General features: G+C 44.9%; 5 protein-coding genes across 12 annotated transcripts; 2 read left to right on the top strand and 3 right to left on the bottom strand.

The window, feature by feature from the left end:
- Positions 1–133,027: 133,027 nt before the first annotated feature.
- Positions 133,028–151,764, top strand: TMPRSS5 (transmembrane serine protease 5). The gene is made up of 10 exons (XM_077919818.1): positions 133,028–133,102; positions 137,874–137,946; positions 139,020–139,127; positions 140,436–140,571; positions 141,644–141,757; positions 147,983–148,232; positions 149,626–149,840; positions 149,985–150,145; positions 150,248–150,467; positions 151,435–151,764. Exons 1-10 carry the CDS (start codon positions 133,028–133,030, stop codon positions 151,712–151,714), a joined length of 1,632 nt encoding a protein of 543 aa, XP_077775944.1. The 3' UTR covers positions 151,715–151,764.
- Positions 151,765–154,545: 2,781 nt separating this feature from the next.
- Positions 154,546–172,823, bottom strand: ZW10 (zw10 kinetochore protein). Of its 3 annotated transcripts, XM_077919893.1 has the most exons (17): positions 172,372–172,474; positions 172,059–172,125; positions 170,190–170,324; positions 169,707–169,808; positions 169,518–169,595; positions 169,224–169,383; positions 166,057–166,206; positions 165,211–165,402; positions 163,703–163,866; positions 163,099–163,281; positions 161,695–161,933; positions 161,444–161,515; positions 160,638–160,795; positions 159,919–160,049; positions 159,000–159,131; positions 157,438–157,640; positions 154,546–156,099 (listed from the first exon to the last, which is right to left on the bottom strand). In XM_077919893.1, the coding sequence occupies exons 2-17, from the start codon at positions 172,074–172,076 to the stop codon at positions 155,979–155,981; spliced, it is 2,238 nt and encodes a 745-aa protein (XP_077776019.1). In that variant the 5' UTR covers positions 172,077–172,125; positions 172,372–172,474; the 3' UTR covers positions 154,546–155,978. The 3 variants fall into 3 exon arrangements, with proteins under 3 accessions (XP_077776019.1, XP_028563710.2, XP_028563711.2); XM_028707877.2 differs by lacking the exon at positions 172,059–172,125 and having other exon boundaries at positions 172,372–172,821; XM_028707878.2 differs by lacking the exons at positions 159,000–159,131; positions 172,059–172,125 and having other exon boundaries at positions 172,372–172,823.
- Positions 172,824–176,800: 3,977 nt separating this feature from the next.
- LOC114585890 (G protein-activated inward rectifier potassium channel 4-like) lies at positions 176,801–203,527 on the bottom strand. The gene is made up of 4 exons (XM_028708766.2): positions 203,371–203,527; positions 190,116–190,394; positions 187,379–188,627; positions 176,801–177,557 (listed from the first exon to the last, which is right to left on the bottom strand). Exons 2-4 carry the CDS (start codon positions 190,332–190,334, stop codon positions 177,199–177,201), a joined length of 1,827 nt encoding a protein of 608 aa, XP_028564599.2. The 5' UTR covers positions 190,335–190,394; positions 203,371–203,527; the 3' UTR covers positions 176,801–177,198.
- An 11,900-nt stretch (positions 203,528–215,427) lies between these two features.
- On the top strand, positions 215,428–216,140 carry CLDN25 (claudin 25). Its single transcript, XM_028708764.2, has one exon. It carries the CDS (start codon positions 215,430–215,432, stop codon positions 216,138–216,140), a length of 711 nt encoding a protein of 236 aa, XP_028564597.2. The 5' UTR covers positions 215,428–215,429.
- Positions 216,141–218,251: 2,111 nt separating this feature from the next.
- USP28 (ubiquitin specific peptidase 28) lies at positions 218,252–253,537 on the bottom strand. 6 transcript variants are annotated; one of them, XM_028707478.2, is made up of 26 exons: positions 253,379–253,537; positions 248,195–248,272; positions 247,377–247,509; positions 246,529–246,646; positions 245,839–246,001; positions 244,728–244,814; positions 244,100–244,237; positions 242,726–242,799; positions 241,896–241,975; positions 240,862–241,010; positions 239,018–239,145; positions 238,743–238,838; positions 237,666–237,830; positions 236,741–236,952; positions 234,668–234,738; positions 233,484–233,715; positions 231,005–231,193; positions 230,343–230,488; positions 229,997–230,182; positions 228,957–229,052; positions 227,282–227,460; positions 226,847–226,925; positions 225,495–225,574; positions 224,128–224,251; positions 223,019–223,214; positions 218,252–219,652 (listed from the first exon to the last, which is right to left on the bottom strand). In XM_028707478.2, the coding sequence occupies exons 1-26, from the start codon at positions 253,439–253,441 to the stop codon at positions 219,477–219,479; spliced, it is 3,438 nt and encodes a 1,145-aa protein (XP_028563311.2). In that variant the 5' UTR covers positions 253,442–253,537; the 3' UTR covers positions 218,252–219,476. The 6 variants fall into 6 exon arrangements, with proteins under 6 accessions (XP_028563311.2, XP_028563312.2, XP_028563313.2 ...); XM_028707479.2 differs by lacking the exon at positions 228,957–229,052; XM_028707480.2 differs by lacking the exon at positions 229,997–230,182.
- Between the last annotated feature and the right edge of the window lie 12,729 nt (positions 253,538–266,266).

The following is a 266,266-nucleotide window of genomic DNA, read 5'->3' as shown; positions in this document are numbered from 1 at the left end:
ATGCCTGGTGGCCTGCCTTCTATTGCACGAATTCACTTCCTAACCCTTTGCTCTTCACTTCACACCTTCCTCCATATCCCCTGCAGTTGGGTGGGAAGGGGGCTCTCTGGGTTGTGGCACAGCAATGCTGGCTGGGGCTGATGAGAGTTGTAGTCAAATGCACCTTGAGGGTTCTAGGTAGGGGAAGACTGTTCTGTGGAATGCCCTCCCCAGACATTTCATCTCCTGGCACCACCAACTCTGATATCCTTTTGGCAGAAGGCAAGGATTTGTGTGCTTTGGTATGTTTAAACATTTTCCCAGGGCTTGCAGCATGCCTTATAGTTCATCAGTCATGATTCTTTTTTAATGGATTCTGCTGGAGTTTATGGATTTACTCATTTTGCTTGTTCTTGACTGATGCCTCTACACAGCATGTACTGATTTTTATAGGCTGGTTTATTGCAGTGTTTATATTCTTTGCAGCCCTGGAAGGGTGGCTTATAAAATGAATAATTGACTGAATGACACACCATTTGATGTTATATATACATAATGACTGACATAAGAACATTAGAAGAGCGTTGGTGGATCGGATGGAAGGTCCATGCAGTTCAGCATCATCCCACTTTCCCAAAGTGGCTAGTCAGATGCCACCAGGAAAATCACAAGCAGGACATCAAGGCAATTGACCGGTCCTGTTGTTGCCCCCAGCAACTGAATTTTCAGTAGTGGCAGATTAACTCTGCACCCAGAGGTTTTTTTAAATGTTGATATTGTGATTAGTGTCCATTCATAGAATTATGGAAGGTATACAAAGGGATATCTAATCCTGATATTGGGATTAGTGTCCATTCATAGAATTATCTAATCCTGAGTGATGCAGGAATCACAGCTCAAGAATCCTTGACAAATGGGCATCCAACTTCTGTTTAAAAACCTGCAATGAAGGAGAGTCCACCACCTTCCAAGGTGGTGTGTTCTACAGTTGAGCAGCTCTTACCATCAGAAAGTTCATCCTAATGTTCAATCAGAATCTTCTTTTGAAGATTTGAATCCATTTGATAGCCAACCCTCTGAAGCAGCTGAAGACAACCTTGCTCCATCTTCCATGTTGACAGCTCTTCAGATATCTGAAGTGGCCTATCACATCACATCACATCTCAAACTTTTCTTCTCCAAGCAGAATGTACCAAACTCCCTCAACTGTTCCTTATAAAAGCTTGATTTCCAGACAGATCCATCCTCCATATTTCTTATTTCCCACAGTAACAACCACAACACTGGCCCTACTCTCTTGAGATGGAAGAGTAGCACAGGAAGCCTCTGATATGGACATTCAATTCAATGCATATGTTACAGTAGGGAGTCTGAGTGGGGTAAGGTGTCTCCCCTCAGATGAGGTCCCATTGGTCCATTTCATTCGTCCATCCAAGAAACGGCTTATTTTACCACTCATTCTGCTCTTATTTTTTTACTTCTGGTGCTAAGATTGCTTCTGTTAAGATGTTCTGAATATAATCACTGTGCTATATCAAACCTTTCTATTCTGTTCTATATCAGAACTGTCATGCAATGACAAAACAAGCAGTGTTGAATCATCATAAAATTGCAGAGTTGGAAGAAATCCAGTGGGCCACCTAGTCTAGGGCTGCCATATTTTAAAAAGTGAAAATCCAGACAGAAAAGTTATTGAGCTTTCTTTGCCAAAGTTGTTGAGGAATGAAATTGGATGTTTTTGAGCTATTTCTGAGGAAGACCAGCAAAATCTGCACTGCCGACATGGGCTGCCATACGTTCAGATTTTCCCGGCCATTTAACCGATTTCCACCCGGACACTGTTGCATCTGCAGTATTCTGGGAAATTCCAGGCATATGACAATCCTAAACAGGAAACACTACTGTTCTGATCTGTAGCTCCTTGGGAACAAACAGGGAACACCCATCCCCAATAACTACAATCTGCCATGTAAATGTTGGTTGAAGGAAGCTTTTACAGAAACTGGTCAAATACAAATTTTGTTCTTCACAAGGAAACATATTCATCACACCGCTAATTGTGCCACTTCATGTAATCCTTTCCTGGAAGCTACCATTCAGACTATTTCTGCAGACACCCAACCTGGATTTTTATTATTTTTTGCTCCTGGGTAAATAATTACTCCAAGCATAACAATTTGCTTAAAACTGTGGCAGGTTTAATGATCATCTGGGGCTAAATGACAGCTCAGCATGGCAGCTGGTGAAAAGCCAGCCTCTAAATGACAACAGAAGCCACCTAAACAATTCCAATCTACTAGGAGAGTTCAACTTCAAACAAACATCAAACCTTCTTGCATTGTTTGCAAGCATTCCAAATGGTGTTGAATGTTTTCTCCACTTCACAAAGATGTGCAACATATGCCATGTTGGAGACCTCCTTTTCTTTCAGTAATTAATTGTACCCAAATACCAGAGACTCTCCAGCAAAAGGCTGCCCTTTCTTCTTTGTGGGAAGATAAAAAATCTGTTTGTCTTATCAGAGCATTTCTCATCACTCTGTGTAATTAGTTGCAGCCGGAAAGCGGAGTTTAATTAAATTCTAGTGTGCTCACTAGATCTTTTCTCTGGAAGATGGTGGACAATGTGGTTAATAACAAAGCTTTTTGTCGCATTTTCTGCTGTCCTTGGGCATGGGCAAGATCTGAGCAAGGAATTGCTCCAGAGGCAAGGATATAATGAAGTACCACAAATGAGCAGCTCTGAAAGTTATCTTGGTAATTATAAATGTACAACACAGCCCCCGAGTTGAGCTGTCAAGAGGCCAGGATTCTAGAAATGACAAGAGTTGAGCAAAAGAAGCCGATGGATTAAGCTTGGGGCACTAAGATGGCAGAGGTGTTGTGAAAGCTGCAGCTAATGGGTCATGCAGACTGGATTGTTAGGAATATTAACAGGAGACATCACACTGAACTGATGCAGAGCACTGCAGGATTAAAATTTAAATAGACATTTAAATAGGGATACAGAGGCAGACAGTAGCCATCAAAGCATATCTTCTCCACCTTCTCCTTCCCTCAGTTACTCTTCTACATTCTCATCTTGGTACGGTGCTGCTCCTTTGGCCAACAACCTCTCTCTATCTCCCCTTCTCCAGGCTGCCGTGATTCAAGCTTGGTGTCAGCCTTTAGCAGAGCTGTTTTTTCATTCTTTCCACTGAGAGAACATCCTGATGTGGGTTTGTCTGGTAATAAAGATGTGTTACATCGGGGGGGGGGGCAGAAGGTAGATTGGCATCTCTGGTAGGTTTCTGGCACACTGGGAGTAGAGTGGCAAGGGTTTCTGGCTCTCAGATGTTTAACAACCCCACCCCCCCACCCCCAAATGTAGGGGGCTGAAATGAAAATTAACCAGAGAATGCTGAAAACAAATCCCTAGGCTCAGAAAGTACTCAGAGGGGCCCTAGGTAAAGGTAAAGGGACCCCTGACCATTAGGTCCACTTGTGGCCAACTCTGGGGTTGCGGCACTCATCTCGCTTTATTAGCAGAGGGAGCCGGCGTACAGCTTCCGGGTCATGTGGCCAGTATGACTAAGCCACTTCTGGCAAACAAGAGCAGCGCACGGAAACGCCGTTTACCTTCCCGCTAGAGCAGTACCTATTTATCTACTTGCACTTTGACATGCTTTCGAACTGCTAGGTTGGCAGGAGCTGGGACTGAGCAACGGGAGCTCACCCCGTCGCGGGGATTCGAACCGCAGAGCTTCTGATCGGCAAGTCCTAGGCTCTGTGGTTTAACCCACAGCGCCACCCGCGTCCTTCATCCTAGCTATATGTTCTTTTTGTTTTCACATGGAAGGTGGAGGAAGCTTGTTTTCTCCTACTCTGGAAGGTGGGACTCAAACCAATGTCTTCAAGTTACGAGAAAGGAGATTACGACTAAACATCAGGAACCTTCTGACAGAAAGAGTTGTTTGACAGTGGAATGGGCTCCTTGGAGGTTTTTAAACAGAGGTTTAAAACAGCCTGCCAGCTGCCTCCTCCTTAGTCTCAATGTTGCTCCCTGTGAAACTCAGAGAGGAGCGTGTTGTGCTCAAAGCTAGAATCAGTTGGCTTTGCTTGTCTTTTATGTTCTGATTCCACCCATTAATGGCTCTGGCTCCACCTTCTGTTGGCCTCCCTGCCTTCCATCCTATCAGTCTCAAAGGGCACTGGCTGCCAGTGGATTTGACTGGTAAATCTTGGGGTGGATAAACCAAAGTAGATCCAACCAGCTTGAAATCTCCCCGCCCTTCCACCCACCGCATTGCAGCATATGTTACATGGAGAGAAATGCAGAATAATTAAGACACCTAAATCTAATTAAAACAGTGAACAGGAACAAAATGCCCAGAGCACTTTTAATACAATTGAGTTACAATTCAGTGCAACTATTGGATAAGAATCCTCAATCATCTGTCAAATTTCTAATGGGTATTCAACTGTTGCATCAACACCATGTTTTGTATCCGCAGTTGTCTAGTTAATTGTGGTGCCAAAAAGTACTTTGCTTGTATCCTAGTTATTATTTATGATGCCCAGACAGCAGCATAGCGAAGAACACCCAGAAACTTTTCTCCAGACTAGTATGCCTCCAGCTGCAGTAATGAACAGCATCTAAAATTCTACAGTTCCCTTTGCTGCAGAAATACCTCATAAGTAATATCATGATGCTTGTTCAAAGTCACTTGATAAAGAGACGCTGGCTTGTTATGCAGAAGCTGGCACTTATTAGCTGAGAGGGAAAAGAATGTTGCACAAATTTCAAAACTTCAGGCAAAGGATATTTTTAAGAGGCATGCAAACACACACACACACACACACACACACACACACACACACACTTCAAAAAGTGTTATTGGTGAATCTTCAGTTGGGTTAACATTCCACACTCTGGGTAGGTGTGAGGAGAATAGAAGTATATTCACCCAAATTTTATGAGTAAATTGGAAAATGTCCCTGTCCAGGTTCATTTCAGCTCTATAAGGAATCTATCCTTGAAATTAAAAACAGGTATTAATTTTCACTCAATCTGGATTTCCACCCTCTTACTCCCATATTAGTTAGAATTGCACAGAGACAGGAGTAAAGTGCTCTGCACATCTTTAGAGGCATCCAATGTATGATTGCATGATTATTCCAAGGTCAAGTCCTAGTGCCCAAAGCAAGCTCCAGGGATTGGCTCTTGTTACCCCAAATGAAACTTGCCCAGGGCCAGGACAAGGCATTTTGATTTCCAAGGGAAAACACATGATGAGGCACCTACCATTTCATGTACAGAAGACAACAGTACCGGCAGCTGAATCAGCACCTGGATAGTGTCCCTCACCACACCTGAGAGCAGCAGATCAGCTGGTAGGGTGCAGAGCACCGCACATGGCACACGCCCCTCAAACAGAGGCTTCATCAAAGGGGCTCAGAAGGGACAACCAGGATACCTCCCACTACCCTCCAGTATTTGCCACCTGAGGCGGTCACTTCAGCATACCTAATGGTAGGGTTGGGCTCATTTTCCTCCTCACTTGGTTGAAGCAAAGTTGTCATTCTGTTTAGACCACATCATACTGGCAAAGGCTGGGAAGGGGCTGATTTTGGAGCTGGAGAAGAGCAGTTTGGTCCTCCTTTTTGGAGAGGTTCTGCACTCGCCAAGCTTAGGAACAGAAGAGCATCAAACAAAGCCTGAAACTGACCTCTCTCATTTGTGTGATTGTTACATCTTCACTGTATATTCACACACAAAATTGCGCTCTCGTGCTAGGGGACCACAACTCACATCGTTCTATTTAGGAAAGGTTACAGAAGGTAAGACACTTTATCTGAAGCTCGCCTCTCATTTAGTGGCCCAGTTCTTTGGGGGAAATAGGAAAACATCAATCTTCGGAGTTATTAGCCCATCTTCTTTCTCCGTAACAAAACTCCCTCGTGGAAAAACTGACAGTGAAGAAGATAAATTCTGAACACAACATAATTTACTAGTGTGTATAACGATGGGCTTTTCTGCCTTCATAAAGCAGCCTTTTTATACTGCAGGTGTAAAAACCAAAAAGAAAATAAGTTGGGCTGTTACTCTCCTTAGTTGTTCCCTTGTTAAGGCTTTTGTCAAGGTCAATAAAACCATGCAAATAAGTAACCCAAAACAGAAACTTCTCATCATGATTGATTAAATGCAGGAGAGGTAGAAAGCTCTAAAGAAGGAATTCTGTACACCATGTATAAAAATGTGATCAAATGTGAATTTAGAGCTCACCAATTAGTTTTGCATTCTTGAGGAATCCAGAAAAATTGGACCGCTCCAGTGAGCTGCTGGAAGACTAGTCCGTCAATCAATCCATGCCAAACAATAGCTAGTCCATAAATGTATTATATTATCTGTCTGATTTACAACATAGTGCACCAACTTAGTAGTTAGTCTTACTAATTAACCCCTCTCTCTTCTCGGTGTGTGAATTGAGGTTATTTCTATGCTGCCTTTCAGCCAAAAAGACTCTTAAGATGGCTCACAAAATTCAGTAAAAGTACAGCTTACGTTTTGTAAGACAACAAAATCCTAGCAACATCTTTAAAAATAACCACACACCCACCTCCCTGCTTCAAGGCAAAGGCAGTAACACCCCCTACCCTGTCAAAGAGATAGCGGGAGCAAACTCTGGGGGAGCAGCTCCTCCTTGTCCTAGGCAGAGCAGGAGGGCAGAGCAGGGGAACAAGTCTGTCCCTTGACCCAACTTCCTTGTAGTGCTCAGACACAACTTCCCCACAATGTTCACTCCAATAGTGTTAAGTATTTCTCAGATGGAAACACAGTCCTTTGCATGATGTGTAATGTATGCACAGGAGAAAAGCATGATGTATCATGACGATGGAGAGCAGCCTTCGCCTTTCATACATTTTGGAACCAAGCTGTAGAAACAGGTAGCTTTTACCTTAAATCTCACAAAACCTCATTTGCTCCCTTTTTTTTTTTTTGCTCTTTCCTCATTTCAAAGTCCTTCAGTCTCATAAATGTCCTCTCCAGAACATAAAACACTCTGGCAAGTTATAAATACTGCTCAAACTGAATAGGAAGTAAGTGAGCCTTGGGGTTTATATGAAAGGAACTGGGAGCTGGTTGGTTTATTCTGGTCCCGTGACTTTCTGGCTTACCAAATTCCTTCCAGAAGTTTATCTCATAAACTTGCTGACTTGCACACAAAGCCTTGCTTCTGGGGTGACTTTGTGGTTTTTCCTTTTCTTTCCTCTGTGTCTGAAGTGAGAGCTGCCATAGAAATCCAGGATTTTTGCAAAAGAAATCCAGAGTAGAGGCTATTCATCAGCTTGCCCCTTCCTAGCAACAAAAAGACCAGCAAAGCTCTTTATAACTTCGATCTTACTGGTGGTGGGAAATGTTTCCCCCCCCCCTCAATTAATAAAAAATAGATTTAAAATGTTTAAAAGTGCAATGCAAGTAAATGGGTTCCAAGGTTTCTATGTGCAACTGACTGCCAGATTCAGACTGGGAAAGAGGCTGAGTTGAGAACTGAGATAGAATGAGCTTTGCAGCAACCAGAGAGGCGTTTGCACAGGGAGACTCTTGGCTTTAAAGTTTAAAGCAACTCAGCTCAGGTTTCCAACCTGCAACATTAACAGTGCAAGGCTGTCATATGCTCCTCTCTTCTCAACTACACTACTTTTAATGTGGTCTAAACCATTGAGCCTCTTGGGCTTGCCGATTGGAAGGTTGGTGGTTCGAATCCGCACGACAGGGTGAGCTCCCGTTGCTCTGTCCCAGCTCCTGCCAACCTAGCAGTTCAAAAGCGCAACAGTGCAAGTAGATAAATAGGTACCACTGCAGCAGGAAGGTAAACAGCGTTTCTGTGCATTCTGGTTTCCCTCACGGTGTTCTGTTGCACCAGAAGCGGTTTAGTCATGCTAGCCACATGACCTGGAAAGCTGTCTGTGGACAAATGCCAGCTCCCTCGGCCTGAAAGCGAGATGAGCATCGCAACCCCATAATCGCCTTTGACTGGACTTAACCGCCCAGGGGTCCTTTAGAAGAGTTTGGATTTGATATCCCGCTTTATCACTACCTGAAGGAGTCTCAAAGTGGCTAACATTCTCCTTTCCCTTCCTCCCCCACAACAAACACTCTGTGAGGTGAGTGGGGCTGAGAGACTTCAAAGACGTGTGACTATCCCAAGGTCACCCAGCAGCTGCATGTGGAGGAGCGGGGAAGCGAACCCGGTTCACCAGATTATGAATCTACCACTCTTAACCACTACACCACACTGGCTTTACCTTACCTTTTACCTTTTTACTTTTAATAAGTGGCAGAAGAAAGGTATGCCTCCAACATTCACTTAGAGCTTAGGAGCCGGCATGCTTCAGTACCTTCCTGTGCTGCTCACATTCAAAGCTTGTGTCATAATAATCAACCAGCACTTGAACCTGAGGCCGATAGGACCTCCTCACCAATGGGACAGGGAATCCCTGGGAATATAGGAAACTTCCTTACACTGAGTCAGACCATTGGTCCATTTAGCAATGGCTCCCCAGGATTTCAAGCAGGAGTCTTTGCCAACCCTTCCAGGGATTGAAACTGGCACCTTGGGCATGGAAGGCATGCTCTATCCCTGAGCTATTACCTTGACTCCCAAGGCCCCACTACATGCTGATTAGGGTTGCCATATGGCGCTGTGGGTAAAAGCCTCAGCGCCTAGGGCTTGCTGATCGAAAGGTTGGCGGTTCGAATCCCCGTGGCGGGGTGCGCTCCCGTTGCTCGGTCCCAGCGCCTGCCAACCTAGCAGTTCGAAAGCACCCCAGGGTGCAAGTAGATAAATAGGGACCGCTTACCAGCGGGAAGGTAAACAGCGTTCCGTGTGCTGCGCTGGCTCGCCAGATGCAGCTTGTCATGCTGGCCACGTGACCCGGAAGTGTCTCCGGACAGCGCTGGCCCCCAGCCTCTTAAGTGAGATGGGCGCACAACCCTAGAGTCTGTCAAGACTGGCCCGTACGGGCAGGGGTACCTTTACCTTTACTATTTTGAAGAGGAAAAAAGAGGATGCTATGACGGCCATTCAAAGCAAATAAATGCAATTTGTCTCAATTTTTACCTCTGAGAAAGAGGTTGTGTCCTGGAAAAAGAGGACACATGGGAACCCTAACTGGCACCAGGAGGAGTTGGTTTTCTCCCCCCCAGTGGAGACTCTGCAATGCACACAGAGTGTAGGAGCTCTGATATTTCAACAGACTGCGCCTTGCCTCCAGCCACTTCTGAACCAAGAGGAGCCAGAAGGTTTGGCTTCTCCTCTTGGCCTCTCTCAGGATGTCAATGCAGAGTGTCAGCACTGTGCCCTATTTTAACAGAGCAGAATGCAGGGCAAGTGGAATTGAATGAGCTTTGCCAAGGAGCAGGGGTCTGCAATATTCCATCGGTAGCTTTAGACCATATTTTCTCCTAAACATCCTATTAATATTCATTGTTGAGAACAGGGCAAGAAACGAAGCCCATCAAATCCTATTATGTGAAAAGTGAAAGGTGAAGAAAGCACGGCACAGAACCGTGTGCTGCTCATTTTGAACGTGCCTGGACTCCATAAAAGCCCATGAAGAGTTATTGGGGGATTTAGGTGAGAAGGGGTTGACAGGGCATCCCCTGGTGTACTCAAGGCTTAATCCCCATTGCCATCTGCTGGGTGCAGCCATCCTATCCAGCTCCTTGTTCATGATAGAGAAAGTTAGCCATGAAACTGGCCATGATACCTATGCTCTGCTTCCATGGTTGCAGGCAGTAATGCTTCTGAACACTAGTGGCTGGAAACCACAGAGCGGTAGAGCGCTTTTGTGCCTGGATCCTGCTTGCGAGTTTCCTGGAGGCTTCTGGTTGGTCTCTATAAGAGCAGGATGCCGTCAGAGATTGGACTCAAGAGGGCGAGGTAGAGGAGGAATGGTGGAGGTCACCCCATCTTGTCATGACACTGCAGGGGAAGGGGAATGCAGCATTGATTTACAGCAGGGGTTTGAGGGGTCTGAAGGACATCACGGCTCAGAGATAGGTGAACAGAAGAGTTGGGCAGTGTTAAGGGGGGGGGACACAGAGGCAGGGTAGCCAGCTGACACGTTGTCACTGGAGAGTATTTCTGATTCCCTCTGCATTCGTTAAGAGTTCAAGAACAATGGAATCAGAAACATTTGACCACAAGCAGCCACCGTAAAGGCAGATACTGTTGCTAGGAAGGAGGGAGGAGGAGTCACTTGGAGCAACGTCATTGTCAGGGCTGGCTGCGCTCTGTCGTTTCTCGCTATTACGATTGAATAAACTCATTAAAAAGGACTCTACCTTGTTTTCTCTACTCTTGCTGCAAAAGGGGGGAGGAATAGTTTCCTGAAGCCTTGACAGATGCTGAACTAGATGAGCCATTGGCCTGATCCAGCAAACTCTTACGTAGGACTAGACCAGCGGTCCCCAAACTAAGGCCCATGGGCCGGAAAAGGCCCGAAGGACTTGTTTATCCGGCCTGCGGTGACCGCCGCCACCCGCTCTTACCGGTGCTGCATGTGCAAGCGTTATTTCCAGTGCACATCCGGGTTTGGAGGAGGCCCGTGCACATGTACACAAGCTATTTCCGGTGCTCCTCCAACCCGGAAGTGCACCAGAAATAGCATGTGCACACGCGTATGGGCACACGCTCCCCCGCCCTCCTGCCCGCCACGCGATCGGCGCTGGAGACACCAGCCCAAGGTGTGGTAAGTTTGTTGACCCCTGGACTAGACAGAGCAAACCTAGTACAGACCAGTTATCCAGGAGGCAATGAGATATGCTGCTTTTATGCTTGCAGAATAGCTGTCGACATCCAGTGCCTGCTCAGCCCAGAAGGGGAGAGGAAAACACCAAAATGGTATAAAAATGAGAGATACATCCCAGCATCTTTGGAAACACCAGGAAAACCACCAGTCAGGGGCTGTGGTGGTGTCAACTTCCACACATGCTGTCCACAGATGGAGAGAGCCAATGAACCCTCAGCAGTAGCTATCGCTGTGAACTGATTGGGGTTTGGGGTCCTTATTGCTCTGTGGTCTTTACGGCAGTGGGCTGAAAGGGCTGTGACCTGGTGTGGCAGCAGCTTGTTTCAAGGAGCCCCCACCCAAGAAACCCTTTACCTGGTTACCATACTATCTCTTCCAATTTAGAGGAAGGTTTCTGAAGCAGATAAGAATAGACAGCAAGGAGACTGTGGCTGCAGTCCTATGCATGCCTACCCGAGATTAAGTCCTAATAAACTCAATGGGCTTTTCTTCCAAGCAGATACACATGGGTGTGGGGCTACCTTTGAAGGTGACCCAGAAACTCCAACTAATCCATAATGCGGCAGCTAGACTGGTGACTGGGAGTGGCCACCGGGACCACATAACACTGGGCTTGAAAGACCTACATTGGCTCCCAGTACGTTTCCAAGCATAATTCAAAGTGTTGGTGCTGACCTTTAAAGCCCTAAACGGCCTCGGCTCAGTATACCAGAGCGTCTCCATTCCCATCGTTCAGCACTGAGGTCCAGCTCCAAGGGCCTTCTGGCGGTTCCCTCACTGCGAGAAGTGGGGTTACAGGTAACCAGGCAGAGGGCCTTCTCGGTGGTGGCGCCTGCCCTGTGGAACACCCTCCCATCAGATGTCAAGGAAATAAACCACCATCTGACTTTTAGAAGACATCTGAAGGCAGCCCTGTTTAGGGAAGTTTTTATTGTTTGATTTTTTTATTGTATTTTTAATATTTTATTGGAAGCCCCCCACAGTGGCTGGGGAAATCCAGCCAGATGGGCAGGGTATAAATAATTAATTGTTGTTGTTGTTGTTGTTGTTGTTGTTACTTTGCATTGCACAATCTCTACCATCCTCAGCAACCCCCCCATTTCCACAACAATGACTGCATTTAACAGATCAAGAAAAGTTTTATGCTAAAATACAACTTCGTGCTAACACACGCTTTGTGCCTTGGGAGGCAACCCACCGCTGTTATCTGACTGTTACATTCTTCCATGGGAATAATGATTCTGCCTTTGCTCTCAGTGGATGCTTTGTTTGTGTCAATTCCGTTCTGCTTTGCACATCAGGGGAGCCCGGTTCTTTTTTGTATAAATTAGCTGGGCAAATGTAGATAAACATCTGCTTTATCTCTCCTCATAAATTACCAACTTGACTGTAAATGCAATGCAAATGTTCCCCATTATTGTTACAGTTAGGGGTCTAATCCGCCATCTTTACATGGAAAGCAAAGGGAAGAATCCATCGCATTCTTTTAGTGAAGGAAGCAAAGGACTGGTAAAATCTTCCAACAGCCAGCAAGAATACTTATCGCCCTTAACATGGGCACCTGCAGAGGGATACTGAATCACACACACTTGTGTGGGTACAGCCATAGTTTTTAATAGTATCTTGTGGTCTGTTTGAGAGTAGGATGTGATGGAAATGTATCCTTTAGGGGGCATTTCAGCAGTGCAGTATATTGCCCAAATCCCTTCTTCCACGCAGTTATTAAAAAGCAGAGCCCCCTTCCCTTGCATCAAAGGGATGATATTATTTCTGGTTCTCTGAATGAGGTGGTGGTGGGGGGAATGACACAAATCCTAGCCTAAGGCTGTATTTTTTCCTCTATTCCCTTTTCCCTCACTTTCCCCAGTTTTTTTAAAAAATAAAAAAAGCTTTGTGAAATTTAAAGCCTAGCGACAAGAAATAAAATGGGTTCTATTTGCGAAACATGATTTCCTAATACTGTGGATTCATAAGTTTCTAAAACAAGCATGACCATGCATGTGCCTCTCACTGAATGAAGAAATCACTCTCTGCATCTCTGCTGAGCAATGAATCCCACCATGTCCCACTGTGTTCAATGAGTCCTGGGTTACTGTGTGCAGAATTTTAGCCTTAGGCTGCAGTTCTAACCCTACTTATCTGGAAGTAAGTTCTGTTAAATTCAGCAGGATTTCCTCCAGGTAGACATGGTTGGGGCTGCACCGCTAATCAATTACTCAGTAACATTTAAACAGCACGGGAAGCCACTTGGCTCTATTAGGAAAATTGCAAAAATCCACCGTCAGGCAATACTGTTATAGGTATCTTTCCATTGTTTATTGTGTAACTAATGTTTATTAAGGTATTGCCCAAATCCAGAATCTGTTTCATAGCCTGGGTAGAAATAGAGGAGGCATAACAGGGAGTGGGTGGCGCTGGTGTCTAAACCACTGAGCCTCTTGGGCTTGCTGATTGGAAGGTCAGCGGTTCAAATCCGCACGATTGGGTGAGCTCCCATTGCTCTGTCCCAGCTCTTGCCAACCTAGCAGTTTGAAAGCACACCAGTGTACATAGATAAACAGGGAAGGTAAATGACATTTCTGTGCACTCTGGCTTCCGTCATGGTGCTCCGTTATGCCAGAAGCGGTTTAGTCATGTTGGCCACATGACCCGGAAAGCTGTCTGTGGACAAACGCCGGTTCCCTCGGCCTGAAAAACGAGATGAGCGCCACACCCCACAGTCGCCCTTGGCTGGACTTAACCATCCAAGAGTCCTTTACCTTTACCTTTTAGAGGAGGCATTGCAGTTTTAGTAAGGAAAGAATGAAATATAAGAACTCAATTCATCTCAAGATCCATATGCGATTTTGCTTGCTAAATTATGAATGAATGTGAGACAACTCAAATGGGACCATCCAGGGTGTTGATTTCTCTGAATCTCTAGGCTTCCCACCATCCCCTCCATGGGTCTTTTTGTGAACATTTTCAATTGCATATTATTTCATCATCCATATTTTGTATCTGTCCATATTGTCCATAGTGATTGCTACATTACAAGTGCTATTAAAATCCGGCTAATGTTTTCATCTGCTTACAGTGGTCTACTAAATAACTTATAAATTTCCCCCGTTCTTTCGTAAAGTTCTTGTCCTCTTGGTTCCTGAGTTTTCTGGTCAGTTTTGCCATTTCGGCATAGTCCATCAGCTTGGTTTGCCATTCCTCTATCGTAGCGACTTCGCCTTCTTTCCATCTCTGGGCTAGTAGCATCTGTGTGGCTGTTTTCACATACAGGTACATAAAGAGTCTGTTTTGCTCCTCTGGAATATCACTACCTACAATTCCTAATAAGAAAGCTTCTGGGTTGTTGTTTTTCATGAAAGTTATTTTAAACATTTTTTTCAATTCATTATATATCATTTCCCAGAATGCTTTTATTACTTTACATGACCACCACATATGATAAAAGGTACCTTCTTTTTCTTTACATTTTCAGCAGGTATTTTTACTTGTCTTATACATTTTTGCTAAATGATTTGAAATTCTTGGCATGTTGCATGCTGAAAGAAAACTATATGAAAATGATGGACAGGTGGTATTTGACTCCTAGTAAGTTAGCAAGAATGTTGTGTTCCAATAACAAATGTTTCAGGGGAATGGACACACAGCTCCTGGAATGGGGAGGCAGACAGAGCCTTTAATGTGCAAGTTGAAAGATTCTTGCAACCCTTTATGGAGGAGATAAGGTAAGGAAGGGGAGAAATTTGATCCTGAAGAGGCTTTTTTCACAAAGTGGCATATAAATTTTGTTAAATAAAATAAATTACATTTGAAAAAAAGTTTTTTCAAAAAAATTTAAAATCACATAAAATGTGTATGTTTAGACGCGTATGATGAATTTTCACAAGGACTTCTTAAAAATAAATCACACACCAGTGCAGAAATGTGGAGAAGACTCCACATTTCTGCACTGCACTGTTTCTTCAAGACAGGAAAAATTAGAAAAATATATTGATTTCTCCACCCCTAGATCCACTGCATCATTACTTTGCTACTTTAATAAGTCATTGATTGTCATCATAATTCCTCTGTTTTGTCACACATATTGTCCGTCAAGAATTGCCCTTAAGTAAACCACACATCCCAGGATCTGTGGGGAGGGGAAAGGAGAAGGGAGGGGAAGGATTCAAGTGGAGTTCATCTGATAATACTTCCCTCTGCCTAACTCCTTGAACAAAATGATTTATTTCTGTATTTGTTTTTGCCATTGGCCATAACAAACGAAAATCTGAAAACATAATGTGTATATATAGTAACAGGAAACTGAAAATAGTTAAAAATCATATTTCCAGTGCAGAGAACCCTGAACATATCCTCAAGGGGTTGACCCACATGACAATCAAAGGCATGGGTTTCATTACATTCTCTGTCTCGTTTGGCCAGAGCAAAAGTCAAGGAAGCTCTTGTTTATATAGACTGATTGTTTTTGAGTCTCTCTCTCTCTGTGTGTGTGTGTGTGTAAAACCGCAACTGACCTATGCACAAGTTCTGAAACCACAAAGAGGCTCTTTTGACCAAAAATATGGAGCGCACTGTTGCTAATCTCTTTGATTCTGAGAAGCGCAGTCTGTCGGGCTTATCAATAATTGCTGCAGAGATGTTAGCGAATCCAACAATGTGAACAGAATGGAAGAACTTCTGGATGTACATGTCAGACATATTAATACCGCACACCTCAACCTACAGCATCGCTCAGAGTCAGCGAGTGAAAACCTTCTGAGCATTCAATCCACAGATTGCTACATTGGAAACAGCATCATTTTTGTTAGAGCAACAGGTGAAGGTGAAAGCGGAAACTTTTTGACATACATATGCAACATTTCTCTCTCTCTTTTTTTTTAAATATGATTTATTCACATATTTACACCTGGATTTAGAAGCAGGGAGTCCAGATCTTACAGCATGGTCATCTCGAGAGAAGCTTGCTTACAGCAGCGCAGCATTCTGACATTCATCAATGTCTTGGGTTTAGGGGGGGGGTCTCCCCCTCCAACTTAGAACAGCAGTATTGGATTAGGACCAGGTGGCTCCAGATTCAAATCCCCGTCAGCTTTGAAGCTCACTGGGTGACCTTGGGCCTGTCATGATTTCTCAGTCTAGTCCACCTCACAGGGTTGTTCTTGCTATAAACTAGGTGGCGGGGAATGTTAGAATTGGGTCCACCATCTGCTGTTGATAGTGCCCCACACTTTGACCAGCGTGATCGGAGAGTATGCACAGTTCCAGCAGAGTCCTCCAGCGGAACACCAAAGTTTTCCTGCTTTCCAGTAAGTCAGCCTTTTCCAGAGATCCAACTTCAGAAAACTCCTTTTGCACTCAGTTCAGTTTAGAGTATAAAGTGTTTATCGTCTCATGGCACAAGCAGAGGTGGAAGAAGCCACTTGGGCGCCTGGGGTGGCATGCCCAGGGGTGTGGTTTGCTGCCCATAGGGGCGGGGCACACTGCAGGCCCTCCAGAGTCTGCCTGCCTCCTCCCACTCAGCCGCCTTACAGCTGGGAAGGGAGGCAGCGGGTGGACCATTTGGGCAGCATGGAGCCTGCGTGCGCCCAAGCCACAGCGTCCCTCCCAGGAGAGAGGCATGGCTCAGGCATGCTGCAGGCCCCATGATAAGTGCCGCCCAGCATTGTGTCACCTCCCTCAGTGGTGACACCTGGGGCGGTCCACACTCACCGCACCCCCCCTTCCTCCGCCCCTGGGCACAAGACACGCATAAGCACACAAGCTACAAAAATTTTCATGACATGCTGGTACATCGCAAACTAATCTACTATAATACAGTTCTTCTGGTCTTAAGAAGTAAACCTTGTAAAGATACAAGTACAGTGGTACCTCGGGTTACATACGCTTCAGGTTACAGACTCCGCTAACCCAGAAATAGTGCTTCAGGTTAAGAACTTTGCTTCAGGATGAGAACAGAAATTGTGCTCCAGCAGTGCAGCGGCAGCAGAAGGCCCCATTAGCTAAAGTGGTGCTTCCGGTTAAGAACAGTTTCAGGTTAAGAACAGACCTCCAGAATGAATTAAGTTCTTAACCTGAGGTACCACTGTATACAGAGAAATCCTCTAGCACTTTACTATTCCAACTCATCATGAACCACATACCATGCAACTTTCAGCTTCTCCATTGATACTTTGCACTCAGTGAATAATTCACACTCCTGCCAACACCACTGAATGCAGCCTTGGCTTTTTAACCACCTCTGCATATTCCTTAGAGAAAGAGAGAGTAGCCATGCTCCAAGAATTTCGGCTTGGACTGTTTCTAAGTCACCAAGCACAGCTGACATGCTAACTCTAAACAGAATCCAGACACAGAGGGTGGGCTGCTCAAGACATGGCCTACTTAGTGCAATTTCACCCATTTATTTATTTTTCAAATTACACCAACAGGGATGAGCTATGAATTCTACCTGCAGTGGAAAGAATGTAATATAAAAGTCTCTCCGGTCCTCCACCCCCACTACTGTTCTGGATGTTTGCAAAATTGAGCAATAAAACAGTGTGTTCAAAATCACTAATACAGAACCTTAAATGTGCTTTTTAGTGCTTTTCTGAAGGACTGTAAGATAAATAAGATTAATACGAGAAGGATAGAGGCATTTCTCAGGGGACAGCTAGAAACAACACTAGAAAAATAATATTTTTAAAAAATGCTGAAATGAAATGCTGAAATGTTGATATGGTATAACCAAAAGCAACCTTGTTGTTGTTGTTTAGTCATTTAGTCGTGTCCGACTCTTCGTGACCCCATGGACCAGAGCACGCCAGGCACTCCTGTCTTCCACTGCCTCCCACAGTTTGGTCAGACTCATGTTTGTGGCTTCGAGAACAATGTCTAACCATCTCGTCCTCTGTCGTCCCCTTCTCCTTGTGCCCTCCATCTTTCCCAACATCAGGGTCTTTTCCAGGGAGTCTTCTCTTCTCATGAGGTGGCCAAAGTATTGGAGCCTCAGGTTCACGATCTGTCCTTCCAGTGAGCACTCAGGGCTGATTTCCTTAAGAATGGATGCGTTTGATCTTCTTGCAGTCCATGGGACTATCAAGAGTCTCCTCCAGCACCATAATTCAAAAGCATCAATTCTTAGCATTGGCCAAAAGAATAATGTCATGCTGAATATGAATATCCCTTTCCCTTCTTGTAAGTTCAAGTTCAGCAAAATAGAACCAAGTAAAAGAAAGCTACCTCACAAATTCTCCTGCGGACCTTAACATGAGGTCAGCTTACAGATCACACAGAATGTCAGGTTACCTGGAAGAAATGCACAGACAGCCCAACACTCAATTTATATCCCGAAGCTGCCTTTTCTCCATGAGTCAGAAGAAACCTTTTCAGCATTCATGCAAAGCGTCACTTTCATATATTATGCAACATAGAAAGAAGAAGCGAGAGAATAAAGGAATGGAAGATGCCGAAAACAAATGGAATGAACCTTCCGCTCCAGTTTCAGTTAAGAGAACGCTGATCCTTAGGTCTTGCTTTCAACAAACCCTCTAAACTTGAGATTGAATACACAAACACTGACTGCCCACCATGAACCACCATTGACTGGCTTGGCAGCAACAGCAGCAACAGTGTTCTGTGTCTATGATAATATTTTTATTCTGTTGTTTAAGTATGCTGTTGTAAACATGTGTTTTATATCTGACTTTCTTTAGTAATATTTCCTTTCGAAAAGTTTGAGATATTTTTTTGTTAACTTTGCTGCATTAAATGTGCATTCTGTAGCTGACCTCTTTCGTAATGCTTTATTTCGAAATCCTGAAGATAATATTTTGGTTTCCTGTTAATTGTGTTGCTCTTAATGTACGCTTTATATTTGACTATCTTCAGTAATGTCTTATTGTGAATTGTTTCGTTTGATATTTTGATATGTTGTAAAATGTTTTTTTTTAAAATAATAATAAAGATTTCTTAGTTTACAAAAACAAAACAAAACCCCCCTCTAAAGTCCATATATGACAGGAGTGGGGAACCTCAGGCCAAACATAACCCATCAAACCTTTCTTTCCAATCCTCGGCCACACCCCTCACCAGACTTGCTTTGCACCTTCCTTGATTGTTTTGGCTTTGCTGGAATGTGTTCTTGAGCTCTGACAGTGCTTCTTGCTTGTCTGGATGGGAGGGGGGGTTAAAGAGAGGAGAGAGTGAATCTGTTTGAATCGAGTCTGTTGTACAAAAGTATAATTCCTATTCATTGCTTTGAAAAAAAGGTTCCTCACTATCAGGACTTGATGACCCTTGTGGTCCCTTCCAACTCTACAGTTCTATGATTCTATGATTTAGAGCATTTGTACCCACTCTTCAGCCAAAAAGCCTCCCAGAGTGGCTGTGGCGATCACACAGGGTCCCCGAAGGTTTAACGGTCTATTGACCCCTGTGCCACCACTGTGATCGCTTCCCCGCTGCCACCAACCAGTTACTCTCTGGTAAAACACCGAGTCCAGTCAGTTGTTAAAAGTGACCCAAAAAACAAGTTTATTTTTCAAACATTAACAAGTTTATGGTTTCTCAGATAATATTCCTGTCAGTATCTTAACTTTAGTTTATTTACCGGCCTATACCTTCCTAATACCTTCTGACTGATTATCTCAACTGTCTGACTGACTCCTCTTAAGAAATTCTCTCACTCTCTCACACCAGATTAGCCCAACCCACAGACTTATCCTCCCTCTCTCTTCATTAACTCCAGACTGTCTTCTCAACAACTCTAACTCACTAAAAACCTCTATGCTTAAACCTTATACACAATTAACACTGCCTCTTGGGTTCCCATTGGTTAGTCATTTTACACTTAGTTAACCCTTTCCTTATGAACCCAGTATGATGTCACACACCTAGGAGGGCAAACGCCACAATTGCTTACATACAATAAGTAAAAGCAAGATAGTTCCTGCCTGCTGGGTTATTCTTTTTTAAAAAACAAAAACAAAACTCAAACAAACACATGACACACAAGGGAAAAAGGACAGGGAGGGAAGAGGAAAAACTCAGGCACCAATTCTTAAGCAATTATTATTTTTAAGAAAGAAAGGATACAAGGGTTTGAGGAACAAATATCACAACTGGAGAGAGACCTGTTGGAATGTAATGTAAAAGTGTTGCCTGAAATGTATAAAATATTATTGTAATGGGAGACAAATTAAAATTCTCAGTGATACATTGGGCAATATATATCAGTCATCATATAGATATGGAAGCATGGGGACAATTGTGGAATATGGATATAAATTTACATCATGTTATGGTTTAAGAGAAAATTATATGAAAATGATATATTGATGGTATGTAACATCGAGTAAACTGGCAAAAATGTATAAGTCTAAATCAAGTGTTGGGAATGTAAAGAGAAAGAAGGTTCTTTTTATCATATGTAGTGGTCTTGCAGTAAGGTTAAAGTTTACTGGGAAATGATATACAATGAATTGAAAAGGATATTTAAAATAACTTTTGTTTTTTAAAAAAACCCAGACACTTTTCTTTTGGGACAGAACTACCTAAATTGTATAGAAATTTATTTATGTATGCTACTACAGCAGCAAGAATGTTACTTGCCCAAAAGTGGATAGAAGCAGAATTCTCAGCAAAGGAAGAATAGATACAAAAACTTATGGAATATTCAGAAATGCCAAAACTTACCGGAAGAGTAGAGTAAGAAATCAGAATAACAAACTGTTCATAAAAGAATGGAAATGGCTTATTGAATATTTACAGATAAATTGTAAACAGATAAAAACATTAGCAGGATTATTGTAATAACCTACAGCTTTATACAGAGTATATATTTACAGTAGGTAATTAAATGAGGAAGTTCAATGAATTTGGATATGCAGAAGGCATTAAAAAATAAATTTAAGGAACCACAGAAAGATGGAGAAGGGTTAGTCAAATTTTGAAATGTTAAATTGATTGTAAAATTAGTGAAATGTATAAACTTGAAAACTAATTATTCTTATGATGACCAGCTAGCACATTTCAGGAGGAGGGTGTGCTTGGTGGTACAGGGCTTTTGGCAAAGCTGGTGGAATAAGTGCTGCCTCATATCTCCCCTGCTTAAGCCAGATGGCAGTAGAACAAGAGGAGGCCTGATGGAGGCGACAGCAGAGCTGATGCGAGTGAGCCCTGCTTCCCAGCTCTCTAATGGTACAATGGCTGCTCCCAGATGACAGTCAAAGGAGAAGAGGCCTGATGGAGCTGGTGGAAAATGGCAGTGTGCTGGGGGGGGGGTATTGTGCGGCGTGGTCCGTGTCCGCTCTGAGGCTGAAGCGGGGTCCAAGGCAGGGAGTTGCACGTTGTCAAGATCTCTGGTAGAAAGCAGGACAGGGTGCCGGCAGTAACAGGTAGCCAACGATGTTGCTCCCGCAACCTGGGACTGGGCGGGCTGGCCTTTATCTCCTCTGAGGCATAGGGCGGCCCCGGTCCACAGGTGACTTGCCTCTCCTAGCCTGGAGGCGAGCACTCCTCCTGCGAGAACTTAGTTCCCTCCGCCTCTCTGCCCTGAGCCTCTGCAGCTCAGGTGAGGCTGGAGGGTTACTGGACTCAGAGGCAACCTCACCTTCCCCTGACAGGGCTGGGAGAGGAGCACCTGCAGGCAATGGGTCCTCGATCACCTCCAGAGCCAAAGCGGATTCAGCTGGTGTCTGCTCCTGAGGATCCAGCATAGGTGAGGGCCCTTCAGCCAGCCCTGGAGGCGGGGACTCTTGTGCAGGCTGGGATTCCTCAGGTTCAGCCTCTGAATCAGATTCCCAGGCCATCACAGGCAGACATTTACTGGCCACAGGTGACAGAGAGTGTCATGTGGTAGTTGGAGGGTACGATTGCGGGAGACCCGTGGCACGGCACTCTGCAATTCTTACCCTTGCATTCTCCACCAGATGTCTTCTACTTAGGTGCATCGATTGTGGAGGTGAAAAGTTTGGACTCCCCGCTGGACACACCACATTTGCAAACACGTCGCGTAATAAAACCATCATTTGCAAGGTGCCTGGAAATGTTTAGGAAGTTCTGGGATTTGAAGTCACAGGATTAAATGGCCAGCTTCCCAAGAGGCGGCAGCTCTCCATTTCCAGTAAATTGAGCAAAAACTTCCTCTCTCTTTTTTGCCTGTGGCATTTTTTAGGCTGCTTTCTCCAGTGCAAGGTTTGCTGAACAAAGCCTGACTCGGTAGGTTAAACTCTGCATATAAAAATGGTCTCCTTGCTTGTTTTTTGACAGAATTGGAGGGAGGCAAAAGTCTGACCCCCCTGATATTTGGATGCTGAGGTAGAGACTTGGAAAAAAAAATTAGTTGAGAGACTTAGGGAGTTAGTAAGTTTGCCTCCTTCAGCTTCTGCAGACAGACAGAGCCCAGCTGGTGCGAAGCGGACAGCACAAAGTGTGCTGCAGATGGTACTTTGGGGCAAGTATTTCAGAATTGGGTCAGACTGGTTCTTTTCTCTTTGGACGGCTTCAGGAGAGAAAAGTTATTTTCAGTTTATTTGTGCATTTATAAAAGTATTTCTGTACCTTATCGTAAAATAGCAGGGCAGTGAACAAAAGTAAAACTCAGAACACCACTAAAAGCAATGCAAATAACTGTTAAAGTGATGGCTAATTAAACAAATGCAAAAGGACTGTTAGCATAAAAAGGTCATCAAGGGAAGCAGACTCTCCAAGAGTCCCTATTTTCCAGGGACAGTCCCAGATTTACAGAAGCCATCCTTGTTTCTGATTTGATCCTGGAATGTACCGTATTTTTCGCTCTATAAGACACACTTTCCCCCCCTCCAAAAATTAAGGGGAAATATGTGTGTTGTTATGGAGTGAATGCAGGCTCCTTGGCTTCAGCGATAGCATCACGAAGCCTCCGAAGTGCAGTAGGAGCGCTCCCGCCGCGCTCTGGAGGCTTCGTGTTGCTTTCGCTGAAGCCTGGAGAGCCAGAAGAGTCGGTGCGCACCCATCCCTCTTGCTCTCCTGGCCTGGCTTTGCTGGAGAGGCACTGCACAGCTTTCCCTCGCTGCGCAGCGCCCCTTCAGTGAAGCGGGAGGAGAAATGGAAGGGGCTCAGTTTCTCCTGCCGCTTCACTGAAGGGGCGCTACGCAGAGAGGGAGAATTTTTTTTCCCTTGTTCTCCCCCTCTAAAACAGGGTGTGTCCTATAGAACGAAAAATACGGTAATGCTTTTCATTAGGACATCCCTATTTTCACCAGAGAAATATTGGAGGGGACGTCTCTATTTTCATCGGAGAAATGTTGGAGGTTATGGAGAAGCCTGCAAGTCAAAAGATGGGGGATGCCTGCCACATGTCTGCTGGAAGAGTGCTCTGCAGCAATGGGACATTAAATGCCTGGCTTCTAGATGAGGTCACTTGGGCCTCTGTAACATGGGAGACAACTGGTAGACTTCTTCCAAAAGGTCTTAGTGATCAAGCTGGGCTATGAGGGCTCAGGAATTTCTCAATCCAAGTTGCTCAGGACTTTCAAGACCAACACAAGTATTGAACCTGCCCGAGCAGCCTTTGGACAGTCATTGTAGTTGTTTGAGCAATGATGCCATGTGCTGTTAGACATCTGCCCACATCTAGCAGCTCTGAGTCAGCTGGTATCAGGGACCGTGCTGAGGAGGGCTGCACTGAGGAGGAATGGTGGGAGCAGCCCCCTTCCCCTGACCCTAAATCTTCCCAGGAGCAGGAGGACAGTATAGATTTGGAACAGTGGTTTGAAGAGGGGCCTAGTTCAGAAGGCAGAAGCTGGGAAATACTGGATGGGGAACAGCTAGCAGAAGAAACACTGGAAGAGAGAGAGTTAACAGATTCACTGTCTCTGGACAGCATTCCTTCCCCCCCACCCCCAAGGACAAGGAGAGCTCAGAGAGTGTTAGAACAGAAACTGCAGAGGGTACAAACTCAGATTACAGAACAAAGGAATGATATAGATTAATAGGGATGGAGGGGGGTACATCTTAATTGGGAGCACCGCCATAACAGGGAGACGCTTTCTTTTGTCTCTCACGGTGTTTATTAAAGAAGCTAACCGGTAAGACTTTCCTTTCGTTTGATCTGCTTATTTACTGCCACTGGGGAGGAAGCAGATTCCCCAAAGCCTGACAGCTGGAGCCTCTGGGACAGGCCCTAGCTGCTGAGGTTACTTGGGCATCTAACGACAAAGCCAAAATAAGGATAATGCAGCTGAAAAGAATAGCAGATTGGATGTGAACATCAAATACACATAATCACTTAAAAACAAACCAACCACCAAGCTGAATTGTTTAGCCAAATAAAATTCTGAATTACTCAGTTCTGTTCTCCAATGGAAAAGAAGGAATAATGATGAAGACATCTGACTTCTTGAGGTTAAATAATTTAAATTGCCCAACTCATTTAGTGTGATTGTTTTTGTGGGCATCTTACTGGATCCGGGAACTAGCTTGTCATTGTACAAGCTATAGTCTAGGAAATATCATCGTGCACTTTGCCACAAGCATACACTGAGCCCGTCATTTTGCCTGTTTTATAATCTCCAACTACCTGAGCTCGCTGCAATGTGTTTTCTCAAAGTATGAATATTTATGACCCAACAAACCAAATAGCGTGGATATTTGTTTTCCAAATCTTGTGTAGAAACATTGTTTTTGTTCAGTAGCTGCCATCCTTTGTTTCTGGAAAGTTATTGACAGCCCAATCCAATGCATAGTTATCACTCAAAAATGTCCCACTTTGCTTGATGAAATCTACTTCCAAATAAGTGCAGGAGCATTGCAGACCTAGCCCTTCCTTAACTTACATCCATGTAACTTTCAGGGAAAATTCAGGGATGGTGTCTTAAGGGTGGTTCCCAAGGTGTTTCCTGGGGGGGGGGGGGGGGGGAGAGCAGTGGTATTTTCTAGTGGGGCACTAAGAGGCAAGGGTGGGGACTCTGAGGATGTAAATAACTATCAGACTTTGAAAATACGGTATCACTGGGTCAAGTTCATCATTTTTGTTGAATTAATTGAACTAAATAATTTTCATTGGATTTTGAATAAATGTGCAATTAATCACTACTGTCTTTTTTACATACTTTACTACTGTCTTTTTTACATACTTTATTGAAAAATAAAAAGGAATTTTTGAACCCGGTATAAAACTATAAGTGCACAAGGAAAAATAAGCTGTGAAAAGAAGAGTCAATGTAAGATACACCTGTGGGGGAAGGGGAGAGAGAGAAAACTTATAGTAGTTATTCTACTTATCCTAAACTTAACCTAATACAGTGTTTATAAAAAGAGTGATCTAGCAGCTAAATTGTTACTGATTGTTACTGTCTTGAATTGCATTGTGTTATTATCTCCCTTAATGGGTCATGCAAACCACTATTCTGAATAATGCTTTTTATAGAGTAGGGTAGGGGGCACTGAGGATGAGTTTATGGAATTAGAGGGGTGTGGCCTGAACATTTTTGGGAACCTCTGTTGGAGAGAAAAGCAAAGATTAAATTAGCTCTGCGGAACACTTGCAGGCAAAGCCCTGGGACTTTCCTGGATTTAGATAAAGAGGAAAGCATCTCTCACCCTGTGGCCACTGTCTCTTTTGTGCAGAGCTGAATGTCTCTTGATAATAGGCAGACATCTAAAATTAAGGCTGCCTTTGAGTCCAGTTGTGCTCCTTCATGTGCTGCCTCCAGCTCTTAAGGCTACTTTTGCCTTATCTGCCGCCTAAACGAGAAACAGGACTGTGCAAAGTAGCTTCTTCATCATCTTGCTTCATGGCCTTCTGCAAGCCACAGAATTACTTTGCTCTGCCCAAGAGGATAAATGAGCTATAATCTTATCGCTACACTAGGGGCTATTTTTTTTTAAGAAACTGCCAGTCAATTTTTATGGTGCCATTGCCCAGCCTCTTTTGCTGAGTGTGCTCAGGGCATGAGCTGATATGGGGCTGACCTAGGCAGGTAGCTGGTTAATAGCCCAGAAGGGTTGGCTAAGGCTTTTGAAGACAGCTGGGGATCTCTGTATGGGATTGAATGGGAGCTTGATAACACCTCTTCACTGGAGGAGAGCGGGTGGACTTTATCTCCCCCTCCCCATGTGTGTGTGTGTGTGTGTGTGTGTGTGTGTGTGTGTGTGTGAAAGAGAGAGAGAGAAGCTGCAGCAGCAATTTATCACATTTTTGGAAGAGAGAGATGAAGGTCACAACCATATCTTACATTTAAAGCACAGCTCCACCCCCAAGGCACCTGAGAACAGCAGTTGCACAGTAAAACGATCATGACGTTATAAGAATTTTAAGGTCTCAAACATAGAATAAATATTCGTAAATGCACACACATCTAAATATATGAACCATGTGTCTGAAATAGCATGGGAGAGCAATCCTGAAGCCATTTTGACTCTCCCATTGACTTCAAATATTCCTCTGCAGCAAGGGAGGCAAATGGGGAAAGCCTTCCCATTGTCTTTTTTGCTTGCAAATCCTGTCTTAAAGGCATATTTGTGTATGAATAGGGTGAGCCTGTGACCTGGATTTAGGAAGTAAAGTATTAACCATCACAAAAGAATGGCCAGGCTGCCCAGGTAATGCAATCAGTGACCATTATTAGGTATCCTGGCAGGCAGGATTTCTGCTGTAGACTGCCTCCTTCTGTGATGTATGTATGCTGGTATTTTTTTGTTTTTTTTGGGGGGGGTGTTCTTGGGCTACAGGGTGGGTAATTTCAAAAGTCTATATAAGGGCTTGCGCACCATTGTTCAGGGTTCTCCTCCCTCCTGCCTGTCATGAGTGGGGACCCTGTTGCAAATGTTTCTTTAATAAAGATCAGGCTTACTAGGCACTTTGCTTCTCAATATACTTTGGTTGACCACTGTTATTTTCTCCTACTGATAGGGAACCCACTTAAGGACTCTGGAATACCCCATAAGGGAAAGGGAACAGTTTTTCTTATTGTGTGTGTAGGTCCCCAGGCCACCCCTCAAATAACTTCACACATAACACGTAATTTTAGTTTTGGTTTTTGGGCACTATTTTGGCCACAACTTTATTAAAATACAAAATCAGTGAGTGGTTGTTTAGACATTGGTTATGACTATCTGTCCCCCCGCCTGGGACAGAACTGACATCCCGAGGTCCGATCGGTAGCCAGTAGAAGAGAAAGTCAAACTGGGGGGTCATCCGAGCTAAGCGTCGGACCCACGCCGCTCACCCCAGCAGCTCCCCGAAAGCTTGCCTGCCCGGTCCTATAACAAGGATTCCCATAACAGGGATTGGGCGGCCCTGGTCCCATAACAGGGATTGGACGAAATCATGGCAAGCCCCAGGATTCCTTTAACGGAATTCCCTTCAGCGCAATGGGAGGGGCAGACCCAGCTGACCCCTCCACCACCAGCATATTATAACCAATGCCTAACCGCAACCTTACAAGTTGTGATGAATTGCTGAGTAGTAGGCAAAAACCAAATGGCACAGCCAATCACCAAATGGCAAAATTCCTACTAGGCCCCCGCTCCAAAGCAGACGACCCCATGATAGGCAAAGCAAGGTCAACCGGAAAGAGGGCGGGCGGGCGGGTGATCCGATGCACTCTGCAAAGAGAAAGAGAAACCAGAGTGCACCAATATTTAAAGACTATGGTCCCACCCACCCAATTTGCAACATACAATTTGCCCCAGCAACCCGGTAACCCAATCATGATGCCAGGCAACAACTATTAACCTGCCTGGCAACAAGAGGCCTGGCCTGGTGGCCCACACCGCAACACGTGCTCTCATTTATTGGAGAACACGCTTAACAATGATAACAGTAACCTTGCAAGGAAGGCCAGCAATACTTCCATCATATTGAAGAAGAGGGAAAGAAGTGAAGAGATCAGCATCTCAGACCACCCAAGCAAATTCTTGAGCTTAGGCTCCGTTGCTTCACAATCATTTTGCAGCAGCTGCAGTTAGAGGTGCCAGCGTTTGGTACTGCCTAAGCTCTTTGGTACTTCCTAAGCTCTTTGGCTCTCCAGATGCAGCTTGTCACGCTGGCCATGTGACCCGGAAGTGTCTGCGGACAGCGCTGGCTCCCGGCCTATAGAGTGAGATGAGCGCACAACCCTAGAATCTGGCAAGACTGGCCTGTACGGGCAGGGGTACCTTTACCTTTACCTTAAGCTCTTTGTAGCAGCAGGAGGTCTATGTGCAAAGTGGACCAGCCCCTTTGTTCCTGGAAGAGGACAGCCAACACTTTTGGCAATTTGAATCAAACAAGATACCTTGCCACAGCTTTTCAGCTTTGAAAAGCACCAGCATTTGAGGGCAGAGGGAGGCGCCAGATAATGAGAGAACATGGGAACAATGCTGTTTAGGGAGGTGGGGGTAAGGAGCAGAGCATCCAAACCAGTCATGAAAAGCAATAGAAAAATTTATTAAGCTGGCCAACATCTCTTCCCATTCTAGTCTGGATCTTGGCAATAAATCAAGAGCTGACAATGTCCTAATTAGCCCTTATCATAGAAGGCTATAAAGTCTGATTCCAAACCAGTTGCAGAGTGTCTGAGCACGCTTTTGGGGAGCTCCAAGCTGCTCTGCTGTTGTCAGTTTTCCAAAAGGGGAAGAAAAGATATACATCGGGCGGGATGGTTGAAGATTCATTTAAGCTCTCCGTTCCTCTCTCTTGCTCTCAGCAAAAGGCATGAAGGAAATCAACCTGCTAATTAGCAATGGCTGCATGAGGCGCGAGGAGAACAAGGGGAGGGACGGTACTCTGGACACAAGTTATGTGAAACAAGCAATATTTGCATGAGCTGGTAAGTAATTACACTTACAGTTCATGCACTGTTGGGCTCACTTGAACAGCAAAGTGCTGTCTTTGTTTTAGGCTAAATTAGAGAGCATAAGCCAGCCTTCTACAACCAGGTGCTTTGAACTACAACTCCTACCAGCCCCAGCCAACAAACGCATACTAGAGGCCATAATCTCACTGGGTGTCTAAATGCTTCGCCTAGACATGTTTCTGGGTGCTGGTTTCCAGGGGTGTGTGATCAGCTCTGTGAGCACCCCAAATAATTAACTGAACTAGGGTGATTTGAGGTAGATTCTCACATTCTTGGTTTGTGCATTACCAAGACATGTCAAGGTGCATTAGGAAGTGCCCAGTCTTCCAAGTAGCTCTATTGTCTCAGTTTTCATAAAATAATAATAATAACAACAACAACAACAACAACAACAACAACTGTACAGCTTCCTTCTCGCCCTGAGAAATGGAACCTACTTGGCCAGGGAAGTGCTCAAAATTTGTGGGGTGAGTGGGTTTACAAGAGAAGGGAGTGGTAGAGAGGTGGGATAATATTTTGTTACCAGAGAAGAATGGCAGATCAAGTTGATGGACTATGCTGAAATGGCAAAATTGACCCGAAAAATCAGGAACCAGGAAGACCAAATCTTTAATAAAGAACGGGGAAATTTTATAATTTACCTCAGAGACCACTGTAAACAGTTAAAATCATTAGCGGGGTTGTAACAACACTTGTAAAGTAACAAGAACTAGGGAAACAATGGAAATATAAAAATTTGGATTATTATAAAAAAGATGCAGGAGAAAAGATTTAACAATGAGACCCATGGAGGGGGAGGAGGGAAGTCCAGAGATTTGTGGAAATCTTGTTGTGTTGGGGTTTTTTTGGAATGTGTTGTGGTATGATTGAAATTGTTAATATGTAAAATCAGATTTAAAAAATTGAGGGGGGAAATAGAATATTTTATTTTGATGGATAGGTCTACCATTTAATCAAATGGTTATTTCTCCAGTGTACTCCAGAAACAGTGATTTGGGGGATGAATCAACTTATGTCTTATCCTATGTCATCATTTTCCTCAGAGTTTTGACTGTGAGACCAGGAAATAAGTGGTGGAGTTAGACTACTGGGGTGGCCTGCTTCTAGCACAGTCATTGTTTTTCTTAAGAAGAAACTACAAATCTTCTTTCTTTCGGGTATTTCCAGGGAGTGGGGAGAAAAAAAGTGACAACTTTTCCACTTTCTTACAACAAAGGTAAAATCACTGAACATGATAGTCTCTGAACCTAATTTTCTGAATCTCAGCAGGTTACTTACCAGGGGCAACTCCCTCAATTTTCAAACAAAAAAACTAGGGAAGGGAAGGGAATTTGTATTTTCCCACCCAAAATAGTAAAGTCGGTCATTGAAGAAGACCTGCTACACCTTCCTTTCTGAAATTTGACACGCTATATTCTTTCAGAAGAAGTAACAATGCCTACAATTTTCATTCAATTCCAGCAGAAAAATGACAAAGTTAGATTTTTTAAAAATTTTAAATACATTTCAAAGGTTCCCTGCTCAAACTCACCTAGATGGATCTGCCTGAAATTTGCCAGGTTTAATCCACTCTAAAGGGACTTGATTGCCTGCAAATTTCATCCACTTATGCAGAAGGGGAACCAATGTTATACCTATTTTAGTTTTCCTATTATAGTTTATGGGGATGAAACGGGGCTTTGGATTTAATAGATCAGATCCCCAAATAACAAATCAAACAAGAATGATACAGAGCAGGTCTGAAGCAGATCTGACCAACTCCAAATGCTACAGATGCAAGGCAACTTTTGTGGCTGCTGCACATCTCTGATGATTACATAAAGATATCTGTGTACATAGGTAAAGGTAAAAGGACCCCTGACCATTAGGTCCAGTCATGGCTGACTCTGGGGCTGCAGCACTCATCTCGCTTTATTGGCCGAGGGAGCCAGCGTACAGCTTCTGGGTCATGTGGCCAGCATGACTAAGCCAGAGCAGCGCACGGAAACGCCGTTTCCCTTCCCGCTGGAGCAGTACCTATTTATCTACTTGCACTTTGACGTGCTTTTGAACTGCTAGGTTGGCAGGAGCAGGGACCGAGCAACGGGAGCTCACCCCGTCGCGGGGATTCAAACCGCTGACCTTCTGATTGGCAAGCCCTAGGCTCAGTGGTTTAACCCACAGCGCCACCCGCGTCCCAATCTGTGTACATACAGATTAACAAACAGAAGAACAAGAAAAAGGACAAATTATGAGTCCAGCATCCAGTTTCATTTCCTACAACAGTCAACCAGAAGCCCCAGGAAGCCCACAAGCAGGTCTTGAGGGCAATTGCTTTCTTCTATGGCTTCTTAACAACAGGTATTCAGAGATAGACTGCTTCTGAGGATGCAGGTTCCATTTGCCCCCCTTGCCTAATAGCCATTGATGGACCTCTTCTGCTGCAGGAGTTGCTTTTTTATATTAATATCCCACCCTACCTCCCAAATGAGCCCAGGGTGGCCAATGCACAAGGAATAAAATAATTTAAGCATATAAAAACAATTCCAGTGAAGATGACGACTGGGAAAGAGCTCAATATATCTGCTGCTTTGGGTTGTTGTGGTTTCTTTTATGGGCCATGACTAGGTCCTGCAGCAATTTCCCTCCATTCTTTGGCTAATAGGTATTTTTCTCGCCCTCTTTGTCCTCAGTTCCTGAAATTGCTTCCACTCCCCTGGTTATTTTTTTGTTTATGCCCCACATCTGCCAAATTATCACTTAGCGAATAGGTCCTTTCACAGAGAAATTGGTCTCCATAATATACATTTCCTGTGCACGGGTGCATAAAATTACTAAAAGAGAGAAAAGGATCGGAGATAATTAGGAATGGAGAGATAATCTATTTTCCAGAACAAAGCACATCTTCCAAATCAAATACCCTCATTTGGTTTTTAAAAAATTTGCATCTCTGTAGTGTATGATTAGCAAACATGTCTTAGTTAATGGTTACACTGCAGTCCCTTTTCACACTCCAGGTAATACTTACTCAGTGAGCTTGAGCCCATCAAACCCATCCCCTCTGCACTGCGGATTTCACTTGTATAACATTTGCGCAAAAGAGATGTGCAAAATATCTCACCCACCCAAAATACCGAAGCAATTTCAAGAGATTGTAAATAAAGTCATTTTGGAAAAGAAAGGATCTGAAAATAGAAAGAAGGGAAAAGTGAGCAACTCACTGTGGACTCCGACTAACAAATACAAATATTTAATGTATTTGTGAAAGGTAAAGTGCTAATTTCCCTGCTGACAGCACCCAGGAACAATTTGACAATAAACGAACCAGCAGTATAAAGATGTATAAAAAACAATTTCAAATCCATTACAGATGCTGACAGCAATAATAAAAAAAATTGCACTTAAAAGGTTTTGGAAGAAAAGAAGGTATTCAACAGGCATGGAAAAGGCACTGGAGATGGTGTCTGTCTGATATGTAACAGGACTATTCTGCCTTTGTCTCAGACCACACCTGGAGTACTGTGCAGAGCCGTCTTTCCCATAGGGCTTAGTGGTGCGTCGTGCCAGGGCGCCGGCCTCTCAGGGGTGCCCCAGCGAGTGGGGGAGCTGTGCGGCTTTGCAGGTGGCCTCCCCTTTCCCTGCATGCCTGCCAGCTGTGCCCCGCCAATCATATGGCTGGTGGGCGTGTAGTTTGCTTCCTAAGCCTCCGCAGGAGGAGAGCGATCCCCACGGAAGCTTGGGAGGGAAGCTGGGTACCTGCCAGGAATATGGTTGGTGGGGTGCAGCTTCCCTCCCAAGCCTCTGCGGGGTTTGCTGTCCCGCAGTGTCATGGGGGAGAGTTGCGCCCCCTGATGGCTGGCAGTGTGCAACTTTGCACCCCCCACCCGTGGTAATTTGGGGGCACTGGGCGGATATTTGCACCCCGGTGCCGCATCTGCTAAAGACGGCTCTGGTACTGTGTTCAGTTCTGGGTGCCACAATTTATAAAGGATATTGATGAGATGGAATGAGTGCAGAGGAGGGTGATCAAGATGATTAAGGGTCTGGAAACCAAGCATAGCCTTCAACTTTTCCCTTTTCTTGCGAGGAATCCTATTCGGAATAAGGGGGGGAGGGAAATGTTGACAGCTATGAAACCAAGTCTTATGAGGAACGATTGAGGGAGTTGGGTATGTTTAACCTGGAAAAGAGGAGACTGAGAAGAGATATGATGGCTATCTTCAACCATCTAAATGGCTGTCTTGTGGAGGTTGTTTTCTCCTGTTCTGGAAGCTAGGATGTGAACCAGTGGGTTCAAGTAACAAGAAAGAAGATTCTGACTAAACATCAGTAAGAACTTTCTGACAATAAGAGCTGTTCGACCGTGGAACGGACTCCCTTGGGTGGTGGTGGGCTCTCCTTCCTTGGAGTTCTTAAGCATGGGATGGCCATCTACTCCTGGATGCTCAGCTGAGATTCCTGCATTGCAGAGGCTCAGACTAGAGGACCCTGGGGTTCCTTCCAACTCTACAATTCCATGATTCTATGACAGGTGCCACCACACCAGTGCTATTTTTCTAGGAAAAAGAGGTACCAAAACTCATCATGAATGCTTCCCTTGCTCTTTTATCATGGCAATGTTGCCCATCTGAGGAGGGCTGGAACTGAGTTCTGGTGAGTTCCAGCTAAAAAAAATACCCTGCACCACACTAAAGGTCCAGTTCCTGTATCTTATAGAATAAACCTCCCAATGAGATGGTACCCATGTTCCCTTGCCCTCTTAGGTTCCTGACTCAGTCACTGCCATGTCCTTCTCTGTCTGGGAATCAAGGCACCAGACAGCTGACCATTGAGTGCCTTTGTTTCCCAGCCAAGAAAAAAAGGAGGCAGTTGCACAGAGATCAGGGGTCAGCAACCTTTTCAGCTGTGGGCCAGTCCACCGGCCCTCAGACCATGTGGTGGGCCGGAATATATTTTGAAAAAAAGAAAAAAATGAACAGATTCCTATGCCCCACAAATAACCCAGAGATGCACACATTCTACTTATGTAAAAACACGCTGATTCCTGGACTGTCCGTGGACCAGACTGAGAAGGTGATTGAGCTGCATCTGGCCCCCGGGCCTATCCAGTGCTTCGTTTCCAAAAAAAAAAAAAAAAGTTTAGGGGTACTCTCATTTTGACTCAAGAAAATCGCCATTTTATAGTTCAAATTGGAAAAAATAAATACAGTAAATGGACAAAAGTACAAAGATTCACAAAATGTTTAGGGGAATGTGTACCCCTGTGTACCCCCAGAAAAAGCTCACTCACTCTATCATCTATCTATCTATCTATCTATCTATCTATCTATCTATCTATCTATCTATCACAAAGAGTTGAACATGACTAAACAACAACAAATCTCTATCTATCATCTATCATCTATCATCTATCTATCTATCTATCTCTATCATCTATCTAGCCCTGGTTTAAAAGTTGAATACATTTAGACCAGGGCCAGATAATGAAACTGATAATAAAATCCTGACAGCAGGTCCATGATACTGCAATGGTTTCCATAATATTGCTGACATTGATGAAAAATGTTATGATTGAATGAGTTACATGCTTTGATTTGTGGAATGGAAAAGTTTATTGAATGACCCACAGATACCCTTTAGCAATGTTTTGTTTTGTTTTGTTTTTTGTGTGGTTTTTTTGGAGGGAGGGATTGAGAACCATTGCATAGCAGAAGTAATTAGGCAAATGTACATTCAATTTGCTGGAAGGTTAAAGGTAGACATTAATGCACAAGTTGTCTTGCAGCAGTTCAATTCCAATTTGAGGTTTTTCCAAAAATCCTCTTTGCACGTCGCCTCTGTTAAACACTCCCTTTTGCACTACACTATGCCAAAGATTCTTTGCAACAGAGCTCTGATAACATAGCGAAGGAGGAAGCATCCTGACTTGGTTCTGGTGGAAAGGAAATTCTCCCCCCTCCCCTTCATTTCTGCCTCGGGACTGCCAGCAGCAACTCTAGCAGCAATGTAATCACACTGCTTTCATCATCTCCAAATACTTTTGGGATCCCTCCCAGTAATCTAAGATTTTACATCCCATTATTCCCATTGCCCCTAGTCTCCAGCTCATTTTAACAAAAAGTTAGACAATTTCCCACTTACCACAATTTTTTGGCTGACATTTTTGATTAGCATTTTGCTTGCTTCTTGCCATTTCTGATTAGGGTTTGGGTTCTTTCTTTTTTCATTTTTAGATTTCTTTTGCTAACTGTACCTTCAGGTACAAAAGAATAAAAAGGTTCATTATACTTTGAAATTGTGTGGTGTTTTATTGTTTCCCCTTCATATTCTTATTAATAATGACTTGTCCCAAATGGGTTCTTTTGCTTTAAACACCCCCACCTCCGCCCTTCCCCAAAGGCTAATTTTCTGAGTTAATGAAATGCAGTGATAATTAAACAGCATCTATGGAATCCGTGTTTCATCCTGGGATATGAGTGTTTGCTTTTGGGTAATGATTGGTGGTTTTCCCCCCTTAGCTTATTTCTGCAAAGTGAAAAGCAAACTTCACTTTCTGGAACTGTAGTGTGAGTTCCATTAAAACAGCCTACAGCTCAAGTGGGTTAGTAGAGCTTTGTTGTTGTTGTTTAGTCATTTAGTCATGTCCGACTCTTCGTGACCCCATGGACCAGAGCACGCCAGGCACTCCTGTCTTCTACTGCCTCCCACAGTTTGATCAAACTCACGCTGGTAGCTTCGAGAACACGGTCCAACCATCTTGTCCTCTGTCGTCCCCTTCTCCTTGTGCCCTCAATCTTTCCCAACATCAGGGTCTTTTCCAGGGAGTCTTCTCTTCTCATGAGGTGGCCAAAGTATTGGAGTCTCAGCTTCAAGATCTGTCCTTCCAGTGAGCACTCAGGGCTGATTTCCTTAAGAATGGAGAGGTTTGATCTTCTTGCAGTCCATGGGACTCTCAAGAGTCTCCTCCAGCACCATAATTCAAAAGCATCAATTCTTTGGTGATCAGCTTTCTTCATGGTCCAGCTCTCACTTCCATACATCACTACTGGGAAAGCCATAACTTTAACTATACGGACCTTTGTTGGCAAGGTGATGTCTCTGCTTTTTAATAGTGCTAGGGGTGCTCAAATGCTCAGAGATGGCTATAGACCTCTTTGGTCATTTGCCCATGTACACAATAGACATGTAGAGAAGGTGTAATGAGGACATAGGGACATAAGGAGAGCTCTGCTGGATCACACCAATTGCCCATCTAGTCCAGCACCCTGTTCTTGCAGAGGCCAAGCAATTGCCTGTAGAAAACCTGCAAGCAGGACTTGAGCCTAAGAGCACTCTCCCCTTCTAATCTAGAAGAGGAGGGATGCGACTGACCTCTGTCTTTGCTCCCAAAAAACAACACTCGACTTTCCATGCCCACAGCCTTTTGCACATAGAATCCAAAGGGTACCAGCCCCATTCAACAATCTGCCTCTTTGAAACCTTTGGGCCAGCAACGATTGGGGTGAACTAGGGATGCAGTCCCACTCTCCCTGCCCCCCAGTCCTTCTCCATGCAAACATCCACTTCTGAAATTAAATATTGGGTGATTCAGGATGTCAAGGAGCTGCCAGCCAAGCACAGGTCATCCACAGGGTAGGAAAGACCACAAGGCAAGAAAGGTGATTAGCTTTTATTCACAGAATGTAACAACACAGCAGAGTTCCTCTGGTTCACCTTGATCCAGCTGGGGATGTTGCTGGAACTGACCACTAGCTCTGCGTTCCATCCTCTAGCCTCTCACTCCAGATCCCTCCCAAGCAGACATAGACTGTGGAGAGGGGGTGGACTTCTCCTCTGGGCCTGTCTGGCCCGTTGCTTAGCAACGTGCAGAACTCTCCTCAAGTGGGTTGTCAGGGGAGGAGGACAGCAAGCAGGAGTTGGGCAGCGGGGGGAACCTCTGACTCCTCTCTGTCTGAGTCTGCACTCACACTGCGACTTTCAGCCTCTAGCCCTGTTCTGGAAGGGCCTTCTTCTCCAGACCCCTCTTGGTCACTCAAACTTCCTGCTTCTAGCGCCTCTCTTCCCCAGACTGCTCCCCAGTGTTACACTGCCACGATCTAAGTCTTCTTCTCCCATGTCCTCTTGGGCAGTTGGCACCCACCACTCTCCCTCATCCAGCCAGTCCCTGATACAGGGCAACCAAAATGAAGGACTTCTTCATCCAACACATAATTAAACCATGTGATTTTATCCCACAGGAAGCAGTGATGGCTAGCAATGTGGATGGCTTTAAAAGAGGGTTAGACAAATTCATGGTAGACAAGGCTTTCAATGGCTGTTGGAGGCAGAATGCCTCTAAATACCAGTTGCTGTGAATGACAAGTCAGAAGAGTGCAGAACATGTCTTGCTTTTGGCCTTCCTTTGGGCATCTGATTGGCCACTGTGAGAACAGGATGCTGGACAAGATGGGTCTTTGGCCTGATCCAGCATAGCTATTTTTATGTTCTTAATGTACATGCAGGGATGAGGTTGAAGACTTTTTTTGTATATTGTGCAAAGGGAGATCTCTAATGGATGCATGAGATGGAAAGAACTGGCTGGTTTCTGAAAGCAAGGATGTGTGAGATTCTGTGAGTGGAGGAACTCATTAGTCTTTTTGAAATTTTTGTTTGCTTCCCTTGAAATTCCTCAGAGGTACCACTTAAGCAGAACCTTCAAAATTCACTTCTGCTCCCTCATGATTCCACCATGAAAATGTCCGGAAAGAACTCTGTGCTTGTATATTGCCCAAAATTTCATGACTCTACTCCTGAGATAGTCTGGATTAATGAGGTTGTAAATGGATTTCTTTCTTTCTTTTTCCTTCTCTTTTGAAGCAATTAACATGGAAATGAGTGCTAAACTTCCATCAGAGTCCACTAGATTTCTGAAAGTAACTTTTAGATCACCTGAAAGTTCAAATATAATGCAGATATTAGCAGGAAGCAGTTGGGGGAGTGGAATAAGTTGACATGTGCATGTGGCCTACGTTTTATGTCTTAGCCACACCTCAATTTGGGAAACCCAGTCTTTAGCGCTGAATCAGAACAAATGGCAATCAGGTTTTATGTAGATTCCGATTTAGCACTAAAGAGTGGGTTTTCCGGCGAAAGCAAAGGCAAAACTTCTCGAACCCATGCTTCCTAGGCACGGGACAAGTGCGGACAAGGCAAGAGTTGATGCATTGAAATTAATGAACAGGGCTAAGTTAAGTTCATTCATTTCAATAGGTCAACTCGGAGTAATGCTTAGTTGAATGCCACCCATTAGCCCCTGCCTGCTCTTGAATTAAATTCAACTCCTCTGTGGAAAAATTTTTCTTAGAAAGTAATCTAGTCCTCATAATGGAAGAGGTCAAAGTCTGTGTCTCTTTCTGAGCCCACTTTGGTCCTTTCCAGCAGAGCTCAGATGGGTCTCCTGATTGATAGTGACTATTGTGGTAATTGCTACTGGGATGTTGGCTGAAGGCAGGGTTTCAACATGTACCGTGTCACTTCAGTGAGACCTCCAATTCTCTCTGGCAGAGATAAATGCAGCCCAGCTTAGAAGGCTGATGGGTTTACAGACAGGAAAATGCAGAGGACAAGACGCGAATTCCCACCTCCCCATCATGTCCTCTGCCTGTGTTTTTGTTTTCTTTAAAGGCAGCAGCTGGTAGAACAGACTCGGATGCACACAGCCTTGCCAGATGGAAAAGCCAAGGGGCTAGAGAGGCTTATCTTAAAAAGAATCTGAAAGTTTTGCAAAACAATTTGACTAGTGGATAGCTACATTTTGTAATGATGCTCCTGGGTTTTAGTTTTGGGAACAGTTGTTTAGTATCTCTCTCCAAGGGAGCCCCATGGAGTCTACATTAATTATTATTATTATTATTATTATTATTATTATTATTATTATTACTACAATTAATTTATCAATCGCCTTCTAAACCACCATCTCAAGGCAATTTACACACAAAGTAATTAAAAACAATTAAAAATGTGAAACAACAAAAACATCCCAAATCATAACCATATCAATAAAACGCTCACATTTTCTTCCTGCTACAGTAAAACACCTGTGGGATGTAGTCCATTGGAGCAGTCAAGTACAACATTCCTTGTTTCCCTAGAATGGACACAGACAGGGGGATGTTACTCCAGCCAAGGTAGAGTTTCCTGTTCCACCTGGTCTGGAGCACCCTCCCCCCTGCATGTAACCAGGTAGGTGGGCGTGACCCTTGCAGACCCCACAAAAGGTCTAGTCATGGAGCCATCTCTCTCTCTTTTGCTTCTCTCTTCCATTTTGGCCACTGCTCCTGATGCACCTGATGCTGTCTGCTGGCTCTCTGCCAGCAGCACATGATGCAAGCCACACCGTATCTGTAACTACAAGCTAGAGCCTGCCTTCAGGGATCATACTGTGAACTGAATGTGAGTAAACTTTTCATTACAGTGGTACCTCGGGTTACATTATGCTTCAGGTTACATACGCTTCAGATTACAGACTCCACTAACCCAGAAATAGTGCTTCAGTTTAAGAACTTTGCTTCAGGATGAGAACAGAAATCATGCTCCGGCGATACGGCAGCAGCAGGAGGCTCCATTAGCTAAAGTGGTGCTTCAGGTTAAGAACAGTATCAGGTTAAGTACGGACCTCTGAAACAAATTAAGTACTTAACCCGAGATACCACTGTACTTATAAGAAAGACTCTTGTGTCTTTATTCTTTTAGGAGGGAATCAAAGGGGTCTTCCCAGAAATATACTCCAATCTGAGCATGCCAGATTGGATTGCTTAACTAAAGAGATCCAAACGAATCTGCAACTAGCTTCTCACTGTGTAAAGCTCTGCTATATGTAACTCACTAGTGTGAGTGAGGAAGGATAATATTTAATCAATATATCCTGTCCTACTATCCACAACATTCCCACATCACCGTCCTGCAAGAGCCAAGCTTCCTAGCCACAATCTGTTGTACAGCCTGAATAGTTCAGTTGGTTAGAGTGTGGTGCTGATAATGCCAAGATTGCAGGATTGATCCCTGTTGGACCAGATGATCCTCAAGGTCCCTTCCAACTCTATGATTCCTGCTGTCCCTGCTCCTGCCAGTTCTAAAATCTAAAACCACAAGACTGTCAATCACCTCTGTCTTCTGCTTTCCCATTGGAACCCATGTAAATTTTTGCCCCAAGCTCGTTCCTACAATTCACTGCTCAAAGGAAAGAGAGCTGTATTTTACTTCCGCCATAAACATAATTACCTGCTATAGCCTGTGGAGCTCAGAAGGGACCTTGAGAAACTGGCTGAGACGTAGACAATTTGACAGTTGGCAGTGTGTTTTGCTCAGAGTTAATACAGCATTGATATGGAGCGGGGTTTTGTTGTTGTTGTTCATTCTGGAAACTTCCGCTGGAGCTTGCTTGTTATTTTAGGGCTTCCAACAACCTCCAAGGGCAAAGCCCACAAGCAATTTCATGTGGAGCTTTACCTGTTTATATAAGCCAAATGGCCCATCCGTTCACCGAATCTTGCAGCCAGTGACATATTCTTTTGAGCAGAGTAGAAATCCGATCTGGATTTGATGGAACTCCCCCTTGCTCAGAGCAGATGTCAGAGTCCCAAATTTTCCACATAGGCTCTCACCTAATAAGAATGCAGAAGCACAGGTGCAAACTTGATTCTTATTTTGCATATTTACTGAGGCGTTACCTGTAGCAGAAGTTTTCTTTTAGCTTTGTCTCTCATTTCCATTGGATGCAGACCTATAAATTCTGATCATAAAAACATAACAGCATGAAAAGAGCCGGCTGGATCAGGTCAATGGGTCATCTAGCCCAACATTCTAGGTCTCCTTTCCATTGTGTGCCAAGGCAGCCGAGCTACAAAGTTCCCAGGAGAACAGTAAAACACACAGACACAAAGTATTTTGGCTTATGGGTTCAAATAGGCCACAACTTTATTGGTTACAGATGTGAGCGGTTTGGCTTAGACACTGGGGTGAAGCCAGGCTATATCTTGACTCCTGCCCATCTGCAGGGAGTCCATGGAAGGGTAAACCACCAATAGTGGCGCCCGATGACTTATCTCAAATAGGGGCACCCCCAGGGGTCCCTGTAGAGGCTGTGACATGGCCCTAGCCCACGTCCAGGCTTTGGACAGGATTCACACCCCGGATCCCTTTAGCAGGAAACCCTTACTGAGGAGGGGCAGGCGAAGGCTACAGCCTCCCTTCCATCCAAACAAAGGCTTACCCAATGCCTAACCTCGCAAAAGTTGTGATGATTGCTACTAGGTAGGCAAAACCAAATGGCCGGTGCCAATTTGCCAAGTGGGAAAATTCCTACCCAGCCCCAACAATATGGCGGCTGAGAATTGTCCATAGCAAGGTCATAGCATGAAAAGAGGGTGGAATGGGTGATGAGCGAAAGAGAAGGTCCCGGTTGGCCTCGCCATGGTTAAATTGCTGCAGCCACACCTACCCTGATTGGCTAGGGCTGTCCCACAGGGGGAAGAACCCCAGCAACAATGACGTGGCCGGCATGACAGAGGGAAGAGGTGATGTCCCTCCACCCCTTAGGCTGTAAGCTGTTGTGACCTGGCTGCCCGGCCACAACATCGCCCACCAGGAAAAGGTGAGTGGACTTCAGAGAACTGTCCATTTATTCTGACTCTCTGCTTCCGGCTACTTTACCAATTACTGATACACAATACAACTTCTCCTTTTATTCCATGACTGCTAAGCTTGCTAAGCAGCTTTTAGTGAGGTACCTTGTTGAAAGCTTTTGAAAGTTCAAGAGAACTTTGTCAACCTGATCACCTCTATCCGTATCAGGACCACAATACCTCAAGGATTGTGTCTCGCCAGATGAACTGATCTGGACCCTGGAATCATCACATGAGGCCCTTCTTCATGTTCCTCCTCCATAAGAGGTCTGGAGAGTATCAACACGAGAATGGGTCTTTTCTGCAGTGGCTCCCCATATATATCTTTAGGTGTCAAGTAATAACATTTCTCTTCAGCCAGGCCTTGGGCTGATTATGTTCTTTTAAATGTGTTTTTGGGAGGGGAGGTTATGGGTTTGCTTTGTTCCTGTTCTTGTTGTGTATTATGCATTATTTTGTATTTTTACGCTGTGGGCCAACCTGAGATCTTCGGATGATGGACAGTATACAAATGAAATAAAAAAATAAAAAATGAAATAAAATTTATGCTTGTTGACACTCTAAAATAACTAATAGGTTCATGAGAAAATACTAGCCCTTGCAGAAGCCATGCTGGCTATGCTTCAGCAAGACTTGTTCTTCTATATGTTTGACTATTTTACATTTAACAATACTTTCCACCAGTTTTCTTGGTACAGATGACAAGCTAACTAGCCTTCACTTTCCAGGATCTGTTTTGAAAAATTGGTGTTACATTGGCTCCTTTCCAGCCCATAGGTATCGGAGGCTGATCTGAGGGACATGTTACTTATTTTTTGTTAGAAGTTCAGACATGGGTTGGTTGTTACTTTAATAATTGCTCCTCAGACGCTGCATCTTTCTGAAGTCTGAGTTCAACTTCTTCTTAAACTTCTTCCTTTGAACTCTGTAGGGGCTTCAGACTCAAGCTGAGATTAATTATACATCTGGACATGCATTGAAGGATACTCACTTCCTTCAGGTAGTAGTTCCCAACTGAAGTTGTTAGAGAAAGCTACCCATGGTGAAAAGGACCGTGGGGTGATGGCTGCTGTTCTTTGGCATGAAGCTGTATGCTGTGTACTTTGCAAAGAATTGCAACTTTTGAAAACGGTATGAACAGAAACTGTCAGGCTGATTGCAGGATTGTTCTAGTAAATGGGTGGAGAGCTCATCACCTCATGAATGTACAAGGATTCACCCCCCCCCCAAAAAAAAAACCTACCCATGCCAGTGGCCTTTCTAGTCCAGCATCCTGTTCTCACCAGTGTCCAACCAGATCTTCTTGAGAAGCCTACAAAGCAGGACTTGAGTGCAACAGTGCTCTCCTCACTTCTGGTTCCCAACAACTGCTCTTCAATGGTATGCAGCCTCTGATACTGGAAGCAGAACATAGTAATCATGATTAGTAGCCATGCATAGCCTTATCCTTCAGGAGTATCTCTAAGGCCCTTTTAAAGCCATCCAGGTCACTGCCCATCACCACATCTTGTAGTGGCAGATTCTATAGTGAACTATGATCTCAAGATCAGAACTGTAGTTGAGTGATCTTGCGCCCCTGGCAGAACCGCCGAGATTGCGCCCCCTAGTCATGGACAAATTAGCTCTTCTTTCCGCCTCTCCTCCAACCCCTCCCCATTCAATTCCTCACGCACTTCACCTTGTATTTAAAACTTTTTCTTATGAGGCAATAATCCACATTTTTATTTATAGACATATTTATTGTTATGCCTACCGGCGTGGTTGCTCGAGAGCGAACAGGCAAGACCGCCACTGGTCTTTTCAAAGGCTTTATTATCGGGGCAAAAACATTTACAGTGCAGAACGTCTCAATTCCATGTCTTGCTCAGTCACTAGCAGAATCTGAGAGTGGGAGGTCCTTAAACTTTCCCCAGCAGAGTAGTCTCTTGACCCCCATCTGATGCCTCCCCTCTCTGCGCGTAAACCTACTGCACAGAGAGGGCGTGGGCAAAGGGGGGCCCGCCTCCCCCCCCTGCTTTGCTCATGCACGGTGCTTTGGCTCTCTCTTGCATCCTCCGAGCCCTGCATCTCTTCCCCACTAGAGGCGGAGCTTCCCTCCTCCGTGGAGGAAGTGCTGCTTCTCACAATCTTTGGAGGCTCCCTGTAACCCAACTGCCCTTCCACCTCTTGCCTCTGAGCTGATGGCAGTTCCCTGACATCCATGGACATATTTTAAAGCTGATTTTGCACACACCCCTCGTCTGCGCCCCTGGCAGGGGCCTTCCTCACCACCCCCTAGCTACAGCCCTGCTCAAGATCCCTTATCTGGTCAGTTACCTCCAGTTCATCAGTGTATATGTATGAAATTAAGAAACTTCGCCCTGAGGTGCACAATTTTACACATACTCACATTGGGCCACAATTACCTTTTAAATGCCAGTCCCGCCAGTTCCAAGTATTGCCTTTGTGAACAAATTCCTCTGCCGTTCATGCAGCAGACCTTAAGCAGCTCTTAATTTGTCTTTAAACTCATCTTAGAAATCCCAAATGTTACCAAGGGACACAGCACTAAATATTTAATTGCCTTTCCCTTTGCAAATTTTGTACAAACAATGTACTACAGTGTCTAATTACCTCATTAAAGCTTGCATTATATATAAAAAAAAAACCCCAGATGGAATGACCTTTTATAATATAACAAAGGCCTAGATACTGCATGTTATAAGGGGAAAGGTCTACATTCCCCACATTATATTGTGCGGCTTCAAGTCCACGGAAAGTGGTGACTGTGATATACCTCCTATTTCATGTCTGACACCTCATCTGCGCTCTTAGGGGAAAGGCTAAATCCATCTATCTTAGATCCATAGTCCTAAACCAGACATCCCCAAATCAGGTGATTTTCCAGCATTCACATGCCTTTGTAGTCTTGTTTCCCCACTCCTCCTCCAGTTCAGAGGAGGAGGTGGCTAGCCAAATCTGGATCTGATGCACTACAAACTATTGCATTCATGCCAAGTTTCTAGGCTTCCCAGAGGCATCTGCGTGCTGGACTAGATGGGCCATTGGCCACTGAACCCCATGGCTTGCAGTTCTTCAGAGTCTGCAGAACCTAAGGGTGACGGTCCAGAACCAACAGAGTCTGAGCAAGGACACTGTCCCCTGAGTCTGACTCATCAGGGAAGCAAGGGCTTCCTGTGCTGCAACACCTGCCGACAGGTATGTGAATGTGCCAAATGTGAGGCCACGGGAAAGGGAAGAAGTGCTCTTCTGAAGGCCAGGGGTTTGGCCCTTTAAGAGCCACAGGGGTGGCACTTCAGAGATTGGAGACTTATAAAGGCTCAGTTCACCTCAGGCCTTTGTTGGAGCAAGTTGCTCATTGAGAGATCCATGTGACGCTGCTACCACCAGTTGCCTTGCCCTGTGGGTACCTTGTGCACATAGCTCAGAGCACTTAGCCACTATTGTCTCATTCCTGTTGACTCAGGAATGGTCTGTGCCAATATCAAGCCTCTTCATATGTCCATATGGCAGCTGTTGGGCAATTAAAAATACATACAAATATCTACAGAAATGTGGGCTTGGTTAATTAATTATGCAAACATCCAACAGGGTTCAGTTGAGAGGAACTCAAGGGAAGAACACAGAACACACTCCCTAACATCTCTGGATAACTTAAATATAGGGCTGGTGGGAAAAGTCTCTGTCTGAGATCTAGACAGCACTTGCCAGTTCACATAATCCTGGGCTGGGGAATCTGCAGCTCCCATTATCCCTGGCCATTGGTATTGGTCATGCTGGCAGGGGCTGATGGAATTGGAGTTCAAGAACACCTGAAGGGCCACAGGTTCCCTGTCTCTGAAGAAAACAGCAGTCTGAATGAATGAATCGATTGTAAGCAGTTTGCTATGTCTATCCACTGGGTTGTTGTTGTTTTTTTTTGGGGGGGGGGGAGTGTGGCTTATATTCAGGCCAATATGGTATATGTTGGAATCTACTCTGGATCAATATTGAGTAGAATTTCCAGGACGCCATCTAGGTTTGGGTTGTATATACATATGTGTAAATAAAACATATATCATTAAAAACAGCACAGTCTCTCCTGCACCTCATTGTCCAAAAGGGAAAAGAAACAAACCCTAGCTAGTGCACCTGCAACCCCTGGACTCTCACCCCACACATGGAGATTGGGGAGGCGTGTAACAATAGGACTCATCTTTCACAGGAGCCACATTGCTGCTTAGCTTGCCTGCACAGCTAAGAGGCCAGGTGTGCATCAAAGCTTTGACTGAGGCTGTGTTTAATATGGCTGGTGGCTCTTTTCCCCAAGACAACAAAGGCCCTTCCTAGTTTATTACTGGAGCTTTCGGACTGGCTTTTATCTCCCCAAGGATGGTCTTCATAAAACAAAGGCCCTGGAGAAGCACTTTGTGTTTTCAGCTTTGAAATCATACTCTTCCAGTTCCCACAATCGCCCCTTCACACATTTTACATTTCATGATGGAACAACAAAACCTTTTGAGGGGATGTCAGGATTCAGAGGGACTAATCGTACACACACCATATGCTCCATGCATGAAATCTATTTTGAATGGGGGAGAAGCTGACCCAGTGGCCCACTGGAGGGTTTCGTTTTGTTTTTAATTAGAAGTATAATTAAACTATATGTATTCATATTTTTTTAAGAGTATAAAAGCTTTTTGAAGATCAGCTGAATGGGATGGGGCGGGGAGAGAACTGGGGCCCAGCTTCACAAAGCAACCTGGAAGCCGATGAGAGAAGGTATATCCCTGTTAATGCCATTGTGAACAATTGGAATACATTGGTACCTCTGGTTAAGAACTTAATTCGTTCTGGAGGTCCGTTCTTAACCTGAAATTGTTCTTAACCTGAGGTACCACTTTAGCTAGTGGGGCCTCCCGCTGCCACCTGCTGCCATGCAATTTCTGTTCTCATCCTGAAGTAAGGTTCTTAACCCGAGGTACTACTTCCGGGTTAGCGGAGTCTGTAACCTGAAGCGTTTGTAACCCAAAGCGTTTGTAACCTGAGGTACCACTGTAAATTGCTGCTTTAGAGTTAAAGTGTTTGCAGTTCACATCCTTAGAGGGAAGGAACCATTTCTTTGAGCTTCCTTTCAAGACTAACTGCAGACCTGCATGGCTGTACATGTGGGGATTCTCATTGCTTTTACACTGACCACCTGCTTATGTGCAGGTTGAAATATGTCACAGTATGTGTTGGTCACACCCGGGGACACGGGTGGCGCTGTGGGTAAAAGCCTCAGCGCCTAGGGCTTGCCGATCGAAAGGTCGGCGGTTTGAATCCCCGCAGCGGGGTGCGCTGCCGCTGCTCGGTCCCAGCGCCTGCCAACCTAGCAGTTCAAAAGCACCCCCGGGTGCAAGTAGATAAATAGGGACCGCTTACTAGCGGGAAGGTAAACGGTGTTCCGTGTGCTGCGCTGGCTCACCAGATGCAGCTTGTCACGCTGGCCACGTGACCCGGAAGTGTCTCTGGACAGCGCTGGCCCCCGACCTATAGAGTGAGATGGGCGCACAACCCTAGAGTCTGTCAAGACTGGCCCGTACGGGCAGGGGTACCTTTACCTTTACCTTTACCTTTATGTGTTGTCCATATATTGGTTGTGTATCACTGTAAAACTGAATCCTACATGGCTCCTTCTAGGTTGTTGTTTTTGTTTTCGAAAAGCAATACTCTTAGTAGTCCAACCAAATGTAACAAAATATTCACTCCCGCTTTTCATCTCCAGCATTTATCTGATTCAGTCATACATTTTAGCAAGCCTACTCAGAGTTTAATACCATCTGTAAATCATTTTCAAGTAGTTCTCCTTCAAAGAATAACATGCTGTGAACTTCAAATCACTTTTCCAGAGTTTTTCCCAGATGTTGAAATCAATATTGTGACCTATATCTACTGCCCAGTATGTCATTGAGGCTTTGACATGCTCGTATTTTGTTTCCCACTCTAGTAACAAATGATACAGTCAGAATTCAGGCCTGAACATGGAACTGAAACTACCTTGGTCGCACTGGTCAATGATCTCCGGCGGGCTAGGGACAAAGGTGAGAGCTGCTTCCTAGTTCTGCTGGATCTCTCAGCGGCCTTTGACACCATCAACCATAACATCCTTCTGAACCGTCTAGAGGGGCTCTGAGATGGGGGCACTGTCATACAGTGGTTCCGTTCCTTCCTCCTGGGCCGTGTTCAGAAAGTGGGGGGGGGGAATGAGTGTTCAGACCCCTGGGCTCTCACTTGTGGGGTGCCTCAGGGTTCTGTTCTCTCCCCCATGCTTTTCAACATCTACATGCAGCCGCTGGGAGAGATCATCAGTGGGTTTGGGCTGGGTGTTCATCAGTATGTGGATGATACCCAGCTCTACCTCTCTTTCAAATCGGAACCAGTGAAGGCAGTGAAGGTCCTGTGTGAGTGTCTGGAGGCGGTTGGAGGATGGATGGCGGCTAACAGATTGAGGTTGAATCCTGACAAGACAGAAGTACTGTTTTTGGAGGACAGGAGACGGGTGGGTGTGGAGGACTCCCTGGTCCTGAATGGGGTAACTGTGCCCCTGAAGGACCAGGTACGCAGCCTGGGAGTCATTCTGGACTCACAGCTGTCCATGGAGGCGCGGGTCAATTCTGTGTCCAGGGCAGCTGTTTATCAGCTCCATCTGGTACGCAGGCTGAGACCTCACTCTATGTGTGGCTACCTTTGAAGGTGACCTGGAAACTACAACTAATCCAGAATGCGGCAGCTAGACTGGTAACTGGGAGCGGCTGCCGAGACCATATAACACCGGTCTTGAAAGACCTACACTGGCTCCCAGTACGTTTCTGAGCACAATTCAAAGTGTTGGTGCTGCTCTTTAAAGCCCTAAACGGCCTCGGTCCAGTATACCTGAAGGAGCATCTCCACCTCCATCTTTCTGCCCGGACACTGAGGTCCAGCACCAAGGGCCTTCTGGCGGTTCCCTTGCTGTAAGAAGCCAAGTTACAGGGAACCAGGCAGAGGGCCTTCTTGGTAGTGGCACCCGCCCTGTGGAACACCCTCCCACCAGATGTCAAAGAGAAAAATAACTACCTGACTTTTAGAAGACATCTGAAGGCAGCCCTGTTTAGGGAAGCTTTTAATGTTTGATAGGTTATTGTATTTTAGTGTTTTGTTGGAAGCTGCCTAGAGTGGCTGGGGAAACCAATAAATATTATTATTATTATTATTATTATTATTATTATTATTATTATTATTATTAATTGAAGGTTGGCTGATAGCAGACTGTGGATGGTGGGGCAGTGCCTCACTTGCCCTAATGGACCAGTCTCTGGCACTCTCTCCATCAAACAAAGCCTAACCTGGCTACTCCTGTTCCTAGAACCTTTCACTGCTTGAGGAAATATGGAAAGTGGAGCACTTCAGTTCACATTCTCTTCTTCTTTCTGCATTTGTTTCTCGGCAACGAGGAGCAGGAGACAAGAGTGGTGGTGTTTGCTCCTGGAAAGGCTTTTAGTTACAAAGGCAAACCAAGTCTCTCCAATGTATGTATTTGTCTCCCCAGAGGGAGCCAAGGTAAAGTTCAGAGGGGAGCTTTTTGCTCACACACAGAAACACACACACACACTGCTTGCTTGCTGTTGTGATGTTCTGCAGCTCCTGATGCAAAAAATAAATTAATTAAAAAATCTTCCCACAGCTGTTAAATGGAAAGCTTTTAAAGGTCAAAGGCATACCTCAGGGTGGCTCTACAAGGCTTGAGGATTGGATTTTGTTAGGGTCCATGTCAATTCCCCCAAGCTCCAATGAGAACAACCATGGCTTCAAGGACTTGGACAGAAGAACCCTGTGTTCAAATTTTCATTCAGCCACGAAGCTCATTCTGGGGCCAGTCCCTATTGCTCACTTCAGGTGATGTGTGGATCATACAGTTTTTATGTATGTTTACGTATAATGTCTGCAGGCTACCTTTCAAGCAATGGTTCTCAAAGTGATTCATATTATGAATGAGAACTTCAACAACATGTGGCAACACGGAGTGCTCTTGTCCAGGGTCCTGGCCTACCAGCCATTCTCTTCTCCAAAATGCTCCACTCCTCCTCCCTGCTGTTTTGCTGCCTCCTGTCAGTCAGCCAGCATTCTGTCCCCTCTGAGTCTGCTGAGTCCTCATTGGGTAGTTTGGGTGTCTGTCCTCCTAAAGGTTTGTTGTGCATTTGCAAATGTTGGCAGACACAGGGCATTTCTGAGTCTGCTGATCTCTCTCTGTCGTGCGTGCGTGTGTGTGTGTGTGTGTGTGTGTGTGTGTGTGTGTGCCATATTAATAAATCAATGACTTAAATCACAGGAGTGGCAGCCAGCTATTTTTGGAAAGTCGATGACTCACTAGCCTAGGGCTCTAGACAGCCACATTCAGTTGGGCACCAGTATTTCCTTTAAGACATAAAAAGCTCTGGTAGATCAGACCAAATACTTGTTTGGTCCAGCATTCTCTTTCCCAGAGTCCTGTTTGTGGGTATTCTCTCTCTCTCTCTCTCTCTCTCTCTCTCTCTCTCACACACACACACACACACACACACACACAGAGAGAGAGAGAGAGAGAGAGAGTGTGTCATGTTCTGGTCCAGTGCTGGAACCCATGGGGAAAGATGGAAAGATGGAGGCAAAAGCTTCTGGACCACAGATAGCTCCAAGCAAATAGCTTGCTCTAACAAATGCTGGGAGCAGACTGAAGCTTTTTATGCTCCCATCTCCAGACTGCCTCTTGCAGGCCCCACTCCCTTGAAAGAACCTCGAGTTATAAAGGGCCAACCCTCTGGACCGAAGATGGGCACTCTTCCTCTGTTCCATAGCCCCCCTCCTGGTCTGCTTCCTGTGCACCCAACTTGAGATGTGCATTGGGAGACATCTGGTTCTTCAGGCTCAGAGAAAGGTATCTGTGCAGTCTGGCGGGTTTCTCCAGGAGGTCTTGTCCAACCACCCCAGGTGCAGTGGTCTCCCTATCTTCCACACTCAGTTCTGAGCCATGACTCAGACCAGGCTGCCCATCTGGTGCCCCTGCAGCCTTCAGCTCTGTGTCCAGATCACTCCTAGATTCAGGGGTGTTTTGCACTAAATATCCCAGCTGTTGTAGGCAGATGGGAGTTGGAGTTCCACATATTGAGGGTACCAAGTTGGGGACAACTAACCTAAACTGTTCCTATCTGCCACTTTCTCGACCCCCTCACTGTAAACTGGTCACCTCACCCTATGGCATTTGTTGGTGACCATAATTTGCCCTATATTAAACTGTATGATTCCATTTAGTTGAGATTCCTGCATTGTAGGGGGTTGGATTAAATTATTCTTGGGGGTCCCTCCCAACTCTACATTTCTATGAAAACAGCAACATATGTAGATTAAATGTTTGCCTGACAGGTGTTGCTGTCCAAGAACTTCCTTCTGGCCAGGGAAATGTTATTGTCCATTTATGTAGTCATGGTTGGTGGCCTTCACCTTCCTGGATTTATGGAGCCAGATGGCAAACCTACATTGCCAATACATTGTATTAGAGTCCTCTCTGGCCTCTCTCACAGTAAGCCAGGGATTTGCATATCCTTCTAGCGAGTTCCATTTTGGCTGCCGATTCTTCTGGTGGATGCTTCTGCCAGTGTCACCTACCATTTAGTTTGTGGGCATATTTCTGCTGGTTTTCCTCCAGGAAATGCAGAAAGCTTCAGAGCTGCCTTCATCAACCTGGTGCCCTTCAGATATTTTGGCCTACAGTTCCCACCAACCCCAGCTGTATGATTCCAGTGCTGATGGGAGCATGGCCCTGCTGGCTGAGATTGATGGGGGTTGTAGTCCAAACATCTGAGGACACCATGTTGGCAAAGGCTGCTACAGGCAATAATAGGCTCCACCTCCAATAGACTTGACTTCATGTGCTTTACTCAAGGATAATGTCCAGAATAACCTGGCTCAATGACTAAACTGCAGATACAAGAAGAAGAATTGTTTCAAGACTTCTGTGACTTCTCTCCAGGGTGAGCCTAAGACATTTTGCTGCCCGAACAGGAGCAGCTCTCTTGAAGTCAAAGTGCAGAATGCCCAAATCTGGTCAAGATACAGTATTTTGGGAAGTTAGGCAGAAAATCCCACAAGACCTTATTACTCACCATGGCAGTACAAATAGAATAATAGACCACCAACCATTTAATTCCCTTTCATGAGGCTCAGTCAGCTTTCCTTACTTTTTCAGACAGAAGGACCGGCTATGCTTCTTTCCAAGAACTTTGGGATTTGTAGTTTACTGAGGATGCAGATACCGGTAATCCTTTTATTTTCATGGATCCTTAACCCTCTCTCCCTCCAGAGTTCCCCTGCGAGGAGTAACCTCTGTTTCAACAGTTTCAGTATTTAGTGTACTTGGTGTCCTGAATAGTATTGTTATGAGTTTAAGGGAAGTTGAGGAAATGGCTCAGACAAATTTCTTTGAAGGCAAGGCCAGGTGGCCATTTTAGTGCTCTGATGAATACTTCAAAGGCAAGAGCCAGGTTGCAATTAGCTTCATCTAAGTGAAAAAGGACCGGTGGAGGGGGGCTGGGCTGGGCTAGGGAGTTGCTTGTGTAAGTGAGCTGTCAGCAGGCTGCAAAAGCTGGTGACAGAGATATGCCTTGCTCAGTGCTGGATCCCAAGCCGTGACTGATGGAGAAGCAAGATCTGATGGGGCATTATTGTCGTGAGTCCCTCCATTCTGTGTTCATGTTGTATAGATGCATGAATAAAACCATATATCTTCGAAACACCGCAGTCTCCTCTGACCTTCATTCCAAGGAAATTTAACCCTGGTAAGCGCACAACCACTAAAGTCTCTCACTACTCAGAGATTGGGGTGGCATGCAACAATATCTTATGTCTTCTGTTTTGTTACCACCATAAATGACAACTCAGAATGAGAGTCACCATTAATAGAGATCCAATGTGGTGCAGTGACTAGAGTGTCGGGCTAGGCTCAAGGAGACTGGAATTTAAATCCCCATTCAGTCACAAATCTTGCTGCATGACCACCCTGAATCCATCACTATCTCACAGCCTAAACAACCTCACAGGCTTGTGGTTGTTGAAGATGAAATAGGAGGTGAAGTACAGTATATCAGCTTGAACTCCTTGGAGGAATGGCAAGATAAAAAAAGTTTTAATTCCAAAAACAAACATGAACTGTGAGCAAATACAGAACAAATCTGAAACCAGGGTCAAACACAGAATCCATGAAACTGTTGTAAGAAAAACTGCCCCCTTTCCCTTAAGGGGTATTCCAGAGCCCGTACAGAGTCCTTAAGTGGGTTCCCTATCAGCAGGAGAAAACAACAGAGGCCAACCAGAGTATATTGAGAAGCAAAGCATCTAGTAAGCCTGATCTTTATTCAAAGAACTGTTGCAACAGGATCCTCACTCACCACACGCAGGAGGGAAGGGAATCCTGAACAATGGTGTGCAAGCCCTTATATTTGTTGCTTAGTCGTTTAGTCGTGTCCGACTCTTCGTGACCCCATGGACCAGAGCACGCCAGGCACTCCTGTCTTCCACTGCCTCCCGCAGTTTGGTCAGACTCATGTTTGTAGCTTCGAGAACACTGTCCAACCATCTTGTCCTCTGTCGCCCCCTTCTCCTTGTGCCCTCAATCTTTCCCAACATCAGGGTCTTTTCCAGGGAGTCTTCTCTTCTCATAAGGTGGCCAAAGTATTGGAGCATCAGCTTCACGATCTGTCCTTCCAGTGAGCACTCAGGGCTGATTTCCTTAAGAATGGATACGTTTGATCTTCTTGCAGTCATGGAGCTTTCTTGGCAGGGATACTGGAGTGGCTTGCCGGTTCCTGCTCCAGGTGGATCACGTTTGGTCAGAACTCTCCACTATGACCTGTCCATCTTGGGTGGCCCTGCACGGCATAGCTCATAGCTTCTCTGAGTTATTCAAGCCCCTTCGCCACGGCAAGGCAGTGATCCATGAAGGGGTCCTTATATAGACTTTTGAAATTGTCCTCCCTGTAGTCCATGACCACTGGCGGAGGAAGGGGGTGTGATGGGTGCGGCCCGCCCAGGGTGTCATCCCTGAGCCCCACCCCCGGGTGCACAGCATGTGGCCGCTCTGGGTGCTGGAGCAGCTACCTCTGCATCTGCCCATGACCACCCTCCCAAACATCCCTGTACATCACAGAAGAGGGAGTCTACAGCAGAAATCGTGCCTGCCAGGATACCTGAAAATGGTCACTGGTTGCATTACCTGGGCAGTCTGGCCATTCTTTTGTGATGGTTAATACTTTAGTTCCTGAATCCTGGTCACAGGCTCACCCTATTCATACACAAATATACCCTGGAGACAGGATTTGCAAGCAAAAAAGACAATGGGAAGGCTTTCCCCATTTGCCTCCCTTACTGCAGAGGAATATTTGAAGTCAATGGGAGAGTCAAAATGGCTTCAGGATTGCTCTCCTGTATTATTTCAGACACATGGTTCATATATTTAGATATGTGTGGGTTTATGAATATTTATTCTATGTTTGAGACCTTAAAATTCTTATAACAAATGATTTCAAGCAGTTGTGTGGTTCCTCCACACATTCAGGATGCCCATCTCTGTTTGCTGGCATCATGTCCAGGGTGTAGGGGGCGAGAGGCAACCCATTGTGCAACAACATAATTAACTCTAATTATGTATGTTGAAGTGTGACTCCATAATTGCATGGGGTCACGTTGTGCTGCTGAGATGATTCATTGATGTTTCAGCTCCAGCTGAACCCCTCCCCCAAGTAATGTCAAATAAAGAACTGAGATGAGAAATGGAGGGTGGTTGTCTCCAGAAATCTCTTAAGAGGGGCCCAGAGAGGAGCATTCTTCTCAGTAATTGTTGCTTTTTCAGTCCCAGAGATGTTTATTTCTAGCAACAGCACACTGTTGGAGTTAAATAAATGGTACATGGCCCAGGCAGAAGTGTCTTAGAAGGCATTCAGGATCCAGACACCAGGTACGAATGGTGAAAATCTTCCCAAAGTCTTCACTCTGAAATTAGGAGACCGTGGCTCCAGCTGAATCCAATGCTCTCTGTTCCCCCAGGCTCAAGACAGAGGTTACCTGCGAGCGAGCGGATTTTTGCAGACTATGAACTGACACTCTCCCAAGCCAGTTTGCTTTTTCTGACAGCCAATTAGCAAGCCAACAGGGAGCTTGTTTGTTTAAATACAATAACAGGTAGATTTTCACACACATCCCCACCCCAACTCATAGAGGGGTAGGCTGAGGATGCAAGCTGATCGCTTTACAAGACCTCATTAGTTGGGTGGCTCTGATGACAAGGAAGCTGTCCCTTGTGCAATTACCATTCATTAGCCACACTGAGTGCAGGAAGCATGTGCCATAAAGAAGACATTCAATCAAGCTCTTGCCAAATGCCATCAGGGCTCATGTACCCTGATTCCACTTGATCAAAGACCAGGGGAGAGACACTGTTCATGTTCATCGGTGCTCTCTAAGGAACTTCTTATCCAGATAATTAAGACATCTCCCCCATAGATGTCTCCTAACCTCAATTCCCTCTCTTTTGTTTCTGTTTGTCAGCCTTCAAAAATAATTGAAGAGGGCCGGCCCAAACATTTGGCAAAGTGAGGCAACTGCCTCAGGCAACAGAAGACATGGGTGGTGGTGGTGGCAGCATCAACATCTCCTTGGCTGGTAATAATAATAATAATAATAATAATAATAATAATAATAATAATAAATTATTTATAGCCCACCCATCTGGCTGGGTTTCTCCAGCCACTCTGGGTGGCTCCCAACAGAATGATAATGATAATAAAACACCAGTCATTAAAAACTTCCCTAAATAGGGCTGCCTTCAGATGTCTTCTAAAAGTCAGATAGTTGTTTATTTTCTTGACATCTGATGGGAAGGAGTTCCACAAGGCGGGTGCCACCACTGAGAAGGCCCTCTGTCCCCACCCTGGCCAGTCTCCTTTGCTGGAGTACAGAGTTGTGCATTTATTTATTTATTCATTCAGTCCATAATTTTTTTAGTGTAAAACCAAAACTTGAAAGCGGCTTACCAAAAGAATAAAGCAATGAAATCAACTGTAAAAAAGCAGTTTGAAATTGTTGTATTTAACTTTTTAATTTTTTTTCAATGAAATATCATTAAAACCAATGGCAAACTAAAAACTGTTTTAAAACACATGTCAACATACTACATATCTAGACAGGCATGCCTAAACAAATATACTTTTAGCAGACACTGAAAAGAGTACAGTAAAGGTGCCCATCTGATGTCGATGGGCAGAGCCTTCCAAAGTTTGGGTGCTGCCACACTCAAAGACTGATTTCATACAAATGAGGAATGAGTATTATGGGGCACCTATAACAGCGCCACCTCACAGACCAAAGCAGTAGAGTGGGCATATATGGAGTAAGAAAATCTTGCAAGGAATTTGACAATCTCACAATATATTTTACATAGTTGGGTTGCCCCTCCACTCCAACTAGGATACTACAGTATCTCAGATATCTTGGGACATGGGGGCCAATTGGATAACTTCAGATTTGCAAAGAAAATCCCTTTGCTCCACACAAAATGAATCGCTCCGTGGATTATTTGAAAGGAGACAACGCCATTAAAAACAAATAAAAAGCTGGCCTCAGAGTAATATTAGAAAAATTGATGTTGTTGTTCCTTTCCTGGAGAATATTAACATTTGGATTATTGGAAATGATTTCACAAAGCTGACATTTCAAGGTTGGTAAGTCCCCATAAATTAAGGAATTCCAATAAGGGAGCGTACCAAGCAGTGGCCTTTCCACTTGGAAGAAATTTCAGAAGAGATTGGCGGGGTTCTTGTGTATCCTCTCTCCCTCCTGTCTTTCCCCCCCCTTCCTGTTTACAATACACACTTCCTTAATCTGCTGACATCTTGATGAGATGCATGCAACCATTGATCTGCTTGCATCAGAAGTCCAGTTGAGTGCAACAACAAAACTTCAAAGTGGTTTAGAAAAAGAATGAAGCAATGAAATCAACAGTAAAAAGGAAAACCAGTTTGAAATTGTTGTATTTAGCTTTTTAATTTTTTTTTCATTCAGATACAGTGGTACCTCTGGATGCGAACGGGATCCATTCTGGAGCGCCGTTCGCATCCTGAAGCGAATGCAACCCGCGTCTCTGCGTGCGTTGGTTGTGATCCGCCGCTTCCACACATGCGCGTGACGTCATTTTGAGCATCTGCACATGTGCGAGCAGCGAAACTTGGAAGTAACACGTTCCGTTACTTCCGGGTCGCCGTGGAGCGTAACCTGAAAATGCTCAACCCGAAGCTACTTCAACCCGAGGTATGACTGTATCATGAAAACCAATGACAAGGTGTTGAGTTTTCTAGGGCTAAGGATCAGAGTGGGACAGGGGTGTAGCGCAGGGAGGGCCAGGGGGCCCATAGCCCCAGGTGCATGATTTTGAGGGGGTGCAAGCCAGGTGTCCCCACACAGGGATTCCCACCCTGCCTGCCACCTAGGCCCGGGAGCTCGGCCTTGCCACCACACCAACGACCTCCTCACTGAATGGCAGCCTGGCCAGTGCTGGGGTGATGCACCTGCCAAGGGCCATGTTGGATGGACAGGCTCTCCCCCCCCCCATGTGTGCAGGCATTACAGTGCAGCCTCATGAACTCTCCATGCCCTGTGCTTGCCTGGCGGCAGCAGTGACAACAGTTAGACTGGCATGGTGGGTTCCGTTCACCCTCTGCACCCAGCCCCTGGTACTGCCTGGTGCGCGCACACATGCGCCAGGCACAAACAAAGGATGTGACGCCACAGGGAGGAGGGCTTGCCTTGATTTACAAAGCAAGCAAAATAAAGTGATTAGCAGGGCAGGCTCCCAATTACAGTGGTACCTTCCTTATGTTGTTTATGCTGTACTTTTGTACTGTTTTATTGTTGTTAGCCGCCCTGAGCCCGGCTTCGGCTGGGGAGGGCAGGATATAAATAAAATTTATTATTTATTATTACCTTGGGTTACATATGCTTCAGGTTACAGACGCTTCAGGTTACAGACTCCTCTAACCCAGAAATAGTACCTTGGGTTAAGAACTTTGCTTCAGGATGAGAACAGAAATCGAGCAGCGGTGGCACGGCAGCAGCAGGAGGCCCCATTAGCTAAAGTGGTGCTTCAGGTTAAGAACAGTTTCAGATTAAGAACAGACCTCCGGAACGAATTAAGTACTTAACCAGAGGTACCACTGTATACACCTGCCAATATCTGTCTTCACACAGGTTGAAGGCAAGGGCTCCGAGATTAAACACAAGATGTAAAGGTGCTGGAGCAATAGCTAAAGTGTAAGAGACCAACTCTTGTCCTTGGCTGAGCCCCCCGGAGGAGTGTCTGGTAAACTCAGACAAATTTGCTCAGGGTTGTTTCTCAGAATATGCCTGCTTCTCTGCAGCGAACCAGATCAGAAGCTGTTGCATAAAGGAACAGTTAGTACCAGTTGCTGGAGAATAGAGGAGGGGAGAGTGTTCTTGTGCTCAAATCCTGTCTGCAGGTTTCCCAGAAGATGCATCTGGCCGGCCACAGTGAGAAGAGGATCCTGGTCATTGGCCTGATCCAGCCAACAGCCTTTTCTCATGTTCTTAAAAGGCCTCTGAATTCCTCTTTCTCACCAAGAGTATGTCAATGAAAGTTCTACTCAATATTGATCCAGAGTCGATTCCAATGTATAATAGGCAGGATAAAAACTTAAACACGTTGCAGGATTCCCCCCCAAAAGAGACCAGAGGCAATTGTACTTCATCTAGCAGAGTTTTATCGCTACTGAAGGCAAACGAGCATAATGGTCACAAATGCAATACATTCAAGATTGGCCATGTCCATAAGAAATCCAGTCGCAGGAGTCTTAACTCAGACTTACAGCAACTTATAACAAGACTAAGCCTTAACACTATCTATGTACAGAGCAACACACCAGAAGGAAAAGAGATAGAAAGAGAAAGTGTGAAACCCAGGCTCCTTCTGTCTCAACTATTATAGTCAGCCTCACCTTGACAGAAAGAGATAACAGAACCAGTTTAAACCAGCTGTACTCAGCTTCTCTGAAGAAATAACCCAAACATCATGAAGTTTCTTTCACACAGAGAAGCTTCCAGAATCCTCTTGAATTAAGTAGAATAGGAAAGATCTCTACACATCAGATCTAGACTTTCTGCGCTGACAAAGTATTCAGTCATGATGGGTTGCTGTACCCCGCCCTGGCTCCCATGCAGATGGAGAGCAGGTTGTGTGTACATATTTTAATGAATATCTAAGCTCATTTCCCTGAATTGTATTAGGATAATTCAAGCTATTTCTAATCAGCAACAAAACTTGGATTGCTCAAATCAATTCAGATCAAATAAAAGCCACTTACCGTATTTTTTGCTCTATAAGACTCACTTTTTCCCTCCTAAAAAGTAAGAGGGGATGTGTGTGCATCTTCTGGAGTGAATGCAGGCTGCGCAGCTATCCCAGAAGCCAGAACAGCAAGAGGGATTGCTGCTTTCGCTGCGCAGTGATCCCTCTTGCTGTTCTGGCTTCTGGGATTCAGAATATTTTTTTTGTTGTTTTCCTCTTCCAAAAACTAGGTGCATCTTGTGGTCTGGTGCGTCTTATAGAGCAAAAAATACGGTATGGACCTGATGAGTTCCAACACCCACCTCTCTATGAGCCTCAAGTCCTCCATGACCTGTGAACCTTCTTCCCCCACCTCTGATGATCCTCCAAGAATGCCAGTTCTACAGCAGGTGCATGGGGAAAGAGAGATAGAGCCACTCCCTCCTGTCCATCACTGGCACCAGCAGAGAACTCATAGCATAAGGAACCCATAGTGGCTGAGGAAGCATTTGAAACAGTTCCCTGGCTTGAGGCTCCTAATTCCATTACCTGGTTGGATAGCTCTCCTTCTGTCTCCTGAACATTTCCTTGTACCTTCATTTCTGACCCTGCTGGTCAGAGGGCCTATCTGAGATGGCTATCGGAGATGGGGCATCTGAGCATTGCATAGAGTGGGGTGAGTTCTTACGGAGTTCAGAATAAAATTGGAGGAATACTCAGGTCATGCTTGAAATGAGCATCTCAAGTTGCCGAGTTCCATATTATGAACCCTGTGGCTGATGAATAATTTCCAGTAGTATTTATGCTGGCTGCCACAGAAGGGAAATTGCCCTATTAAGAGAATCTTGCACTATGAAATTGCAAGCACCATCCCTACTTCCCCAAGCATTTATAATTCTGAGAAAGGGGACTTTATCTAGCAAATGTTTGGGACACTTGGCTGGATGCTGGCAAGCTTCCTGATTTCTGTTCCCTGTGTGGAATATGGTTGACTCCGCAGGGACTTATTCCTAAAGCAAGAGAGAGGTGGGGAGCTGGGGCTTGTTCTTTCCTGGAAGACGCACTCTCTGGCCTAAGAACAGAGGGTCCATCTAATCAGAGGGATATGATTTATTCTGAGAGCTTATTCACACATACCTTTCCTCTGCTCTTTCCAGACATGGTCTGCAATTTATAGCTTTGTGTCTGAGTGCCCCTCTTTTTTTTTGCTCTGGAGCTTTCCCCAGGGAAACTCACTCTTTAAAGCTCAACCAGAGCAAACAGCAATCCATGGAAAACTTGAATTGATGTTTTATCTGATCCAGCTTTAAAGAGCTGTATTTCACAGGAAAAGCTTGGAGGAAAGAAAAAGGAAGGGAGGAAGGGAGGGAGGGAGGGAGGGAGGGAGGGAGGAAGGAAGGAAGGAAGGAAGGAAGGAAGGAAGGAAGGAAGGAAGGAAGGAAGGAAGGAAGGAAGGAGTTCAAACATGTAGCATTACAGCATGGACCTATGCCTGGAAAAAAACATGGCAAAAGGTAAGTGTGGATGAGCCACACCTAATAATAATAATAATAATAATAATAATAATAATAATATATTATTTATACCCCGCCCATCTGGCTGGGTCCCCCCAGCCACCAAAGGTCCATAAAGCTTAGCATTGCTTCTGCATTGAGTGGTGATGGTTCTCTGGGGCTTGGAGATTGGGGTCTCTCCCAGCCCTACCAAGAGATGCTTCCAGGAATTGAATCTGCAACCTTCTGCATGCACGCACATTCCTTTCCACTGAACAGCAGTCTTTCCCCTAGTCTGGCATTTCATTTCCCACAGCCCTAATGCATACCATATGCGACACATCGTGATTTTTCATACCATATGAAATTATCCCCACTGCCATGTCATTTGGGCGAGAGAGTCCCCCGTTAGTATACGGGCTCAATTCATTTCCACCTGACAGCCAATGGAAAATGGTTTGCTGGCTCCAGGAGGTGCGTAAAAGAGGCTCGATATTTTCAGACCTTGATAACCCTTTCCTCCCGACACTGTTTTTGGCTAATTAACTGCCTTGGGTAGGTTGGAACTGATCCTGCTTTTTGGATTCTGCCACTTCCTTTCCGTTGCACGCAAACTCTCAATTATTTCCCAGTGTCTAAACACTGTCCCTTTTCCAACAGGCTAAATTGCTTTGCCAGTGGCTCTTTGGATCTGTGTGGAAAGGGGGATGGAGACAGGCAGAGCCGGTCAGCATAATATACTACTCTACTCTGTCGCCACTGCGTCTGCGTAATTGTCTCCTACATTTATGATCTGGCTTGAACTGCGGCAATGTGAACACATTTTTTTCCTGTCCCAGACACTGTGTAATTGAATTGGATGTCAAGCTGAAGAAAAAAAAATAGTGGAGAGAGGAAGAGAGGGGATTTATAGTGAACTATAGCTGATGATTCTAAGGCCTCAACTGGGGGGGGGGGAGCTGGTGCATTAACACCCAGCATGCCCCAGTGTTATAGTTTTACTGTCAAGCTAAGTTTAGCAACAAAAGACTTGGCCTTCCAGCTTATTGCATTGTTGTCCCTTTCTACAGGGGTTGACCATTACTTATTGATACCATGCCATCCACACGCGTGACACTTGGCAGAATAACAAATGCAAAAAGAGGAGCTTATCAGCTCCGTTTGGGCAGCAGGGGAGATGCCAGAAGAAATAAGAGGAGCCTGTCTGGTGGATCAGGTCAGGAAGGCCCATCTAAGCCCAGCACTCTGAGTTGGTTCACACGTCTGCTTCTCTACTGCTTGATCCACACTTTCCATGTGTCGGTCCGAGTGGTTTTCCCCTTGCCCTACACCTTTCCCAGAGAAAACCCACTCTTTGGTGCTAAATTGGAACAAACATCAATCCAGAGAAAAATCAAATTTCTCTTTGCTCCCATTGAGTGCTAAATAGTGGTTTTCCCTGGAGGAAAGCAGTGCGACAAGGGGAGATGTATTCAAGGGGATGCTGCCTTCAACAGTAGAGAGAAAAAATGGTGCTGAAATAGCTTTTCCTGTTCCTTATGGTCCTCCAGACCACCTCACTGCTAGAAGAGTTTCAGTCACCTCTTCCATTGGACTGTGTACGGAGGCCCAAAGGAGTCAATCTCTGGAATGAACTAGCCATTTCAGCCCAACAGCTGGATGTTACTCCCTCTGTGGCTCTCTCACCAGATGTTTCTGGCAGGGCTGTGTGCTGAGTCCCTAATTCCCTCTGTGTCCCCAATCAGTCTACCACTAGATAGTTTTGTTTGAAAATGTTGAAACCAAGAAGACAAAAACTTCAGGAAAGAATGGGGAAAATGTATAACTAAGATGATGGATGATGCCGAAATGCCAAAGATGACCGTGAAGATCAGAGATCAAGATGAAAAAAAGTTTGAGCAGGAATGGAAGAAATATATAGACTATTTAAAAGACCACTGTAAATATATTAAAATGTTAGCAGGTTTGTTATAACATTTATGTAATTATACAATCGGAAATTAAGATAAATAAGAGGGAAAACAAAGAGTTTGGAGAAATAAAATGAGATGCAAGAAATTATGGGGGAGAAAATTGGAATCCAGGGAAGGGGTGGGGGAAAGTCTATATTGTATTTTTTGGGAAAGTATTGAATTATTGTGATTATAAAATTTGAAAATAAAATATATATATTTTTAAAAAAGAGATTTTTTAGAAACATCTTTCCATTGGAGTCTGAATCCCTAGTTCGTTGCCAATCACCCAGAGCCACTTTCAGACAGCATGAAGGGTTTTCCTCGGGTGCTTGGAGTTCTTTCCCCACCATTTAGTCCATGGAAAGCATCAAATCCCTCTTGGAATCCAGTCCCCTCTTCAATCACACCACATTGATACTTTTCCACTCTTCCCAGCATGGAAGTAGAGCTTCATTTTTTCTTTGCTCTCTCCCTCCTAACATCATGAAACCTCTCCACTGGGTAGTGAACTTGCCAGGTTCTTCAATGCATCAAGTTTGCTACCAGAAGTATTTCAATAATTATCTTGCCGCGCAGGCAAAGACCGGCAGCTGGGAGCCCTGAATTACAGCCAACATGAGGCCCCTGATAATGCCCGGCAGCCCTTTTCCTCTTTTGTGCAATACTGCGAATGGAGACAGGAGGGAAATTAGGTTCGTTGTTGTATTGGTTCCCTGTGGCTCCTCTCTCTGGTGTTAGAAGTTAACATTAATTTTCAGGGAGCCTATTTTCTTCTTCTCGTCTGTCCTGTTGGTGTGTTAATGGGATTACAAGAACTGTCTTCAAAGAACCAGCTCATTCCTGAGAGTACAACTGGTGGCAATTTTGTCCTCCAGATTCAAAGAGAAATTTGTATGCATATCTATGTTAGCATTTGACGATCTACAAAGGACCTCTCTTGCCATTGTCCTTCTAAGAAGGGAGAGCAGGGACCTTGAAGTTCCCAACAGCTGTTAATCAAGCAAGCAAGCAAGCAAGCATACAGGTCACCTTTGTCACAGTCAGGACGCCTATGTCCTGGCCAGGCCTCCACACTATCTTGTTTGTCCTCAGTAACCAAAATTATATTATCCCATTTTTTTTCAGCCAGAATGGCCAATGATCAGGAATGATAGGAGCAGCAACATTGGGACGGCCACAGGTCCCCCTACCCCACCCTGTTTTAAATTCTCATTCCTATAATTTTGTCTATAGCACTGTGGACGTTACAACTGTGTTGTAATTGGACGGTAAATAACGTGCCTTGAAATATCACTTCCATATACAAGCAGAAAAGTTGTTTTCCTTCATTTTCAAGGAATCGTACAAAACAAAGTGGCACTAATAAAGAAAAGTTCCAGGATAGCAACAGAAAGCAAACTAAAAAAGCTTTTGCAGTTCATCAAAACTATCCAGCAATATCAAGTTATAGGAAAACTGGTGCTATTAACAGTAATCCTTCTACAGTGGTACCTCGCAAGACGAATGCCTCGCAAGACAAAAAGCTCGCTAGACGAAAGGGTTTTTTGTTTTTTGAGCTGCTTCGCAAGACGATTTTCCCTATGGGCTTGCTTCGCAAGACGGAAACGTCTTGCAAGTTTGTTTCCTTTTTCTTAAAACCGTTAATACAGTTGCGACTTGACTTCGAGGAGCAACTCATAGCACACGGTGTGGTAGCCTTTTTTGAGGTTTTTGAAGACTTTGGTGATTTTTGAAGCTTTTCCAAAACTTTTCCGACACCGTGCTTCGCAAGACGAAAAAAATCGCAAGACGACAAAACTCGCGGAACGAATTAATTTCGTCTGGTGAGGCACCACTGTAGCTGGTTAATTGGTTGGGCAACTTCCATTCACATAACGTGTGATGTTAATTATTTCCCCCAAGAGTTAAATGATAACTAATCAGAGGCAGCTACAGGAGAGCTATGAGATTAAGTGAGGGTCAGATGCCTTGTCATATCAATATATAAGGTATATAAGAGGACGACCCAGCCTGCCCAGGCCTCGCTCAATTTTGTTTATAACACTCTTCCATTCTCTTCTAGTTGTGAGGGTGTGGGATGGGGAGGAGCCTCACAAGTGGTGTAGCCTAGGGCCTCTCATCATCTAAATCCAGCCCTGATTGTACCCCTCCCCCCCCGCCACCACCATTTTTATTGAAATGTAGCCACCCACAAACCTTGTCAAACCTTGGAAAGAGGGCAGCTTCCTTGGGGGGGGGGGGGAAGCTAACTTAACAATGCAAAGGTCGTCTCTCGCCCCAACCCCATGAAGTCCTTAATTTGCAGCTTTGCCTTTCAACACATGTAATGCACTCAGTCCACAAGCATTTCAAATGGGCGCCCGTGACATTTCAATGCCAAACCTTTAGAAATCTATTTCCTCACACTTTACAATCTAAACGTCTACCGGAATCAATAACCTCTGAATGGCAGGCAGCCCTTTGCCAGGCAATAATGTTGCAGTCTGAATTTTCTGTCTCCTTGTCAATTTCTCACTAAATAAACCTAATGGTCTCAGGGCACAACACTGGCATCACAAATTCAGTTTTTGTTTAAGCATTAGCTTCTGAGATGCTGCCAGACGACTCCTTTAATGGCTGGCAAAGGTGACACATTCTGGTGTGTGTGTGTGTGTGTGTGTGTGTGTGTGTGTGAACACACCTACTGTTGTTTTGTAAACAACAACAGACCCACTGTCATCTGGAATCCAGCCTGCATTGATAAACTTTAAAGGGGACAAATGTGTAAACTTTAAACTGTAAAGGTTTAATTTAATAACCTGGATATTGGATCAAGTCCCAGGAAATGTGTAAAAGAGCCTTGGAAACCATAAGGCTACTTTGGGACTCTATAGAAAAGGATTTCGGAGATCCTAGCAACTGGCATCTATTAAAGAGCTCAGTAAAAATCAATAGAGGAGACTTCAGTGCCAACAATAATTTCATATTTCACAGAGCTGTGCAGCCAAGATTATAACCTTGGAATCTAACACTGCTTTTCCACTGGCACCATTTGTCATCGTTCTTTCTTTTCCCATTCTTTTCTCTTTCTTTTGTTCTTCTGTACTTTCACATGTTCCCCTCCTCACACACACGACATAACAAAAATAAAATAAAATACAAACAAGGAGGGCAAGTTGCGGGCATGAGAAAACATGTGAGTCAACCTCCCCTTCGGTACATATGGAGTGAGGTGCCATGAAAAGAGTTTAGGGTGGTTTTAAAAGCTTGGACTTTCCCTCTCAGAACGCTTGAAAGGTCTGCTATTATCTCTATGTGGTAGCATGTATTGATAGCCAGCAGCAAGGTACAGTGGTACTTCGGTTTTCAAACAGCTTAGTTCATGAACAACTTGGAACCTGAACGCTGCAGAACCGGAAATAGGTGTTCCTGTTTTCGAACTTTTGGGGGGTACCTTCCAATCCTATGATTCTATGAGTTATTTTGTTGTGTGTTGCATTAGTTTCATAGGCTGAAAGATAAGGGGTGGTGGTGTCTAAATTATGTGTATAATTCATCTCACACACCAGAGCTGGCCAACCCATGAGGCAGGCTAAGGCAGCTGCCTCGTACAGTGGAACCACAAAGGTGGCACTCTCACGGGTGCCCTGCCCACATTGCTGCCTCTGCTGCTTGCAAAGAGGCAGAGAAAGCAGTGGTGGCTAGATTCTGGTGAGATCCCACTGGAACCTGCCATGGCCACTTCACAGACATAGCCACGCAACCCAGGAAAAGGAGCCTTTAGGGTGGTGCCGCAGCAGTAATGGGGTAGCAGCTTCCCATGTCGCCTTGACACACACACAAGGCTGCAGTCCTATATTCACTTAACTGACAACAATCCCTTTGAACCAAATGCGGCAGTGTCAGAGGATCCAACCCCCCCACAGTAGGTTGTCAGGAATCAATAAGACATGGAAAGTTCTTACCAAGGCTTTTTATTCAATATTCACAGAGAGAGGCTTGGGAATGCAGCCTCTTGGAATAATGGCGTTGTCCCAAGTGAATCTCCACCCCATCCATCTCTCCCATTATGCGTCATCCCTATGAGTGTTGAGCTGTGCCTTCTGCCTTTGAGCTCTTTGCTCTCCTACTTTCAAGGTGCACCAGGTTCTGGGAGAGGGAGGGTCTTGCATGCTTTCTAAAAACACTGAGTCCGTCAGCTGTCTTCCCCCTTCTTCTTCTTCTTCTTCTTCTTCTTCTTCTTCTTCTTCTTCTTCTTCTTCTCCTCCTCCTCCTCCTCCTCCTCCTCCTCCTCCTCCTCCTCTCCTATTATTTCCCAGCTTTGTCCCTCATCTGCCTCTGAGCTGTAACCTCCCTCAAACCCCTGTTGTAATTCTGAACTGTCGCCTTCTTCTCTGGAAGGGTCAGGCTGGGGAGGCGGTTGTGGTGATCACACAGGGTCCCCAGACGTTTCAATGTCTATTGATCCCTGTGCCACCACTTTATTTCTCGCTGCCACCACCCAGGCCCTACCTGGGACAATACTGAGTCCAGTCAGGATTAAATTGAAACATAAACTTTTGCTTATTTATTGCAGTTTAACAAGTGTGTGGTTTCATAAAGAGCATCAGTCAATTACATTCATGGGGTGCCTATCCAGACCTATAACTTTCACTACCTGCTCTCACTCACTAAACTACCTCTCAGATGTTTACTTGTCTGCCTAGCCCCTAACTGTTCCGGACTCAACCTATTTCGTTACACTAACTCAACCTACCCACAACTCTATCCCAATTCACTCCCACTCCAACCAACCTCCCAACTCCCAACAAACTTCTCCCCGAACTCCTCCCAGAGCTGGTTTTATAGTCCCTCTGACTCCACCCTCCTGGGTCCTGACTGGGCAACCTGTTTAACTATTTCACCTCCAGCACTCTCATATGTTAATGTCTCAGCGGTCTCCACCATTCCTCCATCTTGAACTTTATCAATTCAAAGAATCCCCAGTTGGTCATTAGGCAAATCATGTTGGCTGTCATTGCTTGATTGCGTTTGCATACAGAATGACTTACTATGCACCTGTGCTTTTTCCAGTCATATGTTTACATGTGCGTTTTAATTAATTTCTGTCCAGAAGGGTGCTGATTAGTTTATGGATACAGTAGCATTTAATTGGCCCTTGCTAATAACATGGACCTGCTGCTTCCCTGAAAGGAATGTTTGGTCATCACAGCTTGGAGGAGTCACAGAAAGGAGGAAAAATAAACCACAGGCAGGTCTTCTTCTTTTCTGTTTCCATTTTAAAATAAGAATAAACTGCAAAGTGTGTTTGAATATTAATAAACACACCCTCTCCCCACACCTATCTTACATTCCTGACATCTGAACAGTTCAGCTGAATTAAACACGCAAAAAGAAAGTTAATAATGCAGTAGTTTAGGTGGGAAAATAATAAGTCTGATGTCTAATTGCAAATGAGGAAAGACTGAATTAATTATTGCTATTAACATTCAAATTATTCTGCAATTTAAAAGTGTGGGTTCACATGTGGAAAGCAAGGTACATGACACAAATGAACTTGAAAATAGGATGGATAAATAAGCAAAAGCTCGCCAGCTCGCCAGCTCGCCACCACCTTCACATTTTATGCAATTCAGCCTAAGCCAAAAAGAAACGCTCAACATTTTTTGTGCATGGGGAATACTTTTTCATCTGTGCAGGGAATAATTAAGTCTGGAACATGTTATCAAATTACTGTGTTACTCTTGCTACATCTCCCAAACAAGCAAAATATTGTCGTTTTTGCCCCAGAGACTTTATGGGCTTCCAATGGAGCTGAATGTTGGAAGATTAAGGGCAGATTAAAGAAAAGACTTAATCACAAAGTGCCAAGTTAAATTATGGAAGGCACTCTCACAAGAGGTAGTGATGGCCTCTAACTTGGATGACTCTAAAAGAGGAATGGAAAAATGCATGGAGCATAAGGCTATCAATGACTGCTAGCAATGGTGCCCATGTTCTACCTCTACTATTGGTGGTAACTATAAGTGGGTAGGGTGCTGTTGTGCTCAGGTCCTGCTTTGAGGGATCCCATAATAGGCATCTGGTTGGCCACTATGAGGACAAGATGCTGGACAAGATGAGCCATTGGCTTGATCCAGGAGGGCTCTTCTTATGTGTGATTGCTTAATCAGCACTAGTATTGCATGGTATTGCATAAACGTGGGTGGCGCTGTGGTCTAAACCACTGAACCTCTTGGGCTTGCCAATCAGAAGGTTGGCAGTTCGAATCTCCATGACAGGGTGAGCTCCTGTTGCTCTGTCCCAGCTCCTGCCAACCTAGCAGTTCAAAAGCACACCAGTGCTGTGGCGGGAAGGTAAATGGTCTTTCAGTGTGCTCTACAGCATTTCTGTGTGCTCTGTTTTCCATCACGGTGTTCTGTTGCGCCCGAAGCGGTTTAGTCATGCAGGCAACATGACCCAGAAAACTGTCTGTGAACAAACGCTGGCTCCCTCAGCCTGAAAGCGAGATGAGCATCACAACCCCATAGTTGCCTTTGACTGGACGTAACCGTCCAGGGGTTCTTTACCTGTTTATTCCATCCATAAGCAGTGTGTGAGAGAGAAAGGGGGGGGGGAGAGAGAGAGAGAGAGAGAGAGAGAGAGAGAGAGAGAGAGAGAGAGAGAGAGAGAAATCATGGTCACTTCTCCACACTGTGTGTGCATGCACATGCAAAAGAGGAAGAAGGGAACAGCTTGGCAAAGGAGAAAGGAAAAACTGCACAGTTTTGCATGCAGCCTACAAGAAGCAGGATTGAGGGTCTATGGAGAGCAGGTTCCATCCTATTGCTTTGGGAACTGTTACTTCTCCAGACTGTAAATAAAGAAGTATTATGAACATGCCATGGAACTCCAATTCTTGCTCCTCACAAAGAAGATGATCAATGAAACAGTCTCCCATTTAGGAAACTGGCAAGTCTCCCATTTAGGAAACCAAGCATTATGTTCTGTTTTCCAAACCACCACACTCCTGGGTCATTGGCACTTGTTGTGTGAATTGGTGTCAACAATGTGAAGGGCTCTCCATATTGTCAACTAAGGAGTGTCTGATTGCACCTTCACAGGGTGTAACAGGGCAGGAGCCATCTTTAGGCCATTCATATATCTCTCACACAAACAAACTCCCTGGCTACAATGCTTTTTATGGGTACTGTTTTGCAGATTAACCATGTAAAGCGAGAGTCTGCGAAAATCTATTTTGACCATGGACTGTGTTGAGTGTTCTGCATATTTCTGCACTGGAATAAAACACAGAGATGAGCTCCTAAGACCTCCCATCCCCAACCTTGAGATGCTAAGCCGGTTTGGGCTTTATCAAACTTGTCATTTTCTGTTGCTCCTAAGCTGTTTAATCCATGCGTTCGATGCAAAAGCTCCCGCTAGGAGGAAGAAATGTTTCTGGCAGTGGAACCCAGCCTGTCAGCTTCCACTACAGCCTGTCTTCTGCATTATGCTGTGAAATAGGAAATTATCCTTAATACGGTAGGGAAATCAAACGACTTAGGATGCCTATCAAAGCGCCTAATAGAGAAGAACATCTGCTTTGCTGGCTCCTTTTCTTCTTTTCATGTTTCAAACTCTTTTACATTTAAGGGATGACAAAGACAAGAAGCTCCGCTTCCCAGGAAACAATGAGGTGTGTCCCATAGGCGATCGCACCAACTGTCGGGGGACCACAACCAAGATAACAGGAAATGGTGTTGGGAAACTGATTTAGTGAATACAATGTCATTTCACCTTATCTGTTCCCTCTGCCTTACTCTTCTCAGGGACAAGCAGATAGGAAAGTTTCTACGGGACAGCCTGAAAGCAGAAGCCATGCCCCATTCCGGAAATTCACTTGCTTTCTCGTATGCGCAATCTCCTCTTGAAGATTGAGCCATGCCCCAAAAAGTGTATAAATCATTTCATTACAAATCTCATAGTCTTTATTGCTTTGCTAAGGGCCATCACCAAGTTTTGCAATAGAAGAAGAAAAGATAGTAAACCCCCAAACGGAAGACAGTTCATTAACTGATTCAAACATGGAGAGAGGGGGGCAAATCTGCTCTCTCACTTGTTCCATTAACTACTCGTGAGTCAAGTTGAAGGAAGAATCCAGAAAGTTTATTTACTGCAATACAGTCGTACCTCATGTTGCGTCCGCTTCATGTTGCGTCTTTTTGCGTTACGTCCCGTGGCAACCTGGAAGTACCGGAACGGGTTACTTCTGGGTTTCGCTGCTCGTGCATGCACAGAAGTGCCAAATCACGTCACGCGCCTGCACAGACGCAGTGCTTCGAGTTGCTGGCATTTCACATTACGGACGGGCCTCCGGAATGGATCCTGTCCATAACACGAGGTACCACTGTAAAGTGTTTCAGCAGGATCGCTCCACAAAGGCTGGAACCCCTCCCAAATACCCGGGGGGGGGGTTACTTATAGGTTTCTTACACAAAGCATTGCAATTTCCTCCAGTCATATGCATTCTCATTACCTCATTCAAAGAAGCATACAAGCTGTCGTTAGCCAGAACCTATTTTGTTACATTTCATTTTAGTGTGCCTGCGCTTCTAGAATAAGCATATTCGTTGACATAGCTTTAATTCACTGTGCCTGCATGGCCTTCACATAAATACATTTTGTTGCATAACCTATTGTGCTTTGTATTGTGTGTGTGTGAACCTGCGTGTATAGCTACAGTACTTGTGTTCTTGTGATAAGAGTTTTAGCTTCTCTTGGGGGGGCGGGGGGGGGGCTACTTGTAAAGGAAAGACTTTCTCAGCAGTTTCTTAAAGCGATAGGCTATAGGTTCCCTTTACCAGTCACACTCAGGAGTCCATATTACCACATTTTTGGGACCCTCGAGGCCCCTCCCACACCATCATCAAGTCTTGCAATAGAAGAAGAAAAGATAGTAAGGCCCCAAATGGAAGACATTTCATCAACTGATTCAAACGTGGAGGGTAGAGTCCTCCAAGTGGTGCAGTCCTCTCCTAAATAAATAAATAGTGCCACTGCTCCAGAAAGGGCTGTGCAGAATATCTATTTTGATAGCAGGAATAGGGTATGGCTGGCCCTACAGCTGTAGTGGAATCACAGCCCCCAGCATCCTTGACCATTAGCCACATTGGATTGTAGCCTTATGAGGCTTTGCCCTCGGGTGGGAAAAATATTGCGCCTGGGAAAGGGAAGTGGGAGTCAACAGACACTCAAGGAATAGTTTCGGAGAAAAAGGTTTATTTCTACCATCCATGAACTGGTAGAAGGAGCAAGTGTGATAGTCCACAAAAGCATGCACGAAGTTCACAGTCATGTGCACAAGCATATATACCCCTTTCTAGTTCCCTCCTCCTTTCTCCTCCCTCAGGAGTCCTGCCCCATGTTGAGGTTCCTCTGAGCATGAACAGAAAGCTGTCTTGGGACTATTGTGGACTCTTGGCAGGAAAGGGGGTGAGGGGGTTTTCAGAGTGTTCCTGTTGTTTCATTCTTGTGCTTTGGCATGGTTCCCGGAGAGAAAGCAAGTTGCAATGTGGTTCTGAGAAAGGCCTGAGAAGACAATGGGCTCTGTCCTCTATCTTGTTGCAATCTTTTTTAGTTACAGCAAGCGGAATGTTTCTGATGCTTAGCTAATGCCTTTTAGCTGCTGAGAAAAATGATTTTGAAAAGCTTTGAGAAGCTTTGAGCCTGCTTTGGTGGGGGGTGACTTCGGGCCTAGGTGAGGTCACCTGTCCTCACCTTCCTTCAGGATAGGGCTGATGGGAGCTGGGGTCCAAGGACACGCCTGGAGGGCCAGTGACACACTTTGGGCTCTCAGATTTCAGCAGCACCCTGTGAGACAGTTAAAATTTGGTATGCCTCCCACCTCTCTAGCTCTGTTCTCCAACGTTGTTATGGCGCCCCCTGCAGCATGGCACCCAGTGCGGCTGAACTGATCACGCTCTACCCTAGAACCCCATCTGCAGGGGGCTGTATGTCCCCAATCCCTAATAGATAGGCTGGACGCACCTGTGAAATAATGAAGCATCCTCTGCCCCTCTCCCTGGAGAAGCGTTGTTAGCTTTAAAAGCAAACATTAATTTGCAGGATGAAAGCATCCAAAATCTAAGTAGAGGGCTGTAGAACTCTGTGATGCCATACATCTGAGGCAGTTAAGTCCTTTGGTACGGTTATGGCAGTTATTAGAAGTCTTAACAGTTAGAGCAGCAGGGATGTTCTGTTGTGCTGCTGTCTGCCTCACAGTAAGTCTGTACCCGGATTTATCGTAGAGACAAATCTGTGTAAGATGTATTAATGGCATAAGTAACACCTACCTGCATTGCCTATTTAATCTGCAGCGGTTTAGACCACAGCGCCACCCACATCCCTCTTGGGCTTGCCAATCAGAAGGTCAGCGGTTTGAATCACTACAATGGGGTGAGCTCTCATCACTCTGTCCTAGCTCCTGCCAACCAGAGTTTTGAAAGCACACCAGCTGCAAGTAGATAAATAGGTACGGCTGCGGTGGGAAGGTAAATGACATTTCCGTGCACTGCTCTGGTTCACCAGAAGCGGCTAGTCATGCTGGCCACATGACCCGGAAAGCTGTCTGTAGACAAACGCCGGCTGCCTCAGCCTAAAAGCGAGATGAGCGCCGCAACCCCATAGTCACCTTTGACTGGTCTTAACCGTCCAGGGGTCCTTTACCTTTTTTACCTTAATCTGCAAGTGCAAGTACACTAAGTAAAAGTTACCCATTATTTGAACTTTAAAAGAGAGAGCCTTGCGTAGTTTTTATAGGAGGAAAGGGGAACTAATGGAGTTTGGCAGTTGCTGGTGCAACAACTCATCTGGCTGATTTCTTAGTTCTTTGAGATGCCACAAAGATTACCCTGATGGATGGACTTCTCTTGCAGCCTGATTCTTAGTTTCTGCCGGCTCCCTTTAGCAAGACCAAGGTCCCACTGTTACCCTGAGCCAACCCTGCTACCTTTGATCCTGTCCATGGGATCACAATCCACTGCCCACAGCACAGCTTCTTTGCAAAGTGTCAAGAGAGCAGGAGACACAGAGTTAGTGGGACAAGGAAATACAGGAGGCTGCTTTGCAATCACATTCTCTCCCTGTCTCCCTTAAGCATTTTTCACACACTAAATGACTCAGAACCAAAACGTTGATTAATCAAGTCCCGAGCCCAACCACCCATGTCTGTACTAATAAGCTGCAATGCAAATTCTCACCCAGGCTCAACACCCAAATACGATTCTGTCTGTGTTTTGTCACACTGACACAACTGGGCTTGCTTTACGTTACTGATGTTCTGTTTTTCCTTCCCTGGTAAGCAATGTGAGGAAAGCAAGAGAGCGGAGTGATGGGAATAGCAAGTGGGGTGTTGGAGGCAGCAGAGAGAAGAAAACAAGGGCGCAGACTGCTGAAGTTAGTGGCAAAGTCACATTCCTACCTTACTGCAAATTGGGTAGTGTCAATTTCATGCCAGCTAAAAGGAGAACGGTTTTGCATTACCTTTCTCAGCCCTCTGAGACGGGATTTGTGAAAGCGTCAGCATCTCACAGTTCGAAGTATTGTAAGTTTAGGAGATTTGAATATATATAGAAGGCATGGAGTCCCATTGCTAAATCAGCTCACCCAACCCCAGCTTGGAATTGATGGCACTTCCAAAATACCTTCTGCCAATGAAATGGGATGAAATGTTTTGTTCCTGATGCTGCTTATTGAATTACCTCTTTCCGCTGCACCCAAGATAACCAATCTGCATATGCATGCTTTCTTTGATGTCACCTGGGAATTCATTGTGCGAACACTTTTAAGATTAATGATTCAAAGCATGGGAGAGAGAGAAAACAAAGATAACTCTCCCTTACTGGGGAAAAGATTTGGTTCTTCCAGAAATTAGCACATGAACAAAAATAGCTTTCTTTCTTTCTTTCTTTCTTTCTTTCTTTCTTTCTTTCTTTCTTTCTTTCTTTCTTTCTTTCTTTCTTTTGAAGGGGCTGCACTCTATCAAAAGTAGGGATGGGGAAAATATTCATTCTGTTCCCATTTTACTGCAAAACATACACACATACACACCAATACGCAAACCAAAATTCAGGTATCTTTTGAAATTAAAATAAACAGATGAACAGAATGTTAGATTGAGAAAATAAGAAACTAAGAGAAATTAAAATTGACAGGTTCATCCATCCTTAGGTAACAAGACAGTCAAGAATCCCACTGCCAAGCTTTGGCTAGTACACAAACTGTGCCTGTTTCTGGAAAAGATGGGCCTTCAAAGCTCAGTGCCTGAATGCTCTTTTTCTTGCTCTGTAGCTTTCCCTGCACAAATCTGCTATTTAAAACTGAAGTGCAATAAAATGACAATTTGGATTTTCCATGGATTGTCATTTGCTCCGATTCAGCTTTAAAGAGTGGGTTTTCATGGGGAAAGCTCCAGAGGAAAAGGACCTTCTGACACAGGTCTTTAAAGTGCAAACTGTCCCTGGAAAGCACGGAGGAAAGGTAAGTGTGGATGAGCCCCTTCTTGTCACTGTCAAACACAAAGAGCAAAAAGCCATTCCTTTGGAAAATCCTTCTCCATGACCAAGTCAACTTCACTGACTCCAGGTCCACGTCCATCTCCCTGGTCACATTCAGGGGGAGGACATTCCAAACCAGTGGAACAGGAAGTTATACTGACTGAAGTAACATCCTCCTGCTTGTGCCCACTCTAGGGAAACAAGGAATGTTGTATGTGACTGCTCCAGTGGATTATATCCCACACCTTAAAGTCCTAAATGGCTTAAGACCAAGATAGTTAAAAGGTTATACCCCTGTGTATGATTCTGCCTGTCTCCTGTGGTCAGTGGAAGGTTCCCTCTTGTTTGTCCCAGTCTGAAGTACAGTTAGTAGGAATATGGAAAATGGCCTGCTCTGCAGTAGCAGCTAGGACCCTTTGCTCCAAGAGATCTGCTTAATCCAGAAGTTGGTAACTTGCTTCCCACCAAATGATGTCAGATGATTTCCATCATACTTGACTATCAACCATGCTGGTTGGGGCTGATGGGAGCCAATATTCAACAGCCTCCAGAGAGCCACCAATTCTCTCCATCCATGGCTTAACCCATTTTTTGTTGGTCTCAAAGACCATTTTCTTTTGGCAGCCACTTGGCTTGACTGTAACTTGACATTTTCTTCATTCTTTCTCACTCCCCATGGTTTTGTTGATTGCCACTGTTTTAATGGTTAATAGGTGTTGGAAGCTGTTTCAAGGACCTTTCACTTCCTTCCTCCCACCATCCCATGTATGGACAAACATGTAATTTGTCCTATGGTCAACAGAATCCTTTGGCAAGGTTTCAAAATCCCCAAATCTGTTTTCAAGAGGTCATCTTTCAATGACAGAACCAAAGGGAAGGTATCAATTACAGGGTGTCAGGAAAATGAATAGCTAATTCAGAGATAGCCAACATGCTAAATATTGTTGGGACTATAGATCCCATTGTCTCTCACCATTGGCTATGCTGGGAGGAGTTCAATATCTGAAGGATGCTCTGTTGGCCACCTGTGATCTAATGGGAAGCTGGCATTTTCAGGAAAAATGACATTTTGTCAATTATGTTTATTGATTTCCCATTTACTTTTAACAGATTGTCTCCAAATTAATACAAATTTAAAAGCTGACATTTTGAATGTGATTTGTTTGACAGTAGAACTAAGAATAAGTTCAGGAGAAAATAGAAATGAAGCAGTACTGTTGAAAGATAGAGTTTGATTTGAACCAGAGCTTCCTTTGGGCTTAATCCCAGAATCACATTTCAGGCTTAGCTCTTGGGCATATGAACAAATAAGGGAAGAGTCCTTCTGAGGATGTGCAGAAGCCCTTTGACCATGTTCCTGAGTTCTCTTGGGCAGCCCTTGAACATCTGCAGTTATAAACAAGGCCAGAAGTCATCTAGCTGTTGCTGGACTCCAGCTCCCATCAACCCCTTCCGACAGCATGGCTAATGGTCAGGGATTTTGGGAGCTGGACTCCAAAACCATTTAGAGGGCTGCAGGTTCCCCAACCCTGATTTAAAGGCAGGCTTGAGACTCGGTGTGTCTCCCTTGAGAAATTTAGCACTGCCACAGACTGTTCTTGTTTAAGTCTTGATTTCTTGATCTGTGCAAAAAAGGGAAGAAGAAAAGAACACCTGGGAAGGTCATTCGGCAATTCTAGCCCCATGAAAAGCTGTCTGTTGAAAGCTGCCAACAACAGCTCATTTACCCGGCCTGCAACTGAGCTGACATTTCCAGACCAGGTATTAAAATCTGACTTAACAAAAGCACAGATTGTTGGATAATATTTCTCCCTTTTAGCAAAATGTTGAGCACTGAAGCAACGCTAGTTTGGCCACAGGTGGGGGATATGACTGATGAATGCTCCACTGTGTTCAAACAACAACAGCAACCCTACAGCCTTCAAGTAGAGAACCTCCACATCAAGGAGAAAGGGTCTAATCCAGGGGTTAGCAACCTTTTTCAGCCGTGGGCCGGTCCACCGTCCTTCAGACCTTGTGGGGGGGGCTGGACTATATTTGGAGGGGGGAATGAATGAATTCCTATGCCCCACAAATAACGCAGAGATGCATTTTAAATAAAAGGACACATTCTACTCATATAAAAACACGCTGATTCCCGGACTGTCCGTGGGCCAGATTGAGAAGGCGATTGAGCCACATCCGGCTCCTGGGCCTTAGGTTGTCTACCCCATGTCTAACCCAACCTTATTGCTGTTCCTCTAGTTTTATTCTTTCAGGGAAGCATTCAGAAAGTCCCCCCCCCCATTCACACGCTTACGTGGATCAGTAAATCAAAGCTGTTGCTAGGAGTTATGGCAGCTAAAAGCATTACGGTGATTAGCAATAGGAGTGCTATAATGGGCAGGCAGAGACGCCCCACAGATAGTAAGGGCAAGTTTATACATGCACAGAGCTGGGGGTAATGCACCGGGGTCACTTTGTGTGCATAAGAGCTGTCGGATTCTGCCCTGTGCATATAGCCATAGACTGACGAAGGAGCACTATAAACAGAGACTGTTCTCATTTATGTATACAGGTAAGAATCATCCGCAGGAAACAAGGCAAGGGATATTTCATCAGCTGGGGCCAAGATGGATTCTATTTCATTATGTCTATCAGTGTGTTGCCAATGGTTAAAGGTAAAGGTAAAGGGACCCCTGACCATTAGGTCCAGTCGTGACCGACTCTGGGGTTGCGGCGCTCATCTCGCTCTATGGGCCAAGGGAGCCAGCATACAGCTTCCGGGTCATGTGGCCAGCATGACTAAGCCGCTTCTGGCGAACCAGAGCAGCGCACGGAAACGCCGTTTACCTTCCCGCCGGAGCGGTTCCTATTTATCTACTTGCACTTTGATGTGCTTTCGAACTGCTAGGTTGGCAGGAGCTGGGACCGAGCAACGGGAGCTCACCCCGTCACAGGGATTTGAACTGCCAACCTTCTGATCGGCAAGTCCTAGGCTTAGTGGTTTAACCCACAGCGCCACCTGCGTCCCTATTGCCAATGGTTAACTAGTGCTAATAAAACATATTGAGGTCTAGTAACTTTTACAGTCTTTCTTATGTGGCTGAATTACAAAGCCAATTCTGTCCAGCTTCTCATTTTCTATCCGGTTAAATTTTTGCTGCTTGTTGATTGTCTCTTTGCCATTTCTCATATTGCCCAATGGATGACTCAAACTGTGTGGTATTTTTTGGGGTGGGTGGGTGGGTGGGGGGAGTTATTGCATAAGCCAGAGGCATGCTGATAGAAAGGAAGGCTTCATTAAACTCATAATAGTATGTCATTACTTCTGAGAAGTGATCGCTGTGGATTTGCTCAATAAACAATGCAGCATTAATTGCTTTAGGAACGAATTTGTATCAGCTGGCTGAGAGATCTTATCACACTGTGATGGGCAAGCCTCTTTTGAAAAATGCATTGAAGAGCTTAAGGCCGCTCTGAGCCACAAAGCTCCCATCAAAGTCAGTTCTTTAAACACCCACACTTATCAAACTTTGCAGCTCTCAGATAAGTTATTTTCCAGATAAAGTTATAACTATTGAAGAAAGGCCTGTGAAATATCGTCTCAGCTTCCAGCACCCTTCATGCTCTTCTTCTTCTTTGGCGATCACTCGTAGCTGAGCAAGATTGTCTTCCATGAACACGGTTTTAACAGTGAGTCCATAAGTGACTGTGGAGGTCAATTCTGGATCCACACGTTCTTCCACTGTGGGGACATAGGCAGGAGTTGATCATGGTGAGGGTTTGCCAAGTGTGCCTTCCTCTTAGCACATTTCTCCCTTTCCTCCTGAGTTCGAGCATCTTCAAAGCCCATCACACCTTTGTTAAAGGCTGTTCTCCAGGCTTGCAAGCCATTGTTTCCCAGTTGTCGGTGCTTATACTACATTTTTTTAGATTTGCCTTGAGAGAGTCTTTAAACGTCTTTTGGTGACCACCAGCATTACACTTTCCATTTTTATTTTCGGAATAGAGAAGTTGCTGGAAGATGATAATCAGGCATCCGCGCAACATGACTAGTCCAATGAAATTGATGTTGAAGAATTATTGCTTTAACACTGGTGATCTTGGCTTCTTCCAGCACACTGCTATTAGTTCTCCTGTCTTCCCGGGGTGTCACAATGCCTTCATTCGCCCCTGGTTGGAGATGGCATTTATAAGTGGTCCACGTTTCACAAGCATACAATGAGGTTGGTAGTACAATAGCTTTGTAAGCAAGCATTTTGGTTTCCCCGTGAATGTCCTGGTCCTCAAACACTCTGCGCTTCAATAGGGAGAAAGCTGCACTCACAGAGCTCAGGTCCAGGCAAGATACTAGTTTAAACCTGAAGGGTATTGGTATGAGTTGGGGAGACCCTCCTAACCGCAGGATTCAGCAACTGTTAAAATATAAGCCAGGCTAGCTTCCTGGTGAGGTGATTGCCTGGGTGATGGGCCATTAAGTGGAACAAAGGAAGTGGGTCTGTGTGAGATGACAAATGGATGGGGCCCTCTCCCCCAACTTGTGCATAGTTAGAAGGATGAAGTCAGTGTTGAGGGCATAGAGTTGGAGTGATTTGAGCTAAAATCAAAGCAGCAAGCTGGAGAGAAGAAGAGAATCCTTGCTGCAGATTTATAGTGTACCCACCACCACTCAGAGAGAATCACCGAATTCTTTGCTGATTTAAACATGTTGTCTTGCTTCCATCTTACTGAGGGAATTTGTCACAGCAGGGACAAGGAGAAAAACTCTTTATCTACCCGCTATACAGATCAGTCAATGATGCAAAGCTAGGTTTGTTTTTGTTTCTTTAAGAATTCTTACTTGCTTTCATGTCTTTTGAGTTCTTTCACTTTCTTCTCCTTTTATATTTCCTTTGCTTGTTCTTTTTGGATATGTGTATTTGTTTAGATTTGAGCATCCATGATTTGGTATAATAACCTTACTGTGAATCTTATGTAAATATTTTTATTTATTCTTTATAAATAAAATAAATTGGCAAACAGGTACTTCTAGAGCTAAGCCAACACAACACTCTTCACTAGGAAGTAAGTGGTCATAGTTAACAGCAGCAAGGATATCTTACACATTGCTGGGTAGAGCTGTTCCCCCAACAAACAACCTGATCAAAGGTGCAAAACTAAGGTTTGGTCTCCCCTAGCCATAGCTGTCAACTTTCCCCTTTTCTTCCCTTATTCAAAATAAGGGAATTTCCCTTAAAAAAAGGGAAAAGTTGACAGCTATGCCCCTAGCACAGCAATCATCACTGCCACACCTTAGGGGGAAAGACTGGAGAGTATAGCATTAATTCATAACACGACTATGTAAGCTATGGTTTGTGGGCGCTCCCTCCAAGAGCTGGTGTAGCTGCTAGGAAAATGTTAAATAAAACATTTAACCCCTGGTGATGTATGGAGGGCAGCCCCACACCTCGTGTCAGGTACACCTGCACTATCATTACCAGCTTCTCTTGAGCCCAGCCCTGCTCTTTTTCTTCCTCTGCACTCCCTTCCATCACCAATATCTGGAGATGGAAGTTAATTGGGAGAGGCAAAGCAGGAGCAGAGGTAGGCAGAATTTCCCAGAGAGTGTGTGCTATAATTTGCAGCTGGTTCCTGCTACCTGGAGGGGGCTAGGCAAACCTGGAGACTTCAAATCAGCCCTGGAAGTCCAGCAGCCCTTGCTATATTACTGCAGAAGCAGTCAGGGTCCCAGGTACAAATCTGAGGCCTTATCTACACTATATATTTAAAGCATTAACAAACCACTTTAAAGAGTCATGGTTTCCACCCAAAAAATCCTGGGAATTATAGTTTGTTAAGGATGCTGAGAGTTGTGAGGAGACCCCTGCTCCTCTCACTTGGCCTGTTTTCATTTTAGAGAAGCAGAAAGGAAATCAATTTTGTGGACAAGAAATACCATCCTTTTTGACAAATGCCTTATAATTTAGATACTTCTGTTTCATCCCCTGGCCTTTGAACCTCAGTCCTCCTTGCATGGGGGGGGAGCAGGCTATTTTTCTGGTTTTCTTGAAGACATAATTGCTTCCTCTGTGACACAAAATCAGTACTTATCGAGTTGTCCTCAAAAAGCCAAGTATTAAATATTGGTTTAATAGCTGTGATAATGTTTTCATGGGAAACCTATCCTTAAAAAGCCGCTTCTTTCCTTCCCCTCAACAACTGCAAAAACCAGGGGCCGAAAAAGTTCCCAAAATACACCTGACGTTTAGGCCTTCAGACAGCAAACATCGATTTCTGATTGGACTCAGCAGAGGTCCACGCGACAGAAGTGACAGAAAGGCTTCCAAAAATTCCATGTCAGAGCTAATCCATCAGAGCTGGTGCGTTGTTAAGAGGTTATTGTCTGCTTGGATCGATTGAGCCATTTTGCAAATGAAACTTTAATATTGATAGTAACTAGAATTTTAATACTGGCCCAGCATGACACTATTGATTGGGAGGCTGGGAGGAAAGTTTTTGGTTTTGCTGCAAAGTAAATCCTGCTACAAGAAATATCAACAACCTCAGATATGCAGATGACACAACCTTGATGGCAGAAAGTGAGGAGGAATTAAAGAACCTTTTATTGAGGGTGAAAGAGGAGAGCGCAAAATATGGTCTGAAGCTCAACACCAAAAAAACAAAGATCATGGCCACTGGTCCCATCACCTCCTGGCAAATAGAAGGGGAAGAAATGGAGGCAGTGAGAGATTTTACTTTCTTGGGCTCCATGATCACTGCAGATGGTGACAGCAGCCACGAAATTAAAAGACGCCTGCTTCTTGGGAGAAAAGCAATGACAAACCTAGACAGCGTCTTAAAAAGCAGAGACATCACCTTGCCAACAAAGGTCCGTATGGTTAAAGCTATGGTTTTCCCAGTAGTGATGTATGGAAGTGAAAGCTGGACCATAAAGAAGGCTGATCACTGAAGAATTGATGCTTTTGAATTCTTGTGCTGGAGGAGACTCTTGAGAGTCCCATGGACTGCAAGAAGATCAAACCAAACCATTCTGAAGGAAATCAGCCCTAAGTTCTCACTGGAAGGACAGATCCTGAAGCTGAGGCTCCAATACTTTGGCCACCTCATGAGAAGAGAAGACTCCCTGGAAAAGACCCTAATGTTGGGAAAGATGGAAGGCACAAGGAGAAGGGGATGACAGAGGACGAGATGTTTGAATGGTGTTCTCGAAGCTACCAGCATGAGTTTGACCAAACTGTGGGAGGCAGTGGAAGACAGTGCCTGGCGTGCTCTGGTCCATTGGGTCACGAAGTGTCAGACACGACTAAACGACTAAACAACAACACCAAAATCCTGCTACTATCTCTGATGCCTTCCTCTTGGACAGGTAAATTATCTCCATCCCTGCAAAATGGGAAGAAGGCTGCAGTGATCTCCATCGTCTGATCTTCCACATGCCTTGATTCACCTGGTTGAGTTTTCTGTAGCCGTTTATTGCAGTGTCCAGTCTAGATTAATTATTAGCTATATATCTCTCATGAGCTCCTTTTAAATGCTCCTTGTTTACAGAGGACATTTTGGATGAAGTGGATTCTAGTCCATGAAAGTTTATGTAACAATAAATTTGTTAGTCTTTATGGTGCCACAAGACTCTCTGGGCCCCTGCGGACTGGCGTTTTATCGCAGGTGTTTTCTGCAAAATATTCTTGGCTCAATAATAGTGCATTGGCGGTGTATTTATTCTGCTTTAGTTTGTTTTGTGATGCTTCCCCAGTGCTACCACATTATTAATGTCCAAAAGTCCTATAGCACAACAAAAATGTAACCAGAACATTTGTTGTATAATTACACGATTTCAGTAGGACGTTATGGGGCATGCACTGATTGGAAATGAAACAGTGCAACCACCCAATAAAATGGATGTCTGGAGAGGACCTCTGTTGATTTTGCTACAACAGACTAAGGCCACATTTGCACCATATGGTCACAGCACTATCATGGCTTCCCCCAAGAATTCTGGGGGCTGTAGTTTGTTAAGGATGCTGAATGTTATTAAGAGACCTTCCATTCTCCCCACAGAGCTATGATTCCCAGAGTTCCCTTCGGGTATACTGGGCTGATGCCTTTTAGGGCTTTAAAGGTCAGCACCAACACTTTGAATTGTGCTCAGAAACATACTGGGAGCCAATGTAGGTCTTTCAGGACCAGTGTTATATGGTCTCGGTGGCCACTCCCAGTTACCAATCTAGCTGCTGCATTCTGGATTAGTTGTTCTACTACTCTGAGAATTGTAGCTCTGTGAGGGGAAATAGGGGTCCCCTAACAACTTTCAGCACCCTTAACAAACCACAGTTCCCAGGATTCTTTGTGGAAACAGTTTAAAGTGGTTTCACAGTGCTTTAAATGTGTACTGTGAATGTGGCGTAATACAGCTACAGAGCACAAAGAATAACCTCTGAATATGGCTAGTTTTGTCTCTTAGGGATGCCTTGTTAAATGCTTATTAGTTCAAGTTGCTAGAGTTGCCACCTCAACTGACCCCTGTGAAGAACACCTGCAAGTAGTTTTGACCCCAGCTGGAGAATAAGGATGCCCTCTGAATGTTTTGGACTACAACTCCCATCAGCCCAATGATATAACGTCTTCTTGAGATCAGTGAACTGCCCACCAGCACAGGTGAAAAGTTATTAATCAGCAAAGTGCCTTGGTGTTGTGTTCCTTCTCTTGATATGTGTTGTGGCTGTGTGGGTGTGCGATTGTACTTGCTTACCTTTGGATAAAAGAATAAACTTGTTGTGGCATTTGTACGGAGCCCCCAGTCATCTCACGGACTATTGACCTGTACACCACTAATCCGCTGCCACCAACCAGGTTCTCCCGGGTAAATCACTTAGTCTCAGTCAGGTTCTCAAGTTAACAACGAAGTTTGTAGTTTATTGCAAACACAAATAAACTTTAAATGCATTCGAAATGCTGTTACCCTTTACTCTCTTAATCTTATTTTATCCTGTCTCTAACTCTTCTACCTCCCCTCACACAAAAACCAACTGCACTAACTGTCTCTCTGTTTCCATCTGTCTTCCAACTGCTCTTTCCCCCAACTGCTTTTTCCCAACTGTCTAAACCTCTGGCTAAGCCTTTTAAAAACAGGTAGGCTCCGCCTCTGGCTTTCTATTGGTCTACCTATTAATCCTTTCTCTCTCCCTGTACAGACATTTCCAAAAGAACGGGCAAACGCCACATTTGTATGCTGTATGGGGGGTTTGAGCAACATCGAGTTTGTTCCACAGAACCTTTGAGAACCAGATATTACCATTACTAGCCAGCACAGCTGTGCTGCCTGGAGCGGTTGGGAGTTTTAGTCCAGAAAATAATGAAAGGCAGCTTTGGGATTTACAAAACGCAAGACATTTTGCAGCCTTGGAGTGGGTGGTAAATGGCTTGCAGGGGTGGATATTGGGGGAGGTGGACAATAGGGATAAAATACAACACATTTTTTTCAGCCAGAATTCGCCAGAACCCAGTTCTGGCACCTCTCAGAACATTTGGCACCATTGCCATTCTAAGAGAATGAGGGAAGTGTTTTTGGTGAGTTCTGGCACCCCTTTTTCTAGAAAAACAGCACTGGAAAAAGAGGATTTGGTCTGATATGACTATTGAAATTGTAGTCTGCCTGTATTTTCCTTTCAGCCTGTCCATATTTGGGGTTGGTTTAGAAGGCATCTCTTATCACTGGAAAGGTAAGTGTTTGGCTTATTGCTTTGAACATAAATAGCTTTGCCTTTCATTGCCAGAGTCCACATCTCTTCAGTTTAGGTGAGAGACGTGTTCTCTGGGTAAGCAGCAACTGTTTTTTTGGTAACGTGCAGCATGTTTTAACCCAGCCTTTCCCAACCTGGCAGCCTCCAGATGTCTGGAAACACAATGGAGATGCAGGTTGGCACTGATGGGGATTGTATTCCAAAACATCTGTAGGGCATGGAGAAGGCTGCCTTAAACCATGCCATATTACCTGTGTTGACAGGCCACACTTCAAGATTAAATAGTCTCAGTCCTAAACATACTTACACACACTTGTTTGCAGTCACTTTAAAATTAATGGGACTCACTTTCAAGCAAAGGTGGCTAGTCTCTCCATTTACATTCTGTGGGTGTTTGTTTGCTGCTTGTTTTTAAGTGGAAGGAGGTGGAACAAACCAAGTGTGACATTTAACCAGCACTTCTGGACTCATCACTTCTGCAGGCCTCAGTTTTAAATAGCCTTGCATCATGCTGTTAAATGTTTAATTTCTCGCGGATAGGCAATCATGTTTGTTTGCTGTTGACTTCATTTCCCTGAAGGTGCTTTGTTGTTCTTTAAAAGCCCATCTCCAATATTAAAGATCTTTGTTTTCTTCATGTAGAACAGGCTTTGTGTACACTGAGAAGGATTTTAATGGCATCGGCTGAGCTGGTGTCCTTTGGGGGGCAGCCTCAATGAAGGAAGTGTCTTTTGATGCTGGCTACCATCTTGGAGTAGGTTTGGTTATGTCAGTGCTACAAAAGCAAGCAGGTGTACTTGTAGAAGGTCACCTGTGTAGCCAGGGACGCGGACTTATAAAAAATATTGGGGGGGCCCGGGAAAGCTCATGAATAATAAATAAGCTCATGAATATGCAAATAAAGTGGCGCCGCCTCCTTGTGAGCGAATAGGGGAGAGCGTGCTGCGCCTATTAATCAGCTCCAAAGGAAATTGGGTGGAGCTTTTGCTCGGGAGGGAGGGCAGGAGGCATGCAGCCCGCCCCTCCCTGTGCATTTTGGGCTGGGGGAGGGGCGGCGATGGCGCTCTGCTGGAGGGGCGCCGGAGATTATTGGGGGGACGGAGCCCCCCCAAACGAATTTTTGAGGGGGCTCGGGCCCCCTCAAGCCCCATGGAGTCGGCGCCTATGTGTGTAGCATCTGGCCCCACAGACATGGAATCTGTTGTTACCGTCTTGAAGAAAATGTACTGGGACACTGTTGTCAAGACAAGCTGATAATATTGAACCAACTCAAGGTATGCTGATAAAAGAGTGTAAGAGCCTTGCTAGCTATGAACAGGTTTCTTGGATCATACCAAAGGTCCATTTAGTGCAGCTCATAATAATCAACAAGATTCATCTGAGAAGCTCAAAAGCAGGGGAGAGGGTTTTTTTTTTTTGTTAAAAAAAATCCAGAAGACTTTTTATTAGGAATTGTAGGTACCAATATTCCAAAGGAGCAGAAAAGATTTTTTTATGTATGCGACAACAGCCACAACAGATGCTACTAGCCCAGAGATGGAAACAAGGCAAAGTCCCCACCAGAGAGGAATGGCAAACCAAGCTGATGGACTACGCCGAAATGGCAAAACTGACCAGAAAACTCAGGAACCAAGAAGACAAAAGCTTCAAGAAAGAATGGGAAAAAATTATAATTTATTTAGGAGACCACTGTAAGCAGATGAAAACTTTAGCAGGATTTTAATAACCCTTGTAATGTAACAAACAATATGGACAGATACAAAATATAGATCATAATATGCAGTTGAAAATGTTGACAGTAAGAGCCATGGAGGAGATGGTGGGAAGTCTCAAGAATCAGATAAATCTCTATATGGATATGTATTTGGTACTGTTATAACTTTGTAAAATGAAATAAAAACGATCCCCTCCCCCTCAAAAAAGCAGGGGACAGAGCTAACCGTCCTCCTGCTGGTATTCAGAGACGTTCTGCTTCTGAGGTTCCATATAACTGTTGTGGCTATTAAGAGTCTGGATAAATCACTCTGCTTTTTTAAAAAAAAAAAATATTCAAAATTAAAACAAAACATATTATCCAGAAACATATCATCCTTATTTCCCCCCCATTTGTCCTCCCTCCCCCCACCCTCCCACACAAAACCCAGCCACCCCTACCCCCCGGCTTCCCTCAGTTCCAGTCTTTGATTTCTCAAAGAATGCTGTTTTCTGCATGATACACAGTTGTATAGATCCTCAAACTATTTAGCTGATTATTATCAATAAAAAGTTTGTGAATGTTTATTCAAAGCCAGCCAAGGAGTCCAGATCACTTTGTTGCATCTTCAAATACTTTGTATTGAAGGGTTCCCATTCATCTTTAAAGTCACAGTTATCCTTGTCCCGTGAATCACTCTGCTTTGAGCCCTTTTCCCATTTACATTTGTTCAGATATAAGTCCGTCTCCATATTAATTGGCTAAAAAGAAAATACGCAAAACTACTTCCATTTAAATGCATACGTTTTAAAGCAGGATTGGGGATTTGACCTCCTTGAAGAATCATTGCCCTATCACTGGCCTCAGCACCTATGGAATTGAAGATGGAACCTATGGAGATGGAGTTGTTACAGAAATAACGGGGGGGGGGGGCATATCTTTAAAGTTAAATATTACAAATATTATGTCTGAATGTATCCTTTCAACTTGACAGCTCAGGGAAGTTACCTAGCTTTAAAAATAATATAAAATCATCTCCTTTCCCAGTTTCCTCCATTCCAAAGCTATTTTCCCCTTGCAAAAGGACTCCAGGAAGTTCCCAGAGGTGACAATTGCTGGGCTCATTGTTAGCCAAAGGAAGCCAAATCTCATCACCTGACTCGCCTCAGGCTCCAGACATGCAAAGGAACTTCTATTGTACTTTTGGGTGGTGGGTACATAAGACATATTCGTCTATGCTAATCTTATACCTGAGTCTTGCCCTGCCATGTCTGCTTATGCTAATCTTGTACCAAGGACATGTCTGGACATGTTTGCCAAGGTTAACCCCTCCCCTTTTGTGACATGTCAGTGATGTAGCAATGATACTGTACAAACTGTATTCTGGGATATGGTGGGAAAGTTTTAAAAGTCTTTGTCACCCCATCCTCGGGGTTCAAATTTGCTCTTTGAACCTATTGCACAATAAACTTTGGTCTACAGCTCTTTGCTCCGGTTGGCCGGACTCCTTCCTTTATTCTGCAGGGACCCGCGGGCTCTGCCCGACGAGCTGGGTGACTGAGCAGCCTCACACCTAGATTTTTCCTTAACAGAGTGGAACCTGGGAAATCCCCCAAGGAACACCATTCCAGGAGGTGCCCCATTCAAGAATGCAAAGATGTGGTGCACCCTGACTCATCTCACCTCATTCCGGGGAAGGGCACTTCTTCACACAGCACATAGTTAAACTTGGAACTCGCTCCCACAGGAGGCAGAAATGGCCTCCATTATTGAGCGGAAGGCTCTCAATAGCTGCTAGCCATGACGGGTATGCCTTGTGCTATGTATTCAGTGGTCTGTGTTTGCCCGAGGTTGAGTCTGGACTAATGATTCTGAGCTCCTGTGTTCTGATTCGATACATGATGTCCCATCACAGGAGATTTCAGGATTTGGGCCTCTGCCATTGGTCCTTGACCTCTTGAGTCATGATTCGCAGCTTGGAAGTTTAGACAGCCAATTATGTTGGGAGTGGGAGTGGCCCAGGCTTTCAGGAATGTATATAAGCAGTTGCTTTGCCCCTGTTGTCCAGTTCTGTAGTTCAATAAAGGTTCTTGCTCTTATCTCTGTGTCTTGCCTCGTGGGAACCCACTTTGCCTCCATGGTCAGAAGCAGTACGTCCAAGAGGCTCAGTGGTTTAGACCACAGCGCCACCCGCATCCTAGTTGCTGAAAACTACAAATAGGAAGATTACTCTTGTGGTTAGATCCTGTTTGCGGGTTTCCCATGGGTATTTGGGTCATACTGTGAGAACAAGTTGCTTGACTAGAAGGACAATATTGGCCGGATCCAGCAGGATCTTCTTATGCTCTTAATGAAGGGGACTCATCTTCTGCCGCATGATCTGACTCAGCAGAAACAATTCCCGGAGGGTGCTGAGTGCCAGTTTGTTCCCCTGGTTGCCTTTGATGTTCTGACTTAAGAAGTTTGTGGAAGCCAATAAAACTGGTCCTAAGCGATGGCAACAACACTTACCAAAGTGGGCTTGATTCCAGGCTATTGTCCTCTAGCTAAGCAGCTTATCTTAACTTTAGTGCCGCAATTAATCATTTGTGTTGCTCTTGTTAAAGTCCCTATTTAGTTTGTTCTTACAAGGACTCTGGTTAGCTCATTACCGTCCTTCCCATTTTTTATTTTTTATTTTTGCAATGTAGAGCTCAAGTTCAGACTCAGCATTTGCTGCCAAAAACCACTTGAAAAACATTGGGCACTTGCTACTTTTGCTTTCATGCCTAGTTCAGGGAACAAGTACATCAGAACATATGTATGTACATATGAACTACTACCCCTCCCATAACACCCCATACAACATGGCCATATCACTGGGTTGTATCCAACTAAGGGGAAAAAAGGGTATAGGACCCCTGGATGGTTAAGTCCAGTCAAAGGCGACTATGGGGTTGCGGCACTCATCTTGCTTCCAGGCCAAGGGAGCTGGCATTTGTCCACAGACAGCTTTCCAGGTCGTGTGGCCAGCATGACTACACTGCTTCTAGCACAACAGAACACCATAGCGGGAACCAGAGTGCACAGAAACGGTGTTTACCTTCCTGCCACAGTGGTACCTATTTATCTACTTGCACTGGCGTGCTTTCAAACTGCTAGGTGGGCAGAAGCTGGGACAGAGCAATGGGAGCTCACTACTGTCGCATGGATTTGAACCGCCGGCCTTCTGATTGGCAAGCCCAAGAGGCTCAGGGGTTTAGACCGCAGCAGCACCCGCATCCCTTAACCTGTATCCAACTAAACTGTACTCAAACAGACACACTGAAATGAATGCATCCAAGTGACGCATGTTCATTCACTTCAATGGATTTACTCTGAGTAAGCAACATTGGCTACAACCCTCTCTTTTTTTCTAAGGCAAGGATGGAGGACCTGTGGCTTTCTAGGTGTTGTTGAACTCCAGCTTCCATCATCTACAGACAATACTGGCTGGGCCAATGGGAGATAGAATCCAAGAACGGTTCTCTCTCCCTGTTCTAGTGAATTTAAATCCATTCACTAGAGATAATAATATTGATATTGTTTACAAGTCAAGAACGTAAGAACGGCTCAGGGCCCTCCCTTCAGATGTCAAGGAGAAAAAGAATTACACAACTTTTAGAAGACATCTGAAGGCAGCCCTGTATTGGGAGCTTTTTAATGCTTGATGTTTTTATTATATTTTTTGATATGCTGTAAGCCACCCAGAGTGTCTGGGGAAACACAGCCAGATGGGCGGGGTATAATAATAAAATTATTATTATTATTATTATTATTATTATTATTATTATTATTATTATTATCCTCAAGGACTGCCTCTCCCCACATGAACCAACGCAGACCCTGTGATCATCATCTGATGCTCTTCTGTGAGAGGTCCAGAGGGCGGCAGGATGAGAAAGGGCCTTTTCTGTGGTGGCTCCCTGCTTGTGGAATGCTCTCCCCAGGGAGCTTCACCTGGCCCCTTCATTATACATCTTTAGGCACCAGGCAAAAACATTCCTCTTCTTCCAGGCCTTTGGCTAATTATAAAATCTATGGCCTTTTAAACTGTGGGAGAGCATTGCTTTTGTTCGTTACTACGGTATGTATTTATGTGTTTTTATATTGTAAGTTGGTCGACATTGCCTCCTGTAAGAGTATGTTCCATAGTTCTGACTGCACCATCAGAGGTGAGTTGGTGGCTCCTGATCTTGCAGAGGATTTGCCAATTCTCCTTTGCCTGCTTTAACCTCTAATTTGTCCCTGGAACAGGTCAACAAATAAGAAGACTAAAGTGGCTTTAGTTGGAGAGGGGATTATCCCAGGACCACTGGGATCGCATCAATAACTCTGGACAGGCAAGGCTAAATATCCTGAAGATTCCTATTTATCATTACTAAGCATCCAGCTCTCCAACAGGGAGAAGGGAGGAACCTATGAAAATGCTTTGGCAAGCCGCACAAAGGAGCTACAATTCAATTTTGTTTCCCTTTATTTCTTTTGATTCTCATCTAACGAGATATTAGATTAGCTGCTTTTGCAATTAGGAGAAGAAAAACGAAAAAAGAGAAATCTTATTACCAGGGGAAAAATTATCCTTCTGTGGAGAGACAGCTCTGGTTTTTGGCAGCTGACCAACACATGTTACTGGGTCCTTCTCTCCCCCCCCCCCTTTTAGAAAGCTATCCTTTTGACATTTCATTGCAGCTGTTCTCCAAGTAGGCTTATGAAATTGCCCTAATATGGACACCTGTTCACAGGGCAGCTGTGCTGCCAAGCCTTAGGGTCAGCAATGACCAACATTTTCCAAGTGGTAGCTAACAGCAGAGGGCATAGAAGAACTTGGTAAGCCAATGTTGACACATCGTTCCACATTTGTAAGAAATCAGTCTTTCAGTGAGGCAGCACCAACCCTTGGAAACTCCCTGCCTACTGACATTAGGTCAGCGATTTCACTGTACCCATTTTGACACCCGCTAAAAACATTTTTAAAAATTTTTTTGGAAGGCCTGTCCAGACCAATAGGATATCGGCATGTGTTTTAATCCAGTTCACCACTGATATGGATTCATAGATAGATAGATCGATAGATAGATGACAGATATAATCGTTGATTTTAATTATTCTTGAACATCACTAGAGCATGAGACTCTTAATCACAGGGTCATAGGTTTGAGCCCCACCTTTGACAAAACAAAACCAAACCCTGCATTGCAGGAGGTTGGAAATAATAATAATAATAATAATAATAATAATAATAATAATAATAATAATAATAATAATATTATGATGTATGTGGTCCCTTCCAATTCTATGATTCTATGAAATAGTTGTTTTTGTTGCTTTTTTGACAATCATTTTTATTAGTTTTCAATTACAATACAGTGGTACCTCGGGTTACAAATACCTCGGGTTTCAAACACTTCGGGTTACAGACTCCACTAACCCAGAAGTAGTACCTCAGGTTAAGAACTTTACCTCAGGATGAGAACAGAAATTGTGCGGTGGTGGCGTGGTGGCAGTGGGAGGCCCCATTTGCTAAAGTTGTACCTCAGGTTAAGAGCGGTTTCAGGTTAAGAACAGACCTCCAGAACGAATTAAGTTTGTAACCAGGGGTACCACTCTAATCCATTGGTAGCCTCATTATAACAGTGCCAAATTATATTACAATTACTAATCCCAATCATTCAAATGCCAAATTATATAATTGAGGTGGCCTCATGCATGCTAGAATTGATGGTTTACTTTGTTTCTGCATTTCAAAATCTTATTCATCCTCAATTACATTCTAGTCATAATAATAAACCCTTATACAACAACTGCAATATTAACGACATCCATTCATCTTGACATGTTGAATGATTTATAAACCCACAGCGAAGCATTCCTTCCTCCTGTGTGTGACAATTATTCTGTCCATGGTGTTTCTTCCTGTCCTTGTAAAATGTTACATCTATCTATTCCCAGCCACTGCTGCTCTCCACCACGCCTTGGGAGGAGCTAATATCCCATTGTTGTTCCAGAAGTTCTCCATTGCTCTTAAATAGTTGTTTTTAACTGATTATTTCATTGCTTTATTCTTTTTTGTATACCACTTGGAAGTTTTTATTGCTGTCAAGTGGTATATAAATCTTGAGAGATAAAGTGAAAAATAAATAAATATTAAGGTGGAAGACTCAGGGGTAGGAATCTTAACAACCTGGGCTCCACCCTTTCCGCCCACCTCTGTACCAGCAGCAGTCTGTTTCCACTGCAAGTCCAGCTTCTGTGCTTTGCGGATGCTGTCTAGGCTGCAGTACCAACCCCGTCACCTGACTGAGTCAGCTGACGAGAAGAGCCGATCCCTGATCCTCGGATGCTATAAAGTACCACCAAAGTGTTTGGTTTCTTTGGGATGGCAATGAGTTTGACACTTTTAACGAAATCTTTACGTTTGTCTCCAATGTTACTCTTTCCCAGAGTAGGCCTATTGATGTCAATGGAAGCAACTGGTTTACATCCATTGATTTCCACGGGTCCACACTGCATATGTTAGTTGGATGCAACCTTTTGCAAGTTCGGGAGGAAATGCTTTTGCACTGTAGGGTAGGAATTCATAAAATGAAGCAAACAGGGGAAGCAGATGCATTGCTTTCAGTCGCATGCATCTCAGCCTGACTACAGTTGGTTATGCCAAGGGATTCGTGGAAAAAGTCGGCACATATGGGATGTCAAATGTGTAAATGCATTTAATATATCCATTTTTGCCTTTTGTACAAGGAGCAGTCTTAACACCCTTGCACTTCCACCCACCCCCATCCCACAATACTGTGGTCCCAATGAAAACTGCCCTACCATGTTGAAGTTGGTATTAGGCCCAGGATGGAAACTTCCATTTTTTTGGGGGGGGTGTGTGGAAGGATTTTCAGTGGTCTCCCTCCCATCCCTGTGTGCCATGGTCCTGAACGGCCCACCCTTGGGCTCTTATTTTGAGAAAGTCAGAAAACAGGCATGCTAATTGAATTCCCACATACAGTTGTACCTTGGTTGTCAAAAGGAATCCATTCCGGAAGTCTATTTGACTTCCGAAAACCTTCGACAATGAAGGCGTGTCTTCCAATTGGCTGCAGGAGTTTCCTGCATGCAATCGGGAGCCGCGGGAGCTGCTTCAGATGTTCAGCTTCCAAAGAACGTTCGCAAACCGGAACACTCACTTCTGGGTTTGCGGCGTTCAGAAGCCAAAATGGAGCATGACTTCAATAAACAAAAACACGCACTGCAGATTTGTTTTCAGTGCATCCGTTCCCAGAGCTTGTTGCCCAACAAGTTCCCTGGATGTCGGAAATGAATTGGCCCTCGGCCTCCCCTAAGGTGATATTTTATCAAAGCTCGGGGGGTTTAAAGCGACCGCTTCGTTTCCTGTTAAAGAGGCATGCCTTTCTCAGCCTGCCATCCAAAAGTTGCAATTTCACAGCGTAACATTAAATATTGATTTGAGGTAGGAATAGTGCAGAGCAAGGCCATAACTGCAGAAAAGGGTTTCTCGGGAACAGATGCCAAGAAAGGCAATGGAGCCGCGATGCATATCCGGTGTCAAGAGAGGCTTTTAATCACCTGGTGTTGTGGGTTTATGACAGACGCCTCCAGGCGTTTCTGAACCCTCCACCTTTCTGCGGTTTCCTTGTGGTTTTATGAGCCTTTCTTACCAGACTGAAATGTGTACGACGGTTGACTTTGGGGTATTGTGATCTGTCAGGTGTCAAGCGAATCTGCAAAAGGGTGAAGTTGACGTGCCAAGGGATTTCTACCGCTCTGAAGGAAAGGCTCCTTCTTGGGTTTCAAAGGCAAAGCCATCCCTTTTCCCCACCTGGAAGTTATATGACATCCGCATATGGCATTAGCATCTCTTCCATTGTTTAAGCCAGGCATAGGCAACCTTGGCCCTCCAGATGTTTTGAGACTACAGTTTCCATCATCCCTGACCACTGGTCTTGCTAGCTAGGGATCATGGGAGTTGTAGTCCCAAAACATCTGGAGGGCCAAGGTTGCCTATGCCTGATTTAAGCCATCAGAATACAGTAGTACCTCGGGTTAAGTACTTAATTCGGTTTAAGTGGTACCTCGGGTTAAGCACTGGGGGTCCGTTCTTAACCTGAAACTGTTCTTAACCTGAAGCACCACTTTAGCTAATGGGGTCTCCTGCTGCCACCGCACCACTGGAGCACGATTTCTGTTCTTATCCTGAAGCAAAGTTCTTAACCCGAGGTAATATTTCTGGGTTAGCAGAGTCTGTAACCTGAAGCGTATGTAACCTGAGGTACCACTGTAGCTCATATCCCCCCCTCTACATAGTATTTTGCATTCATTTTTAGCCTAAATGTTAAAGCCCATTAACGAATAAAAGTTCTAATAAACATTGCAGCAGAGGAAGTAATTGCTCTTCCATTGTTTCAGCAGTATTTATGCTCGCTCTTTTCTTCCCAAATGACAGCCACGGAGGTTTTCTGACACTTTCTCATCAAGCCTTATTAGCATCTCATTATACCAGCCCCTGAGTGATGGAGATCACCTTAGCAAGGAGAATGGCCTAATCCAGCAAAGACTGGCTTGAGAAGACTGGGATGCCAAGGAAAGGGGAGGGCCAGGTGTTTGTGGCATGGTGGGCATGCCAAACTTCCCCTGGATAATGACAGCCATAGCTGTCAAATCATCCTGCTGATCTACCCTTCACACCAGCTCATTACATTCTCCTAGGAAAATATGAGCGACGACTGGCAGGTGCTTAAAGGGAATCGATCAGAGGTTTGGCACTTGAGGTTCTCTTCTCGAATTGAGCAGAATTCACCCACCCCTCAAAGATCCGGAGGGTGGAGGGAAGGCAGAGAAGGTGCTGTTTCATTCATCAAGGGGAGGCAGGTTGCTCCCTTTGTGCAGGTTCTCTTGTGCCGTCCTGTGCATTAGTTGACAGACAGCAGCCTTTCACTGTGAAATGTAAAAAGGCAATGGTAAAGGACCCCTGGACGGTTAAGTCCAGTCAAAGGCGAATATGGGGTTGTGGAGCTCATCTCGCTTTCAGGCCAAGGGAGCCGGCATTTGTCCACAGACAGCTTTCTGGGTTATGTGGCCAGCATGACTAAACCACTTCTGGTGCAACGGAACACCTTGTCGAAAGGTGAGCAAAGCAGAGCAAGCTGATTGGGCACCTGGGGCAACGTGCGTTCCCTGCACCCAGGGGTGGGGCTAGCTTGGGCAGGATGCTCCACGGAGCCTCCAAGGAGTCTGCCTGCCTCTTCCCACTCAGCTGCCCTATGGCTGAAGGGGAGGCGGTGGGAGGACTGTTTGGGGCAGCAGAGAGCCTGCAGGCGCCCAAGCCACCATGTCACTCCTAGGAGAGACGTGTGGCTCGGGCGCACTACAGGCCCCGCAGTGAGTGCCGCCCAGCATTTTGTTACCCTCCTCAGTGGTGACACCCTGGGCAGCCCGCCCCCACACACCCCCTTCCTCTGTGTGTAGAGCACACGGAAATGCCTTTTACCTTCCTGCCATAGCAGCACCTATTTATTTACAGTGGAACCTCGGGCTGCGAACGTGATCCGTGCAGGAGACACGTTCGCAACCTGCAGCGTTCGCAATCTGCAGTGCCACATCTGTGCATGCACGGGTCACAATTCAGCACTTCTGCACATGTGCAAAGCATGATTTAGTGCTTCTGCGCATGAGCGAACGCAGAAACCTGAAGTAACCCGTTCTGGTACTTCCAGGTTCGGCGCAGTGCGCAACCCGAAAACACGTAACCTGCAGCGTCTGTAAGTCAAGGTACCACTGTACATGCACTGGTGTGCTTTCGAGCTGCTAGGTTGGCAGAAGCTGCAACAGAGCAATGGGAGCTCACCCTGTCGCAGGGATTTGAACTGCCAACCTTCTGATCGGCAAGCCCAAGGGGCTCAGTGGTTTAGACCACAGCGCCACCTGCATCCCAAGTAAAATGTAATTGTCTCCATTTATTTGTTTCCACGCAACACCCACAATGTGCCTTCACAAAATACAAGAGGACATAAGAGCCTGCAGGATCAGCCAAGGGGAAGTCATCTAGTCCAATATTGTTTTTCTTATGGTGACCAACCACATGCCTCTGGGAAGCCTGCATCCAGGAATAGAGCACAACAGTACTCTCTTCTCCTGCTATTTCCTGCAATTAGTATTCAGAAGCATTCTGCCTTCAATGGGGTGTATGGGGTGTTAGGGGAGGGGTAATACCTCTGGTTTGGGACACATCATGCTCCTTCTGAGGTAGTTGGCCCACCTTTGGTCCCCACCCTGCACTCACCTGTGGCTCCTAGAAGCTGTCACCATGTAACAGTGGCCACACCTCAGAAACAGCTTCAACTGGCTGGCTAAACCAGGTGAGGTTTGCAGGAAGTACAATAAATAATTGGGGGGGATATAGGGGGAGGAAGAACTCTGAAACAGCCCAAAGGGGCTTGAACATGGTCTCATCCACCCCACACATTTCAAGCATTCTTAAACCACTCTAGCAGTCATGACTTCCCTAAAATAAATCCTGGGAAATGTAGTTTAAGGGTGCCGAGAATTGCAGTTCTGTGGAGGGGTCTCCTAACAACAAATGATTTCTTGGGGAAAGCCATGAGTGTTAAAGTGGTAAAAGAATGCTTTAAATGTATTGGGGGGAGGCTGACTTTAGTGGCTACAAAATGCTGACTCTGGGCAAGGGGGAATGGAAATCTGCAGCAAAATGCAATGGAATATCCTGCCTGAAGGCATAGCTGGCTGGAGCATGGAGCAGAACAGAAGTCTTGCAAAGTGAAGCATTTTACTTCCAGTACCATTTGTCTTGACTATAACGTGAATCGGGCTTCCAATCTCAGTCCAGTTTCTCAATCCAATGCAATTCCAGTCTCGATCCAAAACAGTGCCTCTGTTTGGAAATACCTGGTTTCATTTTTGCAGGAACCTCACCTAAAGCTACCTGGTATTTTTCATGAGGTACTATCTATGCTAGCGCAGAAAAGTAGAACTCCTGTTTCTGGGTGCAAAAGTGTTTTGCCGTGGAAACCATATCCCTTTCTGTGTGCACTTGTGTGTATGTCCAGCCATCAGACTTTTGATCCTGCTCTGCCATCAAATGGCAGTGGTACAGCAATTCACCCTGGGGGCAGGACATCTTTCACGACAGGAAGATATGGGAGTGTACTATTCCATCCTGAGGCTGAAAGCTTTTCTTGCACCCTTGCTGGTTTGCATTGCCTAACAGACCCAAGAGGATTCTTTGCATTTCAAGTGCCACTTTTCTGCATTGGCAAGGACTTTATAGCTGCATGAACAACAAAATGCATTGAAAAAAACACCTCTGCAAATGAGGTGCAATTAATAGCAAAGCTATACCATCCAAAATAGGGACGTCCTATTCCATTATTGTTGTTTACACCCCGTCCATCTGACTGGGTTTCCCCAGCCACTGTGGTCAGCTTCCAACATATATAAAAACATAATAAAACATTTAACAACTTCCCTAGACAGGGCTGCCTTCAGATGTCTTCTAAAGGTTGTATAGTTAGTTATTTCCTTGGCTTGGGGGTTGCACAACTCCATACCCTCCAAACTTTCTCCAATGAAAATAGGGATATTCTAAGCAAAAGCAGGACATTCCGGGATCAAATTAGAAACTGGGACAGCGACCATAAATCCAGGACTGTCCCTAGAAAATAGGACATGGAGTCATAGGGACACAGAGTCATGATGGCTTTCCTGTTATAGCTTCTGGGCTTGATGAAGAAGAAGAGTTTGGATTTGATATCCCGCCTTTCACTCCCTTTAAGGAGTCTCAAAGCGGCTAACATTCTCCTTTCCCTTCCTCCCCCACAACAAACACTCTGTGAGGTGAGTGGGGCTGAGAGACTTCAAAGAAGTGTGACTGGCCCAAGGTCACCCAGCAGCTGCATGTGGAGGAGCGGAGACGCGAACCCGGTTCCCCAGATTACGAGACTACCGCTCTTAACCACTACACCACACTGGCATGTGAGCCTCGCCTGAGCCTTCTCCAGCTGAGGAATCACACATCTCTTCCCCAAACTAGCGAGCCCCACCTGGGCTGTGGGTCCTTGCCTGCCTTCCCTTAGAACTGACAGCTGGAGGTTCTGGAATCCTGAGATCAGGGGTGGTATGTCCTATTTCACCACTTAAGGCAAAACAGGAAGTGCCACCCTGCTCTGACACACTACCACCACCAGTGGGGCACTCACCACCACTGAGCCACCTGCCAGTGGTACTGCAGCTGTACCGCCAGCTGTGCCACCTCTGCTGCTTGTGGAGAAGCAGTGGTGGCATTGGTCCCCGAAAGAGCTTGCAAGATCTCTCCCAAATCTCAAGAGATATTTTGCTCTCCTAGACATCTTGCAAGACTTTGATGAATACTCACAAGATCTTGAAGGAAATCACAGGAAATGTTTACCTGTCTGTTTACCTGTAAGCACACACCTTTATTTTATTCTTTTAATACAAGTTTTAAATACAAGTTACTCCATCTACCAAAACAGTGTGTGTGTGTGTGTGTGTGTGTGTGTGTGTGTGTGTGTGTGTGTGTTGCTCCAAGCCAGGAAAGCTGAGATCCATGGGTATTTGTTTACATGTGTACATACGCCTTTTGTGATCTACCATGCTTGCAGAAAAGAGCAGTCCAAGAATGAAAATAAGTGATGCCTCACTCCAGACAAGGTAAGGATTTGGCGTTGTTCACATGAACAGCCTGTTGCTTCAGAGTGAGCCTTCTCAAAACAAGAAGCAGGCCTGGCCAGGACGCAGGCCATCTTGCAAGACTTTGATGAGATCTATCAAGATATTGCAGGAAATCAGCAGGAAATCAGCACCTATCCTGCCACCGCTTCTCGTCCAGGACGCAGGCCTGGTGTCAGGGTGCTGTCAGCGGCTCCCAGCTGTTTGCCTAGGAAAGTATAAAGACAAGGGGAAGTTTCTTAGTCCTTTTTTATTTCAAACTTTACAGAGAGAGGCTATAAAACCCAGCCTCTTGGATAATGGTATTGTCCTGAGTGAATCTCCACCCTCTTTTCTCCCACTTCCTCATTCGTCATCATCATTGCCACCTCTGAGGGGGCGGCTATGTGTCCTCTGTCTTTGAGCTCTTTGCTCTCCTACTCTTAAGGCTCGCCGTGTTCTGGGAGATGGTGGGTCTGGAATGCTTTCTATTGACAATGTGTCAGCCAGCTGCTGCTCCGGTTCTTCCTGCTCCTCCTCTCCCATTATTTCCCCACTTTCCCCCTCATCTGCCTCTGAGCTGTGACCTCCTGCAAACCACTGTTGTAAATCTTTACTGTCTTCCTCTTCTTCCTCCCTGGAAGGGTCAGGATGGGGAGATGGTCTCCACAATTCCTCCTCCTCTGCCCAGCCCCTGACACACGGTTTCACCAAAAACCTGCCATCGACTGGTGAAAACGCTGCATTTCATTGCCTTTCCACAAAATGAGCTGAGCCCTCGGTGCCCTAAATCGCGGGGTCATGCTTTCACCCAAAACCCGACATCATCCAATTGACTCCCGAGTGGCACCAAACACTGGCAAAAGGATTCCTACAATGTTTGCTGGTGAAAATGCTGCCTTTCACAGTGCCCAACAAAATCAGCTTTTGGCACCCTAACTCAAAAGTGTCCTATACAAGGGTTGTTTTTGTCCATGTGGAGACAAAGTAGCTGAACTGTTGAGCCATGCCTTCTTTGAATGTGACCTTATGAGGAAACACCCTGGAAGGACACTGGAATGTTCCCTGGAATATTTATTGGCTAATAGCAAACCTAGTGCCCATGTTCTCTGTTCATAGGTGTTGCAAGATGATGATCTCATTTTTACCTTTTGCAGCATGTGATATTCTAAAGACATGTGTTATATCCTTTGTATTACAGTGGTACCTTGGGTTACAGACACTTCAGGTTACAGACTCCACTAACCCAGAAATAGTACCTTGGGTTAAGAACTTTGCTTCAGGATGAGGACAGAAATTGTGCTCCGGTGGCATGGCAGCAGCGGGAGGCCCCTTTAGCTAAAGTGGTACCTCAGGTTAAGAACAGTTTCAGGTTAAGAACAGACCTCCAGAATGAATTAAGTTCTTAACCCAAGGTACCACTGTACATTGGATTTTAACCAAGCATATATTTTAATGCTCATGCTTTTATTCTTTGTATGCTGTGTTTTCGTGGGTCTGTGACCTTATAATAAGAGATTTGATTGATGCTTCTCAAATTTAAATTATCAGGCATCGGGGACAAATAACAGCAGAGACCCATTGTGTTCATAGCTTGCTTCTGTTAAGCTGCTCAGCACTGCCTGGCTAATCACAAGGGTCCTTGGTGCAATCCAGCAGAACTGATCTTATGTTCTACCTACTCTGTAGTTAGCTCATCCAGGACTATGACAAAGGGCTGTAGTTCAGGGGCAAAGTACCTGCCTTGGGTGCAGAAGGACCCAGGTTTAATCCTTGAATGTCTCCTGTGTAAAATGCCTAAAGAGACATTGCAGGTCTGTGCAGACAACACTGAGTTAAATGATCTGGTGGTCTGACTTGATGTAAGCAGCTATGTATAATTGTTGCCTTGCATACTTAATGCACAAGCTGCTCACCCGAAACTTATGAGTGGAACCTGAATGCATCAAGCCCAGCTACAATTTCTACAGCTGTTGTAAGGGGGGGGGCTTTGCAATTGCAACCCACAATTGTTCTTAATTTTCCAACTAACTGAACCTGATCGAATGGAACTCTCGCCTTCTGTGAGTTCCTCCGCCTTGCAAAGGTTTGAAGGACTGTAAAGAGTATAACCGGTTCCCCCAATTTCATAGCACGACAGTTCACTTGCAGCTCTGGAGCTATAGAGGGGTTTCCACAATCCACAGCCACTTCCCTGTAAAACAATTTGCTGGGAATGTGCCATAAACTTATTCCCAAAGGAATTACAGTGGGGTTCCTGAACAGTTTAGGTAAGACTACAGGTGATTTTAGAAAGGTGGATCTTGGTGCTTTTCAGCACCATCTTTTAAAGTTTGTGGCTTATTATACTTTCTTTTTTTAAAATAAAAAACATCCTGTCACCTTCCCTTCATGCTCCCCAAATCAGCTAAATTCTACTCCTTTACTAAACATTTTTTTTGACAAAGTAATAATCATAAATAAATAAATAAGAATAAAAATGTGCACCCCACCACCAAGACTATTCCATTGTAACTATCCAACCTCCCAAAATTTCAACTCCTCTTGCGATGGTTTGACCCCTTTCCGTTTTAACAGTGAAAATTCTACAAACACCCTCCATATCTCCTCAAAATCATTTCTCCTGCATATTCCCCGTCTTACCTTAATGACACATGTTAATTTATCATTAATAGCTATATCCCACACCTCTTTATACCATTCTTCCATTTTATGTTTTGCTTGCCTCTTCCACTTCCTAGCTATCATAATTGAGGCAGCAGTCAATAAATTTGTGAGCAAGTCCTTCAGCCAGTGTGGTGTAGTGGTTAAGAGCGGTAGATTCATAATCTGGGGAACAGGGTTCGTGTCTCCGCTCCTCCGCTTGCAGCTGCTGGGTAACCTTGGGCCAGTCACACTTCTTTGAAGTCTCTCAGCCCCACTCACCTCACAGAGTGTTTGTTGTGGGGGAGGGAGGGAAAGGAGAATGTTAGCCGCTTTGAGACTCCTCCGGGTAGTGATAAAGCGGGATATCAAATCCAAACTCCTCCTCTTCTTCTTCTTCATAGCCTGTGAACCTTCCACCCCATTGTAAATTGATAATAATGCTACCTGTGGACTTTTGGTCAGCTTTAACCCTGTGATTTCTGCTATCTCCTTAAACACCCTTTGCAAAAATAATTGTACATATTTACACCCCCACCACATGTGAACATATACTAAACTTAAGATTTTAATGGGGAATCTTCCCCCTCCACAGTCTGTGTACACATCAGTGTATACGCTTTCACAGAACCAGTTGTGCATGGGTAGAAACAGCTTGTACCCATATTCAGTTAATGTGTGAACAAGCCTGTAGCTAACCATCCTCGGTTCTGCCTTAAGTAAATGTTTTTGTGAAGGTGCATAAATCAACAACATGAAAAATCCTTTCTCCCTGGATGCTGTGAGTTTAGTTCCTTAGCCTGCTCACTCAGTATTCCCTCCTCCTCTTTAACTCCCTCTCTTTACCTATAATTAATCATGATAAAGTTGCACTCAGTAGAGAAAACGTCCCTTGGAGAAATGGCAGTTCATAATCAGTATGATCGTCAATAATTAAAGGTACCTGTGGCGAAGCAAAGAAAGGATGGAGCAAAATTTTCCAGCTCTATATTAGTTTCCAAAATGAAGAAATACCTGCCCATTTGCATTCAAAACTATTATTTGTTAGCCTCCCAATTAAAATTGGTTAGTTTTGTTAAATCTGGCCCTAGCCAAAGTTTCCATTAGATTTCTATTTTTGTTGGACCGTCTGGTGTTTTCCCATCATCCTTCAATCTTCCCTGTTAGTGTTATTATATTTAAAATCCATTTGACATCTTCTTTAGCTCTCCCACATCCCAGCAATAAACGCAAAGGCTCCAGAGGGATATTGTATACAATCATTATTAATGCCTGAGCCCCACCACCAGCAATATATAAAACCAGAGTTTAAATGTACCATATTACCAATAAGACCAAATTAGAATGATAAATCTTATTCAAGTATCATCTGTAATAGACTTTCAAAGAAGCTTATTTTACATTAGATGCTAATATAAAGATTTTATATTAGCAGTTATTTTCCTTTATAATCCTAAACCTCATTCTGATTGCAATAAGAGTAGAAACTAGGGAGCAGGAATTAACAGCATGTCATATATTTCTCTTAGAAGTTCTTTAGGTTGCTAGTTAGAACTACAACACAGTGCCTCTCTAGCTATGTGAGTGGTCCCTTAATATTTTATCTTTCTCATTGAACATATCTCTATGGTAGTGGTGGGGAACCTCATGGGCAAGGCTGGATGACCCTACTTCTCTATGCGGACGACATGATGATACTGTCATTAACCAAGCTGGGCTTAATCAACACACTCAGAGGGCTCATGACATATTGTGATACCAACTCCCTTAAAATTAATTTCGCCAAAACCAAAATTCTTACTTTTGGCACGAAAACTCGGAAGTCACTCTGGAATTTTGAGGGCCATTCTATTGAATATTGTTCAGCATTCAAGTACCGTATTTGGGTATCATTTTTCAGCATGGGCTTAGCTGGTCAGCTCACCTAAATACAACCATCCTGGCTGCCCGCAGAACCATCAAAGCCTTGGAGAAATTCTACTATGCAAAAGGCGGCCAGCTGGTTCCACCAATCAGAAAAGCATTTATCAGCAAAGTCCTCCCGATGTTATTGTATGGGGTTGAAATCTGGGGGTGGAATTTAAAAACACTACAACGGCTGGAGATTCTACAAAACTCTTTTGCACGGAAGATACTGGGTCTCCCCAAGGGCTCGGTTGCAGCACAGTTAAGAACAGAACTGGGCCTCCCCTCCATTGTTGCGAGAGCCCACATTAGAATTATTAGCTTTTATTGTAAATTAATCAATGCCCCAGGTTCCCTACTAGCCAGGCAAGCCTTTTTAACGTGTTCTCAAAGCAATAAATGGTCCAAGGCCATGGTGACTATTACTGCACGCTACTCTCTCCCAGATCTTGACTCGCTGTCCTCTTGGGACAAACATAAAATCCGGGCCTGGATTCTTACAAGAGACGAGGCCATGGACCGGGCAAAGTCCACCTCAGCTCGCCTCTCCATGTGGCTCCCTAAAGTGAAAGTGGTAAGATCACTTGCCAACTACTTGATAGACCTGACGGAGCCCAATTTGAGAAGAGCGTTTACTATGGCCCGCTTCCATTCTATACCCACGGCCTTCCTGCAGGAGATTTACTCTAAGACCCCTATTACCCAGCGTCTATGTCCATGCACAATGAATGAAGTAGAGGACTTCATACATTTCTTTTTCTACTGCCCTATTTATGAGCCAATAAGATCTAAGCTCCTCCTTTTGATCCCGTCCACCATTACATCTAAGGAAGACTGTTTGAAATCGCTTCTTGTGGACGCAAATCCCCAAATTTCACGTGGGGTGGCAATCTTCATAGTGCAGGCTCTGAAACTCAGGGCTACTCTGACAGGGTAGCGTGCCCTAGACCTGGACCTGTTTTAATTCTTTTATTCCTTTTAACTCAATGTGCTGAGTCTGTTCTGGGGCCATTTTGTGCTTTATATATATCCGCATATTAGTTTTTGGCGCTGGCTACTATATCTTTGCATTATTGTCTTCGGGTAACTTAAATGTCACTACGCCAGCAAAATCGCCTGAATTTTGCTTGGTTGCTTGTCTCTAGTTTGTCTTTTTTTTTTTTGTATTGTCTTATTTTGCTATGGCTGTATGCTAATGCAATAAAGGTTTGATTTGATTTGATTTGACCCTACTTCTCCAGAAGCTTCACCACATGAGCAATTCATCACCTCCATGGCATGTGCTGCCATCTGGGGACTCCAGTCCAGAAACCACCAAGGAACCGCAGTCTCCTAAACAGCACAGGAACCAACATTTGCTAAATCAGCCAAGGTTCGTTTAACTGCAAGAGACACTTCCCAGCCTGAGTGGCTGCTTTATTTAAGTGTGGCTGCCTTATTTAAGTCTAGTGCTGTCTGCTGCTGAAACAACATCCAAGCCTACTTGTGTCAGTCGCCACCCTGAATGCCATTTGAAGCTGTCCAAGGTGCTGCCTTGAACTGGGACTCTTGCCTTGCCTCTATCCCTCAAAGCTGTATTGTATTTATTCAGGGCTTCCAGCTTTTGTGGACTGTAATCCATGAAAAAGACATGCTTAGAATTAAATGATTCTTATCCAATAAATAATTTTTGAGCACAAGAATTGGACACATCTCACAGTCTTTCCATATATCAAAAACACACAAATGGTTACCACGATGTTGCTGTTAAACAATTGGGAGCTTGTGTTGATCTACTGCAAGCCACCCAGAGATCCACTAGTACAATGTTCTTGTGGGATGTAATCCATCGGAGCAGTCAAATACAACATTCCTTTTTTCCCTAGACTGGGCACAAGCAGGGGGATGTTACTCCAGTCAGTATAACTTCCTGTTCCACTGGTCTGGAGTGTCCCCTCCATGTATGTGACCAGGGAGATGGGTGTGACCCTGGCTGACTCCATAAAAGAGCCGAGTCATGCAACCATCTTTCTCTCTCTATTGATGCCGTGCTGCTCTCCTGCAGCCATTTTGTTCTCTTGATGCTGTTCTCTTAATGTATTTTGCTGTCTGCTGGCTCTCAGCCAGCAGCACATGGGCTCAGTCCCCATAAGGGATGAACTCACACTATGTTCTGAAACTACAAGCTAAAGTCTGCCTACAGGGATCATACTGTGAACTGAATGTGAGTAAACTTCTTGTAACTTTTAAGGAAAGACTCTTGTGTCTTGATTCTTTTAAGAAGGATCAAAGGGAATACCAGGAATAATCTTAACTAAAGAGATTCAAACAAATCTGCAAACTAGCTTCCTGCTGTATTGAGGGGGATCTGCTCTGCTACTGTACATGACTCAATAGAGTGAGTGAAGGAAGGATAATCTTTAATCAATATATCCTCTCCTACTATCCTTAACGTCCCCACAGCTTTTAGCAAATGCAAGCAGGGCAAGCAGGCAGGGATTTGCATCTGTTTTAATTGCAACCTGCTTTCATACTTGCAATTCTTAATTATCTACTTTTTTGTTTTGGTTTTTTGCAATTCATCTTTATTGATTTCTTTTAACAAACATTCATAAAATCACATTGTAACATTACAATTTTTCTTGTCATTAAACATGTGATTGTGAAACATAATAAAGAAAAAATATACTCTTAATCATTTAATTCATTTGTACTCCATTTGTACTTGACGTCCCTCCCCTTCTTACTTGGGTCCTCTATTTTACTTAGTTGAATGCCCGTCTATATATTTGGTAACCTACTTTTCCACTATATTTTAATTTATCTCCTTGCAAGCTTTATTCTAAACTAGTCAAAAAAATTACTTCTCCATAATGGTTTTTCAGATACTGTTTAAATATATTCCAATCATTTCTAAATGTTTGTTTTGTTTGATCTCTTATCTGCCCTGTCAGCTTATCCATTTCAGTGTACTCCATCAATTTAATCAGCCACGCTTTCTTTGTTGGTAAGATCTGTGTTTTCCAGTTCTGAGCGTAATTATCTACTTTTAGTGTATTTGTTTACAAAAACATGTCCTGTGATTCCATTGGCATTAAAAGGTGTCATTACATCTTAAGACCTGTAAATGTATGGAACAATATTATTTTCCTTCACAATTCTGTGTCGAATTCCCTGTAGTTGTTCCAGGTGGGTATACATTCTTGCTTCTACAGTTCTCACTGTGGGTGGTGCTGTGGTCTAAACCACTGAGCCTCCTAGGCTTGCTGATCGGAAGGTCAGCAGTTCGAATCCCTGTGACGGAGTGAGCTCCCATTGCTCTGTCCCAGCCCCTGCCAGCCTAGCAGTTCGAAAGCACACCAGTGCAAGTACATAAATAGGTACCGCTGTGGCAGGAAGGTAAACGTTGTTTCCGTGCACCTTGGCTTCCGTTGTGTTCTGCTGCACCAGAAACGGTTTAGTCATGCTGGCTACATGACCCGGAAAGTTGTCTGTGGACAAACATTGGCTCACTCAGCCTGAAAGTGAGATGAGCACTGCAGCCCCATAATTGCCTTTGACTGGACTTAACCGTTCAGGGGTCCTTTACCTTTAACTTACATCACTGTTTCTACAGTTCTCACTGCCCACCTGCCCCCAGTTTTGCACATCTTGGCAAAGCTAAGGAAGACCTATGAGCATCTTCTCTCTTCCAAGCAGTGGTCTTGGGTTAAGCAAAGTTCAAGTCCCAGCAAGGCAAGGTCATGGAAACCATAAGCTAAGTCCAGAAAAGCAAGGTCCACATCCCAAAGGCAAACAAGCAATGTGAGTAGCACCCTGGACAGTTCCAAGTAGAACAAACACAGACTGAGTCTTGAAAGGAACTGCAGCTTCTTTTGAACAGTTAGCCCCAGCCCTGATGAGTGGGTCTTTTATTTATTGACTCCAAATATGTTTCCGAGCACAATTCAAAGTGTTGGTGCTGATCTTTAAAGCCCTAAACAGCCTCGGCCCAGTATACCTGGGAAGGAGCGCCTCCACACCCATCGTTCAGCCCTGACACTGAGGTCCAGCTCCGAGGGCCTTCTGGCGGTTCCCTCCCTGAGAGAAGTGAGGCTTCAAGGAACCAGGCAGAGGGCCTTTTCGGTAGTGGCACCAGCCCTGTGGAACGTCCTCCCATCAGATGACAAGGAAATAAACAGCTACCTAACTTTTAGAAAACATCTGAAGGTAGCCCTGTTTAAGGAAGTTTTTAATGTTTGATGGTTTATCTCTTCCAATTATTATTATTAGTAGTAGTAGTAGTAGTAGTAGTAGTAGTAGTAGTAGTATTTTCAAAGGGGCCCAACCTCTTTTATGAGCCTTGGACTCTGGTGGTGCAGTGAAGGCCATGGTTCTACTATGGACCCCAAAGCTAGAGCCACTGGAGTCTGAAGACAGCCATGTACCCTCTTCAAGCCATAAAGGCACTGGAACCACCAGTTCTTCTAATGCTGAGACATCTGAGGTAGTGGGTACATCAAAGGCTGGTTCTGAGAGCAAATGCTTCTGGTCAGATATCAACACACACACAACACCTGTATCATGTGGTATTAAGGACAGAGGGAAAGTAAATGGTTTTGACATATAAAGTCTTAAATGGCTCAGGACCACAGTACCTGAGCCTCTTTCCATATGAACACAAGAATGGGCCTTCTCTGCAGTGGCTTCCCATCTATGGGATGCTCTCCCCAGGGAAGTTCACCTGACGCCTTCATTATACACCTTCAGGCGCTAGGCTGATCTGATTTACATCCTATGCCCTTTTAAAATGTGGTTTGGGGGGGCTATTGAGTTGTTGTTTTTATTTTTATTAGGTATATTGTGGTTTTATACCTTGATTTTATTCTGTGAACCGCCCTGAGACCCCCGGGTATAGGGTGGTATATAAATTCAATCAATCAATCAATCAATCAATATTGAGTGTCAGTTCCTGTTCTTTTAAAAATATAACATTGCATACTCTACAAATTTAATGCAGAAATTAACCATCAGGCATAAGAGTACATCTTGGAAAGGGCCAGAAATTAAACACTCGTGTCTGAATGATGTTGAAGAGCATTCCTTCATATAAACTTTTCCAGCACTGTGCAGGAGTGCACGAGGCTTAATGGCAATTTCTATTCTCCTTTTGCCCGTTTTCAGAGAGGACCACAGAGGCAGCATCTGCAGCTGCCTTTCTCCCCCAGAAGGGAACAACCGAGCACAGCTAAAGTTTTCTGCTCAGAAGTTTCCTAAGGGATGCTTGAAATCCCCAAATGAGTCAGCAGCAGCATCTTGGCAGAAGCCCCAGGCGAGAGAGAGAAAGAGGGAGAAGCAGGAAGTTGATCAAATTGTTCTCATTTCCCAAGATGGATGGCACACCATCAGCTTGTCAGGGAAACTGACGGGTTTTGACTTGCAGCAATTGAAACACATGCTGTTGAGCAGATAAGAAGCGTTTAATGGAAACACATGTCTCAAAGAGTGAAATTCCCAGAAGATGCTATATAAATGAAGCCCTGTTTTCCTTGCACAGAAGCACACACACCTGGCAGGGGGAGTTCACAGGAAAAGTGGGGGAGCTACTCGGAAGATAAAGCACTTCTCTACCTTCTGATGGTGGCTTCTGGGCATGTGACCATCTTTAGGGACCCCCCAGGGGTAACTAACATAGGGTCCCTTTGAATGAGGAAGCACAAATCTGTGACAAGGGATCCAAACTCCTGGAGTCAGCAGGATTCAAGCCTGAAATGGAACAAATAGGCAAATCTTAGTGGCTGCCCCAGAAACCCTACTAGGAAAACAACTTCTGGTCCCAGCATATATTAAAGTCTGGGGGGAGTGCTCTCTTCTTCTTCCAACGATGTCTCATATGGCTCAGGAGTTGAGAGTTGGCAAGTCCTGTTACCTATGCAGAGAACCCTCCACCACTTCCCCACTCAGCACATGGGATGTTGTGAAGAGATGTTTGCTGAGATCAGACTCTCTCTCTCTCTCTCTCTCTCTCTCTCTCTCTCTCTCTCGCTCCGGAGGATGCAGAAAGTTGCAGAAGCCCTTCAAGCAACAAAGTTGCATCAGCTCCTTTAAAAGCTAGTTAATGTTCCTCCACTAAAATGGTGATAACTGATGTCCCAAAGAGTGGCACAAATGGTTTTTAATTAGGAGACTGTTGCAGCACATTAGGCTCAATGAGGCTTTAAAAGTCGATCTCTTGGCCAGCTTCACTTCATCACAAAAACCTATTCCTTGCCATGAGCATTGAGGGAAGGATGATTCGGGTGTCGTTTGATGGGTCACAATTTCCTGGAGCAATCCTCCCCCCAAACGTAGACCCCATTAAGTATGCAAATACTTCATCCTCTGAACTGTCTGGAGCTCTAGTGTGGTTCTGCATGATAACACCTTTGTAGCAGATCCCAGGAAAGCACAAAAAGGAACAGGGCTCTGATCCAGCACTCTATTCTGGGTGGAGGAAAGCCCAGATCTTGCACTGTGCTCCCTGTCTCCACAATGGCACCCACATGCATTGCAGTGATGAAGTTGCCAGCTGTCAATCTATCTCCCTTTGAGAAGCATTGGGTTGCCTGTTGAGAGCCCCTCTTGTGTCTTTACCACAGAAGCCTGGCAGGCTGCAAAGCATTCTGGGCAAGAGTTCAAGGATGCACACACAGTTCATTCAAGGTGCTGCTGACCAAGCCTGTTGGCTCACCATCCCCACTGTGATTTCTTTTTTTTGGCGGGGGGGATTTTAAAATATTGTAAGCTGCTTCAAGTACAGTGGTACCTTGGTTCTCAAACACCTTGGTACTCAAACAACTTGGAACCCAAACACTGCAAACCCGGAAGTGTATGTTCCAGTTTGCGAACTTTTTTCGGAAGCCGAACGTGCTCCATTTTTTTAAAAAAATAGATTTTTATTAACTTTCTTTTCTGTCATTACAAATATCTCATATCACTAACATACATATTACACATCTTCACCCCTTCCCTCCCAGGCTTCCCTCAGCTTCCATTTCTGGTTTGTTACCCTCTTATTGAATACTGCTGTTTCTTACAATCCACTGTATCATTTCTGAGTGCCACACTTCCGTTTTGAGTGTTACGCTGAGGTCTGACTGTTTCTGCCATTTACGGTATTTTGTGTTTTTGTTTTTGCAGCTCTTTTTTGTTTTGTTTTTGTGACTGTGTGGAACCTAGTTCAGCTACTGATTGATTGATTGTGTGACTGCAGTACATTGTTTATTGCTTTCATTTTATGGGTCAATGGTCTTGTTAGATAATAAAATTCATGTTAAATTGCTGTTTTAGGGGTTGTTTTTAAAAGTCTGGAATGGATTAATCCATTTTGCACTACTTTCTATGGGAAAGCGTGCCTTGGTTTTGGAACGCTTTAGTTTTGGAAAGGACTTCCGGAACGGATTAATTTTGAGAATCAAGGTACCACTGTACTTCAGTTAGTAGCCATTATATAAATATGTCAAATAAATAAATACCTCTTCTAGAGATGATTGATCTTCTCCCTGAAGAAACCTGAGACAGAGAGATTGAGAGGTCCTGCATTGGAGCAATGGCACCCTGTCTGGTGCTGCTGCTGGTGGTGGTGATGTGCTGTCATTTGATGCTGATTTACACCATCTCCTATGTCAGAGGGAGGGAACCTTCTTTGGCTCAGTGGACCAGAGCTTTATCTGCCTCTTCCCCACAGGCCAAACTGACAAGTAGGCGGGGCTACCAATTTGTCAGTCACCTGACATCACAATGCCATAGGACCCATGCTCTATCATAATGCCATGGACGAGCAGCTTCTGAAACTCTTTCCCCTCTCATCTTCGTATATAAATCCATGAATAAAGTTACATTCCATACACACAAAGCTGTGGGTCGGGGGATATCTATGGTGTTAAAGCAACTTTGCTCTGTTGCTAGGCCAGGTTCCAAAATGACAAAATTGTCTGCCTGCTGGCATCACTGCCTTTTTCAATCAGATACTTTTGGAACGGCTTACTAGGCAGAGGGAAAAGCGTAAATGTGGAACTCTTACACGTGCTTGGGATTTTCCCTTTCTGCCTTTTGCAATAATATGCCTCTTTGTGGAATGCTTGTTAAGGCAGGGACGAGGAGATTTCTTGTAGGGGTGGGGAATGTTGAAACAATATAAAGATCTCCCCCCGCCAATGTGTCCTCAAGTTTGGTGACCTTTTGCTAGTAAATCAATAATAAATTGCATATTTTTTATATGAGCATGGCAAGCTTAACTTTTCCCATCAGAAGAATGCTATCAAAAGAATAGTTTAGTTAGCTATTAATTTCCCAGCTACAAACCCATTATTGCTTAACATTACCCACAAAAGGCAATTCAAAGCTCCCCCCATAATCTATGAAAATGATACTGCAGTTAATTAATACATGCTTAAGTACTGCAAATGCAATTATGTGCACATCCTCAAACCTCCTAAATCCATATTGTGAAAATGTTGAAATATGAGAATTAAGATAAGTTTGAGTTTCCTGCAAATGAATTCAAGTCAAGAGAAGTTGCTTTGGAATGGTTGGTTGCTCCTAATCTGTTTAGCAAGCTTGGTACAATTTGTATTTTTTCCAGGATACTCTCTTCAAGGACTGGGTCCAAATTCTATTCTTGGCCTGCTCTCACCCTCATTCACATCCTTCTTCTGCCATTGTCACCCAGTTGACACTTCACAGGATGCCATTTTATGTCACCATTTCCACATCCATTTTCACAAGGGAGCTGTCACGGATGTGTGAAAAATGTACATACCAAGGCACTCCCCAGGGTGAGATAGTAGGAACTCAGGGATGGTGAGTGCTTCATCTTCTACAAAGGTCACCAAGATTCTGTGCCTGATATACTCCAGAGACCACCAACATTATTCCATCCATGTGATCGACTCAGAAACTCTTAACACCATATTAGTGTTTGCTCAATAAACAATGGTGAAGTGACCTAAGATGGGTTAGAAGAGTTCACCATTCGGAACGTCTTCAAAAAAATAAATTCAGAAATTGTACTTGAAGGAACTCTTAGTGATGATTTGACAAGGAACCTTGAGAGCTGTTTTCTGGGAGTGTTGAAGATCATCTCACTGCCAAGGGGATACGGATCTGTCTCTGTCCTAAGGAAATATGAAAAATCCATTCTGGATCCCTGGCAGAGCATCATCAAAGCCAGTGACCATTCTGGTCTAGGTGATGGACGCAATAGATGGAGGGATGAGGGAAGGCATTTGGGATGGACAGCTCCATGTGGTGCTCAACTTGGAACAAGTTTGGGATGTTGCTTCAGCAACAAATAACCCTAGCTCAGGGCTTATCTACATTAACCTTTTGTTCACTCTTTCCAGGCACAGCCTTTTCTTTAAAGCACCATGCCCAAGCACCCTTTTGGTGCTTGGCTCCAGAGCTTTCCCCATGAAAAAACTGCTCATTAAAGTTCAGTTGGAACAAACAGCAATCTGCAAGAAACCTGATGCTTGCTGTGATTGAGCATTAAAGAGCAGGCAAAAACAAACAAACCCCAAAACACCACTTTGACATGGAGCTTTCCTGTGCCTGGAAAGAGCAGAGAGAAGTTGAGTGTGGACAAGTCTTCAGTCTGAGTGGTTAGCTCTGCTTTGCAGTGGAAGAAACACCTCTGGTACATGGGGCCCTGGCTATTTCAGCACCCATACATCACCACAGTGCATGAGAGACAGTAGTGCTGTTAGAGCTTCTGGGCTGGAATCTTCAAAGTCTGAATCAATGCAAGCTTAGACCAGAGAGGTGTTGGCAGAATGACTTCCTATTGTGCTGGAACTTCTGGGTGCAGTGGAGTCCATCATGGCCGATTGTCAGGGACTGGGCAGAGGAGGTATGGTGGAGACCGCCTGCCCAGTCTGTCCCTTCCAGAAAAGAAGAAGACAGTTCAGAATTACAACAGGGGTTTGAGGAAGGTCACAGCTCAGAGGAAGATGAGGGGGAAAGCTGGAAAAGAATGGGAGAGGAGGAGGAGGAAGAGGAAGCACCAGGAGAGCAACAGCTGGTGGACACAGTGTCTTTAGAAAGCATACCAGACCACCCCTCTCCCAGAACCCGCCGAGCCTTGAAAGTAGTGGAGCAAAGGGTTCAAAGGCAGAGGGCCTTCAGTGCCACCCATAGAAGAGATGAGGAAGTGGGAGGAAAAGGGGGTGGAGAGTCACTCAGGGAAATGCCATTATTCCAAGAGACTGCATTCCCAAGCCTCTCTCTGTGAATATTGAATAAAAGCAGGTGGCAAGGACTTTTCCTTGTATCATCCTTTCCTGGCAACCTACCAGTGGGGTTGGATCCTGTGCCGCCTGACACCGATGGTGTCAGACCCTGAGGTTTTTAGAGTGGCATGGAAAACTGAACGTTGACTCTGGAGACGCCTTTCAACAAGAGGCCGGCAGCTGAGACAGCATGCACAAGCCCATGGCTCCTTCTTCCCATACATCTTTCACTCCATCTGACCTGGGCTGAGTTCATTGCCACAAAGTTCCATCTTTGCAGCCTTGTTTCACTCTGAATAAGGAAGAGTTAAGTGAAAACTTCTTCAGAAAGCATTCAGAGGGCATGCAACTACTCTTCTCCTCCCCTATACACCCTTCCTTTGTGTACAGTAATTATATAAGTCTGCCCAGACATGGGATGAGCACTCTCCATTAGCCGAGAAGGACCTGATTGGGAATGACATTTTGCCAATAAATTCATTTTCTTAAGAAAGCCAGAACTCCTGAGCACCCAGCCTTGCTCATCTGCTTCTGTTTGCCTGTTTAGTCAACTGTCTAATCTTTTTTATGAGAAATGGGATGAGCAGGGAAGATCAGGGGAAACTACTTTGGGAGTTGAAAACCAGATTTCTTGAGTAACTCCTCTGTTATTTGCTTTATTCTATAGAAAGTTGATAAAGGGTGCCCCTAGACTGTCACTGTTTTGCAGGAGGGACTCAAACACTGCAATTAAAGTGGGTTAAGGAGCTCTGATGCCTTTTTGCAAAAAAAAAAAATCGACTTTTTAATATAAAAGCTGACTTTTTGCAGTTTGGAAAGCAATGATGGAAAGCATTGGAAAGTGTGGAATGAACAAATGGGGAAATGTAGAAAAAACATCCTGCAAACAGATCAGGAGGAATTCAAGATGAGAGCTCATTATTGTATCAGACTGAAGAGATTGTCTGGAGGGGCCCTGAGTGTGTGACCAGTATACTCTTACGTTTCTTTACCCAAATTGTTATTCTTGTTTCAGACAATTCCAGTGATAAGTGGGATAGGACAATTCAAAGAATGGCAGAAAGTATTGTCAAGATTTATCTGGCAAGGGAAGAAACCTAGAATAAAGTATAAACTTCTTACAGATAAGAAAGAAGAGGAGGATTCTTGTTGCCAGATTTAAAGATATATCATGAGGCATCCTGTCTGATCTGGCTAAGAGATTGGATGAAACTAGAAACACAGATATATTGGATTTGGAAGGTTATGGAAACAGGTTTGGGTGGCATGCATATTTGTGGTACAATAAAGTCAAAGTAGATAGAAGTTTCTTGAATCATGCTATAAGAAAGCCATTATACGAGATATGGTCTAGATATAAGGATTTGCTAGAGCACAAAACACCATGGTGGATTTCACCAGCAGAAGCAATATCAGTAAAAAGGTTAAATATGAAAACTGATTGGCCTATGTATAGAGGGTTGCTAACAGAAAGTGACAAGGGGTTAAAATTGAAACCTTATGATCAAATCTGTGAAAGGTTAACAGAATGGCTTCAGTACCACCAGATAAATGATATATTTAATAAAGATAAAATCAAGAATGGCTTTGAGACTCCTAGAACGAAGCTGGAAACCGAATTGTTAGAAAGCAAAACAAAAACATTATCAAAAATGTATGATGTACTTTTAGAATGGCATACAAAAGATGAGGAAATCAAAGAAGTAATGATAAAATGGGCAATAGACAATGGGCATAATATTCAATTTGATACATGGTCTCTATGGAATGGTGGTATGAAATTCACTGCATGAATGACACTAAAAGAAAAATTGTGGTTCGAGGACCCGATCCCCGCGTAGGGGAATGAAAACACGAGGACACGTGATATAAGGTTAATGGGCAAGAAAAGGCCACAACTTTATTGATTACAGCAAGTGAAAAGGTATTGGCTTAGGCATTGGATTACGTCAGCTGACTCCACCCCCTCAGAGAGGGATGAGTCTAAAACAGGGGGGTTTATTCAACAGTAGGTGGAGCCTGTTGATGCTAATCCAACTATAAGCTCTCCCCTGATGTCACCGAGGATCGTGCCATGGCCTCCCGCCAAGCAGGCATCGGACAGAATACACGACCGCCAGATTCCTTTAACGGAATACCCAAAAATTGAAGGCATAGGCGATGGCCACACCTAGCCCTTCAACACACCACAACACATTATTCCAATGCCTAACCTAACCACCAATACCACGAAAGTTGTGATGATTGCTACGAGGTAGGCGAAAAACCAAAAAGCCTAATACCAAATGGAAAAATTCCTACCAGGCCCCCCGGACAACCAGGGCGACCAACCTAAGGTCCATAGCAAGGCCAAAAGAAAAATGAGGTCAATCCATCACCTGCCTATTCCCCTAATTCCTTTCCAATCCCTCACAACATCTAGCCTCCATCTTCCCTTCTCCAGAGTACGTACAACTCCTACCATCTTCGTCTTATGCTTTCTCAATGCTTAAGGAGAGCTGTCTTCTAAGTTACGAAGGAAATGGAACCAAAGTGGTTAGAACACACTTTTCTTAATTAAAAAAAAAAGTCACACTGAATTCAAAATCATGTTAACAACTCTACAGAATGGGAAGGAAGTGTCTGGGCTTATTAGGCAGCTGAGTCTAGCAGTTTGCATCCATAGGTGGAGTCTTTCTAATTCTGACTCACAGCCTGCAATGAATCAGTAATAGGCGTCAGCTTATAGTTGATGGAGGGACCTATAATTCCTCTCATAACCATTCACTGAAAGGGTGGTCTAAAACAGGGATGGGCAGAGCTGGATCTATTAGTACAATGTTTTTCTGCCATGGGTCCCCAGGTGTTGGATTACAATTCCCATCATTCATGGCAACTGACTAAGCTGGCAGGAAATGATGGGAGTTGTAGTCCAACAGCATTGGGGGACCCAAGGTTGAAGAACTGTGGGGACGTTAAGGATAGTAGGAGAGGATATATTGATTAAATGTTATCTTTCCTTCACTCACGCTAGTGAGTCCTGTAGCAGAGCAAATTCCCCTCAATACAGCAGGAAGCTAGTTTGCAGATTCGTTTGACTCTCTTTAGTTAAGCAATCCAGTCTGGTTTGTCCCCTTTAATCCCTCTTAAAAGAATCAAGACACAAGAGTCTTACCTTAAAAGTAACAAGAAGTTTACTCACATTCAGTTCACAGTATGATCCCTGTAGGCAGACTTTAGCTTGTAGTTTCAGAACATAGTGTGAGTTCATCCCTTATGGGGACTGAGCCCATGTGCTGCTGGCTGAGAGCCAGCAGACAGCAAAATACATTCAGAGAACAGCATCAAGAGAACAAAATGGCTGCAGGAGCGCAGCATGGCATCAAGAGAGAGAGATGGTTGCACGACTCGGCTCTTTTATGGAGTCAGCCAGGGTCACGCCCATCTGCCTGGTCACATGCAGGGAGACGACGCTCCAAACCAGTGGAACAGGAAGTTATACCGACTGGAGTAACATCCCCCTACTTGTGCCCACTCTAGGGAAACAAGGAATGTTGTATTTGACTACTCCAATGGATTACATCCCACAAAAACATTGTACTAGTGGATCTCTGAGTGGCTTGCAGTAGATCAACACAAGCTCTCAATTGTTTAACAACAACATCGTGGTAACCATTTGTGAGTCACTGGACTGTGAGATGTGTCCAGTTCTGGTGCTCAAAAATTATTTATTGGATAAGAATTATTTAATTCTAAGCACGTCTTTTTCACCAGGCTCATTTTGGTGGGTCTTGTTGTTTTAGTAAAAAAAACACACAAAGTAGACCCCCCAAGACTAAAGCCTGATTACCCCTGATCTAAAAAAATCCATTCTTTTGGCAATCTTTAACTGTGAGCACAACAGGAGCTTTAAAAAGAGGGTAAGGATGGAGACAATCTGCTAAAAAAAAAAAAATCTTTTTGGTTTCCCATTTTTTTTATTCTTAAGTTCAATTCTCCGTGTTTCCAGATCAGTCTGTGATTTTTTTAAGTCCTCATGAAAAGCCATCAGTATTCTAATATGAATTTATCCTAATATACATATGTTTGTAAGTAAATTTGCTTAATATCCTTTTTTTTTTTTTGCAAAGCCATTTCCCTTAAAATAATTCATTTTTCTATGTTATTTACACCAATATGCAATATGTAAAAATGCATTTATAGGCATTTTTGTACAGATTGCTTGACATTGCACAGATTGATCGGCATTGCAAAAATCAGAGAAGTGCAAATTTTGAAGGATGGTTGCGTTTTAGTCTGCGTGTTGCTTCGGAAAGCGTGAATTAGGTAGAGTTGTCTTTGCATTGCTGCTTTTTGACTATGGGAAGTCAATCAGATTTTTACACCCAGCCCCAGAAAAGAATCACTAATTTCCTCCAAGTACTTGCAGTTACATTTTCCCCCTAGTATGGAACCAGCCTCAAGATCCCAGCAAGAATGCAGTGAAAGTCTTTGCTGGGCTGACAGAAGAGCCTCTCTGCATTTTTTGTTCTCCAGAAATGAGCTGAGTTTTGAAATAAATGGCTGTGATGGGTTAGTATGACAGCTCCAGCTTGCTCTCCAGAAGAAACTAGCTCCCTTGAAATTGCTTCCATAACAACTGCTACATAAATTCGCTCAATAATGAACCCCCCCCCTCCCCAAATAACAACAAAGAGAGTCTTGGAGATGGTGGGAGAGAATTTGCTTGCCACAATCCATTTTGCTTTAATTAGAAGAGAAAGAAAAACGAGTGAGATGAGGGATGGACAGATCTATTTCTCTCCTGTTCCTGTCAATTTGATATGTGATCATTCTTAGGCCCCTTCTATCCTATTTCACATCAATCTATCATCCTGCCATTTCTAGAGGGATCTGATTGGCCACTGTGGGGAACAGAATGTTGGACTTGGTGAGTCTTCTGTCATTTGTTACAGGCGATGCTCAGCAAGACCTCAGAAGCCAGAAGTGGGTGGTGAATAATTCTCAGTGGTCAGAGGGTAGAACTTGGTTGCCCTGTAGAGGTCCTTCCTTCCTTTCTCCAGTCACTGTCAGGCTTCACAGAATCTGATCCCTCCCATGGTGGCAGCTAAGAAGTTGATAAACAAGAAGAGTTCTTACCAAGTCTTTTATTTAATATTCACAGAGAAATGCCGTCTCTCTTAGATAATGGCATTGCTCTGAGTAAAGTTCCACACCCTCCATCTCTCGTATTCTACATCATCCTGATGCACACAGAGACCTATAAACTCAGCCAACTTGCCAGGCTAGAGGCCTTGTGCTTTATCTTGTGCTTTGCTGTCGTTTAGTTGTGTCCGACTCTTCGTGACCCCATGGACCAGAGCACGCCAGGCACTCCTGTCTTCCACTGCCTCCTGCAGTTTGGTCAAACTCATGCTGGTAGCTTCGAGAACACTGTCCAACCATCTTGTTCTCTGTCGTTCCCTTCTCCTTGTGCCCTCCATCTTTCCCAACATCGGGGTCTTTTCCAAGGAGTCTTCTCTTCTCATGAGGTGGCCAAAGTACTGGAGCCTCAGCTTCACGATCTGTCCTTCCAGTGAGCACTCAGGGCTGATTTCCTTCAGAATGGATAGGTTTGATCTTCTTGCAGTCCATGGGACTCTCAAGAGTCTCATCCAGCACCATAATTCAAAAGCATCAGTTCTTCGGCGATCAGCCTTCTTTATGGTCCAGCTCTCACTTCTGTACATCACTATTGGGAAAACCATAGCTTTAACTATACAGTCCTTTGTTGGCAAGGTGATGTCTCTGCTTTGTAAGATGCTGTCTAGGTTTGTCATTGCTTTTCTCCCAAGAAGCAGGCATCTTCTAATTTCGCGGCTGCTGTCACCATCTGCAGTGATCATGGAGCCCAAGAAAGTAAAATCTCTCACTGCCTCCATTTCTTCCCCTTCTATTTGCCAGGAGGTGATGGGACCAGTGGCCGTGATCTTGTGCTAGGAGCAGCTTTAGTCCCAAGGTTGTGAACAACATTCATAAGTGTCCACATTTGACAATGAGACGTGCTGTGCTCAAATGTCCTAACCCCCTCAGGTAGAAAGGAATGCAAAGAGACCATGTGCCTTAGGGGCTGCTTAGAGAGTCCTTTGTTTCCTTACCTAATGAACAGGTAATGAAGGAAAGACCATATATGGTATAATTAGTATTGTGCTGTAACTTTAGATTGGAGGAAGTTTATGCATATGTATTGCTTTAACAGATAACAGCTATGTATATTAAGCAGGCCCACCCTTTTGGGCTTGCTGAGTTATTGGAGAGTGATCCCACTGAACCATTATTGCTAGCAATAAACACCCTTTGTTTTCTCACCGCTGCGTGGAGATTTCCTTCAGCCTCAAATGTTAATTTTGCTACAATCCCTGCGTCGGCTGATCTGTTCTCCTACTCTCAATGCCCGCCGGGTCCTGGGAGAGGGCGGTGTCAGGAATGCTTTCTAAAGACACTGAGTCTGTCGGCTGTCTCTCCCCTCGCGCTTCTTCTTCCTGCTGCTCCTCTCCCAATATTTCCCAGCTTCTCCCCTCTGCAGCCTCTGAACCTTCTGCAAGCCACTGTTCTAAATCTATACAGTCCTCCTGTTCTTAGGGAGGTTCAGGAGAAGGGGGAGCATCCCCAGCATTCCTCCTCAGTCCAGTCCCCGACAGTGACTAGCAAAGGTGAGAGGAAAAATGCAAAATAAGACAGACCATTGAAATTAATTTGTGCAGGTTGCAGGTTCCAGCTTTTCGCATTGCAGAATGTGGATTCTAATGGGATGTGTGTTTAAAGCATATATTCTGATATGTGAGGTCTTTTATTCTGGCATTGATTCAAAACTATTTTGGAACTCTTCTGTCTAACAGCCAAATAATATCTGAACTGCCTGGGGGCACTTTTTCACTAGCTGACATTAATTATATTTAAAGAAACACTCCTTCTGAAGCCTCAATCATTGTAATGTGTTAATTGCCCCCCAGGAACGGAACTCCTCAGCAAATGAGGCAAAAGGGGTTTCGATTCCCAAGACATTCCACTTTCATTTGGTTTGGGGAGGGCCTTTCCCACCCCAGCATGTTCTCAGAGCCCTCTCAATGGTGGAGATACATCAGAAAACCCACGAGCCAAGTTTTCATTCCTCCCCAGCTTCATATTTATTCCTTTCCTCTTTTTGGATGCAGAAAAACTTCAAGTTAGCAGCATAGCAAGACTCTCTCTCCCCCTCCAATCCTGGTTGCTTCTTCTTCTAGGCAAATGTTGTAAAGAAAATGTGTATAAATAGAGTGGATTTGCACTTACGCAGTTGCCTATGAATAGCAGTTTTCTGCCAGATTAGACAGTGATATGAATAATGGGGATGAGCATCACATTGTTCTGAGGGAGGAGCACACACAGAAAGCATTGCCAACATACAGGTGAAACTCAGAAAATTAGAATATATTAGTTTCACCTTTTGTCTTTGTCCATGGAGTTTTCTTGGCAGGGATACTGAAGTGGCTTGCCGGTTCCTGCTCCAGGTGGATCACGTTTGGTCAAAACTCTCCACTATGACCTGTCCATCTTGGGTGCCCTGCTCGGCATAGTTCTTAGCTTCTCTGAGTTATTCAAGCCCCTTCACCACAGCAAGGCAGTAATCCATGAAGGGGAAGGGGAAGAAATGGAGGGGAAGAAATGGAGGGGAAGAAATGGAGGCAGTGAAAGATTTTACTTTCTTGGGCTCCATGATCACTGCAGATGGTGACAGCAGTCACGAAATTAACAGACCCCTGCTTCTTGGGAGAAAAGCAATGACAAACCTAGACAGCATCTTAAAAAGCAGAGACATCACCTTACCAACAAAGGTCCGTATAGTTAAAGCTATGGTTTTCCCAGTAGTGATATATGGAAGTGAAAGCTGGACTATAAAGAAGGCTGGTCGCCGAAGAATTGATGCTTTTGAATAATGGTGTTGGAGGAGACTCTTGAGAGTCCCATGGACTGCAAGAAGATCAAACCTATCCATTCTGAAGGAAATCAGCCCTGAGTGCTCACTGGAAGGACAGATCGTGAAGCTGAGGCTCAAATACTTTGGCCACCTCATGAGAAGAGAAGACTCCCTGGAAAAGACCCTGATGTTGGGAAAGATTGAGGGCACAAGGAGAAGGGGACGACAGAGGACAAGATGGTTGGACAGTGTTCCCGAAGCTACCAGCATGAGTTTGACCAAACTGCGGGAGGCAGTGGAAGACAGGAGTGCTTGGCATGCTCTTGTTCATGGGGTCATGAAGCGTCAGACACGACTAAATGACTAAACAACAAGTTTCACCTTTTAAGCTGAATTACTGAAATAAATGAACTTTTCCATGATATTCTAATTTTCCGAGTTTCACCTGTATCTCCTAAAGACCAGGGGAGAAAGTAAACCAGGCAGCAGCAGGAAGGACCCCATTGCTGGGCCAGCCTTCCTGCAGCCTCACACCCTCCAGATGTTGTTGGACTCCAGTTCCCATCAGCCCCATGGTGTTTGTGTGCAGAAGGTCCCAAGTTCAAAGCCCAGGATCTCCATAAAAGACTGGGAATGTTCTCTGCCTGAAATCCTGGAGAACTTCTGCCAGGCAAGGTAGACAACACTGAGCTAGATGAACCAATAGCCTGGCTCAGTATAAGGCAGCTCCCTATGTTTGCTTGACAGAAGCTATAAGGCCAACAACATCTGGAAAGTACCAAATGGGAGGGGGGTCTGCTCTGGATCCACACAAGGGTTGCTCTTTTTGGCATCTGGTTACAAGAGGGAAGGAGGGTTCTCAACCCTGCTTCATGGCTTCTTCTAAGGCTCTGGCTCTGTTCTGCCTCCCAGGAAGGGATTCTTCTGCAGCTGGGACAGGGCAAAAACCAACATGTTTTTGCCTGCCATGTTTACATTTGCATTGAGGAAGCACCAAGAAGCCACAATGGACAGAATGCCATAAGCTGTCAGTGGCGGAGACCGCCTCCCCATCCTGTCTCTTCCAGGGAGGAGGGAGAGAAAGACAGTATAGATTTACAACCATGGTTTGCAGGAGGTCACAGCTCAGAGACAGATGAGGGGGGAAAGTTGGGAAATCATGGGAGAGGAAGAGGAGGAGGCTGAACCAGAGTGGCAGCTGGCTGACACATTGTCACTAGAAAGCATTCCAGACCCTCCATCTCCCAGAACCCGGCGAACCTTAAAAGTAGGAGAGCAAAGAGTGCAAAGAGGGCACTTAGCAGTACTCATAGAGGAGGTGATGATGATGATGACAAATGAGGAAGTGGAAGAGATGGGGAGGGTGGAGATTCACTCGGGACAATGCCAACAGACTGGGTTCTTTAGTCTCTCTTTGGAAAAAAGGATGGTAAAGAAACTTTCCCTTGTCTTTACACTTTCCTGGGCAACCATTCAGGAGCTGCTGACAGCATCCTGACATAAGGGGAGAGAGGTGAACTCCAGTTAAAACTTGTTTGAAATATGCACCTGCTGCACAGTGAGGAGAATCTTGTTAAGTACAGTAATTTAATTCACTGAATTTGTAAGTGCTTGCATGCTTTACTGTGTGTTTAAATTTGATTGGTTGATAACTGAATTCTAGAGAGTTCTCTAGTAGTTTGCACGTGATTGGCTAACGTTGGTCACATGGGAGGTATCTAGTGAAGGAGAGACTTCACATTTTATTTGAAGCGAGATGGCTGTGTTTTAGAATCCACTGCGAACACTGCTAAGTTGAATAGAATGTTTGAGTGTTCAAGCTGTAAGGCATGGCCTAATGGAGATACAGAAGGCTGAAATTGCTGAGCTCTGGAAAGTGAGGAAAATACAGTTGTTTAGAAGTTAGAAGAAGAGACTGTAAACCCATGCTTGTATAAGCATGTAACTGTAAAGATTATGATTTAATTCATCTATAACTATAAGTTTCTGCAAGTAAAGTTTTTGAATGTTGAAGTATATTTATTTATTTGAAAACATGTATTTAAATGTGTATCTAGATTTTCAAGCCAGCTTACAAAAAAGAACCATAAAACAGATGAAAAACATTAGAAATAAAAGCAATTATCATAGAAACAATTAAAGAATACAAAAAGCAGTAGATATAAAATCAATTAAAAACCTGGGCAATCTTTTTTTGAAAATGTCTAAAATGTGGCTCTCTGGGCAACCCAGTCAGGTGGTGGCATATAAATAATAATTATTGTTATTAGGAAAGCCTTGACATTAACAAGTCTTGACATTGGTTTAATTTCCAAAGCAGAGTGTCAGTCATATGTTGTTGTTGTTGTTTGTTTGTTTGTTTGTTTGTTTGTTTGTTTGTTTGTTTGTTATACCCCGCTCATCTGACTGGATTTCCCCAGCCACTCTGGGCAGCTCCCAACCAAATATTAAAAACACAATACAGCATTAAACATTAAAAACTTCACTAAACAGGGCTGCCTTTAGATGTCTTTTAAAAGTAGGATACAGTGGTACCTCAGGTTACATCCGTTTCAGGTTACAGACTCCGCTAACCCAGAAATAGTACCTCGGGTTAAGAACTTTGCTTCAGGATAAGAACAGAAATCATGCGGCGGCAGCACAGCAGCAGGAGGAGGCCCCATTAGCTAAAGTGGTGCTTCAGGTTAAGAACAGTTTCAGGTTAAGAACGGACCTCCGGAACGAATTAAGTACTTAACCCGAAGTACTACTGTAGTTGCTTATTTCCTGGACATCTGATGGGAGGGCGTTCCACAGCGCAGGCGCCACTACCAAAAAGGCCCTCTGCCTGGTCTGAGCTTCTTAGCTGTGTTTTTGTTACTCTTACTTCCACAAATGTGTCTGCGATCAGAGCACTAAGACATTCTCAAAAGTGTCTTTTTCAGCGTCTCTGGGACTAAATCCAGCATGGGACCCAGTAAAGCCCCAGTGTTTTCTTCAGTTACAGAATGGAACGAATCTGGGCAGCATCAGATCCTGTGACTGGTAAGGAGGGTGAAGCCTTTGGGTTAACAAAGACTGGCACAAAACGTGACTTTCTGCTTCTCTCTGGTGGACAGAGCAGAACTAGCTGCTTTCTGCATTTAAGCCCCAGCAACTCACCTGAAAAAATACAACAGGACCCCTGCTGTGCTTATGGTTTGCTGCTGACCACTGAGAGTATTTGCTAACCTTCACTTCAAATTGGATCTCAGGTCAAGGTCCCACCAGGCATTATTTGAGGCCAAGCAAGTCACCTGCACCATTAGCTCTCTCCGTAATGGGAAGGCGATTCCTCAGTGGACCATTGAGCTGCAATGCATGTCAAGGTAATTGCCAATTAAGGAGACCCTGAAATGCTGGCACCATAGTCTGCCAAGACGACTCACGGGGATCAACTAAGCAGTGTGATCTCATCCCATTTCACTGGTGCTCTGTCATAGGCCTATGCCCCCCTGTTTTGTGTGGATTTTTTAAAAAAAAGAAAGCACACAAGTGCACATTTAAGTTGCACACACACTTTTTACATAAAATATGCCTTTTTTTCCTTCAAAGCACTTTTCCACAAAATGCACATTTTAAAATGTAATTTCTCTGTACGTTTTACACACCAAAACTGCATCAAAAAAAATCTTGAACGTGCAATCTGAGTGGGTGTTGTTGCATCTGAATCTGCAAGCAAGTGTTGGATCAGGTCAGTCTGCTGCAGAAAAACAAAAAAAAAAACAGAGAGATTAATTTCCTCTTCCACCTCTGCTGACAAGTGGGAATGACAGAGAATTCTGACGAAAATTGGAACAGGAGTGGAAATGGCAAGTGTTCACTTATTCATACCATGTCTGGTATAGAAATCAATCCAGTGAAAATTTTTGGTATTTACTGGTTGTTGTTGTGAGGATTGTGAGGATCACAATTACAATTGTTGCCTTCACCCCAAAGTCCCAGGGTAGGTTACAGTGATTAAACACAATACAGTGGTACCTCAGGTTAAGAACTTAATCCGTTCTGGAGGTCCGTTCTTAACCTGAAACTGTTCTTCACCTGAGGTACCACTTTAGCTAATGGAGCCACCCGCTGCCACCGCACAATTTCTGTTCTCATCCTGAAGCAAAGTTCTTGACCTGAGGTACTATTTCTGGTTTAGTAGAGTCTGTAACCTGAAGTGTCTGTAACCTGAAGTGTCTGTAACCCGAGGTAAAGGTAAAGGGACCCCTGACCATTAGATCCAGTCGTGTCCACTCTGGGGTTGCGGCGCTCATCTCGCTTTATTGGCCGAGGGAGCCGGCGTACAGCTTCCGGGTCATGTGGCCAGCATGACTAAGCCGCTTCTGGCGAACCAGAGCAGCACACGGAAATGCTGTTTACCTTCCTGCAGGAGTGGTACCTATTTATCTACTTGTACTTTGACGTGCTTTCGAACTGCTAGGTTGGCAGGAGCAGGGACTGAGCAACGGGAGCTCACGCCATCATGGGGATTCGAACCGCCAACCTTCTGATCGGCAAGTCCTAGGCTCTGTGGTTTAACCCACAGCGCCACCCGCGTCCCCGTAAACCGAGGTACCACTGTATTAAAAACATTTGAAAACAAAATTCCAGAAACAAGGTGGGTCCTGAAAATATACTTCTCAAGTGTCAAAAGTTAGGGTAAAGTAGTGTGTCTTCTGCTTTTGCTGGACACAATACAATGAAGGTGTCAGACACACCTTTACAGGGAGGGAGTCCCAGAACTTAGGGGCTGCCACAGCGAAGGCTCTCTCCTGGGCTGCCACCCCACAAGCTTATGAGGACAGAGGAACTACAAAGAAGGCCTCTGTTGCTGATCTTAGCATCTGAGAGAGTACCGTATTTTTCGCTCCATTGGACGCACCGGACCATAGGACGCACCAGACCATAGGAGGGGGAGAACAGGGGAAAAAAAATTTTTCTTGTTCTTCCCCTCTAAAACAAGGTGCGTTCAAGGTACATTCACCAGAGCTTGTGGGGCTGGCGGTGGGGGGAAGCGCTGCTTTCCCCCACCGCCAGCCTCAAAGATCTCTGAAGCCTTTGGAGCGCAGCGCCCCGCTGCCCTGCAGAGGTTTGCGCGCAGCCGTCCCCAAGCTAGAGCAGCGAGACGGAGCCCTCCGTCTCGCTGTTCTGGCTTGGGAACAGCCTTGCTAGCCTCTGCAGGACAGCGGGGTGAAGGCACCCCGCTGCCCTGCATGGGTTTGCGCGCAGCCGTCCCCAAGCTAGAGCAGCGAGACGAAGCCCTCCGTCTCGCTGTTCTGGCTTGGGAACAGCCTTGCTAGCCTCTGCAGGACAGCGGGGTGAATGCACCCCGCTGCCCTGGAGAGGTTTGCGCGCAGCCGTCCCCAAGCTAGAGCAGCGAGACGGAGCACTCCGCAGTGCTCCGTCTTCCTGTTCTGCCTTTGGGCTTAGCGGCGCACCCTGCATTCGCTCTATAGGACGCACACACATTTCCCCTTAATTTTTGGAGGGGAAAATGTGCGTCCTATAGAACGAAAAATACGGTACATAGGGAAGGAAGTGGTCTATTAGGTATTTGGGGGCCTGAATCAAGGGTCTGGAAACTAAGTCTTACGAGGAGTGCTTGAAGGAGCTGGGCACATTTGGCCTGGAAAAGAGGAGACTGTGAGGAGATATGATAGACGTCTTCAAATATTTCCAAGAGCTGTCACATGGAAGAGGGAGCAAACTTGTTTTCTCCTGCTCTGGAGGGTAGGACTCGAACCAATGGCTTCAGGTTCCAATAAATGAGATTTCGACTAAATATTTTAAAAAACTTTCTAACAATAAGAGGTGTTTGACAGTAGAACAGTCTCCCTCGAGAGGTTGTGGACTCTCCTTCCTTGGAGGTTTTTGAGCAGAGGTTGGATGGCTAGCTGTCATGGATGCTTTAGTTGAGATTCCAGCATTGCAGGGGGTTGGACTAAATGACCTTTGGGATCCTTCCAACTCTAAGATTCTATGATTCTATGAGTCATTTGGTGCACCAGCAACATGCATTCTATTACATTTTTGCACTGTACTTCCTTTGCACTGAGATGCATGAGGTGGAATAATGTAATGACCAGGTAAGTTATGTAATTAGATAAGTCATGTAATTTTGCCACAAGACGACATATACCGTATTGGCCTGAATATAAGCCACACTTTTTTTTCCAAATTCTGACCGTGAAAAGTTAAAGTGTGGCTTAAATTTACTACCTTACAAAAATTGGCTTTTGCGATATAGCTGTTGAAACAGACATACAGTAAAACGGAATGGGTGTGAGTGCCTGCGGAATTTTATGGGAGCGGCTTATATTCGGGTATTGTCTTTTTTCTTTTCCCCCTTTGAATTTTAAAGGTGTGGCTTATATTCGGGCCAATACGGTAATATAGGTTTTGGTGGAAGGTGAACTGCAACTGAATGGAAGCAGTGCTGCATGCAGTGAATATGGAGCAGATTATCCGAATCAGAGTCCAGACTGTAGTGATGGAGGACACAGAGAGTGGCCAGATGTTCTCTCCTGCTGTGAACATGGTTTTTGGAGCTGCTGAGCTGTGTTTTTAGCTGCCACAGGAAAAGCTAGACCATCTCATAAGTGAGTGTTAAGGAAGGCAGGAAGGTAGGTTAAACAGAAATCTACAACAGAGAAGGATCAAAGGAGCGGGGAAGAATTCTCTTTGAATTACCTGCTTCATTTTACCTCAGCTTTGAAGCTCACCACTAAGACTAGCAGCTAGTGTCTGTGTATGTATGTGTGTTTTCCAAGTCTTCTGCAAAATACAAACACAAACAGCTTTTCAGTTGTCATCTGTCAGCTTTCCAGTTGTAGCTGCAGGGACAGGGCAATTTATTCCTGTGGGCTCACATGCATCAGGTCTCTAAAGTAGAAGTTAATTTCAGCTGTTCACACACAAAAAATGAAGATTCTGGGAGTTTGTGGAGAGACGTGGTGTGGGCAGTTGATAGTCTCTGACATTAACCTGAATATTTGATAGAGTAGCATTTGACCACATCAAGGGAGGACGGAAGAGTCTCTCCCCGAGCTCAATAAATAAGAAACACGGAAGGAAGCAGCTTGATCTCCATGTGTCCACAGAGTAACAACACAGTGCTCATGGTTGAAAGCTGAGTTTTCTCCTGAGAAGATCAATCAAAAATCGCAAGAGCCCTGCAGGTGGATCAGACCAAAGACCGTCTGGTTCTGTATTCCCATGGTGACCAACCAGATGACTTTGGGTAATGGCTCTGCTGTGGAAATACTTCAAGGCAGAAATCCAGAGCCCTGCTCAGCAGAGAGAGAAGGAGGGGGAGACTAGCTTTCCGTGTGTGTGTGTGTGTGTGTGTGTGTGTGTGTGTGTGTGTGTTTATTGGTTTTCATACATATATCATCATTATTCAACTTAACCAAACAATTGTTTTATTAATTCCCCTTACCCCCTTGGCTTTCCTCCATTTACATTTCTGGTTTGTTAAACCACTAGTTGCATTCTGCTGCTTATATATAGTAGCATATTATCACATTATTGTCTTTCTTGTTCTCTCTAATTGCATTATGTATGTTTATTTAAACCCTGCCAAAGAGTCCATGCTTTTACATTGTTTCTGCAAATATGTTACAAAAGTTTCCCATTCTTTTCCAAAGTCACTATTATCTTTTTCACGCAGTTTATCTGTCAATTTTGCTAATTCTGCATATTCCATCAACTTTTCATGCCATTGTTCTTTGGGTGGTATTTCTCCCATCTTCCAGTTTTGTGCTATTAAAATTCTTGCTGCTGTAGCTTTCCATATTTTTGAATTAAGGCCATTAAGTCCAGAGTCTCCCAAATTGCCTGACTGCCCTCACTGCCTCTGGGAAACCCACAAGGGGAACAAGGAAACAGCTCAGTGACAGAGCATATTCTGTGCATGCAGAAAGGCCCAGGTTTGACACACATGCCTCGCATCTCCAGGTGAAGAGGAAAAAAAAGGTAAAGGACCCTTGAATGGTTAAGTCCAGTCAAAGGAGACTAGGGAGTTGTGGCACTCATCTCGCTTTCAGGCTGAAGGAGCCGGCGTTTGTGCACAGACAGCTTTCCGGGTCATTTGGCCAGCATGACTAAACTGCTTCTGGCACAACAGAACACCATGCTGGAAACCAGAGCACAGGGAAACACCGTTTACCTTCCCGCCACAGCAGTACCTATTTATCTACTTGCACTGGTGTGCTTTCCAACTGCTAGATTGGCAAGAGCTGGGACAGACAATGGGAGCTCAGTCTGTCGTTGGGATTTGAACCACCAACCTTCTGATCAGCAAGCCCAAGAGGCTCAGTGGTTTAGACCACAGCACCACCCACATCTCCAGGTAGGCCCACTTAGCTCAGACCAATTCCAGTGACAGCAGGTAAAAAGATGAAAAACCAATGGCACAGCTTTCCCCCATTAACTCACTTCTACAAAAAGAAACACGCTGCATGTGCACATACATTTAAAGCACCCGGTTTTCCCCAGAGAATCCTGAGAAGTGTAAGGGGGCTGAGATTCCCATCCCCCCCCCCCGAGCTACAATTCTCTGAGTCCTTAAGCAAGGTATTCCCCTTCCCAGGGAACACTGCAAATTGTAGCTCTTAGAGGGGAGTAGTGGATCTCTTTAACAACTCTCAGGACCCAGAACAAACTCAACGTCCCAGGATTCTTTCGGGGAATCCATGTCTGTTTAAAGTGGCATGATTTTGCTTTAAATGTGTAGTGCAGATGGGGCCCTTAATTCTTAATTTTTTAAAAAAATTGTACCCTGCTCAGTTTTAATATGCAATATGTCGCTGTGTTTTTAGGTAGTTTTTACAAACCATTACTGAATGTTGCTGGGGTTTTTTTATTGTTTTCATGTAACTCAAGAGATTATTATTGTGTGAAGCGATTAGATATTTAAAATAAAGAAACGGCAACAGCTCTCTGGGTGACTGGGAGCTACAGCTCCCTACTGCCATCTGCTGACTACTTTAGATAAGACCAAGGAAAAATATCTCCCAAAGGGGCTGGGAGGCTGTGGGGAGAAATATTGGTGCTACTTAGGGACGGAAAGGAGAAGCAGAGCTACCCTGAAACTGGCAAAACAAAGCTGCTTGTTGTTTTCTAAGAAAATAGCTTCTTCTTTTTCAAAGAAAATAAATCCTCTCCCTCAGGTCATATCTTCACAGTCCTCATGAAACCGAAGAACTCCACCAAAGTCCTGAGTCTTTATAGGGCCTGGATAAATCTTATTGGACCTTGAAAATCACCTGACAATTGCCCAATCCCTTAAGTGCAGCTCCTCAAGAGGGAGCAAATCAGCCATCTCCTTGTTTCTAGGGTGATCTCCTTGTTGTCATGGGGATGCAGAGTGATGGGGGCTCCTGGAATGGGCTGCCAGAGACTCTGATTTTAGATCTCCAAGCCCACCCAGGGACAGTAAAATTTGTGTGAGATTTGAGTTTTGAGGAATGGCTGTGTTTCCATTCCTATCTTGTTCAGAAAGTGCAAATTAAGTAAGTTTGCCTTCAAATGAAACCTGAACTGAATTTCTGTCCCCATTCCTCTACACATCCCTGTGTCTTATGAAGGGGTCAAGCCCAGCACTTACTGCCTTCCCCTGTTCAAAACGACTCCAAGGCGAAACTGTACTTGACTAGCCTAGAACCTGAGTCTGGGACCACATGTCCACATGCCCTTGTATTTTAGTCTTAAAAGCAACTGGGAAGGGAGGGGGGGTCACAGTGCTGGTCAAGGGGGTTTCCACTCATACCATTAACCTTCTTTAAATACCTCCCCCAAACCACTATTATCTGCAGGCAAAATACATTTGCTTGTCCTTTTTTCTTTACTGTCCACAGCTAATCAAGGCTTTGGAGGAGGAGTGTACAGTGGTACCTCGGGTTACAGATGCTTCAGGTTACAGACGCTTCAGGTTACAGACTCCGCTAACCCAGAAATAGTACCTCGGCAGCAGCGGGAGGCCCCATTAGCTAAAGTGGTACCTCAGGTTAAGAACAGTTTCAGGTTAAGAACACACCTCCAGAACGAATTAAGTTCTTAACCCGAGGTACCACTGTATTGTCTCCAGAGATATGGAGCTGGAGGAAATTCATAATCATCCCATGCAGAACTGCAGTCCTGATCCAATTCACCCCTCCCAAAAAACAAAACCCCACATACACCTGCTTTTCAGGCTAAAACAGGGGTCAGCAAACTTTTTCAGCAGGGGACCGGTCCACTTTCCCTCAGACCTTGTGGGGGGCCAGACTATATTTTGAAAAATATTAATACCCTGCAAGACCGTCCCGCAGCCGCCTCTGGACCTGGAGGAGGAACGCTCTCTGCACGCGCTCAGGAGCACTTCTCGGCATCTGCGGGCAGGCTGCGCACACAGAGCGCTGGGCAGGCGGCTCACAGCTCACCCTCCAACTGCTCCAGTGCAGCTGCCGAGGACACCAGCAGCAGCAGCGCCAAGCCGGGCACCAGGTGCGGGGCTAGCAGGTTCACCAAGCTCTGGATGAAGCCCCACAACATGCCCGTCACGATGCCCATGGCGTGGCCCAGACCTGCCGCCCACCAGCATCTCCGTCCATGGCCACGCCGGGTTTACCTCAGCGCATGGGCAACGAGGCTTCGGATTGGCTGCAGGAGCAGCAGCGTTGCAGCCCACCCAGAGGCATCTACGGCTTCGGATAGGCTGAAGGAGCTTCCTGCAGCCAAGCTGAAGCCATGCCAGTGTCACAGGGACTGACTGAGTGGGCAGCAGGGTCTGCGGGCCGGATCTACGAGCCTGGTGGGCCACATCCAGCCCCCGGGCCTTAGTTTGCCGACACCTGGGCTTAAAAGGTATCTCAGGCGATCTGACCATGAATGGTTCACATCGCATTTAGTTTGGCCTTAAAATATTAGAATAATTGGCACGCACCCCAGTGGTGTAGCTGGGTGTTCCGGCACCCAGAGCGGCACACATGCCATGCACCCGGGACGCAGGGCGATCCGCCCAAAGGTGTGGGGACCATAGCTGTCAACTTTTCCCTTTTCTTGCGAGGAATCCTATTAGGAATAAGGGAATTTCCCTTTAAAAAAGGGAAACATTGACAGCTATGGTGGGGAAGATCCACCCAAGGGGCGGGCCGATCCACCCACAGGGCCGATGGACACGGCTGCGCAATCCTCCCCGGGTGGCAGTCTCGGCACGGGGGGACTGAAGGTCTACCCTCTTCAGGCTGAAGGGGGTTGACATTTGGCGCCCCCCCCCCCCCCGGAAACTCCCAAGCTTACAGCAAGCCAGGGAAAGGGGGAGATCCGCAGCAGCTGCTTTGCCCCTTGCTGGGCTTGGGGGAGTCACAGGAGGTGGGGGCCGCGCCAAATGTCACCCCCCTTCAGGATGACACCCAGGGCGGCCCGCACTCCCCCCCCCCCACATACACCTTCCTACGTCCCTGACCCACCCACCAGAAGATGTGTCCCTGTCTCTCTGTGTGTTTGAAGTTCTCTTTTTTAATCAATCAGAAGCCAGGGTACAAAAAGAAAGGCTTTGTTATTGGCAGCCGTTTGAGAGAATGAGAGCATTGAGTGGCAACCACAAAGGAGGGCTGTCTTTGTCCTGGTGAGAAAGTAATGAAGGTTGAGGAAAGTTGGCTTTGAAATGTCACAGCCAGCAGGCAGAGAACAATGAGGCTGGCTGAGATGGCAGCTGTTGAACAGGTATTCTACATTGCCTCTCTCTGCAGCCAGGACAAATCTGGGGTAAGGCATTGTTAAACAAGTTCTCTGAATGCCAATGAGCTTGCCTTAATATACACTAGTGGCCAAAATTGTGGAAACCTTTTGGAAAAAGTGTATTTCTGAGGTTTGATGGCTCATAACACCACTTTTTTTTAGAGTAATACCATAGAATTATATATCAATTGAAAGATAATTTAATGAAGAATGTAATGCAATAACTTTTATGAAGGATTATTTATTACAACAGCAGTCATAAAGAAGAAACGTGTAACACATAGGAAAAATGAGATATATAGAAATTCTCACCATGTCAGTTAATACTTAGTTGGAATAATAATAAAAAAAATGTCGAGTAGCACCTTAAAGGTAAAGGGACCCCTGACCATTAGGTCCAGTTGTGGCCGACTCTGGGGTTGCGGCACTCATCTCGCTTTATTGGCCGAGGGAGCCAGCGTACAGCTTCCGTGTCATGTGGCCAGCATGACTAAGCCACTTCTGGCGAACCAGAGCAGCACACGGAAACGCCGTTTACCTTCCCCCCGGAGCGGTACCTATTTATCTACTTGCACTTTTGACGTGCTTTCGAACTGCTAGATTGGCAGGAGCTGGGACCGAGGAACGGGAGCTCACCCTGTAACAGGGATTTAAACTGCCGGCCTTCTGATTGGCAAGTCCTAGGCTCTGTGGTTTAACCCACAGCGCCACCCGCGTTCCATAGTAGCACCTTAGAGACCAGCTAAGTTTGTTTATACTTAGTTGGGTAACCTGTAACTTTAATTATGGCCTTACAATGCCTTCCCATGGAGTGAACCTAGTTTTTTAGTTCTGCAGCTGTAATAATGTGAAACCAAGATTGAATTATTGCCTCTATTAATTGGGTTTTTATTGCTGGGTTGCTTCTGACTAGCAAGTGTATTTAGTCAACTCCATAGATTTTCGATTGAGTTAAGGTCTGGGTTATTCCCAGGCCATTCTAGCAATGGAAAATGATACTCAGGAAACCACATTTTGCACACAGCAGCAACATGATATGGAGCTGAATTCTGTTGTCATAGAAGTGCTTCCTTATCTTGGAAAATATGCATTATATATATTAATATAACATTTTATTTTGAATTGTTCTCAATATTGCCCGTTTTGAGCACTCTTGCAATTAGGGAGTTTTAAAAAAAGAAATCTGACAAAGAATAATGCCCACTCCGAAATTAAGCATATGCAGGAAAACCCATTGATTTCATTCAAGGCTACCTCTTTGAAGGGCAGAAATTGTATTGCATTGGTACAGGATGAAACAACTTTGCTAGCAGGCACAGAGTTTTGTAATACGGAATTTTTAACATAAATTTTATAGGCGGAAGGCATGTTTTCTAGGTGGTACAGGGTATATCTTTGACAACAGAAATCAGGATGCTTGCCAGAGTTTGTTGGACTCCAACTCCCAGCAGCCAGCAAGGGCAATGGTCAGGGATGATGGGAGTCGTAGTCCATCTCTAGAGGGCCACAGATGTTCCCCACTCCTGTCTTACAGTCTTTGACAGCTCTGGGGGATTTAATCCCAGCCAGCAGGATGAACGGTCAGAGATGATGGGAGACCAACAATATCTGGAGGGCCACACACTTCCCACCTGTGTGCTAAATATATGAAACCCCTTTCAAATACAGTGGTACCTTCGTTCTCAAACTTAATCCGTTCTGGAAGCCCGTTCCAAAACCAAAACGTTCCAAAACCAAGGTGTACTTTCCCATAGAAAGTAATGCAAAATGGACTAATCCGTTCCAGATTTTTTAAAACAACCCCTAAAACAGCAATTTAACATGAATTTTTCTATCTAACAGGACCATTGATCCATAAAATGAAAGCAATAATCAATGTACTGCAGTCACACAATCAATCAATCAGTAGCTGAACTAGGTTCCACACAATCACAAAAAAAGCTGCAAAAACAAAAATGCAAAATAAATAGCAAAAGCAGACAGACCTCAGCATGGCACTCAAAAGGGAAGTGTGGCACTCAAATCGGAAGCATAACACTCCAAACAGAGCATGTTCGGCTTCCGGATAAAGTTCGCAAACAGGAACACTTACTTCCAGGTTTGCAGCGTTTGGGTTCCAAGCTGTTTGATTACCAAGGCATTTCAGAACCAAGGTACCCCTGTAGAATAAGCAACCTTCAGTGGGGTTCACCACCAGACACCATGAAAAGCAAGTTACTCTGGATCACTGTCATAGTCTTTCACTTAAAAACTGGTACCTCTTTTCCTCTCCATCAAATGTCGGTGACTATACGTCACACAAAGGAGCCATGTGTTGGAGGGACAGCTGTGGAGCTTTGGTGATGACGACAGGGCTTGTGACCTTTAGAGAGATTGGAATAGGAGTTCATTTCCTTCAATAATTACAGTGATTTCTCACTTCCCCCATAACGTCTTGACTCCAGCCAGAGAGAGCCCTTGTCCTGTGCTCCTGCTTTCGACACCGTTTCATCAACTGCAAACATCGCTCAGCCTTCTTGCTCTGAGCAAGCAACCGGGAAGGTTGTCCTGAACCATGCAGGTTGGGGCACCTTTCCCGGTTTGGGAGAGAGAGGAGGGGTTGCTAAGCAACCACATGCTTGTCTCTCTTTCCAGGTGTCCCATCAGCTGGTTGGGGAAATCAACCAACCAGCCACCTGACCTCCTGGCTAAAACAATGGCTCTATTCACTGTTGGGGTAGGAGGTGCGTGGATTGTGCATGCACAAGGCGAGGAATCTGAGCCAGTGGCCTATTTAATGATGGGTCACCAGCTTGGCCCTATTCAGCCTTCATCTCCTGCACCTTGAAGCGATGAACTGAAGCTCCAGACATCGTTTTGACCTACTGGCATTCCCTGCAATGGTAAGATAAAAAGGTAAAGGGACCCCTGACCATTTGGTCCAGTCATGACTGACTCTGGGGTTGCGGCGCTCATCTCGCTTTATTGGCCGAGGGAGCCGGCATACAGCTTCTGGGTCATGTAGCCAGCAGGACTAAGCCGCTTCTGGTGAACCAGAGCAGTGCACGGAAACGCCGTTTTCCTTCCCGCCGGAGCGGTACCTGTTTATCTACTTGCACTTTGACTATGCTTTCAAACTGCTAGGTGGGCAGGAGCTGGGACCAAGCAACGGGAGCTCACCCCGTTGCGGGGATTCGAACCGCTGACCTTCTGATCAGCAAGTCCTAGGCTCTGTGGTTTAACTCACAGTGCAACCCGCCTCCCATTTAATGGTAAGATACCCCTGTTAAATTCTTCTCCGATGGCTACATGGGCTGCAGAATATCTCAAGCATCTCAAGCGTGACTCTGGCATCCTACAGTTGTGGAGATAGGAGAGCAAGGGGCAATCTGGAAATAAAATGACTGATGATGTATCTATCACTCATCCTCCAACATTCCCTGCCAATTCAAAGTCAGAAACATTGGCAAATCACTGCCTATTTTTTGTCTTTTGCAGGGGTGGTTTCTTCAAACATTCTTGGTGTGTGTCACTAGATTTGTCATGAAATATAATTAGATTTTTTTGACCAAATTTGATTCAGATTCCATTGTGGTCCAAGCCACACAGCCCCTTCAGGTAATGCCCCTTCTGCAGTGTACTAACAGGCTAGTCTCTATGCAAAAGAACAAATGGAAACAAAATTTCTGACATCAGAAATAGCAGTATTCAGAAACCAGAAGTGGGGTCATTTCAATCTCTCCAGACACTTCTGACTTAAGAGTTTCCTTTCTGAAACAGAGGGATTTTAGAGGGAGACTCCAGGATGAAACTGTCTGGTTAGAACCAATCAAGAAGTCTGAATCTATAAGCTTAGCCTTGAATTGAGACTATGGTTTCCTGTTCCCACTGCTGGGGGTAAATTTACACAGCAAAACCTGAATGATAGGGTAATCACCAGTTTTTGTTGCTGTGAATTGGTTGCTTTGCTTATCTACAATTGCTGTACTTTTTGAACTTTTATTCCCATACAGCCCCATTTCTCTCTCTCTCTCTCTCTCTTTTTCTAGCTAGGGGTGTAGGTTGTGTGCCTATTAACAGTGACTAGCAAAGCAAAAATACTACCATATTGCATTTGCTGAAGCTAAGTGATGGCAGGTATTACTATGTCCCAAAGTGGGGCCATATGGTCTCAAGGTTAAAAGTCTGTAAATCCAGACATTTTATCTTGTTTCCAGTGTTCCTGGAACAAGGTAATTTCTCTCTTGCAGTACCTGATAAATCAGAGGAGCTGTGATTTTCCAGACCCAAGTGCTTTGCAAGTGGTTGTTCTGATAGATTTATTTTTGTCAAGTTTGCAGTGGATTTACAGTATGATTCCTAAAACATGTGCGTAGGTCAGTTGATGTTCTTACACACAAACTGACTGTGGCATCCTGGGCTCTCACACTCAGTATGATAAATGACATTGGAGACCTGCAGGGAATGTTTTGTTTCATTTAGTAAGTCCTGACAGTCCTTGTGCTCTTGAAGGGAACTGTCTCCATAAGATAAATACTGATAAAAGTCCAGTGGTTGGTTTTGTCAGGATGTGATCCAGAATGACTGATGGGTGGCTTACATACAACTCTTGCTTTCATAAACTTGGAGGCTGGCAGAAAGGTATTTAACAGTATATAACACTTTTGAAATGGACTTTAGACTTTGAAAGCTTATGCTGTAAGACCATTCTAGCCTTTAAGTTGCAACAAAACTGCTGTCTCCACCCACCCTCCCAAATGGTGTTGGCCTTCAGCCGTCTCCCTCTGTGAATAAATGTCATGTGTGGTTTGACCCTCAGGTTCAAAGCCACAATCCTGGTCCCTCCTCAGAGGCAAAGGGGGAAGAGAGATCACGGGCATCGAAAGGGAATGGTGAGCTATTTGATGGCATTGGACCTGGGAGTCATAAAAGCTGGGTGGACAGTAGACAGGGCCAGCCCAAGACATTTTGGCACCCCAAAATTGCACCCCCCTCCCCATCAGGGAAGAAAAGGTGAGGGACTATTTATATCAGGAACAAGTGGGGAAGAAGAAGAGTTTGGATTTGATATCCCGCTTTATCACTACCCTAAGAAGTCTCAAAGCGGCTAACATTCTCCTTTCCCTTCCTCTCCCACAACAAACACTCTGTGAGGTGAGTGGGGCTGAGAGACTTCAGAGAAGTGTGACTGGCCCAAGGTCACCCAGCAGCTGCATGTGGAGGAGCGGAGACGCGAACCCGGTTCATCAGATTACGAGTCTACCGCTCTTAACCACTACACCACACTGGCTCCCACACTGGAAGGAAGACTGACATCATGATCTGCTGCCCTGATGTATCCTTAGTCACCTTGCCTCATGAATGGGCTGGCCCTGAATACAGGTTTATACAGTGGTACCTCGGTTTAAGAACGATTTGGTTTACAAACTCCTCAAAACCAGAAATAGTGTCCCGGTTTGAGAACTTTACCTCGGTCTAAGAATGGAATCTGAATGGTGGAAGGGCACCAGCAGTGGGAGGCCTCATTGGGGAAAGTGTGCCTCGGTTTAAGAACAGTTTTGGTTTAAGAACGGACTTCCCCAACGGATTAAGTTCATAAACCAAGGTACCACTGTATTGGGATCTGCTGCCCCTGTGGATCCTGTCTTCTGAGGTGGTCATCTTCCTCCTCTTCCTGCTTTCCACCTCCTGCCATCAGGATTTTCTCAAGATGAAACCCAGAGCACTAACAGGATTATAGGAACAAGGAGGAAGCTTCCTTATACCAAGTCAGATTCTTGGTCTGTCTAGCTCAGTACTGGCATCAACTCTCTGGGGTTTCAGGTAGTGGACATCCTCAGGCCTACCTGGTAATGCTACTGGGGACCTTCTGCATGCACAAAAGCTCTGCCACTGAGCTACAGCCCTTCTCTGATATTTCAGTTTCCCACCCCATAATCTAATTTCTCTCTCCTTTTGTATCAAGTGCCTTCAAAAACATTTCTTGTGAACTCCTGCACAGTCCAGAGGTGCCTCTTGTTCCTGGGATCCTTTGGCTTGCTGATTGGAACAACCATTGGGGTTTGGTTTCTGGGTAAGTACAGGCCGGCTAGGAGGTTGTGCATATGGGCACATGGAGAGAAGTTGCTTCTTCGATAGCCCAGCTCTGGTGGTTGCTATGTGGGGCGCAGTATCTAGGCTGCTGTTCCACCCTCCTTCTGCCATTGTCCTCTTAGTGAAACAACTGCAGAAGCCCCTTCCCCTTCAGGGGTCGCCCCCCCTCCAGGACCCAGAGGCTGCTCTAACAAGGTGCAGGGAAACGATGGAAGAAGGGGAGAAGGACCAAGACACCCTCGCTGGAGATGCTGGGAGCAAAAAAGGTTTGGAATCTCCAATGTAGCACTAAGTTAAAGGCACTAAAGAGGTGTACTCGTTTTGCCTGTGAAATGGGTGTTGTTGCACAAAAGAACGCATAACCATGTTGTTGGTAGCTTTGTTGTGCAATGGGTTGCACAAGTTTCTGTTGTTGCAGCTAGGGTTGCCGGACCTCCGGGGCGGCAGGGGGAGGGCTTGAATCTCCAGGTGGGCAAGAGTGCTTTTGATTGATTGATTGATTGATTGATTGATACTACAATTATGCATGCTGTTCCCAAGCTTCAGTTACCAGGAACCAGCTGCAAAATTGCATAGACTCTCCACTGTGAGCTGCTCATCCCTGTCCCAATGAACCTCTATCTCCAGGGCTCAGTGGATGGAGGATGTGCAGAGGAAGAATCATCAGGGTCCGCCTCTGTGACACCACCAGGGTCTCAGGTTTGGGCCCTGAAAACTCAGGGTCTGGGATGTTTCTGATCTGGCAACCCTAACTGCAACTGCTGCATTAGATTCCTTTGTTGCACAATATTAAAACTCACCTGTCTGCTACTGCAAAAGCCCTAGTGCTTGCAGACAGAGAATGCGGGATACAGCTGATATATATTACAGTGACTAACACAATTTTTTTAAAATGAACTCTTTTAAAAAATGGCAAACTCTAACGAACGGAAGACTGGAAAAATGAGAAAGTGAGGGAACTCAAAACTGACAGGTTCATCCATATGTGCTTAGAAGAAAGGTGGGGTGTGTTTTGGGGGTGCTGGCTGTATGGATAACGGATCTTTTGAGGAGCACAACTCATCTGTGGAACTCATCTAGCTATTGCCAACAACCAAGTAAAAGCTGAAAGATGTAGACACAGCTGCAAACTCCTTACACCACTATGATGCCACTATCTCCCCCTCCCCTTAAAAAACAATGCCTTCTGAAGGCCTGATTGCTCCAAAATGATAGATAATACAGAATTCCTTCCCAGCAGGAGCAGATCAAGCCCACAGGATGAGGTTTTTAATCCACCCCTTTTTAGTATTTTTCAGAATAAACAGAAGCAACTTCTTATTGGAAGTGCAGGCTGAGGGTCAATCCAACTGGTTTCTGGTATGCCATGAAAACTGGGATGTCTCCCTGGGGATGCAAATCTGCAGGTGGTTGGGTCACGCCCGGTAAGTGCAGCAAGATGAGGTGTCAAATCTTCCCAATCCCACACGCTTTGTTGTCTTGTCTGTGAAAGGCAGTTGCATAAATCAGTCCGTCAGCTCACAGGATATGGAACCTGTCCTGGATATCTACAGAACCCCTCCAGAGGTTTCATTATTTTGCATCACTGAAATTGTAGTCTTCCAGGTCTGGTTGTAGCACACTCTTACAAGCACACAAACACACACACTTTGCTAGTTTTCTGAGTGAAATTTTTATTTTCGATACCACGTCTGCCTCTCAAACTTTCTACTCAGAGACCCATACCACTTATCATTCATTCAAATGTATTTAAATCATTCCCATACCATTTCACATTTCCAAAGGAATCTGCACGTGGTTTACAACCTGTCTTTAAATGAAAAAATGTTGAACTGAATAACACAGTGCAAACTAGAATCTGATACAAATCACTTTCTCTTATCAGATCTTGCTGCTATCCAGGCTTCAGCCAGTCACAGATCAACATCTGCCAGGCTTTTAAAAAGGCAGATATAGATAGATAGATGATAGATAGATGATAGATAGATAGATAGATAGATAGATAGATAGATAGATAGATAGATGATAGATAGATGATAGATAGATAGATATACAACTTTCAGATTTGATTATTAATATGTATTTTAAAAAATACTAACTTTGATTATTTTGAACATTTTTAAAAATTGATGTGGTCTTTATCATTTTATTTGCAAACTCACATGAAAATTCATGTTGAAGCGTGGTGTAGGCATCCCAGCTAACGCCAGTTAAAATGAGCAGCCAATAGGCAGCCAATGTTCGGCCTTCCAGATGTGTTCTGGACTACAAGTCCCATCATCCCTTGCCATTGGCCAGGCTGGCTGGGGCTGATGGGAGCTGCAGTCTATCCTCATCTGGAGGGCATCCCTGGAGTCCCGGTAGTCCATACCAATGCAGTGGCTCCATAGATTCATGAACACACACACACACACACACACACACACACACACACACACACACACACACTGGTGTAATTGTTTCCAAAGTGATAACTCTTGTCTGTCACTCCTGCAGGCTCACCCACCACAAAGGGGTAAACCTAACAGATGTGAAGCTAAACACCACCCAAGAGTTTGCTCAGATTTTGCCCAACTGGAAACGAAACATCAAGGATAAGTGGCAAATGAGGTGGGTCCCCTGCTTAAGTTGAACTCCCATTTTCTTTTCTTTTCTTTTGTTTAATGTCAAAACATGATTTCAGACTTTTTGGGTGGCATCCAATATATATATATATATATATATATATATATATATATATATGCTTTCGTAGATTTTCACGGGTATAGGTATGCAGGTTTTGGTGTCCTCGGGTGTCTTCCCGTGTAAAAGTTGGGGTGTCTAGGCGACGTTTCGACGAGGTCTCACTCGTCATCTTCAGGCTGGTGCTTTCGGCTTCTTGTTACTGGAACAGAGCAGGATCTCAGTGTTTGAGTTCCTATAAATACTGTTGAGGGGTGTGGTGTATAGCCTCCAATGTTCTGGGCCGAGAGGAAGTTCCCAGGCTAGTGTGCCTTTTCTTCTTTTGTTCCTTAGTTGCTTGAGGGATATCTTGAGTGATTTCTTGAGTGATATCCTGAGTACCACTTAGGTGGGTCATTAGGTGTGGATTAGTTGCTAAAGCCTTTGTGTCTTGACCTCTTGAACTTTGTGAAGAGTTTTTCTGAGAAGATGGCTGTAGTTGTGCTCTGGCTTGGCTTCGTGTATAGGGGCGAGCTGTGGTTTTGTGGCCTGTGCCAGCCAGATCTGCCAGACATCTGGAAATTAGCCCTCCCCACAAAAACTGACACCAGATCCAGAGGCACACAGAACGCCATCACCAATCAACCACACCAGACCCAAACCCAGACCCTCTCCACAGATAAATTACAGACACCATCCAGTAGCCAAACCATGATGGCACCTCCGGATGCTGCACCCCCCTGCAATCCCTACACAGATCTGGCTGGCACAGGCCACAAAACCACAGCTCGCCCCTATACACGAAGCCAAGCCAGAGCACAACTACAGCCATCTTCTCAGAAAAACTCTTCACAAAGTTCAAGAGGTCAAGACACAAAGGCTTTAGCAACTAATCCACACCTAATGACCCACCTAAGTGGTACTCAGGATATCACTCAAGAAATCACTCAAGATATCCCTCAAGCAACTAAGGAACAAAAGAAGAAAAGGCACACTAGCCTGGGAACTTCCTCTCGGCCCAGAACATTGGAGGCTATACACCACACCCCTCAACAGTATTTATAGGAACTCAAACACTGAGATCCTGCTCTGTTCCAGTAACAAGAAGCCGAAAGCACCAGCCTGAAGATGACGAGTGAGACCTCGTCGAAACGTCGCCTAGACACCCCAACTTTTACACGGGAAGACACCCGAGGACACCAAAACCTGCATATATATATATATATATATATATATATATATATATATATATATATAATTCTTCAAATGTAAAGATCATCATAACAGAAACAATGGTAACAAACGCACACAATTGTATGCCAAAACAATTTCGAATCCAAAAATAGGGATTCTCTGAATCCCGTGACTCCCCTCCCCTGGGTACTGTACATTTTAATTCACACACCTGTGCAACCACTTGTTAAATATTTTTGCTGCAGTAATATCTCCTGAGCAGGATGAATAAAATATTGGGGGGGCAGATAAGCCCCTCCCTGCATAACCGATCACAAAACATGGTGCACACACACCATTTGAATGGCACTGTCCATCAACTTGGGGGAGGGAGGCCCCCCACAAATATTTTATTAGGGGGGGGGCAAAGGGACCTTGGCCCCTATCTCCTGAGGCAGGCAGATGCCAGCCTATTATTGGCTGTTTGTAATTGCTTTAGGATATATTTGTCTGGGAAATGCCACAGAAATTTGATCAGTCAAGAGGATTCTATCAGCTTACCAATTTCCTCAGACTGTTGTGTCCAGAAATTGTTGTGGCTGTGCAGTGATTTTTAGGAAGTCATTAGTCTGCACCAGGCGTCCTATTGGGAAGACCCAGTTCTCTGAGTGCATGTTCTGGAAGTTGGGCAATAGGGGCAGTACAGGATTCCTACTGGTGTACCGACCTCCCCGCTGCACCAAGAAGTCCCTGCCCGAGCTGCTTCAGGTCGTGGCGGATATGCTCCTGGAGACACCTTGCTTGGTTGTCCTGGGGGATTTTAACATCCATGCCGACACAACCTTACAAGGGGCCGCTCGGGACTTCGTGGAAAGCATGGCCTCCATGGGGCTGTCCCTGAATAAGTTTGGCCCAACTCATAGCCATGGACATGCCTTAGACTTGGTGTTCACCTCTATGGATGTTGGTGATCTGACACTAACTAAAAGCGAAACAAAAGAAGTGCCATGGTCAGATCACTTCCTGGTGCAACTGGACTTCTCCGCAACCCTTCCCCTCTGCAGGGAGGTGGGACCAATTCGGATGGTCCGCCCCCGCCACTTAATGGATCCAATTGGCTTCCAGAGAGTGGTAGGGGATGCTTTATCCCAAGTTGATGGCCTTTCAGCTGATTCCCTGGTGGCACGCTGGAATGCGGAGTTAACCAGGGCTATTGACTGTCTGGCTCCGAAGCGCCCTCTCCGATTGCATGGAGCCCGGACAGCCCCGTGGTTTTCCCCGGAGCTGAGGGTGATGAAACAATCGTTGAGACGGTTAGAGCGCCGGTGGCGGAAAACTCATTCTGAATCAGACCGGACACGGGCTAGAGCTCAACGTCGAGCCTACCAAGTGGCAATGGCGACGGCGAAGAGGGCCTTCTTCGCCGCCTCCATAGCATCTGCAGAAAACAGCAGCAGGAGACTTTTTCAGGTGGTTCGCAATCTATCAGAACCACCTGTACCACCGGGGCCTGGTAGGGACCCCAAGATCTCCTGCAATGCTTTTGCAAAGTTTTTTGCAGATAAAATCGCTCAGATTCAGAAGGAGGTAGACTCCACCGTGGGAGCAGGGCCAGGGCGGGAGAGTGCTAGAGTTCTGTCTGGTCCTATTACATGGGATCAATTCCAGTCTGTTACCTCCGAGGATGTGGACAGGCTGCTTGGAAAAGTGAAACCGACCACCTGTCTCCTTGATCCTTGCCCATCCTGGCTGATAAAAGCGAGCCGGGAAGGGCTGGGCGATGGGCTCTGCGGGGTGGTGATTGCTTCCTTCTGTGAGGGAGCCTTCCCAGACCCACTGAAAGAGGCGGTCATTAAACCGCTTCTTAAAAAAACATCTTTAGACCCGGCCAATTTGGCCAACTATCGCCCAGTCTCAAATCTGCCATTCTTGGGCAAGGTGATTGAGCGGGTGGTTGCTGAACAACTCCAAGCACGCCTGGAGGAAACGGACCATTTGGATCCCTTCGAATCGGGATTCAGGTCTCACCATGGGACTGAAACTGCCTTGGTCGCGCTGGTTGATGATCTCCGGCGGGCTAGGGACAAAGGTGAGAGCTGTTTCCTAGTTCTGCTGGATCTCTCAGCGGCCTTTGACACCATCAACCATAACATCCTTCTGGACCGTCTAGAGGGGCTGGGAGCTGGGGGCACTGTCATACAGTGGTTCCGCTCCTTCCTCCTGGGCCGTGACCAGAAAGTGGTGGTGGGGGATGAGTGCTCAGACCCCTGGGCTCTCACTTGTGGGGTGCCTCAGGGTTCTGTCCTCTCCCCCATGCTTTTTAATATCTGCCGCTGGGAGAGATCATCAGGGGGTTTGGACTGGGTGTTCATCAGTACGCAGATGACACCCAGCTCTACCTCTCCTTTAAATCAGAACCAGTGAAGGCGGTGAAGGTCCTGTGTGAGTGCCTGGAGGCGGTTGGAGGATGGATGGCGGCTAACAGACTGAGGTTGAATCCTGACAAGACAGAAGTACTGTTTTTGGGGGACAGGGAGCGGGTTGGTGTGGGGGATTCCCTGGTCTTGAATGGGGTAACTGTGCCCCTAAAGGACCAGGTGCGTAGCCTGGGAGTCATTTTGGACTCACAGCTGTCCATGGAGACGCAGGTTAACTCTGTGTCCAGGGCAGCTGTCTACCAGCTCCACCTGGTACGCAGGCTAAGACCCTACCTGCCCGCGAACTGTCTCACCAGAGTGGTGCATGCTCTAGTTATCTCACGCTTGGACTACTGCAACGCGCTCTACGTGGGGCTACCTTTGAAGGTGACCCGGAAACTGCAATTAATCCAGAACGCGGCAGCTAGACTGGTGACTGGGAGTGGCCGCCGGGACCATATAACACCGGTTCTGAGAGACCTGCATTGGCTCCCAGTACGTTTCCGAGCACGATTCAAAGTGTTGGTGCTGACCTTTAAAGCCCTAAACGGCCTCGGTCCTGTATACCTGAAGGCGCGTCTCCACCCCCATCATTCAGCCCGGACACTGAGATCCAGCGCCGAGGGCCTTCTGGCGGTTCCATCATTGCGAGAAGTGAGGCTACAGGGAACCAGACAGAGGGCCTTCTCGGTAGTGGCGCCCGCCCTGTGGAACGCCCTCCCATTAGATGTCAAAGAGATAAATAATTACCTGATATTCAGAAGACATCTTAAGGCAGCCCTGTTCAGGGAAGTTTTTAATATGTAACGCTGTACTGTTTTTAACACTGATTGGGAGCCGCCCAGAGTGGCTGGGGAAACTCAGCCAGATGGGCAGGGTATAAATAAAAAATTATTATTATTATTATTATTATTATTATTATTATTATTATTATTATTATTATTATTATTATTACGGGTCTGTTTAACCACCGATTTGTTTTATTCAGGAGTAGATGCCCTTCGGGTCGGATTGTGGCCCTCAAATGTTCTGGTAAGTAACCCAAACTCACCTTATGGTACTTCAGAAACCGTCATACATTGGCGCCCTGATTTGCCCTGAAAAAAGCACCATTCCACCAATAGCCAAAGCTGATGTTGTTCACATCCAGCCATCTTTCATAAACAGACAAACAAACATCTAAGGCAGGCATAGGCAACTTCTGGCCCTCCAGATGTTTTGGCCTACAACTCCCATGATCCCTAGCTAACAGGACCAGTGGTCAGGGATGATGGGAATTGTGGTCCAAAACATCTGGAGGGCCAAAGGTTGCTTATGCCTGATCTAAGGCAATGTAGACTCTGGGTGCAAAATGAAATGTGTGCAGCCATTTGCACGTTGAGAGCCTTTATCTGCATTAAATACACATGCTTTATTCCCATCCTTTGCTGTGACTGAGGTCCAATCTGCACAAAACTGAGGTGTGCCTCAGGAACCTTCGCATTCTTAAAGGAAGCTGGGCTGTGGCCCTTCACCCTAGGAACACCTCAACACTCTTCCAAGCAAAGGTTGTTTATCTCCCAGATTCCTTGAGAGCTCATCTGAGGAGAAAGCCCCCCACCTTTCATCTTCCCCACAGAGTGTGGCTCCAAGGCTCCACAGACAATGGAGAGAAAGGACCCATCTCCGGGGCACTGGCCGTGGCAGGTCACCCTTTATCACGAGGCCAACCATTTCTGTGCAGGCTCTATGGTGTCGGAGGAGTGGATCGTCACAGCTGCTCACTGCATGCACAAGTAAGCATGGGAGAATCTGACTCCAACAGCAAGAAAGAAGGTGCAGATCTGGCCAAAGGTTTTTCATAGAATCATAGAATTGTAATGAAATCTTCAGGCAAGGTCTTAGTAAATAGGAGGCAGGGTATGCAAACAAGTTTTCTCTCCTCTCCCCACTGTTTCCAAACATGTTGGGTTTTTCCATGCAAAATGAGACAAGACTACTGCAATGCGCTCTACGTGGGGCTACCTTTGAAGGTGACCTGGAAACTACAACTAATCCAGAATATGGCAGCTAGACTGGTGACTGAGACCATATAACACTGGTCCTGAAAGACCTACATTGGCTCCCAGTACATTTCCGAGCACCTTTAAAGCCCTAAAATGGCCTTGGCCCAATATATCTGAAGGAGCATCTCCATCCCCATCGTTCAACCCAGACACTGAGGTCCAGCTCCAAGGGCCTCCTGGCGGTTCCCTCACTACAAGGTTACATGGAACCAGGCAGAGGGCCTTCTCGGTAGTGGCACCCACCCTGTGGAATGCCCTCCCATCAGACGTCAAGGAAATAAACAACTGACTTTTAGAAGACAGCTGAAGGCAGCCCTGTTTAGGGAAGTTTTTTATATTTGATGTTTTATCACATTTTTAACATAGCCAGATAGGTAGGGTATAAATAAATGATTATTGTTGTTGTTGTTGTCGTCGTTATTTGGTCTTGAAACCCTTCTGAATATCTGGCACATTCATCCTCTGGAGCTGGAAGTGAAAAAGCCCAGTGAGGCAGAACTGGAAGGCCAAGCATGCTCAGGATTTTTGTTTCATTCCAGGCTTTCCGGCTGGGTGGCCTTTGCTGGGCTTGAAGACCACACCAGTGTCAAAGAGCAGGTGGAAGCGGCAGTGGAGAAGGCGGTTTCCCACCCCAACTACAGCAGCAGGAGCCCCGACTATGACATTGCAATGCTGAAGCTGAAGGAGCCTCTGCGCTTCTCAGGTGAGCCGTGCCAGCAGCCGGCGACATTGGGCCATTTGCCCATAACAAAGGATCCAGATTTGCAAAGGGAGCTTTATACATGTACCGTATTTTTCTCTCTATTACACGCAGATTTTTTCTCCTAAAAAGGAAGGGGAAATGTCTGTGCGTGTTATGGAGCGAATGTGGGGGGGGGGGGTCCCTGGAGCCGATTAGGGGAGCGCAGGAACAAAAATCAGCAAAAATCAAAGCGCGTTGTGTCGGAGAAGGGAAACCTGAAAAGAGGAAGTGGTTGCTTTCCTGCATTCTGCCTCAGGGTCTTACTGCCCACCATCCTCTGTTTCGTTGCTGTGTTTGCTCAAACGGAACAAAGAGCAGACAAATCCCCTCCCCTCCAGGCAAGCAGAGGGGAAAGCAGAGGTCTTTCCTTTTAATTCCTCTCCGTGCTCCTCGCAGGCAGCCAGAAAACATGCAGGAGGAGAGAGAAAGCTGGCTTCGGTTTGTGGAAACTTTTGCCTTTTTTTCCTACCTCCCGTTAAATCCCTCTCCTGCTTTCTTAGCCAGCTGCTTCTCTGCACACCGCTCTCTTGTCCCTTCTGTGTTTTTCCTTCACTCCCCACTTAAAATGTAGTTACAAAGCATGGATCCACATGGATCCTCAGGATCTTTGCATTGGGCCACCCCAAATTCACCATCAGATCACATAGCAGCCTGCCCCCCAAAAATCACACACCCACTGTTGCCTGGGGCTGCAATGGTGCAAAAACGTGGTTAAAAAGCATGGATCCACATGGATCCTCAGGATCTTTGCATTGGGCCACCCCAAATTCACCATCAGATCACATAGCAGCCTGCCCCCCCAAAATCACACACCCACTGTTGCCTGGGGCTGCAATGGTGCAAAAACGTGGTTAAAAAGCATGGATCCACATGGATCCTCAGGATCTTTGCATTGGGCCACCCCAAATTCACCATCAGATCACATAGCAGCCTGCCCCCCAAAAATCACACACCCACTGTTGCCTGGGGCTGCAATGGTGCAAAAATGTGGTTAAAAAGCATGGATCCACATGGATCCTCAGGATCTTTGCATTGAGCTACCCCAAATTCACCATCAGATCACATGTCTGTGGCCACAGCATGAAGCACAAAAATGATACATCCACTGTTTCATTCAGAATTTTTTTCCTTGTTTTCCTCCTCTAAAAACGATGTGCGTGTTATGGTCAGGTGCGTGTTATAGAGCGAAAAATACGGTAAGTGAACATTTATAAATAATTGCTATAATTCAAATGGAAATGCAAATAATTGCACCGTGGTGTGCTTCCTCAGTCTGTTGTCCAGGTTTTGCTAACTGTTGATGGGCAACTTCGTATCGTGCTTAATGTTTAAACCAGACTTTTAAAGAAAGGAATGGCCAATGCAAAGCAGACACACAGCCACCTCCCATCCCACTTTGAGAAGGACTCTCACGTCCTAAACTTTGGTCTTGGCACAAAGGCTAAAGGTGGGAACTGGAACTCTTACACCAGGGCTCGGCAAGGCTTACAGGGCATGGGCCAGATCACTCCCGCGGAGATCCTCTGTGGGCTGGACCGGTGCAGCGAGATGCTGGAAGTCGTATCTGTGCACATCCAGTGCCAGAAATCGCTTCTGCGCATGCCCAGACGCCAAAAATTGTGCCTGCGCAAAAGCGATTTCCGGCATCTGGGCATGTGCAGAAGCAATTTCTGGAGCTGGGGAAGAGAGTCCCCACGCCACACTGCGCCGGCTCAGCGCAGCACGCAGGGACTCGCCGAGCAAGCAGCTCAGTTTGGGGGCAGCTCGTGGGCCAGTTAAAAGGCCTCCATGGGCCGCAGGTTGGGGACCCCTGTCCTACACCATCAGTTCAATGGCTATAAGATATATCCTTCCTTCCAAGATACTGTTGGAGCTGTGTGTTTGCCCCAGTACCATCAAGACATCCCTAGCGGAAGCACATGCTGGATTTCGGCTCAGGACACCACAAGATTAGAAAATGGTAAGTGACAAACCTAGGGAGATTTTATTTAAAAAATGTTTACGGTATGTATATAGAGACACCATTGTTGCAAGGAACAGGATGTTGCTGCTTGTTTTGCAGCCACAGGTGACCCTGCTGAGACACTGACGGAAGTGCCAGTGACCCTGCTCAGCACCCAGAAGTGCAACAGCTCATGTAGGATGGCAGGGGAGCTCAGCCCTAGAATGCTCTGTGCCCATTACTTGGATGGAAACACTGAGGCCTGCAAGGTAATAGCTGGGAAGTGTGTGGCTTTGCAGTTGCAGTGGGATAGGGGACACGTGGGGTCAGAAATACCGGGGTGAGAGCAAATGCAGACTTTGGTCTTGCAAATTTCAGCGGCGCACTGCACGAGACCAAAATTTGGCACTCCCACCACCTCTTGCCTTCCATTCTGCTCAGTTCACAATGTCAAAGTTGCAGCACCCCCTAGGCTCAGCACCCATTGCAGCAGAATCGTCTGCGCTGCATAAATCCTTCTCTGGTGAGGAGTCCCTAAAGGGTGAGGGAATCCCTACAGAATGGCCAGAATCCAAGGAAAAGTAGTTTAAAATACTTGATTGTTTTCAAACTGTATTACATATTAGTGAAATAATCATTTGACAAAAATTAGTTTTATTAAAAAATAAAATCAGAACCGTGTTCTGATAGCTTTCCAAATTGCCTTTGCATTCAGGAAGGAGCAGGTTTTAATTTGAGCAACAGAATTCCTGCGTTACTTTTCCTTACATCAGCTCAAGTCAAAGGGCTCAAAGACTTCATTTTTGAAATTGCATACACATATTCGCAGAGAGAAAATGGAACAGAGCTGACAGTGCCTCAGTTTTAGCCAATGAGGTCTAGAGAACCTTGTCTAAGTTGCTTTCCTGTACAAAATGGATATTTCCCAAGAAAAAAAGCAAATGTTTATCAATCAGTCTCTACTCCATGGCTGGTAAATTCTTTCCCTTTCTGTTTAAACATGATAAAGCAGCTCTCTCTTCTGGTGGTTTCATTTATGTCTTCTCTTCTTCTGCCTTTTTAATGCTAGAATTTGTTAACTGTTCCTCTACCCCTGGCTATTACTGGATTTTAATGTTTTATTGTTCATAAGCCACCCAGAGAACACTGTCATGGGAAGGGACGCTGTAGATGTTCTAAACAAGCAAACGTGGTGGAAATAAGTCTCCTCCCTGAATTAAGAATAGCTTGGTAAAAAGCAGAGTGACTAGGTTACAGGAGAGGGCCAGGTAAAAATAAAATAAAATCCTATTTCCCTCTGGATTGAGAGACCAGGACATCTACAAATACCAGAGACCATCTCCTTGCTTTTTGCAGGCCAAGTGGGGAGGACCTCTGGTTTGTCTGCTTGAGCACGTCTGGCGTCTGGTGGGGATTGGGAGCCAGAGGACCGGGTGCAAGGAGCCTGAACAACCTGGTGTTTATACAGAGGTGGCAGAGTTCCTGGACTGGATCCATCATGTCATGGAGGTGAGTGGGGGGCGAGGCTGGGAGAGCTGGAGCCAGTTCATGCAACCATCATTGCAGTGGAACACTTGGCTGCGATGATGTTCCTGCCACCTACCCAAATATTCACAATGTGAGAACACACATTTGGAGCATCCTGAGGACCACGTAATCCACAGGGATGCTGTAGGAAAGAGAATGCTGGACTAGGACGTCTTTGGTCTGCTCCAGCTGCAGGGGTCTTATGTTTACAGAGCCCTTTAACAGTGCAGGAGAGACTCACACAAGTTCTTCCACTTCTGGGACAAAAGGGGTGTGAGGACACAAAACAAGGAATTATGTTCACATGTGGTGGGGGTGTAAATATGTACATTTTTTCCCCAGCAAAGGGTGTTTAAGGAGATAGCAGAAATCACAGGGTTAAAGCTGACCAAAAGTCCAGAGGTAGCACTATTATCAATTTATGATGGGGTGGACGGTTCACAGGCTATGAAGGACTTGCTCACAAATTTACTGACAGTCGCACGAATTACGATTGCTAGAAAGTGCATGGGGCAAGCAGAATATAAAATGGAAGAATGGTGCAAAGAGGTTTGGGATATAGCCATTAATGATAGAGTGTGCCACTAAGGCAAGGGTCACCAACCTAAGGCCCATGGGCTGGAAGCGGCCTGTGGAGGTCGTTTGACCAGCTCACAAGCCGCCCCTGAACAGAGCTGCCTGCTCACGTGCTGCGCTAAACCAGCGCAGCAGGGCACAGGGACTCACTTCTGCGGCGCTGGAAATTGCATCTGCCCACACGCAGACACTGGAAATCCAGCTCATGAAAGAATCTCTACGGGACCAATCCAGTCCAGGCAAGATAAAGTTTGCTGACCCCTGCACTAAGGTAAGACTAGGAATATGTAGGGTAAATGGTTTTGAAGAGATATGGAGGGTGTTTGTAGAATTTGTATTGTTAAAACGGAAAGGGTTAAACCAGTGAAAGAGGTGTCAATATTTTGGGGGGGTTGGAGAGTTATAATGGAATCGTCTCGGTAATGGAGTACACATTTTTATGATTACAGTGATACCTCGGGTTGAATACGCTTCAGGTTGAGCGCTTTCAGGTTGCGCTCCGATGTGACCCGGAAGTAACGGAACGCATTACTTCTGGGTTTCGCTGCTTGCACATGTGCAGGCGGTCAAAATGACATCACACGCATGCGCGGAAGCAGCAAATCGCGACACGCACAGGGCTGTGTTCGATTCAGGATGCGAATGGTGCTCCGGAACAGATCCCATTCGCATCCGGAGGTACCACTGTAATGGAATCGTCTCGGTAGTGGGGTGCACATTTTTATGATTATTTATGTACGATTAATAATTTAATAAAATGCAAAAAAAAAAAGGGAGTGAAGCAAAAAGGGAAGGCCCCTTACCCCTCCCCTCCCGATAAAAGTAAGATGCTACTATTTCTACTTCATGAAAAAATGCCCTCCAAGAGCCGTGCTGGTGCCAGGTTTTCCCAAGGCAGAACCAGCACAGAACTCTTAATAACCAAGAGCCTTTCAGAATGTTTCTCTTCCTGCTTTGCCCCATCCAACCCTGCACCCAGCTTTAGGAGCAGCCCAACCATTAGGCAGAAGGAAGCAGCTGCCTTGGGTGTGCTGCAGGGCAGGAAGCCAATATGGTGTAGTGGTTAAGAGCAGTAGACTCGTAATCTGGTGAACCAGGTTCACTTCCCAGCTCCTCCACATGCAGCTGCTGGGTGCCTTGGGCTTGTCACACTTCTCTGAAGTCTCTCAGCCTCACAAAGTGTTTGTTGTGGGGGAGGAAGGGAAAGGAGATTGTTAGCCGCTTTGAGACTCCTTAGGGTAGTGATAAAGCAGGATATCAAATCCAAACTCTTCTTCGTCTTCAGAAGTCAGCCTGCCCTGTTACTCCCTAAGCTAGACTACTGAGTAGGTGGAGGACTTTCTCCTATCACTGAAGAGGCAACTGCCAGTCCAGTTGGCTTCAGTACCCTGAAAAGGAGGGATGCCATCTTGCCCTTTCCCCAAAATGTGTTGAGCCACTATCGCTGGGGACAATGACTTGAAAGACATAGGATTAGCCTACTAGACAGACACAAAGCCAGCAGCTTTCATTTTAGAAATTCAGGGTTCGGTTAAGCAATGGCTCAAAAGCTGTCCCTTTGCCTTCCAGAGCTACTAGTCGCCAGTGGGTGAGCACAGAAGAGCCTCTGCATACCCCACATCCAGAGTCCATTGTCCCACCTTGCAACAGGCACAGAATCCAGAACTCAAACCAGGAAGTTTCTCCTGCCCCTTCAACATTCCCACTTCTGAGCACATGGGGCTGAGAACCTGTCGTTGTAGAACGTTCTGTTCCAAGGATGAAATCTTACGCAATTTCTCAATAGCACATTCTGCTGGGTGAACAAGCACATATCTGCCTTGCCAAAAAAACCCAACACCTTCCTAAGCCCTCACCTGTGCTAATATCATTAGCTTTTAGCTGAAAGAGGGCGCAACGAGCACACCATCAGACAGCCACTGGATGAATGGGCAAATGTGGTTCCAAGTGAGTGTAAAGTGATGCACATTGAGGCAATACAGGAAAATACAACTTCACATATACACAGGTGGCCTCGGAGCTGGCAATGAATGACTTGGAAAGGAATCTTAGGGGCTGTGACGGATTGCTCAAGGAAAATGTCAGCCCAGGGTGCAGCATCTGCAAAAAAAAAAAAAGTTAATTCTGTTCTAGAGATCAATAGGGAATGGACTGCAAAAAATCTAATGATGCCATTATATGAATCTATTGTGTGAACAAACTGGGAATATCGTGCAGTTCATATCACCCCATCTCAAATAACTGGAAAGGGGCAACCAAAATGACCACATGGTACTGGCCATATTTCACAGTAAAGGAGACAATGACATTGAGGCTAGTTTTTTATATGCCTATTTAATGGCTCCCAAAAAGAAATAAGTATGAGAATACAAAATAATTTGTAAGTAATGATTAATCCAGTAACATTTTTTTCCTCAGCCTTGGATTTTATCTTCTTAATGAATGCTAGACAAGACAGTGACAGCTTCTGTGAATGGAGGTTTAAATGCTTTGGGGGGGGGGCACAAGAAAAAGGGAGTGTTCAACCAAAAGCCCCACCTCTCCCCCAAATAACCAGAAGACCGAGGTTTCCATATTAACAAATGCTCAATCTCAAATTCTGTAGATGGAGGTGGGGTATGTGGGAGAGAACATCTGCCTAACCTGATAAGCGAAAGAGGAGAAAGCTTATGAGCAGCCAGTTTTGATTAACTATGTAGGTCAAGGAAACTATTATTAGGTCAAGGAAAGAATACTGCAGTTGTCAAAGAGACAAGTAGGCCTCTTCTGTTGTTCTCCATGAACGTCAGCAAGGAACAGCAGGACTAAGCCTCTGGCCCCACCCTCAATATCAAACATACCACTGGCTTGCCCCCTGAACATCTGTAGCAGCGGCACTAGTCCATACTCTGCTGTTTGTGCATAGTTCCCTGAACAAACACAGGCTTCCATGCTGTAGATGCCACAGGATGCATGTGGTGTACCTCCAAGGCAGGAGGGTGCCACTGGCAGCATGGCCGGCCTTTCCCACCCGTAGATCCTATATGGGAAGAACAAAAGAAGAGGACTCGGGGTAAAAAGACAACTTCTGAGGCGTGCTGCATGGGGTACACTAAAGGCAGCAGCTGGTAAAATTACGACGTTTTGGCACTTTAAGGCCCTTCAAAGGGCACAGAGAGATTTTTCAAGTCTTGTGTGCTTCAGAAGCCATTTGCAAAACAGATGAGGTAAGATGCACAAAGGGGAGGTACCACCCCTCTCAAAAAACAAAAAAACGCTGCATAGATGCTCTGCCACAAGGAATCAGATTACCCCGGGCCATTGAGAGCCCCACATCTCCCAGTCAGATGTACTGCAGGGGCGCGTTTGCCATGAGTTCCACCGGACCCAAACTGGTTTTACCAAACACCCAAAGCAGAGGGAAAGAGTTGGCAAAACCTGCAGGTGTGCACGTCAGGAGTTAACATCCGACAAGCCAGGATTCCCTCTGGACCACAGGTGCCAGGTCATGTCAGGCGATCATCTTCGGAGGCCTGGGAAGGCAACACAATCGCTGTGCTGGCTTGAATGCCTCAGGTGATGCTCCTCTGAGAAACTCAACCTGGTCTGCAGGAAGGTCCTGCTCACAAAAGCCAGGAAGTCATTTTCAAGAGACATGGTCAAAGTGGATGAGTGTGTGTGTGCAGGTGGGGGGGTGAGGAGACACCGGCTCTGCCAACTGCAGCATGTCCAGGAAGACAACATTTTAGGAACAGCAGAGGCACTGAAGCTACTTGATCCTTGCCAGGGCAGCTGCCCTACGCTCTGTGTTCTGGAACAAGGCTCTGATTAGGTTCTTCACCTCGCCTGCAGAGAATGCGGCTGCAAGGGGCCCTTTGCCATCTGCCCACCTGGGAGAGTCAAAGACAAAAGAAATGGAAAGAGCAAGAGTGGTTATTTAAACAGCTGAGGGACGGAGAAGGGCAGGGAGAGGGAGGGAGGCCTTTCTGTAAACCTCTCTGCCCATGGCTTTCTGTGGTCAGTGGGTTGGGCTTTGGGGTCCTTATACCAATGCCTGTTCTTTGCACATTGCTACAGGACCCTGATCCATCCCACTTCAATTCCTGCCCTTTCCTTCCTTCTCCAGCATCTTTTTAAGCAAAGATGTCACATTCTTTAAAGAAACACACCTGGATCTTGGAAGATTAAATTATTATTAATTATTATTATTACTATTACTATTATTATTATTAAATTTATACACGCCCTATACCTGGAGGTCTCAGGGTGGTTCACAACAATTCAACAACATATAAAATCAAACCAAAACCAGTAACCCAATACCCACTCCCCCAAAAAACCACATTCTAAAGGGTGTTGGATGTCAATACAGTTGTACCTCGGTTACATAGGTTTCAGGTTACAGGCTCCGCTAACCCAGAAATATTACCTCGGGTTAAGAACTTTGCTTCAGGATGAGAACAGAAATCGTGCTCCGGCGGCGTGGTAGCAGCAGGAGGCCCCATTAGCTAAAGTGGTGCTTCAGGTTAAGAACAGTTTCAGGTTAAGAACGGACCTCCAGAATGAATTAAGTTCTTAACCCAAGGTACCACTGTAAAATCAACCAAAGGCCTGGTTAAAAAGGAACATTTTCGCCTGGCACCTAAAGGTGTATAATGAAGGCGCCAGGCAAACTTCCCTGGGGAGAGCATTCTATAGAAGGGGAGCCAATGCAGAGAAGGCCTGTTCTCGTGTTGCCACCTTCCAGACCTCTCGAGGAGGGGGCACACAAAGAAGGGCCTCAGAAGATGATCTCAGGGACCGGGTAGGTTGATATGGAAAAAGGCATTCTTTGAGGTAGTGCGTTCCTGAGCCGTTATAGGTCAAAACCAGCACTTTGCATTGGGCCCGGAAACTAATTGGTAGCCAGTGCAGTTGGACCAGGATTGGTGTAATATGCTCAAATCGTCCTGCTCGTGAGCAACATGACCACTGAATTCTGCACTAGCTGAAGTTTCTGAACCGTCTTCAGAGGCAGAACAACCAAAAATGTGTACTGCTACAATAGTCAAAATGTGGGTTTCTCTGGTGAAAACCACTTCGACTGGGGCAGGCACAGAACAAGCATCCAAGCCAGGCTATATCATGCCACTGTCTGGTGTTTTCAACTTCTCCCAGACAATCCTTACTGGCCTGGGAGGGCTAACAGGAATAGGGAGGATGCAGAGCAGACTGTATGGAACACCCACCGGTCCACAATTACTTGCAGGCTGGCCTGTAGCACCAACATGAGCTCCTTGAATGTCATCCATTTCACCACGTAGACGGGGACCTCCTCCTGGAAGGGTCTGTTCTGTTTTTCTTCTGGCAGGGGCATGAACACCAGGGGCCCCTCGTCCACCATCGTTTGACAAAGCATGTGCAACCTGTCTGCATTCTCAGCAGAGATATCCTGCAATACGGCAGAGAGCAAGAGCAAATGGGACAGGGAGACTGGGTGGTGTCAAACAACAGGCTCTCTGTGATGCAATTCATTTTCCTCTAGATGAATCAGAAAGAATATACTTTTTTTTTCGTTACGTGATTTATATACCACTTAATTGAAAAAAAAAAAACCTCTAGAGTTTGCATAAAATATAAAATATTCATTTAAAGTAAAAGGTAAAGGTACCCCTGCCCGTACGGGCCAGTCTTGCCAGACTCTAGGGTTGTGCGCTCATCTCACTCTATAGGCCGGGAGCCAGCGCTGTCCGCAGACACTTCCGGGTCATGTGGCCAGCGTGACAAGCTGCATCTGGCGAGCCAGCGCGGCACACGGAACACCGTTTACCTTCCCGCTGGTAAGCGGTCCCTATTTATCTACTTGCACCTGAAGGTGCTTTCGAACTGCTAGGTTGGCAGGCGCTGGGACCGAGCAACGGGAGCGCACCCCGACACAGGGATTCGAACCTCCGACCTTTCGATCAGCAAGTCCTAGGCGCTGAAGTTTTAACCCACAGCGCCACCCGCGTCCCTTTTAAAATATTCATTTAAAAAACCAATAAAATCAAATGTTAAAAAGAAATTGGCATGAGATGTATCTGAACATTTGCACATCCCAGCCCACTTTCCAGAAACCCACAAGGCTTTCTTCATCAGTCTATCATCAGATTAGCAAGAAAAGTGTTTCAAGTAGCACACTTAGATCACTTTTACAAGAGATGCAGAAACTGCATAAATTTTGCACGTCTCATAAGACATCAACGCTTGATGTGGACAAACAGACTTATTCTTATAGTTTTAACTTCTGCTGCCACCTTATGTTGAGAATAGTGTGTCCCCCCGCCCCCGGAGAGCCCAAATATTTCCCTTGAAGTAACAGTCCAAGATGAGGTCTTCTCAACCAAGACGGAAAATACGTGCCCATCAGGACGTTCAAAATAATCTCCTGCATAGGAAGTGTGTAACACTTGACTTCTCTCTCTCTTTTAAAAGAAGCCAATTCCCATGCAAGCAGCATATTCACAAGTTCAAAAGCAGCCTTTATTAAACTTAAAGATGTAGATCCTGACAGAGATGAAATTGCCATTGTGGTTTTTTTGTCTTTTGCTTAGTGGAGTGATTCCATGCTCTGGAAATGTCAGGCTTGCACAGCCTGAGAAGCTGCTAGGGGAGGCTTTTCCATCATTGTAAGAATTGGCTCTAACTTTCTAAAACGTGAACCAGATCCACAGAAGAAAGGCTGCTCACACTAAGAGAAGCAACTGTGTTTGCGGGGAGGAGTGGACCTCAACTACATTGAGAAACCACCTGTCGCCCACACGGTTCTCACCTCCAAGGCAGCAATTCTGCTGATGATCTCAGTGAGAGCGGTGTTAAGCAGAGTCCCCATGGCCTTGCAGTAGATATTCACTGGAAGAACGTCCTGCCAGACCATGCCAAGCCTCTTCAGCTGGTGCAAGACCTTGAAAGAAACTGCACCTTCTTAATACATACAAACCCAAGACGACTCACAATGTGACTGGTAGGGGTGGGGAGGAACAGGCAGTGGCAGGATGCAGCCTAGAAAAGGGATTCTTGGTTCTCGAACTTAATCCCGGATTCCATTCGACTCCCGAAACCATTCGAAAACCAAGGCGTGGCTTCCGATCGCCTGCAGGAGCTTCCTGCACTCAATCGGAAGCCGCAGAAGCAACATCGGACGTTTGGCTTCCAAAAAATGTTTGCAAACCGAAACACTCACTTCCAGGTTTGCGGAGTTTGGGAGCCAAGCCATTCAACTACAAAGGTACTAGAATTTGGAGTCATTCCAGGAAAAGTGACAGGCAGCAAATTCAGAAAGTTTCAGAAATTGTTTCTTCACACAGTTCATAGCCAATTTATGGGTGTCTCTGCGGCAAGATGTGTTGATGTTTAGCAGCAGAGATGGCTGTGAAAAGGGGAGCTTTGATGATTAAGTAGAACCTCCAGGTTCAGAAATAGTATACCACTCAATACCAGTTGCTGAGGGGGAGTATGGGGAGAAATGAGCTGTTGCTCTCATGCCTTGCTTAGAAGTTTCCTGGTGGAATCTACATGGCCAGGGCTGGAAACAGGAGAATAGACTAAACAGCCCCAGTAGGGCTCTCCTGATCTTCCTTCATTGTACAGAACAGTACCTGCCTTTCAGTGCCAGTGTAATGTGCAGATTCCAAATGACGGGTGCTGTAAAAGCCTGCAGCCGATCCCTCAAAAGCTTCACCTCCACTCACCTGCCGCACAGCTTTGTTTGCCGCTGAATAGTTGTCGTCATCATCCACACTGGAGAGATCCCTGGCGCTTGAGAGTCTCTCCAGGAGTTCCTCCTTCTGCACTCGCATCTGGGCCAGGAAACACTCCGTCCCTGTGGGGAAGAGGGAGAAGTCTCAATTCTGGCCTCGAGTTCCAGGAACCATAACACCACCAGGCAAGTTTCTGACCTACCCAAAGATCTATCTCTTCACAAGCAGCAGGTCCCTGCAAAGTACACCAGGAGAATTTTCAAGGGGCCTCAGGGGAATGTTCCTCTGCACTTGTGAGGAGTCCCAGAGAAATACAATACAAAAGAAGATCGGGCAGAGGGATTGCTTCTGTGGGTTGGCAAATTTACTAGTTTTCAGGGTCACCTGTGGTTCCATCCCCCACCCCATTCCCGCTAGAATGATCTTCCCCCACCATGCGTCCTCCAGATGCTGTTGGACTACAACTCCCATCTTCCTTAAACATTGTCCATGCTGGCTGGGTTTGATGGGAGCTGGAGTCCAAATGTCTGGAGAGCATCAGGAAGAACCTGGAGTGTACCACAATGTCATACACACCAAACCACATATCCCTGTTATAATTGAATCTCTGTTTGCATTTGAAAGGTATGCTGCTTTGAGAATCCAGCTAGGTTGGAAAGCAGGGTGTAAATATCCATAAACATGAACAAGTAAGTTTCCTCCAGGCTCACCAAGTTTCCTGAAACCAGGCACCAGGTCAACAAATGTGGCTATTCCATCCATTAGGTGGCCCCGGAATTGGTGGCCCAGGGTCAGAAGGTGGTGTGCAATGTACATGCAGTTGTTGTGATGTATAGCAGCCAGCTGGGGAAGTTTCTGAAGGTTTTCTCTAGGGAGGAGAAAAGAAGGGGGAGAGCAGATATTCCCAGATGGTCATGAGACAGTTTTTGATCATTTTCCTCTGCAACCATCTAAAGAAAATAAAGCCACTAGGTTTCCCAGAGCAGGAATGTCGTTCTGTCTATATGCTTAGAACAGATATGCGGTCCCCTCAGATGCTTTTGGGGACCAACTCCCAACATTTCTGATCATTGGCCCTGCTAGCTGAGGATGATGGGTGTCGGAGCCCAACACTTTATGAAGGACTACATGTCTCCCATCCTTGGGGTAGAAAACCCCTAATGGAGGAAGGGCGAGAGGCGAAGGCAGAGGGAAGGCAGTCCCTTTGGGATCATGCAGTGCCCATTTGGAGTTGGCATAGCAATGAGATATGTTAGCTGCCAGTGGAGAAGCCTGCTGTTGCATCTTACTTCAGACTGCATGGGTAAAGGGAAGCTGTTCTCTGGCACTTGCATGGAATGTAAAGCTGCTGTTGCTCAAACATTTCTGAAATTTCCAAAGGATCACTGTCCAAACACATTAAGTCTAATCTTCATAAAGTTGCTTTTTTTTTTTTAAGAGAGAACAAAAGGAGGAAAGGGGGACTGATGAAACAAAGATTTTTCACCTCCCTGGCGAGGTTTTTCATGTCACTCACTTGTGATACATCGGCACCACATCATAGAACAGATGAAAGATGTTCCGCACGGAGTAGAAGAGCTGGATGCAGCTGGGAATGGGGGGGTGGGGGCAGGGAGAAGAAAGGAAAAGCAGAAATATTATCTGGGTTGTGTGGCTAAAAGCATCACAGCAACAGCACAAAATGCTTGGAGGACTTGGTTGGCTGCATGGCAGGCCTACATTCATACCCACTCAACACCCCCCAAACAATTCACTCAGAGTCCTCACCACTGATCTGTGCTGGCTGAGGCTTCTTGGAGCGTCTGATAAGCCAACACCATCAACTTCTGTACAGATTCACTGATGCGGCAGGCAGGAAACGAAAAGGTGTGGCGGCTCAGCCTTTTTTCATTCTCCAAATTTGTCGCCTGCTTGTCAAGAGCCTCAGATACTTTTTGCACCTTTAACTGATCACCTGCTCCGGGGTCAGGCATTTTGGGCAGAATTACAGAGGAGTCTGGGGTAACCTAGGAAGGGAAAATAAAGATGTACACTGGAAGGGAGGGATGGGAGTGGAACTGCAGCGCAAGCAAAACACCAACTTAGGGCACAACTGAAGTAACTTCCAGAGGTGTGACAAGTGTTAGTATCTTGTAGCAAAAGCAAAGAGCAGTGTGGCAGCTTTAGCACTATAAAGGGTTATGCCACAATAAAATTGTTAGCTGTTAAGGTGCAACAAGACTGTTTTAGACTAGTCTGATTTTCATGGCTACTTCTGAGGAATTCTAATGATATTAGGAGGACTGAATAGCTCCTAACACTGTATTCAATTAATACCCCAGGCCACCCTTCAAAGAGTTCAGATTGATATACATATGGTTCTTTTCTCTCCTGCCTCTGTTTGATCTCTCAACAACCCTATGAGGTAGGCCTGAGCCAAAAAGTATGACTGGCCCAAGGTCAAGTGTTTGTGCTGGGACTGGAATGCAGGACTTTTAACGTGTCTGGAGGAAAGACCACTAAAAGTTAAATGATCTTCCGTTTTTCCAGAAAGAGCAGAATACAAGTCAAATTAGGAAGAGGGGAAAAGCTTACTACAAGAGTGCCTAGGGAGACCATAGAAACAACCCAGGTTAGGTTTACCGCACAGCCCAGCAGGCCCCAAACATACCATACTGGCCTGAATACAAGCCTCACTTTCTCCCCAAATTCTGACCATGAAAAGTTAAAATGCAGCTAAAATTCGTGACCGTACAAAAATTGGCTTTTACAATATCACTGCTGGAACAGACATACAGTAAAATGGAACAGGCGTGAATGGCTGTGGAATTTTAAGGGAGCGGCTTATATTCAGGTATTGTCATTTTTTCTTTTTCCCCCTTGAATGTTATAGATGTGGCTTATATTCAGGTGCGGCCAATACAGTACTAAACTGGTCTATGAAGAGCAGCACAACTCTGTATGGGGATCTTGCATTTCCTATTTCAAAAATTGGACTCTGCTCAAAATAAAGAGCTATCCCAGAGCACTGCTTGATTCACATACTTTGGCATAACTAAAAAAGACCAAAAAAAAAAAAATTGCATATTACTAAAATGTAAGCATGGTTAACAACACACAGGATTACGCAATCCACCTGGAAAAATACTCAAACACTGAGGAAATAAGCAGAGGTTCTATTGGCTCAGCTACCTTTACGGTGTTGTGTATTTCCGATGTCATCAGATTTCTGGCTGCCACTATCACATCCTGGCATTTCTTATTAGCAAAGTGGCAGTTGACGTTACGGGCATAGGTCAGCAAGTCGGTGGCATCCTCCTTTAGGAACCGCATGTCCTTTAAGGCTTTTTCAAACTCCTCAGTAGCTTTAATAACCTAAACCAGGGGATGGGGGAGAGAGGAGGAACAGTGAGCCCCGTAAATGCTACCTATGGGTGGAACAGAAGGCCCAGTATTGGGAATGAATGTGCCTGTCTCCAGCTTTCAGGCTTTGAATCCCCATAAAATAAGGAAATTATGGATCATTTGGTTTAGTAGCAGGCCATGGGAAGCTGACGCATTAGAATTTATCAGCCGCTATAGCGGCCTACTAACAACAGAGAAAAAAGGAAGACACTCAGGAAAAGACCAGTTATTTTAGTATGTGCATATTTTGAACTTTTGCCTTCATCCGCTAAGCAAACCTGTACAACTACAATTCAAGGGCTAACTTTGAAGGCAAAGGGAAGAGGGCTTAGGGAACTGTTCCACAGGCCTTTCCCATCCTTCACAGTCCCTCAGCTGCTGCAACGCTCACCTCAATATACTGCCCCAGTTTGCTGCTGTTGTTTGGGATCGAATGCACCAAGCAGTCGCGAATGAGACAGTCCGAAATGTCCTTCCAGATTGTGTCACCCAACACCTCTGCCAGGACAAGATTGGAGCTGTTCTCCTCCTCTGCACAGTGCTCAAGTGGAACACCTGGGAAAACAGATACAGAGTTCAGAATGTAAGAATAATCATGGCCCCCTCAATGCCCTGGCACAAAACAGCACCATGCACAATAGGGGCGAGCAGCTCCCCTTGGCAGATTTCCTCTGCATTTGGAAAACAGTGGCATAATTTTTAGAAGCCTCAATGGCTAGGCTGGTGAACCCTTGTCCCTCCAGATGTTGTTGACTCTTGTCAGTCCTGACCACTGGCCATGCTGGATGAGGCTGATGGGAGTTGGAGTACAACATCTGGTAGTAATAATAATAATAATAATAATTTATTATTTATACCCCGCCCATCTGGCTGAGTTTCCCCAGCCACTCTGGGCGGCTCCCAATCAGTGTTAAAAACAGTACAGCATTACATATTAAAAACTTCCCTGAACAGGGCTGCCTTAAGATGTCTTCTGAATATCAGGTAATTATTTATCTCTTTGACATCTAATGGGAGGGCGTTCCACAGGGCGGGCGCCACTACCGAGAAGGCCCTCTGTCTGGTTCCCTGTAGCCTCACTTCTCGCAATGAGGGAACCGCCAGAAGGCCCTCGGCGCTGGATCTCAGTGTCCGGGCTGAATGATGGGGGTGGAGACGCTCCTTCAGGTATACAGGACCGAGGCCGTTTAGGGCTTTAAAGGTCAGCACCAACACTTTGAATCGTGCTCGGAAACGTACTGGGAGCCAATGCAGGTCTCTCAGAACCGGTGTTATATGGTCCCGGCGGCCACTCCCAGTCACCAGTCTAGCTGCCGCATTCTGGATTAATTGCAGTTTCCGGGTCACCTTCAAAGGTAGCCCCACGTAGAGCGCGTTGCAGTAGTCCAAGCGTGAGATAACTAGAGCATGCACCACTCTGGCGAGACAGTTCGCGGGCAGGTAGGGTCTTAGCCTGCGTACCAGGTGGAGCTGGTAGACAGCTGCCCTGGACACAGAGTTAACCTGCGCCTCCATGGACAGCTGTGAGTCCAAAATGACTCCCAGGCTACGCACCTGGTCCTTTAGGGGCACAGTTACCCCATTCAAGACCAGGGAATCCCCCACACCAACCCGCTCCCTGTCCCCCAAAAACAGTACTTCTGTCTTGTCAGGATTCAACCTCAGTCTGTTAGCCGCCATCCATCCTCCAACCGCCTCCAGGCACTCACACAGGACCTTCACCGCCCTCACTGGTTCTGATTTAAAGGAGAGGTAGAGCTGGGTGTCATCTGCGTACTGATGGGGCCACAGCTTCCCTGGCCAAGTTCTGTGGCATCTTCTTCAGCAACACACAAGTTGTTCTCCTGACCTACTCTGACTGCCACCTCCCATGGTGCCGGCTAGCAAGGAGCTCCGTACCTAAATGATACTTGTGAAGGACCTCGAGTACCAGCTTGATCCTGGCAAACACTTCCACGGGGGACGGGTGGCCAAGATTGGAGCCCACAGACCTAAATCTCAGCGTGACGGCATCAGGGTGCTCCTCAGGCAAGGGCTGCAATGACGGGTGGGAGATGAGCGGCTTGAGGATGTACTTCAGCAGCAACTGTCCTGGCACAAGGAACAGGGAAGGAGGGAGCGATTAATAGCCGGGGTTGAAAGACAAAGTAGAAGCAGCATGTTGGGCAGCATTTCCACTTGGGCTGCTGCAACATTCCTTGAATTGGTCTAGCTTAACTTAAGAATGAAGGTAGTACAAGGGGGTGGGGCAAGGAAGAAGAGGGTAGTAGATTCTTCTGGAGCAAGCAAGAGGAATTCGAAAATACTGCTCTTAACAAATAAAAGATAAAACTGTTGCAATTTGACTCTGTATATTTAAACTCTTTCCCACATCTCCATGAATGTTTCAGCTACTGAGCTACAACCCTTCCACGCTTACAAGAGCATCACCCCTGTCCAATGCTACTCCTGACTGACTAGGCAAAATAATAATAATAATAATAATAATAATAATAATAATAATAATGAGGTGGAAAAGAAAATATTAACTGAGCTATACTGAAGATGGAAGAAGGATGCCTCCCCACTGTTTTAGGAGCTGATTAAGAGCAGACTGCTGTGAGGGAAGAGGGAAGCAGGTCTCTGATTTTAATCCAGAAAAACAGCTATGCTTCAGGTATCAAGTTTGGAAACCTGATCCAATTCAAATGACATATGGTTTTAACTACAGCCAAATTTCGGTTGTCGCCAGTGAAAGTCACTTACCGAAGTGCCTGAACTTCAAACGCAGCTCATCCAGGATAGCAAATGCCTGCAGCACAGATGCTACTGTTGGGCCAGGGACCACATCCTCCTTGGACAGCACCTTGCACAAATGCAGTTCTGTCTCCATGGCTGACTCCAGGCTGCCCGCTTCTAAGCAAGAAGTACACAGGACAAGCCCCCGTTACAGCAAAACATTGGCTTCAAAGCCAAAGAAAAGAGCAAACACAGAGGATGGATTTTGCATGGCCTGCCTTTCCAGACTTCAATATCAATTCACAGGCAATTCCACAAATAGGGTTGCTTGCATGTGTTCAATAGCAGCCAATGAGATGCAAGAGACCATTGCTCCATGGTAGAGCACATGCTTTGCATATAGAAGGTCTCAGGTTCAATGCATGACAGCGCAGCGGGGGGGGGGGGGGAGGCGGTCAGGTAGAATGCAATAGAAAAGACCTGCCCTTGCAAATCATTAGTACTAAACTAAATGGGCAAATAATCTGAGTCAGTATAAAGCAGCATTCCATATATCAACCATATAAACGTGAACATGGTTTTGTATTGATTAACAAACTGTAAATCTTAATAAACAGCAGCAGTAATAAGGCAGCTTCCCATGTTACTAGCTTTAACTTCTTGGGATAGATTTCTCTATAAAACAGGATGCATATAAAACACAAAACATTAGATAGGACAGAGAACGCTCATCCTTCCTGAATACAAATTGCTTTCCTTCCCCTGTTACACTCTGCCACAATCCTGCCAGAGAGCTCAGAAACATGTAAAGTTCAGAGTGCCAGGAGACATAAAATCTTCAAGATGTAACCTGCGGAGCATGCTTGACCTGTTTCAAATCTGCAAACCCAAACAGTTCCTTGTCAGCATTCAGAAAAAGGCAGGCAGGATGGCAGGCTTTGAGAGGATTCAGCACAAGGTGGGGCGGGGCACAGAATGTCCATAATTTTTGAGCTGGTTCTCCACTTTGTGAACACCAAACTGAACACAGCCCACAAAAAATGCACTATGGTCTGTCAGGTCCTTGACAAGCCACACTCTTCCCACCCCCCAAGTCTGTTTCTGTAGTCACAGACAAGCAGAAAGAAAAGGAAGCTTATCAGCACCAACCACCAAAAATTTTTCCAGGCATGCTGAAATTCGATGCCGGTTCCTACAAGTTACAGCCAACACTTCCAAGTGCTCTTCAAAATTTCCCAACTCTTCCAAGTTTGTCAACACAGACAATAATATTACAATAGAAATTGCTAACCATAAAATTCGAGGCATTTCAATTACTTTGGTTGCACTACCCAAGGACAAAAGGAACCATTACTTTTTTATATAGAACTTCCAGCACTTGTGAATTTCTTTATATCTCTTAGCTTGCTTGTTGTTTTCAACAGTGCCATAAGGTACATTACTAATATTCTTATTGCCCCCACCAGATAGGGAACAGTGGTTGAGAAAGAGTAGCCTACGTATAGTCAAGAGTAAGTCCCCAGGAAAGCAATTCTTGAACCAAGCCCAATAAGTGAACCACAATAACTCTGGAGGGGAAATTTGTCTTTAAGCCCTTTTAGATTCTATTATGTGATCATACAGGACAATAAAGCCTGACGGAACCATATACCGTATTTTTCGCTCTATAACACGCACCTGACCATAACACGCACATCGTTTTTAGAGGAGGAAAACAAGGAAAAAAATTCTGAATGAAACAGTGGATGTATCATTTTTGTGCTTCATGCTGTGGCCACAGACATGTGATCTGATGGTGATCAATGCAAAGATCCTGAGGATCCATGTGGATCCATGCTTTTTAACCACATTTTTGCACCATTGCAGCCCCAGGCAACAGTGGGTGTGTGATTTTTGGGGTGCAGGCTGCTATGTGATCTGATGGTGAATTTGGGGTGGCCCAATCCAAAGATCCTGAGGATCCATGTGGATCCATGCTTTTTAACCACGTTTTTGCACCATTGCAGCCCCAGGCAACAGTGGGTGTGTGATTTTGGGGGGGCAGGCTGCTATGTGATCTGATGGTGAATTTGGGGTGGCCCAATGCAAAGATCCTGAGGATCCATGTGGATCCATGCTTTTTAACCACGTTTTTGCACCATTGCAGCCCCAGGCAACAGTGGGTGTGTGATTTTAGGGGGGCAGGCTGCTATGTGATCTGATGGTGAATTTGGGGTGGCCCAATGCAAAGATCCTGAGGATCCATGTGGATCCATGCTTTGTAACTACATTTTAAGTGGGGAGTGAAGGAAAAACACAGAAGGGACAAGAGAGCAGTGTGCAGAGAAGCAGCTGGCTAAGAAAGCAGGAGAGGGATTTAAGGGGAGGGAGGAAAGAAAGGCAAAAGTTTCCCCAAACCGAAGCCAGCTCTCTCTCTCCTCCTGCATGTTTTCTGGCTGCCTGCGAGGAGCACGGAGAGGAATTAGAAGGAAAGACCTCTGCTTTCCCCTCTGCTTGCCTGGAGGGGAGGGGATTTGCCTGCTCTTTGTTCCGTTTGAGCAAACACAGCACCGAAACAGAGGAGGGTGGGCAGTAAGACCCTGAGGCAGAATGCAGGAAAGCAACCACTTCCTCTTTTCAGGTTTCCCTCTCCGACACAACGCACGATTGATTTTTGCTGATTTTTGTTCCTGCGCTCCCCTAATCGGCTCCAGGGACCCCCCACATTCGCTCCATAACACGCACAGACATTTCCCCTTCCTTTTTAGGAGAAAAAATCTGCGTGTAATAGAGAGAAAAATACGGTATACTCTCTGTACTAACATTTTAATTGTGCAAAAACTACCAACATCTTAATCTTATAAAGCCCTACACATATATAAATATGTATTTGCAGGACCATTTTTCCAATTTGCAACAAGGCTGGGTCACAATAACTTAAGACACAACTTTTTACTAAGTGATACTATTTGTCCAACCAACTAAGTACCATTCATTCTGACTGGCAATGGCTCCAGCACCTGCTACCTCACTTTCTTAAAAATCTGGAGATGCCAGAGCTTAAATCTGGAACTTTCTGAATGCAGAACACATGCTCTACCACTGAGATATCCTCCCCTCCACCAGAGATCAGCCAAAGTCAAATTGTCTGCTGTTTCACCTCTGCCCTCCAAAAAGTACACATTCACAACCCCCAAACAACGCCCCCGCCAAACCTTTTGATTGAGGAACCTTCCACACAGCCATTTGCTGCCACTCCTGACCCAAGAGGTAGATAATGTTTTGGGTCTGCATTGTGAGCTCCCTGCGGAGCGCCTTCAGAATCTTCAGCTCAAAGCCTCGACGTGACTCCAGCGTTTTCAGAATCCTCTGGGCCTGACAGAAAGGAGGAGAGAGAGAAAAGGGTAAGAAACTGCACAAACAGGAGCCAAGCAAGTCCGGTCTTAGAGGGACACAAAAGTCCACAGCAGTCACAGAAGTCCACCAGTCCCCAAAGCAATTGGAATTACCTTGTTCAGGTGGCATGCTGCTGACACATACTTCTTTTGTGGCAGCAAGGCATTGAACTGTTTGAGAGCAGTTTCGAACTTTAAAATAAAAAGAAGGAAAAATCACTGTTGACTATATTCAGAATGAGGTCTGAAAAAAACAAATAAATAGATTGGCATTGCAACTGGGGAAGAGAGGCCCCCTCTCACCTCCTGCAGCTGTTTCAGCCCAGTCAGAACTAGCGTGTCTCTCTCCAGTTGCTGTTTCAGCTCAGAAAATTCTGCAATGGCCACATTCAGGTCATGCTGAACCTGGGAAGGAGCCACAAAACCAAAGCATTTGTACAATTCTGGCTTGCAAACATTTATTTAGCTGTTTTTTTATTACATGTCGTACCTCCTTTTTGTAGGGCTAGGCACAGAAGACATATTCCTTAGGCCCATGGAAGCTTCTTAGCATCTAGGGAGGTCTAGATACAGTATTATTTGAGAAAGAAAAGCCCTGTGCTGCGACGCTCAGGCATCAAGGTCACAAAATAAAAGTTACTCTCCAATTTGCAGTTATTTTATGATCATATAATTTTATGGGGCTTTTTTGTTAGACATTTGGATTGGAAATATCAAACTTCTTAGTCCTTCTAACTAGCTGAAGACTCAGTTCTGGCAAAGGCCCATTATTTTTCTTTGCATCACCTCCATCTCAATCCTGGACTTCAGCTGGTCAATGCTGCCAGAAAGTTCCTCCACTTGGGACTCCAAATCCTTGGCACTCTGCATACTGGGCAGAAACTCTATGTACCTCTTGTTGACCATGCTGCAGACATCATCCTGGAAGAGTGGAAGGAAAAGTCACATCAAACTTACATAAAATCACAGAAGTGCAATAACTCATAGAACCCAATTAGTTGACCAAAAGCATGATTCTCCATTTGGCAGTTCCTCAGAGATTGCAAGCCATCCAATTTAACACAAGTAGATAAAAGGCGTAACAAACAAGGTCCCTGCACAGCAAATTATCTTTAGAGGCCTCAAGTAAGCAACACATGTTGTGTGCTGCAGCGGAAGGCAAATAACCCCCAAGGGCACAGTAGTCATATTGATCCAGAGAGAACTTCTCTTTGGTCCAAATGTCAGTAGTTGCAGTAAGCAGTGGATTTGTTATTATTTAACCCTGGGGTGCCATATGTTGCTAGAGTACTCCCATCACCCCTGCCAGCTCAGCCAACAGTTAAGAGATCCTAAGAGTGGCACTCCAACAACATCTGGTTGACGAACATGGGAGGACTAGATGACCAAGTCTATGGGAAAGGACCATAGCTCAGTGGCAGAGCATCAACTTTGGATGCTGAAGGTCTCAGGTTCAATTTCCAATGGCATCTCCAGGTGGACCTGTAGCTGTCCCCTGGGGAAGCTGCTGCCAATTTGTGTGTAGACAATACTGAGCTGGAAGGACCAAAGGTGTGGCTCAGCATAAGGAAAGATCTTACACTGCTATTCTATGGCAGGAGAAATCCTTTAACAAATAAAACAAAAAGCATTACACACACCAGTGTCGAACTCTAAAAAAACTACCTACCGGGTGAAAAAATTAACCTGCCATCTCATCACAGCATGGAATAGTGGTTAGTGTTGCACTAGGGCCTAGCACAGTCTTTCTCAAACTTGGGCTTCCAGCTGTTTTTTTGGACCACAACTCCCACCACCGCTAGCTAGCAAGACCAGCAGTCAGGGATGGTGGCAATTGTGGTCCCAGAACAGCTGGAGCCTTAAGTTTGGGAAACTTTACTGGCCTAGCAGATCAGGATTCAAATCTCTACCCGGCCATGAAACTCAGCAGGTGGCCCTTGAGCCAGTCACTGTCTCTCCCAGCCTAGCCTACCTCTCAAGGTTGTTGTGGGGGTAAAATGGGGAGAATTGCAAAAGCCACCTTGAGGTGAAATATGTTGAATGGTCTCTTTAAATGTAAAGGTTCATCATTGTTCCACAAGATGTGTATGTCTTTAAGGGCCAGAGCAAATAACATGACCTAGTTTTACAGCTGTGAAACAGTATAGCAGGTGCTGCTAAGTTGTGTTAATTAAGCTGTGTCAGCAATTGGGTATAGTATATAAAGAGCAGCACCTAGCTCTCTCAGTACCCTGGGGGATGGGTTGGTGGTTGGGTCATGCTTGTTGATATATTTAGTGTAAAAGGAGTTATTGTTATTAAAACCTAGCTAAAGTTATTTTGCAAGGATGGCGCTGTGGGTTAAACCAGAGAGCTCAGGACTTGCCGATCAGAAGGTCGGCGGTTCAAATCCCCATGACGGGGTGAGCTCCTGTTGCTCGGTCCCTGCTCCTGCCATCCTAGCAGTTCGAAAGCATATCAAAGTGCAAGTAGATAAATAGGTAAATGGCGTTTCCGTTCTGGTTCACCAGAAGCAGCTTGGTTATGCTGGCCACATGACCCGGAAGCTGTCTGCGGACAAACGCTAGCTCCCTCGGCCAATAAAGCGAGATGAGCGCCGCAACCCCAGAGTCGGTCATGACTGGACCTAATGGTCAGGGGTCCCTTTACCTTTACCTTAAAGCTATTTTGCATTCCTTGTAATGTGTGGTCTCCCCAGCACGCTTTCTGCAGCACAACTAATCTGCAAATAGCCAACACATGGTGATGAATAAATAAAAGAATACATAATTCCGCACGGGCTCAGAAACACTTTCGCTTAGATCACTCCATTAAAGGGTTTCAGGGGGTAAAAGGAAGGCTTCGAAAGGGGCGGCGCCCACGTAAGCCCCGCCCCTCTGCGGCCAAGGCCCGCCCACTGGGTGACAGGTCCCTCCTCTCGGAGGCCCCGCCCACCTCCCTCGCCCTTCCCCCCTCCCCTTCATCGCACCTTGAGCTCCTCCACCCGGCAAGAGAGGCGGGAGATGCGGCCGCTGAGGCCCTCCTTCTCCAGGCGGCCCGAACAGGCCAGCACGGCTTCCACTAGCGAGGCGCTCCTCGTTTCCGCCTCGGCCTTCTCCGCCATGAGGGAGCCGGTGCCTTCGTCAGCAGCCGCCGCCAGCACTACTTCTTCTCAGCCGCGCGAAAGGCATCACGGGAAAGGGAACGCGCGTCAGCTTTTCCCGCCGGGAGAAGCCTTACATTCCCAGAGTGCCCTGCGCCCGCCCCGGGAGGACCGCCCGTGGAGTTGGGGCGCTGGGGAAGGGTAGAGCGGCACGCGCTGCATACGGGCTTCCGGCCTCACGGGAAAGTCGTTTCTCAGGCCGGAAATGCGGGCCTTGACATCTAAAAACAGAGACACCGGACAGGGGAGAAATGGCACCGAGGGGGCCCCTCTCGAGAGTGAACGTGTGCGTTCACGTGCTTTCGCAAAGCTTACATCGGAAATGGGGGCGGGGAGCCATAGAGGTGCCGAAGGGTAGAGCGCCGCAGCTCCCGAACGAGGCCCAATGGCGGCTGCGCATCTGTGGCCATAGATATAGAAATATAGAGCAGCTTCTGCTTTGGATTCCTTTTTGGGCCGCTTGGCGAGTCTCTCCTGCCGGCATGGGGTGGAAAATGCGCCTTGCGGGGGGACAGGATTTATTTTTAAATACTGTATAGAAATGCAAACCAGGCAGGGAAGCGGTGCTGCCATAGGGACCTCCCTCAAAGGAACATGCTGCTGTAATTCAGCATAGTATTGAAAATTTAGTTGTTATAGTTGTGCGTTTGTGAGCAGAAATAAACACTTAGTTGTGAGCAGAAATAAACACTTAACAAACACAACGGTCGGTTTTCTTTCGCCTCACGTCAAAAAGGATATCTCAGAGCTAAAAAAAGGATCGGAAAGGAGCATTCAAAATGAGGAAAGGGATGAAGCGACTCCACTAGGAGGAAAGGTTGCAGCGCCTGATGCCTTTTTAGTTTAGGGAAAGTGAGTGTTCCGGTTTGCAAACGTTCTTTAGAACCCGAACGTCCGACGCGGCTTCCGATTGGCTGCAGGAGCTTCTTGCAGCCAGTCGGAAGCTGTGCCTTGGTTTCTGAACGTTTTGGAAGTCGATCGGACTTCTAGAACGGATTCCATTTGACTTCGGAGGTACACCTTAGAGTCAAAAGGCTTGTAGATTATAGCCCTGAATGTGTGTGTGTGTGTGTGTGTGTGTGTGTGTGTGTGTGATGAAAAGAACCAGCAAAGATTCATGCTTACATCAGGGAACATCCAAACCTTTATATTTTAAATAAATAAATGGCATTTCCTTGTGAAGCACCCCAGGGGTTTCTTGCAATCACAAGATATAAACTTGGTAAGTGAATGAGACTGCAAATACCTCAAAACACTGATGCAACTAATTGGCATCAAACTTCCAGGGTTTCATGCAGGGTTCTTTCCTGAACCAGGGACACTTCTGCCTGCAAAGCTTTACCACTGAGCAACAGCCCTTCAAATGAGTGGTGCTGGGGTAAACCCTATCAAGCTGAAGCATACAGAGCCTCTAATTGCTCCTGGAGCAGCTGATAGCTTAGGAGAGGATGATTCGTTGTCTGAGTCTGCTGTGACCTACTAAAGAAATAACAAGGTAACTCTTAATTACCTCCTCACCAGTCTTTCTCTTCCCATAGAGTTGAAGTTCACGGAGGCTAAATGTGTTTGGACAGCTTCTTTATATAGCAGAGTAACTAATGAAATATTCAAGTATATTCAGGAATAGATGTCATTTCCCCCAAAGTGACATGTTTTGCACAGTTCTCTCCATTTCCCTTGCCCCTGTTTTTCAGTTTTTGTCCTCTTTTTCCTAAATGCATAGCCTGGAGCATTGCACTTAATGTCATACAGTGGTACCTCTGGTTATGACCTTAATTTGTTCCGGAGGTCCGTTCTTAACCTGAAACTGTTCTTAACTAGAGGCGTGCTTTCACTAATGGGACCTCTTGCTGTCTCTGTGCCGCCAGCACACGATTTCCGTTCTCATCCTGGGGCAAAGTTCTCAACTTGAGGTGACTCTTCCAGGTTAGCGGAGTTTGTAACCTGCGGAGTTTGTAACTCGAGGTACCACTGTATTAGGACTTTGCCCCCTACTTGGTCTCATTGGAAAACAAGCTCATTTAATCCTACATCAGCCTTCTGAGACCTGATGCCCCTGTGAAGTTCTGGATGACATCTCTTTTGGGAATTGTAATTCAAAGCACCAGCAGGGCACCAGTTTGGGGCTGTCTTACATACTTGCTGAAGCAAGTTGCTTCGTTGGAAGCCAATTCAACAAATCTTTTCTTCTGCATAAAACTACTGAGCAGTTTTGTTGTATTTTAATAGCTCAGAGTAAATTCAAGACAGGTGTGGCTTGTTCAGGGCTGGTAATCTGTTTATGAACGCAGCAATGGCTACAACTCTAGCCTTGTCAATAACGGCTTTGACACACCATGTTGAATTCACACATATGTAGAGCCTACACAGGAACATAGGAAAGTTGTCAGTACTATACAAAGTCACGAGTATCCGCCATCTAGGTCAGTATTGCTGCCATAGACTTGAGGTCTTCTGCATTCAAGGCAGATGCTCTCCCACTGAGTTATGACCCTTCCACACACAAGAGTAGGCTAAATAAGACCACCATATGGAGGCTGCATACAAGGTTCCTTTGATCTCCCTTTGAAGCTTAGAGCTACTTATGCATATTTGAAAAGAGGAACAGCAAGGTATAGCATGCACACTTTCCATGGGGCAGCTGGTTTAACTATTTTAATTGTATTTTTTATTTGTATTTATTATTAAACACCATATTAGGTTAAGGTGTGCTTAACTACTATTTCCCCCCCTTTTGTAATGTACACAATATTTTGTTGTTGTTCTGTTTTGTTTCCTACACGGGTACTGTCTCTTGTTCTTGTTTGTGTGTCTTATTTTACTCTGTGCACTTGAAATTTTGTACCTTTTTGTTTTTCAATAAAGAATAAAACTGAAATGCAAGCTCTGTAGTAGGCGGGGGAATCTGTGGCCCTTTAGATGTTGCTGGGCTCTCTCTTTTTCCCAGAAATTATTTTTATTTGATTTTACAAGTATAAAATTATAAAGATGACACAGCACATATCCACAATTACGAGATTCCAATGAATCTCTGGACTTCCCACCTTCCCCTCCATGGATTCGATTATTAAATCTTTTCTACTGCATCCTTTTCAATACTCCCATTATTATTTTTATAAACAAAACCTTCATTATCTCCATAATACCCATTGCATTACAAGTGTTATTGCAATCCTGCTAATGTTTTCATCTGTTTACAGTGGTCTCCAAGATAAATTATAATTCCCCCCCCCCAATTCCTTATTGAAGTTTTGGTCTTCTTGGTTCCTGAGCTTTCCAGTCCATTTTGCCATTTCGGCACAGTCCAACAATTTAATTTGCCATTCTTCTCTGGTAAGATGTTGCTGGACTTTCACTCCCATCAGCCCCAGTAAGGCCAGTGGTCAATTACTATGGGGGCTACATTTCAGCAACATCCGAATGCTAGCATAGGAATACCCACCCCTGCTCTGTAGACAGGAGGGCATTCACAGTACAAGTTAATTTGAGATTGAGTAAAGAGATACAGACACAGCCCATGTAAACTTTATCATTATTGCAGGACAGGCTCTTCTTCCCAAATTATCTTCTTTTCCTCACCTCTCCCACCCCGTTTTACTCTAAATATCTAGAAGAAAGTCCCATTCATAGACACCCGCAACGCTTTCAACATTTCCAGATCATGTCTCCAGTTGATACTTGCCTCACAGCACTCATCTGCAAAGCATGAAGGCACACAATATATCCTTGTTCAAAGAATAAACTTTATTCGCTTTCCCATTTCCCCTCCCCGTGTCCTTGTTGGAAAAGGGTGTGTGGCTTTGTGTAAAAAATAATTCCATTTAGCAGCAGCCACAGCAAAAGAGGGACCGTAAGACTGGTGAGTCCAGGAGCTAAAGGCTTCCATTAGGCAAAGAAGGAGAGAAATGGGGCCAGCTAAATGCACGTGGGCAATGAGGGAGGGAGGGATAGGACAACACATCCACCAAGGAAGAGTTCTGTATGGCACTGTGACAAGATGAGACACTTTCGCATTTGCGCCTGGAGAGAGCTGCAGTTGGGGGTGCTGCCTGCAGCCCAGGCACCTACTGCATGTGGCATAGAAAAGGGGGGAGCCAGAGAACTGGACAGACCCCAGAACACCCAACGCAAAGCTTTTTCCAAAGTGGTTAAACTTGAAGCAAAGAAAGATTCTGGTGAACCCTTTCGAGCTATCCAGCTTTGACAGCAATAGATATGCCAATAAAAGTAGTCAAAAGGGTTTTGGGTTGTTGTTTTTAAAGGGACAGATTCAGCGTTGAACTTCTGCTTGCAGAAACCAGAACCCCCAATCGGACATTGATTCAGGAACACAAAGTTGCTCTTTTGTAAGGGATCCGGCCCCAAGAGCTGTCCTGTAGTGCAATTTTATTTCAGGCCATCATCTTAACTCGGCAAATCCAGAGAGAGCTGATGGGAAGAGTCCCCTGAAGTCAACAATGGCTGGACAGGGGGACATGTTTGAGGACTTGCTGAAACAGGACAAGCCTTCTTTCCGTACAGCTCCACCCGGGAGTGCAACAACCACAACATGATGTGAAAAAAATGGCAGATACCCTCCTGCGAATATGAAGGGCATCGCTTTATTCTTGGTTCCTGTTGGTTGAAAGAGAAGCCCTGAATGCCTGAGGTTGCTTAAACACTGGCCTCTGGATTTTTGTATTCGCTGCTTCTCTCCTCTTCTGTGATGTTGGAGAAGCCCAGCTTGGAGAGGCCTTCCTCACTGGGACCATCGTTGTTGAGGTCTGTTGACAGACAGGGGTGCAGCAGATGGTCCCAGTACAAGCTGAGAGTCGACTGGTCCTGGTTTTCCATCTCCCGCTGTTCATACATCTCCCGTGCGCTAATCACTGGCGTCTGGACTTCAAAGGTCTTCTCAAAGCGGGTGTAATCTACACGGAAGGCGCCTTTCTCCAACGTCATGCAAGGCTCAAAGCGGTGGCCCCACAGGATCTCGTCCTCCACATAGGAGGTCCGGGCTTGACACGTCATTCCTGGGGGAAAGGGAATGTTATTGGGCAGTAGGAAATGTGGAAGACACCATACAGTCCTATTGGATTCAATGGGACTTACTCCTGGGGAAGCATGTATAGCATCGCAGATTAAGTTATACATCTAAGTTATGTTGTTTGCAGAAAAAAACATGGAGGACAAAGAGTGGAAATTGAAACATTGGCCTTGTCTGAATTTGGCAACCCCCATATTTTTGTGTAGGGATTGCCACATGGGTCAAGAGTTGTTTTACATTAAGGGGGGTGCAAGAGGGAGAGTGTGGGGTTCAAGTAGAAAAAGGAGGGGAACAAAGGCCCCCAGAAACCTGGAACTGGCTTTGTGACTTAGAGTGTTGCATGAAATGAGGACTTTGGGGTTGTTTCTGTAAGACACATGTGCCCAACTACAGTCATACCTTGGTTCTCAAACTTAATCCATTCCGGAAGTCTGTTTGACTTCTGAAACCGTTCGAAAACCAAGGTGCGGCTTCCGATTGGCTGCAGGAGCTTCCTGCACTCAAGCGGAAGCCGCGTCGGATGTTCGGCTTTCAAAAAACGTTCGAAAACAGGAACACTTACTTCTGCGTTTTCTGCGTTCCGGAGCCGATTTCTTCATCAACTAAGCTGTTTGAGAACCAAGGTATGATTGTGTCTTGAACTTCCCACATTTAGGAATGTGGGATATAGCTCTTTTATTTCATCAGGTCATTGGTCTATCCAGCTCAATACTGTCCACTGAGACTGACAAAGGGCCTCTGTAATTTCAAACAGGTCTCCCAGCCCTATCAAAGATTTTGGAGATTGAACATAAGACCTCCCTCTCTCTTCTGTACAGCCATGAACTCAACCCACCAAAGTTAACAAGCTGCCTCATGTTGACAGGACAACTTATCCCAGGAAATAAGGAGCTGAGTCAAGACACCTGACCTTGCCAGGCATTGATGATGCTGTTCCATCTATCGCTCTCAGGGTGATCAAGTGATGTGCTGCAGCGAGCAAAACCCGCCAGGAACTGACCTCAGGCATTTCTACATTTCTCTCTTTGAAGTTTGTGTTACAGGCCGTGCTTTTCTTCTAGAAAAAAAGGTGCCAGTATTGTGTATCCTTGAGTAACGCCCCCTCCTCAGGGGGGGGGGGGGAGTACTGGTTACAACTACAACTTTTAAAATGTTGGTGCCCATTTTGTTTCACTCCGTGCTACTTTTACTTTTTTATTTTATTGTTTTTACTCTGTTATGCCCATCTGGATGTGTTCAATGTGCATCTTATCTTGGTCTTTTTTTATTATGATGCTCACTGACTGTGATAAATATTGGATTGGATTTGACTCTTCCATAGGAAGTGGTCTTATACCAGGTCAAACTCTGCTCATTTTGCCCATTCTGGTTTTCTGTGGTGGTCCAGGGTCTCAAGTGGTGGCAAAGGGGATTCTTTCCCATCACCTGACCCCTTTAACCAGAGATGCTGGGGACTGAACCCAGGACCTTCTGCATGCAAAGAGAATGGGGCCCTAACAGCATCTTCCACTGTGCCTTCGGTCCACCTAGATCAGTGTTTTCTGACTGGTACCTGTCCTCCAGGATTCCTAGGAGAGGATGCTTCCCATCTATTATCTGACCCTTTTCACTGGCCACATAAGGAATTGAAACTGGGGCTTTCTGCAGGCAAAGCATCTGTTCTGCCTCTCAGCTATGATCACTTCACTCACTTCTACTTGTTTTGACCTCCAATTTGCTTTTTGAACAGAGGCTAAGTGGTTGTCATATCAGGGTATCCAATTGCACAAACAAGATGCTAGTCACCAGGAATATCGGCTTCATAGAATCAGAACTGGGAGGAATCTCATTCTGTGCCAGGGCAGTGATATCTGTCATATTCCGTGTTGGTTCCAATCAACTCCTGCTCCCGTTCCACCACCGTATGGGCTTCTGCTAAAACCTACGTTGTTTGTTTCACTATCTGCTGTGACTAAGACCAATTTCGGTGCATTTCAATGGAAGGGGAATGCCAAAAAACAATTCAGAAAACAACAAATTTGTGTAACATTTGTAGATTTTAAAAATCACAATAGTGTGTACTGCTTATATTTACATGCTTTCCCTTCCTCATGTCGGTCAAATGTTCAAATAATGGCAATTTCTGCTCCCATTTCTGTTACTGATTGAATTATCTGATCTTATTCTGTGCACGTATTATAGGGGGAGAAGGGTAGGGGACCCTCTTAAGGGGAAAACCAGTCCCACCTCGACTCTCCCCAATTTTAGCCTATAATGTTCCACACACGGTAACCAGAATTCTTTGGGGGACACAGCGTGTTTTAAATGCATGGTACGGAAGCCAGTGTACAAAATTCACAAAACTGTCTCAGTTCATGTTCTGACTTCAAGGGACAATATTTATACGTGAACAGAATTTGAGCACCCAAGCAAGTGATTTGGGGGCTCAGATGCTGGCCTGAAAAAGCAGCCCCATTTATCAGGCCATGCTGCCCAAGTTGTGGCATTCTCTCCCCAGCAAGGAGACCTACCAGACTCCAAACTCTTAAATTCCACCAGGAAAACGGTGAAGACACTACAAGGCAGGCTTGAAGAGGGGATGATATGAAAAGAGCTTTTGCTGGAACATGGCCAGCTGTTTAATAAGCTCTTTTATGTGGATTCAAGTTGTTATTTTTAACCCCCATTAGATGCTTTCAGTTGTTCATGTTGGTGGCTTTTTGTTTTGTTTTTTTAAGCAGGGAATTCAATAATGCTTTTTAAAAAAGGAATTGTCCAAACTGCTGCTCCCTCTTCCAACAATTTTGCCAGTATGTGAGAAAGGGCACTTCTAGGATTTTGCTATTTTGAGGTGGGATTCAGTCACAGACCAGCAAATTCAGGCTTTGCAATTAAAGTATCGTTTCGCTCAATAGGACGCACTGGACCATAGGACGCACCTTGTTTTAGAGGGGAAGAACAAGAAAAAAAAATCTCCCCCTCTCTGCTCAGGGCCCCTTCGGTGAAGCAACAGGAGAAACGGAGCCCCTTCCATTTCTCCTCCTGCTTCGCTGAAGGGGCGCAGTGCAGCTCTCCCTCTCTGCTGAAGCCGGGAGAGTCTTGCTCTCCCGGCTTCAAGCAAAAGGAACCGAAGCCTTCAGAGCGCAGCACGAGTTCCCGCTGCGCTCCGGAGGCTTCAGGGTCCTTTTGCTGAAGCCAGGAGAGTCGGTGTGCACCGACCCCTCTCGCTCTCCAGGCTTCAGCGAAAGCAACGCGAAGCCTCCGGAGCACAGAGGGAGTGCTCCCTCTGTGCTTCGGAGGCTTCGTGTTGCTATCGCTGAAGCTAAGGAGCCTGCATTCGGTCCATAGGACGCACACACATTTCCCCTTAATTTTTGGAGGTGAAAAAGTGCGTCCTATAGAGCGAAAAATACGGTAGTTCTGGAGTTCTTGCACAACAAACTCACTTCCCCTGCCCCAGCAGACAGTTTGTGATCTTTGGGGATCATGCCTGGTTGATGCAGTACTTTATAACCTTCCCACGAACAAATCAGAATGAATGCTCAATAAGTGGTCGATGTCATCTAACCTCCCCACAAACTTTGTGCAAACTAATCATGTTGAGTGCTTAATAAGCAGGCCCTCTGGAAATGACAAGACAGAGAGGAATGACCACCAGATGGCATAGGACACAGCCATCCTGCATTGCAAATAATTATGTTTTGATTTGATTTGTCTCTGTGATGTTTATTCTGTGTGCATTTCATTAGGGCTGCCATATATCCAGAATTTCCCGGATATGTCCATGATTCGGACACTGAAAATAGCTTCCAGAATTTTCAGAAATCAGACAAAATGTCCAGGAAAATCCAGGCATATTGCAGTTCATATTGGAAGTGTTGCTTTTTTGACCAGTGTCCTTAAAAATACAGTGGTACCTTGGTTCCCGGGTGGTTTGGCTCCCGAATAAATCAGCTCCCAAACGCAGCAAACCCGGAAGTAAATGTTCTGGTTTGCGAATGTTTTTCGGAAGCCGAAAGTCCGATGCAGCTTCTGCTTGAGTTGAGGAAGCTCCTGCAGCCAATCAGAAGCCACGCCTTGGTTTTCAAATAGTTTCAGGAGTCGAACGGACCCCTGGAATGGATTAAGTTCGAGAACCAAGGTACCACTGTAGGTGCACAACTTTTGTGTCCAGATTTTCACTTTTTGAAATATGGCAACCCTAATTTAATAAACGTTCACATTTCTTTCACTTGAGAGTGCGGATTCCACTTTAAAAACAAATGAACAAAAAATCCTAATTGATATGCTCAGAGATGGCAGTGCTTATACATGCATTTGCACACATAAATTACTGGCTGAATTAAATATGCTAGTGTGTTGTGTTGCATAATGCTCCCTCCCTCCACCCGCAAATAAATGTTACTTTTGTTTAACAGCAATTCCTTTGTTCTTGAATTGCTTATAAACTACTCTGATTATGTCTCTCAGCTTGGTTACCTGAGCACAAAGTGATGGTGCTCACATTTAAATTCCTCCATGTTGTTGAACCCAGGGAAGGAGGAAGCACACCCACATCAGCCTGTCCAAAGACTGATTTTCTTCTGAGTTGCTTCTCTGGAAACTCCAGCCATACGACTTAAATTGGCTGGAGACTGAGGAGAAGCCCTTTTCAGTTGTGGTCCTCCATTTATGGAATTTTCTTCCTGGGAATGTTTGCCTGGCACCAGTACTGATTGCCTAGAGATGTCAGGTTAAACATCTTTTTAAAAAAACTACCAGATTTTTAACCTTTGATGAATTTTGACTGAGATGGTTTTGATTACAGTGGTACCTCGGGTTAAGAACTTAATTCGTTCTGGAGGTCGGTTCTTAACCTGAAACCGTTCTTAACCTGAGGTACCACTTTAGCTAATGGGGCCTCCCACTGTCTCTGCACGATTTCTGTTCTCATCCTGAAGCAAAGTTCTTAACACGAGGTACTATTTTGGGGTTAGCGGAGTCTGTAACCTGAAGCGTCTGTTACCCGAGGTACCACTGTATATATTGTAAATGACCCACATTTTTTTTCCTAACTGAAAGATGACATATGAACCTACCCGGTCCCTGAGATCATCTTCTGAGGCCCTTCTTTGTGTGCCCCCTCCTCGAGAGGTCTGGAAGGTGGCAACACGAGAACAGGCCTTCTCTGCATTGGCTCCCCTTCTATAGAATGCTCTCCTCAGGGAAGTTTGCCTGGCGCCTTCATTATACACCTTTAGGTGCCAGGCAAAAATGTTCCTTTTTAACCAGGCCTTTGGTTGATCCGATTTATATCCTATGCCCTTTTAAAATGTGTTTTTTTTTTTGGGGGGGGGGGGTTATTAGGTTGCTATTTTTATTTTTACTAGGTATTTTGTAGTATTAGATCATGATTTTGTTCTGTGAACTGCCCTGAGACCCCTGGGTATAGGGAGTTATATAAATTCAATAAATAATAATAAAAAAGAAAGAAAAAAGTATTTCTTCCAACTTGCTTGATTATCACCAGCCCATGCTGCCTGGGGATGATGGGGCTTGGGAATCCAAAACATCTGAAGGGCATGAGGTTGCAGAAAGATTGGGACAGACATTTGAAGCCTTCAAGGTGCCGACAAGGTGCCCCATGATATTCTTGTAAAGAAGCTGGTAAAATGCAGTCTTGACTATGCTACCACTCAGTGGATTTGTAACTGGCTGACTGACCGAACCCAAAGGGTGCTCATCAATGGTTCCTCTTCATCCTGGAGAAGAGTGACTAGTGGGGTGCCACAGGGTTCTGTCTTGGGCCCGGTCTTATTCAACATCTTTATCAATGACTTGGATGATGGACTCAAGGGCATCCTGATCAAAATTGCAGATGACACCAAACTGGGAGGGGTGGCTAACACCCCAGAGGACAGGATCACACTTCAAAACGACCTTGACAGATTAGAGAACTGGGCCAAAACAAACAAGATGAACTTTAACAGGGAGAAATGTAAAGTATTACACTTGGGCAAAAAAAAATGAGAGGCACAAATACAAGATGGGTGACACCTGGCTTTAGAGCAGTACATGTGAAAAGGATCTAGGAGTCTTGGTTGACCACAAACTTGACATGAGCCAACAGTGTGACGCGGCAGCTAAAAAAGCCAATGCAATTCTGGGCTGCATCAATAGGAGTATAGCATCTAGATCAAGGGAAGTAATAGTGCCACTGTATTCTGCTCTGGTCGGACCTCACCTGGAGTACTGTGTCCAGTTCTGGGCACCACAGTTCAAGAAGGACACTGACAAACTGGAACGTGTCCAGAGGAGGGCAACCAAAATGGTCAAAGGCCTGGAAACGATGCCTTATGAGGAATGGCTAAGGGAGCTGGGCATGTTTAGCCTGGAGAAGAGGAGGTTAAGGGGTGATATGATAGCCATGTTCAAATATATAAAAGGATGCCATATAGAGGAGGGAGATAGGTTGTTTTCTGCTGCTCCAGAGAAGCGGACACGGAGCAATGGATCCAAACTACAAGAAAGAAGATTCCACCTAAACATTAGGAAGAACTTCCTGACAGTAAGAGCTGTTCGACAGTGGAATTTGCTGCCAAGGAGTGTGGTGGAGTCTCCTTCTTTGGAGGTCTTTAAGCAGAGGCTTGACAACCATATGTCAGGAGTGCTCTGATGGTATTTCCTGCTTGGCAGGGGGTTGGACTCGATGGCCCTTGTGGTCTATTCCAACTCTATGATTCTATGATTCTATGAAGCATGCTATGTACAGAACAGGAGAATGAGGCGAGTGTAAGTAACAAGAAAGGTGTGCGGAGACACATGTATTCTGGCTCTCCTATAGATCCCAGGACCCTCTACTCTCCTGAGAAAGAAGAGATGAGGTGGTTTCTGGCCGCGCCAATGAGTTAATGGTGGATGTTCTTTGTAGCCCTCCAGCAGCTACGGAGAAATTCAGGCAAGGGAAAGAGAGGAGATGAGGCATAAACCATGGGTAGGCAAACTAAGGACCGGGGGCCGGATCCGGCCCAATTGCCTTCTAAATCTGGCCCACGGACAGTCCGGGAATCAGCGTGTTTTTACGTGAGAAAACTGTCAGAGAAACTAAACACACCAAATCAGTCCCTACTACAAAAGGTTTTTCTATCCTACCCCACCTCCCTACAAATATGCAAGACTCCACCACCCTAAAGAATCAATGGCTGAAAATCTCCAAGGGTGCCCAAAATCCAAGAATCAGCCAATGCCCTAAATATCCTTTCCTGGAATGTAGCCGGTTGGTCTAGATGTTTATCTCAATCTACAGATATTCCATTCTATAGCCAAAACTTTAACATCATCGCCCTTCAAGAGACATGGGCGGCGGAAACTCCAGTACATGAGTAGAATGTGTCCTTTGATTTAAAATGCATCTCTGGGTTATTTGTGGGGCCTGCCTGGTGTTTTTACATGAGTAGAATGTGTGCTTTTATTTAAAATGCATCTCTGGGTTATTTGTGGGGCATAGGAATTGGTTCATATCCCCCCCCCAAAAAAAAATATAGTCCGGCCCCTCACAAGGTCTGAGGGACAGTGGACCGGCCCCTGCTGCAAAAGTTTGCTGACCCCTGGCATAAACCCTCTCAATGCCCCTCAGTGGGGAGTTCATTGCACCCCGCAGTGTCACGCAATCCTGTGTCTGCCAACTTGAAAGGCAGAATGGGAGCGATCTGGGAGTGTGCCCCTTGCCATGGACGAGCCATCGTTACTGGCATGATTTGTGGAAGGTTCCTCCTCAATCTGGATAATTGACATTAATCAAGAGGTGCTCTCGAAGTATCATATGCTAATAAGCTGCAATCAATCAGCCACCGAAAGAACCGGGACTGGTTTTCTGAAGGTATTTGAATGTTTTCTTAAGCTTGAGAATCCTTACAACAGCCTGAAAGGGAAGGGGGGGAGGAGCTTTGTGCTTTCTTGTGGTTTTTTAATGGTCTTTTTTTCCCCTTGTCCTCTGCTACAATGAAGAGACGTGTGTAGTTGCTAATTTGTTTGACACTTCAAAAAAGAGGGAGGGAGGCTTTTGATTTATGTTCTACAAGGAATTTAATAAGGTTTTGCTCTGCCCCCCCCCCCGACTGAAGTTGAAAGGACTTTAATTATGATACAGCTGGACAGGGTTGTTGCTGGAGAAATGCAGTGAGGGGAAAGAGAAAAATGACCCACAGCTGGATAAATGCTGAAATGAGGTTGAATCATTCTTTCACCTCTGGTGGACGTGCCCAAGGATTAAGGCTTTCTGGGAAATGATTTATAATGAAATGAAAAAGGTATTTAAATATACCTTCCTGAAGAAATCAGAGGCCTTTCTCCTGGGCATGGTCGGTCAGCTGGTGTCAAAGAAAGACAGAACTTTTTTTATGTATGCCACAACAGCAGCAAGAATACTCATCGCGAAGTATTGGAAGACAGAAGATCTACCCACCGTGGAAGAATGGCAGATGAAGGTTATAGACTATATGGGACTGGCAGAAATGACCGGCAGAATCCGAGACCAGGGAAAAGAGTCGGCGGAAGAAGATTGGAAGAAATTTAAGGACTATCTTAAGAAATATTGTAAAATCATGGAATGTTAGAACGATGTTGATTCAGAAATTAAGTGGTTTTCAGCTGTAATGATTAGGTAAATAAGAAAAGAAAGGTCAAAAATTAAATAGAAATTAGGGGAGGGATTTGCTGATTTGAATTAATTAGAGATCAGAATACAGAAAGGGGAGGCATGAGGAGGTCGGGAAAATAGGTTTTATGAATATAAGGGATTGAAATTATACTTGTTGTAGTGTGTATTTTGTATGTATGTATTTTTGTTTTTTCTGTTTTTTCTGTTTTTTCTATTTTATACAAGTCTTTAAAAAACCTTAATAAATATCTTTTAAAAAAAAATGAAATGAGGTTGAATCTTAGGAAAGACATTGCTGTGTATTGTGTGCTGAGAAAGAACTCCAGAGGGGAATTTAATGGTGGATGTCTGGAAGGTTCACTCCGTGAGATATCTATGGCTACCATTTGCATGTCAGCTTGATAACAGTGGAATGATATGGAATGTGACCTTGTGCCACTCAGATAAACACTGCAAAGGATTGAATGGCGAGAGAAAGAACTGAACTCTTTCAACATTCCAAGTCTGGAATAAAATTGTACATGAAGGGCTACACACTTGAAATTTATTACAGTGGTACCTCAGGTTAAGTACTTAATTCGTTCCGGAGGTCTGTTCTTAACCTGAAACTGTTCTTAACCTGAAGCACTACTTTAGCAAATGGGGCCTCCTCCTGCTGCTGCTGCGTTCTCATCCCGAAGCAAAGTTCTTAACCTGAGGTACTATTTCTGGGTTAGCGGAGTGTGTAACCTGAAGCGTCTGTAACCTGAAGCGTATGTAACCCAAGGTACCACTGTATATATTTACAAGATGAAACTGAGGTGCTGTTTTGTAAGGTGAAAAAGCAGACAGCTGGAAGAATGGTTTGATGGCCAGTGAAGGATGTCAACTGGAGACTAAATAAGAAATGAAGCTGCTATGGGGGGGGGGGGGGAATCTTGGTCATATGATTGCAACGAGAGCAGGGAACTTGATTTTAAGAAATTGTATTACAGCAATTTGGTTTGATCTGTAATAATTTGGAAAATCAATAAAAATATTTTTTTATAAAGAAAAGAAGAAGAAAAGAAAGAAGAGGTGAGGTAGGGCTAGCAATTAGAACTGCATGGATCATTTCTCCAAAGCTCACTCATGCTGAGTTTGTAGGGTCACCCAAACAGGTCTCCAGAATATGTCCCCTTCTTTGATGTTCTACTCTACAGTCCACCCACCTGTGGCTTCCACAATGCCTTCAAGAATGATGATGATTTCAAACTGTTCCTTCTTCAGTGTTTCCGCGGACATCTCCCAGAAGGGGCTGACCTCATTGATGACATGACAAATTATCTGTGGCTCCACCAGGAACAGTCGGTCCTCCCCCGTATCATAGCCCAGGTTCAGTTCTGACTGCTCCAGTGGGATGAACTCCCCCTCTTTTGTTTGCCTGGACTTGATTAGCTTGGCTCTTATTTTTGCATCTACCATGTGACTGTCCCGGAGATCTCCGATTCGGAACATGAGGCAGAGCTTCTCATCCCGGTGGGAGATGACACACTTCTTGCTGAATATTAAGGTCTGGGCACGCTTCTTGGGTCTGGAGATCTTGACAAACATGCAGCCCACCATGAGGGCATCAATCATAGAACCAATGATGGACTGGGCCATTAGCAAGATGACCCCTTCTGAGCAATTGGCCGTCACAATCCGAGATCCGTAGCCAATTGTCCGCTGACTTTCTACAGAGAACAGTAAGGCAGAGATGAAGTTATCAATGTTCTCGATGCAAGCCTTCCACTCGGGGTCACCTATGTGGTTGACATCATCTCGGACCCAGGCATCAAAGTAATATATGATGCCAAAGACCACCCAGGTGATGATGTAGCACATGCTGAAGACAAAGAGGAACCAGCGGTACTTGAGATCCACAATGGTGGTAAAGATATCTGAGAGGAACCTCTTCTTTTCCTGAATGTTGCCCAGGTTCACCTGGCACTTGCCCACCTTGGTGACGTAGCGCTGCCGCTGCTGCTTGTTCCCCCAGCCAAACTGCCGGTCATCGTCTATGAGTTTACAGCGCCGGCTCTGGCCTTTGTCCGAGGAGGGCACGGAAATGATGCTACGGGTTGGGGTTTTGTTCCGCGACGAGTTGATGATGTTGGGCGCACTGAAAGCATGCTGGGGATAAAGCCGGGCATTGAGGTCCCGCAACAGAGAAGGTGGTGGCGGGTCAGTCCTGGAGGACCGGTGGTATCTGGGCAACTCATCTGTATCGATTGAGACTCTGGGACGATGCTTGATAGGCACAACCTGCTCCACCGTGCTGAGCCTCCGCTGGAGAAGGACTGTCCTGTCATTGGGGATGTTTGAGCTGCAGGGTACCGACACGTAGTTGCATGTCAGGGCACTTTTCTTGGTGGCTGCAGTTTCCGTTTGCTGGGGGCTCCTGTCTAAAGGACCCATTGAAACAGCTATCATTTCAGGCTGGAAAAGAAAACAAACTTATTAAGCTCTCCAACTCTGTCTTCCAAAATAGTGAGTCGTTAGTTAAGGCTTGATCATGGAAGCTCTTCACTGAAGCACAACCCCATATTGGAAGCTGAAGGACACCCCCCCCCCCCCCAAAGAAGATAAGGACAGAAACTTGGAAGCTGTCTTATATCACGTTTGTCTCTTGGTCCATCTAGCTCAGCATTGCCAACAATGGCTGGCAGTGGCTTTTTGTGGTTTCAGGCAGAGGACATTCCCAGTCCTACCTGAAGATCAAACTTGGGATGCTCTGCTGGCAAAGCACATGTTCTACCACTGAGCTGCAGCCCTCCCCCTAACATTATTTTGTTTGGCAAGGATGTATTTCTCCTATTGCTACTTTTCTAGAGAAAGAGGTGCTGGAACTCGCCATGAACGCCTCCCTTGTTCTCTTATAATGGCAGTGGCACCTACCAGAGAGGTGATGGAACTGAATTTCAGTGAATTCCTGCCCTGCAAACATTCTGAAATCCCTTCTAGAAATTGTCAACTGGTCACCAGGGCAACTGGATCTGTCCCACCATTTATTTATTTATTCATTTATTAAATTTGTAACCCAGGATGGCAAACAACACGAGATAAAGCACCTTAAAAACAATTCCTGTATAGATTCAGACTGGGGAAAATATCTGAAAAAGCTTGTTGGAAGAGGGAGATCTTCAGTAGGTGCCAAAAAGACATCAGAGACAGCACATGTTCAGATGGAATTGCTCTATCCAAGTTTTGTTCAAGGTAAGACAATTCACTCAAACTTAAGAGAAGGAAGCAGTATTCAAGTCAAGCATTTATTGTTGAAATTAGGGGTGGCCCACCTTTTAAAGTAAGGGGCCTGTATTCTCCTGTCCCCAGCCAACCCTCCAGGGCCCACATGCCCACATCCTTAAATTATTATTTTTTTGGACAAAGTAATAATCATAAATAAATAAGAATAAAAACATGCACCCCACCACCAAGACCATTCCATTGTAACTATCCAACCTCCCAAAATTTCAACACCTCTTACGGTCATTTGACCCCTTTCCATATTAACAGTACAAATTCTACAAACACCCTCCATATCTCCTCAAAATCATTTCTCCTGCATATTCCCCATCTTACCTTAATGACACATGTTCATTTATCATTAATAGCTATTTCCCACACCTCTTTGTATCATTCTTCCATTTTATATTCTGCTTGCCCCTTCCACTTCCTAGCTATCATAATTCGTGCAGCTGTCAATAAATTTGTGAGCAAGTCCTTCATCGTGTGTGAACTTTCCACCCCATCGTAAACTGATGCCCACGTCCTTGTATATACACAAGCAAGCTTTCCCCTGAGGAATTCTGGAAACTGTAGCTTGTTAAGGGAGAGTTGTGAGAAGACCCTCTGCTCCCCTCAGAGAGGTGCGATTCCCTGAGTGTTTCAACCAGCAAGGGAGCTCTGGGTCCCCCAGCCACGTACCTTCTGAGGAAAGGTCCCATATTGGCTTGTTTCTGTGGGGGGCCGAGGCAGGTAAGCCAACATGTGCTTGGCAATTGGAGCCTTCGCTGGGGGGATGGAGTTTCTGCGGCTTCGCGACTCTTCAGACTTCAGCCTCCAGTCGCCAGTGTTGTTGCGGACACAGAGCCCGTTGTCTGGCTGCAACTCCATGCTGCTGCTAGCCAGGGGCAAAACCATCATTTGTTTCAGGCCAAGGTGGGGGCCTAACCCAGGGCCTTACGCTTCCTCCGGTGAAGGATCCTTCCATAGGAAAAGAGAGAGAGAGAGAGCAAAGTCAGAAGGAAGAAAATAAAAGGAGAAATCTAGAGGAGAAAACAAGAGAAAAGGGAAAGAAAGAAAACCAAAGCAAGACAGAGTAAAATGAAAGAACTTCCTGCTCTCTGCAGCTACATATGGTATTCTTTAAGGTCCAACCATTCTACCTTCTATAAACCAGTATTTTTTCGATCGTCAAATCCAGATATTACAAGCTCATTTTCTCTTTCACACCAAAAGTCCATAAGAAATTGCCCATTTTAGATGAAGCAGCTGTTTTAGTATATTATAAAAAATATTCTTTGTAATGGGTATGTAATTCTGTATATCTTTGAATGAATAAGTATCAATAAATAAAATTTTAAAAAAGAAAGAGACAGAAAGAGAAAGAGCAGGGGAAATCCCTGGATAATCACTCTCAAGTCATTTCGTGTATACAGTGGGGTAGGAGAGCTGGGAAAAAAAATATATCTGGCAACCTATGAGCCCCTTTGGTTTCAAAGAGCACCCGGGTAGACGAATCTAAAAAGTCTGGGACACAAAATTTTGCTGGCCCCTGCTAGCTACGGTGGCTCATTTACCAGACGTAATGTATTTAGCATTAACTTTGGAAGTGTGTACTTGATTTTGATCAAACTAAGCCTCCTAAAGCATCAGGAAGTTTAGTTTGCTCTGAATCAAGTAGACACTTCCAGAGTTAACTCTAAATACATTATTTCTGGTAAATGAGCCACTATAGCTGCTAGAGGGCCATGAAAATCTGTGTCACGGGCTTTTTAGACTCATCTGCCCATGTACTATTTGAAACCAAAGGGGTGCATTGGTTGCCAGATGTGAAATATATTGACATTATTTTCAGCTCTCCTACCCCACCAATAGGGAGGGGTCACAGCTCAGCGGAAGAGCACTGGTTTTGCATGCAAAAGGCACAATGTTCAATCATCAGCATCAGCAGGCAGCGTTGGGAATGTCCCCCATCTGAAACCCTGGACAGCCACTGATACTGGGCAGTACTGAGCTAGGTGGTGGACCCATGGTCTGACTCAGTAGAAAGCAGCTTCCTATGTTCATTCCTCTGGGTGGTGCTGCGGTCTAAACCACTGAGTCTCTTGGGCCCACCGATCAGAATGTCGGCAGTTCAAATCTGTGTGACAGTGGTGAGCTCTGTCCCAGCTCCTGCCAATTCAGCAGTTCGAAAGCACACCAGTGCAAGTAGATAAATAGGTACCACTGCAGCAGGAAGGTAAACGGTGTTTCCGTGCACTCTGGCTTCCATCATGGTGTCCCATTGCACCAGAAGCAGTTTACTTATGCTGGCCAGATGACTCAGAAAGCTGTCTGTGGAAATATGCCGGCTCCCTTGGCCTGAAAGTGAGATGAGTGCCACATCCCCACAGTTGCCTTTGACTGGACTTAACCATCCAGGGGTCCTTTACCATTTACCGTACCTGTGAGGGACAATCTATCCACCTGTGTCTTGTATCCCTTGAGGTTCTAAATGGCCTCAGCCCAATATACCTGAAGGAGCGTCTCCACCCCCACTGTTCCGCCCGGACACTGAGGTCCAGCTCCGAGGGTCTTCTGGTGGTTCCCTCACTGCGAGAAGTGAGGTTACAGAGAATCGGGTAGAGGGCCTTCTCGGTGGTGGCGCCTGCCCTGTGGAATGCCCTCTCATCAGATGTCAAGGATCAGCTATCTGACTTTTAGATGATATCCGAAGGCAGCCCTGTTTAGGGAAGTTTTTAATATTTGATGTTTTATTCTGTTTTTAATCTGTTGGGAGCCGCCCAGAGTGTCTGGGGAAACCCAGCCAGATGGGCAGGGTATAAATAAGAAATTATTATTATTATTAGCTCTCACGAGATTCTCTCGGACAACCTTCCATACCCAGACCAGTTCAAAACCTCATTCTTCAGAGTATTATGTAAGCTGCACAGAGGAGATTCCCAGTTACAACATGATTACGAGAGTTGAACTGGCTTCCTGGGTCAGGAAGGGGCTCCTCCCAAGCGAATCCGCAGGAGAAATATGCAAGCTTTCCATTTTTACCCGCCTTTGCTCAGAATACACCTGATTTAGGCTGTGGTCCTCTTAAGCACCAGATCCTATTAGAGTCTGGCAAAGGTCATTTCAAAAGGTTAGCTGGGCTGCCCTGTTTGTGAGCGAGCACCAGAGGCCTCTGTCCTCAAAGCAAGAGATATATCAGTCCCCAAAACGTCTATCCAAACAGACACTTTCTTAAAGATAGGGAAGGGGGGAATTAGATTCAGTTTGCATTGAAAAGTGAATTTCCTTAATTCACGCTTTCCAAAACAATTTGCGAACAACAACACAGCCATCTTTTGAAATCTACGCTTCTCTGAATTTTCCGATGCATACAATATTGTGTGCACTAAAGTGTGCCCAAAAGGGCATTTATGAGGGAAAATATTAGGGGAAATTACTTTACAAAAACGTGCATATTAGGAGAAATTTGCACTAAAAGGCTAATGAATTTTCAAGAGGATTTAAAAATACCCACCCACAAATTGATGTTAGAATGAATTTTAGAAACGGGGAGTCACAGATTCACCCACCCCTACCTCAACGCTCCGAGGTTTCGTAATCCCAGATTGTTATGTTTGGATTATTAAAGCCTCCCATGTTTCACAGATGGAGGTAGCAGGATTGCAGCAGCACCTCGGGGAAAGAGAGGGCTACTCCGCACTGTAATCCTGATGAAAATCCTGCTGCCACTGCTTCTAACTGCATTGGGAGAGAAGCCTTCATTAAAAGCATGGGAAGCTTCCTCGTGCTGAGTTAGGCCAATGGCATATCTTGCTTAGCATTGCCTTTGCCCTGAGTGGCAGCAGATCTCCAAGGTTTCAGATAGGAAAGGTTCCCAGTCCAACTTTATGCCTTGCCATTGGCTTTGCAGCCTCTGAGCACATACCACAGTACAACTAACACCCTCTTGCAATCAAGGGCAGAGCAACTGGGGTTCTCCCGATGCTGGATTTATGCACAAGCTAAATAAACTACAGTTTGGAACCTCAGGTTATGCAGGGCCTCTAAATACAAACAAGTTACTAAATGTAAAGGTATTTCATATGCAAATTTGAACTGATTTTATAATGAACTGATTTTATAATGTTATATCATTTTACTGTTGTTAGCTGCTCTGAGCCCGGCTTCAGCTGGGGAGGGTGGGATATAATTTTTTTTAAAAAAATAAATAAATACAGATGTACCTTGGAAGTCAAACAGAATCCATTCCAGAAGTCCGTTCAACTTCCAAAACATTCAGGAACCAAGGCACGGCTTCCGATTGGCTGCAAGAAGCTCCTGCAGCCAATCGGAAGCTGCGGAAGTCACATCGGACGTTCGTAAACCAGAACAATCACTTCCAGTATTCGATTGTTCGGGAGCCAAAACGTTTGACTCCCAAGACGTTTGAAAACCAAGGTACGACTGTAGGCTTATTGCAAGATACATGTTTTAGTTTGATGGTTAGCTTTTAGTTGCATCCTTGCCTATGTACTGGCATACATGCAAATAGAAAAGTTTGTTGCTTCTTTTAGAATAAGGCACCTTTCATTTTTATTTTGGCAATGCTCTAGGGCAGGCATAGGCAAACTCAGCCCTCCAGATGTTTTGAGGCTACAATTCCCATCACCTCTGACCACTGGTCCTGTTAGCTAGAGATGATGGGAGTTGTAGTCCCAAAACATCTGGAAGGCCGAGTTTGCCTACGCCTGCTCTAGGGCCTTTTAAACTTGATGTAATTTAGGGGATCAGCACATCTTAAAGCAGCCTGGGGCAGGCCACCCATCCTTCTGGGAATCTTCTCTGCAATTATGGATCTTCTCATTAAAGAAAAACCTCTGACAAGCTACCAGGAAACCTTCAAGTTTCCATGGAAACAGTTTGAAAATTTATTTTTCTAGCTTTTCATTAAGATATAATCAAGGCACACACATCAAAAAGAACAAAATGATAAATCTACAAGTGTTTTAAACTGTAAAATGGGTCTGCTCCAACTCAGCTAAAATTGGATATATAAGAATCTGACACTGGCTGTATGGGTCAATTATTAAACATATATGCATTTCATAGAATTGTAGAGATAGAAGGGACCCCAAGGTTCAATGCCCTGCCATTGGTTCAGGTCCTATCCTCCAGAGCTGGAGAAAACAAGCATGCGCCCTCCTCCATGTGACAGCCCTTAAGATATTTGATGATGGCTATCATATCTCCTCTCAACCGCCTCTTTTCCAGGCTAAACACACCCAGCTCTCTCAACCACCCCTTACAGGACTTGGTTTCCAGACCTTTCAGCATTCTCCATACATGATCCAGTTTGTCAGGGTCCTTTCTGAAAACTGGTGCCCACATTGGCCTGAGCAGTGCAGAATAGAGCAGAACTTCCTTATGCTTCCTGTCATCTGGACACTAGGGCTGATTGATATATCATCCAAAACCGGTTTGAAATCCAGATCGTGATATCGGTTTCATAAGTTTTGACCTGGTAATATATCATGAATCGTGTGTGTGTGTGTGCACTATGCAAAAATCACAAAATGGGAAAAACCGTAAAGCCAGTCAATGCCTCAACATATTTCAGACATCGTGATATATCAGTATATTGTGATGTTTAGCTGGTGATGTATCGCAATATTGAAAAGCAGATATCTCCCAGCTCTGTCGGACACTATAACTGTGTTAGGACAGCCTAAGATTGCGGTAGCCTTTAAAACAGCTGTATCATGTGCCTCACCAGTGTTCAGCTTATGCTATTCTAAAAGCAATATACAGTGGTACCTCGGGTTACAGATGCTTCAGGTTACAGACGCTTCAGGTTACAGACTCTGCTAACCCAGAAATAGTACCTCGGGTTAAGAACTTTGCTTCAGGATGAGAACAGAAATCATGCAGCAGCACGGCGGCAGCAGGAAGCCCCATTAGCTAAAGTGGTGCTTCAGGTTAAGAACAGTTTCAGGTTAAGAACGGACCTCCAGAACCGAATTAAGTTCTTAACCCGAGGTACCACTGTACAGCATATATGCTAAAGGGAGGATTCAGCTAAGTTGTTTCATGTGTGGAACAAGGTCCACTCATGCTACAATTTCCCCTTCTCATCCTGCACCTTCTAAATTTGAACTGGGGGATTGAGGGGAAACCCAGAACAGGTTTAGGGGGCACACACAGGGAGGAGAGGGAGGAATAACAGCACTGTAGTGTTGGAAGGGACATCAAAGATCATACGCCCAATGCAGGAATTGCAGCTATAGAATCCCTGACAGATGCTAATTGGAAAAGCTTGCAAATACCAGATAGGCTTAGGATTTAAATATGTAATGTGATAAATCAATATGTTGAAATTTAGATTAGGAAAGTAAGAAAGATGTTAAGTGATTAAGTTAATTTTATGAGAATATAGGTTTTGGAAAACTGTTAAAATGATATACACTGAAATTCAAGCAGGGGGATATGAGGAAGTCACTTAACAATGTTAATAAGATTAGTCTTAATAAGGTTATGATTTTTGTTTGTTTGTTTGTTTGTTTGTTTATTGGTGTGTTCAAAAATTTGTGGAAAACCAATAAAAAAAATTTGATTAAAAAAAAAGAAAGAATCCCTGACAGATGACCATCCAAACGCTGTTTAAAAACCTCCAGTGAAGGAGAATCCACCTGATTCTGAGGAAATCCATTCCACCGTCAAACAGCTTTTACCATCAGAAAGTTCTTCCTAATATTTACTCAGAATCGCCTTTATTTCAGTTTGAATCCTCTGGAGCAGCAGAAAACAAGCTTACTCTATCCTCTACATGACAGGCCTTCGGGTACTTGAGATGGCCATCCTATCACCTCACAGTCTTCTCTCATTGCATGAGTGTACCTTATTTCTTGTCCACACTTAGCACGACATTGAATTCCATCCTAAAGGTGATGGTAATGATGATGATTATATATGGCAGAGGTAACCAACGTGGTGCCCAGCAATTGTTGATGCACTTCAGCTCCCAGTAATAGGCCCTGATGGGGGGGGGACCCTTGACCATTAGGTCCAGTCGTGGCCGACTCTGGGGTTGTGGCGCTTATCTTGCTTTATTGGCCGAGGGAGCCGGTGTACAGCTTCCGGGTCATGTGGCCAGCATGACTAAGCCGCTTCTGGCAAACCAGAGCAGCACACGGAAACGCCGTTTACCTTCCTGCTGGAGCAGTACCTATTTATCTACTTGCACTTTGACGTGCTTTCAAACTGCTAGGTTGGCAGGAGCAGGGACCGAGCGACGGGAGCTCACCCCGTCACGGGGATTCGAACCGCCGATCTTCTGATCAGCAAGTCCTAGGCTCTGTGGTTTAACCCACAGTGCCACCCGCGTCCCCATAGGCCCTGATGAATGAGGACAAATGTATTCCATAGTGTCTCCTGATGGGGAGTGGACAGGGAAAACCAGGAATTCTAGGAACACAAGGCTGGAATTTGGGGGATATGCATGTTAATGGCACAATCCAAAATTACTTGTGTACATTGGGTGTGTCCAGCCATGTCTGAAACAGCTATGGTCGCTTTTCTCCATGGGTTCATGTGACAGTAGCTGGGACCAGTCACAGTTCCTCATTCCAAGGTTTAGAAATTACATGGACCCTTCAAATATTAAGAAGTACAAAGCAAGCGCTTTAGAGTGCATTTTGAGTCCAAATGAGCTAGAAGCAGCAAAGGCTGCCATTTGCATCTCAGTCTTCAGAAGACATCCATGAAGATTTGAAAAAGTGCAGGCTAAGAAAGACAGAGATGCAAGATCTTTGTTTGAAGTGACCTTCAAAACCAGGGATCTGCCACTCGGGCTGGCAAGAGGGATGGATGATATGTCAATTCCATTTTTCCAATCTTAAATTAGGTTCTCCACATTTCTGCAGCAATTTGAGATCCCTTTAAAATCCGCATGAAAATTCATCAGCATTGTAGTGTGAATTTCTCCTAAGGAACACACCCTAGCATGCAATGGTGACTAATATACACCTATTTGCAAGCAATTTCCCCCTAAGGCAATGCATTTTTTGTATGTCACTTGCTCTAATATATGCATTTTTTTGTACACATTGGCTTGCGTCCAATACTCATTCTATTCAGAGTAAACCCATTAAAGTTAATGGATGCATCTAACTTAGATCTCAATGGATCTACTCTTAGTAGAACTTAGCTGATACAGCCTAATGTTTGGGTGGGAAATTGCATAGCAAAATGCAAAGGTTAGCTTTCTTTCAATTCAAGAAGTGCAAACTTGATAGTTTCTCGTTAAACATGCACAAAACCAAATTTCTCCCCCATTCCTATTGACTGCTCTGCAAGAAATGCTTGAACCCATACCATTGCCAAAACTGCAAAAGAAAAAAAAGGGGGGACCCACCAGGGAATCTATACTGCAGATGGGCATTAGTTTTTTTTATCTTCTCTCCCAAGAACATTTGGTGAGGGTGCTAAGAATGATCCATTAGAAGAGCTCTTACTACCCACAACATATATAATCCACAGAGGTAATCTGCATGCCTCTCTGTGGAAAGAGGATGCCTGTATTTGCACAGACCCCCACAGGGCAACCCTAATGCTCCCAGCTGGAACTAGCTGGGGCAAAAGAGGACGAAAGCTAAGCAGTCTAAAGTCTAGCGAGAAAAACAGCCTTTCCTTTAGCTGGTCATTTGCTGTGATTTGCCTTCCCATCACGCCCCTGTCCATGCCAGATGGCAAGTGGTGGCAGGTTAGAGGTTGGGTTTGACCGCTGTGGTGAGGGATCTCCCGTCTCAGTCACTGGTGTGTCAAAATAATGGGTTTACAGCCAAGTCCAGTTGCACATCCATGTTTGGTTAGGGTGTGGGGGCTGACAGTGTAATAGCAGATGGCTAAGCCAATTATGTGACATAATAGCATTGCCCAGGCTGAAGAGGCAGCAAGCATCTCTTAGCCCTTCCCTCCAGGTTCAAAGCAGTCTGAGCAGGTGCCAGGTGGGAGGAGGAGGAGGAGGTTGGATGGGCGAAGCCTGAGAACCTTCTGCCCCGTGATCCTGGCAGCATTTCACAACACTTAGTCAGGGAACTGGTTTCATCCAGCATTCATGCAAATAGATGCACTTTCACGTACATATTTGCACAATTTCTTCAGCATGCTGGTCCTGTGCTTCACTCCCCCTCCTTTTCAGGTGAGAATTTTCTTGCTGGGAAATTTTTAAACCCTACAATTCAGCAAGTGTTCGCATTGTGCAAGAGTGGAAAACTGCGACAGAAAGCCAACTAGTTCGAATTAAGGGACAATATACACATTGATCCTTCATGAGAATTGGGTGCTGGACTAGATGAGCTTTTGGGTATGATCCAAAACAGCATAAGCACTGCTGCCAGGCAAGAGATCCACTCCCCAACGTCACCAAAGTCCTCATCTCACTCTCACCTGTATCTCTTGTCCCACAAAATGCACATTTTATTTGCCCTTCATACTTTACATCAGTCCCTCCCCTAAGCAGGTCACCTTCTCAAAGCTCTGATGGCTAATTCTTGCAAGGGTGACCTCTTCCAACTACTAGCTTCTGCTGAGAAAACATCAGCCACCCACTGTGGGCCATTAGCAAGCAATTTCCCAATCAAAGGAATGACTGGCTAGCAACCATGATGGATTCTTTAGAGCAAATCTGGGGAACCTGCAGCTCTCCATATCTTGCTGTACTACAACTCCCATCATCCCCGATAAACTGGCTATCCTGGGGGGAGTTGGCCACATATTTCTGACCCTTTACAAGTGATCTACTTCTAATACATCTCATTCTAGATGCTCAAAATACATGCCAGAGGTTCAAAGTACCCACAGGCACACCTGTCCAAGCCACCTTTCTGTTCCTTCCTGATCAGGTGTATGTGAAAAGACATCCGGAGGCACGGCAGTTGGGAAAGGGAACACAGTGGTTCAGTGGCCCAGTTGTGAAACTGGGGAATTGGAATGGTCTGGGGAATTGTATGGGGGAATCGCTCAACTGAAGAACCTGTGCTTTGCTCAAGGAAGGCTTCCAGTTAGATACACCATGTCTCCACCTAAAAGAGTATTGGACTCCAATGGACCAGTTGCCTGTCTCAGTCAACATAAGGCAGCTGCCTATGTTCGTATGAACAGGACTTCATGGCCCAAGAGTGTGGCATCACAGCTATTTGTATTGGTTCTCCCCTCCACGCTCCGACATCAGTTGGAACATCAGTTTGGAACACTCAAACAACAGGACCTTAGGGATGTTGAGTCTTGTCAAGGAAGAAGTCTGAAGCAGAGGATAAAGGCGATACATTTAGAGCAGCGGCTGGGAAACATCTGTAGATCTCCAGATGTTGGACCCCAACATGACTGCCAATTAGCTACTGGGCTAAGTCCAAGGTGCTGGTTTTGGTTTATAGAGTCCTATACACCTTGGGGCCAAGATACAGGTATATATGGGTTCTCTTCACCAGCAAAGATCTCGGTTCTGGCACCTTTCTGTACATTCATCCTGAGAATGAACTAAATGTGTTCTTGGAATTAAACATGCTTGGACACAGCTCTAAGAAGAACCAGGATTATAGCAGCTGGGGAGGGGGGATGTAACCCTTTCCTCCCCTGCTACCACCCTGAGCAAAATCCTTCTTCTGAAGATGTTCTCTGCATGAGGGAGGGGGATTTTCCTCTTTGCACCTCCCAAAGCAAATGCCAATTTCAGAAGAGAGATTTTCATCAGAACTATGGCAGGGCAGGAAAGAATGACATATATTCTTCACGGCAGTTATGACGCCAAGAATTATCACACGCATATGCACAGCCAGCTAATACTATTTGCATTTAGAAAAAGAAAAGAAAAGAAATATGCATGTTAAATGCAAGCACATTAATGTCAAGTTTAGACCCTGAAGATGCCCATTGGAGTGAGGGGGGCATCATGGAACTGGGACAGAGACCAAAAACATTGGGTGGCATTAGGCAAGCCCTTCCCTGTCAGCCTACCCTACCCTGCAGGGTTACTGGGAGGGCCAAATGGAGCAAGCCCATTCATGCACTCCTTGACAAAGTCCTTGAAGGGACAGAAAATGCCAAGTGACATTGATGATCATACTGAGGTGTGGATTTTAAGGCAAGCATGTGTAAAAAGGTAAGAAACCAAAGGTAAGTCTGACAGTCAAACCAGACAAGGCAAGGAGCGCCTTGATTGAAACTACAATGTCTTACATTTTAGCAAGTATGTCTGTGGAGACAGAGGGGGGATTCTCAAGCACCATTTTGCCCCACTGCCATTTTCCTAATGAAAATCTCTACGAATACACACAGGTTCCATGGCCCCATAAGGATTAAAACTAGCAGAGGGTGGTCCATTAAGGAAAATGGGGCACTTCGCCACCAACCTCTGTCTGCCTCAGCGAGCCCCCACCTGCCTGCCTTCTTACTTTATTATGATTATTATTACACTTATATTCCACCTTTCATCCAAGGAGCTCAATGTGGCTTACATAATTCTCCCCGTTTTATTCCTATTATTATTATTATTACTTCTACTATTATATCCCTAGCAGGATTCAAGGTGGCTTGCAGATAAAAATGGGAACCACTAAAATAAAATGTAGAATTCATACTATATACATATATAAAATCTGTATAAAAGCATACAAATGATTACAATGAAATCAGCATGGCCCCAGTCCTTTCAATAAAGCAGTCAATCCCCCCAAAGCCTGTTGGAACAAGAAAGTATTCACATGCCGGCATAAGGACAACAAAGAGGGAGCCTGTCTAGATTCTCCAAGGACACAATGGAAATGTAAAAGATTTGGATCATCATAAAAGATGCAGGAGGAAGTGATTAATAATAGGACACACAAAGGGGAGGATGGAAGTCCAGGATGTTTATGTTTGATATATCATATCTCTGTAAAAATTTAATTTGAAGAACCAAATAAATAATTTTTTAAAAAGAGGTCATAACCTGCACTTTGAATTGTGCTGGGAAACAGCCAGTGGAGCTGTTGCAGCAAAGGAGTCACATGCTCACTATAACCAGCTCTGGTTAACAATCTGGCCGCAGTTATTTGAGCCGTTTGAAGTTTCTGAGCTATTTTCAAAGGCAGTCCCCATGCAGAGCATGCTACAGTAATCCAAATGGGATCTAACTAAGGCATGTGCCACTGTGGCCAAATCAGACATCTCAAGAAACTGGCACAACTGGTGCACTAGATTTAACTGAGCAAATGCAATTCTGGCCACCACAGAGACCTGAGCATCCATACTCAGGGCTGAGCCCAAGAGCATGCCTAAACCGTGAACCTGTGTCTTCAGGAGGAGTATTAACCCATCCAGCACAGCAGTGGCGTAGCGTGGGTTGTCAGCACCCAGGGCAAGGCAAGTAATTTGCGCCCCCTAACCCGTGGATTTGCGCCCCCTAACCCGTGGATTTGCGCCCCCTAACCTGTGAATTTGCCCTAACCCCAGATGTTGCGCCCGGTGCGGCTGGCCCCCCCTGCACCCCCCACGCTACGCCACTGCAGCACAGACTCAATCCCTCTTCACTGCTTTAAAGTTAAAGGTAAAGGTAAAGGGACGCCTGACAATTAAGTCCAGTCGTGAACGACTTTGGGGTTGTGGCGCTCATCTCGCTTTACGGGCCGAGGGAGCCAGCGTTTGTCCACTTCCACAGACAGTTTTTCTGGGTCATGTGGCCAGCATGACTAAGCCGCTTCTGGCAAACCAGAGCAGTGCACGGAAACACCGTTTACCTTCCCACCGGAGTGGTACCTATTTATCTACTTGCACTTTGATATGCTTGCGAACTGCTAGGTTGGCAGGAGCTGGGACCGAACAACGGGAGCTCAGCCTGTCACGGGGATATGAACCGCTGACCTTTCGATCGGCAAGGCCAAGCGGCACAGTGGTTTAAGCCACAGCGCCAGCCGCGTCCCTTCCTCCATCTGACCAAGGGCATCCCTGCGTTGTCTTATTTTGTCTGTCTGGATAATGATGCTGCTGCTGATTATACTACCCTTCACTCGAAGATCTCAGGGCAGTTGACAAAATAAAAACACAGCATCAAAGCACAAAATAAATTGGTAAAACAAAGCAAAACAATACTCTCCACGCTCTCCCACAAACACATATAAAAGGGTATAGGATGTTAGCCAAAGCCTGGTTGAAAAGGAACATTTTCACCTGGCGCCTAAAGGTGTACAGTGGTACCTCGGGTTAAGTACTTAATTCATTCCAGAGGTCTGTTCTTAACCTGAAACTGTTCTTAACCTGAAGCACCACTTTAGCTAATGGGGCCTCCTGCTGCCGCCGCGCCGCCGGAGCACGATTTCTGTTCTCATCCTGAAGCAAAGTTCTTAACCCGAGGTACTATTTCTGGGTTAGCAGAGTCTGTAACCTGAAGCGTATGTAACCTGAGGTACCACTGTATAATGAAGGTGCCAGACAAAACTCCCTGGGGAGAGCACTCCACAAATGGGGAACTGCGGCAGAAAAGGCCCATTCTCGTGCTGCCACCCTCCGGACCTCTTGTGGAGGAGGCACAGACACTGACAGACAGAGACAGCTTCCTTGGATTCAGGTAGAATGGAGAAATAAAGCTGGGTGTCGTCAGCATACTGGAAACCTCAAAACTCCGGACAACTTCTCCCAGTGGTTTCACGAAAGTGTTAAATAGCATATGAGGTAGCTTAGGCTGAGGCAGACAGTGATTGATCTAAAGTCCCCCAATGTGAGCCTCGTGGCTAAGTGGGGATTTGAACTCCAGTCTCCCAGGTCCTAGTCCAGCACTCTAAACACACTGGCAACCAGTCAAGGGGTGGCTTTGCCAGTCATTAGCTCAGGCCCCAAAGACAGCTGGTCTCCCTGCCTTCTGCCCCACCAGTTTTACTGATCACCGGCTACCACTGATAAAAAGCCTATCTGTGCACACAGGCTGTGTATGTCTGACTTAGCTTACCCCATCTGCCTTTTGCAGATCTCGGCGGCTCACAAGGAAATCCTCCTTGGTCCAGACAGAAGTCGATGGAGGAAGGATTCCCCTCCCCCCTCACCACTCACAGAATATACCATGTGCCTAGGCTGCTCATGCAAGCATAGCCCCTCCAAAACAAGAAAGGCGAACACTCCTGGCAAAGATTGCCAATTGACCCACCACCTCCTCCTTATGAACATATTGAGTTGGGGTTATGTTTCAAACCCAGGAGGAGGAGGAGGAGAGAGAAGGGAAACCCAGCTACTCTGCACCAATCGGATTTGTGGTGTTCCTAGCCATTCTTGCTGTAATCCTCGCTGGCGCACATATTATGAAATGCCAAGTTCCTGGAAATCCTTCAGCTGTGAGAGAGCTGGCAGGCAACATCGCGGGGAGAAACCCTGATTGGCAACACAAGCAGTGCCTGTGCTGTGGTGGAGCAAGAGGGATGAGGGTGGTGCCCCTGTCACCCGGGGGGATATTTGCCAACCTTCTGCAGACCAGGTGATTGAGGTTTCTCAGAGAGAAACCCACCAAAACCTAAGTAGAGGGAGAGAGGTGCTTTCCCTTAGTCTTGCATGCTGTTGTAACATAAGAAGCTGAGGTCAGACCATTGGTCCATCTATCTCGGTTGTGTCCACACTGCCAGAGGGTACTACCAGTCCTACCTGGATATGCCAGGCATTGAACCTGGGACCTTCTGTGTGCACAGCAGATGCCCTACCACTGATCAGTGGCCCTTCTCCTAAAACCTGGCATTTTTCTCTTTTGAAAATCCGTTTATTATGACCAGGGTTTCCCAAACTTGGGTCTCCAGCTGATTTTGGACTCCCATGATGCCTAGCTAGCAGGGCCAGTGGTCAGGGATGATGGGAACGGTAGCCCAAACCTAACTGGAGACCCTAGTTTGGGAAACCATGATTATGACGAACCAAAATGTCACAAAACAGCAAGTAAGTTTCTGGATCCACCAGAACTCTTCGTCAGGCTGGACATTAAGCAGGTCAACAATGTTTAGGCAACACAATGACCATATATATACGTAATAGACAATCTTTATAGAATTCCTTCAAACAATAACAAGTTCAAAATGAAATCTTAGACTCAAAGTCTCTGAAAGTCTTTGAATGAAGCGAGGTACCAAATTTTGTAAGATGAAAGATAAGCTGTGAAGTTTGTGTATTCAGCAAATATAATGTCCAACACTGAATAGAGATTCCAGCTATTGACTGCTGTTTCGTAGATCTTCGTCAGCGGGGTGGGAGAATATAGAATTGTTTCATAAACCCATCTTATTTTGAATGAATATATGTGAATGAAAATATCAAATGCTGTGGAGCAGTGCTCATGTAATAATTATTACATGAGCACTGCTCCACAGCATTTGATATTTTCATTCACATATACTCATCTCTTGGCAGATGGCACCCCTATTGCAGCAGTGCTGTCACGACCATAACATAGGTGCTCAATTGAGGTCACAAACAAGTGGCTTATTTAGGGCTACTTGGCAAATGCATGCTGTGGCTAGATCTAAACAGAGGACAGCCTGGTTCAGAATTTGACTCTCAAGAGCGAGTTTTGGGAGGCCCAGCAGATGACCTCAGTTAGGCCACTGTTTGTTCACCCTTGGTCTAAACCAGCCTTCCCCAATTCAGTGCCCACCAGATATTTTAGCCTATAACTCCTAGCAGCCCCAGCCAGCACAGCAATCATGGTCAGGGATGATGGGCGCTGAAGTCCAAAACATCTGGAGGGCATGAGGTTGCAGAAGGCAGGTCTGCATCACACACAATATGTGACTATCAGAAGAGATCTGTAGCTGGATGAGAACACAGGTCCGTCTAGCCCAGCTTCCTACATCCCACCATAGGCCTCTAGGAACCCAGCAAGGAGAGTTTGAAGGCAACAGGTCTCTGCTGCTCTCTCACTTCCTCTGATATTCACTGTGAGAATGAGAAACAATTCATGAACCAAAATTCATCAGAATCTGCACTTTGATGAATTTTGCAATGCAGTTTTCTAGCCAAGCTTTGTGTATGAAAATGCATTTAGGGTTTGCATAAAAATGCACATATTAGTGAAAATGGTGTAAAAATGCATTATACTGTGTTGCAGAAATGTGTATATTAGGCAAAATTGCATACCGAAATGGTTGAGTGGTGTCAATGATAAAGCAAAGACTTCCACTCATGCAGTGGGATTTCCCCCTTACCTCTCTTCCCTCTGCACCCCCCCCCAATCTGCTCCAGAGAGTTGGGGAGACCTTTAGAGCAGATTTAGGGGTGCATGGTGGGGAAAAGGAGGAGAGAAAGTTCCTTTGGGAAAGTGGAAATCCTTGTGCCAACAGAATGAGTTGCTCAGCACAACTCTTGAGACAACCATACACTGGAAGAACTTGGCACTAAAATGCTGATGAATTTCCAGAATGGCTTTTTAAATAAGAATAATATTAACAATTGCAAGCTGGTGTGGAAATGTGGAGAACCAAAGTTAAGCCTGAAAAAATGAGGAACAGTGAGGAACCGAAATTGAAAGATGCTCCCATTGGCAGATGCCTTTGGTTTCACTTCCCGGAAATGATACAAGATTCCAAGACCCATCCCACTCTGGATCCCTCCCTCCAAATTGTCATCTGTGCAGCAGGGATTGGGAATGGCTTGCAAAAGCTGGTTGGAAATTCATCCGGCTGCTTCCAGGCAGTTTTGGAAAGACAATGCCTAAGAAGAGACGGTGGGCCCGATCAGGAAAAGAATAAAGGTGTTCACAAGGGAATCAGGCGCTGCAAGAAACAACCAGGACGAGTGTCCAAGCCAGTGCCCACCAAAGGTTTTAGACTACCAACTCTATCAGCTCAGCCAGGGCTGGAGGGGACTAGGCTGGGAAAGGCTGGCTTAGGAAAATGCAGGCAGAAAGCAGAAATAGTTCCTTCCCACTCCTGACAGCATTTCAGGTCCTCCCTGACTCCTGCCCTCTCTCTTTGACCTGACAAAATGCAAGCAACTTGCTATATCCTATGCACCCAACTAGCCCATTTTTCAGGGACATTGCCAATCCCTGTTCCTGACAAAACCGTGCCCCTATTTTTTTGCCATTTTGAAAGCTGCTCTATCCTGTTAGCGGGCGCAAAGATGCACACGCTAGAATTCTTCGGGTTTCAAATATCTCCTGCATCTATTGTTTTAATGCATCAGATGGGAGGTATTTGAATGCCAGCAGTGGGGTGGTGAGAGTGTCAGACCAGGGTCACAAAAACACCAGCTGGAATCCCCACTTGGAACTTTTCTTAGCTTTACCTTTCTGAGAGTTCTGCCATGAAGATAAAACGGGAGGGGGGCAGGAAACCCCTTGGGGGTAAAGAGGAGTATATACCTAGTGAGCAAACAATCCCCACGACCATTTCCCCCTTCACTGCCTGCACCTGGGTAGCAAATACTGGCTGTGTTTTGCGTAACACCTACTCTCCGACAAATACGAGAATTCTCTAGCAAAACCCTGTAGGCGTATTTAGTTGGAAACAGCATCGCAGTCCTGGGCATGTTTACTCAGAAGCAAGTCCCACTGTATTCAGTGATGCTTAGTTTAAGGCAAGTGGGTAATGGATCACAGCCTATCTCCCCTTAAGTTCAATGGGGTTTACAAGAACTAAGTGTGTGTGTGGGAATCCAACCCAAATATCCTACCAAAACACTCTCAACAGAGCAAGTCTGTTTGTATTTATTGGCAACTGAGTCTCAGTAGGCTTGGTGGAATTTACTCGTGTGTAAGTGTGCATAGGACAGCAAGCTTAATTATTATTTTAAGTCAATTGCTATGGTCAGGTTAATGGGCAGCAAGCAACAGTGGGCAGTGGAAGAATGTACAGTACCTCAGGCAATGAGGCCTGAGGAAAGCAGAGGTCTGTTACAAGCAGTACCCAAGAATGTTCCAGTTTTCATCTGTGAAATGTCAGTGGGGACATTAAATGGCTTCCTAATTGCACAAAGATGAATTTTTCTTTTCTTTTTTTTTAAGTCATCTAGGAGGGCCTTCAAGTTAAGTGTGCTCACAGATAATTTCCTTTTCCTTTCTGGATTCACGAGCTGGGATCGGGAGGGGGGGCATTTCTGTAAACCACCAGGCAGTGATCCCACTAAAGCAGAGGTGTGTGTGTGAAATGGGGAAAGGTGAGATCTACAGACAGCCTCAAGGGAGCTTCCTTTAAGATAAATGTAAAATCGCATTGCAAAATAGCATCGGATTTAAAGACGTTTAGCTATGAACCAGGATATATCAGTATACCTATTATAAGATATAGGTAACCCCAGGGAAATAGGATGTGGTCTGAAGCACTGGGATGGGGGGCGCCACCCCATCACCCCCACCCTAAACAACACCCACGAAAGGAGCCAGCTGCCATGCTAAATTCTGAGGGACACAGACATACATTGAATTACCAGTCCACGTATAGACAGGGGAGGAGACTGGGGGAACCCCTCTTCATTGGGAGAGGAAGGAACCTGACCATATATCTATGTCTGTCTATATAGCCAACTTTTTGGGAGAATCAAAGGTATTGGGGGCGTGTGGGGAAGCCATGTATACTATACATTCACTTATCCACTGTAGAACTGTCGCTTTCCTCCAAGAGTTTCCCCCGGTTGACTTCAGCCAAAGCGAGAGACCCAACCACCATCCCATTCCAGCCCCTCGGCATTCAGAGTTGGTGGCAAGCAGTACACCTACCTCATCTCTCCAGCGGAGTGTGCTGCGGGGGCCGGATCCAGCGAGCCCCAAAGGCACAGCAAATTCCCGTCCTTTCTGCTGTCGCTCCTACCGGATTGTTAATCTAGAGCCCCTTGCTAGGTCTTCAGCTCCGGGGTCATTACACTCCCCAACGCGTTCCCATCCATTCTGGAAGAGGCAAAAAAAAGCCAATCCAAAAACCCCCTTTTTTCTTCCCCAGTTTGTGCGTTCAGAGCTGGTGGGGGAGATGGAGAGAGCCAGGCGGCAGCCTTCCAATCCTGTTCTGGGAGAAGAAGGTCACCCGTTAATCTGTCTCAATGACACGCAGAATTACCTCAAGATGATTTAATCAGAGAGGCCTGGGCAAGAAGGAGAGACGCTGGCTGGGAGACTCCAGGCCCCACAGGGTTAATCTCTTGGAGACTGAGGCACATGGTGGGTCCATGTTGCCCCCTGCCCCCCTCCCCACATGCACATCTGCCGGCATCTGCTCTAAACTTCCAAGCTCTTCCATGCGTTGTGTGGGACAGACTGGAATGCTAACCGTCAACTAGAATGAGAAAGCAATGGTAATTTAAAGGGGAGAGTAAGACACAATTCCTGACCTGAGTGGGGAAAGGTGTCTGGATTTCTGCTCCTCCTGAGAACCAGGACAGAACCTGTCTACCCCAACGGCCCAAGTTTCGCTTTCCGCACCTAGAAAAAGGCCTGAATGACACCTACCGAGAGGAGAGATTAAGAGTCTATATTTACGCCTGCTTATGAAGGAGCTAGGAGGAGGTGTGCTCACGGAGAAGGCAAGTGGAAGAGAAAGGAGAGAGAAGACATTCAGTGGTGGCCCTCGCAAGGAGTTGGCTGCTGAATGCCTGAGGAATGATGCTAGGAGACATTAGGGGTCCCCACCTTGATTGGTGTATGGGGCAGATTTGGAAATGGAAAAAAGCGTCATGGGCTCCACAGAATAGCTACTTCACAGGACCAAAATGAGTGATGCTCAGAACCAGCCCACTCAAAAGACAGGTAAAACATCTGCACCTCTCTTTCCCCCTCCAAAAAAACAAAACAACACAAAACAACAGGCCAGAAAGCAAGCAACAGTTCCCCACCCCAAATAGGCAAAATACCCTCTCAAAATCCCAACATTCCTCAAACGAAAGGAAAAGCAGGCAACTCGCCCTCAAACAAACCAGAGAAGGGAAAGCACCCACAAACAGAGCCTAAAGCATTCTGGGGAAGAGGAAGTAAGAGGTCAGGAGAAGTGAACTGAGCTTTCCAGTCAGATCAGCATCCCCTTCGCCCCAGGTAAAAGAATTAATTTCCAAAATATCAGGTATAAAAAAATTAAATTTTGGAGGGGAGCCAGGGTCTTGACTGGTAGGGGCAGGGGTGCCAACTTAAATAAAATGTATCATTATATATTGATATATCACAGTGTTTAGCTGGTGATATATCACAATGTTGAAAACCAGATATCACCCAGACCTGTTCCTCAGTCATCAAAATGTCTTGGGCCATAACTGTCCACATTAGGTCTGCCATAGCTGGGATTCGTCCATCAAAAATAGCGTCTGGGCAGAATTATCGAGTATTGGTTATAAATGGCCAGGAAAACCCAGGTGTATGGCAGACCATATCGGAAGTTGTTTTTTTTTATCAAATTTCCCAAAAATTAGCTAAAAGAACTTCATTTTTGTGCGGAGATTTTGCACAAAAAGCTCAACAACTTTGCCATAAAACAAAAGCTCAACTTCTGTGCCCGGATTTACACTTTTTGTAATTTGGCAACCCTAGATATAGTGCAAGAGTAAAGTAAGGGGGGGGGGAGGCAGTCAACTCTATCAGCATCTCATAGAAGAGGAATACTATACCCTGGAAATGGTGTGTGTGTGGGGGTGACACCCTCCTTTTTGGTCAATAAGATTGGTCAATAGGATGCCAGAACAACAAAGAGCTGTGCATCGCAAAATCAGTGGATTTCCTGTAGGAATTATTTTTTTAAAAAAATAATTTTTATGTTTTTCAATTTTATACGTTTCAATAATTTTACAATCATTTTAACATTCCGAAACTCAACTTCCTTCCGCCTCTTTCTGCAGTTCCTTAAATTTATTTTTTATATTTCCTGCTTATTCCAAATTAACTTAACCATTTATTCATCTACTTTAAATGTATACTCTAATAAAACTGCAGGTTATTACAACAATCCTGCCAATGTTCTTATCTGTTTACAGTTTGTTTCTAAATATTCAATAAACCATTTCCATTCTTTTATTAAAAGTTCGTTATCTTGATTTCTTATTTTTCCAGTAAGTTTTGCCCTTCCTATTCCTACAGCAATTATCACCCTCAGAATAAAACTTGCCTGGTAGACGGAAAACAATCCCATTCCTCATGAAAAGTCTTTAAGAGGGTGCCATTTGCCCAGTGTAAACTCTGTGGTTAGAGAAGGTTTTTGAGAACCTCATCTATGACCACCACAGCCCTGCAGTGATGCACAGAATGGTACAACACTAAACTCTTCCTGCAAGACACCATCTTGCCTTCTATGTAGAGACTGAAAGGGACACCCTTTCACTGCACCGGGACGGAAAAATTCTCAACCCAGCTCTGAGGCCGCAATGGTACGAAGTGAATCGTAAATCGCTTTGTGGTCTATGAAATATTCTAAGTCCAGAGACAGGGAGAGGATAAAAGCCAGGAAAATCTGCAGACTACATTTAAACCTGTCTCCAGCCACACAGGGAGGGGGTGGGTGGGTTAAAAATAGCAATGGTTAACCTGTTGGTTATAAATAACTACTTAGCCAGTGTTGTAAACGGCTCGAGGATTATTAATACATATGGAAGGTTTTAATCACTTAGTTGCTTACTGCCAGAGTTCAGGTAAACGATGTCTAGAGGCATCTGCTTCAACTGCAATTTGCATTTGTGGTTTCAGGGATAAATGCAGTCTCCCTCTTTTCCTAATCTGCATGCATGGCACATGTATTGATGCAAGGAAAGGGTCGTGGAGATCCTCAAACCAGGACCCACCATACTGACAATAAATAGATCACTGGTACTTAAAACATTTCCGCTTTTTTGTAACCCATTCAGTATGTTTCTGGGTGCTATTCAAAGTATTGGCTTTAATCTAAAAGTCCTAAGGTGTTCATTCCTGTACAAATATTTCCCTTTCAGGTCTTGCATTATGTTACTCTCCTCTTCTGACATTAGAGCATCATTCTTAACATTATTCTATATTTATTTATACAGTGGTACCTCGAGTTACATACGCTTCAGGTTATATACCCTAACCCAGAAATATTACCTCGGGTTAAGAACTTTGCTTCAGGATGAGAACAGAAATCGTGCAGCGGCGGTGCGGCAGCGGCGGTGCGGCCCCATTAGCTAAAGTGGTGCTTCAGGTTAAGAACATATTCAGGTTAAGAACGGACCTCCGGAACAAATTAAGTACTTAACGTGAGGTACCACTGTACCATGTCTTTCCCCCAACAGGGAGTCAAAGTGGCTTAAAGATAAAAATAAGAACAGCCAAAAGATTTTTTAAAATCAATAATTTAATACAATGGTGGCAGTGGATAAAGATGTATTGTAACATTTGAGTAGATGTTTTTGGTAACAAAAAAGGGGGGATGAAACACACAGAAACAATTAAAACATTACAATAAAAACAGTATGGCACCAAACCCTTTCATTAAAAGCAGTCAGTTCCACAAAGTCTGTTGGGACAAGGAAGTCTTCATCTGCCATCAGAAGGACAACAAGGAGGAAGCCAATTGAACTTCTCTAGGGAGGGAGTTCCAGAGTCTGGGAACAAACTTTGCTACTTTTATTCTCAAGAGACAATGGAGTGCATCTCTGGGTGTGAAGTTAAGCAGTGTGTATGGAGATCCTGTGGTATCCAGATGAAAAGACACACACACCCCAGCCTTGCTGATGTGGTAATAATAATAATAATAATAATAATAATAATAATAATTTATTTATACCTCACCCATCTGGCTGGGTTTCCCCAGCCACTCTGGGAGGCTTCCAACAAAATATTAAAATACAATAGTGTGTCAAACATTAAAAGGCTAAACAAGGCTACCTTCAGCTGTCTTCTAAAAGTCAGATAGTTGATTGTTTCCTTGATATCTGATGGGAGGGTGTTCCACAGGGTGGGCGCCACTATCGAGAAGGCCCTCGACCTGGTTCCCTGTAACTTGGCTTCTCGCAGCCAGGGAACCCCCAGAAGGCCCTCGGCACTGGACCTCAGTGTCCGGGCAGAATGATGGGGGTGGAGATGCTCCTTCAGGTATACTGGAGGCCGTTTAGGGTTTTAAAGGTCAACACCAACACTTTGAATTGTACTCAGAAACGTACTGGGAGCCAATGTAGGTCTTTCAAGACCGGTGTTATGTGTTCTTGGTGGCCGCTCCCAATCATCAGTCTAGCGGCCACATTCTGGATTAGTTGTAGTTTCTGGGTCACCTTCAAAGCTAGCCTCACATAGAGCGCATTTGCAGTAGTCCAAGTGAGAGATAAGTAGAGCATGCACCACTCTGGCAAGACAGTCTGTGGGCAGGTAGGGTCTCAGCCTGCGTACCAGATTGAGCTAGTAGACAGCTGCCCTGGACACAAAAGTGACCTGTGTCTCCATGGACCGCTGTGAGTCCAAAATGATCTGCTAAGTGCCTACCCTGTTATTCTTTTGGTGTTTGGCATACTTTGCAATGCTTGCTTTAAGCAAAATGAATTTTATCTTGTTTTAAAACTGGAACGGTATGTCCCCTTTGAAGATGCATCTTGGCATAAAGCTGATGAAGCCGTGTTCTTTTAAGTTAGCCTTCTGCACCTACTGGTCTCCAGCTGTTTGGACTACCACTCTAATCAGCCCCAGGCAGCACAGCAGAATCGCAAGGAATCCTATCTGGATGTTTTAAAACAGACTTTGCAGTCTATTGCATCTTTAGGTCTCAGTTCAGTAAAACAAAATTTTTGTTCCTGTGAATTTATTGAGCACCACTTCTCAATTCACGAGAGTGTGTATATGTTGCAATGGGAGAGGAGCTCTTTGGTAGATTTCACTGGAAATGCTAGCTGATCACTCCAGCTGTATACTTTGCTTAAAATAACTAACACTTCTGCAGCAACTACAACACGAGTGGGGAAAGGCAAGGCTGTCACCTGAAATAACAACAACAACAACAACAACAACAACAACAACAACAACAACAACAATTTGTTTATATGCCACCCATCTTACTGGGTTCCCCCAGCCACTCTGGGCAGCTTCCGACAAATTAAAACATCATAATAAAAAAATGCAAGAGTTTGATTTGTAAAAAGCAGATTTATAGGAAGACCTCAGCCTCAGAGTCAGTAGGTAACTTCATCCTAGAATCAAAGAATTATAGTGTTGGAAAAGAACCAGGAGGATCATCAAATCCACCCCCCTTGCTTCACAAAGAAGGATGTTCCTACATGTTTAGAGGCTCCCTGTTCTTATTACGTACATACACATCTTAGGGCTGAGCTCTGAAGACACAGCCCACGTTTCAGTGCTAAGTCCAGGCCAAAGTGAAGCTTTTGGAAGATGTGGTAATTTATCAGCACTGACTGCTTGTACTTTACTCGACAATAAAGTAGGCAGACGAGTAAGAAGAGACAGGACAAATAAACATGATAAATCTCAATGCTAGACAAATCCACACATGGAGAAACAGATGGGGAAATCATATAGGGTGGCTGAATGCACCCCAAAGATGTTTGGAGGCTGTAATGTGCTTGCTTAGGGTAGCCTTCCCTAACCTTGGAGGGCTCTGTCTATATTAAGGAAAAGCTCCCATCAACCCCAGCCAGCACCCCATGCAGTCCAAGACATGTAGAGGACCTGGCTGTGGAAGGCTGGTTTAGGAGATGAGTTGACTGATTATTGGATTGCGGTTTTGTCAGCATTTGGCTAATAGCATGCAGAAGAACCGATATTGCAACCCAGGAAGCAAGATTATTCTATATTTAGTTCCCTCCTCATTAAAAAAAAAAAGTTAGCAGTTTATAAACTTAAAAGGAGTTCACTGTGTGCGTACACAGTCCCACACAGAAGCAGGGAAGGTTGCAGTTGATTGCTCCCACCTTGAACAGACTGTTTCCAACAACCTTTCCATTTATTAACTAGTGCACAGGTCCCGAGAAGCTACTTGAAAAGACAGGTGGCATGTGCATTACACCGATTGCAAAAGTTATCCAGCAGGCAACCTTCGTAAGCTGCTCCTTGAGCAAACTGGGCCCGTCACCTCTGACCCCTGAGTGGTCTCTTGGATCCTTAAGTAGAATCACAATCTATACACAGTTGTTTTCTCTGAGCTTTGTGTATTTACTCAGTATCTGGAGAATGGCCAGGTTTTTTGGGGAAAATCTGAGAAATGACGAATACTCCACCCTCTGCAATGGGGAAAAGAAGCTGAAGCACCACTCAAGAGAACTTTTCAAAGCTCATTTTAAAGACACATTTCCTCAGCCCAAGGGCTCATTGGTAGATGTTGATCTTCTACTGTTGCCAGCTATGGTTTGGAACTTCTCACGGGACAGAGAGACACTGGTTTGTTTCTTTCTTCCTCCCCCATTATCCAGATCAATGCATTTCCCATCCATGTTTTCCCCTTCCTTCTACAGTCATCTCCCTTATTTCCTATCCAGAGCTTCTGGACAATGGAGCATTTGGCGTAACAGAGACCATCTGTCCCATCTAACTTGAAGAAACAAGCAAAATATGAGTTAAAAACCCCCGGCTAATTGGTGAAAAGATCAACATGCTCTGCCAGTAATATGGTAATTCTGCAGAGGCGGTACTGCACAAAGTGTTTCTGCACAAAAGGGTCTGTAGAAATGAACACCTGCATAGTGGGATTTCAAACTGCAAAACCTACAGTTATCTTTGTGCCACATTTCGGTGAATCTGTTTGAAGAAGTTGCTCCATCAGCCTCATCTGTGCCCGTTCGCATGCTGAAAGGGACTTGGTCGATTGCATCAATTCAATTTACCGTACGTTGACATTTCTGCCTTACACATGAATTAAGTTGAATTAGGATTTGTAATTTTCCCCCTCCAGATAAAGGCAAAACCAACCAGATATGAAAAGCTTGGCCACACCTTGGAATGAGTGGTATTCTCTTCAGCTCCTCCTCCACTGCTCTTTTAAAAAACTAGCACCAATTCAGATGGGCTCCATTGAAACCTACAGCATATTGATGACACCGTAGCTCTATCAAAACTTCTGCCGCAAGAATCAAGCTCATCTGGAATAGAGAACATTCAAAGGCAGAGAGTTTTGTATGCTGGTCGAGAGTCCAAATATGGCTTGGCACTACAGTACTATAGGCCAATTGGGGGGATTAATGATCTCGTTCTTCGGCTGGGTCTCCTCTTGTGTTACAACTTCCATACCTTTTTGGAAGAACCTCAACTTGGAATTGAACGAATTGGAGACCTGGAACACAGGGCTTTGGCATGCCTGCGTCATTCAAGATGAAAACATAATGGAGTGCAAAAGCTATGGCTCCCTCTTAACCCTCCCTTTGGAGTTCAGAATCTCTAGGATTGTAATGGTTCTCTCTAATGGACTGGGATTCCTTGCCCTCTGTACTTCTATTTTGGGGTTGAACTGTCTGAAGATAAGGGAACAAAACCTGGGACTGAAAAAACGCCTCGGAATCGCCGGAGGAATTCTCTTCTGCATTTCCGGAATGGCAACCCTTGCGCCCGTCTCCTGGGTTGCCTACAACGTAGTGCGAGAATTCTGGGATAAAACTGTGCCAGAGATTGTCCCAAGGTGGGAATTCGGCGAAGCATTATTCCTGGGCTGGTTTGCTGGGTTTTTCCTCATACTAGGTGGGTTTCTTCTGATCTGCTCAGCTTGTTTCCTACAAACCCAAACAAAGTCCAAGCAGTTCGCTGTCCACCGTAAGCCAGAAGTGCGAAAGGATCCCAGGTTACAAAGTCATCATCAGTACTTGCCACCTAAAAATGCAGACCTTGTAATTTGAGCTGCCTGCTAAAGTCTCTTTACAGGTTTCATGAGAACCATTTAAGATGGTCAGAATGGCTTATATCTGACTGGCTGGAAACTGGGTTATTGTCTAGGATCCTTCCAAGCATCCTTTATGGAGCACTTTTTTTGAAAAATATGCTTGGGAAAGCAAACATTCTGTACTTACATGTGTCATTCCATGCTGTGCGACATTTTCAGTGGCAACAGGGATACCCATCTCAATGACTGCAATGCGGGAAACTTAAACATGAATGCATAGAAATAAATTGTTTTTCTTCAAAATTCACTAGAGTATTATTAATATATTAAGATGGGGACGGGGGAATGGATACAGGATTAGAATCCCAGTTCTTTTCTGTGCAAGACTAATTTTTCCTCAGTCTAAACAATCAGGAAAGTGGCCGTTTAATGACATACCCCTTCACTGGAAAGAATTTTTGTCAAGGAGACTGGCTGTAGTTATGATATCCAATGTCAATAGCAAGGTATCAAGTTTTATTCAACAGGCATTGTCAAACCTTTTAAGGAGTACTTAATTGCACTGTAAAAAAATAATGAACCGTTTGTTTGCTTTTCACATGGATCAGAAATCTCTGTCTTTTGAGACAACACAGTAATAGGGTTTCGGGGGAAATAGCTAAATGGACACTTCTCAAATAGAAGCATGAAGCATAGAGAAAAAGACCTTGCGAATTACAGTTTCATTATTTGTGGTGTCTCTGCTACTGACTTCACCTACTAACGGTGCAATCTTATTCTGGTCTGCTTAGAAGCCCACCCCACCTCAAACTCAATGGGTCTTACTCCACTGCAAGTAGGTAAAGGCTTGCAACCTAGGATCCATATGGTAGATGTTGAATGAAGATGATCTCTTTACCGTTCAACCCACCTGTGCACTGAATCAGGTATCAGATGAGATGAGTACATTAGACATGGCAGTAGTTTTGAACTTCAAGAAAGTAATTCTAGATTGAAACTTTGGCAGAAGCTCCTTCAAGTTGCATTCATCAACAACATATAACTCCTTTCAATGAAAGGTTAGGTAGGCCTGGATTACTTGCAAGCCTGATTCTGTTGATAACATAGATGCTCTCATTTGGGGGCAGGGAGGGGGAAAGAGTTTTATAAGTCTCTCTTCTGAATTGTACAAGTTAATCAGAGCAAAAACAGCATAAATACTTGGATGGTTAAGAGGCCCATGGCAAAGTTAAAATATCAGTATCTCATCTTAGGCTCCTGTTTAGTCCTGGCAACACCCAAATCTAAAATGTCAAAAGTAAAGGCAAGCAACTTTTCCCCCAGGAGCCTTGTTGTTGTTTAGTTGTTTAGTCATGTCCGACTCTTTGTGACCCCATGGACCAGAGCACGACAGGCACTCCTGTCTTCCACTGCCTCCCGCAGTTTGGTCAAACTCATGCTGGTAGCTTCAGAACACTGTCCAACCATCTCGTCTTCTGTCGTCCCCTTCTCCTTCTGCCCTCAATCTTTCCCAACATCAGGGTCTTTTCCAGGAACCTTACACCTATGTAATCATAGGGGCCCAGCGTATGTGCACAGCAGTCCACCCCAAACTAACCATTCAATGTTTTAGATTGACCAAGGATCAGCATCACAGGCTAAATAATGAGGCACACCACAACTGGAAGTAGTGGAGCAATTAATCTATTCTTAGCACCAAAGCAAGTAGGATGCAGACTAAGTCATGTTATATGGCTAATCCAGTGGTGACCTTTGCAAAAATTATCCAATAGCAAACACTCCCAGTGTTCAAACACAGTTGAGAAAAGGAGAAAGATAAAGTCTAGACCATGGGTAGGCAAACTAAGGCCCGGGGCCTGGATCTGGCCCAATCGCCTTCTAAATCTGGCCCGTGGACGGTCTGGGAATCTGTGTGTTTTTACATGAGTAAAATGTGTGCTTTTATTTAAAATGCATCTCTGGGTTATTTGTGGGGCATAGGAATTGGTTCCTCCCCCAATATAGTCTGGCCCCCCACAAGGTCTGAGGGACAGTGGACCAGCCCCCTGCTGAAAAAGTTTGCTGACCCCTGGTCTAGAGAGACTTATAAAACTCAAAAGAAACAAAGCAATCCACTACAAATTTAAATAGGGTAAAATTCTTTATTGCACATTTAATTAAAACAGAAAAAGGCTTCTCAAATATGTATTTCCATTTACATCCCGATTGCCAATGTATTCCAGTAAAACAAAGATTGCTTAAAAATATTGGCAGTAGACTTTGCCAGTTAAGCAGTATCTTTTTATAAAGGTTTATTATTCCTGACTTCAGAGCCCTTGTCACTGCCGATACTAGCCTGATAATGAAAATTCAGTGATTGGTAATAAAGGAGATATGCTTTGGGAGGTCAGAAAAACAGTTTCCTTAGGGGTTTTGTTTTGCATCTCTATTCTTGTCCTGGAATGACTTTTGCAATTCTGTAGCAACTGTAAAATATTGCCACCATCACCATTTCTCCTGATGGCATCAACTGTGTTTTGAGTTGATAGCATACACAAACGCAGTGTGCACGAATGCCTGTATTTTTTACAACCCAGGCTACCAGGTTCTTCTGTTACCGCCACATCAGGAGATATCTGATGGAAAGGGCCTCAACTGATAGGCTCCCATTTTAAGGTGTTTTTCCACGAAAAAGGTGAATGTGAATTATTGCTCTTAAAATTACCTACGACTGTCTGGCTTATTCCCTGAATCAGTCCTGCTTCGATGTCAATGAGGTCCAGTTTAAACAGGCTCCAGGTTACATGCTCCCCATTGTGCTTTAAATGCACTCCCTTGTGTTGGCCCAGTCATATGCAATGACAGCACAACAGCTATCAGCACTGATAACATACTGCTGGCATTGTGACACATGAATAGACCAGCATGTGTGGCAAGTGCATTCAAAATACAACAGAGTGTGCATGGAATGCTCACAATGAGCATATCAAACCACTGTATACTCCATAAGAATTGAGCACAACAGAAGTATATATGTACAATATGCTGTGTTTAAAATTTCTGTTTAAAAAAATAAGTGTCTTCCTACCGTGTTCTTGTAGGAAGCCAAGGCAAACGCAGTTATAGGCAACGTAAAACAGTGAAACCTCAAGACACGTTCTAATTTAGTGCCTGCCCATATATGGTGCACACCAGAGGGTGTCATGTCCCATTTAGCCCTTTTCTAAGCACAGTTTTGGTTAGGTCTGAATGTGGATTGTCTCAACGTAGCATCTCTCTTCCTTGCTCCATTCCAAAAGGTGGTCGGCAGCTGGATTCCACACGCTGGTGGGCCTGTGGTCTCCAGAGCTTAATGCAGTACAGTCGGCAGTTTTTATTTGACAGTGACAGTCGAGGCCCCGTGAATAGATTCCATGACAGCTGCAAATCGGCTGCAGAGATCGTAGGGAGAATTGGGGCGGATCTTGGGTGGTTCTTTCAGAACTATGCCCTCGGAGGAACAATCTAGCAGGCGGGGTAGGAATTCACTCAGTTTTAGCTGCAGGTCCTCTGTAAGACAAGAGCCAAATAACAACAACAATAACAGCAACCCAATAGCAACAAATCTATGCTTTGATGTCTTGTTGAAACTAAGATTGTGAAATGTAAGAAGATGCAGAAAAACTCTGGAATGCTTATCTGTATATAAATCTGGAAGTTCCCTCAATCATGTTCCCCCTTCTCCCACTCCTTCAAAGCAACATAATGGCATTTACAAGTTAAAGGGCACTTATTGACAACTTCACCAAGCACTTCCCATAAACACTCGTGAAGACAGAGTTGCAGACATCACGGATGTCTACAAACCCAACTTGCAAACACTTGCAACAGCACCTCATTCTCAGTGCACAGTAAGAGATACCTTTTAAGTTGTACCCAATTCACAACCACCTGCATTTTACAAGGTGGTACTGGTTAGATAAGCTACTTATCTAAAAGGAAATATTTCTCACCGTTAGCAGCTATCTGCAAGTCTGAATTGCAGATGTGAAAAAGCTTTTTCATGAAAGCAGTTCATGAAAGCAGAATGCAAGCAAACTCAACTGCAGAAACCAGAGCTTTTGTCTATTTTGAAATAGTATTTTAGGGCCAATACTTCTTCCTGACACCCCCTGCTGGCTGAAGTGAACAAAGTTTAACCAATGTATTAAAAGGTATCCCTGCCCGTACGGGCCAGTCGTGTCCAACTCTAGGGTTGTGCGCCCATCTCACTTAAGAGGCTGGCGCTGTCCGGAGACACTTCTGGGTAACGTGGCCAGCGTGACGAAGCTGCTCTGGCGAGCCAGCACCAGCGCAGCACACGGAAACGCTGTTTACCTTCCCACTATAAAGCGGTACCTATTTATCTACTCGCACTTAAGGGTGCTTTCGAACTGCTAGGTGGGCAGGAGCTTGGGACCGAAAGATGGGAGCTCACCCCGCCGCAGGAATTCAAACTGCCGACCATATGATCGGCAAGTCCTAGGCACTGAGGTTTTACCCACAGCGCCACCCGTGTCCCTTAAACCAATGTATTAAAATCTAGCCAAGAAAAATGCACAACAGATTAACTTCCAGGTCGTGTGTGCTTATTTTAATTCATGATATGTTCAGTAATATTCTGCCCCCTGCCCCTGGAATCTCTGGGGTAAAGACTGACATGCCACGTGAAGATTTAAAAGTAAGTTTTCTGATCAGTGTGTACCTTTGGTCACAGGATGTGCCAGGTACAGATGCAACATGTACAAGTAATTTCTGGCAACAACAAAACATTTTCTATCATTCCTCACCCCAGGAGAATGCTGCTTGGCGTACACAGCAAACTGCTATAACTGGAACGCCCCACACAAGTATGACTGACGAGAGGCAGGTGTTACTTCTGCTTGCGAACAAGAGGGGAAATGAAAGAATCAAATCCCATATTTTGAACACAGAGATCTAGTAATTCAAGAAGGCAGTCTCTCCAGTAAACTTTAGATGCTGTAGCCCACCAGATGCTGTTGAACTCCAACTCCCATCAGCCTCAGCCAGCAAGGCCAATAGCCAGATATGATAGGAGTTGTAGTCCAGCTGACATCTGGAGGGCGACATTTTGCCACCTTCGCTTTAGGGCTAAGCAAAATGCAAATATTGCGGATTATCTGAATTGTGCAAGGGCATTTTACTGACAGTCTTTAGAAAAACAGTCAAAAGGTACACAAAGACTAGCAATACTTGGCCGGAGAGCGCTGACTTTTTTCCTTGAAAATTCGGACTGGAAAAAAATCAACCCGTGTGTAGAACGGAATTGGGGCTGGAAAATTTTTTCCCTTTGAATTCGGTACGACCGGGGGATGTGCTAAAAGTAAGTCCGCACCCCCCCCCCCCTTGCAGATGATCTAAAGCAAGAATTGGATAACTAAGGTGGAGAGACCATTCCTCTCCTTGTGAGACAAAAGATATTAATTTCACGATTGGCATAAGAAGTTTTGTGCTGGAGGATAAGTGCTGAATTTTAGAAGTTGCTGTGTAACCCCCCCCCCCCCGGACCCCGGGAGTGTCCTGCGAGTGTGCCTGGTGAGGAGACATAAGGAGTTTGACAGCTGTCAAACGAGCTGTCAAAGGTAGAAAGACTTGTTATTTACTCTCTTTGCGGACTAAGTGTGTTACATGTAAACTTAAGTTGTTGGAAACAAAGAAGAAATAAATAACAAGGTAACGGACTGTTGGAAAAGGATTATTAAGTAACCAGAATCCCTCTAGGGGGAATTCTGAGGCATTACAATGGCTGCAGATGGAAAATTACAGGCCGAGCTTGAAAAAATGTTCTTTTTCGTGGGAAAATTACAAGACCAGACTACAGATATGGCTATAAGGATTGTGACCTTGAATTTTAAAGTAAGCAACTCTGCTGACTGTGCTAAGGACTTGACTGGAAAAAATTCTGCAGCCGAACCAGAAGAGATATTGTCAGAAATTGAGGAGAGGGAAGAAGGAGCGGAAAAAGTGCAGGTGGAAATGACCAACCAGAAGCCTACAATTGTGGAATACAAGGAAAGTAAGATGTGGCTTATGAAAACTTGGACAGAAGCTAAGAATGAAGAATGGAGTGATCTCCTTATGGGGAGATCGGAAGATTCATGGATTACAAATCAGCTTAAGATGAAAGAGGGAGCCTCTGGGACATTTGGAACATTTGGGTTGAAAAGAAGTAAGAAATATGATTGGAGCTCCACTTTTGAACATGGAGGACTGGTTGGAAGAAACTTCGATTTTACAGAGATAGAGCTCCTTCGAGACCTGCTGTCCAACATAAAGGGCTACCAACAAAATCGGCAGAGAGAGACTGACAGAGATTTGAAGGCCTCGGACGTGAGAAATCCAGGCTAAGAACTGTCATTGTGGACAATTATTCTTTTTTTTGGGATGGGACTGAAACCGGGAAGGGGGGGGATGAGAGTAGAATTTTAAGAACTTTTAAGCTTTTTGGTGTTTAGTTATCAGGACCAATAATTAATATGAAAAGGGGAAATTTGTGGAAGGGAATCTGGGTCGACCTTAGAAAAGGATGTAATGTTTATAATAGCTGTGTATAAGTTAAATTTGGTTAATTAAGAAGAATCAAGTTAAAAAATGATAATAATATTGTAAGGATGAGAGATAAGAACTTGCTGAGCTAACTCTTGGAATTGGGATGCATGAAGGGGAGGTGAGGGGAAGTCAGGGAAAGTGGTTATGAAAGTAAGGATTTGAAATTATACATGTTTGTTTTTGTCTTTGTGTGTTTGTGTTGTCTATATAAAATGTGAAAACCCAATAAAAAATTATATATATATATATATAAAAAGACTAGCAATACTAGGCGAGAGACAGGATGATAGCAGCACAGAGTAAGAGGTCCAGGACCCCCTTTCTTACCATTCATGTCCTTTCCCAGGTAAGCACACCAACGATTTCTCATGACCTCAACGGCATCCAGGTCATCCTTTGAGGTATCATTGCTGATGAGGAGGTGCATGCAGGGGATGATCAGCTCATTCAAGATGTTCACACCTTCATCCACACTCAACTCATTGCTACTTTCAAACAGAGCTGCTGCAGCATCGTTCAACTTCTGTGGCAAAGTGATATGAGAAACACATTTATGGGTCTTTGGCAACAGCTCAGCCTGGTGTCTGTCACTTTCCGCAATGCTTCCTGTGGCAAGTTTTAGAGTGCAGCTGAACATTTAGGGGTTCTGGTTTGCTTGTTTTTACACTGCCATGGCAAAAAAGAGCCCAAACATCTGCCAGATATTCCCCTCCCTGCAAAATGCCCCAACCTGAGAGAGGTTTTCACTAACCCATTCAGGAACCAAAAGATAAAGCACACTATAAAGGTAAAGGACGCCGGGGCTATTAAGTCCAGTCAAAGGCGACTATGGGGTTGCAGTGCTCATTTCACTTTCAGGCCGAGGGAGCCGGCATTTGTCCCACAGACAGTGTTCTGGGTCATGTGACCAGCAGGACTAAACCACTGCTGGTGCAACAGAACACCGTGATGGAAACCAGAATGCACAAAAACGATGTTTACCTTCCCGCCACAGCGGTACCTATTTATCTACTTGCACTGGTGTGCTTTCGAACTGCTAGGTTGGCAGGAGCTGGGACAGAGTAATGGGAGCTCACCCCATTGCGGGGATTCAAACTGCCGGCCTTCTGATCAGCAAGCCCAAGAGGCTCAGTGGTTTAGACTACAGCGCCACCCACATCCCTTAGCATACTATAAAGACAATACATGAAGGGGTGGAGAAAGCAGCACCCATATAAGAGCCAAGACCACCAGAAAATTAAAACTATGCAAGGAAGAGCAATGGCACTGTGAGGACAACAGTGTATTAAAGGAGTAAACTCCATTTCCATAAAGAATTGGATCTGCACATGAGAATAAGATGAAGATTGAAAACAAAGCAATGATTTGGAAGCAGATCATTCTACCAGCAAGCTCCCTGAAGGGGTGGTGGGAGGGGAAAAGGGGTTAATACCAACCAAGAGACATTTTCTTCTGTACAGAGCAATTAAAGATGCATTGGCGCCTCTGTTGGCTCCCTTCCTCCTCAAGGTCAGATTGCTCTGATAGGCATACACCAGATAGGTCAGAGCTTCATAGTACCTTATAAGAACAGGAAAGAGGGTGAGAGCTGCAATCTTCAGAATTAAAACAGGTTGTGCAAGCAAACATTTACTGCAAACTACAGCAGCCATTCATAGCTCTTATACTTGCTTGGGACACATGGCTATACCTAGTGCTTTTTTTCTGGGGGTACGCTGGGGTAACGCATACCCCTGAACATTTTGTGAATCTAATGGAAGAAACCAAATTTTTAAAAACTTTTAGTTTCTTCTCTAGCACGGTGAATTGTCAGTTCTGTTGAATAACATGGTGAATCATCAGTTCCATTGTTACTCCCGACGGCATCCTCATTTCCTGTCACAGTGTTTCAGATGGAAGTGAATGTTTTAATGTGTGACGTAGGAGTTGGAATCTAGCAGAGGAATCGGGAAGATGTTAGTGCATACAACTTCATGCCAATGTGAAGTGACTGTGAGCTGTGTAATATGAGGTAATGCATGTTCTTTGTACTTTTGTCCATTTACTGTATTTATTTTTCCCTGATTTGAACTATAAAATGGTTATTTGAGTCAAAATGAGAGTACCCCTAAAAAAGCACTGGCTATACCCATCTGTTAACTACTTCCCTGTGTTCAGAAAATGAGCCCTTTTGGAATACAAATAACTGGGAAGGGATGCTTTGCTTAAATGAGCTAGGAACATTTCCCCAGTGTAGCCCGTGCACCACTCTGTAGGAGGACAGCTGCCTAGTAAGAGCTGGCCCACAAATTAGCACATTGACCAAAATTCACAGGAACACAACTGTACCCTGTTCAGAAGTTCCTGCTCTTCCCTCAGTGCATGAGGGATTACCACAAGCATCCTAGCACCACCCTTCTTCACCATCCTTATGTATAGACTATGGACACGTCTGTGTCCATTAGAAGAAGGCTTGTCCAAGTTTGCTGAAGTCTTACTAATTCACCTTTCCAGACAAAATGAAACCTTTTGAGCCAAAGTGTTCATGAGAAGACACAGATGCGGAAGTAGCAACATCATGTATTTTAATATTTTGCTGGAAGCTGCCCGGGGATGGGCGGGATATAAATAATAAATTATGATTATGATTATACACAGTGGAAAAGCAGTACTTCCCCACTCAAGTCGTCCCTAATTTCTACTTGCTATGATGCACCACCAAAGATTTCAACCTTCTGTGTTGAGTCTAAGAATATAACCACCAATCCTCAGCTACCTTCCAAATCTTCATCACAACCTTTAGAAGCAATTTTCACAAACTTACTGTTTATTCTGATACAGTTCCAAGCCTGTTAAGAGGTAAACAGATACTTTGCGAAACAAACTGTAGTCTTCGTGCCATTTCTGTGCCAGAAAAAGAAAATGGTCACAATCCGTTATTGGTTCAGTAAGTCCCACTTTATTCACACCTGGCTTTTCTCATATTGCTCCTTTTCTCTTGTTGCTTTTGGGCACCACATTTTTCCATCTATAAGACGCCCCCATGTATAAGACCCCCTCCCTCCTATTTTGGGGGACTCAATTTTAAGAAAATGAGGGGAGGTGGTCCAAAGTTGTTGAGTTTCTCCCCCCATGAAGCTGCGGGCAGGAAACACTCCCTAGATCGTTTCCCACGTGCAGCGGCATCGTGGGAAGTTGCGCTCGTGCGCGTGCCACTTCTCCCCCCCCACATCCGTGTATAGGACGACCCCTGGTTTTGGACGTGATTTTTGAGTCAAAAAACCTTGTCTAATACACGGAAAAAATACGGTAATCATCATCATCATGATTTTATTTAAATGCCACCTTTCCACCGTTAAAACAACGCTCAAGGCGGCTTACAATATGAAAAGATTTATGGTTATGAATATAGCAAAGTAGTCATGAAAATAAAACACATCAAGACTACATAACCAAACTGAACAATGTCCACATAAAAATATACAAAAAATTAGTATCAATAACGGCAAAAACTCCTGACAAAATTTCCCCCCAAATACCCCAGTCCTTGCTGGGCAGCTGCAGAAGCAGCACTTCTTATGAAGCCTGTCAGGCCCCGCCCTAGGCCCGGTGGAGAGAGGAATCATAGCCCACTTACTAATTACAAGATGCCTATTATGCACTTCACCCTCATTTTGGGTATATGCAGTAAGGCTGTGTGCTGAATTCAGATGAATCCTGAAGTGAATGTGAAGCAGGATGTCTACAAGACAGCAAAGGGAGCACCTGAAACACTCTGTGGTGTCTCAGCAAGCCAGACACTTTAAAAATGCTGTAGACACATTTCTACTGAAAATGGATGAACAGAATGCTACAAAATTTACCGTAATACCTAAATGGGATGCGCGCGCGGGGGGGGGGGGGGGCAGGGCACTCTTATTTCTGCTACTGTTTTATGTGTGGAACAGATTTTATCCAGGATAGGTGATAGGGCAAGAGGAAATACAGACAACTCAGACAGAGCAAGTAACCCTCAAAACACAACTCTGAAGAAACTAAGTGATCATCACTTATCTGAAGGAAACCGATTTTACTTTTTTGGTCTTAAGAGTAGCATTTGCTCACCTAACAATTAGGCTGCAGCTTTGACACAAAGATATAAACCAGACCTAACACTTTAGGGCTGAGGCTCCTTACCTTATACTCTTCCATGTCCACCTCATCAGGACCAATCTCTTTCAACTTAGCTCGAGCTACCTTCATAATGCTAATCGATCTGTTCATGGAAAGGAGAAAGCTTAGTGAAGTGACCCCCAAAAGCCAGAGAATGTAAACTGAAACGTAGATTTAGCTTGTTTTGATATTACATCTATATATTTTAGAGGTGCAAGCAGCGCTGACTTGCTGGAAGCTGCCTTCTTGGCCCATTGAGGGGGAAATGCAAGTTAGAAATGGAGAGCTAAAACACAGAACAATAAAAATCTCTTTAACCATCTAATACTGATCAGTGCTATCAAAGTCACTGAACACCACTCCTACCAAACAAAGCCCCCATATAGCACTTTCAAAGCAATTCTGTGCCCTTCCTTTCTTCACACAGAAGACATTCCAGCTTACGTGTTCTGAACAAACCTTTCATCATAGCTGAGGTTTTTGTCTGCAAACTGCTCCAGAAGAGTCCGTTCCACCACTTGCTTTGGCGCATTGTTCTGCAGGAAGTAAACTAGGACGTGCTGAAGCCGGGGGTCATTTTGTGGTGTTGGAGTCTCTGTTGACAGCGAGTACAGCCTGGAGTATTCTTCATGGAATGCCTAATAAAGCCAAGAATTGGAACAATATCAGCCTGACAATTATGAATCCACAATGCCAGCAATTCTTAGACTTTGAGGGACATTATTATCAAATAAGTTGCTCATGACCAACTTAAGCTGGATGTGCTGAAATTAAAGTCCTATGAAGCCAAGCAACCGCAAGGTCTTGCTTTGCTCTGCAGATGACTGTCATGAGGCCTTGCTCCAACCATGTCAAAGTAGCTCCTTGGAACTGGTACGCAAAAGCTAGTGCCATATAATCCAGTGAAGCAATACTGAGGATTTTATTCAGCGCACAACTCCAACAACAGGAACAAACTGATCTCTACAAATGTTGTGATCTTTTCTGTGAACTGCCCTGAGACCTCCAGGTATAGGACGGTATATAAACTCAATAAACATTAATAATAATAATAATAATAATAATAATGATGATGATGATGATGCAAGTTTTGCTTCTGACGGCAGTTGGCACTTTAGCCTGTTTCCAGAAGGCTGCAGGGCTATTAAGAAAATTCCCAGCGCATTGGCCTTCACCAATCATTCAGTGGATTTCCTGAAAGATGGGCAATTTCCACCTATCCACTTTGAGACAGCAAGATTTCTTGAGATGTCCAGAACCTGAGCTAGAAACACGAGTCCTCATTTGGAGAATTCTACAGCTGAGAAACAGGCTCAATGGATACCAGACAAAAGTTTTCTTAACAATATACATACACAAATGCATCATTTTATTTATATGTTGCCTTTCCAAGGTTAAAACCACACTCAAGGTGGCTTACAACATGTAAAAAAAAGCCCTGCACAATTACAAATATAACAAAAGTGGTCATAAACAATAAATAAAACATCAAAAAGTACAACCAAATTAAAGAATTTGCATAAAAATCATAAGATCTAAAATAAATATACAAAAATATCAATAAAAGCAGCAATCCCTGCCCCCTCAACCCCTAACAATACCCCCAAGCAGGGGGAAAAGCAGAATAGGATAAATGGTTATCTCTAGGTTCTAACTTTTCTAACTACAGGGAGAAGCCCTCCTTATGTAGAGGAAGGATGAATGAAGGAAAATCAGGATGCCACCCTCTCTAGGACTAGAAAGAAGCTTCACAAGCCAGTCCAGTGCTTCCCTTGGTCATGAAAAGACCACACCTTGTAATATATATATATCCAATAGCAGTAGTGGAGGGAGCTGCACTTTGGTGAGCATCCAATAAACTTCTACTCAGAGTGGAATGTTTATGCTTTAAGAGCAGCAGCAGTCTTGTTATCTCAGTGGAGGACTTAGAAGACTCCTGGGAAGCATCCTGCTTCCTCAAAGTGGATGGGGGAGCAAGCAACGTCACAGGATATCAACCTCTTGTGACGGAACAAATGATCTCTGCAATCAAGACATCGCAGGGCGGAAAAACAAAGGAACAGCCATGTGACATCTGTAGCCAATGTTTCATTGCATTTCTCCGCTGCCAAGAGGCCAATGTGTACAATAGTACCTTAACTAGCCCTGCTTCAGACCCATCCCGATCAAAGGTTTGACGGGCTTTAGCAATAGCCAGGATCACACCTTGCATGGCAGGACTGAGCATCATCTGACAGAAAGAAGAAAAAAGAAAGATGGAGAGAGGAAAAATGAAAAATGCTACACGATGAAAGAGTCGGAACAGGTAAGAGCTAAGACATGCAGAGTCCAGAGTCAGGGTTCTATCTTCTTCCATATCTGGGGCCTTCCAGATGTTTGAATTCTGAACTGCAACTCCCATCAGCCCCAACCTGTATGGTCATGGAAGCAACCAGTTGAAGATTGCCCTTCGTGATTGTTAAGTTACTTTGATCTGTTCAAACATTTGTTCACCCCTCTACCAACTATGACTTAAGTGTCCACATATGCATTGAGAGGGTCTAATGAAAGATGAGCAGGAATTAAGGGCATTTAAGGGGATGCAGTGATACATCACCCAAGTCCTGACCCATGCCCGTTTCCTGTATGGGATGACAGTGGCATCATGCACAGGTCCACCTACTCCACAGCAGGTTGCTAGCAACTGGCTTACTTAACCTACCAGTCCTCACTCACATGCTGAAAATCCCCAGGCCTAAAACATACTGTCCATTCAATCCAGAGAGAAACATGATGGTGCTGTCAGGATTGCTTCCGTGCACAGGAGAGCAGTCAAAAGACTAGGGCTGCTGCCATGTTTTCAGAATGTTATGTGGCTTCACCAGCTGCGGCCTTGGATGGCAAAAAGACCTTGGTAGCTTTAGTATTTTTATTTTTAAGTGAGCAACCTTGGGGAGTACTCTCATGTCAAAGAAACCAAACCACTGGTTGGAAAGTCTACAATCCTAAGCCCCGCCATTTGGATGGTTTGAGAGACAGCTCTGGGATGTTTACTTCCAAGCACAACCCATCTGAAATGGGAAAGAGGGCAGTGTCTGGCATCTTCCCTAGTTCGCAATGCCTCAGAATGAAAGATGCTCATCCCCAACATTTTTGCTTGCTGCAAAAAAGACACACAGACACATAGCTGTGTACCTCTTCATTATATCCATCTGCATCTGATCTAACTAGAATCTTTCCCACACTGGGGATATCCACTTCAGAGATCTGTGAGCTGGGTGGGGCAGAAAGCTCTATCCCCTTAGCATCCTGTGGCTCTTCTGGCTGAGTGGTGGGGTTTGCTTCTTCTGGGAGGTGCTGCACTGGTTCTGCCTCCTTTGACTGTTGTCACACAGAGATAAGAAAACAGAAAGAAATCAGAAAGGGAAATGAAAGGCAGGCCAGCAAAGCAAAAAAAGGTTCAAGCAAGAGGAGGCAGGGGGCAGAGGCATGGAAAAGGGTGGCTACAAAGGTCCAGAAGCCCAACAATTGCTATTTTCACCTTGTCAAGAGCTGCCAATCCACCAGCCTTCTCATATGCATCAGCTGTCTTGGCAATGGCTTGAGCCGTCTGTTCCTTGGCAATCATGGCATGTTCGGAGGAGAGGGAATGTGCCATCCGTTCAGAGCTGGAGGAACAAGATCTTTCTGAGGAGAGAAAAATAAGCGTAGTGTACAATTTACTCTCTACGTCCAGCAAGACATTTAGAAAAACATGAGAACTAGACAAAACGTTAGAACCTGGGTCGTGCCTGGCCTTGAGCTACAGCTTGTGTGGGAGGGCAAAGATTTATATTCTACCTTTTGAGCAATGCTTCCAATGAGCGGGACAAAAACAGCAGCCTGTGTCTTATAAGTAATGCATTAATAAATCTGGAAGAATAAAAAGATAACAAGGCTGGTGCCAAGGATCATCCTCAGTGAGGGAATTCTACAGATAGCAACCAATCTGCATTACCTCTAAATGGCAGGGGCTTTGGAAGAACCTCTGAAAATCATCTCAATACATAGGGCAAGTCAATACGGGAGGTAAAGTCCACACAGGGCTTCTTATAGAAATTTAAGCACCGGGACTGCCTCGTCACTCTCAGCGATCCAGTAAGCCAGAGGGCTGAACAACCGGCATTGGGAGAGGCACGCAAAGAGATTGACTGCTTTTCTCACCTTGTCCCAAGTCAGAAGAGAGGTCCTGAGACTCTGCTGGTGATGACTGATCCATCTGCGCCATCTTGCTCGACTGCTCCTCCCACTCTGCCACCTCTTGTTCAAGCCTCCAGTTGTCTTCTTGGATGTAGTGCTGGAGCTCCAGAGGCAGAGATTCCACTTCTCTCTGGGTCTGCCCATTAACATAATCTAATCAAAGGGAAAATATCCAGAAGGTGCTGGTGCTCGTTTGCCCCTTGCATCCTACCTCTGAATACTTGTTGGGCTCACTATTAAACCAAAACACTTTGTGAAATAATAGCCTACAGTGAAACCTTTGTTTATTAATACTATGGGTCACCCCTACTTATCTGAGCACCTTGGACAGAAGTTGCAGACAGTTATAGAAATGGATTTGGGTCTACACACCACCCTATCGGGGCAGGGGGGAGCTACACACCCACGGTACGTGGGTGGCACTGTGGTCTATACCACTGAGCCTCTTGGGCTTGCCAATCAGAAGGTCGGCGGTTCGAATCCCTGCGATGGAGTGAGCTCCCATTGCCCCGACCCAGCCCCTGCCAACCTAACACTTTGAAAGCATGCCAGTGTAAATAGATAAATAGGTATTGCTTCGGTGGGAAGGTAAACGGCGTTTCCGTGCATTCTGGTTTCCGTCACGGTGTTCTGTTGCGCCAGAAGCAGTTTAGTCATGCTGACCACATGACCTGGAAAGCTGCCTGTGGACAAACACCGGCTCCCTTGGCCTGAAAGTGAGATGAGTGCTGCAACCTCAGAGTCGTCTTTGACAGGACTTAACCATCCAGGGGTTCTTTACCTTTTACACATCCACACACCTACTGCTAAGGCTCAAAATGCAAATGATGTACAAAGGGACCTAGGGAAGGCGCCAACCCCTCCCAAACCATTAGCTCCTAATTTATTACTCCTCTGCTCTGTCAACCCATCGATGCCTGGAGGATTCGTTCAGCTTCTTATAAATCTTTATGCTTATCCTGGTCCACGTCTACATTTAAATTGGGGTAGGGTTGGTTGGAATGGAATTTTATTAAGATGATCTCTGTGCTGCCTTTTGATCCAGAACAATCCTGAATGGGAGATACAAATAAACTGAAGCTGCTTCTATCCCAAACATGCACCACTGGTATGGGGTTTAGAGCCAGTATAGTTAAAGAATGTCAGAAGCAGGACCTGAGAGACCAGGATTCAGAACCCAGTTGGACCATGTAGCTCAACTGGGTGATCTCAGGCCAGTTACTAGGTCTCTCAGCCTAACCTCTCTCACAGGGTTGTTGTGAGGTTAAAAATGGAAGGATGAACACTATATAGGACACCTGGAGCTCCTTAGAGTGAAGATGGGGAATGCATGTAGGAAGTAGGGAAAATAAAATACCTCATTTCAATCCAACTGGCACCCAATGATGGTTTCCAACCGCCAGCATTCAGGGCAAAGACGGTGAGAGGTGGTGAGAGATCAGCTGGACTACTTAGGTGTGCTTCACACCACTTCCCAAACCCCAATGGACTAGATGTCTTTTCAGTGCTCCAGAGAAAAGGAGGAAGATGCCATGAGAGATGGCAATGGTCAGCTGCTTGCCTGCATGCTCTTTACTTGTTCATCTTTTTACCCTGCACAAGCCAATTTTCTAGACTGCTCCAGAAGACAGGTATCTGAATAGAGCATATCATCAACCTGAAGGAAGCATGTACTGAGCTAAGCCAACATCTCTGTCCTCATATGGATGTTGGCTGTTACTTTGGCCCAGTTAGGATCACTCTCAGGACTCACTCCTGCATTGCAGAAGGCAGTCAAGATTTCAAACAGCATTAAATGCAGGCTAGACATCTTACACTCCAGTACTGTACCCTTTTTACTGTACCATTTCTATACACAACTAGATGCGTCTAGAAAAACAGTTGCTTAGAAGAGATCACTTAGCCCAAACCCCAAGTCCCTACAGACCTTCCCACACAATCAAGAATCAACCATGAGCCACAAGCAGGGACTGGGTGCATTGCAGAAAAGTGCTTACAGAACCAATAGCTCAAGATCACTCAGACAAGGAACGGCTATGGGAGCTGGGCATGTTTAGCCTGGAGAAGAGGAGGTTAAGGGGTGATATGATAGCCATGTTCAAATATATAAAAGGATGTCATATAGAGGAGGGAGAAAGGTTGTTTTCTGCTGCTCCAGAGAAGCGGACACGGAGCAATGGATCCAAACTACAAGAAAGAAGATTCCACCTAAACATTAGGAAGAACTTCCTGACAGTAAGAGCTGTTCGACAGTGGAATTTGCTGCCAAGGAGTGTGGTGGAGTCTCCTTCTTTGGAGGTCTTTAAGCAGAGGCTTGACAACCATATGTCAGGAGTGCTCTGATGGTGTTTCCTGCTTGGCAGGGGGTTGGACTCGATGGCCCTTGTGGTCTCTTCCAACTCTATGATTCTATGATTCTAAGTAAGCATTTCAAAGTCCTTACCAGCAGCAGCAAAGTGTGGTAGCTTTTTATTTATGTACATCAGGCAGTAGGCACTGGCGTTCCTCAGGCCTCCAAAAGAGTCCCTCTCCAGTTCTTCCCAAGACGACTCTGTCACAGAGATGTCATTATACTTGAGCCAGCTTTTTCGGGGCTGGTTGTAGATGTAGGCCCAGTAATGGCCAGCGTTGGCCTGGCCTTCATGGACCAAGACAGCATGCAAGTGGTAAGGGACCTGCAAAATATGCACACACATACACAACAGGCTTATTTTTAGCAGGTGAAGTAACATGACCTCAGGCCAGATTCAGCCAGGCACATTCCCAGCTGTTGTGCCTGTTAAGAACTATCCATTCATACAATCCTGGCTTCACACAGAGAGGGACAGATTCTTTTCTTCTCAGAGTAATATGGTTTTAGTTGGCAGAAAGCAGTGCTTCAGAGTCATTGTGACAAGTGTGAATTTTAAGGGTCAAAGCCCGAACTACCCAGAAAACACCTGGCAGATTGACACAGAGGATTACAAACCATTTATTGGGAAAAACCAAGATTATACAACGTAACTCCACTAATATGATGGCAGAATCTTGAAACCCAAGCCTTTTAAGATGAGGAGCCAAGAAGCAGACACTGTATAATCCAGGACACACCCAGCATTTGATTCATTACGTGCTGGAGGAAAAGGGCAGAAATACCTCTAAGCATGAAAGAAGCAGCTCTCCGTCTTTCAGCAAGGTACAGTATCTGAACAGGCCTAGTAATGTATTTTGAAGGGATAAGGAGAGAAAACTGGACCAACTCCACCAGTTATTAATATTTACAACAGCATCTACAGCTCACTGAAACAAGTACAGGAAATATTGTAAGGTAGAAAAATGGAAAGTGCCTGTGTCTGAGAACAAGTTTTAATGAATCCCATTAGCAATACCATTCCACAGCAAGGTAATTTCATTATTTGCAGGATATCATATAGAATCCAAACGCCTGCTTGAAAAGGCTGGGCTTTAGTAAACTAGTTTTACGTGGACAGATCAGAGAATTACTTTAGGTTCAACAATACAATAAGATGATATTGCTTTCAAGAAAACTGTAAATGAACTTAATTAACAGCATGCACTGCCAGCATGTACCAGTGCTAGCACAAGAACAGAAAAACATAATCTCAACAAAAAGTCAAAATATCCTACCTGATGAAGCAAAGGATCTGAGTACATCTGGTCAATAGACTGGGAAAGCAGTGCAATAGAAGCATTCAGGTCTGTTAATCAAAACAATTCAATACTTATGTTTGATCTTGCGTTAACTGTTAAGCATTTCTAGGACACAGGCAACACAAATATTTACCCACATTCAAATCCATGCACTGCTGCATGACAAGCAGTTTCTTGCTGCCTTGAAGGAGGCACCAGTGCACCCATTCTTTGAAAGTTCTCCCTGGACAATCTTAATAACTCTCAGACCACATGCCTCGTTCCACAGGGAAGTAATTAACAGGGAGGGGCCTCTCAACTCCAGACATTCTTGGAAGAAACTGATTATCTAGAACAGTGTTTCCCAACCGGTGTTCCGCGGCACACTACTGTGCCGTGAGACATCGGGTGGTGTGCCGTGGGAGGGAGGCGGGCGAGAGGCGGCGGCGGCGAGGATCCGGCGGGGGTGGGGGGAGCGGGGGCCGTCGTGCGCAACCGAACTCACTTGGCGCGCTGCCGGCTTGCCCTCCTTCAACCCGGGTCGGGCCAGGCCTGCTCACGTCCCCGGATCCCCTAGCAGCAGCCGCACGCTCTCCAAAAGCGCAACGCTGCGCGCAACCGCTCGGCCAGCTGGTGCTCTGCGACTCCGCCCTTTCCCCTCCCAGCGCCGGAGGGTTCGCGCGACCGCAGCTGTTCCCTTTCGCAGCGCGCGGGAAACAATTCCAGGCCGATTGCCTTGTGCCGAAAAGCACCGCCTCTCCTTCCAGCTCAGGCCCGGGCCGCCGGCTCCCCGAATGACGTCACGGGGGCGGGGCTTTAATGGTGGTGTGCCGCGAGATTTTTTTCCGGTAAACAGGTGTGCCGTTGCCCAAAAACGTTTGGGAAACACTGATCTAGAAGACCCATTCCAGCCTGAAACTAGGCCTTCATCAGAAGAAAGATGGAGAAGTGCAGCTCTGTTGATTCTCCTCAATCTCTCAGTGGCTTTTGATACTACTAACCACACCATTCTTCCAGAGCAGCTTCAGAGAATGATATTGGAAGCCTTGATTTACAGTACTTCAGCTCCTATATCCAAAATTCTATCACAGAAGGGTACCAGGTGATGATTTCACCCAAGCATTTGACTAAAGGAGTGCCCTTGGTTCAGCTGCTGTAGCTTTGTTAGCATACTGTCCATTTCCACATTTACTGTATTTGAATGTCGCATCCCACTCTGGGATTGGGTGAACAATGAAGAATGGGTTAGAAATTACTTCAATTTATAAAGAAAGTAATCATGAAAATTGCCAAGGCTATTGATGTTTTGTGAAGAATACGGTTACCGGCAGAAGTCTCAATTGCTGTGGAGGTTTAATAAAGAAAAATGTGCAGGCAGATTAAGAGCAGCCTGCATTTAAAGTATTTATTTCTTGCCTTTCAGCAGGTCTCTAAAGCAGCTGATAATCAAGTGAAAAATGCATCACATATAATAGGATACAGGCTCCTCCAGCTCAGAGTCTGCATCCTACAATATGCCAACACTTACTAAGCTTTCAAACTTCAAATGAAGCAAGCAGGTGAAATAACTGAATTTAGAATAAGCATGTTTCCATGAAAGTTGACACTGTTTATTTTGCATTGGCATGGGGCAGAGAATGAACAGCCCTGAATATACCCAATGAAAGTCAGTGACTCTAGCTCCAACTGGAAGTTGTTGTTGTTGTTAATTTCTGTCCACCTTCCACCTTTCACCATAAGCTCCCAGGACCATTTAAAATACAGTAAAAGCTTACAATTTAAAAAACAAAAAACAAATGCAATACAGTGGTACCTTGGTTCTCAAACTCAATCTGCTATGAAAGTCTATTTGACTTCCAAAACATTCAAAAACCAAGGCGCGGCTTCTGATTGGCTGATTAGCCCCGGAAACGATGCCGACAGCCAAAACGGGTGTTTGGCTTCCGAAAAGCATTCGCAAACTGGAATACTTCCAGGTTTGTGGTGTTCGGGAGCCGATTTATTTGTCAACTAAGCCATTCGGGAACCAAGGTACCACTGTAATAGGGTGGGCACTATCCGGGCACAGACCTTTTATGTCTTGTTCAACCTCTTCTCTCCATCGTTGCAGGCAGGCCACAAGAAGACTTATTTCATCCTTTGTGATCTCACGAGGGACGTGACCTTCTGGCACCTTCGCAGGAAGTCTGGGAAACTGGAGGGGTTCATTGTTTGGTTCCTGGCAAGATGTGGCTAGGGTAGAGGCTACACCCTTGACACTTTCAGCTTGTGTTACTGTCACCCTATTAAGAGAAGGATAATCGATGCTACAGTTCCCAGCAAATGGAAACCAACACTTCTCTGAAGTGTACTCAGCAGCCACCTAATGAGCTATAAAAAGGTAAAGGGACCCCTGACCATTAGGTCCAGTCTTGACTGACTCTGGGGTTGCGGTGCTCATCTCGCTTTACTGGCCAAGGGAGCCGGCGTACAGCTTCCAGGTCATGTGGCCAGCATGACTAAGCCGCTTCTGGCAAACCAGAGCAGCGCACGGAAACGACGTTTACCTTCCCGCCGGAGCGGTAACTATTTATCTACTTGTACTTTGACATGCTTTCGAACTGCTAGGTTGGCAGGAGCAGGGACTGAGCAACGGGAGCTCACTTCGTTGCGGGGATTCGAACCGCCAACCTTTTGATCGGCAAGTCCTAGGCTCTGTGGCTTAACCCACAGCGCCACCCGCATCCCCATAATGATGCTTTTTTGGCCAAAGACCCCCCAAAACAGCATACATCAAGTTACAACAATTTGAATCGCTGACAACTTATTTTTCTCGTTTTAAATCAACCTCGATGAAAAACCAAACTCTGTCAGAATGGCATCACTCAGCTTTCAACCACGTCCTTCATTGGAAAGATGGAAAGCAAGGAAATGGAAAGAATATATAAAAGGATAACAAGATTTCTGGAATCAAGGTGAGGCTGCAAATGATATCTTAGGAAAATCAGTTCTTTACCTGCTTTGCGTTGGAGGAGTCTCTGAAGTTTGGCATTCAGCTACTGGTGTCAAGTCTTGAGTGCAGGTGGCAGCCCCGGGCAGCCTAGTACCTGCAAATTCAAGAACATACTGCAGCATGTCTGGTAAAGGGAAGCGGCTGGCACCAGAACCGTATCTTGTGTACCTAAAGAGAGTAAATCAAAGAGAATTATGATATGTTATTTATATCCTACTTTATAAAAACACCAATTAAGTTTATTGAATCCCTGTATACTTTAAATTATTCTAATGGGCATATGCTTTAAATTATTCTAAATATCTGGCATATGCCCAAGTAATACTGTAAATCTAATTTAAATTTTAACTACCATGAAAAACTGCATGATAAACTACCACTGAAAGTTGGATTCTATAACATCAGGCATAATAACCCAAGAAGGAAGAGGCATCTGTTTGTAGGCCTTTCTAAAAGTCAGTCAACACGCATGGAGACCACTTCCTATTCTGACCTTGAACATAAGATGGGCCCCAAAACAAGCAGTGATAGTTAGTGCAGTATTTGCCTATATTACCCAACAGTAATATAAAGTAAAAGTTATTGTTCATGGTGGAATGCCAAGGACTGGTTAAGGAACTTATTGTGTCTCAACTACAAGCCACATGAGAACCTTAACAGCCAAGCCTTCAATCCATGTCCTTGTGTGTGTGTGTCCAATGCTGGATAAAAGCTTGCCCTCCTCAGGAAATTTGCTTTGGACTCATCCAGCAGCTACAATAAATGTGGCTAGACAGAAGCAGGATATAGTCGTGTGACCCTTTGCAGGCTGGAGAAGAGGGAGAAGTCATAGAGAGAAAGCTTTTCCTTGCCACTCTGAGAGATCATTGAAATGACTGGAGAGAGGTGGAGGCTCCCACCAAGACTGCACTCACAGATCCCAAAATGAGTGAAAAACACACCAGTCCAATGCGTTCATATTAATTACATGTGGGGAAATGTGATTTTGACACTGCTGCTGTAATCATGGACTGACCACCATACATAACAGTTTGACTATGGAAACATGAAGTTTTGTAGTTCGAAAAACCGACCACCTACCTTTCCAGTTTCTGTTGTAGAACCGTTATCTGATCCTTCAGTTTCTTGATCTCTTCTCTTTTGGCTTGAACAAGCTTTTTGTTACCATACAGGAACCTAAAGGACAAACACTTATTTGTGCGGTCTCTTTTTGTAGCATCAATCCTCCCATTCAAAAGTACACATGAATCATTACAAAGACTGATGCAGTCATGCCAACATTACTTCAGCAGGCCTTGAGGGTAAAGTCTGATGCTCTGAGCTTTTGCATATGATACTACCAGTTAACATCTCACCTGTCCATATAAATTATCTGTGGAAATTCTAGCTTGTTGTGTATCTTCTCTGGCTGCCCAAGCGACTGATTGAACTCAAAACGGGAAAGTTCAAAAGTCAACACAGGAGGAAGTTTTGTAAACCAGCGCTGGAACACAAAAAAAGGTTTTAGGACAGGAGAAGGATACTAGACTTTCTTCACGTAATTTTCAAGCAGCTTCAAGCAGGACTTAATTACAGAAAATATGTAAGATACCAGAGATCTCACCATATCTATCGACCATAGGAAGTCATGTGCCATACCCAGGGGGGAGGGGCGATCCATGTATGTTATTTTGTACATTTAGTTATAGGCTATTTCTGAATACTGATTTTAAAGTCAAGCTGAGCCCACCTTAAATTGCTGGGTGTGTACAAAGGCTTAAGGTTACAGAGCAACCCAAACAAGCCTTAGAATCACAACTAAAAACTGCCAAGTTGGAAACTGTTTCAAATAGACACTGAGCAGAAGAGTTTTCTAGCTGCTGATATTAAAATCCATGATGGAAATATCTTGCCAATGGTTCCATCTTCTAAGCTTTTAATAGACTTCTGGCATCTAGAGCTAGACAAAGCTTGCACGATAAAATATAAATAAATCACACCCTCTGTTTAGAGCTATTTGTAATTAGTTGGCATGATGCACTTTTTAAAAGTTATCCTAGTTGCCACAACTTTTACCTTAGCAATTGAATGTAACATAGGGACATTTTTTAAAAAAATCCATAGGTTTCTTAAAAAGCAATCCTTATTCTTTGACCTACAAAAGCTGATAATTTAACTATAGATGAGAAAGCAGAACTAACTCTTATTAACTGAACAGAGTGAGAGCATTCCTGACTATTCCCAACACATCAGCCTACTAAAGCTTTCTTTGCATATGTGAACAGAAAGGTTAAGATTTAAGATGCAGTTCTAAGATGGCTGGAGATATACAAAAAAGATTTAAAGGGTTAAGTAAAAAATTGCCTCTGGCTAAGGTTTTTTGCTTTTAAGCTTCCTGGGATCCTAAACTACAGAGCTTAAATCACTCAAGATGATTTGCCTTACAATGAAGCCCTGGGAGATTAGGTGGGCAATTTAAAAAACCTGACATTATTTTCAACATAGAGCCAATCAGCTCTATCAAGGAACATCACATGCTGCAGAAGAAAGTACCAATATTGCACAAATGGGCCTTAAACAGCAGCAGAGTCTCCTCTCTTTCAAGCTGCATGTCAGAAGACAAATTTTTCATTCTTTGCCATGTGTTCATAAACAATTCTTATAAAGAGAGATGCTTTAGGTAGTTTAAAGTAGTTCCGAATAGCTTTCAAATATGTCTAAGCAGCATATGATTGGGTCATGATTTAAATCAAAAAGCAGAAAGAGCAAGATAGGTGGAGGCAGAAGATTTTTTATTTTATTTAGGATGAAAATGAAAAGTGTAGTGTACACGAAGAGGGAAAAGATGAATTACAAAAAAAAGCATACCATAAAGTTAAGAACTGTACTTTTACCCTCCGAAAATATGGAGGCAGTGGTTCCTCCCTACTCGGGTACGGGTAGGCTTCAATAGAAAGAGAAACACTTTATCACACTTACACATAATAAGCAGACCCTTTTACTGCAAGGTAAATGCTGGACAGGTTATGTGGGAAGTCAGCAATTATACAACCCAGGCATGCTAGCTTTGATGAACATGTCAGCCACGAAATACTGCACGCTTAACTATTCCCATGTAAAATGTGAGCTTCACAATACTTTTTACAATTTCTCATTTGGGATCATGTTTGTCTTTGCTCTGTTGCCTGTAAGTAAAATTGATGAATCGTGTAGAACTAACCTCTTGCCCATACTTCACTGACTGATTAGATGACGACGGTTCAGTCTCCCCCTCTACCATGGCGCCTTCCAAACATCCATGCAAGTTCTTATAACCATTTACCTGCAGGGGGTACTGGCCAAATGTCTCTATTTTGGAAAAGGTCTTGCCTGAACATGAAGGGAGAAAAGTCAAAAGCCAGCTTTTCATAAAACCAAGCACACACCAGAATATCCCTTTACAGATGTATCTAGATATTGCAAAGAGGTTTTTAATAAAGCTAAGCCAAACAAGGGTTTTGTTTTTTTTCAACTGACTGGTCAACAGAAACATATTACAGTTTTTAATAAGCCTTCAGCACAGTGTAATGGCTCTATAGATTTTGTTGGGAGCTGCCCAGAGTGGCTGGGCCAACCCAGTAAGATGAGTGGGATATAAATTATAAAATAATTATTATTATTCTTACTTAGTTTTTTCCTGATTTAGGGCCAAGATTAATAACAAATAGGGGAATATTGCAAGTATTCATTACATTCTCATCGCATGTGGATAACATATGAGGATATTAGTTTTGTATTTTTTGGTAAGAAACTTTTTTTTTAATAGTCAAGATTAGTGATAGTTCTCTTGTGAACATATAAACTTCCTAGTGATGCAGTTCACCGAACCTTCCAAGGCAGGGAGACTCACACATTTCTGCATATGAGCGAACAGCATGCATGACTGCTTGCTTCAGAATTTAAGATGTGGAAATCCACAAGAACAAAATATTGCAGTGAACCCACCGTCAATTCCTTGGAGTGCTCCTGCTCAAGGTTCTAGCCCTTGGAAAGGATCATCATAACCATGGTAATTGAGCACTTTCATTCATTTCAATAGTAAGCTAATGTGGATATTTAAATATCCCACTACTGACATAAGAGGGAGCTGCAAATGCTTAATTTTGCTTGGACTGGGGCCAAAACAGACCTATCTGCAACATTGCCCAGATACAGAGTCCAGCAAAGGACACAAATCAATGTAAAGAGGATTAAATGAACACCCTTCTACCTTACCTTCATGAATACCTTCAGTAAGGAAAGTCCCATAAAAAAGCTGAACCATTGGGTTCTCAGATTTGTCCTGTGAGTTACCACTGCAGAAATCAATCAATCAAATAAAGACATGACAGATTCATTGGACTCAGGAATACAAAGTGATTTTTTTAAAAACAAAGACCAAGGCTTTTATCAACAATCCTTAGGTGCCTGAAAATGGAATAAAATGACAGGGGATATGTACTTGAAATATGCAGTTATCAATTTGTTAGAAAACTATGGTTTAGGCCTAGGTCCCATTCAGACAGGAAACCTTTGCCAGGGCTGCAGATGAGGGAATCATGTGATGGAATATTCCTCTATATAACAGATTCCATGTGCCACCCAAAACTAGCGTTTTACCAAGGCAGGCAGGATAGAACTGTTCTCCCCAAATAAACTAGTCTTCTACAGGCAGGGAATTCGTCCCCCTCCTCTGTGAGAAAGCATTTCATCACGTGAGCTTTCTCCTGTGGTTTAAAGTGACATAGCCCAGAATATTCAGAGCCTCAAACACTGTTTCAGATACTCACATTCTTCCATACTGACTCTAGCTATTATGAAAATGATGCTTCCCAAGTTTTAACAGACAGTTTAGCTACAAAAGCCAACTATGTCAAGCTCCTAGAGTCGTAGGTAGTTGAACAGGGAGCTATTAATAGGGGCAACTTACATGATTTGGAAGCTGCCCCATTTGCTTAGAAAGTTTATCATGTATTGAAATATGAACTAGAGCTTCTTGCTACCCTATTCTCAATGGAAGGAAGGAAAGGGTATTCAATGATGTGTCAAAGTTTCTCCAGACTCACTTAACATTCACAGCCAGCTGAAAAGCATCCTCCAACCAATCCAGAAGTTTGTGGGTGAACTCGCTCACATCTTGCTAGAAGAAAGACAAGACACTTAATGCCAAACATGCCAATTACCAGCCAGTTTAGTCTGTTGTTTTTAGCAACTACTGTTTTTGCATTGTGTTTGCAACAGAACCCACTGTTCCTGTTCTTGTGAGCTATGCTGAGTATATTCATGTTGAAATGTAATAGAGACTGACTGAATACATGCATAAATAAAGAGAGGCATTTCAAGGTACGTATTCACAGGAAGAGCCTTCAGACTAATCCAGAATGTGGCAGCTAGACAGGTGAATGGGAGTGGCCAAGACCATATAACTCCGGTCCTAAAATAACTACATTGGCTCCCAGTAGGTTTCCGAACACAATTCAAAGTGTTGGTGCTGACCTTTAAAGCCCTATACAGCCTCGGCCCAGTATACCTGAAGGAGCGTCTCCACCCCCTCGTTCAGCCTGGACACCGAGGTCCAGTGCCAAGGGCCTTCTGGCAGTTCCCTCACTGCAAGAAGTGAGGTTAAAGGGAACCAGGCAGAGGGCCTTCTCAGTGGTGGTGCCTGCCCTGTGGAATGCCCTTCCATCAGATGTCAAGGAAATAAACAACTATCTGACTTTTAGAAGACATCTGAAGGCAGCCCTGTTTAGGGAAGTTTTTAATGTTTGATGTTTTATCGTGTTCATTCTGTTGGGAGCCGCCCAGAGTGGCTGGGAAACCCAGCCAGATGGGCGGGTTATAAATACAGTGGTACCTCTGGATGCGTACGGGATCTGTTCCGGAGCCCCATTTGCATTCTGAAGCGAACGCAACCCGCGTCTGTGTCACCCGCTTTTGCGCAAGAGCGTGACGTCATTTTGAGTGTCTACGCATGAGGCGAAACCCGGAAGTAACACGTTCCATTACTTCCGGGTCGCCGCGGAGTGTAACCTGAAAATGCTCAACCTGAAGCATATTTAACCCGAGGTATGACTGCAATAAAATTGTTATTATCATCATCACCACCACCATCATCACACTAGTTAGCTACACACAAACCACTCTGATCTTTTAGCAGAGGCCAACTAAATTTTGACAAGGTTCTCTTCAAGCACAAGCAAATAGGTCCGGATGATTCCCAGAATCCTCATAAGATAATAGCTGGGAAAGGGGGAAGACAAAGGGAAGCCTCCTGCCCCAAACCACTTTAAGCATGTCTTCATGGTGGGGCTCAGAGACTAGAAAACATCCCATCTAAGATGTAGGGAGAGAGAAGGTGGAGATGCCCCTGCTATGTTTTAAAGTCACCCACCCACTTTATAGATCACAATCAAGGTTGGTGGCACAACCATCCTAATTACCTGCTGCTCCTCAGGTGAACTGAACGCACATCTGAGACGGTCCAGGGCTGCAGAAGGGTCTACAAATTTACAGGGTGTTCCCAGCATTAAAGCAAAGAGATACTGAAGTTCCTGCATGAACGCGATGTTCCTCTTTTTCTGAATGAAAAAGCACAATGAATTGCAGAAATGACAACCTGAGCAATCCATTGTAACAGGAGCTAGCATTTTACCAACAGAAATAGCACAGAGGTCAAGATTGCTGATGGAAAAGGCAAGATATAAACAAAGAAAAGGACAAGTACTGGGAAGCTGCCCATTTAGTACTCAGGGCAATATTCAAGGAGGCTGAGAAGTTTGGAAACATTGAAAGTATGCAGTTAGAGAGCGTCTAATGTATTACAATGCAAAAATGTTTAAGAATATTCATACACAGTCCCATACTCTGCCTGAAATAATAAACTAGATATTGAAGAAAACATGATACCAGCTGTGGCAAAACAAACCAGCCTCAAACTCTGAAGCCAGTTTCAAACCAAGTACATGTTTTAGATTCATAAACTTATCAAAATCAGCCAGGTTCATTCTAATTTTAGACAGTACAACTACAAGAAAATGAGCAACCTGACCTTGTTCAGACAGCACTTACGCTTTGGCTTTGACAATTTTCCAGTACGCTCTCTGGAAGGGAGTAGCTAAGAACCAACCGGCGGAATTCTGGCAGCTGGAAGAGAGACTGACAAAAACCCTTAAATTAAACCACTGCCTCATCTGATCAAAGCAAGACTGTAATTGGATCTCAGTTCAGAACACAACACTCTTTGTAGGCCAGCGTTCATGATAAGTTCAAAGGCTATGCGTTTCCTACACATTTTTTGATGTCACAGAAGCATGTACACTGTGCAGAGACAAACTGCTGCTCTGAAGTGGACCTTAATCATGGCAACAGAAAGATGTCGGCATGTGCTCAGCTCTCCCACTGAAGCCAGTGAAACATAAAAAGCACTCCCAATCCTACTGACTTTTAGAAAACATCTGAAGGCAGCCCTGTTTAGGGAGGCTTTTAATGTTTGATGTTTTATTGTGCTTTTAATTCTGTTGGGAGCTGCCCAAAGTGGCTGGGGAAACCCAGCCAGGTGGGTAGGGTATAAATAATAAATAAATAAATTATTATTAATACCATTATTACTGGACCCCATGGCAAATAGGCATCGGAGAGAGCATGACACCATCTTCTCCCATGAGAAGGCCAGGGTCTCTCTCTCTCTCACACACACACACCAACTCTTATATAAAAAAGTACTGGTTTATTTAAAAGTACTTCAAAGGCACTTAAAAAAACAACAACCCTAAGCAGTGTATAAATAGTATAAAACATCATAAAAGCAGCATCCAATTTTATGGATCAGGGAAAGAATGTACAAGGGTTCTTGGGCTTTTAACTCCACCATTTGACCAGCAGGAAATAGCTGACTCCGTATAGGAAACATGAGGTAGTCTTGGGGCAGGGGAATAGAGCAATAATGACTGTACTCACTCTAATTGTGTGCTATGCTATACTATACCCCCCAGGGCAGTCAAGTTGTGTTATACCATGCCCCCATGGCAGTCAGTTTGTGACTAGTGCCCACAGCACTCAATCACAATTTGAATGTACCCAATGGCTCAAGTAATCTCAGAGTCCAGCAACATCTAGAGGGCCACAAGTTCTCCATTTTGCCCCGGCAGATGGCACTCAAGAACTAGAGGCGCCATCTTACCTGTATGACTGCACTGAACCAGCAAGTATTTCCAATGTTTTTCATCCCTACTGGCCAGTCGCCTGCTCTCCTCCACTCACTCTGGGCAGCAGTCTCTCCCCAGACATCACACCGTTTCCGTTTGGACCGATTGTTGCTTTCAGCCACACTTGGTTCATAAACTCTGCCAGGGAACACAAATCGACAAGTCAGCGACAAAAATTACATTGTATTAGGGTTGTGTTCACACAAAACTCCCCATGTTTCTGATTGGAAACTGCAAAACTGAAGAGTAGCTATATTTAACCCACCCACAATTAACAGCATAGGCTGTTGTGGTCAGCTGTAGAGGTGTTGTGGCAGGGCACACCTTTGTGGGCTGATTTTTTATCATATTCTGTAGGCGGAGGACCAGACTGTGTGGGAGATGTACAAGAGGAGAACATCTTGCTGACCTGTACACAACCTGGGTAAACAGTGCCAATAAAGACCATTCTTCGACAGTGTGATAAAATATAGTCCAAGGTGCTTCACAGATACTAAGTGAGTAAATATGGCGATGACACGGGTATCTGCTGCCCCTTCTGTGCTGACTGGTGTATTGTTTTACTGTTTGGTTGTTTGCTGCCCATGGATCCTTAGAAGAAAGGGCAGGATAGGAATTTGATAACAACATGCACAAAGAAAAGAAAAAGGCAGAGCACAGCATACACATTCACTGTTGCATCTGGATCTTTCTCTACAACTTGAACACTTGGAAAATCAAGGGCTCCAGAAGAAACCGCTTCCTGCAGATTAGCTTCATCATCTTCTGTTGCTTCAGCTGGACCTGGAAACCAAAGTGGCTATCACTATTTAAGTAGAGTGAAGGTGCCCCTCACAAAGCCAGTCCAAGACACAGTATTTTACTGCTTTTCAAACAGGGAGGCAACAGTTTAAAAGCAAAACACTGCATAGGCATTTTCAAACTTCCCCATCTGATGCTTTCCAAAAGCACTGGCAAAGACAAACTCCAAACACCACCCAAACACACAGAGGCTTTCTATGGACAATTAAACTTGGACCGTCATGTTAAGACAATGGTTTTCAAACTCACTCCAATGATGAGGACACACATCCCACAGATGGTCAAAGCAGTTTACTCCAGATTTTGACTGGAGGACTGTGTGAAACTGAAGTGTCTGGAGTTCTAGATGAGGGCCTGGCTTGCAGCCAGCCACATGTAAGCTCATTTCCCATCTAACAGAATTAATGTGCTCTCATCCATGTAAGCATATAATTACAAAAACACTGTTCCTATTGCTATCTCATCGCAATGTTTCCGTTTCAATCTATTGCCCCTTCTCCCCATCATCATAACAATGAAAATGGAATGATCAAGCCTCTTCATCTAATCCAATTGTTAATGGGTCCATACTTGTCTTTCATTAGCCCCAGCAAAGTGTCTCTTTATAAATGGGAGCCTATAGCTCAAGTTTTCACAACCTATATATAGCATTCCCAAAAAATGCATCCAACTGTGGCAAGAATATTTCAGGTAAAGGCAAGAAGTCACCTACTGGTTGCCTGATTTTTGCCGACTGCACTTCCTTCACTGTCAGATGGTTCTGCAGCAACGGCTTCTTGCCCTGACTCTTTAGCGTGGTGTTCTGTGAGGAAACTAACGGCTTGAATTAAGTTTCCATCAGCAGCCTAAGGACAAAAAACAAAGCATTTGTGCAACACGGGAAGAAAATATGTACAGGACAAAGTATTTCAGGTCAACAATTGCTTATGCAGGACACTCACTGGAAAAATTAAGATTTAAAGTACAGTACAATTCCCATCCTGCCCTGTCTATACACTATTCTAAAGAGATGTGGGGTCCAGCTTTAAAGAAGGGCAATGAAAAATGAAAAGAGCATTTCAAACAGGAACCACATTTTCATACATGCTCCTAAAAGGGTCCTATTATATCCTGAACTAGGAGAGGCTCAGTAAATGGTAGTGATCCTCTCCGGAAATGCAATACAAGTGCAAGATAATGCCCACTAAAAAGCTCTCTCTGAATTCTTCTTATTCGAACTTGAAGCAAATGTGACATGTTTAAGATGGTGCTTTTAAAGGTCAGGAGTGGCAGCATGGACAGCTGTCTTTATACTGTTGTTTTTCCTGGCTTGAAGCAATCCCTTTGGGGAAACATGGCTGCCTCTGCTGGCTCTACTGGGTCAACACAAAGAGTGCCAAGAGCACAGCTAGAACACAGGCAGCAGAGATTAAGGGGAGGGTGATTAGGACCCAACAATGAAGGAGGAGGCAAAGGAAAGGTGCTTGGTGAGCAGGTCTGACATTCATAGTGCAACAACCAGTGCTACCAAAATGGCAGAAGAATACTTACCTTCAGGGCTGTGTGGAGGAACAAAGGATCCTGAATGCCTGTGATCTCTCTGAGCTGGTTGATGAGCACATTGCCATTCTACAGTCACACGGGACAAAGAAAGTACATGTCAATACGGGAATAACAAGAGAATACTTACAGTGAGGCAATACCAACATTGTAGACCAGCCTTCTCCAATCCAGTGCCCTGGTGATGTTGCTGGACTACAGCTCCCATCAGCCTTCACCATGGCCACACAGGCTGGGCTGATGGAAGATGGAGTCTATCAACATCTGGAGGGTGGGTACCAGGCTGGAGAAAGTTGAAACATCAGCACAGTTCACACATGAGCTAGAGTTAATGATTCAATAACCATGCATACGCCTAAACTTGAACTGTGAAGAAAAAAATTACAATCCCTAAATCAAGACTTACATCCAAAACAAGTGACCATGGTTTTTTGTTTGTTTTGTTTTGTTCCTAAACCATGAACTGTAGCCAGGGTTTGATCTTGGCTTATCAACTGCAGTTTGAGAAAAACACATCACACCCTAGGCTGGACATGCAGCTAAGCCAGAAAGTGTGGTTTGTTTCTTCTGCATACAAGGAAGGAGGGCAGACCAATGGCTCTATGCGTGAAGAACAAAAAGGGAAAGTTCAATGGTTGCCTCCACAGGTCAATGTACCTTTCTGGACCTTTCTAGATGCAGACATTTGATATCTAGACATGCCATTAAGCATTCTGTCCAACTCAAAAGTTTACAGTCTCCAAATACCAGTAGGCATCAATACATTTAAATGCAACATGTTCCATTTTATGCCTCAGTGAAAGCTAGCTCCTTATTAGAAAGGAGCATGTGCCCTTTAAAGGAGGAATTATAGCCAGGCCTAAGCAATACCAGTTCAAATATCCCTTTACCAGGGTGAGGGACCAGCAGTCTACATATTTATTCTACCAAAAAGCAGCAGCATATGCTATCAGACGTAAGCAGTCCAGGAATTTGCAGGGGTTTGATGAGGAGCTATTTTAAGCTGGCTGCACATGCCATTTAGGTTTGTCATTTCTCACTTACAACAAGGTGCCAAAGATATACAGCATGCTAGACCCTCTCCAAACTGCCCTGTAACCAGTTAGCATGATCTAGCTTTTCTCTCTTAAAAAACAGAGACATAACCTTGCCGACTAAGGTCTGTATAGTTAAAGCTATGGTTTCCCCAGTAGTGATGTATGGAAGTGAGAGCTGGACCATAAAGAAGGCTGATCGCCGAAGAATTGATGCTTTTGAATTATGGTGCTGGAGGAGACTCTTGAGAGTCCAATGGACTGCAAGAAGATCAAACCTATCCATTCTGAAGGAAATCAGCCCTGAGTGCTCACTGGAAGGACAGATCCTGAAGCTGCGGCTCCAATACTCTGGCCACCTCATGAGAAGAGAAGACTCCCTGGAAAAGACGTTGGGAAGATTGAGGGCACAAGAAGGGGATGACAGAGGACGAGATGGTTGGACAGTGTTCTCGAAGCTACTAACATGCGTTTGACAAAACTGTGGGAGGCAGTGGAAGACAGAAGTGCCTGGCGTGCTCTGGTCCATGGGGTCATGAAGAGTCGGACACGACTAAACAACAACAACAACAATACAGCTTTTCTTCACTCTAGAGGTTCTATGAAGTAGGCAAGCAGATTAAGGAGTAGTTGCATAGCAGCATCTAGGGTCAAATTACTCCAAATTGGTACCCTTGGATGCGAACGAGATCCGTTCCGGAGCCCCATTCACATCCTGAGTAGAACATAAGACGCGTCTGCGCGGGTCGCGTTTCGCTGCTTCTGCGCATGATGTCATTTTGAGCATCTGTGCATACACGAGCGGCGAAACCCGGAAGTAACGGGTTCTGTTACTTCCGGGTCGCTGTGGAGCATAACTTGAAAACGCTCAACCTGAAGCACATTTAACCCAAGGTGTGACTGTATAATATTCTACACTGATAAATTTCCATTCAGGTAATGAGAAGAAAAAGAAGTCAGGAACCAGGTCTCATTGATTCCCAAGGGCTTAAAAAGTTATCTGGTCCTTTTTATCAAAATATGAAAAAGGCATGCAAATTCACCTATTAACAAACCAAGCTGGGCCCAAATACCAAGCTGGGATCAAATAGCTGATTTTCAGAAAAGTTTGGCTAGCATTCAGAAAGGGTGGATATTCAAGCAACATTTTTAAACAGCAAGGAAAACAGGTAAAGACAAACTGAATGGTAAAGAACCCCCTTACTCAGATACTGGCATTTATGAATCTCACATCCAGAGTCCCAGAAGGAAATTAAAATACAGTTTAGGAATCATTACATTCTACATAATTATCCCACTCTCACTATGTTCACGCAACCCCTCTCCCCCCAAAAGGGTATACTCCAGATGCAAAGACATCGTTCAAGTTCCAACTTATTTAGATGAGTTTATGTCCCTAAGGCACCCTGTTAAATTATTTGCCAGGAACTGGTATCTTTTTTAAAAACAAACTGAAATATTTATAGGCTGCCCTTAAGGGCCGAAATTCTCACCAAGACAATTTCCAAAAAATATCAGAATAGAACACTAAAATCAGCACTAAAGAAGCATCTAGCTCAATAAAATACTAATCACGGGAATATCATTCATTGAGTGTCACACACAACTCGTCAACATCCAATGGCACACAGCAAGTCATTTTTGTAATACTGGGAACACCATCATTCTGTGAAGATGCTACAAGCCTGCCAAAAAGCTGTCTGCTCCTCAGAAAATAATTTGACATCATCATGACAGATAATTAAAATTAGTATTAGACTATGATTAATATTCACTGTAACAAGCAACTGTGAAAGGAATTTCATTACCCAGAGGTTTAGTAAGTTTTATTTTAAGTTCAGTGACAAAGCTGACCTACCACTGGTTGGTCAAACCACATTGGTAGTTGTTAATAACTATTAGTGAGAACTATGTACTTCTGTTTAGAAGAGTGAAGGCCAGACCCAAATATGGCTTTGTCAATCTTTTAAAAATCTGTAACAATTATCTATCTTTCTTTCTTAAATTATCTATCTTTCTTTCTTAGATCCATTGAGGTGACTAGGAAACATCTTAAGTTCAAGTAAATAAAAAATATTTATAGTTATCAGATTCACAAGCTTCATTTGGTACCACAAAATGGGTTGCCAGGCCAAAAACAAATCCTGCTCATCACCTGTATGTTTTATCTAACTGTTTATTTTATTCATTTGATTCATATCATGCCCATCTCCTGAAGTGGCCCAGGACACCAGGCACAACAATGATAAAACATTAAAAAGCAATCTAAAAACAGTTCTTTCCAACAATCTTGGGATGGCCAAGAACAGTATATTTCAGTCATCTGAATAAATATTCATTCCCGAATAAAAAGGAATGTTTTAAAATGTCTCCTGAAAGCCAATGATAAGAGATAGAGAAGTTCCTCATTAGGGATGACATTCCAAAAATGGTAAACTCACACTGAAAAGACCCTGTCAAAGGTCAACAACCAGGCAGCCCTGAGTGGCACCACCACCAATAAGGTCTCACCTGCCAATTGTAGGGTCAGACATAGTGGATAGGCTTCATACGCAAGGACTAATACTTTGAATTTGGCCTGGTAGGTCATTGCCAACCACTGTAGCACATTCAGGACCAGTGACCCCATAGTCCAATTGGGTTGCCCCACTTAGCAGCCTAGCAGCAACTTTTCCCACTAAGTGTATAGACATCTTATCCTGACATAAATGAAACAAAGACAGTCTTAACAGGAGCAAAAAAGTCATATGCGCCACAAATTTAAGGGATGGTTGTATTACCAGGGCATCACCACCACAAGCAGCAATCCAACCACAGGGTTTGCTACCTATATACAGATAAAGTCACAGCTACCTTTTTCAAACAGCACCACTAGCAGCAGCACATTTCAGTGTGCAAAGTGGATCTTGCTTAGCTGAATTTTTGCCACTGAAATCCACAAGGCAGAATCAACAGATCTGCAATATTCCTACGTATCAGAGCGAGCTCATGACTACTGCTTGCCGCTTGCCCAGCTGAACTTTCCTATAAAAACCAAGCAAAGTCTTTTCTACTTTCACTGGGCCCAAGGTCCTCAGAGTGTTCTAGAGCAATGTAAGAACACCACCTTAAAATCACACATCTAGAATCCATTTAAAGCAGCCATAAATTTTAATTATCCCCCTACCCACAGTGATGCAGGAATGCCGAAAGGGGATTCTGAGGAGGAGCAAGGGAGGTTCATATCTATAAATGTCAAAGGTGCACGAGAAACGCAAAACCCAGCTGACGAAAGAAAAGTGTATACAAAACTAACAGATACACCACGAAGACATGCATCTCTGAGGTGTGTGAAAGGAAAAACAGCAAGCAAGTATTAAGATACTTTAAGTAGTTTAGAGAAGAGCGGGGCTTTCCCCCCTCCCCACTGGAAAGCACCAGAACTCAGTTCAAGCACCTCTCAGGTGGCTGCCACTGCCATTGTAAGAGAACAAGGGTGAGTTACGGCATCTCTTTTTCTAGAAAAATGGCACTTTTAAAAAGTGTCTGCAGGGGAGGCAAAAAACCCGCCTCATCTCGCAATAAACTGATTCGTTTATAAATAAATTTCTTCCTTCCTCTTTGTTTGCCTGCTAATGACCCCACTTTCAGAGTTTTCCGTTTAGGGGAACAGAAGACGCACAAAGAAAAAAGTCCTGTAAACCCATGAAGGCCCTCTTCTTCTTCTGCCACTTACAGCTTCATCCATCAAGTATCTAGGGTGTTCTATTTAGGGCGCTCAAAGCACACTTTTACACGCAATATTGAACCAGGAGACTTTTTTGTGTTTACAGGAAAAGGTTATATAGGTAGGTGACCAGCGATGAATATAACAGCAATAAATAATAATCGCAATACTAATGAATATTGCTAATATTAACGGCTATATCTGTTTATATACAGACTGAGCCCTGGGGTGGGTTTTTATTTTCTTTTTCTTTTTTTGGAGGGGGGGAGATAGAAGGGGGAAGGCAGAGAAGTGAAAAGGCAAAGAGGCGCGGGTTTCTTCCCTCTCCCCAGTATACCGTCGCGGATGGCAAACCAAGGTAGGCGACCAACTCGGACTCTCTCTCTCTCTCTCTCACGAACCGCCCCACCCCCGGACAGGCCCCCAATCCCTCACCCGTCCTTGGCTCTCGACGGCAGCCGCGCCCCCCTCCTGGGCCTGCTGCAGCTCGGCCGTCATCGCGCCCGCCGCCGCCGCCTCCTCCTCCTCCTCCTCCTCAGCCACCACAGAGGCGGCCCGAGCTCTCCGCTCTCCACGCTCCCCGCAAACCGCCGCCCACGCCAAGCCCCGCCCACGCCGCCGACCTATCAGCGCGCGGCAGAGGGCGACGCACGCCGCCCCTCACCCAAACGAAAAACAAATATTTCCGAAAAGAGGAGCGCGCGCGCGAGAGAGAGAGGGCGTGTCGGGTTCGAGCCTCCTCCGGCCGCGCCCCCCCCCCTCGGAGCGAGGTGCGCATGCCCACGAGAGAGCTTTTTTTTTACCTAGCTCCTCTTCCCGTTCCTTTTGGCTGAGCGGGAGCCGAATGCTGCGCGGGTCGTTCCGCCTCGCGGCCGCTTCGCTCCCCACGACGAGTCGCCTTTGCTCGAGGCGGCCGGTAATAGTCCGCATCCTGCCCCCGCTAAACGTGAGGCGAAAGTTTTAAATCTCGCCCTCAGAAACAGTATATTTACTTCAGTTCTTCTAATGCGCTGCATTCAATAAACATTTATGCACATCAGAATGGGTTTCTGTCAGGGTGGATTTGATTTGAATCAAATCGATTTAAATCACTAGTCAGTAAGACTTGATTTAAATCATTAGTCAGTAAGACTTGATTACAATCATTTTTTCACAGAAAGACTCATTCTTGATGGTATAATCTTAATATTTACAACCAGATGAAGGTTTCATATTTGGAATAATAAATTTTCAGAGCAGTTTTTACTGTTATATCATAAATTACTGATTTGGTGATGGTTACAACTAATGGGAGTTGGAGTCCAGCATCATTTCGAGGGTGCCATATGTAGGAAAACTGGATCAAGGATCCGGAGAGTTGCAAAGGAGTAGGCGTGGGGGGGATTCTGGGGGAATATTGATGGATTAGTGGGGAAAGGAATATTTATGGCTTTAGTACCCAGCAGCTTTGGACAGATAATAACACATTTAAAGCACATTCAGCACCCATTAATAGCACATGACTTCACTGTATTTTCCTCTCCTAGAGCTACAATTCCCAGCACCCTCAACAAACTACAGTTCCCAAGATTTTTTTGTGGGAGTGGTATGACATCCTATGCCCTTTTAAAATGTGGGGTTTGGGGGGCGCGCGTTATTGGGCTGTTGTTTTTATTTTGATTATATATTTAGTGGTTTTATATTTTGTTTTTGTTATGTGAACCCACCTGAGACTTCTAGGTATAGGGCAATATATGAATTCAATAAATAATAATTAATAATATGGTGTTGATCCATCCTCCCCCCGCCCCTTGCTTAACACCCAGTATGGTGAAGCATTCTAGTGGACTCAAGTGTTTTATCACTATTTTGGAACCATTTTGTTGGTTGTAATAAAGAGGCTTTGGAATTTTCCAAAATAAAAATGTCAATTTAACCCAGAGCCATGTACTGTATTGTAATCTATCTCTTTTCCTCTGCTTAGCTTATTTAGTGTGTTTCTCTCTGTTAAAAGCTTATCTATTTGGCATGCGGAGGACTGGCAAATAAGCACCCCAGGAGATGACATTATCATCCCTTCTGTGAATTAAATAGTAGTGCTTCATTCCTGTCTCCCGCAGCTCTGCTGCAGCGCTGACCAGGTCTCAGGTGTGTTTCTGCTTATCTTGCCAGGAACAGGCCATTGCTCCCACATTCTTAAATATTTATTTTTTTATTGCTTTTACATCTCATTTTTCTCTCCAAAGAGCTCGAGGTGGTAAATGAGGTTTCCCCCTCCTCATTTAATCTTCACAACAACCCTGTGAGGTAGGCTAGACTAAGAAGCATTGTCTGCCCCAGGTTCACTCAGTGAGCCTCATGGCTGAGTGGGGATTTGAATCCTGGTCCGACACTCTATCCATTACACAACATAGTGGCTCTCTTTGCATGCGGAAGGTCTCATGTTCAAACCATGGCATCCCCAGGCAGGGCTAGAAGAGACCCCACCTACAAGCCCTGACTCTCTTTCGTACTTCCTGATGTAATTATATTATTTTATAATAATAGATTGACTGTTATTGAAACATCCCAAAACATATACTTTGATAAAAATAAATAAATATGTTTTTAGGCACCATGGTTAGTGTGATCGGGGTTGCAAGAGAATGGCCAACCGCCATTTTGGGAAAATGTCTCCTACAAATTTAAGGAAGCTCCACTGTCTCCAAACCCATTTTTGTGGCCCAATTTTAAAATGCTGGTTTTAACCCTTGATGGCCTGGAACCAGGATATCTAAGACACGTCCTTTCACATATACTGACCTGAATCTTGAGATCCATTTCAGGGGTCCTGCTCTGGGTTCCCCTATCAAGTGAAGTGATTCAATAACAAAATAATGAATCCTCCAATTAAAATCACACAACAAATGGCACCTAAAATGAAAGCAGGACATGCTGTGTTACCATCCCATCATTTATCAGACAGCAAATCACACACACCAGAAAAATCCGATTTGGCCCCCAGATGGCACTCTGACTATGCAAAATGTGCATGGCAGCAGTAGCTTTGCAAAAACTTTAAGGATAACAAATTACGGTAATTCTGAACAGGACAGGGGTATATTTTGAATATTAAAACATGCAGCAGGTCCACTAAATGGTTTCTACACACTTACCCTTTCCATATGCCTCTGGGCAGCTTTGCACTGGCTCCCAATTTGTTTCCAAAGTGCTGGATTTGACCTTTAAAACTGCCTTGTCTCACTATCCATGCATTGGTTCATTCAACGGAGGGCTTTTTCCAGCTGTCACCACCTCCTAATGTAAGGTGGGTACTTATTGGCGACCTCCACATTATAAAATTCTCTCCCCAGGTACCATCACCAACTCTTACCCTTCAGATTCTAGTGGAGTCCTAGTTTTCTCATTGGGTGGACAACTGCAAGGTCTCTTCTTCCTTCTTAGGGATTGCTGCCTTTAAACTGAACTTGGATGAAGCAACCCTTTAAACCAAGCCCTGCCCCAGACCTCCCACTGGCTTTTATCTGCTGCTTTAACATGCTGTCCTATTATTTACTGCTTTTCCATTTTATCTTTCTCTATAATTCTATTTATTATTGTATCTTATTATTATATGCCACCTTGAGGCTGTTTTATGGTGAAAGGGGTGGTGGTGGTGGTAGAAATTCCGTTTTTAAAAACCCCCAACTTACCAACACATCAATAAATGGAGCTAGAGGGTGTTGCCGCCTCAGAGCTCTCTGAGTACATTTCTCTAAGTCGGCTTTAATGGTAGAGCATGTCCTTTTCCAGTGCCTGTATTACAGAGACATTCGTATTAGCCTGATTTCCCCACTACTTCATAAGCACAGGACAATTCTATACCTCCCTGCTGCTCTCAGATACCAATCCTGCTACAATATACAATGTTGCTAGATTCTGCACAGCAGTGCTCAGAATTTGTCGGAAGATGACCTGTGCCACAAACTAGATTTAATGAACATATCAGATTGCACTGTAAATTAGTAAAGTCTTTTATATACAGTGGAACCTCGGGTTAAGAACTTAATTCGTTCTGGAGGTCCGTTCTTAACCTGAAACTGTTCTTAACCTGAAACACCACTTTAGCTAATGGGGCCTCCTGCTGCTGCCACGCTGCCACCACGCTATTTCTGTTCTCATCCTGAAGCAAAGTTCTTAACCAGAGGTACTACTTCCGGGTTAGCAGAGTCTGTAACCTGAAGCATCTGTAACCTGAAGCATCTGTAACCTGAGGTACCACTGTATCAACCTTTTATGCTCTTCCACACCCACCCCAATGCTCATACTCTTTTAGCTTCTTTTAAATTCTTATAGACTTTTATATTCACCTTCTTTAATACCTTTTAGCATCCCAAAACGCTTTTCAGTTTTTAAATGACTGCATCCCACCCTTTTATGCTGGTCTATGACCATAATAAAGATTTGACTTGAAGTCAGCTTTCCCCAGCCTGGTGCCCTTCATAGTGTTTCTTCAACCCATGTCAACACCAGCCCATAGAGCTATAGCATGCTAGGGTGGATTGAAGCAAGACCATGCTGGGTGGGACTTTTGAAAGCTGATGTTCATAACATCTGGAAGGTCCCATGCTAGGAGAGGCTGATTTAATTCTGCAGGAGGATACATGGGAACACCTCTCCCTAGGACCATTTTACCTAATTAATAGCACAATCCTATGCACATCTTTGCAGATGTAAGTCCCACTGTACTGTTCAAGGGGACTTAAAAGGTAAAGGGACCCCTGACTATTAGGTCCAGTCGTGACCGACTCTGGGGTTGCGGTGCTCATCTCGCTTTATTGGCCAAGGGAGCCCACGTACAACTTCCGAGTCATGTGGCCAGCATGACTAAACCGCTTCTGGCAAACCAGAGGAGCGCATGGAAACGCCGTTTACCTTCCCACCAGAGCAGTACCTATTTATCTACTTGCATTTTGAAGTGCTTTCGAACTGGTAGGTTGGCAGGAGCAGGGACTGAGCAACGGGAGCTCACCCCATCACGGGGATTCGAACCGTCAACCTTCTGATCAACAAGTCCTAGGCTCTGTGGTTTAACCCACAGCACCACCCACAGCCCTTTCAAAGGGACTTGCTCCAGCATAATTATGCTTGGCATAGGGTTGCAGTTTAAATTGGCAAACAAGCTCCTTCTAGTTAGAGCTGGCCAAGGCATTTGGTTGACTGCAACAAAAGTCAAGATGGAACCTGTGGCCCCATTACACTTACAGAATCCAACAGGGTTGACAGTTGGATCTTATTACAATACTCGCCAGGAGTACACTGTCCTCCTCCTCCATCCCACGTGAGAGCAGCAGGCTCTTTTTGGAGCTGCATAACTCATAGCTTTGTTCTCTGAAAGAAAGGTATAGCCAGGGGACTCAGAAGGAACAAATAGGGGGCTACTGATATTCCCCACCCAGCATCTGCCACAGATGCTACCCACGCCACAAGCAGAAGGCACCAGCATACACAGGAGGACCCCAAGCTTTTATGATGGTGATGATGATGATGATGATGATGACATTTATACCCCACCCATCAGGCTGGGTTTCCCAGCCACTCTGGGCGGCTTCCAACAGAATATTAAAAACACCATGAAACATTAAAAACTTCCCCAACCAGGGTTGCCTTCAGATATCTTCTAAAAGTCAGATAGCTGTTTATTTCCTTGACATCTGATGGAATGGCATTCCACAGGGCGGGCGGCACTACTGAGAAGGCCCTCTGCCTGGTTCCCAGTAACTTCACTTCTCACAGCGAGGGAACCGCCAGAAGGCCCTCGGAGCTGGACTTCAGTGTCCGGGCTGAAGAATGGGGGTAGAGACGCTCCTTCAGGTATACTGGGCCGAGGCCGTTTAGGGCTTTAAAGCTCAGCACCAACACTTTGAATTGTGCTCAGATACATACTGGGAGCCAATGTAGGTCTTTCAGGACTGGTGTTATATGCACCAATACAACACAGTTTCAGGAGGGAAACCTCTAAGAGGTCACCCCCCCCAAAGAAAACCCCTAATGAGAAATGTGTTTACTTAGTGCCCATGCAATGGTGACTGAGGTGGGGGGAGCAAAAAAAGAGAGGGTTGACTATCTTGGAAAAAAGGAGGAAGAGATACACACAGATATTAAAAAGTCAGAGATTATTCTCTCCTTTTCTGGTTAGGCAATTCTTTGGTTCAGCCTGCCTGAGAAGCTATTTTTGAACATTCCCAGGAACACAAGTGAATCCTGCCTGTAGAAATCAATGGAGAAACCTGAGATTTTAATGTAGCCAGGAGTGAACACTGGCGCACAAACACACCCACCCAAAACAGCCAAATGAGGTCTGAGTATGCTCAGTGGCCACAGAATGCTGACTTGTTTGGGGGAAGAGGATGGAAAGCTGTGGTGGTGGAATGGGCTGGAACCGCTGGCATGCTGAACAGAAGCCGATGCATTCTGCATGGTGACATTTTGCTGTAGGTACCTCTTGTGCAGCTTTCTCCTGACTGAAGTGCAGAGTGTTTGAGGACTGGGACATTTGCAGGGAAACCAAAATGCTTGTTAACAAAGCTATTGTACTACCAATGTTACTGTAAGCTTGTGAAATATGGATCACTTATAAACTCCATCAATGGTGTCTCCGAATTTTTTTCCACATCACTTGGGACGACAGGCAAACTGATGCCAGTGTACTGGAAGAAGCAAAGATCACCAGTGCTGAAACAATGATCTTTCAAAATCAACTTTGTTGGACTGGTCATGTTGTTTGAATGACTGATTATCATCTTCCAAAGCAACTACTGCATTCCGAACTTAAAATTGGAAAGCGTAATGCTGGTGGTCAACAAAAGAGGTTTAAAGATTCTCTCAAGGCAAATCTAAAAAAAAAGTAGTATAAACACCAACAACTGGGAATCACTGGCCTGAGAGCGCTCCAATTAGAGAACAGCTTTACCAAAGGTGTCATGGGCTTTGAAGACGCTTGAACTCAGGACGAAAGGGATAAACGTGTTAAGAGGAAGGCACACTTGGCAAACCCTCACTGTGATCAACTCCTGCCCGGAAACCAATGTCCCCACTGTGGAAGGATGTGGGGATCCAGAATTGGCCTCAACAGTCACTTACTTAACTCACTATTAAGACCATGTTCATGAAAGACAATCTTACTTGGCTACGATCACCAAAGAAGAAGAAATGATCCCGAGTCTTTGAGAGTTGCTCCTTATGTAGCCAAATGGGCACACACAAGTGGGAGCTATCAGGAGGCTTAGGAGAATTTCAAGGTTTCCAAAGGTACAGCAAAAACTTTAGCGGGGGGTGCAACCATCTGTGTGCTTAAAATGGGTCAATGTGAGCAGAGCATGCTTGGAGGGCATGGGATGCTAACAGGCTTCTCTCTCTTTTTGGGGAGTGGGGGAGAACAGAAAACCGGGGGAAGAGGAAATTAAACTGTTTGGAATCCAGAAAGGGAACACTATGCATTTGCATCTTGTTGCAAGACCCACTTGTTGTGATATGTCTGTTGTGCACAGCACAAAACACTTTGCTGTGAGCCAAATGATGAAGTTGTTCTCTGGGAGGGGGTGTTTCCTCATCCATCTCTTCTTCCCCTCCTCCATATCCCATCTCTGCCTGTCCAGATGTGGCATTTGGATGAAGGGGTGGGTGGGAAAATACACTTCTCCCCTCCCAAAAATGTGTACATCTGTCATAATTCCCATCATTTTCGGCTCCGCTGCCAAGGGAGTGAACAAAGGGAGCTGGCGATTAACTTCAAAGAACTTTGTTGGAGAGGAATAAAGATATTTAGGGCCTATTTTGTGAACTAATTGCATTTGCATATTTATGGGATTTACTGATATAGCAGTAATTAAAAACTATTTAGTAGTCTTAAAGGACACATAACTCAGTTGCTGTTTGCATAATAAACACGTCCCTTATTACGTTTATTATGTTTGCATAATAAACCTTTCACCATCTCGATAATTCAGATGGCCATTCCGGAGGGGCCAGGGCTAGATTGTTGCTTTCCTACTGAGCAGCATGAAGGGTGCAGCAGAGGGAGAGAGAGGGAGAAGGCACACAGAAGATCCTAAAAGGGAATGGAAGATATCGTCCCATGCACCCAACTCCTCTCTTGCCAGCTTCAACCTCTAGGATATTGATGAGGGATGGAGGACCATAGCTCAGGAGCAGAGAAAGTACCTTGAGTGCAAAAGGTCCCAGGTTCATTTCCTAGTATCCCCAGCTGGCAATGGGAGAGTCTGAAACTCCATTGAGTGTAAACGATACTGAGCTAGTTCCAAATTCATGGCATATAAAACTATCAGTGACTACTAGCCATGCTCTGCCTCCAGGGTCAGAGGCAGTGATGCTTCTGAATACCAGCTGCTAAAAAACACAAGAGGGGAGAGAACTCCTGCGCTGCAGGTTTCCCATAGGCATCTGAGTTGCCACTGTAAGAAAAGGGTGTTGGAATCAGTGAGTCATTGGCCTGATCCAGCGGGCTCTTCTTATGTTCTTAAGGAAGATTCAACTGTCAGTCCTTTTGGCTTCTGTACACAGAACCGGGAGGGGTTGCCACCTTGTCCATTGCTGCAGACAGCAAAATGTCTTGAACCGGCCCTGTTTGCAAACCCACAAAAAGCGGTTCAAATCTTCCTAGGTCTTCAACAAGGTGTCACCTCTCTATTTTAGTACAGTGGTACCTCAGGTTACATACGCTTCAGGTTACAGACTCCACTAACCCAGAAATAGTGCTTCAGGTTAAGAACGTTGCTTCAGGATGAGAACAGAAATCGTGCTCTGGCGGTGCAGCAGCAGCAGGAGGCCCCATTAGCTAAAGTGGTGCTTCAGGTTAAGAACAGTTTCAGGTTAAGTACGGACCTCCGGAACGAATTAAGAACTTAACCCGAGGTACCACTGTACTTCATCCAAACGCCTGAGACATTTCACTGCTCCAAACAGCGGCACCAGATGCCTAGGACCTCTCGCAGTTTTGAAGGATATGGTTAAAGCACAAATTCCAAATCCTGCATTCCAAATATGGATAGCAATGACATTTTGGAACATTTTGTAAACATTTGTTTCTTCTTGGGGTGGGGTGCTCAGAGAGATTGGTTGAGCTTCCCTTGGCCTGATTTTTGGAGGTAAAAGTGGCCCTGTTTGCAACAGGACATTGAGGTGGCCCAAATCTATGAGATAATCTGAATCTGTCCCCTGCCTTTTAAACCCATCTTGGCTGCTGAACATGTTTGCAAGCTTGGCTAGTAACTTCAAGACAATATGAATGATTTTCCTGGTGCCCCCATAACACTATTGCTTCCCTTTTCTTTTCATTGAATCTTGCTGCCTCCTTCCCTGGGATGAAGCAGAAGGCAGAGTGTGAAAGGTTTTTATATATATGGGGTGCTGTGAGGACAACCCAAATCATGTTTGCATGAAGGTAAGGCTACTACTAGCCACAACATTGAAGGCAATATACCTTTGACGACCCGTTGCATAGAAATGCAAGTAGGGAAAGCGCTGCTGTTAATACCAACGTCCTGCTTGCAGGCTTCCCATAATAGGCACCTGGTTGGCCACTGGGAAAAGGATGCTGGACTAGATGGGCCAATGGCCTGATGCAGCAGATCCTGATCTTCTTTGTATGTACAGCACAAACCAACCCAAGGGCTATGTAGAATCAGGCTGAATGATCAGATGGATACAGTTCAGAGAATCTGTACTGCTTCTCCCATTGCCAGGGTTGGATCTTTAGACTGTGGCTGACAGAAGTTGCTGTCCAAAACAGCTTGAGGGCACCACGTTGAGGAAAGCTGGTTTAGTCTGATCTACTGCCCATTACTCATTTGGGAGTTTCTGGCTGCATGATCTCATCATCTGTTTTGACCCTTCAGAATTGTGATTTATGAAGCAGCCAGCTACTTCTGCTCTTGGTAAGACAGCCATGTTGCAGTTTGCAAGGGAGATTATTATTTATTTCTTCCACTGCTGTCCTACCCTTCCTCCCGAAGGAGCCTGAGGAACCCAGATAGGGGAGCTGTCAGGCTAGTAGGGAAACCTACTAGAGTCAAGGGGTTGGGCGCAACAGCAGGTGCAGCCAAGGAACTGTCCACAAGAGAGTTAAGAACCTGCAGAACTAGAGAGGATAAGTGTTGCACCAGCAAGAAAGGAACCACGGCTTCCTCTTAGGTCTCTTCCAAGCAAGGCCCTGATCCTGGAAGTCTATAAAACAGTGGTTCCCAAACTTTTTTTGGCTATGCCCCGCCTTTTGTTGTTGTTTAATCGTGTCCAACTCTTCGTGACCCCATGGAACAGAGCACACCAGGCACTCCTGTCTTCCACTGCCTCCTGCAGTTTGGCCAAACTCATGCTGGTAGCTTCAAGAACACTATCCAACCATCTCATCCTCAGTCGTCCCCTTCTCCTTGTGCCCTCCATCTTTCCCAACATCAGGGTCTTCTCCAGGGAGTCTTCTCTTCTCATGAGGTGGCCAAAGTATTGGAGCCTCAGCTTCACGATCTGTCCTTCCAGTGAGCACTCAGGGCTGATTTCCTTAAGAATGGAGAGGTTTGATCTTCTGGCAGTCCATGGGACTCTCAAGAGTCTCCTCCAGCACCATAATGCCCCGCCTAAGCATCTCTAAAATCCTGATACCCCCTCCCCCGTGACATATAATTTTTATTATTCAAAAAGTGAACTCCTATTCACGTGGAGGAAGCCTAAAAGGCCATTCACTGTTAATAACTCATTGTTGAATTGCCCCCCTTAAAAACCAAATTGCCCCGCTGTGTGGCATGTGCCCCACATTGGGAACCACAAAGTCAAAGCCCCACATTGGGAACCACAAAGTCAAAGGAAGGGCGGTGCGGTGGGGGCGGGCCGCCGAGGGGATCACCACTGATGGGGGTGGCAAAATGCCGGGCAGCACTCACTGTGGGGCCTGCAGCGTGCCTGAGCCACGTGTCTCTCCTGGGAGTGACGCAGTGACTTGGGCGCCCGCAGGCTCCGTGCTGCCCCAAACGGTTCGCCCACTGCCTCCCCCTCAGCTGTAGGGTGGTGAGTGGGAGGAGGCAGGCAAACTCCTCGGAGGCCCTGTGAAGCGCCCTGCCCCGGCTTCCCACCCCCACGGATGGCCCCACCCAACATGCGTGTGGCCCTGACACACACGCTGCCCTAGGCACCCAACTGGCTTTTCCGCCACTGGGTGTTGGTGCTGAGTCCTGAGCCACAAGGGTATCCCAGGCACGTGGCAAATGGTATCTGTCCAAGCCCTTCACTTTGGCGGGATCAGAGGCTATGTACATGTTGTACATGTTAGCAGCTAGAAACGTGTCCCCCCACCCTACCCCGCTGGTTGTATTACAAATTGCTTTCTCGCATTGCAAGTGTTCCTTCCCTCTATTTGTGTTCTTTGATTTATCTTTCTGTGATGAACTCCAGCTCACTAAAACTGTCATCCACACGTGAGCAACGGCTGCCTGAAAAGCCTCTCACACACATCTCGGCTTAACCATGGCTTCTGCTTCGTAATCAGATAGAAACTGGTTTGAGTGTCGGATGGAAATTCCCAGGTGTCAAAAAAGGCTATTTATGTATGCCACAAAGGCGGCTTGTGTTTTGTTAGCCCCAAAATGGAAAACGAGCAAAGTCCCAACCAAAGGAGAATGGCAACTTAAACCGATGGAATATGCACAGCTTGCAGATCTAACGTAAGGAATAAGAGAACAAGAAGAACATTCTTTTAAAGAAGATTGGAAAAATGTTCACTGAATATATGGGGGGAAATTGTGTACGCTTGAAAATGTTGTCAGCATGAAGATAAATTCAACAGTGTAAATAAGTTTTGATGGAAGTAATGCAGTGGACGCTCAGGTTGAGAACGTGATCCGTGCGGGATGCACATTTGCAACCTGCAGCGTTCGCAACCCGCAGTGGCACTTCTGCACACGCATGGGTTGTGATTCAACGCTTTTGGGTTTCGGCGGTCCGCAACCTGAAAAATACAGCCTGAAGCATCTGTAACCCAAGGTATGACTGTAATGAAATTCTGAATGGTTTAGTTTATATAAAATATGCAAGGATTTATGCTATGTAAAATGAACCATGGAAAGAGAAGAAGGGAAGTCAGTGATATTTTAAGGTTGTATAAATGAATATTCTAAATTGTAAAACAGAAAATTGAATAAAAATTATATATATAAAAAGAAAGAAACTGCTTTGAGGGAAGGCACATCAAACAGGGCAAGGCCAGAGGCGAAAGTGGGCACAGCAATGGGCGTGACTTCCACCTTTGCAGGGGAGCCTAAATTCCAGCCATGCAAAAGCCCAAAGTTTCTCTATACATGTGCATCTCTCAATCTTCATCCCGGGAAGCAATTGAGGGGCACATTCCTGCCAGGCTAAAGAACCGAAGGAGGACATTGAGCAGGACTAGTGAAGAATGTAGTCCAGGAAGAGCAGGCATAGCCTTGAGAGAGTCCCAGGGATTGGATAGAAGGGCCTGGGGGCTGCATGCAGTTCCTGGCCCTGTGTTTCCCCAGACCTGGCAAGAGGCTCAGCCAGGCCTCCAACACACCTCTTTGCCCTGGTCTTTGACACTTGAGATGTGTGCTTTCTGGATCCACCCAAATTCATGTGACTGTCATTTGTTTCAACTGTTTTTGATACTGTATTTTAAATTGTTGTAACCTCAAGTACAAATACCTGCTGGAAATGTAAAGAAAAAGAAGGTACCTTTTACAATATGTGGTAGTCATGTATGGTAATAAAAGCTTTCTGGGAAATGATATATAATGAATTGGGGGGGGGGGAAATGTTTAAAATAACTTCTGTAAAAAAAGAAGCTTTTTTTATTAGGAATTGTAGGTGCCAACATCCCTGAGGAGAGGAAAGGCTTTTTATGTATATGACAACAGCCACATGGATTCTACTAGCCCAGAGATGGAAAGAAGGAGTCTCTACCAGAGAGGAATGGCAAAACAAGCTGTGGGCTATGCTCAAAAGGCAAAGCTGACCAGAAAGCTCAGGAACCAAGAAGACAAAAACTTCAAGACAGAATGGGAAAATTTATAATTTATTTAGGAGAGCACTGTAAGCAGATAAAAACTTTAGCAGGATTTTAATAACGCTTGCAAATGTGACAAATGTTACAGACAATATGGTCAGATACAAAATATAGATTATGAAATAGTATGCAGCTTAAAATGTTGACAACAGGACCCATGGAGGGGAAGGTGAGAAGTCTCAAGATTCAGAGAAATCTTTATATATGGATACATACCTGGTATTGTTATAACTTTACACTTGTAAAGTCAAATAAAAACAATTTCAAAAATATATATT

The sequence above is a fragment of the Podarcis muralis genome, chromosome 15 (genome assembly GCF_964188315.1).
Source record: "Podarcis muralis chromosome 15, rPodMur119.hap1.1, whole genome shotgun sequence".
NCBI lineage: Eukaryota > Metazoa > Chordata > Lepidosauria > Squamata > Lacertidae > Podarcis > Podarcis muralis.
Note: the sequence above shows the minus strand (reverse complement) of the source record. Positions and strands in the feature narration are given on the sequence as shown.

Bases quoted from the DNA above. Each gene is read 5' to 3' on its own strand.
- LOC114585890 (XM_028708766.2), bottom strand. From the start codon at position 190,334: ATGATGGTTTTGCCCCTGGCTAGCAGCAGCATGGAGTTGCAGCCAGAC. The intron at 188,628-190,115 runs GTACGTGGCTGG...TTTCTTTTCCAG, and splicing joins ATGGGACCTTTCCTCAGAAG to CCTGAAATGATAGCTGTTTC. The intron at 177,558-187,378 runs GTGGGTGGACTG...CCTTTCCCCCAG, and splicing joins AGGCATTGTGGAAGCCACAG to GAATGACGTGTCAAGCCCGG.
- CLDN25 (XM_028708764.2), top strand. From the start codon at position 215,430: ATGCTGGTCGAGAGTCCAAATATGGCTTGGCACTACAGTACTATAGGC.
- USP28 (XM_028707478.2), bottom strand. From the start codon at position 253,441: ATGACGGCCGAGCTGCAGCAGGCCCAGGAGGGGGGCGCGGCTGCCGTC. The intron at 234,739-236,740 runs GTCTGTGCCCGG...TTTGATTAACAG, and splicing joins GGTTGAACAAGACATAAAAG to ACCTGAATGCTTCTATTGCA. The intron at 225,575-226,846 runs GTAAGGAGCCTC...TTTCTGGCACAG, and splicing joins TGGACATGGAAGAGTATAAG to AAATGGCACGAAGACTACAG.
- TMPRSS5 (XM_077919818.1), top strand. From the start codon at position 133,028: ATGAGGCTGGCTGAGATGGCAGCTGTTGAACAGGTATTCTACATTGCC. The intron at 150,146-150,247 runs GTAAGTGACAAA...CTTGTTTTGCAG, and splicing joins CACCACAAGATTAGAAAATG to CCACAGGTGACCCTGCTGAG. The intron at 150,468-151,434 runs GTGAGAGCAAAT...CTCTGGATTGAG, and splicing joins GTGGGGTCAGAAATACCGGG to AGACCAGGACATCTACAAAT.
- ZW10 (XM_028707877.2), bottom strand. From the start codon at position 172,506: ATGGCGGAGAAGGCCGAGGCGGAAACGAGGAGCGCCTCGCTAGTGGAA. The intron at 169,596-169,706 runs GTGAGAGGGGGC...TTTATTTTAAAG, and splicing joins GGCTGAAACAGCTGCAGGAG to TTCGAAACTGCTCTCAAACA. The intron at 163,867-165,210 runs GTACGGAGCTCC...CTGTTTTCCCAG, and splicing joins CCTTCACAAGTATCATTTAG to GTGTTCCACTTGAGCACTGT.